This window comes from Bos javanicus, chromosome 8 (genome assembly GCF_032452875.1).
Source record: "Bos javanicus breed banteng chromosome 8, ARS-OSU_banteng_1.0, whole genome shotgun sequence".
NCBI lineage: Eukaryota > Metazoa > Chordata > Mammalia > Artiodactyla > Bovidae > Bos > Bos javanicus.
In genome coordinates, this window is record NC_083875.1 from 104,157,402 (window position 1) to 104,443,405 (window position 286,004).

General features: G+C 48.7%; 5 protein-coding genes and 1 non-coding gene across 12 annotated transcripts; 3 read left to right on the top strand and 3 right to left on the bottom strand.

The window, feature by feature from the left end:
- The first annotated feature begins 11,102 nt into the window (after positions 1 to 11,102).
- Positions 11,103 to 14,706, top strand: LOC133253198 (alpha-1-acid glycoprotein). Its single transcript, XM_061426618.1, has 6 exons — positions 11,103 to 11,384; positions 11,769 to 11,911; positions 12,189 to 12,259; positions 13,034 to 13,141; positions 13,284 to 13,387; positions 14,536 to 14,706. Exons 1-6 carry the CDS (start codon positions 11,268 to 11,270, stop codon positions 14,599 to 14,601), a joined length of 609 nt encoding a protein of 202 aa, XP_061282602.1. The 5' UTR covers positions 11,103 to 11,267; the 3' UTR covers positions 14,602 to 14,706.
- A 2,129-nt stretch (positions 14,707 to 16,835) lies between these two features.
- On the bottom strand, positions 16,836 to 75,685 carry AKNA (AT-hook transcription factor). Of its 2 annotated transcripts, none has more exons than XM_061426621.1 (22): positions 75,605 to 75,685; positions 58,231 to 58,617; positions 53,681 to 54,747; positions 51,712 to 51,786; positions 44,613 to 44,769; positions 43,724 to 43,881; positions 41,125 to 41,184; positions 38,458 to 38,585; positions 37,792 to 37,999; positions 35,925 to 36,079; positions 35,646 to 35,825; positions 34,563 to 34,809; positions 33,055 to 33,161; positions 32,253 to 32,464; positions 30,630 to 30,792; positions 27,167 to 27,343; positions 26,412 to 26,527; positions 25,605 to 25,751; positions 23,233 to 23,328; positions 22,140 to 22,256; positions 21,667 to 21,859; positions 16,836 to 17,997 (listed from the first exon to the last, which is right to left on the bottom strand). In XM_061426621.1, exons 2-22 carry the CDS (start codon positions 58,502 to 58,504, stop codon positions 17,736 to 17,738), a joined length of 4,299 nt encoding a protein of 1,432 aa, XP_061282605.1. In that variant the 5' UTR covers positions 58,505 to 58,617; positions 75,605 to 75,685; the 3' UTR covers positions 16,836 to 17,735. The 2 variants fall into 2 exon arrangements, with proteins under 2 accessions (XP_061282605.1, XP_061282603.1); XM_061426619.1 differs by lacking the exon at positions 75,605 to 75,685 and adding an exon at positions 64,621 to 64,793.
- Positions 75,686 to 81,229: 5,544 nt separating this feature from the next.
- On the bottom strand, positions 81,230 to 171,543 carry WHRN (whirlin). Of its 2 annotated transcripts, XM_061426622.1 has the most exons (13): positions 170,041 to 171,543; positions 143,905 to 144,123; positions 136,003 to 136,128; positions 105,499 to 105,701; positions 104,354 to 104,390; positions 103,024 to 103,236; positions 101,808 to 102,017; positions 98,718 to 98,750; positions 86,988 to 87,059; positions 85,007 to 85,544; positions 82,990 to 83,171; positions 82,364 to 82,486; positions 81,230 to 82,107 (listed from the first exon to the last, which is right to left on the bottom strand). In XM_061426622.1, exons 1-13 carry the CDS (start codon positions 170,656 to 170,658, stop codon positions 81,925 to 81,927), a joined length of 2,757 nt encoding a protein of 918 aa, XP_061282606.1. In that variant the 5' UTR covers positions 170,659 to 171,543; the 3' UTR covers positions 81,230 to 81,924. The 2 variants fall into 2 exon arrangements, with proteins under 2 accessions (XP_061282606.1, XP_061282607.1); XM_061426623.1 differs by lacking the exon at positions 98,718 to 98,750 and having other exon boundaries at positions 170,041 to 171,542.
- Positions 129,027 to 129,159, bottom strand: LOC133253543 (small nucleolar RNA SNORA43). The gene has a single exon (XR_009738332.1). It is a non-coding gene; the product is annotated as a small nucleolar RNA SNORA43 (small nucleolar RNA).
- Positions 171,544 to 241,631: 70,088 nt separating the features above from the next.
- ATP6V1G1 (ATPase H+ transporting V1 subunit G1) lies at positions 241,632 to 250,700 on the top strand. Its single transcript, XM_061426630.1, has 3 exons — positions 241,632 to 241,846; positions 246,540 to 246,640; positions 249,891 to 250,700. Exons 1-3 carry the CDS (start codon positions 241,765 to 241,767, stop codon positions 250,062 to 250,064), a joined length of 357 nt encoding a protein of 118 aa, XP_061282614.1. The 5' UTR covers positions 241,632 to 241,764; the 3' UTR covers positions 250,065 to 250,700.
- An 8,164-nt stretch (positions 250,701 to 258,864) lies between these two features.
- TMEM268 (transmembrane protein 268) lies at positions 258,865 to 285,793 on the top strand. 5 transcript variants are annotated; one of them, XM_061426628.1, is made up of 10 exons: positions 258,865 to 258,954; positions 262,151 to 262,337; positions 267,667 to 267,776; positions 270,277 to 270,384; positions 271,108 to 271,257; positions 274,735 to 274,845; positions 276,766 to 276,846; positions 277,725 to 277,910; positions 282,222 to 282,440; positions 282,549 to 285,793. In XM_061426628.1, the coding sequence occupies exons 2-9, from the start codon at positions 262,229 to 262,231 to the stop codon at positions 282,399 to 282,401; spliced, it is 1,035 nt and encodes a 344-aa protein (XP_061282612.1). In that variant the 5' UTR covers positions 258,865 to 258,954; positions 262,151 to 262,228; the 3' UTR covers positions 282,402 to 282,440; positions 282,549 to 285,793. The 5 variants fall into 5 exon arrangements, with proteins under 5 accessions (XP_061282612.1, XP_061282608.1, XP_061282610.1 ...); XM_061426624.1 differs by lacking the exon at positions 258,865 to 258,954 and adding an exon at positions 259,124 to 259,209; XM_061426626.1 differs by lacking the exon at positions 258,865 to 258,954 and adding exons at positions 259,138 to 259,209; positions 260,144 to 260,325 and having other exon boundaries at positions 282,222 to 285,793.
- Positions 285,794 to 286,004: the final 211 nt, after the last annotated feature.

The window sequence follows — 286,004 nt, forward strand, 5'->3', positions numbered from 1 at the left end:
TTTCCTGGGATGTTGGAGAAACCAGAATATTTCTGCCCTTCTCATTTACAAGAAAGAACAAATCATGAGAAGATGAACTCATATCTAGGATTTTATGTTTTAAAGACTAGCTGTAAGGTTCTAGGTCATCAATCCACAGCTGGGTCTTTTCTACCCTCCCCATCCTGGCATCTATCCCAGACTGTGAGCCCCTGGAGTCACTGTCCTGCGGTGACTCTGAGACTTCCATCCATGGAGCCCAGGATTTGTGGTCTGGAAGGGCTTGGAGATTTTCACATCCTAGATACACTTTCATGTTTGACAAAGAGGCACCCCATGATTCAGTTAAATTGACATAAAATGAATCATCACAAGCTAAGGCTAAGAGAGAATGAATAGAGGTTAGTCAGACAGGGAAAGGCATCGGGAGGAGAGGGAACAGTTAAGGCCTGGAAGTAAAGAAGCACTGCATATCTGGGGAGTAGCAAGGAGCCCCAGGTGGCCCTAGTGGTAAGGAACGTGCTTGCCCATGCAGGAGACGTGAAACACAGGCTCGATCCCAGGGTCGGGAAGATACCCTGGAGGAGTGCTTGGCAACCCACTCCAGTATTCTTGCCTGGAGAATCCCGTGAACAGAGGAGTCTGGAGGGCTACAGTCCACAGGGTCACAGAGAGTCAGACATGACTGAAGCGACTTAGCACGCTTGCATACAAGTAATTCAAAGTGGTACCGGAGGGTCAGGGGAAGCCTGGGGTATTGGGTTAGGAATAGGACAAGCCACAGGTTTGTACAGGAGAGCAGGGTTTGCGTTGGCCAGATGGAGTCTGTGCTGTGAAGGGGCACTCGAGCGGAGCTGTCCAGGGGCAACTGACCGAACTGAGAGGACAGGTCAGAGGGGTGCAACCCAGTCTGTGTTCCGGAGAGTCATCAGCCGTGAAGACGCAAAGGGTGAGAGAGGCAGGAAGAAGGGCCAGAGGGAAAAGAGAAGAGGAGTTATGCTAAAGCTACGCTGCTCAGCGCCCTCGGCACAGGCTCCCTTCCAGGAGGCCTCTGTGACCTGACTGGGAAAGCCAGTGAAATGGGGCCAGCTTGTTCTCAGCAAGGGCAGGTAGAAAGTGTCAGGGACAGAAGACAGCTCTTCCCAACACAGCTAAGGAGGACATCCCCAGGGGAAAGCCCAGGCTTGCATTCACTCTGTCCCCAGCGAATCAAGCCTTAGCCAAGGACAGCCATATTTCACAATGACCAGCAGCCTGGTGCTGCGTAAGTGAGAGAGGGACGGGAGAGAAGGAGGGGAGGCTGGCAGGTGGATTCCAGTCTCAGCTTCCCGACTGTCACGTGGCCCTGGGCAAATCATTCTCTCTGGGCCTCGATTTTTCCCCAGCAAAAAGGGGGTGACATGTCTTTCCCTGCTTGCCAACCACAGACCAGGTGATTGTCCTATTAATACAATAGTTGGATGAACCAGGTGAAATGGAATGATATTCAACTTTTTTTTTTTTTTGATCTCTAAAGTCCACAGTTTTCATATGGTTCAACCCCTATTAACACCTTTCAAAATAACAGCGGTTACACTTTCTTGTACACTTTCTGCGAACCAGGAGCTTTGTGGAACGTGACCCGTGTTCACCTCACGCACTGTGTCAGAGACACGTGTTATTGCCCTGGCTCTTCCAACGAGGGAACTAAAGTCCAAAGAGGTTACATAAGTTGCCCAAGATCACAAAACAGGATCTGGACTTAGGCAAATATTTGGGGAGTATTTCCTCAGTCCAGACTCAAAGTTCTTAATTCAGACTCTTTGTTCTGCTGGTGTATTTTTGTGGTGGCTCACGCAGGTCACGTAATAGTTGTCAGACACAGAGCTCAGCCTTGGCTTGTATAAAATGGCTTGTATAAAATGTATACATATAAAGTGGCTTTCTTAGGCAGTGAATCATTTCAGAGTGGTGCCTCTCCCTGGTTATTGAAACCTCACCTCTTCACCATGTCACCTTAGCCCTCTGCGTGTATGTTAGTCACTAAGTCGTGTTCAACTCTTTGCAACCCCATGGACTGTAGCCCTGCAGGCTCCTCTGTCCATGGGATTTTTCAGGCAAGAGTACTGGAGTGAGTTGCCAGTTTCTTCTTCAGGGCATCTTCCTGGCCCAGGTCACTGGTTTTCTCATGTATCTAATGTGGGGTGGGGAGATATTTCGTGAATCTAATAGAGACATATTTTTGCATGTTGGTATCTTGAGAAGGGGGATGTAACTTGCTATCTACTGAAGAATTTATATAATGCAGGAGTCTGTCTTTCCTTCCTCACCACCCCACTTCTCATTAAACAGATGGTGATGATTATTATAATAGGAGAACCCTTAGAAGCAAGTTTGTTTCATCTAATATCTAGTTCATCTAAATGTGAACAGATTGATGCACATAACAATCCAATGAGTAGAATTTATTACTATTATCCCCACTTTACAGCTAGGGAAACTGAGACAGGAGAAGTTAGATAACTTGCCCAAGGTCTCACAGTTAGCAAGTGGCGAAACTAGGATATCTGGTCCCATAACTTCATGGCAAATAGAAGGGGAAAAGTTGGAAGCAGTGACGAATTTCCTCTTCCTGGGCTCTGAAATCACTGTGGTTGGTGACTGCAGCTGTGAAATTAGAAGATGGTTGCTTCTTGTCAAGAAAGCTATGACAAACCTAGAAGTGTGTTAAAAGGCAAAGGCATCCCTTTGCCAACAAAGGTCCATATAGCCATGGTCTTTTCAGTAGTCATGTATGAATGTGAGAGCTGGACAATAAAGAAGGCTGAGCGCCAAAAACTTGATGCTTTCAAACTGTGATGCTGGAGAAGACTCTTGAGAACATCTTGGACAGCAAGATCAAACCAGTCAATCTTAAAGGAAATCAACCCCGTGTACTCTTTGGAAGGACTGATGCTGAAGCTGAAGCTCCAGTAGTTTGCCCACCTGATACAAACAACCAACTCACTGGAAAGACCCTGAAGCTGGAAAGGACTGAAGGCAGGAGGAGAAGTGGGCAACAGAGGACAAGATGGTTGGATGACATCACCGATTCAGTGGACATGAACTTGGGCAAACTCCGGGAGATGATGAGGGCTGGGAAAGCCTGGCAGGCTGCAGTCCATGGGGTCACAAAGAGTCGGACATGACTTAGCAACTGAACGGCAAGAAAACCAGGACAGCTCCTTTACCAGCACCCTACTCTGCTCTGATTGCTCTTCTGTCTCTTTCCTGCCACACTTCTCTTGACATTGTGCCAGGGACAGATGGAAGGGCAGGCTGGGGAGGGCTGCTGAAGACCTCAGTTCATGGAGGTTCCAAACCATCCTTGAAATGTATTAATAAAAAGGTGGAGAAAATTGTTCTGTGTGAGGATGAGTGCTGGGTGTGCTTGGAGAAACTACTTGGATGGCCTCTTGAGAGGAGAGTGAGACACACCCCCGCCTGCCACAAGAGGCAGCCTGGGGGTGAGAAGGGTGAGGACCACTCACTCCTTCCCAGGGGAGGCACTCCACTTACTCCCTGGAAGGGAAATTTTCATTTCTCTCTTCTCTGCTCACATACTTCTGGCCACAAAGTGTGTGGATTTTCTCCCACACCAAGCAATTCTCTGACTTTCCAGACACCAACTGCGTGTACTTAGTCACTCAGTCATGTCCGACTCTTTGCAACCCCATGGGCTGTAGCCCACCAGGCTCCTCTGTCCGTGGGGTTCTCCAGGCAAGAATACTGGAGTGGGTGGCCATGTCCTTCTCCAGGGCATCTTCCTGATCCGGGGATTGAACCCATGTCCTCTGTGTCCCCCGCACTGGCAGGTGTGTTCTTTACCACTGTACACTTGGGAAGCCCCAGACACCAACTGGGTATCCTACAATTCAGTTCAGTTCTGATACTCTTATGGAACCAAACTTGGGTCTGCTTGCCACATGCACAGCAAAGCCAGTCTACTGACACTGGGTTGTGGTGAAGCAAAGTCCAGCATTTATTGCAGGCACCAAGCGAGAGGAACAGGCAACTCATGCTCAGAAGACTAGACCTCCCCAACGGCGTTCAGCAAGGGTTTTAAAAGAAAGTGTTAGGGGAGAGGCTCTTAGGATGCGAGATCAGTTCGTGGACCTTCTTCTGATTTGTTGGTGGTGAGGTAACAGGGGGATGTTTCAGAAATCTTGATCATCAACCTTCTGGTTTCAACCAGTCTAGGGTCCACAGGCTTGTGGTCAGCATGTCGTCCCCATCCTCCACCGGGGTGCAGGTCTTAGTTTCTGCAGAACAACTCAAAGATAACCATCAAATTGCTATCTACATCCCTTCTGGAGGGACTAGGAGTCCTGCGTCTATATTGTCCCACTTACTGACTGCTTAAGCCTGCTCTTTGGAACTCAAGGAAAGGCTTAGAAAGGTGCAAAGACCTTGCAGGTCCTGCTCAGTTTCAATCTCCCCTTTTCTTTGATACCCCTCAGTTATGAGGGAAACGGGTTGAACAAGAAAGGAAATAAACGTTTGGATAGATAGATTCATCATAAACTTGGTAAGGACTTGGTAAACTTGGATTTAGGGGGACTCAGTTTCAACACTAATCAGGGTGAGCATCAGATCCTGCAGGTTAAGGGCTCAGACCCACAAGACTGTCCCCAATGCAATGGCAGTCACAAGTCCAGGGGGTCCCCTGTGCGTCCAACTCACCAGCTTTAAATCACAGACTCCCATAACCCCTTCTTTGGGTTTGACCATTTATTAGAACAGCTCAGAGAATTCAGAAGACCATTTACTTACTAGATTACCAGTTTAGTATAAAAGGATACAATTCAGGAATAGTCAGATAGCAGTGATGCCCAGGGCAAGGTATGTGGGAAAGAGCACAGGACTTCCAGGCCTTCTTTGGATCGGCCACCTACCCAGCACCTCTACATGTCCTTGCTCTGACTTCACTGAAAGCACCCTTACCTGGGCATGGCTGATTAAATCATTGTTCGTCATTAGTGACCAAGACGATCTCCAGCACCAGTTCCCTTCCCAGAGATGAAGGAGTGGAGCTGAAAATTTCAACCCTCTAATCACAAAGTCAGTCCCCATTCTGAGGGTATCCAGGAACCCCCAGCCAAGGGACATCTCGTTCGTCTACAAAAAGACAAGTATCACTTCGGAGATCCCAGGAGTTTTTATGACCTGTGTTACCAGAAATGGAGGTAGAGATCGAACATATGTTTCTTATTATAGTCAGTCCCCTACATACAAATGAGGTCTGTCCAGAGAGTGCCTTTGTAAGTCTGGTATATTCGTAAGTCCAACAAAGTGAACCTAGGTACTCAGCTAACACGATTGGCTGTATAGTACTGTACTGTAGTAGGTTTATATTACTTTTCACACAAATAACACATAAAAACAAACACAAAAAATAAAACATTTTTAATCTTACAGCACAGTACCTTGAAAAGTACAGTAATACAGTACAGCAGCTGGCATACAGGGGCTGGCGTCGCATGAACAGCCAAGAGTTACTGACTGGAGGGGTGAGAAGAGGTGGGAGATGGTAGAGCTGAAGGATCTTAGGAGACGGAGGGCAAGCTGCAACTTCACGCCTGATGCTGATGGAACACATGTTCACAATTTGCAGCTTCGTATGCAGGGCACTTATTGTATATCACACTCACTATCTATGGTTTTGCTTCAGGAGGCATGCAGGTTAGGCCGGAGCTGAATTGCTCTGGACAAAAGAAAGACCATGTCCTGCTATTTACTGGCCCTCCCTGTTCACCCTTTGCCCACACAGGGGGCGACCCTAGCATTTTTGCGCATCAACAAATGAAGGCCCACAGACCACTGTTCTAAATAACTAAACATTATACATCAAAAGCTTTTAAATAAAACTGACTCTTTAAAATTAACATTTGGGAAATTTAATCAATGGGTTAAGGTTTGTTCAAAAGTTTGTAAAGCTATAAATCATTCACCATGCTAACATTCAACCTCGAGCAGCTGACGCCAAGAATCAGATCCATGCCTAATGTGTGTTACATCTACCTATACATGAATTTAAGAGGAACGTGAATGATTTCACATTGCAAAATATTTCTTGGCTACCACATGCAACTGTTGCAAATATTGCCCAGTTCTAATTCAGGAGGGCCTCCCCAACCACGGGTTGCAAAAAAAAAAAAACAGTGGTTTCTCGTTACTATTGGGAAGCAAGGGCTAATGTGGTAAGAAAGTATGGCCTTTATGCAGAGAGGGAGGAATGAGAAAGTTAATTAATCTGTCTTTTTCTGTAGTCAGATCCAAGCTCGTACACCCCACACACAGGGAGGTCAAATGGAGACATCAGAGTCTGGAGCAGAGAAAGCTCATCGAGGAGGTGCCAACACGGAAAATGGAGGCTTAGACCTGTGTCAAGTCCATCTGGTTAGCTGGCCGGGGCACAGGGTTTTTAGAGGCAGGAAGGGTGACAAGGAGAGAGGTGTAGGATGCGTGATCAGCTTGTGAATCTTCTTCCGATTGGTTGGTGGGGAGGTAACAGGGGGTTGTTTCAGAAATCTCCATCATCAGCTTTCTGCTTCCAACTAGTCTGGGGTCTGCGTGCTCATGGTCAGGATGTCGTCCCCATCCTCCACCTGGGTACAGGTCTTAGTTTCTGCAAAACAACTCAAAGATAAACATCAAGTTGTTATCTACATCCCTTCCGGAGGGACTAGGAGTCCTGTGTCCATGTTGTCCTAATCATTAACTGCTTGAGCCTGCTCTTTGGAACTCAGAGAAGGCCTAGGAGACATAAGCCTTCTGACCACACCCCCCTTTTTCCTTTCTATCAACAAGAAATGGAGGGGTTTTTATTTTACCTGGGAGGGCCTTGCAGGGTCCTGCTAGGTTTCACTACCTCTGAGTCCACTCAAATCTTCCCTGGACTCGGAAGTGGGTCTGAAGGGATGGAGGCATCAGCCTCCATGACTCTGACCCCATCACATGCTCCAGCCACACGGACCATCCTAATCCTGCTGCTATCTCCCCTGTCAGCAGTAGCATCACCTTCAAAACCTTGGGATGTTTGGGAAGAGCACCTGGTGTTTCAGGGAGAGAGTAGAACATGGGAAGACTTGTTCCCCTGGGCTCTGAACATGGTTGGCTGTGACAAAAGGCATTTAGGGTTATGGGTCACCCTGTGCAGTACCAGGCGGCAGATCCCAAGTGACAGAGGTGCTTGTGTGTTGTTGCATGAACGTGTGTGTGTGTGTGTGTCCATGTGTGTGACATGTGGGGACCTGGAAAGATCTGGGCTCTAGGTAAGAACCTCACTGGACCCCTGTCTGATGGTAGCAGTGTGCCCACATGGCATTCAGCATGTCCTTACATAGTGTCTTGAAACTGTCTACTTCCATCATCTCACACTTGGACCACTGCAACTGCCCAGCTGCTCTGCCAAGTTTGTTCTCCTGTGCTTGTCCTCCCCGTCCCCTGTTCTTCTCACTGCAGACAGTGGGCTCTCTCTAAAGGGCAAATCTGATATTACCCCTCCGCACACACCTCACTTAAAATCTTTCTGTTTCTCCCCAGTGCCCTCAGAGGACACTGCAAACTCCTCGGCCTGGTTTCCACGCTCTGCAGCTTGGGTTCCAACCAAGAGCACCACCCCCAGCATCAGCCTCCATCCCTCTGACCCTATCACAGGCTCCAGTCACATAGACTGTCTTGATCCTTCTTGTATCACCCTCTCCCTTACCTGCACTGTTCCCTCCTGAAGCGCTCCAATCGTGTTTGCAAGACTCCAGTTAAAGCAATGCAAGTTCAAGACACTAGCTGAGCTGATAAAAACAGAAAAAGAAGGGAAATTCTAGTTCTGACAAGGATGTGGAGGGAGAGACTCATTTCTGCATTGCCATATCAGTACAGCATTAAAGGTTGTTAGTGCTTTTTGATTTGTCATGGTTTTGCTTTCTCTCTTTTGGGGGAGAATTTTTTTTTTTAATCAACTTAATTGAGGTATACTAGGCATACAATAAGGGCTTCCCCAGTGGCTCTATGGTAAAAGAAACCCCCTGCAAAGCAGGAGTCACTGCAATGCAGGAGTCACTGGAGACATGGGTTTGATCCGTGGGTGGGGAAGGACCCCTGGAGGAGGGCATGGCAACCCACTCCAGCGTTCTTGCCTGGAGAATCGCATAGACAGAGGAACCTGGTGGGCTAGGTCCGTGGGGTTGCAAAGAATCGAACACGACTGAAGCAACTTAGCATGCACAGCATACAACAAAATTCACACGTTTTCAATTTCCAGCTCAAAGAGTTTCACAAATGTACATATCAATACGTGTGTAACCACCACCAGAATGAAAATAGAGAACATGGTCATCTGCCTCAAAAAGTTTTCTCGGGTCCCTGGGCAAATTGCCAAGGCAACCACTGATCTGATTTCTACCATTACCATTAGTTTTGACTGTTCTAGAACTTCACATAAGTGGAGTCACACTGTCTGTGTGCTGGGTGAGTTTTTTTTTTTTTAATGTTTATTTATTTGACTGCACCGAGTGTTAGCTGCAGCAGCTGGGATCTTAGTTATAGTGTGCGGGATTTTCCGTAGCCGGTGAACTCTTAGCTGAGGCATGTAGGATCTAGTTCCCTGACCAGGGATGGAACCCGGGCCCGCTCATCAGGAGCATGGAGTCTTAGCAACTGGACCACCCGGGAAGTCCAGTCCCTGAGCTGTTGAGTCTAGCTCCTTTCTTTTTTTTGGGGGGGGGGATGGCTGCACTGGGTCTTTGCTGCTATTCATGGGCTTTCTCCAATTGCAGTGAGCAGGGGCTACTCTTCCCTGTGGTGTGCGGGCTCCTCACTGTTGCAGAGCACAAGCTCTAGAGAGTGAGCTCGGTACTTGTGGCACACGGGCTCACTTGTCCCACTGCATGTGGGATCTTCTGGACCAGGGGTTGAACCTATGTTCCCTGAATTGGCAGGTGGACTCCCGACCACTGGACCATCAGGGAAACCTGAGTCTGGTTTCTTTTGTTCAGCATGTTTTTGGAATTCATTTACGTTGTTGTATATATCCGCAGTTCATTCTTTTTTTGTTGCTAAGTGTTATTCCATTGTATAAAAATAACACAGTTTGTTTTTCCATTTTCCTTTTGACAGATACCTGAATTGTTTGTAGCTTGGGGGCTATTTATTTTTATTTATTGGGGGGAGCTTTTAAATATCACTAAAGTCTTGTATTTTTAAAGACATATGCTTTTCTTTCTCTTGAAAGAAATTTGGATGGTCTCTGATATATCTTCAGAGGAAAAATTACAATCTAAAATGCTATAGGCAACTGCATCTTAATAAAGTTGGGAAAAAAGATAAAATAAAATGCTCTAGGTATAAAGAGAGGACATGTTTATGGAAGTTAGAATCCAGGAAGTGAATGGAAGACTATTCATCCATTCAAACTACAACCGCTGACTACACTGACACAGGAAAAATTATGCAAATATATGAAATGAATAAGAATACAAAATTGTAAGCCTATCATAATAATATTTTTGGAATCTATTTATACAAATAAAGATTTGACTCCATCACATAGAAATGCAAATGAGCAGAGGAATTATTTATTCCATGGTTTATACTGAATGTCTGCTGGGCACTGTTCCAGGACTGGGAACATATGGGTAAAAAGAAAGGCAAGCTCCCTGATCAACCAGCAGGGAGTGGAGAAAACACAGGGACCATTTCCTGTTTAGATGTTGCTGCTGCTGCTGCTGCTAAGTCGCTTCAGTCGTGTCCGACTCTGTGTGACTCCATAGACAGCAGCCCACCAGGCTCCCCGATCCCTGGGATTCTCCAGGCAAGAACACTGGAGTGGGTTGCCATTTCCTTCTCCAATGCATGAAAGTGAAAGTGAAGTTGCTCAGTCGTGTCCGACTCTTCGGGACCCCCTGGACTGCAGCCTACCAGGCTCCTCTGTCCATGGGATTTTCCAGGCAAGAGTACTGGAGTGGGGTGCCATCGCCTTCTCTGAGAGGCGGTTTAAGTAGTATTGGATAGGCCAAAATATTCATTCATCCCTTGTAACATCCTAGGGAAAAACTCGAGTGAACTTTTTGGCCAACCCAATACATTTGCTTCCCTGGTGGCTCAGACGGTAAAGAATCTGCCTGCAGTGTGGGAGACCTGGGTTCGATCCGTGGGTTGGGAAGATCCCCAGGAAAAGGGAATGGCTACCCACTCCGGTATTCTGGCCTGGAGAACTCCATGGACTGTATAGTCCACGGAGTCGAAAAAAGTCGGATACAACTGAGCGACTTTCACTCACTCACTCAATACTGGAAATAGACATTCAACTTAGAGGTCCCTTTCTTTTGGAAATGTCCCTGCTCCAGGATTGAGTTGGGGCCTCTCTGGACTTTTGTTGTTTCACAGCTGTCCCCACACTCATTTGGGACTGATCCCATGTTTGCCCATACCTCCTACCCCTAAATCCCTCCCCCACTCATTCCCATATACACCACACTCTCTAAGTTGCCTTCAGCACTTGATTTACAGTGGTTCCTTTAAGAGAGTTGGACTATAAAGGAAGCTGAGCACTGAAGAATTGATGCTTTTGAACTGTGGTGTTGGAGAAGACTCTTAAGAGTCCCTTGGACTGCAAGGAGATCCAACCAGTCCATCCTAAAGGAGATCAGTCCTGGGTGTTCATTAGAAGGACTGATGTTGAAGCTGAAACTCCAATACTTTGGCCACCAAATGCAAAGACTCATTTGAAAAGACCCTGATTCTGGGAAACATTGAAGGTAGAAGAAGGGGATGACAGAGGATGAGATGGTTGGATGGCATCACCGACTCAATGGACATGAGTTTGAGTAAACTCCGGAAGTTGGTGATGGACAGGGAGGCCTGGCATGCTGCAGTCCATGGGGTCGCAGAGTCAGACATGATTGAGTGACTGAACTGACTGACTACCTTTAAGTCTTGGTGCTTAATAGAACAGGAATTCAATGAAAACAGGGGACTTTGTTTACAGGCCCCTCGATCATTATCTAAACACATTAACTAGTACCACTCGGGTCCAAACTTTTGGACCCTGGTAACTCCTCCAGGTTAGGGACTCAAATTAGACCCAGGCTTGCAAGATTTACCTACAGCTGGCTTTGCAGGAAGGACAGAAGGATTTGTGCAAAACATTTCACAAGAGTGCCGGATTGTGTCACAACTGGGTCCTAGGGACCCGCCCACAGCTCCTTTAAAAGTCACTGACATCTTCCAACCACCAGCTTGCTTGGCTGCAGGTGTCTCCTGGTCTTAGCATGGCACTGCTTTGGGCTCTCGCTGTCCTGAGCCTCCTTCCCCTGCTGGATGCCCAGAGCCCCGAGTGTGCCAACCTGATGACAGTGGCGCCCATTACCAATGCCACCATGGACTTGGTAAGTGCCTGACTCCCTGAGCACCATGGGCAGCTGCTTCCCTCCCTGGGCTTTCCTTTGCCCTCCTGATACCTCCCTTTTCTCTCCTGGGGCCTGGGCTGAAATTTTGACCAGGCTCCAGAGACATTTCTCTGCCTCTAAACTCAGATGTCTCCTTGCAAGGTCCCTCAGCAGGGAACAACTCTGTCCTAGGTGGGGAGGGGCTGCCCAGGGGCTGGGGGGCATTTGGGGAGATACCTGGTTCCCTGAGTGAGCTCTTGTATGATCACTCCTCATCCGGAGCCCCAGTCTCCTTGTTTGCAAAAAGGGGACAGAGATCTGCTGTCTCATCCCAGCTAACTATCAAGGATTTGGCTCCATCACCAATTCCTGGCTTCTCCCCAGCTCTCTGGCAAGTGGTTTTATATTGGCTCCGCTTTCCGAAACCCCGAGTACAATAAGTCGGCTAGAGCAATCCAGGCGGCTTTCTTTTACCTTGAGCCCAGGCACGCAGAGGACAAGCTGATCACCAGAGAGTACCAGACCATGTGAGAGCCCACACCCCCAGCCCCAGCCTCTGGGTTTCACTCCCAGCTGCAGAAAATCCTTAAGCGAGTCCAACTTTCCTCCTGGCCTCAGCCTCAGCCTTCCCATGGATGGAACTGCGGTGGGGTGGGGGGTGGGGGGGGGGGTGGGGAGCGTGGCGGGGAGGGGAGGGAGGGGATGCTGACTCTAATTGTCATCTGACTCATTGACTGCGATGGGCGATCGAGCACTTCTCTTTGACCGCTTACTGTTTTTCTCCCCGCTTCTATCCGGCTGTAGTGAGGACAAGTGTGTCTACAACTGCAGCTTCATAAAAATCTATCGTCAGAATGGGACCTTGTCTAAAGTTGGTGAGAGCCAGCCTTCAGGTGGAGGGCTGCTGTGTGGAGAGGGGAGATGATGGGTTGTTCAGCCTCAAGGAGGGGGCCCAGAGGACTTCTTATATCTCTGTGGTCCTTGTACCTGCACACAGCAAATAATCAGTAATAACTGCCAGCATTTTCAAGTTCTTGCTCTGTGCCAGGCACTGTTCGAAGTGCTTTACATTTAATCCCCTTCATACTCACTAACAACCCTAGGAGGACATCATAGTGATCAGATGGGGAAACAGAGAAACTGAGATGTCAAGGAGTTTCCCTGAGGTCACACAGCTTATAATTAGAACTAGGCTCTAAACCCCAGGCTGGCTCCAGTCCTACGTCTCAAGTCAGTTACTCCGTATCTTCTGCGAGCTAAAGGAGGGAGCCTGTATGGGGCAGGCAGTGGCTTCACCCACGTCCCACTAACACTAACACTGCAAAGAGGGTGCCCAGTAGGAGCTGGTGGAATGGAACAGATGTCACTTTGCAGCCCCGGGGCTCCTGTCTGAGTCTGGTTTCCTCATCTGTAAAATGGGGAGATAAAGGCCTTGACAACCACGGTCCACATGAGGCTCCTGAGATTGTGCACATGGAGGGCACTCGATGCAGAGCCTGGCACACGGCAGGAACGAGGGACCAGCGGCCCCAGGGAACCCCTGGCCTTCCCGGACTGGCTGTATGGCCTTGGGCACATCCCTGTTCCTAGCCCATGAGATGGGAAGCGTGTGGTTTCCTGTGGTCTCACCAGAGTCTTCTCTTTTTCAGAGTCGGACAGAGAACACTTTGTTGACCTGCTGCTCAGCAAGCACTTCAGGACCTTCATGCTTGCTGCCTCCTGGAATGGCACAAAGAACGTGGGGGTGTCCTTCTATGGTAGATGTCCCAAACCCCCACTCCACCCAAGCCTCATCCCAGGACCACCACTCCCCGGGCTAGGTCCCCAGAACCCCAGCCCTTCCTGGCCTCCCTCTTAGGCCTCCCACATCCCCACCTGGCCCCTTGCTCCCTCTTGTAGCTGACAAGCCGGAGGTGACCCAGGAGCAGAAGAAAGAGTTCTTAGATGTCATCAAGTGCATAGGCATCCAGGAATCAGAAATCATATACACTGACGAGAAGAAGGTGAGTGCAAGGAGGATGGGGTAGTGCTCACCCTGAGGGTGGCCCCACCTTGGGCAGCCTCAGAGGCCTAGAGAGGGGAGCTGTCTGTCAAGGCTTCACAGCGAGACAGGACCTCCTGATCAAGCACCAGCTTCCCTGAAGGACCTCCGGGGGATGGATGAGTGTCCAGGAGGGAAGAGTCACTGGAAAATCAGAGAGGATGCCTGGAGCCCGTGGGGGGACTGGAAAACCTAACGTGGGGGTGGGGGAAGAGCAGAGCCAAGTTGCGGCAAACGGAGAAGAGAATTCCCTGTATGTACAGGGAATGATCATTTACAGCTGCTGCTTGCCACGCCCCAGGCCTCTAATGCCTGTGTGACGGGCAATAGGTCTTATGGTTTTGGAGTCACCCCAACCGCAAGTCTAGGACCGCTGTCCCGATTTTTGCTATAACTGAGAATTTTCTGTGTCCTCTTAATGCTTTCCTTTAAATCTGTTAAATGAAAGGCTTTACTCGGTCTTGTCCTGTGCACTATCTGAAGTCACAGAGCTGATGAGCTGGCTACCCTTTCTTGATATATGTGGAATACTATCACGATTATTAAAATCAAAACATCTCCATCTGCCTGCCACTGAAGGTCATTTCCCATGACCACCAGTGGCACAAATCACCGCCCCCCATTTTTGGGAACCGCGGACAAGAGATTATGAACACAGGCACTGGAGTTGCTCCTGCGGCCAGCAGCCTACCTCCCCCATCTGCTGGCTGGGGGGACAGGCCCCAGGCTGCCCTGAACCTCCCTCTCACCATCTTCAAAACAGTGCGAGGAATCCAGGAGATAACAGAAGGGCAGACAGGGCATGAGTGCTCAGACACGCCAGTTGTTGAGGGTCTGAGCCTCTGTTTCAGTGGTGAATAAGCTGAGATGTGGAGAGAGAAAATAACCTGTCCAAGGTCACCCAGCCGGAGCCCTGCGTGGGCTGGTGCCACAGTCCAGAGCTCATTCCCCTCCAAAGACCCAGAGTCTCTTTCTGGCCGACCCCTCCCCTCACCCCCGCTCCGTGCCCGCTGCCAGGCCTGGCCTGTCGGTCTCCTGAGCTCACTCGGCCTTGCCTCCTGCCCAGCCCAGCCCACCCTTCCCTGGCCATGTGCTGTCTTCTCCCACTAGGATGCGTGTGGGCCGCTGGAGAAGCAGCATGAGGAGGAAAGGAAGAAGGAGACAGAAGCGTCCTAGTATTGGGCCAGGATCCTGGGGGCTACGAGGGCCCACCCGCAGCCCCCTGCTCACTGTTTGTAACTCAGTTCCCTCGGTTGCATCAATAAAGTTTGTTTCGGTGCAGTCAGGTTGTCCTTCGAGCGTTCATTCATTCATTCATGTGCCCGCCTGAGTCAACTGAGGTCAGCCCTGGCTGATCAGATGCCCTGAGTGGATCCCTGGATGGAAAAGCCCTTGCTGTGGTCCCCAGCACCTGTGCCAGAATGGACAGCCATATGCACTGAGTGCCCTGGGAGCCCAGCACGGGGAAGGTTCCTTCTAGTGGGGAAGTCTGGGAAGGCTACCTGGAAGGGGCGCCTGAACCACTCTAGAAAGATTAGAGCTTGATAGCACCTGCTGTTCCCACTGAAGCCAAAGATCTGTTTAAGGAATATCGAGGCAGAGGACCATGAGCAGGAGGTCAGGTAGATAGAGGGTGGTGAAGACTCAGGAGTGTGGTGCCAAGCACCAGGGTCCTTACTTTATTAATAGATGTCACCCTGGCCATCTGGGGAGGTGAGTTGGGAGGGGCAAAGCAGGAGGCAGGGAGACCGGCTCGGAGTCTTCCTGAGCATCCTGGAAGAGGCAGGTGCCTGGGCCAGGGCAGGGGCTGGATGGAGGCTCAGGGGACTCGGGGCCAGGCCAGAGGGGCTGTGTGTCTCCTCGAGGTGTCCCCAGAGTGCCTGCCTGTCACCCAGAAGGAAGAAAGGACACCTAAGGGTAAGGAGGGTCTCTCAAATCCAGACAACTTACAGTGATCGGAGCTCTCGCCATGGAGCCATGTCCAAGGCAGACCCACTTAGAGGTGCAAAGAGGACTGAGTCTGAAGCCAGGAGTTGAGCAAGGAAGGCTGGTGTCTGGGACTTCCCTGGTGGTCCAGCGGCTAAGACTCCATGCTCCCAATGCAGGGGGCCTGGGCTCAATCCCTGGTCAGGGAACTGATCCCACATGCAACAACAAAGATCCCATGTGTAGCAACTAAGGCCCTGGTGCAGCCAAATAAATAAATAGATAAACATTAAAAAAATATAAAAGAAGGCTGTTCTCCTTCCAGACCCAAGCGTTCTGCGATATGTGGTCACAGGAGAGAAGCAGCATGATGCACGTGGCAGAGAAGTTGGACTGAATAATTCAAGTGTTCTGTGTACACAGGTCCTAAGCCATCTGGAGTGAGAGGACCACAACCCTCGCTCCTGAAACCCAGTCCTGTGGCTCACACACCTGCATCCTCCAAAGAGCCACACCCCCAAGACTCCAGCATCCTTTGTCCAAAGCTGCAGTCCTGCTGTGCCTGGGGCAGTGAGGCTGGAGACACTGCCCTGGGTCCCCACCTTGGGCTCCACCTTCCCATCCACGTCCCATGACGGTGTGGGCCTGGAGGCTCAGAACCTACAAGAAATCCTTCATCTCAGCAAGATGCCATTGTCAACTCTCCTGAGAAGGATCAGCTGAAAAATGAAATCGAAATGGGTTCCAGAGAAGCAAGTGAGATGAGAGGTGGGAAAGACTGAAGAAAAGGCCAAGGGAAGAGGAAGCAGGAGTCAGGGAGAAAATGTCATGGAGGTTTAGGGAGAATAAAACAGTTACAAAGAACACGGACTTTGGAGTCGGACCATCGCAAGTTCCAGTAGATGGAACCTCGGTCTCCTCATCAATAAAATGGGGGCACACTTAGCTCAAGGATTGGCATCTAGGAGACACTCAGTAAATAGCAGCTGTTGTTTGGTGTCAAAAGGAGCACTGGAAAGAGAGTCCAGGTGTGTGCTCACCCAGACACCAATTTGCTCACAATGTCTCACAAGAGAGGCTTGGCCAGATGGCCTCTCCTCGCAGCCCCATCCGGCAGAAAGCTTCACGGTTCTGAGCGGGTAAAGTTGGAGAAACAGATGGCGCCAAGAGGCAGGCAGGTCGAGTCTGGAAATGCGCGCCCAACCTGCCCTCCGGGAGAGGGCTCCGCTCAGCACTGAGTCTTTTGTCCCCTAACGTGACCTTAGAAACCATAAGTGGATGACATATACCACAGACGTGGGTGGGTTTGCGAATGTTTGGGGTGTTCTTTGACCTCCATTTCTTAAGATTACTATGTAGGACTTCCATGGCAAGCCAGTGTTAGGACTCCATGCTGCCACTACAGGGGGCGCGGGTTCAGTCCTGGTCAGGGAACTAAGATCCCGCGTGCCACGTGGCATGGCCAAAAAATACACATAAAACAATTTTAAAGATCAATATTCACTCTTATTTATTTGCTCTCATAACGAAAATAGATTTTTTTAATGCCCCAAATATACAAATATCAGTGATGCACACACATTCCAGAAAAGCTGAGGTCTGAGCTGCTACAGGGTTGGGGAGCAGATGGCCTGGCCTCAGGGGCACACACCGGGAGCTGGCAGGAAGCTGGCCACTGGCCCAGTTCCACAGGAGTCCGAGGGGAGAGCCAGGGGTCTCGGCATGAGGTACTGAGGCAGGACCGTGGTAGACGACTTTCCGGGGCCCCCAGTGGGGTGTCTCCATCGCAGCAAGCCTGTGGGAAAGGCTGCTTGACCATGGGGAAGCTGGGTGCTTCTAAGATATTCCAATGGCCTCAAAGTACCCCACAGACCGACCACCAGTCACCAGAAGGAAAGTCCCCGGCCACGTTCTTCCCAGAGACGCCTACTCTGGAGTGGCTGGTCACAGGTGGGGGACAAGTTTTCACCAGAGACCCTGGCCCCGTCCCCTCTTATCTGGCCTCCTAAGAAGGATTCAAGGCCAGAAAAATGCCTCAGTTAAAGAAAAAAAAAAAACCTGTCCATCATATATAAAATACATATTATTAGCTGGAGATGGACGCGTGCAGGCCAGGGGCCTCCCAGAGATGGCGTCTGGGCAGAGGGTGGCCTCAGTCCCAGCCTCAACCTCCTTCAGGGCTAGGAAGTGGCTTCTCTGAGTCACCCACTGCCACTTGTTCCGTTTTGGAAGCACGGAGGCTGAGAAGGCAGGGCCTGGGGCGGAGGGAGCCTTCCTCGTGAGGGTCTGTGGGGCCTCTGGGAGTGGCTCAGCGCCCTCTGGCCTGGGGCGGGGGGCGACTGCCAGCCCCCTGCCCACCACGTGTCCCTGAGCCTCGAGCGCAGTCAGAAGAGGCAGGAGCCCCGCAGGCTGCGGGCCTGGCGCAGCTCGGCCGACAGCGAGCGGCTCATGTGCTGGGTGGTGGAGCGGACGCTCTCGGCAGCCTCGACCGCCCGGCTCAGGGCCTTGTTGAGCTCCTCCAGGTCCTTCAGGTCCAGCTGGACGGAGTGCCGGGATCCCCGGGCCGGCCGGGAGCAGGCTGCGGGGGGCCACTCGGCGGCTGCTCGGACTGAGGGGGCTGAGGTAGGTGCTGGCGGCGCGTAGTACCTGCGGGGAGAGATGGGTGAGTTCCCTGACCACGGAGACGCCTTGGGGCGCCTCAGGCCCGGCTTGGTCCTTGGCCCCTACATTCTGAGTCTCGGTTTCTTCATCTCCAAAATGGGAAAAATATCCCCCGCCAAGGGATGTGTTGGAGGGATGAAGCCAGAACAGTGCTCGAAAGCAGTCAGTGCCATCTATCCATTCATTGAACAAATACGTACTGACCTTATACTAAGTACCGACTGGTGTGCTGGGGCCTGTGGTTACCATGGTGAATGAACAACCCTGCCTGCTGCCTTCCTGGAGCGTCTAGTCTGGACGCCTGGTCTCAGGGAGACCAGGACCACCCCAGGTTCTGGAGCAAGCCTCCTTCACCAGAGAGGTAATGCAGGTAATGCGTGGAGTCCTATTTGTGAGGTGTGGAGTGACAGAGAGGCGTGACAATAACAATTAGGATTCTGCAGGAGTGCGATGGTCTGGCACCTCTCACCCAGAGCAGGGGGTGGATGTGCGTCCTTCCCAGCCCAGTCCTGCGGGAATGTGGGGGTGTTGTTTAGAAGTCCTGGGGGAAATGGGCAGAGGAGCCACGAAATGAAGCACAGATTTCCCCAAGAAGTGACTCCTGCATTCATCCAAAGATGCCCAAGTTTAGGGTTCAAGGAAACTAGTGCTGAGCAAGAAGCGGTGGCACCTGTGACATGGAATACAGTGTGTAGAGGGGGACAAAGTGAAAGATGGGGACAACGAAGCGTTTTGCCTAAATGGAGCAGGAATGGGTTTAGGAAGGCTTGGCTGGAGACATTCGCTGGTGTGTTGCTTGGCATGCGGTAAACTCCAGTCTTACTGCTGATCCTTCACTTTCTAATTTGCATTATTGCACAGTGTGCTATGCTAGGATCTGAACAGATGTCTCTCCAAACAAGATAAACAGATGGCCAACAAGCACATGAAAAGATGCTCAATATCATTAGCCATCAGGGAAATGCAAATCAAATCTACACGAGATGCCACTTCACACACTCCCCACCCACTGGGGTTGGCTAAAACCAAAGACAGATAGCAGTGAGTTTTGTGAGAGGACGTGAGAGACTGGAACCCTCACACACTGCTGGTGGGAATGTGAAACGGTGTCGCTGGTTTGGAAGGCAGTTGACTGTTGCTCAACAGTTAGACGCAGTGCCTAGCCCAGGACTGGAATCTTCATCCTTGGTACCCACAGGCCAGACTCTGAGATAAGTGCTTTACTAGCACTATCTCATTTATTTCGTAGGCACTTTTATGCTTATTTTACAGATGAGTGAAGTGATGCTCAGAGAAGCTAAGGGATGCAGAAGCCTGCCCCAAATCCTGGTCATTCCTCGTGGCCACCCGCATGACCATGAACAAGCTACTTCACTTTCAAGGGCTCCATTTCCCCCAGAAAACAACCACACTTAGCTACCTCCCAGGGTACAGCCAATAGGAAAACTCAGGTAACAAGCTCTGTATGTCTGCTGCTGCTAAGTCACTTCAGTCGTGTCCGACTCTGTGCGACCCCATAGACAGCAGCCTGGGATTCTCCAGGCAAGAACACTGGAGTGGGTTGCCATTTCCTTCTCCAATGCATGAAAGTGAAAAGTGAAAGGGAAGTCGCTCAGTCGTGTCCAACTCTTCGCAACCCCATGGACTGGAGCCCACCAGGCTCCTCCGTCCATGGGATTTTCCAGGCAAGAGTACTGGAGTGGGGTGCCATCGCCTTGGTGCCCTATAAATAACAGCTACTGAGGATTCTCCCAGAATCAGGGGGCTGGGGCAGTACTCGATTTAAACCCATAGCTAATTAGCTCCCAGGAGATCCTGATACATATCATCTGAACCGAATGAATGAATGGGCTTCTTGAACCCAGTTCTCTCCTTTAGGGACAGACGAGCTGGTGTAACTACTGGATTCCCACACACCCCTGCCTTCTGATGATTTGATGACCAGACTGACCTGAAAGTTACCCCGAATTCCCCATAGGGAAGATGCTACAGAACAGAACAAGCAACAACCAGAAAACCCCACTAAACCGAAAAATTTGCTAGAAACTAGAAAGCCGGACTAGAAAGCCTCTAGTTCAGAGGTTATAAGGCGGCTGGCCAGCAGGTGGCTGCACAGGCCCACTCAGCTTTCTAAGGCTTTCCCAGCCGCAACCACTGAGCATATTCAGTCCTGCTTGACTGGCCGCTGGAGGAATGTAGTGTCATCAGTCCCAATTTAAGTAGTATTAGAAGCACTATGGTTACTGGCCGCCCTGACCCACTTATTTTAAAGTGAAGGAAACCGGTATAGAACAAGCTGACAACAGTCTGCAGAAGACAAATCTCCTAATTCCAGGGTCTGGGCTTTTATTCCCTGCACAATCCTGTCTTGTTGAAAGCACCTTCCCTCATTTCTCTCCTTACTGACAACAATACTGAACAGTGGCAGCATCCACGGCGATGGCACAGCTGCCATTTATTCAGCAAAGAGCATGTGCCAGCATGCACTACAAACCCCACAGACATCTCATGCCACCTGCCTCATCTAATCCTCATACAAACTGTATGCGACCGAGACTCTGACCCCATTTAACAGAGAGGGAGACAGGCTCAGAGAGGAAGTAGCTTTACCAAGGCCACAGCAGTCATAAATGGCAGACAGGATTCCAGTGCAGCTCTGATTCTAAAACCTAAGCCTTTTTCACCTCGACTCCTGTGTCTTTTGTCTTAACTGATGTTACATCCGAATGTAACATGTAAACAGCGATTGCTCATCCTACCATGGACCAGACTGGTGTGCCTCTGAACTGGCAAGACCATTGGGAGCAAGGAAAGTCTGAGAAACTGTCAGCCAGGAGGAGACTGGGAGATGTGACAACTACATGCATGTGGTTCCTTGGGGCGGCGGATCCTGGAACAGAAAAAGGACTTCAGGAGAACACTGAAGACGCCGAAGCAAACTGTGGACTACATTTAATAACCATGTATTAATAACGGTTCACTAACCACACACGGACCATGTCAAGGTGCGTGTGTGTGTGTCAGCTGCCCCGTTGCATCCGACTCTGCGACCCCATGGACTGTAGCCCACCAGGCTCCTCTGTCCATGGAATTTTCCAGGCAAGAATACTGGAGTGGGTTGCCATTTCCTTCTCCAGGGGATCTTCCTAACCCGGGGATTGATCCAAGTCTCTTGCATCTCCTGCACTGGCAGGCAGGTTCTTTACCACTCTGCTACTTGGGAAGGTTACCATATCAAGGTAAGATGGTCGTATTAGAGGAGACTGTGTTTGGGGTGTATATGAGAACTCTCTGTCTTATCTGTTCCTTTTCTCTATAAATCTAAAACTGTTCTAAAAATAAAGTCTATTTTTTTTTTAAGTGAGGGTATTGGTTGCTTGCTAAGAAGACTCACAAGGAAATGGGAGATGATTAGGGTTCTAAGTCCCCATGAGGGCAAGGCCCTCTGCCAGGCTCCTTCACTGTTGGGTCCCCAGAGTCAAGCAGTCTCCCTGGCACCCAGGGAGCATTCAAGGTTTGTTGAGTGACTACACAAGTGTTGGGGAGAAACACACGAGTACTCAGTGCTGAGTTCTCAGCTACCCAGCTCAGGGCTGAATGCTAACTATTAAGCGATTCAAACAGGCAAGGAGGGCTGGGAGGGAAGGTTCTTACACAGTGGCTGATGGATAAGGCAGGACGGGAACCGAGGAGATGTAGGCAAAGGCAGGAGGGGCTGGTGCCGAGGGTGCAACAGCCAGATACCACAGTCCAGGAGGTGGCCGGGGCGGCGACCCTGCCCGCTTGCTGCTCTGCTTGGGGCTGGACGTTGAAGGCGCATTTCTGCTGATGGCGGCCTTTTCTGGCGCTGTCAGGGAGGGACAACAGAGACACAGTCTCACAACCTGGGACGATCTGGCAGAGAACAGAGGGCCCCCAGCCCCGCCAACCCCACTGGAGCGGGGGCTGGCCACGCAGGGAGTGCCTCGCTTTGGGAAGCCAGCTCTCATCCAGTTTGCTCCACCCCAGATTGGGCGAGCTGCTGCTGCTGCTGCTGCTGCTGAGTCATTTCCCGGGTAAACCCCCTCCCAGGGCCCCAAACCCAAATCCAGGGGAGCAGCGGGAAAGGGACAGAGCACCAGTCCTACCAGAGGTGGCTGAGTCTGGGCCATCCCCCTCAGAGGGGGACCCAACTTGACTACACAGGGGACATCGCAAGGTCTCACTGCGAGACGGTCCCAGGGGGTCCCTGGTGACAGCATCACCTGGAAGAGGAGGCAGGGAGGTCAGGAGAGGACGATGTCTGAGTCACCAGGCCCCGCCACAGGCCTCCCGCAGCACTGAGCTCCTCTCAGGGACCCCTGCAGAGGAGACAAGCTGCCTCCGCTGGGCAATAATACTGATGGCTACCATGACAGTAAGAGGCATCTCATGAGCCAGGCCCTCTGCTCAGAGTCTTCATTTATTGATTGATTGAATCCAACAAGCCACTGAACTAGCTGGGTCTACCACTTGTGAGCTGTGTGTGCTTCGGCAAGTCACTTGCCCTCTCTGAGCCTCAGTTTCTTCACTCATGGGAATGGTAATAAAATGGACAAAACCTACTTCCTAGGGTTGTGAGGATCATGCTTGTAAAAGCCTCATCATGTTGCTAAGTAAGGGCTTAATAAACGACAGCACTATCAGCATCATTGCTTGAAAGAGCCTCAGAGACCATCTCCAAACCTTCCATTAGAGGTGTGGAGCCCAAGGCTCAGAGAGGTTAAGGAACTTGTCTGATGTCACACAGCATGTCAGTGGCAGAACCGGGACTAGAACTTGGTGTCCATGTTCTCAGGCCACTGCTCCCCCGACTACTCTTCCCCTAAACCCTTGGGTTTGGGGGAGAAGGTGGGGAGGGCGGAAGGTAGACAGAGGGGAGACAAGATAATCATCGCTGCCAGCCTGCCTGCTGCTCACATCCCTCCCCGCATCAGGAACTTCTGAAATCATGTTCATGGTTTCTCCACGTCAAGGGGAAGGAGAGTGGCTTCAGGCAAAGCACCTGGAGAAATAGGTGTGAGGGCAGGGCACTCTGGGAAAGCTGAGAAGTCCAGAAAAGTCCTGCTCCCGTCTGCACCTTGACCTGCCACTGGGCTCAGGGCAGTCTATGTCCGGCCCAACTGCACCCCTGCCCCCCAGCCAGGGGCAAGAAGCTGCAGCCTTACGGCCCTGGCTGCTTCTCCAGGTACCACCCCCTACCTGGATCCTCCATCCTAGGGGGTCGGCAGTGGGGACAGGAGACTGGGACACTGCTTCTTGGGACAGTCTTGGGGGTCAGAACATAGTACTCCTGGCCTGGGGAAGAAACCAGAACAGTATCAGCTGTGCATGGATACAGAACTGGAGATGATTTAGAATACAAATCTCTCTTCTTCCTCCAGATGGTTTAACAGTCTCCCTCTCAATCTTTTCTTCATGCACACACAACGTGTGCATAAATATGTAGATACATAAGTGTGCATGTACATATACATATATAGATAAAACACATTTATCTGTCTGTTTATTGTAAGCCCTTTCCAGACTCCTGTTTCATCTCAGATCCTATTGGAACCAACTGCCTAGTTCTTGACATACGGGAAAAAAATCAGCAAACCCAGGCTCTGTCAGGACTGGAAAGCAGGCAGAAAGACAGGATAAGCAATGACAAAGCATGATGGTACTCCCCAGACCCCAGCTTGCTCGTTAGGATTAGAATGGCTTGGGCATGGAGTCAGTGGTGTTTTCTCTGTGATTCAAGTGGCTGGGAAATGGGGAGAGTCATACTGTGGGTTTCACAGGCTTGTTGGGAGGACCGAGGGGGGCTGTATCCATGTACTCTGCCCTGCATTCCGCAGATGTCAGGTCCTTAAGGTTATCAAAAAATCGGACAGACTCTTGGGTCTGCACTCAGCTCCACTATTCCCTGCCTTATCCATCCCTGAGTCTCACATAAGACCTTGGGGATGATGCCTGATTATTTTTTTCTCTGTCCTCTGCCATGCAGGGTCTTCACTTTATACTCCGTGTGTGTTGCACTGGGGACCCTGGACACGCTGTTGTTTTGACTTCTAACCCTCAGTGTCTATTTGCTCCGTTGGGAGATGTGTATCTCATTTCCTGCTTTGTCTGCATCACTTAGCCCTCTGGATCTGAGGTTAACCGCCCTCCTTCCCAGCGATACATGGGTGACAGCCAAGTCTGTAATTTACTTACTGCAATTTACATGCTTACTATAATTGCTTATTTGTTACTGCCTTCTCTGCTGTGCAGTCAGATTCATGAAAGTAGGAACCACATCCATATTTAATATTTGACCTGTGGGCATGCTTTGTCATGTCCGACTCTTTGTGACCCTAGGGACTGTAGCCCCTCAGGCTCCTCTGTCCATGGGATTTTTCAGGCAAGAACACTGGAATGGTTTGCCATTTCCTACTCCAGGGGAATAGGTCCCATCATTTCATGGCAAATAGATGGGGAAACAGTGACAGACTTTATTTTGGGGGGCTCCAAAATCACTGCAGATGGGGACTGCAGCCATGAAATTAAAAGATGCTTGCTCCTTGGAAGTAAGTTATGACCAACCTAGACAGCATATTAAAAAGCAGAGATCTTTGCCAACAAAGATCCATTTAGTCAAAGCTGTGGTTTTTCCAGTGGTCAAGTATGGATGTGAAAGTTGGACTATAAAGAAAGCTGAGTGCCGAAGAATTGATGTTTTTGAACTGTGGTGTTGGAAAAGACTCTTGAGAGTCCCTTAGACAGCAAGGAGATCCAACCAGTCCATCCTAAAGGAAATCAGTCCTGAATATTCATTGGAAGGACTGATGCTGAAGCTGAAACTCCAATACTTTGGCCACCTGATGCGAAGAACTGACTCATTTGAAAAGATCCTGATGCTGGGAAAGATTGAAGGCAGGAGAAGGGGACAACAGAGGATGAGATGGTTGGACGGCATCACAGACTCCATGGACATGAGTTTGAGTAAACTCTGGAAGTTGGTGATGGACGGGGAGGCCTGGTGTGCTGCAGTCCATGGGGTCACAAAGAGTCGGACACGACTGAGTGACTGAAGTAACTGAACTGAACTCCAGGGGATCTTCCCAACCCAGGGATCAAACCCACATCTCCCATGTCTCCTGAATTGGCAGGCAGATTCTTGACCACTGAGCCACCTGGGAAGCTAGGTTATATTTAATGTAATGCACTTTGAAATCCTACTATGTGTCACCACACGCTATGTGCTGGGTGCCCCCTGGGGAATCACAACCTTAATGGAAGGCCAGGAGGAAGTGATTCTGTGTTCACTGTCACCCAGGTCCCGCAAGCAGCAAGCTCTTCATAACCCGCTTCATGACTGACCAGCTGAGTGGACTTTCTCCGAACCCAGCATAGGCCCCGACAAAGCGGAGGTCTCAGAAACTGTTTGCTGAGTGAATCCATGGACAAACACACCCAGATTCACAGAGACAATGCTCCCTGATGTTTTTGTATCACAGAACTCAGAAAAAGACAATATTTCAATGGCCCACTGGCTACATGGAAGCGACCACCTGGGGACTGTGCACCTCCAGCGCCCCCTCCTGGCTCACCTGTGTATTGGCCTCGGAAGGTGACCCTGTTGGGCTGTCCGGTGCTACTCACTCCTTTTGTTCCATCCCGAGCGGCCTGCGGACTGTTCTCGGTGGTCCTGCCCCTCTCAGAGAACAATCTGGGGGAGGCTGGCTCAGATTCGGAACCTGGGGTGGAAAGAGGGGCATCAGAGGGGGAGGGGATGGGGGACACGTAGCTAAGGGATTGGGCAGATCACGAGTCCAGAGGCTCTGGGATTTTAAGCCTACAGCCCCCCTTCCCCCGGCCCCTTAGTAATCACAGCCGACACACCCGGACCCCTGACCCTGTGCTAAGCGCTTTGCATGCTCCCTGTCACGCACCCTCGCAGCAGCCCCAGGAGTGGACACTGTGATCACTGCACTGTTAGCTGGCCCCTTAACTGCACAGGGCAGGTACACAAGCTGGCAAGGCCACACAGCTGGGAGGACGTGAGCTGGGGCCACCGACTTCAGAGCCATGCTCCTCCAGGCAAGTCCCCTGTGCTTTTGGGCTTTGGCGTCCTGATCTGCAGAAGGTGGATGATTCGACCCACCCTGCAGTGAAGACGAAGCAAGATGACACATACGCTCTAACCCTTACAGAAACTGCAGCACAGAGCCGGGGCACAGCACGCTGCGGCTGCCACTGGAAGCACGTGGCACTTCAGAGCACTACGACTGCCTGACAAAGATGCCCCAAAACCTTCCCTGGGTTTCCTCGAGGGCGGCTGCTGTGGCCCCTGACTCCTGAGCCAACATGCCCAGACTGTGGCCTCCAAAAGTCAGTCCTGGCAGGTGGTCACTTACTCAGGGACAGTCGAGGCTCCTCCCGAGGGACCGAGGAGGACCTGGCTCGCCGCCTTCCGGCGGGGACAGCTTGCTCGGCACCCCCGGGCTCGCCAGACGACCTCTCCGTGGATTTGCTAGCAAAAGAGAGAGAGCGATGATGTCACTGGATGTGGTTTTATGCAGCCTTTAAAGACGATCAGTGAGAAGGCCAACCCAGAGAAATGCTTATAACATAAGGAAAGAGGAGAACATCAAAGTCAAAAGCAAAGACTCTGGAGTCAGACCCACAGAAGATGGCTCTGAGCCTCTCTGACCCTCAGTTTCCTCATCTGTCAAATGGGGATATAGGCGCGATTACTTCAAAGTGTCGTGGGAAGAAGTGATGAGACAGTGTCCTTTGAAAACCTTAACCTAGTACCCCCCGATAGGGACACTCAGAAGTTAGAGATGATTTTATAAGTCATCATAGGTGAGCAGCTGCAGAGTGAGTGCATGAGAGGGTGAGTGTCCTGCGAATGTTCTAGCTCTTCACTTGGGAGATGAGTTTGAGGACATTCACTGTATCATGCTTTATTAGTAACACATGTGTTCAGTCTATTCTTTTATGCATTAAATATGACATGGTAAAAAAAAAGTCTAAGCGTGAATGAGTAAGTGAGAGAGGGGGATGACTGTACCCAAGTCCACATGTCAGGGGACAGCCAGAGACCAGCTAACTCTGCCTTCTGCAGCTCCCACCAAGGCACGGGGGCAGGAACGTGGGGGTCACCTACCTGCCGTAATGGGAGCTCCAAGCGGCTGAGGAGTCCCCTGACCGCTCCCGGGCCCGGGTGGGGCGGTCGCAGCTGGACACTGAGCGCGTGGGGCGGCCCTGGGGGTGCTGGTGGAGGCTGTCCTCCAGCCTCAGACGGAGCTGGGAGACCTCATCCTGCAGCTCTCGGATGGCCTGGCTGGGGTGGGGGTGGAGACGGGAACGAAGAACAGGCGCACGATGAACACAGGGCAGCCGCTCGCTGGGTGCCAGGTCTCTGTCCCTTCCCAGCAAGCACGGTCTGACTCTGCTGTCAGGGGATCTTGAACTCCCTTGAGTGTCCGCTTTCCTCGCTGCATATCTAAACAGCTCTCTGAGTTCATGTCCCTGCACATTTGGTGAGCAAAGCAGAACTTTCTTTGAGGTTTACCCAACCTAGCATGCAGGGCCTCTGAGTAGCTATTCTGAAATGCCAGTGACAAATTTTCAAGATTGAGATGAGGATGCAGAGGAGAGAGAGTCACTCAGTTGTGTGCAGCACGCCAGGCTTCCCTGTCCTTTACCATCTCGGAGTTTGCTCAAACTCCTGTCCATTGAGTCAGTGATGCCATCCAACCATCTCATCCTCTGATGAGTAAAGAGGGCATTGGCTAAAGCTGCACTTTAAAATTTCAATTCTGGGACTTCCCTGGCAGTCGAGTGGTTAAGATTCCACACTCCCAGTGCAGGGGGCAGAGGTTCAGTCCCTGGGCAGGGACCTAAGATCCCACAGGCCACATAGTGCGGCCTAAGCAAAACAAAAACTTTCAGTTCAGATCTGCCTCAGGCCCTGGACTGCCCTCCCCTTCCTCTACATCTGTCTCTAGAGACCCTGACTGTGTCTCCAGGCCTGCTTCCTCCCCGCCCTTGCTTAGTGCCCCCCCCCTACAGGGATCTCCTAAACCTTTCCTAAATTGCTCAAGCCCAGCACTCCGCTCCAGGCAGAAAATGCTTGTCTGTCTGTCTCTCTCCCGACGCAGATGGAGAGCGCCTGGTGGCCAAGCAGACCTCCCCATCTCACAACGCCTGAGAGCCTCATACCTCATAGATGCTCAGGGACTGTCACTGATCTGGCCTCCAGACTCCAAGAGGGAGCAGAGGAAAGATGTGTGTGTGGAGAGGGGACAAGGAGACATGTGGTGCTACCCATCACCAACTGGATGTGAGCAGACTGCCATCTCAGGGAAGCCCCCAAACACAGCCCAATCTGTGATTGGTAAGGAACCTCATGAGCCCCTAGCATCTCAGGAGTAAATCTTATTTGTGTTTCTCCTTGATTGGTCCCTGAATCTCTAGGGTCTTGTTCTGAGGGCATCACTGGCATTGAGGCAGCCAATCCCACCCAGACACCCTGGCACACAACCCCCTACACCCGGGGCTTTAGAGTCCGGGTTGGGCATGGCGTTCCTCCACACTGATACAGGTTCTCTGTCTACTGTTTGGACCAGCTTCCGGGGTGAGGGCTCCCCTCAGGGTTATTTCTTGCCTGGTGGTCCCTGGACTCGTGGTGGGGTGGCTCCTGGCGCCACCTGCAGCAGACATCAGCTCTCAGATGGGTGTGCCCAGAGGGAGTGGAGACCTCTCTCTGCCTTTGCCCTGGTGCTCTGGGCGTCCAAGGCAGCTGGTTCCCTTGGCAATTCCCAGGGAAACGCTTGTTGGGGTTTCCAAGGCAAACCATGAGGGTGGCGGCTGCAGGAGAGTAAGAACTCTAGCCACCCATTAACCCCTGAAAGGCAGGACCACGGCCCTGCAACGGTGCAAGACCAGGGCGGCTCTGGCTCCCTGTCCAGGTCAGAGGCCGCTGAGCGAGGGCCTGGAATTTGGACCGTGCCCTTGGGTGTCACTTGTCCTCTCCGGCTTGTTTCCATCACAATCTTGGCCTTCCTGACCTAATCTTTCAGTGACTGAGTGCCAGCTGGCACCTAAAAGTCATCTTTCCCTGCAATTTCACTCCCCCTCCTAAGTTCCCCATCTCTGCATCGGTATCCAACTGGTTGACAAGCCAGAAATCTGAGTCGTTCTAAACCTTTCTTTTCCCCCGAGCACCCTGAAGGTTAACTAACTCCCAAATCCTGTTGGCCCAATGCCTAATTACCCCTTTTCAAATGCACTCCCTGCTCTCGCTGACGGCCCCAACTCCTCTCTCTGGGGTGTGGTAGCCTTCTCAGCCGTCCCTGGCCTCCACACCCACAATCATGGTGGCCAGAGAATTCTTGCTACAGTGTAAATCCAACCCTGCAGCTTCCTTACTGAAAGCCTCCCTCATTATCCTTAGATGAGACTTTCCACATTCATAAATATTCAGTGAGCACCTCCTCTGAGCAAAGACATCATCCGAACTTGTCACCAGCTGTGTCAGAGGTTCTCTAAGCTTTTCCTCAGGTCTTCCCGTCTTCCTCTCTGCTTTTATTGTTTAACGGCCCACCTTATACTTGAGAATCTGGCTATAACAAACTTAGGTGCCTCGGCCTTTGCACATGGGATACTCTTTCAGCTCTCTGCCTTCTGGTCTCAGTTGAGACACCACTTCCTCCAGGAAGCCCTCCCTGAAGCCTCTGACTGGGCCAGATGCCCCTTCTCTGTGCTCCCACGGTCCCTCGGGCCTGTGCTATCACTGTGCTTATCACACTGGGGGTGCAACCTTGTTTCTTGGTCCATCTTACAGGACGGTGAGCTTTACGAGGTCAAGGACTGTCTTGTCCACTATTGTATTCCCAGAGGCTGGCATGCTGTAGGTAAATAAGCCTCTCACTGACTTAATGGACATGAGTTTGAGCAAACTCTGGGAGACGGTGGAGGACAGGGAAGCCTGGTGGGCTGCAGTCCTTAGGGTGGCAAAGATTCGGACACGACTTAGTGACTGAACAACAACAAGCCTCTCGTTCCTCTGCTGATGTCACAGAGGGTTGCAGGAGTGCACTTGCTAAAGCTCAGGCCTGGGAACCAACACCCCAACCCGACAAAGGCCTGTGACTGACTCCTGGCCAAACGCCACTCAGGAGAGCAGGAAGAGGACTAACCAACCCCCTTTCCCTTTACTGTTTAGCGAAGCAAGGAAAAATCTTTCTTAGTAGAAAAACTGCACTTGGATTAAAAAGAAAAAATTGAAAAAACATTCTCTTTTTGGTTCATATAATAAACCCGTAAACTGCAGAAAACACACTCCGGGGAAGTGTAGCCCCATTTTGGAAGGGAAATGCTGGGAGGCAGGGAGAGGGGTTCTAGCACCAGCAAGGTGGAATTCTAGATCATTTCCTACTGGCTAGAGAAGTGTCCTCAGTGTCTACACCAAGGAGGACCCACAGGATCAACTGGGAGGCAGGATGCTTGGGTCCCAGCACAGCCACCACTGGATGGAGACCCCAGGGAGCCCCTGCCTCCCTCGGGCATCACCCTCCTGTCTCTCTGATGCACTTGAATCCTCAGCGCCCAAGCATCCAACTTACTCGCGCCCCGTCCTGGTGAGAAAGAAGGTGGAGGTGATCTCTGCGGGTCCACGGGGTGGAGTGGCAGCCACAGGGGCAGGGGTGGGAGGTGGGCTGATTGTCGCGCTGGGGAGGATTGGTTCAGGAATCCGCTTCCGCCCCTTAAACTCTGAGCCAGGGACCGCTAGAGAGGCGGAAGGAGACCAAAGTGAGTTTACACCGAGAGGACCCTTGAAGTGTGAACTTGTGTGGGTGGAAGCATGTTGGGTGTGAAGAGATGGGGCCCGGCTGAGGTAACAGATGAAGCTCCTGTGGAGGCCAGTGACCCTCAAAACAAGAAGCAGATGTGGTTTTTGCTGGGAGCTTGGGGTGCAAAGCTGCGGAGGCCCTTGTGACTAGATTGCCCCTACCATCCACCATTTTTGCATCAGATCCCAGTCTCCAAGGCTGTCCTCCTGCAAAGAGCTCCCTTCTCCTCCACATAGACCCTCAGACTCTGCACATCACCAGGTTGCCCTAGGACCAGCCCCGGAGCCTCCACCTCCCTCTGAAATTAGTCACAGCTTTGCCTGCTTGCATGTTTCTCGGAGCACTCAAAACTTAAGGCTCTCAACGGGGGTGGGTGACCAGAGTTACAAATCACTCGTCCAGCATGTGCATTAAAAACAATGCGCCCTGGGAAGACTACTCAACAATATAAAAAAGAATAGACTGTTGATTTATGGAATAATCTATGTGAATCTCCAGAAAAGTATGCTGAGTGAAAAGTAAGCCAATCCTGAAAGATTATACGATTCCATTTCTATGACATTCTGAAATGACAAAATTACAGAGATGGAGAATAGATTGGTGGTTACCAGGAGTTAAGGCGGGGTTAGATGTGTTTATAAACGGACAACAGGAGGGACCCTGGGATGGTGGAAATGTTCTGTGTCTTGACCGAGTCCATGTTAGAATCTGGTTATGACATTGCTCTATGGTTTTGCAAGATATTGTTGGGAAAAACTAGGGGAAGGGCACGTAGGCTCTCTGGGTATTATTTCTTATAACTGCATGTGACTTAATTAAACTTTAAACTTTTAACTAAAGTTTAATTTTTCAAAATTAAATGGGAACCTCAAAAAGAGGCAAAGCTAATCTGAGAACAGTGGTTACCCTTGAGAAGGGTGGGAGTGTCTAGGAGGGGCTTGGAGGGGGCTGGGGTTCTGATCATGCGGAGTTTTTCTGTCACCTTGGGAAAATTCATCAGTTTCTGTTCCTTCCTGTATACTTGTTTTATTTCAATAAAAAGGTCACATGCATGTTTTTAAAGTAAACAAAGAAATCACAGATTTTATAGACACAGAAAGTGTTTTGTGAAAAAAAATTATAAAACATTCATGTATAATATCCCACTTCCATTTTAAGTATTTGCAAATAAACACACAATGGCATAGAAAACAGCTCAAAGGTTCTAGACTAAAATGTCATCAATGATGGTTTTTAGCTAATTATTGTTTTTTGTTCCCTTTTCAAATTTTCCTATAAAGAACCTGTATGATATTTTGCATCCTAAAGGGTAATGCAGATTTTCTTATTGCTCTTTCTTACCCTGTGTGATCCAGCCACCCCCAGGTTCTGGCCAACCCAGATACATTCACTCACCCATCTCAGACGCCAGTGCCCGCTCCAGGCAGAAGCTGGGCGCCCTCTGCTGGAGAGGACTGTCCTGGCCAGATGGGGGCCTCTGGGCTCGGCTTCTGGGTCCGCTGGGCTCAGAGGTTCTTCTGGGGACTGGAAGACCCTTGGTCTGGCGGTGGGAGGCTGCATCTTGGGGTACAGGCAGAGTGAAGGACCGGACTAACGTCCCCGGGGTGCTGGGGGGGAGAGAGAGACACGTTGAGGTCACACAGAATGAGGCCACAACCTCTGAGCCCCTCCACATGCTAGACCATCCTATCCTTTGGGACTCGGCAGCCCTGGCAGGATGGCATTTCTGAGGATGCATCTCCATTACACACACATTTTCTTTATAAACTGCAGAGCTGTACACTTGCCTACTCATGTACACAAAGTCATAAAGCTCAACTTAGTTTTTAGATAATATAAACAGCAATGAAGTTTGTAATCTTCCCTTCCCACGCAGCCCTGGGTAGTCCCAGGGACCTTCCTCTGGCTTTGGAGGCTGTCACTCAACCTGGCAGCTCTGTCACGACACCCTCCCGGCACATCTTATTCATTCACCGTTTCATCACCCATTTGTTCAACAAATTCCCAGTCTGTCAATACGTGGCAGAGTGACCCTGGGCAAGTCACTTTCCCTCTATCCATAACATGAAGGCAATAACCCATCCTTGGTGGGAATGAAGTGTGGGGCTCTGAGAATGCCCAGACCCTGTTCTGAGCTCACAGGCACTTTGATTCTCAGCCTACCCCAAGTGGGTAACACTGATGGGGTCCCCATTACCTGATCTGGGAGAGCCGGTGCTCTGGGGTCTGAGTGAGGGGCGATACTCTACTGGTTTCTGAGCCCACGAAGCCACTGTCTGTCTCGGGGGATGCCATCCAGGGCTCCTGAAAGAGACAGTGTCCCTTTAAATCTGAGGAATGTGCCCGGGGAACACTGGGAAACCCTTCCCCAGTGCTGGCCTGGGCCTCACATTCCAGAGGCTCACAGACAGGGAGGCTGGCCCAGCTCCCAATAGCCAGGCCCTGGGCGTGCGGGGTCCTGAAGTACTCAGGGCCTGGCATAAGCCCCGGGCCAACAGCAGGGACTCCACGCCCCGAGAGGACCCTGAGCATGCCCCATGTCCCTGAGGGGTGAGAGCCAGGGCCCTTGGGAGGGAGACTGTCACAGAGTTCCTGAGCTGAGAAATAGAAAGGGGAGGAGGAGAAAGCAGTCCCACTGCGAGAATGGGATTCTCGAATCCACACGTCTTCCAGGGTGGGCCTGGAATGACGTGTTCTACCTGATTGCAGAAATGCCCAGGTGCCATAAATTGGGATTGGAGGAGGCAATGGCACCCCACTCCAGTACTCTTGCTTGGAAAATCCCATGGACAGAGGAGCCTGGTAGGCTGCAGTCCATGGGGTTGCTAAGAGTCAGACACAACTGAGCAACTTCACTTTCACTTTTCACTTTCATGCATTGGAGAAGGAAATGGCAACCCACTCCAGTGTTCTTGCCTGGAGAATCCCAGGGACAGGGGAGCCTGGTGGGCTGTCGTCTATGGGGTCGCACAGAGTTGGGACACGACTGAAGCAACTTAGCAGCAGCAGCATGAATTGGGAAAACCAAACTGATCAACCATGCACACCTCCAACATGCCATGTCTAACGCAAGGGGCAAAGATCACCAACAGAGACACGGGTGTCTGCCCTCAATGAGTTCATGGCCGAGAGCACATTCCTTACCATGGGCTCATTAGGACTATAGGGGTGTGTGTGTGTGTACACATGCAAATGTATGTGTTTATTTTTTTGGATGTGGACTATATGGTCTTTATTGAATTTGTTACAATATTGCTTCTCTTTTATTTTTTATTTATTTTTTTTTACTACACGGCATGTAGGATCTTAGCTCCCCTAGCAGGGATTGCACTTGTGCCCCCTGCATTGGAGGGCGAAGTCTTAACCCCTGGGAAATCCCCTTATGTGGTTTTTTAGGGGAGGATCCATCCCATAAATCATATTTCCACAGTGATTTGTGATTCCTGTCATAGTTTAAAAAGTGCCATTCTCATGGCACAAACTACTTGGAGTCAAAGATACCACCCCCACCTTCAGCTGTGCTAAGCAGCCTCAGAAAGATACAGGCACTGAGCTACAGGTCTCAGAGGACAAAGAGTAGGTCCAGGTAGAGGGGTGGAGGTGCGGGGAGCCACGGTAGAGGCGGGAGAAGCAGGCACTCTGAGCAAAGGCCTGGAGGCAGGAGGCTGGGGGAGATGGAGGCAGAGGCCCCGCACCCACACGTACCTCCAGCGGGGGCCCGCCGGCCTGGTGCAGAGACTTTGGTGGGAGGCGCTCAGAGATGCCACTTCCCTCGAGGCTGGCCAGACTGCTCTGGTGGGACGTTGCGGACTTGGGGACCCGAGGATGGGGGGGCCTGCTGTGGCCGGGAGGGACCTCCTCGGCTTTGCCCAGACCCTGCAGGTGCCCGTCTCTGGTCACGGATGCACAGACATCTGCTGGCTTCACAGGCGCCATCTGCTCCATGGTCTCCCTGGCAGGGAAGGAGAGGCATGGTGCCCCTGAGCCCTGGCATGGGCTGGGCAGCTCTGTCCTGGGAGCCATGCAATGCAGGACACGAGCTCTGGAGTCAGGCACCCCTCCATCGTCACCCTATGCTGCCGCCCTCTTGCTGTGTGACCCTGGGCAAGGCACCGCCCTCTCTGAAGCACACTTATCTCAACTGTAAAATGAGGGTGCTGACAAACCCGCCCCATACGCCAGGGCAGAAACCGTGCAGAAATAGAGGTGCCAGAGTACCCTTGCCCAGGCTTCTGGAATTTGCCTTCCCTCTTTCCTATTCCAGCCATTTCCATCAACTTCCATCTACTCAAAAAGACCATGTCACTATCGTAAACAGAAGACCAGTATTTTGTGTTACAGACAGAAGCAAACTTTGCAAATAAGTACAAGGAACATGAAAACAGCATTATCATAGTCTAGATAAATCCTGTTGCCTAGTAAAGGCTCTTGGCCTGAGGCCTGCTGGCTTTCTTTCTCTTTCTCTCTTTTTAAAGGAAGATCAAGAGAGGCCCTGAAGACTTTATAGCCCTGAGACTTTCTCCTTGTTGTACATGGAATCTCTAAGACTGAGAATAAGAGTGATGCCATTTAATGCTGCATCTCTCCTACGAGAGATCTCATCCCACGCCTCCCGAAATCATTTCAAGTGCTATCAATGGTGTATATTTCATGGTTTGTAGAGACACTGAACTACAGGTCGGGAAAGCCGTTTCTAAACTGTAAAGGGCTGTCTAGCTCCTAGGACTGTTACTACCCCTGTGGTTTCTGAGCTGGTGTGGGACCAGCGGGGAAAGCTCAGTGACCTACTCGAGGGGAACCCCATGACTTCTCTCAGCCTGCGCCGGGGGCTGCCTGGTGGGGAGCCTTGGGGCCACCGCTTTTCCTGGAGCTGGATCTGGCCTGTCAAAACCCAGGGTGCGGCCCTGGCCCTCCGCCTCCTCCTCCTCCATCCTCAGGGCTTCTGGAAGGGACTTCACACTGAGGTACCTACAGAAAAACACAGAGAAACGTGACTTCAACCCACAAGGCCAGCAAGATCCCACCACAGGGCCAGACGCCCTGGCCTCGGGCCTGGTGGGCACTCACCGCTCCAGGAGGCCGTGGAAATCCTGCTCCACCCGCAGCTCCTTGTGCCTGAGCGGGGCCGGGAGGCCCAGCGGCCCGTCCTCTGCCTCGTTGCTGGGAGCGCTCAGATCCGAGTTCATGGGCAGTAGGTGGGGGCCAGTGCTGGTGGCGTCGGGCTGGGGCCAGAAAGGAGGAGGGGCAGAGATTCAGCAGATACCTAAGACCACTCTTTAAGGACCTACCTTATGCCAGGCTCACGCTGGGTGCTGAAGAGCAAGAAAGAGGTTAGATTCACTGGCCTATTACTCTTTTCCTGTGTGTAAAAGTAAGAACTGGGTCACTGATCTCCAAAACCAGCTGCCATGAATGTGCTATGTGCCAGGCACTGTACAGATATCACTTGACAACAATCCCACCAGTATACAGGCTATTACAGCCCATTTTACAGACAAGTACTTGAGGCTCAAATGATTTGCCTAAAGCCATACAGCAGCAAGGGGTGGTGCCAGGATTTGAACCCAGATTTTCATTCCAGTGTGAACATGCAGCCACTCAAAACACCTTCACTGTGGGAGCAGGGGAGTCCCTCAAGAAAATGCACCAGAGATGGCCATCTCCCATAGGGCTGTGACGTGGGCTAGAGACAATTCTACACAGCCCCTTCCATGTATGGTTCTTATCTCATGTAGCCTCTCTGTGAATAGTCTCCAGATCCACCTGCGTCTACAAGCTAGAAGCCTGGAGGTCATCATTCGCTCCTTTCCTCTCACCATCACTCCAGCTCCAGTCCAATGCGCCTTCTAAACCTCTCTCAAGTCCATGCATGTCTCTGCATCTGCCCCACCACCTTCCCAGCTCTGAAGGTGAAAGTGTTAGTCTCTCAGTCATGCCCAACTCTTTGTGATCCCATGGACTGTAGCCTGCCAGGCTCCTCTGTGCATGGGGTTCTCCAGGCAAGAATACTGGAGTGGGTAGCCATTCCCTTCTCCAGATGATCTTGCTGACCCAGGGATCAAACTTGTATCTCCCACCGTGCAGACAGTCTGCTGCATTGCAGGCAGATTCTTTACCATTTGAGCCACCAGGGAAGCCCAACCTGCAAATCCTCTTATATCATCCCCTGCTGAAAAAGCAGCAGTTTAAAACCATCCCCCTGATGTGACCACATACCTAATTCCTGGGGCCCCTACCTGCCTCTCCAGCCACATCTCTTAGATGTGGACCCCTTAGACAAGGGACGCCTCACTGTCTATTCTCTAACCACAGGGCCTTTGCATAGGCTGTTTTTTCTGCCAGATTTTTTTTCCCTCTTCTGCACCTAGTAATTCCTACTCCTTTTCAGATTTCATTTAAACATGACTTCCTCAAGGAAAGTTTTTCTGACTCCTTAATGAACTCATATATGTTAGCTTGTTATCTACTTGGTGTAGAACTCCATAATTCTCCTTCAGAGCACCGATCAAAATTCAAGTAACAAGTTTAACTCTACAGAATATTCCATGAGGGTGAAAGTGTTAGTTGCTCAGTCCGACTCTTTGTGTCTGACTCTTTGCTATCCCATGGACTGTAGCCTGCCAGGCCCCTCTGTCCGTGGAATTCTCCAGGCAAGAGTACTGGGGTGGGTAGCTGTTCCTTCCTCCAGGGGATCCTCCCAACCCAGGGATTGAACCCGGGTCTCCTGAATTGCAGGCAGACTCGTTTCCATCTGCGCCACCAGAGGAGCCCATGAGGGCACAGGCCACCGGTTATTTTGCTTGTTTTCTACTGAATTCCCACCATGTGTCTTGAGTGTCGGCATATGGTACAAACTTCTCAAACGTCATGAAGCTAACTAATGGAGAAACCAGTGAATGAAGGAACAGTCTAATACGGTTGAGTAAAGAGGTACCTCAGGGCCGAGGGTCTGGATGGCCGATGTGCGGGTTTGTTCCAAGGGAGAAGGCAGGTCTGTTGGCTGGTGGGGGGAGGGCGTGGCTGGGGGGCTGTCCAGAGCCAAGTCTGACCCAACTTGCCCAGGCTCCTGCTCGTTGTGGTCCATGAGGTCCTTCAGCTCATCCAGGCGAATTCCCAGCTGGAATATCTCTGCCTCCACCTCCCTGGAACAAGGAAACATCAGCGGGTCTCGAAGGCTGTGCTTTAGAGTAGAGACCCCAGAAATGCCCATGGAGGGCCCATCTGACATCATCATTTAGATTATAAATAAACAAGATAAAAGCAGACTCTACTGGGAATAAGGAGGCTCAGCCCAAGTTCCTTTCTGCCACCAACTGGGTATAGAACCTTGAGTACATCCCTTTCCCCTCTGGCCTCAGTTTCCCCATTCTCTAGTGAGGGGATTCCACTCTTATCTCCAAGGGCACTTCTCATGGCAGGGAGTCTAAAAGTACACAGAACTCAGCCTTTGAGTATCCCCCATCTGGACGTGCTGCTAATTGGGATGGGATTTCTCGCCGCTCCCCAAGTGTGTGAATTATAAGGATGAAGCGTGCCCCTCTGGGCGGGGACCTGGGGCCTGGCCCATCTGTCCTCGCAGGCCTCCCTCCCCAGCAGGTACCTGTCAGGATCAAATCTCCTGGGTGTCCCCTTGGAGCCGGCAAGCTGCTGGGACAGGTGCCACTCCCTGCAGGCCTTCAGGTAGTCCTCCTCCAGGGCCGCGTGGGCAGCCTTTAGCTGCTGGAAGACCTGAAACCCGACAGGCCAGTAAGACTCGAGTGCATAGGCCCTGTGGGCTCCGTCCTTGCGGACACAGTGCATGAGCTGCTCGCGGGTGCGTGGGATGGCTACGGGACTCACCCTGGACTGCAGAGACCTCTGGGCTCCTGAGTGTCTGGAAGGCTGGGGTTGGTAGCCTCTGGAACCTGTTTGCCCTGGTTGATCTCCCTGCCCTTAGACTGGTAGGACAGAGGCACGGCTTAGAGCCTTGGCATGAGCCCCAGAGGGTGCCAGTCTTCCCTGGGTAGACCCACAAGAACCCTGATGTTTCATGATGGTCACAGTGTCAAATATACTATTGCTGTATCCATAAAGACCTACTTCTTGAGAGGCCTTAGTTCCTCATACTTGATTCTCAAAACTGTGGGTTTTGGAATATTAGTCACTCTTCTCCTGAATCCAATACATCCTGTTGGATAATACACCCAACAGATGTATTATCATCACCGTCATACAATTGATAACAATAATTGACATTTACGAAGCACTGAGGCTTTGTCTAAAGGACGCTGCGTTATTCATCTAATCTTCAGCATAACCCTAACGAGAGGGGTAATTTATCATCTTCATCTAAATAGGAGGAAACTGAGGTACAGAGAGGTTACTAAAGTTGGTGACGGTTACACAGTGAGTGAGCAAGTTGTAGAATTAGGATTTGAACCCAGGCCCTCGAGCTCCAGAGCTCATAGTCCCAACCATTGCACGAGGCCCCCATAGTAAACGTGATGCTAGTTAATTCTTGGCTAGAACCATGGGAGGTGGGACCATTATCCCTGACTTCTTATCCTCATCTCACTCATTCTATGCTGACGACAGAGGTCGGCCAAGGACAACCTAGAGACTCATCCCCAGTCTAGCTTGATCTTCCAACAGCTCCCAACTTCCCTGGATATGGAGGAATTAGAAGAGGGGGGAAGAAAAAGAATAATTTTGATTTTCAAGGTCCTTGACTGCCTACTCAATGGGATAATGCTATCCATGTGACATATCTTGTAACTGGAGCATGTGTGCAGCATGCATGCCTGTTGAGTCACTCCAGCCGTGTCCAGCTCTTTGCAACCCTGTCCACTGTAACAGGCCAGTCCCCTCTGTCCGTGGGACTGCCCAGGCAGGAATACTGGAGTGGGCTGCTACGCCCTCCTCCGGGGGATCGCCTCCACCCAGGGATGGGCCCGCGTCTCTTGCGTCTCCTGCAAGGGCAGGTGGGTTCTTTACCACCAGTGTCACCTGGGAAGCCGTATAACAGCACAGCAACTGCTACATAATAACAGTGAAAACGGTCAAACCAAGGATGTTGCGTTTGCCCCTCCCAGTCCTCCCCCTCGGCTCCTCTCCTCACCCTGCTCTATGCCTTGAGCCTCAGCTGAGCTCCCAGCTGTACCTTCCCCTGGGGTCTTTCTAGGGGAGGCATCTATTAGAGGTCAGAGGGTGGGAGGGGAGAGACCTGGGAGAGAGCAGCTTCAGGCAGGTGTGAGTCCCTGGGCTTCTCTGTCCCTTGCCAGCCCCCCTGAGGCTGCCGCCCACACCCCTGCTAACAGCTCCTTCACTGATCCCTACACCTGCAGCTCTGAGAGCTCCAACTGCTCCTTCCTGGGACCCTGTCTGATGCAGCAGAAATCTAAATTTTATGAGTGACCATTCTGCTGCTGCTGCTGCTAAGTCTCTTCAGTTGTGTCCGACTCTGTGCGACCCCATAGACGGCAGCCCACGAGGTTCCCCCGTCCCTGGGATTCTCCAGGCAAGAACACTGGAGTGGGTTGCCATCTCCTTCTCCAATGCAGGAAAGTGAAAAGTGAAAGTGAAGTCGCTCAGTCGTGTCCGACTCAGCGACCCATGGACTCCAGCCCACCAGGCTCCTCTGTCCATGGGATTTTCCAGGCAAGAGTACTGGAGTGGGGTGCCATCGCCTTCTCCATGAGTGACCATAGTTACCTAGAAATACTGGAGTCCAGAAGGAAATAAGCCAATAATGGTTAGATTAGGGGATCTCTTTGCCTCCCCATCCTCAGTTTTCAAGCTTTAGCAATCGCTTTTATAATAAAGAAAATTTAAAAAGGAAATGCCTTTTCCTGGTTGTTGACAGGTAGGATAATCAGTGGGGAGCTGGGCAGGGCAGTGGTTACGACCCTGGACTTGGGAATCAGACAGAACTCCATTTGGGCTGCGCCCTACTGGCTGTGTGGTCTTCAAGTCACCTCTCTGGGTTTCAGTTCATTCCATTTATGGGGGGCGATGACTGTAACTGCCTCGCCAGGTTTTTATGATGATAAAATGAATTAATGTACATCAAGGGCTTGCCACAGAGCCTGGTACACCACCACCACTGCATAATAAGTGCTCTAGCGATCATTATCATGGAAAGCTAAGCGGGGCTGTCTGTTCAAAAGGGAGACACGGTGTCTGGGATTCCCCAGTCCGTCTTGCAGCAAACAAGGCTTTGGAGACTGTGCTATGGGACACAGAGCAGTCGTCTAGCAGCTCAGCGGGCAGCTTCTGAAGAGGACAGTACCTTGAGTTGGTCCTGGGGTGTCAGCCGTCCTGCGTGTATCAGCTCTATAAAGGACTCCACCTGGGCATTGGAGGGGAAAGAAACACACTCCATTAATCCAGGCTCAGGTGAGCTCTGCCAACTCCCACACTTAGCCACAGTCACACTTTGGCATAGGGAGCTGGGTCCCGCCTTGGGATGTGGGTTTTCTGACAAGCACAGAGAGGCAGGTGCCAGAAACAGGCTCCAGCACTGGCTCTGGCCATGGCAGCCTTGGGGAAAATCTAAGCGGAGATTCCAGGATTTGATTTTATTTCATTCATGTGCATGAAACCTATGAGGCAGGATATTAGCTGCATCCTGGTGGGGGTGAGGCGACAGGAAGCAATCTGGACGCCTATCCGTGAAATAGTATGCAGCCATCCCGAGGAGGGAGGCACGTGTGTGTGTGTTCCTGTGTATAAATGCCTCCACGAACTACTTTTCAGCATCAAATCAAGGTACAGGCCAGTGTGTATGTATGCTGCCATCTGCTATAAAATGTAGAGAGAATAAAAAAGGGAAAATGCAAATACTATTGCTTATATATTATAAACTATCTCTAGAAGGATGAAAGAAACTAAAATATTAACTGCTTCTGGGGAGGAGAACCGGATGGTGTGGGAGGACAGGGAGAGGAGGAAGGTTTTCTACTATATGTATTCTCTGAACTTTGAACAAAGTGAATTTATTGCCTACTCAGAAATATACAAATTTGGGACATTAAAAAAAATCCAGGTACAACATAGTGTATATACTTATGTGACCATTTCTATAAACACATGTGTGTTCATTAAAGATTTGGTACAAAGCAGAAGGGCAAGAGTGGGAAAGAAAATTTCACTGAGTATATTCTTTGCCCTGTGTGATGATCTTTACCATGAGTATCTATTACAGTTACCAAAAAAAAATTTAATTAGAGGAAAAAAGGCAAAGACTATTTGTAGATTTCTAGGAAAGCTCTAGATCAGTGCCAAAATATACAACTTTTCCTAATATAATTACATTATAGAACTTATATAACATATAAAACTGAAACATAATGCAAGCTACATATGTAATTTAAAATGTTCCAGTAACCATACTAAAAATGTGAAAAGACATAGGTGAATTAATTTTAATAAGATATTTTATAAACCTAAAATACTATTTTGACGTGTAATCAAATGTAAAAAAAGTATTGAGATGCTTTACAGTCCACAGGACAAGGAGAAATGTCTCTCCAGTTACAGGGCCCAGAACGGCGGGGATGAAGAGGAATTAAGTTCATGTTGCTACAACATGGGTGAGTGTGGAAAAGACTGTGCTAAGTGAAAGAAGCCAGACACAAAAGGACAAACGGTACGCAAATCCATTTATACGAAATGTCCACAACAGGTAAACTCAAAGAGACAGAAGGGAAGCCCAGGTGGTGCTCCTGGTAAAGAACCTGTCTGCCAATGCAGGAGATGCTGGAGACAAGGGTTCGACCCCTGAGAGGAGGCGATCCCCTGGAGGAGGGCATGGCAACCCACTCCAGTGTTCTTGCCTGGAGAATCCCTTGGAGAGAAGAGCCTGGCAAGCTAGAAAAGAGTCAGACACAACTGAAGCGACTTAGCATGCATTCAAAGAGACAGAAAGTAGATGAGCAGCTGACTGGGGCTGGGGAGAAGGGGAATGGGAAGTGACTGCCTAATGGATATGGAGTTCCTTAGTGCATGATGAAGATGTTCTAAAATCGATCGTGTTGATGGCAACACAACTATGAAGGACTGAAAGCCATGAAGCATGAACTTTCAATGACTGAACTGCATGTTATGTGAATTATATTTCAGTAAAGTTTTTACCAAGAAAGAAAGAAAGAAAGGAAAATGGTAGCGTTTCTTTGAAAGAATTTGTTTTTTGGACATGGTGACGAAACTATTGCGTTTCCCTTTTTGCATTGACTACTAAGAAGTTCAAAGCCAAACGTGAATCTGATGAAGTGTTCAGGGTCTTTGTTTGTTCACTTCTCCCTAAGTTCATTTTATTTTTTTTCTTACGCATACTTCCCCTTTACCCCAGTTTCCTCGCTTCTGTTTTCAGAATGTGGTTATAATGCGGGTATTTTCTAAGCCGCTTTAAAGTACTTTTGGAAAAAGGCCAAGCGTATAGTTACAAACAATAACAAACTCATAGTTATTGCAATGAAAATGAAAAGGCCTCTTGAGAAGTAACTGAGAATGGATTCCATAATGAAAAGAACTAGAGAAGTGGGGTGATCCAAAGAGGAAAACGGAAAGTAAAGGTTCCATAACCCTTCCAGAATCCTGAAAAAGCTGAAAGTCTCCCCCAGGAGTGAACCAGGAGATACTTGCAAGCACAGTTAGACAGAGTTTGATGAGACACAGTGCCAAAAAGGGAGTTAAACCTAGCGCTGGGGGACAAGGAGGAGGCTGGAGCTCTGTGGCCTCTAAAACCAGCAGGAAAGTCCCAAGTTAACTGCTGCAGGGGAGTGATGAGTGAGCCGGGCACACAGACAGCCCCTCCCCCAAGTGGGTAGAAGGTCTGCTTTCTCCAAAGGAAGTCTGTCTCCCGTGGGCAAAGCTGGGGTTCCACTCACCTTGGTCAGGAACCGGCTGGCCTGAGAAGCCAGCTCCTGGGCCTGCTCCACTGAGGGCTGGTCCTGGGCAATGCCCCCTGCGTCCTCCTGAAGCCACCCTGGGGTGGGCATGCTGGAAGGTGAGGAGGGGCTCGGGTCTCCTCCAGCTGATGGCGACCCTGGAATACGCAGTCACTACATGTTGGGGCCAAGAACAGTCCTTCCTGGGCTGAGAGACTAGTGCTCAACTTCAAAACCACCACCTCCATCCTCCAGTAACAGCTCAGCCTTCTCACCATCTCCCCACCTTTCTGCCAGCCCCAGGAAGTGACCTGGGCAGTGTTGTCCCCATTTATAGGCAAGGACAAGGTGCAAATTTGCCCAGGACCACACAGCTAGAGGCCAAGCCAGACCTCTGGGTTCCCAGTCAATAGTGTGAGCTTCAGCTCAGAACGATGGAGGTTCAAATCCCGACCCTCCTCTGTAGCGGTGTGACCTTCTTCATGCCATCACCTCGCCAAGCCTTGGCTGCCTTGACTGTCAGTGTGGTAACACCAGTGGGGACCTCACCGGGTTGATGTGATTAACTGAGGCTGTGCATGGCAAGGCTTGGTGCAGGGTCAAGCCTGATATGGGCTCTACTGTGATGATGCACTTTGTCATACAAATTGTCCAAGACCATCCAGCTGCTAAGTAGAGAGAGCTAGGGCTTCACCCACGCAGCTCTGGCTCAAAGCAGACATTTCCACATCTCCATCTGACCTCTTCAAGTCACAGGGCCCAGAGAGGGGCCTCACCTCCCTCCTTCTCTTCCCCAGCCTGAAGCTAGGGCCACCCTGGGGTGGACCAAGTGTCCCCAGAGCAGTCACCACAGAGAAGCCTCCAGACACATCTTGTCTCCCAGACTCACCTGAAGCCTCAGAGACCTGCGGGCCCTCGGCGGGGCCCACATACCACTTCACAGAGTGGGGCTGCGGGATGGTGAAGGACAAGACCTTGGTCCCCTGGGGCATCGTCCCCGTGTGGATGCTGTGGCTGGGCTGGGGCGGGTCTGAGTACAGGTTCACCTGTCAGGGAGGGGAGGCATGGCAGAGCCCAGTCAGAGGTGGCCCAAACCACGCAGAAGGCATCCCCTTCATTCATGCCATCACTCAGGTGCTCAATAAAGATGGATAATAGATGTAAATAAATAAATATAAATAAATTAAAAATGGATAATAACTACTGCCTTTGGGTGGGGGCCAAATACTGGGCCAAGGGCTTATGCATCCTTTCCTTCTCTCTTTATGGCAGTCCTAAGAGGGAGGGACCACAGGCCTATTTTACAGAAGGGGGAACTGAGACTCAGAGAGGCTGAGTTACTTACTCAAAATCTCCAACTGAAAAATCCTTGGGCTGAGATTATAACCCTGCTTTGACTCCAGAGTCTATGGTTTTCCATATTAATAATCTTATTAATTTTTGTTATGATTTATGCTTATTTAAGTTATATGCAGAGTACATCATGAGAAACGCTGGGCTGGAAGAAGCACAACCTGGAATCAAGATTACTGGGAGAAATATCAATAACCTCAGATATGCAGATGACACCACCCTTATGGCAGAAAGTGAAGAGGAACTAAAAAGCCTCTTGATGAAGGTGAAAGAGGAGAGTGAAAAAGTTGGCTTGAAGCTCAACGTTCAGAAAACGAAGATCATGGCATCTGGTCCCATCCCATCACTTCATGGAAAATAGATGGGGAAACAGTGGAAACAGTGTCAGACTTTATTTTGGGGGGCTCCAAAATCACTGCAGATGGTGACTGCAGCCATGAAATTAAAAGACGCTTACTCCTTGGAAGGAAAGTTATGACCAACCTAGATAGCATATTCAAAAGCAGAGACATTACTTTGTCAACAAAGGTCCGTCTAGTCAAGGCTATTGTTTTTCCTGTGGTCATGTATGGATGTGAGAGTTGAACTGTGAAGGAAGCTGAGCGCCGAAGAATTGATGCTTTTGAACTGTGGTGTTGGAGAAGACTCTTGAGAGTCCCTTGGACTGCAAGGAGATCCAACCAGTCCATTCTGAAGAAGATCAGCCCTGTGATTTCTTTGGAGGGAATGATGCTAAAGCTGAAACTCCAGTACTTTGGCCACCTCATGCGAAGAGCTGACTCATTGGAAAAGACTCTGATGCTGGGAGGGATTGAGGGCAGGAGGAGAAGGGGATGCCAGAGGATGAGATGGCTGGATGGCTTCACTGACTCGTGGACTTGAGTCTGAGTGAACTCGGGGAGTTTGTGATGGACAGGGAGGCCTGGTGTGCTGCGATTCATGGGGTCGCAAAGAGTTGGACACGACTGAGCGTCTGAACTGAACTGAACAGATGTAAAGTATAATCATTTTACAATAATATGATCATTATTATTTTTCTTAATAAAAACATTTCAAAGAATTACCATTACATTGATAATAAAGGCAATTAATAGCTGTTTCAATGAATGCATAAACCAACAAGTGAAGGGATTGTTTCTCAGTTGTGGCAGCTCTCCATCATTTGAGGATGGATTTCATATGGTAACAGTCCAGCATGTGGGAGAGAGGTAGAGAGTCAGGGAAGACCATCTGAGGCTGAAGACCCGAGTGCCATACAGTGGTTTAAAGCAGAGCCTGGCAAACTATGGTTTGTTTTAACGAACATGGTTTTAGTGAACACAGCCACGCTTGCTTGCTTTATGTATTGTCTGTGGTTGCTTTCATGCGATAATGGCAGAAATGAATCGTTACCACAGAAAATGTACGGCCCACAGAGCTGAAAATAATCACTATCTGGCCCTCTAAACAGGAAGTCCGCTGATCCCCCGCTGAGTGTATGAGCTCTGTATGCCTGGGTTCACGTCGAAGCTCTACTTCTGGCTTCGAGTCCTCCAACAGCTGGTTGGACTAACCTGTCTGTGCCCAGAGTGCTCGATGAACAGCAGCCATCACCTCGTGTTTGTCGTCATCGGCGGTGTAACTGTTTCCACCACCATCGCTCCCACCATCATCATTGCCATTGTTATTTATCTGGCCCTCATGGAGGCAGGTCCCTAAAAAAGCTACTCTCCCATGGTGCCTCAGTGCCCCCAGTCCTCGGCATCAGGCAGCTTATCTTACTACCCTCTGCTCCCCCAAGGTCAGGAGTGGACAGTTCAGGGTGGGCTCCCAGGCCTATAGACAGGCAGCCTCTGCCTGCTTAAGCTGCTCTTCACGTCCTGGCCATGGCAGAGCAATCTCCTCCAAAGTGAGGGACAATGGCCCAGCCATGGCTTGGCCCCTGCTGCCTCCCCCCTCTTTCAGGCCCAGCCTCTGATGAGAACAAAGCTGGATTTTAATAATCCCCTTGGCCATCTGCTCAGGCCTGCCTGGGGGGATGTGCCCCCCAGCACCCCTCTCCTCCCAAGGTGACCCAAATCTGGGGAAGGCCTGGCCCTCCTGCATGTTCCCCCTTGCCCTACCCTGCCCATCCCCTATCCTCAGGCCTGGCTCCCCCCCAAAGACCCCAACCTGGGGGAGCAACAGGAACAAGCAGTTCTCAGCACCTCTGTTTCCGCAGAGGGACCAACAGCCTGTGTGGAGGCCCAGGAAAGCAGGGAGCTGGGGGTGAGTGTGGGCAATCGCTGAGAGGCTTCAGGCCTGCCCCTCCCAACCTGTCTCATGACACGGGCAGGACCTAACCCAGGGCCACCCCGCATTTAAACCAGGGCATCCCATGGTGCTCCCTGAGGCTGGACTGGCTCCCTCAAGGGTGTTAAGCAGAGAAGGGTGGACCAGCAAGGGTGGGAAGCAGCGGGTTAAATAACCAACTATTCTCAGCACAGCTGGGTTTCACACAGCCTTTAAAATGCTAATGGACTTTATGAAAGGGGCGGGGAGTGGAGAGAATAGGAAATGTTTCCTCAACCCCTCAGAACACACAAACCTCCCTAGCCCTTCTCCCTACTTCCCCCCGTCCCCCTCCCCCAGCCCCTCCCCCATCCTTGCATCCCCACCCCCACCCCCACCAGGTGGCTTGCAGAACACACACTTCAGGAAAGACGGTTTTGTGTCATGCCCCCTGATTCTCTCTGGGGTAACTTCCGGTCTCAACCCCTCCAGACCCTCCTACAGCTGAGATGGAGGACAGCAGCTGGAGGGAGATGGCCCCAGGGTAGTGAATGCAGGAAGTGAAGTGAAGTGAAACTTGCTCAGTCTTGTCTGACTCTTTGCGACCCCATGGACTATACAGTCCATGGAATCCTCCAGGCCAGAATACTGGAGTGGGTAGCCTTTTCCTTCTCCAGGGGATCTTCCCAACCCAGGGATAGAACCCAGGTCTCCCGCGTTGCAGGTGGATTCTTCACTGGCTGAGCCAGGGCACCCCTATAAATTCTGACCCTAAGCTGGTCCCCGGGCACTGACTCTTGATCAGCCCTATCTCCCTCCCTGCTTCCACCCCAGACCAGATCCAGTGGTGCCCCCAGGCCAGGCCCTGGGACTCCCTGGTCAGCCACCTCAGCGGCAGAAACCAGGATCATCAAGTTTGGCTCTGTTAAACCTAAAAAAATAAATACATAAATAAACTCGTAAGCCTAAAAAGACAGTCGACTCGGAGTGGGCTTTGCAGCCAGAACACTGGGCTCAAACCCCAGGTTTGGCACCTGCTTGGCGAGTGATCTTGGGTGAATCCCTTAACCTCTGTGCCTCAGTTTCCCCAGTGGTAGATGACTTAGGACAGTAGTCCGTAGCATCACTTATTGCTATTGTTATTACACTGTAATATCCTCATTCTACCTTGTCCCTATGCCTCTGCCACATACCTTGCCAGGGCCTGAGCGGAGCTCACCCAGGCACAGCGAGAAACAGTGCCCACTCTGGAATCAGGCAGAGTTTAATCCCCCACTTTTAATCTCTTACCAGCTGTGGAAAGTTTGCACAAATCGCTCCAACTGGCCGAGCCTCAGTTTCCTCTTGTGAAGAGGATCAAATGAGTTGACCCTGGCAGTATGCTTAGCCTGGGGCCTGGCAGCTTTTACTGCTCAGCAAATGCCAGTCTCCTTCCCCTGGTCCCCACCTGTCGCTGCTCCTCTACTGCTGTGCCTGGCTTGGGTCTCCAGGGTCACATCCCTGGCCTGGGGTCCAGGCCTTCCCCTGGGGGCTCTGAGCAGAGTGAGTGGCTCAGCTGGCTGCTGGGAAGGTCACTCCAGCCAGCTCAACCTCAGTTCAGTTCAGTTCAGTTCAGTCGCTCAGTCGTGTTTGATTCTTTGTGACCCCATGGACTGCAGCACACCAGGCCTCTCTGTCCATCGCCAGCTTCTGGAGTTTACTCAAACTCAAGTCCGTTGAGTTGGTGATGCCATTCAACCATCTTTTCCTCTGTCGTCCCCTTCTCCTCCTGCCTTCAGTCTTTCCCAGCATGAGGGTCCTTTCAAATGAGTCAGTTCTTTGCATCAGGTGGTCAAAGTATTGGAGTTTCAGCTTCAGCATCAGTTCTTCCAATGAGTATTCAGGACTGATTTTCTTTAGGATGGACTGGTTGGATCTCCTTGCAGTCCAAGGGACTCTCAGCAGCTCAGCCTGCAGGAGCAGTAACACTTTTGCCTCTGTGAGCTGGCCTCCCTGGCGAGGGCTCTGAGCAGGAAGCCATCCTGGGGTTTCCCGAGCCTGGACAGAGCTCTGGACACAGTGAGAGGCCCGGCTGGAAACTCAGCTCCCCAAGCTCTGCAGACCCAGTGAGGCCCCTCCCCACTCAGGCTCCACGTCCTTCTCAGCACGCTGGGACGTGAGTCCTGCCTGTACTGTTTCCCAGGTCGGGGAGAGGATTGTTTTGCTTCCAGGAGAGTCGAGCTGACGTGTACCCACCTTTCTCTTGAGGAGAATTCTCAGGCCAAAGAATCACTTTTTCTAGAAAGCAAAAGCAGGTGAGCTAACGCTGCACCGTTCCTGGCCTCTTCTACCTTACCTCTTCACACACTGGGGTCTGGGATACCAGCCAGGCTGGCTCCCCACATGGTGAGTCCCTACTGGGTCGGGGGAAATGTCCAGGAGATGCACATGGCTGTGATCCCACTGAGTCCCCCTGCTCATGCCTACTCTGTGCCTGGCACACAAGGGCACCCAATGAACACCTTCATTTTAATACTGTTAATATTCTCTGATTCTTAGATAAGTACTTCCAAAACCCAGACTCATTCCCTTTCAAGAGTAAAGGAGGAAGGTAGGAAAGGAGGGAGGGAGAAGATATTCTCAGCCTCTGTTCTTGACCTTGACCTTTGGCAACCTCTGCCCCTTTTGGGGTCCTGATTCTCCAATCTGTGAGACAGGGGACCTGATGACCAGACCGTTTCTCCTTGGACCTTCTAGGAGCCTATGACAATGTGGTTTCCCCAGAAGGGATGTCTTATCAAGCCCCCTCAACAGTCCTCCAGCTCTCTTTCTGCCCCTGAATCTGACTCAGAGAGCTGAAAGAAGCCTGAAGACATGGGGGTTGGGAGGGGGCAGCCCAATGGCTCCCAGGAGGCCTGCTGTTGTTCAGTCCCTAAGTTGTGTCCAACTCTTTGCAACCCCATGGGCTGCAGCACTCCAGGCTCCCCTGCCCTCTATCTTCCAGAGTTTGCTCTAATTCATGTCCATTGAGTCTGTGATGCTATCTAACCATTTCATCCTCTGTTGCCCCCTTTTCCTTTTGCCTTCAATCTTTCTCAGCATCAGGGTCTTTTCTAATGAATTGGCTCTTTGCCTCAGGTAGCCAAAATATTGGGAACTTCAGCTTCAGCATTAGTCCTTCCAATGAATATTCAAGGTTGATTTCCTTTAGGATTGACCGGTTTGATCTCCGAGCAGTCCAAGGGACTCTCAAGTGTCTTCTCCAACACCACAGTTCAAAAGCATCAATTCTTCAGCACTCCGCTTTCTTTATAGTCCAACTCTCAGATCCACACATGACTACTGGAAAAACCATAGCTTTGATTATACGGACTTTTGTGGGCAGAATGATGCCTCTGCTATTGAATGTGCTGTCTAGGTTGGTCACAGGTTTCCTTCCGAGGAGCAAGTGTGTTTAACCCCCTTTTACAGCTGTGCCAAGGAGGCCAGGACAGAAAGGATCTGCCTGTGTCAGGAGCATGTGGGGACGTGGGGAAGTCTTGCTCCTAGAACAGGGCCCCTCCACTTTCTCAACGTGGCGGCCTTGGCAACACATCGTGGAAAAGGAGCTGCTAGATGGTGGAAAGCAGCTCCCTGGCAGGGAGAGGGTCTCGGAGCAGGATGGGGGCAGCCTGGGTGGGGGCCCTGAGAGAGGAGGCAAGTGAGAGGGAGGGTCTGCATCTCTGCACCCCAGCTCCCACCCCTCCTCCACTGCTGCTTGATGAGGCAAGAGGCCCGTAGGCGGAAGCAGGAAGCCAGGAGGGACTGCGACAAGTCCCACTTCCTGCCTCACCCCAGAAAAGGGGAAGGTCCCAAGTGCAGTGTTCACAGCCTCCCATAGACTGGGTGAGGACTGGGCAGGATGTGGGGGGACCGACTTCCCCCTCCACACTCCCCTCTCCTGCACTAGACATTCAGAACGGGTGGAGAGGCTGTAGGTGAGGAGACAGGGGAGGAGAAAGGCAAAGGGGAGTGTTAGCCCCAGGTTTGAGCAGAAATTCTGCACTACTCCCTTGGGGCTCAGAGAGTCCAGGTAACTTCCTTAGGGTCACAGACCTAGTCAGTAATGGAGACAAGAGTTGCGCCCAGGTGGTCTTACTCCAGAGTTTATCTAGAAGGAGAGCTTCTGGTGAAATTCCTGGGCACCCCAGATTCTAGGATTCGAGGACTCAGAGCTCATCAGCAGCCTGGAGAGGGCAGGTTGCCGCCCCAGGGTCACAGAGTGACCCTACGGTAGAACAAGGAAGGACTGCGTCCCCTAGCCCCAGGGTCTCTGGAGGCAGGAGGCAGTGGCTAGGGAAAAGCGTCACCCCTCCGCCCCTCCACCCCTCCACCCCTCCACCCCTCCACCCTACCCGGCCTAGTACCTTGGCCCCGAGGCGCAGCTGGTCGATGGTGTTCTCGGCCTCGGCATATTTGGTGAGGAGCTTGTGATAGTCCTCCTGCGGAAAGGGGGGCAACGAGGTCACACACCAGGCCTCTGACTGTGAGATTTCCCCCCACCCCGGGAACCCACTCCCCAAAGGGGGCCTCTGAGTGCCTCGGAGGGAAAGGGCTCGGTAGTGGCAGTGCAGCAGACCCCTGCAGTGCAGACCCCATGGCCAAATTCTGGAGGGTCTGAGGCCGCAGGACCACTCATGCACCGACCTGTCTATAGCCCTGACAGCGGCGATGGCCTCAGGGCCAGCTCACTGCTATGCATAACCGGTCACAGAGAATCTCAGCTACTTGCCTATCTATCTGAACTCTGCCTGCGTGTGTCTTCCCCATGGCTCTACTCCCAGGAGTTAAGTAATATGTGCTTAGTCAATATCTCTGAATGGCTGATTGAATGAACCATCTAAGGGTCCACTGGTAGGAAAATAGAAGACTTGAAAATCACAGTTGCATTTACTCAGAGTTACAACCTGCCAGAAACAAAACTGAAGTGCTTCTTAAAACAAGTCCTTACAGAGGAAAAGCAAAAACAAATGTCACTGGTCACCTTTGAAGAAGGCCAGGGAACCCATGCATTGTTCTGAAAACTGGTCGTTAGAAGGACAGAATCCAGCATTTCTCCTGTCTTTCCCACGTGAATGAGCCCTTGGTAACCAAATAGTTGATGAAGGAAAGTTTTATTTTATAGAAGATTTCCAGCAAAAAAAAAAAAAAGCAGGGTACTACCGCTCTGTCGCCCTCAGTGAAAGCCTGGATCAAGGTAATGGCCATCAAGAGTCAATATCACAAATGAGACCAACAGGCAGTTTACGCTTCCTGAAGGCACCACCTATGATGGACTCTTGCCAAAAATCCCTACCCACATGGAACTACGATCGGGGGGAAATAAGCAAACGACTACAACCTGGAAACACCTCTAGTTCTAACTGGGCAAAACACAGGACAAAGAGAGGACAAGGAGACATATGAAAAGATATCAGAGGGTGTATCATAAAACCCCAGAATGTGGGAGACTCTGCAGGACAGAACTGGTTCCTTTAACAGATAAATTACACTGAAGAAAGAGATTTGGCAGAAAATGCAAAGAAGGGACTTCCCTGGCATCCCAGTGGTTAAGACTTTTTGTCTTCAAATGCAGGGGATTTGGATTTGATCGCTGGCTAGGAAGTTAAGATCCCACATACCTCTCGGCCAAAAAAAAAACCCAATAAAGACTTTAAAAATGGTCCACATCAAAAAAAAAAAAAAAAAGCAAAAAGGCAGAAGGTGATGGTGAGAGACTTGAAGGCACAACAACCAATACCTATCTGAGCCGTGTTTGGGATCCTGATTCACACAAACTGAAATAAGCCATTTATGAGACAAAGGGGGAGATCTGAATACTGACTGGACATTGGTTAATATTAAGGAATTGGCATTAAGTTTTAGGTAGGCCAACGATTATCTTCAAGAGTGATTCCTTATTGTTAGACATACACACTGAAATATTTGAGGGTTAAATGATTTGATGCCTGAAATTTGCTTCAAAATACCCCAGGAGTAGCAGGTGAGAGGTCGAGGAGGTGAGGCCGTTGATGAAAAAGGTAGATATGGCTGTGTGATCGGCTTCGGGGGTTCATCACTGCTATTTTCTCTCTTGTATGTTTCGAATTTTTCTTAGCAGGACTTGAAAACAAACACAGCCTATCCTTACAGCATGAGTGCAATCACTGCTTTTTTTTTTTGAACAACAGGCTTGGGAATATCTTCATCGCTGGGGGTATAACACTCCCATCATGAGCAGGGGGCTCCTGGTTGGCCCCCCAGATCCCCCAGACCCCCCCCCAACCCCGTGCCAATCCTATCCAGCCTCCAACCCACACCAGCAGGCGCCTTGGTGTGGAAGTGAGTCAGGCTTACCTGGAGCTGATGGACAAGCTTGGTGGCTTGCTCGGGTGTCCGAAATTCTTGGGGCACCCTGGTGATGGGGTGGGTAGGAGATGGGTTCTTTCCAGGGCAGACGTCTCCACTGCTCAGCAGCACCTCTCGCACAATCTCGGCAGGAGACTTGAAGATCAGTGGCTTGGCAGGGCCCTCGGGCAGCCTACTGTGGCTCCTGGCCTTGGGGGGGCGGTAGCTCTCATCTTTGGGGAACTTCACCCGGGGTCCCACCTTGGAGAAATCAGGGAGCGGGTAGTTCAGCCGCCCCCGGCCGTACTTGGGGGCATCAGAAGATGAGTGGCCAGCCAGAGTGGCTCCCGGCCTGGGGGGTGGCCTGTCCTGCCGAGCTGGCCTAGGGGAGGGGTTGGGAGGGCTGATGGAGCCGGTGAATCGGGAAGGGAGTGGCTTAGGTGATATCCGTATCTGCTTCCAGGACTGGTCCCCCGGCTGAGGGCAGGAGAGGCTGCTGTTTTCTGTCCTCCATCTATCTGCAGGACACTGGAGGCTCTGGGCGAGTGGTGCTGAGGATCCCTGGAATTCCGTGGGCGTTGCCAGAGCAACACTTCCTTCAGTTCTGTCATTTGGGTTGAGGAGGTGGTGGCTGGGGCTCTGGGGTGAAGTTTCTGCCAGGGCAGTGGGCTGGGGGACATCAGTCTCTCCTTCCCAGGTAGAATCCAGGTTGTCACTGGGGTGATTTAGGCTCACAGTCCCACTGCTCCAGGACCTGGGTGAACTGAAGTCAACAGTTGGGTTGACCTCAGAATGTTCTGGAAGTTTGTCTCCACTGGCTTGTTTGCTAGAAGCTACCCAGCCTGCAGGCTGACCCCAGTCCAGAGTGGTGGGGCTGGTGCTCCCATGGCCCCCTGAGCTGAGATAGGTCTCATACCCCAACCTCGGGGAGCTCTCTCCAGCTTCCTGGACCTCAGGACCTTGCAGAGCCTCACTTGGATCCTCTTTGGTCATGTCCGATTGAGGATCCTGTTGGGGGAGCCAGCTGAGAGGCAAGTTGGAACTTTCTGGGCTGTCCTCATCCTCTTCTTCAGACTCTGGAAAGACACGTCATGGCTTCATATACACGAGACCTGGACTCACCGAGTCCCATTACCTAGGTCATCTCAACCCCTGGGCTTTCATTTTCCTAATATGGGGTGATGGCAAGAAGCCCAGTAAATCCCCCCATACGGCCAAATACTTACCTAATACCTCCTCTGGTGGTCTCAAAGGTCCTCCAGCCTCAATCCTTAAACCTGGTTGTCCCCCTAGGGTTTCCTGTCTCAGCAAATGGAAACATCACCCCATCCAACTGCACAAGGCAGAAACCTGCAGGGTGTCTTTGCTATTTCCCTTCCCCTAAACCCCACAATCCAACCTGTCACCTGCTCCGGTCCTGGTTACCCCCTAGGGTGCTCTCAAACTCACCTACTGCCCTAAAAAGTCTCTTGCCTGGACCCCTGTAGCAGCCACTTAATCATCTCATCCTCCACCTGAAAATTCACCAGTATTTTCCTCTTGTTCCCAGGACAGAGCTGAGCCTTTAACATGGGCTGAAGGTCCCTGTCTGCACCCCCGTGAGCTCTCCTGTTCCAGCTCTTTCCACGGTCCCTCTCAGTCTTTCCCTGGTCTAGCGTGCCACACCCTCTCCTGCCACAGGGCCTCTCTACACGCTGACCTCTCTGCTAGGGTCCTCTTGCCCTCTCTTTGCCTAGTTAACTCCTATTTGTCCTTCACACATTAGCTCAACCTTGACCTCATCAAGGCAGTCTTCTCTAACCTTCCTAACTTAGGTCAAAATCTCCCTTTTATAGGCTTTCACATGACTGAATACCTCTACGTTGAAATACTTATTACAGTGGCAGCTTTCTATTTATTTATGTGATTGCTTCATTAATATTTTCTTCCCCCACTGTACTGTAAGCTCCATGAGGATGAAGATACCCTCTGCTTTTATTTACTATTGTATTTGCAGAGGAACTGCTCAATATTGGTTGACAGAATAGAAAGAAGAAGGAAGGGAGGGATAAAAGACAATAATGCATGCAAAACTCCCCCAAAATGGATAGTTGTTGGAATTATTATACTGTAGGTGCTCAATATTCATTCATCCATCCTACTCACCCACCCTCCCACTCATCCATTTGTCACCCACTCATCCATTGATCCGGAGAAGGCAATGGCACCCCACTCCAATGTTCTTGCCTGGAGTATCCCATGGACAGAGGAGCCTGGTAGGCTGCAGTCCATGGGGTCGCTAAGAGTCGGACACGACTGAGCGACTTCACTTTCACTTTTCACTTTCATGCACTGGAGAAGGAAATAGCAACCCAGTCCAGTGTTCTTGCCTGAAGAATCCCAGGGATGGGGGAGCCTGGTGGGCTGCCGTCTATGGGGTCGCACAGAGTCAGACACGACTGAAGCGACTTAGCAGTAGCAGCATCCATTAATCCAACCATCTATCCTTCCAATAATCCATCCATCCACCTATCCACCCACTCACCCATCCCTCATCCACTCACCTACCTATCCATTCATTACCCATCCATTTACCCACTCATCTACCTATCCATCCATCCATTCACATATCCACTACCCACTCACCTATCAACCACTCACCCAATCATCCACTCATCCATCTATTTATCCACCTATCTGCCTATCCACCCACCCATCCATCCATACATCCATCTATCCATCTATGCATCATCCATGAAGTCAATGCTTATTGAGCACTTACTCTATCCTAGACCCCATGTCCGCCTCTGGCACAGATCCCGAGTTTCAGGAGATACAGTCTGGGTACCACCAAGCACAGACTCTCTGCTCTGGCAGATGCACCTTTGCCATAATCCTTATGTCACTCTTTGCTCCCCCATGCTCTTTCCTCTAGCCTTGGCATTTCTATATCTTTCCACTCCTTAAAATTTCCTTTAGCAAGCCTCTCTTGTTTACAGCAGATTAAGTAACTTGCTCATGCAGTGGCTCAGAGCAGTTCTGGACTTGGAAGCAAGGTCCCAGCTATGAAGGCAAGTTAATCTCTGCTGATGGGGAACATGTGGTGGAATGAAGAGGTCGGACTTTGGAACCAGGCAGCCGTGGGTTCATTCCTGGCTTTTCTGATCCCTCACAGGGCGCCATGAATAAGAAGTTGACCACTGTGGCGGTCTTTATCTGGAGGCTAGTCTCTCCTACTGGCAGAAGGCGGTGAGTAAAGAAGGAGGCACGGTTTGTGCCCTGCCCAGCCCTGTGCCTGGGACAGAGTAAGGACACAGGATGTGGCAGCGGCTGTTACATCACAGCAGGGGGCACCCACGTGACCTCAAGGAGAGATCCCATTTGCCATTCCCTGAGGAGAGCTCAGAAACGGCTCCTGAGTGGGTAGCTGTGGGCAAACCCCACTTTACACAGACCCAGCCTGAGGAACCTGGGGTCACTGCACAATCTGCCGTCGGCCTGATGGCTTCTCTGACATCCATGAGGGCCTACCTGATTGTAGAATCCTAAGACGGGGGTGTCTCACTCAAACTCAAACACAGTAGGCACAACGTAATCAAGCTCGATGGTGTTATTACTCCCATTTCACAGATGGGGAAAATCAAGCTTCAGAGAGGAGAAAGGACTTGCTGAGCCAAGCTAGGAATTTAGTCTCAGTTGTTTTTGATGCAAAGAGAACGGTTATTTTAGAAAACAAGGGAAGCCAACATTCTCGTTGCTAACTGGGATTTTAAAAAATTGTAAAAATGGGCATAACCCCTGAACCAGGCAATTAAAATTATCAAGGTTATCATCAAAGCAGGTGCGCAAAGATAGACTAATGCCGTATCTCTGCATTATTTGTAATAGCAAAAAACTAGACATTACCCAGTGCGCAGCAGTAAGAGGATTGGCTCAACAAATTACAGAATACCCACACCATGGAATTCCTAAGCAGACATTAGAAATGATTTGTGGAAGAATATTTGATAAGCTGGGAAAGTGCTCATATCTGTTAAGTTACAAAAAAGCAAGCTACAATATAGCTTGTAGAATGTTCTATATTCGTATTACATATATATATATTTTCACACATATGAAAAAGGGCAGCTATCTGGATAATGAGTAATTTTCAGTCTTTTTCTATTTTGGTTTGTATTTTCTGATTTTTCTGCAATGGACAATATTGTTTATATAATTCAAATCTTTAAAAAAATTTAAATTATAGGCTTCATTAAGTGGATAACAAACAATGTCTTACTATATAGCACAGGGAACTCTGCTCAATGTTATGTGGCAGATGGATGGGAGGGAAGTCTGGGGGACAAAGTATACATGTATATGAATGACTGAGTCCCTTTGCTGTCCACTTGAAGACATCACAACATTTTTAATCAGCTATACTTCAACATAAAATTAAAAGTTAAAAAAAATTTAAGCATAGACTTCATAGATTTTAATTTAAAAAATTCTGAAACTCCACATTCACTTCCCACCTCCCTCCTGCTAGAAGGTGAGATGTTCAGGGTACCACTGTGGCATTGTAGGGGAGTCAGCCTCACCCGCTTCTGAAGACTCTCCAGATTCGGGATCCTGGCACCCAGCAGGCTGTGAGTCTGGGCCCCACTTCAGTGGCTGCAGGCACTGCTGGGCCTGGCGGAAGTCCTCCAGGAGCTCGGGGCTGCTCGCGGTGGGAAAGGGTCCCTCCTCTTCTGAGCTGCGTGTGCCACTCTCATCAGCATCCTTTCCCTTTTCAGCCCAGGCCCAGCGCCGCCGCTGGGGCCCCTTCCCCAGGCCCGGCTCAACCCAGTGGACCTCTGTTCCAGAGCTGGCCATTGGGCCTGGCCTGCGTTTCACCTGGGCCCCTTCATCTTCAGGAGGTGGAGCTGCCCCTATGGGCACCAGAGTCCCCACTGGCCCTTCTCAGCACCAGCCATCCTGCTTGTGGCCTGTTGGGACACAAACAAAGGGAGACCATGAGTCCTCGAGCTCCCTCCTGTCTTCAGGAGCAGGAATCAGCAGCAGGAACTTTGCAATCAGAAGCCCTGGTTCAGTCCTGGCTCCAGCCCTTTGAAGCTGCATGACCTTGGCCCGATCATTCCACCTTGGATTTCTTCATGAGTAAAACTGGGGTAATAATTCTTCTTTCTCTAAAGAGTTTGGTAAAATGCCCTGAGATACAGGATAAGGAGCCCAGAGGTCAGCAAACGGCAGGTTTCCCTGTGTGCCGTGACCGTGGGCCAGGGTCCCCATGTGGGCGCTGGGGCATAGGCCCTGTTCACGTGAGAACTGAGAGCCCAGAGGTAGCAGACAAACAACCGCAATTACAAATCCAAGTGAGAGTGATGGGGAAGCCCAGGGAGGGATCCCGGGGGTCCAGAGCTGGCCCAGGAGGTCAAGATATAGGTCCCATGTAGAGAACGTGTCCTCTGGGAAACTTCCTGAGCCCCCTCGGGAGTGAGGGAATGGTGAAAACAGCATTCCGGTACCCCAGATAATTGAAAACAGGTACTCAAATGAATACATGTGCACACACTTTCCTAACAGCACTGCTTGTAACCGCCAAAAGGTAGAAACAACCCAGACGTCCATCCATGAATGAATGGACCACCGAGTTGTGGTCCATCCACACGGAGGAATATTGTCCGGCCACAAAAAGGAATGAAGCGCTCACACTTGCTACAGGGATGAACCTCCAAAACAGGATGCTAAGTCAAAGAAGCCCAACACAAAAGGCCACACACTGTATGATTCTGTCCTTATGGAAGATCCGCAATAGGTGAATCCACAGAGAAAGAGACTAGTGCTCTTAGCTGGGGCAGAGGGGAGTGACTGCTGAGCGGACATAGGTGTCCTTTTGGGGTGATGAAAATGTTTTGAAACTAGATAGCAGTCGTTGCACAACTTTATAAATATACTAAATGCTGCTGAATTGTTCACTGGAGAGTGGTTAGATTCGTGTTGTGAATTTCACCTCAATTGGAAAAAAACAAAAAGAGCATTCCAGGCAGAGAACCATCAAGTACAAGGGCCCGGAGGCAGGAGGGGCACGTGGACATGGCTTCCTGATGGCGGTGCTGTTTGCGGGCAGGGGCTGGGGCTCTGAGAACAGACAGTGTGGGCCTGAGACGTGATGACCAGACCCAGGGGCCTCCTGGGGCCTGTTCAGGAATTTGCAGCATATTCCCGACTTGGGAGAGCACCCAGAGGTGTGGTTACAAGTTTCACTCCGGCTGCTTGGGGAGAATGAACCAGAAAGGAGAGCCTGGCTACTGAGCGAGCCATGGCAAGGGAAGGATGGCTGGAGAAGGGCTCCTCACCACCTGCCTTCTCTCCTCTCTTCTTTTCCCTCTTTTCTTCCCTCCCATCTCCTCTCCCCTCCTGCTATGGCCAACACCCCCCAAACACTCCCTCTGAGTCCTGGAAACACAAAGCTGGCAGAGCAGTGGCATGGTCCCACCCAAGGGGCTCCTGCAAAGGACCCACTCTGCAGATGGGGAAACTGCAGAGGACCAGAGCGTGAAGGGGCCTTGCCTGAAGCCGTGCACAGGTCAGGATAAGGCTGTCATGAGACGTCACCTTGCAGTTAGGGTAGTTAGGGTCCTGGCTCTTCCCTCCATACCCTGGGGACAATGAGAATAACTCCAGGCCTCTCAGGACAGATTTATCTGTGTTTGTCCCTGCAGCCTCATGAGTGGTCGGGTCCTGGTCAGAGCCTTGGTTTTTACCGTTGAGAAAAGCCAGCAGGCAACAATTTCTCGACAGAGTTCCCCAGGGATCAGCTCAGCCCAAGAAAGGCTGCCGCCTACTCAAGGGCTGGCGTAGGAACGGGGAATAACACTGTTCCCTCTCTGGTCTCAGGGTCCTCACCCTCTTCCCCTGACCCAATTGTCTTCCCTCCTCCTCGAGTTACCCAGATCACCCTGTAAGCCTCTGCGTGATCCCTACCACACAGGCTGGACCCTCTCTGTGCCGGCCCAGACAAGACGCTTTACTGCCCGTTCTCAATCTGTTCTCACCCCAAACAGGTAAGGAGGTCAAAAGAAAACTAGTTTTCAAATGAGAAAACTAGACCTCAGCATGGATTGGTGACGTGGCCGAGACCACCCAGCTGGTTAGTGACAGCAAGATTGCAACTGTTGCTTGCGGGCACAGTCGGGGAAGGAGAGGGCGGCTGGATTGAGAGCGTGGCACTGACACATGTATATGACTATACAAACGAGACCACCAGTGGGAAGCTGCTGTGTGACACAGGGAGCTCAACCTGGCGCTCCGGGACAACCCGAGGGGCGGGACAGAGCTGGGCGGTGGAAGGAGGTTCAGGAAGGACAGGACCTGTGTCTACTTACAGCTGATTCACGTTGTTGTGTGGCAGAAACCAAGACAACATTGTAAAGCAGTTATCCTCAAATCAAAGTAAAAAAAAAAAAAAAGAATTTGTAACAATTGACTTCGGCCCAGTGAGGGGCCAATTTCTTTTTTTTTTAAATCACACACCATTAAAAATATATTTGCTCATATACCTAGTACATATGTATTTCTTATAACATTATCCACATGACTTCTCACATGAACACGTTAAAATATATATATATATATAATTGAATTTTTTAAAGATCCAATAGAAAACAAATATTTGAAAAGGAAGTTCTAATCCTTGCTCCTTATACTCTCTTGGGGGGCCTGTACCCCTCTTGGAAATTCCTGATAACTTGAGCGCTCATACAAGAGGCAGATTCACTTTGCTGTATAGCAGAAACTAACATAACAATGTAGAGCAATTATACTCCAATTAAAAATAAAAGACAAAAAGAAAAAAACAATTTACTTGTTTTGCCTAATAGTAATAAAAACTCAAGGGAAAAAAAAAAAATCCTCTAAGAATGCAGAGCCTTAGGTTGACCCAAAGAGAGCTGGATTCCAGAGCCTGGGACAGGGCCCAGGAATCTGCATTTTAAACAGCTCTTCAGGCAAGGCCCATCTTTGCCCTTGACTAGTATTCTTGCCTGGAGAATCCCAGGGACAGAGGAGCCTGGTGGGCTGCCATGTATGTGGTCACACACACAACTGAAATGACTTAGCAGCAGCAGCAGGCCTTCCGGACCCTGCTGCTATGGCAGGTGTAGGAGGTACTAAAAGCTGCTGCTTTTCTCTTTTTGAAACTTCTGCCAAGGAAGGGGATGGGGGAGGCATGTGGGGCTTTCTGATGCTTTAAAGGGCTTTTTTCTAGCTGTGCCACAGAGCAGCCCGCCCAATCAGAGGGGCCTTGGTCGCACAAAGAGGAACATCCTGTCTCTTGGGATGACTCAGTCATGGCAGAAATCTCACTGTGACCAGGGGTAACCGCCTGTCAGAGGCAGCTGCGGTCACTGGCTGGAATTTTGCATATGTTCCCCAGGCCCCCAAACCTGTGAGCCTTTCGTGAGCAACACCCCTGCCTTTTGCGCAAGCCACAGGCTCCAGGACCAGTCGGTCAGCCAGTCAGTCAACAAACACACATGAGTGCCAATCACATGCGGACTTCATGCTGGGCCAGGACAGTTTTTCACTAGGCAATCGAGAAAGAGAAGCAGGCAGGGGTCCAGAGACAAGCTTCTGGGCTTGGTGCAGCTGCTCCACCTTGAACAGCTGGGCTTCGCTTTTCTCACCAAAATGGAGAAAACGCCACTTGCCTTTCAACCGTGGGAAGGGGCACTCTATGAGGGTGGGCTGGGAGGTAAGAACTTAGTTTCCTGGTTGACTTGTTGGCTTCTGAAGACCACAGACTCACAACTCTCAACCCCCTCCTCCTCCTTAAGGTCCTACTTCATAGTAACAAAGATATTAATACATATTGAGTGCCCAGTGGGTGCAAATTAACTTGAAAAAAAAAAAAAAAAACAAACCCTGGGACTTCCCTAGCTGTCCAGTGGTTGGGATTTATTTCACCTATCTAGGGTGTGGGTTGGGACCCTGATTGGGGAGCTAAGATCCCGTGTGGCTCGAGGCCAAAACACCAAAACATAAAACAGAAGCAATATTGTAACAAATTCAATAAAGACTTAAAAAATGGTCCACATCAAAAGTTTTTTTAAAAAAAACCCAGCCCTGTGATCTACTGTGTGCCAAGCGCTACACCATACACGAGGAATAGACATGAGTAAAAGCACTCCAAAACTTCAGATGAGGGGTACAGAAGGGCTATTGTTGCAGGGAGCCTGAAACTGGGCCTGAGAGACAAAGGATTTGGAGGAAGAAGAATGAGGAAGGGCGTTACAGGCAGAGGGAATGGTACAGGCAGAGGTACAGAGGTCTGAACGGGTGAACAGAAGTTGACTGAGGCTACGGCAGGGGCCCCTGACTCCTCAGGCTGGTTCTAGTTGGCCTTCTGAGGGCACATGGCAGCTTCCGAGGGGCGGTGGGGTTGGGGGGCTGAGCTCGGGAGAGCCCCAGGAGCACTGAGTCTCCTCGGGAGCTGGGCTATCCTTGAGGGGCCCTGCCAGCCCTGGGGGAGCTAGCCCCAGAAGGCAGCGCCGGCCACTCCCCGCGTCTTTGGTGCGCCGCCTCCCTGCTGCTCAGAGGGTAAAGCGTCTGTCTACAACGCGGGAGTCCCGGGTTCGATCCCTGGGTTGGGAAGATCCCCTGGAGAAGGCAGTGGCAACCCACTCCAGTACTCTTGCCTGGAAAATCCCATGGATGGAGGAGCCTGGTGGGCTACAGTCCATGGGGTCGCAAAGAGTTGGGCATGACTGAGCGACTTCACTTTCCTTTCCCTGCCACCACGCCACCTCACGCCTGGTTCTCCTGAGGGTCTGTGAGTCCCTTGTGGTGTCTATCCACTTCCTGAGGGGCTCAGCCACCCCCACGGGGCTTCTCTGTCCCCTCAGTCCAAAAGTGAAGACCCTTCCCTTCACGGCTCCATCCCCAGGTTCTCCTCTGCCAACTTCAGCTGCACAGCCCACCTCTGCCCACCTACCCTGCCCTCCAAAGCCCTGTACTGTCCAGCCAGGGCTCTCCGAGGCAGCCCCCCCACCACACCCACCCAGTCCCTGACATCTCCCAGATGTAGAAACCGAGCCGGAGGGAGGTGGCCAGCTTTCACAAGACCTCACAGCCCGGAAGTGTGGCCAGTGATTGAAACCCAGGGCTTGTGACTCTGAAACCAAGTCCATCAGACTCGGTGGGCAGTAAGAGAAAGGGAAGGAACCCCCCTCCGCCCTTTACCAAGTGGCTGGGCCTCTCCAAAAAGACAGGGCTTTTGAGCTCACAGCCCTATACTCAGCTGCCCTCCGTGGCTAGTCGGCAGGGCACAGACCTGCTGTTATCAAGGTGGGGGTGGGGGGGATGTCCTGCCAGCTGTGTAGAAACTAGTTCCCTGAGGTCCCCAGCCACTTTCCACACTGGATGTGCCCCCTGCCCACCAGCGGCAGTAGAGGCCCGGGAGAAAGAGGAGAGATGCCCCTTGCTGCTGTGGACTCTTGCTGCACCAGTCTGAAGGGCTGGGCTGGGTCTGGGGGCCCCTCCCTGGCTTCTCTCCTTGTCCTTGTGCAGCAGAAGGGCCACTCTTTAGTGGGGACCCCACCTCCCACTGCATCCTGGCTGCTCCCCACCCACGCCTCATGTCTGAAGCCCCTTAGCAGCCCATGGGACGAACTCGCCATGTGCAGAGAAGAAAGAACTCCCCAGGCACAGAGAGGGACCAGCGCTTGCCCAAGTTCACCGAGATCAGAACCAGAGCTCAGGCTGGGATCCAGGATTCCGAGGCTTGAGGAAATGTCCCCCAAATCCACCCCTGCCCCTGGGGGCTGGGCTCCCGAAAGCCGTAGAGAAGTAATACGGCTGCCACAGCTGCCACTTCCTGGCTGGGCTGGTCCAGATGCCTGGACTGTCCCAGAGAGCCTGTGACTGGCCCATCCAGGGGGAAGGCGGCTCCTCTGACCACCCCCCTCCCCCGTCCTCCTCCGCTCCCTCACCTCTCTCAGGCTCCACCACCATCCTGCTGGCCCAGGCTCAGGGGACCTGCATATGAGGTCTTTGTTCCAAACCTGGGGAGCCCCCTGTCTCCACGGCACCCTGGCCCGCCTCCAGGCCGCTCTGCCAGCCCCAGCGGCTGCTCACAGACAAGCATCGCTCCCCACCTCTCCCCGCCCCTGCTGTGGCTGAGGCCGCCTTGCCTCGGCAGGAAGCGCCCAGCCTGATTTCCTACAAGTGTTTCTCAGAAGGAGGGGGTTTGTCTGTGTGCAGAGTAAGAGGGAACAGAGGGAGCTTAACCCCTTGCAGGCCCTCTGTGGGTTGGCACCGTTCAGGAAAGGACTTGAAGAAACTTCCAGTGTCAGAGCTTGGGACCATCTCCACCAGAGTATACAATGGGGACAAAAAAGCCCAGGGAAGGTCAGAGAGTTGGCCAAGGTCACACAGCATGCTGAGCCTGGAAGGAGGCCTCCAGCAGCCTCAACCCTCTAAGAGCTTTCTCCACAGCCCCTACTCTCCAGATCATGACCTTGTTCGAAGCCCCCTCACTAGGGCACAATGCCCATCTGTACAATGGGAGCCTAGGCTGGGATTGGATGGGAATGGGAGCCAGATGCTTGCTTGGCACCCTTTCAGCCCTTTGCAGCCTGTGGGATGAACTCATCATGTGCTGATAAGGACACTCCAGGCACCAGCGTTTGCCCAAGTTCACTGAGATCAGAATCAGAGATCAGGTTGGGATCCAGCTAGGATACTCTGGCCTGTCTGCCAATACCTCAGGGAGGCTGCAATGATTCCTGCCATCCCACCCACCATCCTCATCCCAAGCTGGGCCTGTAATTAAGAGGGATATTTTCCAGGCATCATGGAGGTAGAGAACTGGCTGATTGCTGATCAAACTGAACTTCACTGGCAGGGCACAAGACAGGCTAAACCCTGGCTCCACTAGACATAGACAGTAAACAATCACGGAGAGAGACAGACAGGGTGACATGAGATGAAGATCCATATCCCAGGCTGCTTTCAGTAACACGGATGCCTAGGTTCACCCAGAGTAACAGCATCAGTCTTTGGGCATCAGTGATTTTAAAGTGTCCCAGGTGACTGGAATGTGTGGCCCTGGTAGCCAATCTGTGGGTCAGAGGGTCATGTGTTGGGGCAAAGAGTTTGGGGATGGCCAGGAGGGTCTTTGTGAGAAGGTGACATTCAAACAGGGGACCAGAAGGAAAAGATGGGCAGGAGTAAGCCACAAGAAGGGCTGAAGGTAAAGTATTCTGGAAGGATGAGTGCAGAGGGCAAGGTGGGAACCAGTGGGGCTTTCCCTGGGAACAGCAAGTGTGTGTGCAGAGCAGAGTGAGCCAAAGTGGAGAGGGGTGGCCTGTGTCCGTCCCCTGCAGTCTGTGGCTCCTAGCCCTGGCCCTGCCCAGGATCCAGGGATTCTGATTCAGGAAACTGAAAAAGACACTGTGGCCTCTGTATTGTCCAAAAAGCCCTCTGATTAGTGCTGCTGAGCAGCCAGGTTTGGAAACTACCCAGGTAGGACAGAAAAATGTATTTTACAGACGGTTCGGACCTGGCTTCAAATCCCAGTCCCACCTCTTTCTTGAGAACTCTGTGACCTTTGAGCCTTCACCTCAGCCTTCCAAGCCTCAGTTTCTTCATTTATAAAACAGGGATAAGAAGAATAGCCACTCTGCAGGACTGCTGCCAAGATCCAGTGAGGTAACATTTGCAAAGTGCAGAGCCCCGGTGCTTGGAACATGCACGCGAGAAGGAATGAATGAATTCTCCCAAGGTCAGTTTGTATCCGGCAAAGCTAGAACCTGGTGCCCTCATCCCAGTAATCACCCCATCCCCTCCCCTGCCTTTTTCTCACATCTGGGGGGCGGGGTCTACCCGCAGCATCAGCCAAAGGTGGAACGGAGCCAATCCCTAATAAGGCTCCTCCCTGCCAGTTCTGGTGACCATGTGGGCCATTGTGTGAGGGGCGGGCTCCCCTGACACCCCGTCACTCACTCACTCTCTCCCTCCCTGGCCATTAATTCAGGCAGCACTGCCATCAAAACGCCAGGTGGCTGCTGCTTCCAGGCACGCTGTGCAGCCCCTAAATAACCCGCCACCCCTAACTTAGAAGCAGGCGCCGAACCCCAAGGGAGACAGCCCCTGTGTGCCCTGTTCCATCTCCTTGACACCCCGGGCTTACCAACCCTTCTCCCTGCCTTAGCTTGTGTGACGCCCTCTGCCAGCACACCATCTCCAACTACAGGCCGAATCCTACTTAACCAACCAAGCCCATTCATTATATGGTCACCCTGGCACCTGCCCTGGGCTTCCTTGGTGACTCAGATGGTAGAGAATCTGCCTGCAACGTGGGAGACCTGGGTTTGATCCTGGGTCGAGAAAATCCCCAGGAGAAGGGAATGGCAATGAACACTCACTTTTCGAACCCACCCTTCTGTACGAAGCTTGGCCCCCATCTTTGACTCAATTGCGCAGGCCAGAACCGACCACAACGCTGGGTACTTCCCTCTTACACCCCATAACCAACCATCATCAACTGCTAGTGATTCTATTTCCTAAATCTCACTGGAATCCATTCCGTCACTGCATCCCTACGTGGCCTCTTGCAACAGCATCTCCTGGAAAGCCCAAGGATCTCTCCAGGCCCTTCCAAACACTGTTCCAAGTGCTCTTCGCAAAACGGACGTGTCCAAACACAGCCCTTCTCTGCTTAAAACGTTGTGCTAAGCTGCCCACTATTCTGAGAAAGAAGATGAAACTCCACAGCTAGGCTGCACTCCAGCCTCTCTGTCCTCAGCATGCTTAGGGAACACGGGGGGCTCCTTGGTGTCCCTGGGACAAACGTACAGTGCCCCCCCTCTTCACTCAACCCCACTTCTTCTCCCTGGTGACTTGCAGTCACCCTGCAGATCCCAGAACCATGTGCCCTTTTTGCGGACTTGCCAATTGGAATTAGACGTTGGGTCTGCTTCCCAGGTGCCTATGGTGGTAAAGAATCTGCCTGCCAATGCAGGAGACATAAGAGACGCCGGGTCAGGAGGATCCTCTGGAGGACGAAGTGGCAACCCACTCCAGGATTCTTGCCTGGAAAATCCCATGGACAGAGGAGCCTGGCAGGCTACAGTCCATAGAATTGCAAAGAGTCGGACGTGACTGAGCACGGTCTGCCTGACACCTGGGAGCTCTGTGAAGCACACCACTACCCAGTGCCCAGCACAGACCCTGACACTCAGGAGAAGCGCAGCGGATGCCTGCTGGCTGATCTTCTGAATCTAGCCTGTCGTCCCAGCCTTGTTTGTGGCCCTCACAGCCACCCAGTGAGGCTGACGTGACATCCCCAGTTTACAGGTAGGTAAACAGAGGCCTCAGATACTCAGATGACACCACCCTTATGGCAGAAAGTGAAGAGGAACTAAAAAGCCTCTTGATGAAGGTGAAAGAGGAGAGTGAAAAAGTTGGCTTAAAACTCAACATTCAGAAAACAAAGATCATGGCATCCGGGCCCACCACTTCATGGGAAATAGATGGGGAAACAGTGTCAGACTTTATTTTTTGGGGGCTCCAAAATGCAGATGGTGATTGCAGCCGTGAAATTAAAAGACGCTTACTCCTTGGAAGGAAAGTTATGACCAACCTAGATAGCATATTCAAAAGCAGAGACGTTACTTTGCCAACAAAGGTCCGTCTAGTCAAGGCTATGGTTTTTCCTGTGGTCATGTATGGATGTGAGAGTTGTATTGTGAAGAAAGCTGAGCGCTGAAGAATTGCTGCTTTTGAACTGTGGTGTTGGAGAAGACTCTTGAGAGTCCCTTGGACTGCAAGGAGATCCAACCAGTCCATTCTGAAGGAGATCAGCCCTAGGATTTCTTTGGAAGGAATGATGCTAAAGCTGAAACTCCAGTACTTTGGCCACCTCATGTGAAGAGTTGACTTATTGGAAAAGACTCTGATGCTGGGAGGGATTGGGGGCAAGAGGAGAAGGGGACGACAGAGGATGAGATGGCTGGATGGCATCACTGACTCGATGGATGTGAGTCTAGGTGAACTCCGGGAGTTTGTGATGGACAGGGAGGCCTAGCGTGCTGCGATTCATGGGGTCGCAAAGAGTCGGAGACAACTGAGTGACTGAACTGAACTGAACTGAAACAGAGGCCCCAAGAGTCACAACTTGCCCACAGTCACAAAGCTGGTGAGTGCGGCTGGCGATTCAGACACACAAAGACCCAAGTCTTAACAGCCATGCTTGGTGCTCACACTGTATATACTGTGGAGATCATTAATATTCCAGGCACCAGAAAATCAGGAGGGGAGCTTGTAACCAGCGAACTGCCACTCACTAAGTCAACGTTCTGACTTTATAAGGAGGCTCTGGTTCGTCACAAAGCCTTTCGGTTTTCTAAAGTGCTTTCTCATCCTTCATAGCATTAGATGCTTGAGAAACACCTTGGGAAATGGGCAGGACAAGGATATGATTTCATCATATGCATCAGGGAAACAGAGGCCCAGAGATGGGTCAGAAGCAAAGGAGCAAACACAAACCTTTGGCCCCTACCGCCAGCGACTTAGCAGCAGCAGCATCCGGGCCTTGAGCACCTTCATCAGAAGCACGCCTGGAGGGCTGTGTCTGCACGACCCAGTTCTCAACACAGGAGCTCAGCGAGCCCTGGCCATTTGTTCCCTCAGCCCCTGGGTCACAATGCTCTAATGTCCTGATGGCTATTTCTCACCCACACTCCCTACTCCCCGCCTCCACAATCATTCTTAAGCCCCACCTAAATGCCTGGCACGTTAATCAGGCTGGAAAGTGAATCTTTTTTTCAAGCCTTCCGGTGCCTCCCAGGACACAGCACAGGACATGGCCCAGGATCCAGACGGGCGTTGCTGGCTGATGTGATGAGCCCTGGACAGTCGCTCCTTTACATGATGTCCCGAGGCCCATGGGGTACCGGGGACCCGCAGGCTTCTCAGCCATCCTGAAGGAAACCATGGCTGTTATTTCATCCTCAGTGCCTCCTTGATCTCTCTCCTTCCCTGGGGAAGAAATGAAAACCCACCCTGAGGTCACCCACTCTTTCTTGCCCAGATTGCTGAATTTGCACCTATCGTTAAAATCCACAGGGGTGAGGAGGCAGGAGACACTTTCAGGAATGGACCCAGAAATGATGGAAGCATGGCTTGGGAAGAGGAGACCTAGTTTCAGCCTGAGTGATGCTGGACAAAAGCTTTTCCCTCTCTTGGCTCTGATCTTTGAGGCTTAATGGGATTCTCTCTGAGGTTATCAGAGTGGCCTTCTGTCATGAAATCTCCTGGGCTTTTTGATCCCACTTGCCCACACAGGCAGAGACACTAAGCTGATGGGAGGCTGTGAGGAGCAGGGGTTCAGGGCACAAGGATTTTGTGAATAACCAGAGGCTTCCAGGGTCTCTCTTGGAAGTTGTGTGACCTTAGACAAGTCACTTAACTTCTCTGAACTCCAGATTCCTTATCTATAAAATGGGACTTTACAGGATCTTTGGTCAATAAGACTACATACCCTAAACCCATGGCCAATGCCTAGTTGGCACAGAACTCGTGAATAAATGACTTTGGACATATCTATGAAATGGCTTTATGGCCTGCTCCCTGCAGGACCGAGTTTAACTTTCCTGGCTCTCCTAATATTAGCCACAGATCAAGCTCTGAGTCCTTTACACAAAAGGCAGCAGCCAGCCCTTCTGATCAAGTGGAGAGAAATGCTGCTATCTCCCAAGGATTCTTCTCCCTGTGGCCCCCAAACCTGGTCTGGGGATCACTGACCCAGCTAGAAACTGTGTCCTCACCCTGAATCATTAAGGAGGAGAATAAAGGTCTTCCTCAGCCAACTAAAACACCGGTTATGTAGGAGAGTGTGCTCATATTGAGGAAAACACACTCATGCTCACACACTCACACATACACACTCAAATTTATCTTCCATGGAAAGAGTTCAACAACAAAAAAATGTGCATGTGTGGGAACACATTGCTAACAGCAAAATTTTATTGTGCACCTATTACATAAAGACCCTTCCATGGATTAGAAACTCATTATTTAATCCTCATACCAATCCAAGGAGGCAGGAATTATTATGCCCATGTCCCAGGAGAGGAAGCTGGGTTTGAATCAAGTAGTCTGAAACCAGACACTACCATCTTAATCACTTTGCAGGTGGTGGAAGGGTGGGAAACAACCTCGGTGTCCAATAATGGGATCATTAAAAAGATAAATGATGGTATTTCCACTCAAAGGAATATTATGCAGTGAGGAACAGTCATATTGTAGAAGAATATAATGTAATGCAAAAAACCGTCACATGTTAAGTGAAGAAGCCAATTAGAAAATAATAAATATCTCATTTGAGTCCATTAAAGAAAAACACTAAAATATGGAGGGAAGGAGGGAAACAGGAAAAGAAAAAGAGAATTCCTCCAAAATGTTTACAATAATTATTACTAGGTAGAAAACTAAGGCAAATTTACTCTTTTTCCTTATGTGTATTTTCTAAAATAACAGCTATTTTAAGAGTAAAATGAACTTTCACTATTTGGTAAAAAAACAAAGCAAAACAAACACAAGCCAGTGGCGCACAGCTGCGCAGGTCTTCATTCTGATGTGACCTTGGTCCCGACCCTGCTCCGTTTCCCTGCCCGTGAAAGCGGGGAAGGCTGGGCTCTTCCAGGGCCTTCGCAGCTCTGACATTCTTCGGTATCCCCATCCCACACCTCCTCTCTTCCTCTTTTTAGACTCTGACCCTGTGCTTTTTCACATGGCTTATCATGAATAAATAATACATAGCCATTATGCAACATGTAGGATTATGTGAAGATCACAAAAAGGAAAGGAAGCAATCCCAGCCTCAGCCTTAGTCTAAACCTCTCAGGACACGGCATGTGTCGTCTCATTGGAACTTCATAATCACGCATTTAACAGACAAGAAAAGACCCAGAGAGGTTATACCCTTTGCCCAAAGTCCCACAGCACAACAGGGGCAGAGTGGATCTGCACCCACAAGTAAAGTGTTACCCTGCAGATGAATCCCTGATTTGACGGCAGAGGGCGGAAAGTAACCTCCTGACCCCTGAGGCCCCTCCTTGGTCCTTGGCTGTGGTCCCAGGACTCTAAGAAGACTCACAGCTAGGCACCCAAGTCTGGCTTTGATCACTGGTCCCTCCCCCACAAGAGGCTCAGCTTGGAGTGGAGGATGTGAGAAATGCTGGTGAGGATCTAGGGACGTGGTCCAGGACCACCTCTGGGGGCAGGCAGTCTCTCCCTACGGTCTAGCTGGAGTTTGGCCGACACTTGGCAAGGAAGATCAGACTAAGATGGGACTGCAGGCTGGAACAGAGGAGGGACCAAGAGGTTAAAAATGTGACGACCCAGAGGGATGGTATGGGGAGGGAGGAGGGAGGAGGGAGGAGGGTTCAGGATGGGGAACACATGTATACCTGTGGCGGATTCATTTCGATATTTGGCAAAACCAATACAATATTGTAAAGTTTAAAAATAAAATAAAATTAAAAAAGAAAAATGTGAGAGTGCGGGGGCTGAGAGGCCTGGGTCCAAATCTGGTGGTTCTGATATGTTTCCAAACATATATTCTATAGCCTCATCTACAGATGGAGGGCAACACTGTCCTCAGGGCCTTGCTTATGAGGAAGCATGGCTTGGGAAGTGGAGACCCAGTTTCACTTCAAAAGTTATAGGATAGTGTTTGCCAGCCTTAGCACATGCGCTCAGAAAACCAGGGGCCCTGTTAAAAGGGTGAGATGAATGGAGAGAGTAGCATGGAAGCATATACATATGTAAAATAAATAGCTAATGGAAATCCGCTGTATGACTCAGGAAACGCAAACTGTAACCACCTAGAGGGGTGGGAAAGCGTGGGAGGTGGGAGCAAGGTTCAGGAAGGAGGGGACATATGTATCCCTATGGCTAATTCATGTTGATGTACAGCAGAAATCAAACCAATCATCCTCAATCAAGTAAAAATAAACAAATATAATTTTAAAAAAAGAAAAGAAAACCAGGGACCCTGTTAGCTTTCTCCTGGCTCCTCTGATCAACCAGAGCTTCTTCCCAGCTGCCCTGCCCCCAGCTCACCCTCCAATACCTTCAGCACATGCTGCTGGGTAAATCTTCTTAGAGCATCAATCTGACCAAGCCTTTCCCGGTTTAAAGGTCATTGGTGGCTGCTGTCACTTTCAGGTTAAAGGCTAGACATTTTGGCTTGGAATTCAGGCTTGTAACAACCCGTTCCCAAGTCAGAGGGCTGTTGCATTGCACCACTCGCATCACAGACTAGCAGCCTCATCTCATAAAAGTTACTTTCCAAAATTCTGCACTTCAGGGGAACAGTAGTGGGGAGCAGGCCTTGGCCAACTTTGGCTGTCATGCAAAGGCCAGTCTTTCATGACCCAATACACTTCACATGCAGCTCTCTTATTTAAAAACAGCATGGCAGGAGGGGTGGGGGGCGATGGGAATTCCCTGGCAGTCCAGTGACCGGGACTCCATGCTTCTACCGCAGGGGGCCTGGGTTTGATTCCTGGTCAGGGAATTGAGATCCTGCATGCCCCATGGCTCAGTCAAGAAAGAAAGAAGGAAGGAAAGAAAGACAGAAAGGAAAAGAAAAAGCCCTTAACCGTGGCCTTTACTAATTTCTATAATATAAATGCCCTTACTATGGTCAATTTCACGCTATCAACACAGTATCACTGAACACAGCACTGGGAAGAGATACATTCAATCAGCTCTCACCAGATGACACACCCCTGCAACATCCAAAAATAACAGCAGACTAACCCCAAAGAAGAGCTGTGTGACCTCAGGTGAGTGACTTAACCTGTCTGAATCACGAACTTCTCATTTGTAAAATGTAAAACAACAGCACTCATCTTATGGCAACATTGTGAACACTAGTTGATCAACAACAATATACAGGGTACCTACCACGTGGTAGAGCTCTGTACTAGGCACGGAGAGGGTGACTGGGGACAAGATGCACAAAAACTCCTGCCTTCCCAGACTTTACTTGATGCAGTAAAACCGTTTGCACAGTAGCTGGAAGACAGCATTCTGTTTTATTAACGGTCTTATTGTTGTTATGCCTTCCTTTCTGTGGACCTCAGTGTCCCCATCGCCAAACTTAGAATGTAGCCTGAACCAAACTTTCTGTGATGCCACCTCACTTGAGCCTTAAAATGTCATTACCATTCCCATTTTGCAAAGGGGGAAGCTAAGGCACTCAGAACTGAAGCCAGGCTGAGGATTCGATCCAAGGTCTTCTAACTCCCAGTCTTCAGATCTGTCCCACCTCCCTCCGGGACTGAGGAAACACAAAAAGGCCTGGAATTCAGCTGGTGACTCAGCCGGATGCTGAAAAAAACAAAAAAATACTCTTTCTTTCCTACTTCATGGGGGTACACTGAAATGTCTTTGGTGTGTACCACTTTCCAAAATACCCTCTCAGCATGCCAGCCACAGTGCCAGGACCATTCCCAGTCTCTCTGGAAACCCTGGCACTTCTGGTGGACTCTGTGGACTGATGGGAGCTGATGAAACCCCCTTGCAAGAAACAACCCAAATCACATGTTTCAAATGCAAACCTCTGGACTTTGGGCCTTTGCCTAAAGGCCTCACATGGGCATCTTCTCCCTCTTTCTGAAGAACAGAGACCACCCCTGAGAATAAATAATCCTCCAAAGACCACAGGGTCCATCCCCCATTGGTAAGTAAGCCAGACTAGGGCCCCTCAAATGGATAGGTAGCAATTCTGTTTTTTGAAAAAACAAAACAAAACAACAGCCAAAAAAATAAAACCCACCAACTCCAAAGGAGGTGCCTGGAAATGTCTCTTTGGAAGTCCCTCTAAGTATCTAACCCCAGTCCTTCATGCTTCACTTTCAGTCATTTCTTCTCCTTGTGTTCTAGAGGACAGGAACAATGCCCCTTATCACTGCAACCTATCTCGGCTTCTTTTCTCAGCTCCAAAATAGCCCAGTTATCAGCAATGTTCCTTTTCAACTTTCTTAACTTTGAAGCAGACACTTTCCAAATGTAGGTAATGATCCGTGCCAACATGTCATTTCTTTCAACGAAAGCCAGGGAAAGGAGCAGGGAAGAGCCTTGTCCAAGGTGGCGCAGTAAGAAGGCTCCGGCTCTACTAGTGCCAGACCCATCACACAGGGGAGAAGCTAGCTCTGCGTCCGCCCCGCTGCGCGCCCTTGGGCAAGCCTCAGCTCCTCTTTGGGCCTCAGTGTCCCCACCTTCGTAACAAGAGAGGCTGGCCTTATGCCTGCAGTCCGCTCCAGATCCCACCACTGTCACAGTGGCCCACCCTCATGCTGGGCCTTGCTCTACCTCCCTACCCCTGCCAAAAATAGGAAAAGAAACTTGCGTTAGTTGTCCGGGGAGGGCGCGCGGCTCGGGATTGTCACGCTGCGCAGGTTGTTGCCGGGTGAGCGAATACCACACAAATCCCAGGACAGACAGAGAAGTCCCACCTCCCGGGTAACCACAGCTACACGGGCCACACCTCCAACCCAAACACAGCTATAAGCCAAGCCAAGATCCACCCCCAGATTCCCTTGGGACCCCTCCCCTCCCTGTGACCAGCCCCAGTTGAAGAGAGAGGGAGAGAAAAAGCCAACGCCCCCATTGCGCGGAGGTGGAAACTGAGGTCAGAGGGTGGAACCGAGGCCGGCGGGGTTTGGACTCGAACCCCATAGCCCATCCAGAGCGCCCTCCCATTCCCGGAGCGGCGATCGGTCTCCTTCCCGAGCGCAGGGGTTTCCACGTGGGAGAGGCCGAAAGCTGCGCGGTCCCTGTAGATCGGAGCCCACCGACGCTGTCCACTGTTCCTCCCCATTTCCCGGATGGAGAAACTGAGACCCGGCTAGAGGCCAGGACCCGCCCTAGACCCACCGCGAACCCCTCCCAGGGTCTCACCTGCCGGCTGCTGCGGCGCGCGGGTGGTTTCCTGGAGTTGAGCGGCAAACAAAGGCCTCCAATCCGGGCGCGGGGCGGAGCGGCGATGTTTTGCATAATCCCGAGACCGGCCTATGACGGCCCGGGCACGGCCCCGGGAGGCGGGGTTTCTGGATGTTCCACCAATCGCTGAGAGGTGGCAGCCTATGTCCCGCCGCAAGAGGTTTGGACGTAGGCTCCAGGCTCCAGGACTGAAAATCTCAAATCTGGGAGATTGCGTGTTCTTCTGAAACCCGCCCAGCCGCAGATGGGAGACTGAGGCGCCTGGAGTTAAGACGTTTGTGAAGGATTTCACAGAACCGCAGTGAAGAAGAATCCATAAACTCTGATGGCGGAAGCGAATAATAAACAAGACAGTAACGATAATAAACTTTTCTAGAGCCCTTATGTGTCAGGCACGGTTGTAAACTCTTCCAGTGTCCGATCCTTGCCTATAAGGTAAGTAGGTATTATCACTACCCCTCGAGTGTGTTCTACTCGAAACCATCTTTTAGACAAGCAGGCAAACGCAGGCCTGGGCAGAGATGGAAACTTGCCTAAAGTCCTGCAGTGAGAACGAGACAGAAATAATCCATTGTTCAGTTAGAGTGCTCCGGGAAGGATGACAGTGTAAGGTGTCAAACTGGCCTAGGTTCTCGCCCCAGTTCTGCCGCTCGCTGCCACTGAACTTCAGGTAAACGGGATTCTTAACTTTCACCTCACAGGGTTTCTGAAGGGAGTAAATGAATAAACATCGCACCAGGCCTATAAGAAATAAATCAGCGACAGTAATTTAAAGGGCTCCTCGACCAATCGTATTGCACAGGGGCAAAGGCTTGTAACAGGCCCCGAGACAGGAAGTGATCTGCCCAAGGTCTGGTATCCAGCTGTGTTACAGCACAGTTCTCTTTCCTTTTGGTGGAAAGTTCCTCCCAGTCCCCCAGGTTCGGTGACCCCCCACACACATATCTAATGGTAATCATAGTAACAGCTTCTATGCACTGAAGCTTTACTCTGTCCCAGGAACAAACATTTTAGCTACTCCTTACAATAGCTCACAAATTATTCCCTGGTGGCTCAGACGGTAAAGCATCTGCTCGCAATGCGGGAGACCCGGGTTCGATCCCTAGGTTGGGAAGCTTCCCTGGAGAAGGAAATGGCAACCCACTCCAGTACTCTTGCCTAGAAAATTCCATGGATGGAGGAGCCTGGTGGGTTACAGTCCATGGGGTCGCAAAGAGTAGGACACGACTGAGCGACTTGACTTACTGACTTACAATAGCTCACAAGTTAGGTTAGTATTATACTCCCAATTTAAAGATGAGAAAATTATAATACCAATTGTATGTGTAAATATAAACGGACTTATTTACAAAATAGAAATAGACTCATGGACACTGAAAACAAAGGTTACCAAAGGGGAAAGCAGGAGAGGGATAAATTAGGAGTTTGGGGTTAACAGATACACATTGTGTGAGTGCTGAATTGCTTCAGTTGTGTCCAACTCTTTGAGACCACATGGACTATATAGCCTGCCAGGTTCCTCTGTCCATGGGATTTTCCAGGCAAGAATACTGGAGTGGGTTGCTGTACCCTTCTCCAGGGGATCTTCCCAACCCAGGGATCCAACCTGTGTTTCTTATGTCTCCTGCATTGGCAGGTGGATTCTTTACCATTAGTGCCACCTGGGAAGCACAACAGATACGCACTACCGTAAATAGATAAACAACAAGGACCTGCTAAACTATATTCAAAATCTTGTAATAACTTATAGTGCAAAGAATCTGAAAAAGGATATATATATATGTATGGGGTGTGTGTGTGTGTGTTTGTATTTACATAACTGAAACATTTTGCTATATACCTGAAACTAACACAACATTCAATTTAAAAATTAACAAATATGGCGATGGAAAAAAAAAGAAGAAATACGAGGCTCAGAGAAGTTAAGTGATTTGCCCAAGCTCACAAAGCCAGGAAGTGGTGGAAATAGAATTTGAGTCCAAATGTCAGACTCTGAGCTCTGGACTGTCTGAGGTGCCTTGTTCTCTGTCCTTATGATCCTCACAGAGGGCTACTCCAGCCCTCACCCTGCTTTCTCCCAAGCAGAGAGGGCTCCAAGTGATATAAAGGCCAGCTTGGCACTTGCTTGGGCAGGCCCAGTCTCAAACCAAAAACTTGCCCTCTTCCTGCCTTCTCCTTCATCTAGCAGCAGATCCTGAACTTTTCTAGCTGTACCTACCCCCTTCCCCCAGCTCTGACACAATGAGTAAAGACATTAGGGCCACAGACATGTATGTGGCCAGATGGACCTCTGGCCCCTCACTCTCCCAATATCCAAGCTGCCTTAGCCCACTATTTTGGGTCCCTTCAAAGGGCTTCCTTGGTGGCTCAGACGGTAAAGTGTCTGCCCGCAATGCGGGAGACCCGGGTTCGATCCCTAGGTTGGGAAGTTTCCCTGGAGAAGGAAATGGCAATCCACTCCAGCACTCTTGCCTGGAAAATCCCATGGATGGAGAAGCCTGATAGGCTACAGTCCATGGGGTTGCAAAGAGTCGGACACGACTGAGAGACTTCACTTTCAAAGGCAATAGGACATCTGCTTATTATCTTGGAGCTTCACATGGTGAACCTCAGGTAGCCGTGGGTCCAAATTTTTCCTCTACCACTCACTAGCTATGCAAATTTGAGCAAGTAACTTGGTCTTTCTAAGCCCATTTACAAAGGTATGTTTTTAAGCTTAAAATTCCACTGGGAGGGGAACCCTCACAGCCAATGGCCTACAGTCCTGGAGTCAGACCCAGGAATTTCAGAACCAACAGTTCCAGAAACTCTTTCTTGTTCTTTTTCAGAGAACAAATTTGGGACGGCAGGCAGCAGTTGCCAGGAATTCCCAGACCCCTGGGGTTGGACTGAGTGGGGAGATGGCTAGTTCAAGACACAAGAAGTCATGACCTGTCCTGGAGTTCGTAGAGCAGGCCAATCAGTTCAGTTCAGTTCAGTCACTCAGTCGTGTCCGACTCTTTGTGACCCCATGAGTCACAGCACACCAGGCCTCCCTGTCCATCACCAACTCCCAGAGTTTACTCAAACTCACGTCCATCGAGTCAGTGATGCCATCCAGCCATCTCATCCTCTGTCGTCCCCTTCTCCTCCTGCCCCCAGTCCCTCCCAGCATCAGAGTCTTTTCCAATGAGTCAACTCTTCGCATGAGGTGGCCAAGGTACTGGAGTTTCAGCTTTAGCATCAGTCCTTCCAATGAACACCCAGGACTGACTGGCCTGAAATTCATACTGCAAGTAGGTAACAGAAAAAAACCTCTGGATTCAGAACAGATCCACAAGGACTTGGGCCTAGAAAAGATGTGGTTTATAAGGTCAGAGGGCTCCTTCTTCACCATCATTCTGACTGCAATCATCTCCCTGGGGCAGACTCTGAGCCCACACACAGCATCCCAGCCTCCATCAGAAGCGAGTGGCAGTATCCCCATTGTATTTATTTCCTGTGGCTGTTGTAACAAATTACCACCAGTTCATGGTTTAAGACAACAGTAGGTCTTCCCTGGAGATCCAGTGGTTGAGATTCCATGCTTCCACTGCAAGGAGTGTGGGTTTGACCAGTGAAGTGAGATCCTGAATGCAATGCTGCTTGGCCAAAAAAAAAAAAAAAGACACTAACTTGTTCTTCCAAAGAGAGGTCGTAAGTGCAAAATCAGCCTCACCTCGCTAAAGTCAGGGGGTCGGCAGGCAGGTTTCTTGGGCAGGCTCTCAGGGAGAATCTGTTTCTTTGCCTTTTTTTCAGTTTCTAAATGGCCACCTGTGTTCCTCGGCTCATGGTCCCTCCTCCATCTTAGAACTGCATCACTGCAACCTCTGCTTCCATTATCACAACACCTTTTCCTCTCCTATGTCAAATCTCCCTCTGCCTCCCTCTTACAAGGACCCTTGTGATTACATGGGGCCCACCCAGATGATCGAGGATAACCTCTCCATTTAAATGCCCTAAATAAGCACACCTCTCTTTGCCACAGAAAGTAACATTCACGCATAACAGGAATCCGGGTATCTCTGGGGCCGTTACTCAGCCTGCCACACCCATAGACTAGGAACTTGGGTTCGGAAAGGTGAAATCACCTGCCTGTGACCACACAGGATGTGGAATTTGATGCCAGGAGATCTGGGGCCTGACAAAGCCCTCTTGCAGCCAGGCGAGGGTTATTTCTTGCAGGGGTACCAGCATTGGGAGGGGCATACAGAGTCCCATGGGAAGGGCTGGGGTTTTGGGGGTTACTGGCTGCTTCAGAGGTCAAGCAGAAGCCAGGACTCTGGCCTCGGACTCCTTAAGCTGGGGAGGGGACACAAGCAGCTAAGAGCAAGATCCAGTAAAAGTCTGTAGAATCAACAGCCCCAACTCATTTCTAGTAGATTCCTGGACACGGCTGGACAAAGCAGGACTTTTCAAACTCTTCTTTCCCCAGAGAAAGCCTGGGGATGGAGGAAGTGGGCACTGGAGCTGGTAGTGGGGCCCCTCTCCTCTCTGCCCCCTTCATGTGTTTTTGCTTCTCATACCCACTGCCCTTGGCTTCTGCACCAGCCTCGTGTGCACAGGTAGGAAGCGACTGGGAAGTCACTGCCTCTTCCCTCTCCCCAGACCTTGTCTAAAGACCGACAACTTGAAGGCCCTGCCTGCTTGCCCTGAGAGGAGACAACTCTAAGTGGAACTTACACTCCAGTGTCCCCCGTGGGACCAGGCTGCAGCTGTCCTCCCAGGACTCCACCTGAAATCACATCCTGCTTGCGTTCCTCACCTTCACTTCTGATTCACCCACTGCTTTACCAGCCTCCCTGCACGCTGCTTCAGTGAATCACCTGCACACACATCCTCGTCTCAGAGCCAGTTTCTGGGATCCGCCCTAAGATAGGCCACCTCTGTGTGTGCCCGTGTGTTTATAATTTTATTTATTTATTTAGTTTTGGTCACACTGGGTCTTCATTGCTGTACAGGCTTTTCTCTAGTTTCGGCCAGCAGTGGCTACTCTTCAGGCCGTGCACAGGCTCTCACTGTGGTGGTTTCTCTTATTGTGGAGCATGGGCTATATAGGCTGCAAGGGCTCTGTAGTTGTGGTTCCTGGGCTCTAGAGCTCAGGCTCGATAGTTGCTCACAGGCTCAGTTGCTCTGAGGCATGTGGCAACTTCCTATACCGGGGATTGAACCCTTGCTTCCTGCATTGGTGGGCAGATTCTTTACCACTGAGCCACCAGGGGAGCCCCCTCTCTGTGTTTTATAATATTCATGCCCATTGTGCATTCCGTCTCATAACATACCTGTGTATTTTAAATATTCTTATATACGTTTCAGGGGTACAGCATTATTAAAACCTATATATACCTGTGCATTTTGATCTAAAGATGTTATCTATAACCTTCAGGGAAGGTGTTCCAAGACGTGAGTGTGGCTCCAGTGCCCCTGCAACACGCTTGGTGTGACCCAGGTTGAGCCACGGGAGGCCAGGGAAGATGTGATGTCTGGGTGCTCCATCTGTCCTACCCACCCCTCTCTCCACAGCAAGCCCAGCCACACACGCAGGCCACAGAGCACGCTGGATCCTAACCTTGTTCAGATCTCTTTATTGAAAAATTAAAAGTCATAAGCTCTGTATATAAATACACTGACGTCGCTGGTCACCTGCAAGGCCTCTGGGATAGGCTGGGGGAGCAGTGGGAAGCTGGGGTCTTGCGATCCCCAGGGGTGTGCGATGGAAATAAATAATAAATAACATGGGGGATGAGGAGCTAGGAGAAACAGGGGTGTGAATGGGGGTGCTCGATGCTTATTTGTGGCACTGAAGGTCCCGCAAGAGGCCCCCCGGGTTGGGGGACACGTCCACGAATTCTTCCGCGACTTCATTCCAGACAAAGACTCCTGCATCGGGGGATAGGCCAGGTCCTAGCTGGCCAGGGAGCACTCAACCCAGAGTTACAGGCCCTGGGAGGCTTCAGGTGAAGACACAGGTGCTCCGCCCTTCCCCTTTCTTTCTCCCCTTCCTGAGGGTTCACGCTTGTATTGAGCACCTACTGTATACCAGGCATTGCATCAGACCCTGACTTGACCTTCTGTTTGCCTCGCCCAGCTCTCTTCTCCCGGTTCTGGTCCAAAGGGCCAGTACGGAATGGGGGTAGGGATGTCTTCCTGCTACCCTGGCCATGCAGCTCCAGCCCCCGACGGAGCTCAGTAGTGCCAGGAGGGAGGAGGGACCAGGGCCGGGGGCTGGGCAGAGGCGGGAGGCCCTCGGGCCTCGGCCCCTAGAGCAGCACATTGAACTCCGTGACCAGAAAGTCGATGTAGTCACGCTCCTTGGTCTTGAAGGCCTCCGCGATGATGCGCGCGGCTTCCCGGTGCTCCTTGCCCCGAAGTGTCACCCCGTTCACTTCCAGGATCACATGCCCCACCTTGAGCTGCCCACAGTTGTGGGCTGAGCCGCCTCGCTGCAGGAGTGAGACACAGGGCATGTAACCTCGGACACCCCAGGGCTGGCCTGGACTGCCCCCCATTGCCAACAGGGGAACCACAGTCTGTGTCCACGGCCCTGATGAGGAAAACTGAGGCTATGAGCCAAGGTGCTATGAGCCGGAGGCTGCCTGTGGTGCCGGGTTCCTCTGGGCATAGCAAACCCCTGGGGATGCTGAGAGAGGGACCCTCAGAGGTAGGGAGAGACGGTCAAGCAGGTCCCTGGGGATGTACCTGAATCGTGACGATCCTAGGCAGGGGCTGGCGGGTGTTGGCACCACCCTCGATGGCAATGCCCAGGGTGGCCGCACTTTTCTTCACGCGGATGAGGGTGGACGTGGGCTCCAAGAGCCCGGGCTGCAGGTATGAGGAAGGAAAGTAGTGGAAGCCTTCTTGATGGGTGGGCCTGGCCTGGGGGCTGGCCTGGCCATGACAGGCTCTTGGGTCAGCAGGGCGCAGACTCCAGCCCTTTGCTGGGAGCCTGCCATGTGCTAGCACTGAGCACAGCGCTTGGTGCACCCAGCTGTCTAATTCTGAGGCTCTGGAGGGTAAGCAGCTTCCCCAAGGCTGCTAGAGGTGGCCACAGGCCTTGAATCTGGCCTGACTGCCTCACCTCCAGCCTACGCTGGAAGGGAGTTTAATGATCCATGAGAACAACCTTCAGCGCCTGGCCTGTCTGCATCAGTGGCAGAGCAGCAGCCTTCAGACTCTGAACACAGAGGTCTCTCCGGACACCCACATCCGGACAGCACCTCCCTTGTAGTCACTTGTCAAGCTGTACCCTGGTCGGGACTTCCTGTTGCTCACCCCCAACCAGACTTCCCCCCGCCTGCCTTCTGCACACCTCCCGTCTCACTTACAGGTTTGGTGGCCCCCTCGGCGGGCCTCTCATTCCGAGGCGTCTCCTTGCCACTCCTGCTCCTGGTGGGCGCCGTCTGTCTGCCTCGGCCGGGGGCGCTGGCCTCGGCCTCGCCGGCGTCCACGCCACTGTCCTCGCTCAGGGTCTGCCCGCTATCTGAGAGCTGGGAGAGTGTGGAGGCGGCTGGGGTGGGAACAGGAGGAGAGGGGTTTGTAGAGCTGGGGTCAGTAAGGGCTTCCCGGAGGCCAGAAGGCTGGGCGGGGGATTCCCTGGGCAGAGACTCCCTGCCACCCTCCCCCTGTTGAGACCTGCCCTTCCAATAGGGTCTGGCCCCAAGGCTGCCACTTCCAGGATGTCTGCCTTGACAGCCTCTGGCAAAATGGTAAAAAAAAAAAAAGAAAAAGTCAAGAGGCAAATCCAGCCCACAGATATGGGATTTTTTGTTTGTTTTAACTCTTAGTGTTATCAATATTTAATGATGGACCAACACATCCAAATTAGGAGATTTCACGTTAAAATGGAATTCTAAGCTTCTTGGGGAAAACAGGAAGGTCTGGGGGGAAAAAAAAAAAAAAGGAAGGTCTGCCATGCCTGGTCTGTGCCCTTGCTGACCCCACCTGGCCTAAGCTAAGGGGAGGAAACATGCCCTCTGGTGCAATAGTCAAACCCAATCCACTCCACTAGGTATGTAATGGCTTGGCCCCTGAGTTTGAGACACTCTGGGGTCTGGCAGTGGGGTCTGAATCCCCTCTGACCAGCTATGCAATCCTGGGTGAGTTACACAGCCTCTCTGAACCCCAGTGTTCTGATTCCAACCCAGGGGCAATGATGCCTATCCCATAAACACTAATAGACAGGACATATGGGGTGAACAGGCTTACGCTAGCCTGCCTGGCTCCACGATTACTGCGTCTCAGTCTCTTTCGCGTGGAAAATGGGGGTGATAACAGTACCAGCCTCACAGAGCTGCTGAGAGAACTGGGTGAGTTACTAACACAGGCACGTTCCAAAGAACAGTGTCCTTGGCTTACGGAGAGTGCTGTCACCTGTCAGCTTGATCATCACGTGTGTCCGGCTCCGTGCCAGGTCCAGAGCCATCTATCGGACAGCTCGGGTTTCCCTCACCACATCCTGCCTTAGCAGCCTTCCCTCAACGAGCTACTGAATGCAGGGACCCCGCCTTCCGCATCCTAGTCCGACCCTTACATGCATACCACAGGCGCTCAGCAAATGTCCCCTGACCTGGTTGGCCACCCACCCTCCTTGGCCACGGCAGGCCTTATGTGTCACCTTAGCCACGAGATGGCAGCAGAATCCAACAAAACGGACCCTGGCCTCATGGTGGGCTCAGGCTTACGGGGTGGAAACCAGCGCTCCCTTCCCGCCACCTCCCCAGTTGGACAGCCTCTGAAAGCCCCGGGCTGCAGCCCCGGGCCGGCCTCCCAGGTGTCTGGAAGGTGGACCCTGCACTGTGACCCTGCAGCCCCGAGCCAGGAGACCTCCAGGGATCCAGAGGTGACAATTTCAATGTCCACCTGTCCCTCGGCACCAGCTCTGTGGGACAGAGATCACAAAAGCCACCCCTGCCCTGAACAGGCTCAGTCTTCCTGGGGAGACTGGTAGGTGGGTGCAGGGTGACCAGGTCTGGGGGTCCTAGAGGAGAAATCCCACCCTCACAGCCAGCTGGCAGAACTGTTGCTGTTACAGCAACAGTTACAGAACTGCTCCAGCCCGCATGGGATGGCCCAGCAGCCGTCCAGAGTCAGACAGCCAGTGACGGCAGATCTGGGACTCACATTCCAGCCTCTGCCTCCAAAGCCCCTCAGGGCAGGCTCGGGGCCCTGTTCCCCGGCTCCCCTGACCCTTAATGGGGGAGGACTGGGTTCAAAGGCTTCCCCCTGGGTGAGCACCTGGCCCCACCTGAGCTGTGTCAATGAGCAGATCAATCCCCCAGTGGGGAACCCCTAAGGCGGCGCAGCGGCCTCCCGAGCCCGCCCACCGGGGCCTGCGGTACTCACTGCGTGTCTGGGGCAGTGCCCTCACTTCATTTACATCCGGCTCGCTGTCCGGGCGGTGCACCTCCACCATGACAAAATGCTGGTTCGTGCCCGCCTGGTCTGGGTGGCCGGAGGGGGAGGGTGGGGGAAGGCCACCACCGGCCAACGCAGCCTCTGCAGGGGGGCTTTTCAGGTGTGGCGGTGACTGGACCCGCGGGAAGGGGCCGATAGGGTGCTGGTTGACCAGGGCCAGGTGGGTGTCCAGCGGCCTCTTGGAGCTGAGGTTGGCCGGGGAGATGGAGGCATAGATGGGGGAGGAGGGTGAGTTCTGTGCTGTGGGGGCCTCCGGCACAGGAGAGGTACCCGCGGGTGGGCTGCGGTTCTGCGGAGCCGAGAAGATGATGCCCGAGTGGGAAGACGCGGAGGAAGGCAGCTGGAGGTCCTCTCTGCCCGGCTTCCTCGGCTGGATGAGGAGGTGGTCGTGGCCTTGGATCAGAGGGGGCGGGGGAGGCGGCGGCTTGTAGCTAGGCAGCCCCTTGGAGGTGGACTTGACATCATCCTGCCAAAAGACCCAACAGGAGTAGAAGGAGTCAGAGCCCATTGCGGCCGTTAGAGGGGAGACCCGAGCGCCCCAGTGCGCCGGACCCTGGCTGGAATTCCGTCCTCGCTCTATCAGCTCCTGGCCACGCTGCTCTGAATTATGCAACACCCGAGTGGAAAACTTCTCCTAGCATCTGAGCAGCTGATAAGCATCGGGATCTTGTCTCTGGGGATGGCATCGTTACCTTCGGGAACTGAAGATCTTGGCATCGGCCAGGGCTTGTCACAGGGAACGGGACTTAATTAGAGGTGGGATGCAAAGATGAAAACAGAAAAGGCCTCTCTTTGGCTTTTCTCTTTAGGGGATTATCACGGCTCCTGGAGCCTAGAGATATGACAGGACTGATGGGAGAGGATGGGTAGAAGGTGGACAGAGGTGGGCCAGGCTGCTGTGTGGCCCTGGGCAGGGCACAGCACTTCTCTGAGTTCACCTCGGGGCCATGGAGGAAACGACCTACTCAGCAGAGTCGTGGGGAGGTGAGAAGTAGCACGTGTGCTGCACTAGCAAGGGGCCTGAGATCCAGCAGGTGCTTGGTGAGTGGCAGATTCTGTCGTCACTATGCCCCCTCCCTATGCCAGCATCCAACACTGGCAAGGCTCTAATGGCCATGCAAGCACTGTTTCCAATGCTTTACTTAGAATACCTGATTTGCCCTTTGTTACAGGCTTATGGGGTGGTACACTATTATTGGACTTCCCTGGTGGCTCAGATGGTAAAGCGTCTGTCTACAATGTGGGAGACTTGGGTTCGATCCCTGGGTCGGGAAGATCCCCTGGAGAAGGAAATGGCAACCCACTCCAGTACTCTTGCCTAGAAAATCCCATGGACAGAGGAGCCTGGTGTCCATGGGGTCGCAAAGAGTCAGACACGACTGAGCAACTTCACTTTCACACTATTATTACACCCCATTTTACAGATGGGAAAACTAAGGCACAGAGAAGTTGAGAAACTTGCCCAAAGTCACACAGTCAGCGGCACAGGCTGGGATTTGGACCTGGCAGTCTGGCTTCAGAGCCCAGGTCATTCGAAAGCCACGTGAGTCAGATCACAAAGCGAGGCTGCCCGGACTGCTGCTGAGTGCGCATGGGCGTGAGGTCACGTTTCACCCCCTTTCCCAGCGCAGTCACAGGGCCTCCTTGAGGAGAGCTCTCATCACACACTTCATGCTTCAGTCCTTGCTATGATAATGTTCAGATAACGTATCAAAAGTAACACCAACTCAGCAAACAGTCAAACAGCCTGACAGCCCTGCCTCAAATCCCTGGAACTCGCTAAGAGCTCTTCGCTGAGGGCCTCAGTCCTCTCCCTGTGGTCTTACCAGGGAGCCAGCCCCCAGGAGCCTCAGGCAGACCCAGGAGGGGGAAAACACAGTGAAAGGGTCTTCCCAGAGCAGGGTCTCACCAGGGAAACGTCTGAGAGGGTGTTCGCATTGCCCTGGACGGCCTCCCCGGTCTCCTCCAGGTCCAGAGTGTTCTAGAACACAGAAGAAAGCCTGGTGAGCAAATACACATTGAGAGGGGAAAACCACTTTGCTCTCTAGGACACAGAACTCTGCAGGCCCTAAGACACCTTCGTGGGGCTTCCGTGTTTCCTGACAAGCCCCACTCCGGGGGAACTTACATGGTAAAATGAATGTTGATTTCCTGCCTTTCACTTTGAAATCAATTTCAAGGAGTTCAATTTCTTGGAGACTTTCCAGGCCTCCCCAGAATTACGTGGAAACGTTGCGGGGTGGCTCTGGCCTTAACTAGCAATCCCCGAAGCTCGGCCCACGCTCAACAGGCTCAACTCCTCAACCCGAGGGTTCTCTCTTCAGAACCCCAGGGAGGTGTGAAAATGGCAAGTGAGGGGCGGAGAGGGAAGGTCTCTAGCTCTTTTTTTAGTTCATCAGTTACTCGTTCATTTTGGCTGCATTGGGTCTTAGCTGCGCATGCGGGATCTTTCACTGTTGTGCCCAGGCTTCCTTCCAGCTGTGGCTGGCGGGCTTAGTTGCTCCCTGGCAGGCATGTGACATTCTAATTCCCCGAACAGGGACTGAACCCTTGTCCCCTACACTGGAAGGCGGATTCTTAACCACTGGACCACCAGAGAAGTCCTTCTCTCTCTTTTTTAATTTTAAGGGTTTTAATGGTGTATCCTGGGGGAGGGGGGAAGGGTTATGGTTTCAGTGGTGCTTATTTTGCAAAGATGCTCATTTCTTCCTTCTTTCCCTAACTTCAGTTCAGTTCAGTCGCTCAGTTGTGTCCGACTCTTTGCGACCCCATGAATCGCAGCATGCCAGGCCTCCCTGTCCATCACCAACTCCTGGACTTCACTCAAACTCACGTCCATCGAGCCAGTGATGCCATCCAGCCATCTCATCCTCTGTCGTCCCCTTCTCCTCCTGCCCTCAATCCCTCCCAGCATCAGAGTCTTTTCCAATGAGTCAACTCTTTGCATGAGGTGGCCAAAGTACTTTCCTACTTAACTTACCAGACGCCTAATGCTTCCTCAAGTGACACTGAGCTGCCGTGAGGCCATGGCTAGACACCCCACACCAGGAGGTTGAGCAGAGCTCTTCTTTAAACTCCTGAGGGGGCTCCTGAGGGCTCTGCAATCACTTCTCTCCACCCCACAGGACCCAGGCTTGCAAACAAACTTCCCTGACCATCACCCAGCTCAAGTCTCAAGTTCAGGGATTAATACTGGGCAGTCTCAGTGCTCCTGACTGAGGGCCTGGGGACTTAGAGGAAGTGAGACACCTCCCCTGCCTTCAGTAGCTTAGAGACAGTGTGCGCACTCAGCTGCTCAGTCGTGTATGACTCTGTGACCCCAGGGACTGTAACTCGCCAGGCTCCTCTGTCCATGGGATTTTCCAGGCAAGAATACTGCAGTGGGTTGCTGTCTCCTACTCCAGGGGATCTTCCCAATTCAGGGATCAAACTCGAGTCTCTTGTATCTCCTGCATTGGCAGGCAGATTCTTTACCATTGCCCCACCTGGGAAGCCCTAGAGAGAGCAGGGTCGACACAAATAAGCCAGGAGGAGGCTGCACAGGGTGAGGAAACACAGTTATATAATGCCGCTAAGGAAGAGTCATCCAGGAAATCCAGGAGGAAGGAGCATGGGTTAAAGCTGGGAAAAGTAAAGAATGATGGGTGTTTCAGAGGGTGGGGGGTGTGCATAAAGCTGGGAGGATAGAGGATGCTTGAGAATCTTCAGCGGTTCTACAGCAGTCAAGAGCTGCTTAGACCTAAGCCTGAGGACAGTGGGTTGCCATGGAGATGTAGTCAGGTCTCCCTTCTAAGAAGATCCCCTTTGCTCACTTCCCTTCGAGTCACACTAGAGCTGTGCAGGCATGTCAGGGCTTTTATACTGGCCCTTCCGTCTGGAACATTCTTCCCCAGAACTATCCACAAAGCGAGCTCTGTTTGTTCACCTCCTTCAAGACCTTACTCAAATATCACCTCCACAAAAAGATCTACTCTGACAACCCCACCTAAAATCACAACCTTCACCCCTGCCCTGCTTTATTTTTTTCCTTTGCACTGATCACTGTTCCTTACCCAGCAGCCAGGATGTAATCTTGAAACACAAGTCAGATGATGTCTCACACCAGCTCATAACCCTCCAGGCTCCTTCCATCTTAAGTGGAGGGAATTCCAAACTGCATTCACTGGGCACAACGAATTCTGGGCCCTTTCTTGCTACTCTTGCAGCAGGACGGGGTGGTTCCTGCCTCAGGGCCTTTGCACTCACTGCTCTGCCTGCAGAGCACTCCTGGTTCATTCCTTCATTTTAGACCTGGGTGAGGCTTTCTTTGACCAGCCCTGTTTCAAACAGCACCCCCTCCACCCCCACACCTCTGTCTATCCCTTGACCCTGCTTCATTTTTCTGTGTAAGATTTATCACCACCTGATGGGATACTATTGATTTGCTCATTGTATGTCTTCCTACTAGGATAACTCCTCAAAGGCAGGACTTGTGACCACCTGGTCCCTACTGTATCCTCAGTATTCAGGATAGTAACTGCTTGATAAATATTTACTGAGCAAATTAATTAACCCATGAATGAATCGATGGGTGAATGAATTAATCAATAACTCTGTCTGTCATGGGGAGGAGGCCTGAGTAGACAGAGAATTGAGCCAGGCTGCTACAGTAGGTCATGGAGAGCAGCGATGATGGTTTGAATGAAAGTGAAGGTATAATGAGAGTGAAGGTGTGGGGGGATGGGAGGAGCCCCCTGACTCCATACCCCCAGAGCAGAGGCTGCCAGGTCACTCCATACTGATCCCCATCTCAAATAAGCCTCCTGAAGCCTTGAGTATTCTGGGCAGGCACCATGGGAACCCACTGGCCAATAAGATGCTCTGTCCTCCCAACCATGAGCCTTTCTCACCCAAGACGCCTCATCTGGTCTTGTGACGCCTCTGCGGCAGTGTCACACCAGGTCAACTGCCTTTCACCCGCAAAGCTGAGGCTTGTGCAAACATCCTGACATCTCCTGCCCTCCCCACCCTGATCTCTCACATACCGCTTCGCAGGAAGATGTTCCTGACAGCCCCGGTGATACAAGGACAGGGGCACCCTTGAGGAGGGGAGGGCTGCTCCTCCCCACCTTGCTGAGAGGCACCAGTTGTGGCTTCTCTGAGATCACTCCCAGCTCTGCCACTCACAGCTGAGTGACAGTGGACAACCCACTGGACTGCTCTGTGCCTCACTTTCCTCATCTGTAAAACGGGGAAATAGCAGTCCCTCCCTCATGGAGTGGATGCATTAACACTTGAAAAGTGCCCAAACAGAGCCTGGCACAGTATCTGAAGGGAGGTGACTGTCACACTAGAATCCTGGGATCTTGTAAATCTGCCCCAGGAACTGAATGGCTGCAGGTGCCCTGGCCTAGGTGAGCACATCGATGGAAAGAAACAGTGGTCCTCCAATAAGCCCCTCCCCCAAAACCGCAACGTGTCCAGTGCTCCCAGGAATCAGTTCGCCTGGGCAACACAAGCCATCTAGGGTGAAGGTGAATGGCAAGGCAGGCTACATGCAAAGACTTCCCAAGACTGGGCAGTCACTGCCTTGGCCTCAGCAGGAGGCCCCCAGGAGGTCAGAGACCTGGGAGCTGTCAATAGCGAGGACGAGAGGGGCCTCCATCACCTGCAATGCAGCTAGCTACTGCCACCTGCCCCCAAACTCAGCCTGCAGACACCCTGGGGGCTTAGGTGACAGTCCATGGTTGGGCCAAAGATATGGGATTCTGTCCTGTTCTGGTATCAGGAGCTTTGAACATTCATTTAGTTGATCAACAAGCATTTAACAGGCAGCCTTGACTTATGAGGAAAGCTCATGGGGATAAAAGATGAGCAGGTCCCCGTGTTCCCAAGACCCACCAGAGGGCCATGCACACAGGAGCTGCCCACAAACTCTTGTTCGGAATCACTGATGGAAGCTGGCGTTGTGATAGGGCCAAAGGGAGGGAGCAAGGAAAGAACCCAGAGTCTGATAACACCAGCACGTCTTTGCCCAGCACTACAGGGCGGCTGTGACTTAGAAAGGGCGTGGGAGAACTCCAAACTGCGGCAGGCCTTGCTGCATGCTAGGCCCCTGCTGGGCATTTTATTTACATGGTCTCACTGATTCTCCTTATGACCCTGTAAGGTAGGCACTCTGATTGTCCCAGCTCACAATTTTTACACTTAAGTTCAGAGAAAGCAGTGACTTGTCCAAGGCAACAGGACTATTCTACAGCAGATTAGGTTTCTAACCCACATCAGGGTGACCCCAAAGCCCATGCAACCTTAGCAGGACCCCAGAATTAGATGCTGTAGGAACCAAGGGACTCCAGGAGGAGGACCCTCTCTGAAACAAGAGAGAACACGGCCATCGCTGGCCCCTGACCTCAGTCACTCCCTGTTATTAATGGCATCCTGGAGCCAAGATGGAAGGCAGGGATGGATGGGTGGGAGGGTGAGGGTGGAGTGCGGACAGGCATCCAGCCCTGGGAGGAAGGCCTGAAGTGGAGCAAACGGCAGACGGGTTGGAGCCCAGCCCTGCCAGACTCCATCTGCCGAATCCAGACGCTCAGGAGCCCCGAGTCCCCGAGCCATGTTCCTTGTGCGTCTGAAATAGCTGCAGACAGCAGGCTAAGAACCCGGGGGATGCGTCAGCAGAAACGCTTCCGGGACAGGCTTCGAGAAGAGGATCAAGGTCAGAGCTCACGCAGGAGCCGGCCGGAGCATCTTGGCCTCCTTCCCATCCCCCTCTCAGCCCCAGCTGCTCAGTGGATGGGGGTGGGGGGCTCCTCCTGCACCCACGGAGGCCAGAGACTAGCTGAGGGTTTAGATCTGGCAGCTCAATCAATCCTGCCAGGTGGGACCCTTTTTCATCAGTTCTACAGCTGAGGTGACTGAGGCTCAGAGACAGAAGGCCACTTGCCCAAGGTCACACAGCAAGGACAGAGCAGAAAGCTGAGCCCTATTCAAGGTCTGCGTCTGCCATCCAGAGAGAGGACTTCCCACAAGAGCCGGGATGCTCTCAGGACCTGCGGCGGTGGCTCCCTCATCCCCTTCCTCCTCAAATCTGTGGCGGTTCAGGAAATCTCCCTTTCAGACAGAACTTGTTATTTTTATTTTTTTGTCTGAGTTGGCCCAATCAGGGTTCTAGATATTCCAGGGTCTGGTTTGGGGGCACTGTGGGGCGAATATGAAGTCACGAGGTGCCATCACCGAGCTGGCCTCTGCCAGATGGACTCACGGTTCTGGAAACGGACACCCAAAAGGCCTTGGGTGGCCCAGGTACCACCCCCAGCAGAAGAAGGATCTCTGCTCCCCGCCCCCTCCTCCCTTCTCTCTCCCCTCCCCCCCAGCCCATTCCTGGGCTCCGCAACCCCGCCCTCTCATTACAAGGGGAGGGCTGTTACATAAAGGTGCTATTTCCAGCTCTTTGTTCTTCTGGCTTCTTTACTCTGAAGTCTGGACAACAGGCTCCCCATCACCTCTGCCCCCACCCCTGCCAAATGCACCAGAAGCCTGAGACTGGGAGTGCCCTCCTCTCTCTGTCTCTGGAAAACTGAGGCAGGGAGTCACAGGGGCTTCTGGAAGGTCGCATCAGGAGGCTGCTGAGCGGAAGAGGGCCACAGGAGAGAGACAAACTAGAGAAGGGGGAGTGAGCATCAGAGGGGACAAGAGAAGGGAGGAGGCCAGGGAGAAAAGACCAAGAAGAGGAGGACAAAGGGAGGTCGAGGAGGAAAAGCCAGAGGCGGTGGCCCTGCCAGAGCTGGAGAAGAGGAGCTTGTTGGCCCAGCCACAGTGTGGGCGGTGGCAGGGGGCGGGCAGGAGTGACCGCAGCCGGGGGGAGCCGGAGAGTCCTGGCGTTCTTGGCAGGTGGTGGGGCTGCCCAGAGTGAAGGGGACAGGTCTGGGGATCCAAAAGGATCAAGGGGTGGACCCCGGGGCGCTGGCTGTGCTGGTGGAGACCCATCGATCGAGCAGCCCTCAGCCTCTCTGAGCACCAGCTGGGGTGGAAGTCTGGATGCTGGAGGGAAGGGTGGAAGACAGGACCGGGGAGAGGAACAATCCCCGCACTCACAGAGCGCTGGGAGCCCGCGCTCGCAGACCAGGCTGAGGCTGTGGGAACCAGCACGGGGTCCTGGAGCAGCTGGCCCACTGCTGCTACCATGTTCGGCCACCGAAGCACAGAAGCAGAAAGGGCCCAGGGAAACCAGCGCACAAAGTCCTCCCGAGATGAGGGTGTCCCTCGTCCCAGCACAGCCCGGGCTTCCTTCTACCCCTTTGCATCTCCCTCCCAACGCTCTTAAGAAAAGGATGTCATTCAGCGGGCAGAGGGCATGAGGCAGAATCTCCAGGTCAGGCCCAGAAAAGTCCTCAGGATAGGCATTGGAAAGCAGGGCTTCAGGAAGGAGTCAGAGGCCCGTGAAAAACCCTGCATCCTTTATTTTCATTAACCTCTAACTGAAATGTAGCATCTCCTTCCATTGTGAGTGGAGGCAACACAGCTTTGTGCGATCAGCAGCGCCTGGGACACTGTCACAGCTCTTTCATATCACACTGCAGATGCCGCAAAGTGCCATTTATGCTCATCACGGCCTCATAATTGCAGCTGTTACCGACCTGCCATCAGACCTTGTTATGGGGCATGCTAAGAAAAAAGCACACCTTTCAATGTTTCTTCCCATCTTTGAAAACAACATTTTATGACGTTTCCTTTGTCGTTCTACATGTTTTCTTTTTAAATATTTAAAACTGTTACTCTGAGAAAGGTCCCCAGGGCTTTGCCAGCCTGCCAGAGGGGTCCATGGCACAGAAAAGGTGAAGCCCCCTCCACCAGTCCTAAATCAGTGTTTAGTCTAGCTCTCCTAGGGGGTAGCTGGAAAAACGCAAGCTCCGAGGGGCGCGGGGGCTGGCCATGTTCCAGCAGGCTCTGACCTCCATGGACTTGGTTTTGTTTTCTGGAAGCAGTTCCCACACCCCCAGTCCCCACACAGAGGGGAGGATTCTCCTCAATGCACCGGCTTGGAGGAAGGGTCCTTATTTCAGACACCGGCCCAGGGAAAGCTGCACCCGCCCAGAAGGTTATTAACATCCTCTGGTGAATCTATGGTTCTGGGGAGGTAAAGGGCATTGCTGAGGCCTCTCAGAAGGGAATGGGATGTTCTACTCAAGGGAAAAGACTAATTCCAGCTTCACCGTGTCCGTCTGTGCACGGGGGAGCTTGCTTGGAGAGGGGCTATAGACAGCATCTCTGTGTGAATGAAGACATTGCTATCGTAGCAGTAAACAAAGGGAGGCAGTGGCCATCAAGCCACCACGTTAGAGCTGTGGGCCCCGAGGGAACTCAGGATGAGAAAATATGGGATACTGGCCCCAGAGAGCCGAGGCGCACAGCCAAGGAATGGTTTCAGTGAGCCCAGACTCTTGCATCTTCCCATATACAGAAAAGCATCAAATTCCTTGAGATACCTGGTTTTCTTTAGTGAACAGTAATCTCTTGTGGGTCTGACTACCTGATTTTTGTTACAAAAACTCCTATATATCCTGGCTCCTCTGGCCCTTGCCTCTTCGGAGCAGTCTCTTGAGTTTTCTGAGATGTTATATCCTCAGTTCTGTCCACCAAATAAAACACAACTCTCAACTTCTAGGCTGTGAGTATTTTTAAAGTTGCTATCATGTAAATAAGGAGCCACAGAGTGACTGGGCTCCATAGATGGGCTCCTTCCTGCTCCCCTACTAGGAGGGGCCTGCCCAGCAGAGGAGCTAACCCAACCAGGCTGGACCAGAGGCCGATGCAGTAGGTGGGATGTCAACCTCTCATCACTTGCTCCCTCTTTCTGGGAAGGGGTGCTTTGACAGTCAGGGGTCTCTGCAGCAGGAGGCATCTGAAACAGGCTGGAGCTTCTCCATCCTTCTCTGGCCCCGGATGAGCAGGAAGGCATGGAGGCCAAGGGGAAGAGGCTGGCGCTACCAAGGGCTGCCAGCCACGCCCACACCCCCTTCTAGCCTTATTGCAGGGGAGATGGCAATGGCCTTTAGAGGCAATGACCGCATCCCAAGCATCCTTTGACAAGACTGGAGAGCCCCATTCTAGACACATGAGGGGCCTGGAGGGCAAATCCAGGAGGAGAAGGGCTCTAGTTAAGGCCCTCAGCAGGGCAAGTTCCACTGCACCCCGACCTGAGTGACATCTACCCGGTGGGCACAAGCTTGGCCTTGGCCTCTCAACCCCTTTTCCTCTGCAGTCCTCTTCAGTGCCCTTTGCCAGCCTTAATTTCCTTCCTTCCTTCCTTCTTTTCTTTCGCTGAGCTGGGTCTTAGTTGAGGCATGTGGAATCTGACTTGCAGCATGCAAACTCTTAGTTGCAGCAATGTGGGATTTAGTTCCCCGACCAGGAGGCAAACCCAGGTCTGCTGCATTGGGAGCTTGGAGTCTTGGCCCCTGGGCCACCAGGGAAGTCCCTGCTGGCCTTTAGAGTATCAGCAGAACCAATGCTGAGTATTCCACACCTGTAAGCCCACCCTGGATCTCACTTGATCTCCACAGCAACACACAGATGGCTGATCTTATCAGCTAATTGTGCAGATGCAGAAGCTGAGGCTTCAAAAGCTTAAGTCACCTGCCCAAGGTGACACGGCTACCAGTTGGGAGAGCCAACCCTAGTGTGTGAGATTCCAGAGCCTATACATTTAAGCCCCTCTGCCTCAGGCCTGTTTGCACCAGATGAGGAATTCAAGAAATGTCAGGCAGCCCTTTCTTCTTTTGCAAAGCTCTCCTGGCCGACATCTTTATGGGAGGGTGATGATACTGTCTGGAGGCAGCAGAAAACTGCCAGGGCTGACTCTTATTAGACAAATGGAAACTAAACACAATTTGTTGAAGCGGGAGGCTGCATCTGATTTCCTCTGATCGATTGTGTCTGGTTTGAGAGAAAACGGCTGCAGAATGAGCCGTGTTGAACCTGGGATGGATAACCTGTGCAGCACGACCCAGGGATTCTGGGCTAAATGGGAACCGGCTCCAACTGGCGCATCCGTCTGGGGCATCTGGGTCACGAGAGCCAGCTGCCTGCCACCCTGCCCATCTGAGCGCCAGAGCAGAGGACAGTTTCCTATGACAGAGGAGGTAACTGTTCAGGAGGCTGGAAAGGGAGACGATGATCCTGAGTGACCAGGGAATGAGGTTTCACTCCAGTTTCTGCTTCGCATTTCCTTGGCCTCCACCCTGTCCCAGGCCCTGGGCTGGTACTGGGGACGCAGACAGGAGAAAGCTGAGGTCCCTGCCGGTGGACCCCACCAGCTCTCCCTGTGTGCCGAAGAAAACTCAGCAAGAGGTTAAAGCAACGGGGTGGGCATTTTAACGGAGACATGAAAAACACGTGTGTTCCCCGGGTGAAAGAATTTTTGCACATGAGCAAGAAACGTTTTGAGTTGATGTCCATCTAGATTGTGGGGCTTGTTTGTTACTCAGCATCTCTGCGGCAAAAGCTCACTCATACATGGTGGTTTTGTGGGCTAGTGCTGGGCACTTAGCAGGGAATAAGTGAATGTCATTTCGACCCCTTAGGAAGAGGTTCCTCAGGAGGAATGATGCAACCCTTGTTCAAAAACAGGAAAGTAGCGGGAACACAGGGCAGCCATTCCTTGTGGTGCCTCCCCTGGAATATTTTCTAGAATCTCTCGACAGAGAGGACTCTCAGGGTTGGAGGAGCTTTGGGAGCCTACCTGGGTTGTACAGATGGGAAGACAGGCCGGTGATGGGTGAGGGGCTTTCCCGAGGGCGCCACTGCGTGGTGGGGACAGGGCAGAGGAAGGGTGTGGGCTCCTACTTCCAGGATGGGTCTGGTGCCCTGCATTCCCACACAGAGGGGCTTCCAGGAAGAGGTGTCTGTCCTGTGGCTCCACGTGCAGGCAGCGTGGGGTGTCTAGCCCGAGACCTGCTGTGTGTGTTTGGAGGGAGGGGGTTCCTAAGAGACACTGAGGCCAGGGTTGACCAGGCAGCAGGAAGAGCTGGCCCCTGCAAAGCCTGTTATCACATCTCTTAGCAGCTTGGGCTGCACAACCTCCCCAGCACCTGCCTGGGAATGAACCTGTTTTGGGTTCAAACCCACGCTCATCCACTCTCAACAACTAAGGCAGACCAGTCAGACCAGTTGGCCCCTGTTCCAACCTCCCAACAGCTCCCATCTCGCTCAGACACAAACTCCAAGGCGGCAGCACTAACCCGCCACTGCCCTTCCCCTCACTTACTGCTCCAGTCTCCGGCTTCCTGGACTTTGCTCAGACACTCCGGGTTCCACCTCAAAGCCTCTGCACTTGCTCTTCCCTCTGCTGGAAATGCTCTTCCCCCAGCTGTGGGCAGGACCGTCTTCCTTACCTCTTCCTCGTCCTACTGAGCTGTCACTTCCTGACCACGCCCCTCTGCTGTTTCCTATTTTCTCCTTAGCACTTTTCACCACCTAACATGCTGCGTGTTTCAGTTCTTTATCCGGTTTAGTCTGTCACTCCTGCCCCACTCTAAACCACATAATGGAAAGGATTTCTTTGTTGTTCACCACTGTATTCCCAGCACTGCAACTGTGCACGGCAGGTAGCAATCACTCAATCGAAATTTGCTAACGGAACAAAAGGAAGATAAGGAGGAAGAGAGTAGAAATAGATAGATGGATCGATAGATTGATAGGTAGATGATGCTTAACAAGGATCCGGTTGAGCTTCAGGGAAGAATCACAACGAGAGTGCAGTGGTAACAGCACCAGCTCGGAGGTAAGCAGGCCTGGCTTGGAATCCACACTCTACCGTTCGCTAGCTGAGCAATCTTGAGCAAGTCACTTCTCCCTGAGCCTCAGTTCTCTTCTCTGTAAAATGGAAATCATGGTAGTACTTGCCACAGCTAGTTACCGAGAGGATCAAAGAAGATATACTTGGAAAGCATTATCACCGTGCCATGGAGACTCTTGACATATGCCAGCTACCATTATTATTAAGAAAGGCCCAAATTATCAATGTGGACCAGGCTCTATGCAGAGCACTAGGGAATCAACGCTGACTCCAGACACAATTGCGCCCTCAAGCAGCCCATGGTTGAGGGGGGTAACTGACCAGGCTGGTAAATATTATTAAAATATAATGACACAGGAGCCATAACAGCAGGAAGCCCAGGGGGCTGAAGGGTCCAGAGACTCAAAGTCACCCCTCTTGAGAGGATCAGGGAAGTCTGCTTGGAAGAAGAGGCATGTGAGCTAAGGGCTGAAGCACACACAAGAGATAGCCATGCCATATGAAGTGGGAAGAACATTCCAGACAGACAGGCTGTGTGGCACAGGCAACGGCGAAGAGGTCTCTTGACGGCTCCATAGCACAGAACTGTCATCATCATTTTATAAAACTGAGCTCAGGGAAGTGAAATCATTTCCTGAGGGCACACAGCAAGGAACTGGCAGAGCTGGGATTTGAACCACCGCAGAGCCTGAAAACCCTGATGGACTGGTAAACAGGAGAGAGACAGAGAACACCAAGAAGAACCTGGTCTCCCCGCTGGGCTGGGTGTAGGCACAAAGGAGTGAGGGGAAGGGCCACAGCCCCCTGCCTCCGCCCCAGCTGAAGGATCCCCAGAGCCCCACTCGGCAAGAAGGACGGTACCTCCATCAGGTCTATAAGCCACAGCAGCCGCTCCTGGGGAGGAAGGGTGGGCAAAAGGCAAAAAGAAAAATACGTCAAATAAACATAAGGGATGGAGCGGGCACAGCAAACCCCCTTCCCAAACACACATACACACACAAGGCAAAACAAACAAAAATTCCCCAAACTCCTTTTCTCTTCACGTGGACTGCTTTGGGCAGGAATAAAGGAGGGATGAGGAAGACCCCACAGGGACAGTCAGCATGGCTTCATTCTAACTGCTTCCTGGAAGGAAAACAAGAAAGGACAGTGTCCTTGAGAAGGGCCGTCAGGAGATGGCCATGCCCCCTGAGGGCAACCCTGGGAGTCTCCAGCAGGTGAAGCTAGGATCATTATTCCCACTTGGCAGATGGGAAAACTGAGGCTAAGCAAAGGGAAGTGGCTTGTCCAAGGTCACATCTGTGGCTGAAAGGCAGAGCCTGAAGGAGTGTCTTGTTTGGAAGCCTCCATCAGAGAAGACCCAGATTCCAGGGAAGCCCAGGCCCCATGTTGGCAGAGAACTTCAGTGCCATGAACAGGAGCCCAGGGCTGTGCCTGTGGAAGATGCCTAGTGTGGGATGACATTTGGAGAGGGAATGGCAGAACCTCAGCCCCATGCTTTCCAGAAGGCCTCAAGTGCCTGCAAGTCCCCAGATACAGGGTGGTTACCTCAGCCAGGCTGGGAAACGGGCTAAGAACAGATGCTTCCTCTGCCCTCCAGGTGTGGGCAGCATGTCTGGGAGGTTACTTGTCCTTTACTCTCCCAACAAGCTGGGTAAAGGAGCATTGCTACCCCAGTGCCAGGAGGGAGAGCCAGGCGCTGCGGAGTAGGGTGCCTTTCCACACCGCCTCTCCTGCCTGCACATCGCTCTCTTAGCACCCACCTCCCAGAGCTCGTCCTGACCTTGGTCAGTCCTGATCTGACGCACCTGTGCTCTCCAGGGGTCTCAGACTCATCAGTTCAGTTCAGTCGCTCAGTTGTGTCCAACTCTTTGCGACACCATGGACTGCAGCACGCCAGGCCTCCCTGTCCATCACCAACTCCCGGAGTTTACTCAGACTCATAGTTATTCACATTTCAGAAGCTGGGAGACCCTTTCCATCTGTCCTACAAACTTCCTGCTCAAAATCATCCTGTAGCTTTTAGAGCTGTGCCTTTCCCAGGGTGTTCCAATCTGGAGGGAAGGTGTCTTTGACAAGGCAGGGTCAGCTGCCACAGCGGGGCCTCAGATGGTCAGGGACAGTGCCTTCCAAGTACAGGAGAGACCCAGGCGCTGAGCTGGGGCTGGAACCCCTGCCATGAGCCCTTCCTGGGGATACACCTCCAAATCCTGCAGCCTGGCCTGCCCTCGGGGCCTTGGGCTGCTGTGGCCAGAGTCACCAAGGACCTCAGGTCATTCTACCCACAGGGAAACCAAGGCCCAGAGAAGCTGGGCTTAAACCTAAGCCCCTTACCTTCCAGGCTAGAACACACCCCATCCCACCCACTGGATCTCTCATCCTCACTTCTAAAGGGATCATCCCAGAAGTACAGTATGCAACCCCCCAAGTTTTAGAGCAGTGATTTGTGGCTCCTGAATCCCCACATGGACATACTTAAGCCAATCTCAGTGGAGCTGGACGCAGAGAGAAATGAACCCTCAGGCCAGGGCTCCGCAGCCTGAAGCCAGCTTGTCACCCATGTGTGCCACATCAGAGCCAAACATGCAGCCCCAGGTAGGGGAGAGCCTCCTCCCTGCCCCAGAAGTGGTCTGCAGCCGTGTCCAGAGCCTGGAGGAATGGGCGGCAGCTTCCTAGCCACCCCAGGAAGGATGAGGACTCGGGGGATGAAGGTGACTCTGGATGGTAGGGACAGGAGGTAGAGGAATAGAAGTTTCCCCAGAAGCTCAGATCCCCAGAGCTTTAAGAAAAAAAAAAAAGCCACACTGGGAGCTGAAGCCCACAAAGCGGGCATGCTGCGGGGCTGTCTCCTGGTGGCTGTGAGTGCACCTGTGCCTGCTGACCACCTGTATCTGCAGGTGGACATCATCGCATCCTCTGACCTCCTCCTCCTCCAACAGGACAACCAACACTGTCTAATAGAGATTCCACCTGTAAGAGCTCCCAGTTCAGTGTCTGGGAGTAACAGTGGTTAAAGAACTAGACTTCCTCCTCCCCTTCCACAGGAGAGAGGGGCTGAATGACTGACAGGCAGGGAAGCAGAGGACGGAGCCGAGCCGGCTCTCCTGACCTCCAGCTCTGACTTTTCCCACGGCATCGGTCTTGGTAACTGGCTGTGTCCTGAGATGGATAATAAGGCACTTCCCCTGCCCTTTCCTCCCCAAGGCCTCCCAGGGTTCATCTGCCTCTGAGCATCCTGGGGGCATAGCCACACCCTGAGGCGGCCCAGATGCCTTTCTGGGGGCTGGCGAGTCTGGGAGAAAGTCAGGCTGGGTTCAGGGGCTCCAGAGAATCAGGAGTGGGTCTCTCAGGGAAGATCCCGGTCACCACGACCATTACCATCAATGAGACCACCAGCGTGATGTCTCATGGGATCCTCCCACTACTGGTTCTGTTCGTCTCGTTAAGAAAAATGTTAGTCGCTCCGTCGTGTCCGACTCTTTTTGACCCCATGGACTACAGCCCAGCAGGCTACTCTGTCCATGGAACTCTCCAGGCAAGAATACTGCAGTGGGATGCCATTCCCTTCTCCAGGGGATTGAACCTAGGTTTCCCACTTTGAAGGGAGATTCTTTACCGTCTGAGCTACCGAGGAAGCCATTTGTCTCGTTACCTGCATTTTCCGCCTTTCTTCCCCAGCCCACCCGCCTGCATCCCACTCAGCCTGTGAGCCCCTGAGGCAGGGTCAATCCGTCTTGTTCCGTTGTGTCTGAGAGCCCATGCCTGGCACACAGGAGGCACCCAGCAATCAGGAGGTTTTCACAGGCGAAGAAACTGAGGCTCTGAAAGGGAAGGCCCAGAGCTGGCCAGGAGTCACATCCCAGCAGAGACTCCCAGGGCTGGATTCGAACCCAGATGGGTCTTAACTCCCTTGCTGGCTGTGAGGTCAGGCAAGGGGCAGGGGCTGCTCACCCTGGCCGAGCTGACGGTGGTGGAGGTGCCGTGGCTGCCTGTGGATGAGCCAGTGTCGCTGTAGGAGACCGTGGAGTAGGTGTCCCCGGCTGCAGGACCCGGAGGCTGCCGCGCCTTCATGGACTCAATCTCCCGTCTCAGCACCAGGTGGTCAAAGCGGTCCAGGTCTTGGGGGGAGATGGTGCCTCTCACCTCGGAGAGGAGCGAGAACTGGAGGCCGGGACAAGCCAAGCACTCAGCAGGGAGCTCCACCGGCAGGCATGACGGCCCTCTGCCACCCCAAATGCAGGCGTGCGTGCTAAGTCGCTTTAGTCACGTCCGACTCAATGGACTGTGGCCTACTAGGCTCCTCTGTCCATGGGATTCTCCAGGCATGAACACTGGAGTGGGTTGCCATGCCCTCCTCCAGGGGATCTTCTCAACCCAGGGATCGAACCCACATCTCTTGGGTCTCCTGCATTGGCAGGTGGGTTCTTTACCACTGGCACCGCCTGGGAAACCCCTGTTACCCCAAACAACCTTCGTGCAAACTTGGTCACTGCCCTCCCCTCCTTAACTCTCCATGGCTCACCACCGTCCTAGGACCAATTCCAAACCCCTAGATGCTGGGCCCAGCGTCATCGACCCCTCTCCCTGCTCACTTCTTCTTCCCTAACATCTCACCTTTCATGTCCGGCTCCAAGACCCTGAACAGGAAGCCCTTGCCTGTCCCTTCCCCTTCCTTCTTTTAAAACTGACTCCCCTCTGTTAAGTCTTCCCAAAGGTAACCACGCCCAGTGGATTTAATCACTTCTTTCTTGGTGCAGCTTCTGAACCTCAAACAGGCTTCTCCACTAGAGAAGCGTTCTCAAAGAGGGCAGCGCGGTTTGGTCACGTGGGGGCTTGTGAAACATGCAGAGTTAGCCAGCCTGGGGTGTGGCCTGGGCATTGCTTTTTAAGAGCAATCCAGACGACTCTAAAAAGCTGCTACATTGGGACCCCAAACACAAGGCACGTGGACTGTTCCCTTGACAGTCTGAGGGGTTCAGGGGTGGGGGCTGGGGGTGGGGTCTGTCTTGGTCACCAGTCTCTGCCCAGGCTTCAGGCTGGGTCTGACTCTTTGTGGGTTCTCAGTAAAGGAGTGGGCTTCAGAGGGAGGCAGGGAAGGATGTAGAACCCCAGGGGAGCTGAAGCCAGGCCCCTCCAGCCCTGCCTTGCCCGAGGAGGCGCGGGTCACCTTGGCATGGGTGTTGAGCAGCTCGAACAGGGCCATGACTAGGGCCTCCACCGACACGCTGCCGCCGCGGTACTCCTCCAGGTAGTAGGCCATGGTGGCACGCTCCTGCTCAGTCAGCAGGTGCCGCGCCTGCTCCTCCAGCAGCACCCGCGTCTGGATCCCCAGGCTGCTCAGGGTCACCTGGGAGCCGGCTGGCCCCTTGTAAAACCCCAGCTGAAAGACAGCGAGACAGAGGCCCCGGGGGTGCCAGTCTGCTCTGGAAGCCCAGCCAGGTGCCACCCTGCAGACAGGTGGGGTGGGTCCCTCTGAGGTCTCCGCCCACGGGTAAAGCCGCAGGTGTTCCCGGACGTCCTCAGGGCACCGGGTCTCGGTTGCGTGTAGCTGCAAAGTGCTTTTCTGGCTCATGGGGCACTTTTACACGTGTTGTCTCATCAGAGCCCCGTGACCATTCAGGGTCAAGCAGTATTATTACGGTTCCCATTTTACTGTTTAGGTTGCTGTCTCTCTCTGGGTACATTGGGGATAACAGTAATGTTATTTCTGAAACGTGGCTCAGACCCGCACACACGGCATGCCTCCCAGCATGGCCTCCACCACCATCAGCCGTGTCTAAGAGGCCACCCGGTCTCCCTGCTTGTCCCCTCTACCTCTCCCTGTTGCCTACACAGAGCTGCTGAGGTGACCTCGTGAAAACATAGATCTCATGTTGCCCCCCTGGTGAAGCCTTTCAATGGCACCCCATTTGGCTTAGCAGCTAAACCTCTTCCCCGGCTCACTAAGTCCTATGGGATCTGACGATCCCACCAACAAGCCATGTGTGGCACCTGCCCCAGGGCCCTGGCACATGCTGTGCCCTCTGACTGCATCCTCCCCTCCAGCTCCTGCCCAGACTCTGATTTCACTACCACCATTTCATGTTCAGCTTACAGCCCAGACACTGTGTTGCCACCTTAGAGAGCCTTCGCCCTCTCCCTCTGCCCTCCCCGCACCTAAACATCTGCCGTTCTCTCTCCTAAGACCTGGTGCCTTTCTTGGAAGGCACTGAACGTCTTTGCTGATGAGATACGCACGCAGGTTTGCTTCACTTTGATGTGTGTCTTCTTCACTGGGTGTGACCCCCACCAGGGTGGGGACCTGATTTGTGCTGTTCGTGCCGCTAACTCCGGGGTCCAGGGTGGTGCCTGGAACCTGGTGGCCTGGAACATTCCCATGAGTGTGGGAAGGAGGCTACGCAGGCAGTCGGTGGGCTGCTCACCCTGCTGGACCCAGAGCTCCCCACTCGGGCACCAGTGAAGAAGCCAAAGATGCCCGCAGACAGAGGGCAGCGTACCTTGTTGGCCCCTTCTGCTGCGAGATCCCCGGGAAACCTACGAAGAAAGACAAGCACGTTCAGCCTGATGTCTGAGCAGTTCAAACAGGCACGGGCCAGGGGATGGCTGCTTTACAGCGAGAGGAATGAAACTTTGGGAGAACCACGGGCCGCGCTCACCAGGCCCTCTCAAGGGAATATCAGGCCCTGGACAGACGGGCAGTTTCTGAACTCCTGACCAACCATGTGGATGGCACTTCTAAAACCAGGCAAGGTGGTCTGCTGAGTTGTTTCATGCCCTGTAGGGCCAAGTCAGGTAACACGCAGAGGAGAGACTAAATAATAAGTGCCACGTGGTCTCGGGGTCAGGCCAACCCAGGAAGGGTGAGGACGGAGGCACCTGGAGATGCTGAGAAACAGCCTGCAGGTGCCGCTCTCTTCCAGTCTGTCTCCATGAAAAAAAATGTGGTCCAAGCTTCCAGAATCCCCGATTTTCAAGAAGCAGCCAGAAATCCAGGTGTTCCCCCCCTCCCCGCCCATGGGAAACCTGATGTCTTTTTAAATGTTGGTAACTAATTTTTTAAAATTACTGTACTGGGAAGGAAAGGAAGACAGGAAGGAGGGGATGAAGAAAGGGAGAGAGAGATGCCCTGGGTGTGTTCGGCTTGGGGGACGCCAGTCAGTTCGGGATTTCAAATGGAAAGCCAAAGATGACACCTTACATTATTAGCAGCTCTGCAGCCACCTGGCAACTATCTCTCACGTTATGACTCCCAAGACCCTTTCACGCAACTCACTCGTGGGATCCTTATCCACACACCTGGAATGCGGGCCGCAGTTAGGATTCCCACTTTTCAGACAAAGCAACTAAGGGCCAAAAAGGAAGTTACGAGATTTGCTAAACAGCAAGTAAAGAGCGAGCGAACTGGAGGCTGCAGTTCAGCTTTCCAAGGAAAATTGAGGCCAGAAGAGCAAAGGGGATGTGCCCATGGTCAGGCCCCGCAAACGGGCGGGAGCCTGGGGTGGGACCTCAGGCTCAGGGAACCGGGGAAGTCCCCACAGCTCGGGGCCCAGAGCGTGGTGCAGGGGTGGAAGGGGCCGTTACTGGCTTTCAGGAACGGCCCTGGGATCCTGGGGCTCAGAGTGAGAGCACGGCATGGCCGCACCTTGCGCAGCTGGCGGCAGCGTCCCCGATCCGGGAACTGGCGATCCACTCGGTCTGGTCCACGGTGGTGCGGGCGTGGGGCAGCCTCCCGACGTCCTTCACGGTCAGGATGAGATGCTGGGATGACTTGAGCAGCCTGACTGCCTCGTCATGCAGGATGTTGAGAAAGCTCCGCCCATTCACCTCCAGAATCTGGTCCCCAACCTGCCAAGCCCACAACATAACACAGTCACCTGGGCTGTCTGCAGGATAGTGACTCATGCCAGGGGCTCAGAGTCCAGATCGCAATTTTCCTCCTGGGTAGCCTAGGAAGGATGTCACCAAGGCTCAGACGGGCTATGTGGATGCTTGAGGGTCACACAGCAAGAGACTCAAAGAGGTTATGTGAATGCCTGAGGGTCACACAGCAAATCAATGGCAGAACCAACCATCCAATCCAGATCCTCAGCCCATGACCCTGTCACTAGAAAGGGCCACCTCCCTCAACCGAACAAGGGCTTTGAGGACTGGGTCTTTGAAGTTCCCGAGAGTCTCCTTATCTAGAAAACAAAACCCATTTCAGAGGCCTGGATGCAAGTGGAATTGGGGGGAAGATGAGATGTGAAGGTACTGTTCCAGTAATTTTCCTTTTACACTTCTACATCATTAAGTTTGTTACCTTAAGCATGCATTCTTACACTGCCTTAGTGTAAACACCATTTAAATTTACTTAAGAGAAATCAGTAAATGAGAAAACTAGCCTACTGATAAAGGAATAATATATTGCTTGGATTTTTAGGACAAGACGGTGGTTTTATTTGGTAATGGAAGAACATATTTTTTAATGAAAGGATGAAAAAATAGAAGAAGAAAAAACTAGCCTTCCAATAAACATAAATATGTGACAAGACCAGAAAGGTTGTCCAGGAAGCTGTTTCAGGGTCAGCTGGGGCACTTTCAAACTCGGAGGGTTTGGTGCTTTTTTTACTTTCATTGATGGGTGACCGGAGGGGGCTACCAAGGGTCACAGCCCACCGTGGTCTTGAAGGGCAGCCCTATAACACCAGTTATTTCTGGCCCCTCTTCCTTCTTCCCTCCATCCCTGTCTGCTGATGGCACATGGTCACCCCTAGGGGCATTTTCCAGCGTTTTTAAAAGCAGAACTTGGAAAGGGTGAGCCAAACACGAATTTGGAAGAAAAAGAGAAAAGAAGATGTGGTGATGAGCCTGAGAACCAAAACCCTGGTCCCCAGTTTCCTGTCTTTTCTTTAACCCCTCACCTGCAAGCGGGGAGTTTTCAGAATAGAAAGTGGTTATAAATTCAGTCTTTCTGTCTCCCCTCTGCTCCAGTGTTGATGTGTTCAGAGAAGGCCCTTCGCCTCCACAACCCCATCCAATACGTCCCGCATACCTCCTGTGTGCCAGGCTCTGCGCTGGGACACAGAGCCGAGAAAGACAGACCTCCTCCTGCTCTCAGGCTGCTCAGCGGGCTCCACCTTGTGCTATGAGTGGGTTTTCCCGCCAGCCTCTCCACACCTTGTCTCCAAGGCCCAGAACACAGTGGGAATTCAATAAAAATTAATCCAATGAGTGCAGAGTCAGATACCAGTCCCCCCCAATCCTAGCTCCAGGACCATTTCTGCTGCAGCTCAGGGGGGCCAACACATGACACCAGCCTGGAGCCCCAAATTTCGAGCCACTTCTGACCAGATGCTGACTGTATGCCAAGAACCTTGTTTGTCCCTTTACATATCTATTTTTTCCCTATCTAATATCCTCCGCATTCTGCCAAGTAGGGATCATTTGCTCTGCATCTGACCAGAGAAAAGACAGAGACTCAAACAGGTTAAGTAAACAGTTTGTGGTTACAGAGGCTAGTGAAGAGGACAGCGGGGTGGAAACCCAAGTCAGGCTCCAAGGTCCTAACGCTGTCTGCTATTGGGCTGCTGTCAGGCTTCTGCTGTTCCTCCCTAGTCCTGCCTGTAGCATCCAGCTCTGAAAACCCACCCTCATCATCAACTCTGCCTTTGTGCCCCCAGTGCCGGAGACCCGGGTTTGATCCCTGGGATGGGAAGATCCCCAATGGCAACCCACTCCAGTATTCTTGCCTAGAGAATTCCATGGACTGAGAATCTTGGCAAGCTACAGTTCATGGGATTGCAAAGAGACAGACATGACTGAGCAACTCACACACACACACACACACACACTCTCTCTCTCTCCCCAGGAAGTCTCACTTTCCTCCCCCTACATCCGTTCCCTAACCTGTGGCCCCACCTGCTCAATCCTGGGGTCCTGGGCTGGCATTCTCCTCCGTGCATTAACTTCTAAACTGGCCCCAGACCTGGCACTGGGTTTTACTGTTTCCTGTTTCCTTAGCTTAAAAACCTGAATGGCCCCTATAACCCAGCTGGTGGCATAACCCTACGGTCAAAGGCTTCAAAGACCATCAGACTTGGGTAGACACTCTGGCTTTGCTACCTTCATGCCACATGAACTCAAGCAAATCCCCCAATAAACTTTTTTTTTTAATCGATTAAAAGAACACATTCATTTTATTAAGGTACTTTTCTGTTACTTTAGGAGAGAAAAAAAAAAGCTTTCAAATAGTGGCTTGGTTTCAAAATTCATTGTTTTGGGTTTTATTTCATGCTATGTCAGTCCTGCTTCTTGGGAATAAATCTATAGCAAAACCTCAGAAGATCTATTACCTTGCATGAAGGCAGAAAAAAAAAGGAAAACTATAGGTCAGGTTCGAGAGGAGTTTGGGTTACACCAGCATATTACTGCTGCTGCTGCTGCTGCTGCGTCACTTCAGTCGTGTCCGACTCTGTGTGACCCCATAGACGGCAGCCCACCAGGCTCCCCGTCCCTGGGATTCTCCAGGCAAGAACACTGGAGTGGGTTGCCATTTCCTTCTCCAATGCATGAAGGTGAAAAGTGAAAGTGAAGTCGCTCAGTCATGCTGGACTCTTCCCGACCCCATGGACTGCAGCCCACCAGGCTCTTTTAGAGGCCTATTTAAATTTTTCTCAGGAAATTACTTTCCAAATTACACGTAGGAGCACATTTTCCACTGTTACTAAGAACAGGGGACAAAAATCCATTAAACTTTTGTTGCTTAGTTTTCTTGCACATAGGGAGGGAATCCTAGCCCAGGATTGCCCTCCAAATTTCTACAGTCATCAGCGTCATCGGTCATCAGCATTGGTTTTCAATGCCACCAGCAATATCCACAATTTTCTCTCTTTCCATATCTTTGAGCTCCCCAGTCGAAAAATCCCTGAGAACTTGTGTGTCCTAAGTCACTTCACTCATGTGCGACTCTTTACAACCCCATGGAGTGTAGCATGCCGGGCTCCTCTGTCTATGGAACTCTCCAGGCAAGAATACTGTGGTGGGCTGCCATTTCCTACTCCAGGGGATCTTCCCAACCCAGGGACTGAACCAGTGCCTCTTACACCTCCTGCTGGCGGGTTCTTTACCACTAGCGCCGCCTGGGAAGCTTAGGTAGCCTGAGTTGGTCTCCTTGTAAAGAGCTTAAGGGAAGACCCAATGTCTGATTTGAGGCTCGGCACACAGTAAGTGCTAAATAAGTGCTTATGCACAGGAGGTGTGGGTTTTGCCTCTTCCCTCTGTGCTTCTCTCCCAGTTGGTGTTTCCTGATGCTGAGAAGCAAAGCTGTGTTAAAGAAGACCTTTGCAGGCAGGTACTAGGGCCTTACTGAGAGCGGACTGCGATGCCAGCTCCCTCCAGCCCACTGTTCTGGGTCCTCACATTTCCCTGCATAGCGGCTGCACCTCTCCCCTCTGCTCCCAGCTTCCCCCTTCCCCACAGCTCTGAGCTGGAGCCAGACTGTACTTTTCATCTGCTGAAGTGCTCTGTTTGCTTAAGTATCCCTCTCAATAGCTCTGGCTTTTGTTAAGCTAAGGGAATCAATTTTAATCTTTCCCACATACTTTATTTCATCTCAGCAGTTTAATTAAAGGAAGTAACATCTGAGAGACCAGATAAGTGGGAGCATCCTTTGTGAGCAAGCCCCTCCCTACGGGTCTAGGCCCTGGGGGCAAACAACTCAATTCCACAAACAGATACCAGGCCCTTTACAGTGAGGACTGTCCCAGATATTGCACGGGACTTAAGTACACTAAATCAAGTATTCGCTGTTTAACCGAAACTCAGATTTACACGGTGGCATCTGTTTTTATTAGCTAAAACTGGCAGCGCTGGATTGGGGGTATCAGTCTCTTCTGGAGGCAATGCTTGTGGGTGTGGGCAGGGGTGAGCCTATTTAGCGCTATGGTTTCCAAACTTCAGTTACATTCCCTTGCCCTGGGCCGGGCACGTGTCATTTGTTCAGTCCTGTGAATCACCAGTGGACAGGTACTGCAGCTTCCTTGTAAGAATTAATATCTGGCAAATCGAAGGTCTGCTGTGCTAATCACATGCCTATTGAATAAATCCCTACCCAGTCTGTGCATCAGCATAGGGATCATGTGCGATCCACCAGGGAACAGACTTGAAGCAGGAGTCACTTTCTGCTGCTGCTGCTGCTAAGTCACTTCAGTTGTGTCCGACTCTGTGTGACCCCATAGACGGCAGCCCACCAGGCTCTGCCGTCCCTGGGATTCTCCAGGCAAGAACACTGGAGTGGGTTGCCATCTCCTTCTCCAATGCATGAAAGTGAAAAGTGAAAGTGAAGTTGCTCAATTGTGTCCGACTCTTCGAGAACCCATGGACTGCAGCCTACCAGGCTCCTCCGTCCATGGGATCTTCCAGACAAGAGTACTGGAGTGGGTTGCCATTGCCTTCTCCAGTTCCTCTCTGAAAACCCCGATTTAATGGGGGTACATGAGCCTGTCCTTCCCATCTCTTTCCTCTCTTCTCCTATCTTTCTTCTTCAGTGAGTGAAAGTCGCTCAGTCGTGTCTGACTCTTTGCAACCCCATAGAATAGTCCATGGAATTCTCTAGGCCAGAATACTGGAGTGGGGTGCCTTGCCCTCTTCCAGGGGATCTTCCCAACCCAGGGATCGATCCTAGGTCTCCAACATTGCAGGCGGATTCTTTACCATCTGAGTCACCAAACCAAAACTCTAGATAGGGCTGTCTCCAGACAGCCCTTCGCAGCATCTGAGTTGGTCAGAGTGACTCCCATTTCTGTGTCCAGCTCTCTTTCATTCCTTCTACTTGTTGGAAAGCTTCCCGAGGCCTGCAAGCCCTGTCAGAAGAGTCATCTGCATGTTCAATGCCATTTAAAGTTCACCAGCAAGTTTCAAATAAATCCAGCGTCTCCCTGTTGACCCCAGCAGCCCCAGGCCAGCAGGCTCTGCAGTCTTGTCCTCGCGGTGCAGCCGAAAGATAACTGTTGTCCTAAAGCCAGGCAGCCAGGACACAGTGGCTGTGTGGCCCTGCCCAGTTCAAGGACACCCCGAGTCTGTCTCCTGCTCTGTACAAGGTACACAAGACTGCTTGCAATCCCCAGGTCACTGAGAAGCAAGTGGGACCACTTGGCACAGGGCCTGACATGAGAGAGGCTTTCCAGAGCTTTTCATTCGCTTTCTTTCCAAACCGCAGGGACAGGTCGACATGTCAGCTGGCTCAAGGTCACCGTCACATGTGAACAGTGAGCCAGCATTTGGGCCCAGCCTCTCTTGAATTCTCCCTCAACCCCGAGGCACTTGTATCCCCACGCAGTATCTGGCACCCGGGAGACGTTTATGGGGAAGGGATGGCAGAGACCCCTCCTCCCTATTCTCTGAGGCTTACTTCCACTCGCTTCCCCTTTTCCTTTGGTTTGTGCGATGTGAAGTACAGGTGGAGTGTTTAAAGGTCTTCACCCAGCACTTCCCCTAAAGCCCACCATTCCAGCCAACCCTTCGCCCAACCCCTCACTGCCGCCCCAGGCAACAAAAAACCCAGCTAAGAGTTCTATATGTTCAGTCATTGGAATGTTCCTCTCCTTCCCATGAAAGCCAGCTCTGAGTTAGACAGCTGGGGGCTGGGGGGCTGGAGGGGTGGGGTGGTAATCAAGGCAAAAAGTAAAGACAGGCAACGACTGTCAGGCCTTCCAGGGTCCCCTACAGATGGGGAGACTGCCCGGACAGGCAGCACAGGGACCTGTCCAGGGGACGCAGAGCAAGGCAACAGCCAAGCCCACACACCCTGAGGCTGATTAACCAAGGAAACAGCACCCACCCAGAGCTGTCAGGACACGACCCGCTAGAGAAGGGAGAGTGTGATCGAGTGTCTAATATTGCTCAGCTTGCAGACAGGCGCCGATGGGGAGGACGTGGAAGGATAAACGAATAAAGGAGGCTTATTTTATTTGTCACCACGGGCGTCCTATTCATCACCAGTGACGGAGGAGCGGAGGGCGGACCACGGGAGTGCCCTTCATTTTAAGGCAGAGCAAAGACTCCTCCATCATCCACAGCCCAGCGAGTGACAGGCTCGGGTTCAGGACGCTCCGTGGAGAGCGCAAAGGGACTTTAACAAGGACAGGACACTGATTTTCCCTGAACTTGGCCAGCCAACCACCAGGAAGCAGGAATTCATGTCCCCTGGGTCTGAAGCTCTTGGAGCAGCGGAAAGTGCTCAGGCTTGGGAGTGAGCCAGCCTTGGTAAACGGTTCCCTGTTACTCCCTGAGAGACCTGGGGAAAATACTGTTACATCTCCAAGTCTTTCTTCCCTCAAAACAAGAATAAGACCACCACTCACTAGAGTGTTACATCGTCTAAATGAGATGCCATCTGCTGTGTGGTTATTGAACACAGATTCAGGAGTCTTGTCCTCCGAGTCTAATTCCAGCTGCCACTTCCTAGCTGTGTGACCTTGGGTGATTTCCCTACCCTCTCGGTGACTCAGTTACCTTCTCTGGAAAACGGGTTAAGCATCAGTGCCTACCTCATTGTCTGAGGATTAAAAATGAAGTCCTGCACTCTCCACTGTAGCCCCAGCACCTAAGATAGCACTTGGCACATGCAAGGTGCTCAGTGAATATTCATGAATGAACAACTACAAAGCAGGTAACACAGTATCCAGGATACAAAGTGCTCAATAAATGTTAGCTGCATTCTTGAAAACCATGCTTACCCTTAAGGTACCCCTTGGTCACTCACCAACCAAATGTTGCGATTCTGCCTCCTCGGACTCTCTTAAAGCCACACCACCTGCCTTTCCACCTGCCCCCTCTCTGGCCCTGCCCTCCATTTCAGCACTCACACGGACTGACCACACCTATGAGGCACATACTCATATCCCCATCTTACAGATGAGGAGACTGAGGTCAGGAAGTGAAGTGAGAAGAGCTGGCATTTGGCCGACGTTCTGCCAGCCTGCCAAGCCTCTGCTCTGACCAGTACTGGCTCCTCCTTGAAGAAAAGCCAGCCTACCCTTCCACCTCTGATATGACCCTCAGCCCCGGGGCATCCTGCCATGCACACAGTCTGTGCTCTGTTCATGCTTGGTGAAGGGAACAAATGAGCCCAAAGAACCCAGGGCAGGATGGCAGTGGGGCTATGCTCCTGCATCAGAAGGAGTTGGGGGAGAGACCTGCCAACAACTCGACCCCTGTGCTGAGCTGGGTGGGCGGGAATCTTCCCTCTCCGGACACGCACAGCAGTGGAACCCTCGCTGTGCCAGGGCCCCAAAGGAAGCTGACTTCAGCCCCTTTTTCCCCACCTTCCCAAGATTTTATTGAAATTTATTGGATTTTGTGGCTTCCAATGAGGACTCTGCTGATTGTACCATCACTGCAGTGAAAATTCAAATTCCACTGGAGAGTTTTATTGCAATTATGAATCTTTAATGGTCTACCATATCAGGTATGAAACTTTAATGGGCTTGTTTTCTTTTTTTTCGGTACAAGTGAGCAATGCAGTTTTAATGAGACACCAGTAGTTTTTCCCAACAGTTCAGAAGTCAGTAAACCTTGTCTGTATTTAATAAAAAAGATCAAGGTAAATGCTCAGAAGGTGCCTGCAGGAACCAAGCTGGGGGTAAGAGCTGGGTTTGGGTGAGCTCAGCACACACCCTCTCTGGTTCAGGGTTAGGGTTAGGGCTCTCACAAGGCAGAACTCACTCGAGACGCCACGGATGGAATTGGCAGTGGTGCATCCTCACCTCCCTGTGGTTCCTCCTTCTCACCGGGTGCATCCATTGTCAGTCCTTGCTCATTATTTTCAGGACACGAAATGAAATGTAAGATGCGCTGTGCTCAGTCGTGTCCAGCTCTCTGCGACCCCATGGTCTGCAGCCTGCCATGGGATCTTCCAACCCTTGCATACCCTGCACTGGCAGCGGGTCCCTTACCACTGCGTCACCTGGGCTTCCCCTTCAGAACACGAGCGGTCCTCACGGAAGGCCTGCTCTAACCCCAGGTCATCAATGGAAAAACAGGCCCAGAGAGGGGAAAGGACATGCCCAAGGTCACACTCTGAGTCTATGTCGGAGCAAGGGCAGAGAAGTCACTCCTGAGTCCTTCTCACAGAAGAGTCTGGCTTCCAAATAAACACATCAGAGCAATGACAAAGGTCAAACTCAGGAGAAAGAACAGCTACCAAAACCCCCTGAGCACCTCGCTTAGGCCAGCTACCTCGTACAATTTGACTCAACACTTAGAAAGCACCACTTGAGGCATGCATGGGTACAGCCTGTTCTAAACCAGGGCCATGAAACTCAGAGTAATGAAGTCACTTGCCCAGGGACACCCATCAGGATTTGAATCCAGAGCAGGATTTGAACCCAGTCCAACTGGTAGGCTGAGCCCCAGACTTGTATTTGCCTATGCAACATTTCAACTCAGATGACGCAAAGGCACTGGAAACCAGCACCGCCCAAAAGCACTTTGTGCAATAGCAGCTCCACAGTCCTCATCGCGGTTTGAGACCACGCTGGACTGTGAACATTGAGCTGTGGACCAGAGGACTGCATTCCCCTTGCATGGCACGCAGGAGGCACCGTTCCAAGGCCTGACAACATCAGTGAACTTGTGAATAAACAATCAAATAAATGGACAAGCAAATAAACAAACAGGAAAGCTAGTCCCCTTGCCCCTTCCGGCTTTTGCAGACGGGCAGGAGACACTTTCCATTTATGTAAAGGTCTAGTCTGACAAGGCCAGACTATGTAGGGAGGCTGGGTACCTGCAGCCCAGCTCTGTGCACGGCAGCGGGGAACGGATGTCCGATTTTTTCAATCACAAGGAAGGCAAAGAAGTAAAAACACAAGCCGCAATTTCCTTTTGGCTGGAGTTTCACTATGGGAAATAGTGCACGTCTATCCAGCCCTTCATTTTGGAAGAGTGAAAACTGGGATGACGGGAAGAGGAAAGATGTTAGGAGTCGGAGGCTTCCTGGTAAATCAGGGTAAAGCTGGCCTGGGCTAGCTCCCCCATCTGCTTTGGGCTTCTCCACAGACCTGTAAGAATCAGTGAGTTCTCAAGTTCAAGAGCACAGCCTTCACACACAGAGTGGCCAATCAGGAGATGAAATCCCATTTAAAACCGTGACAGAAGAGAGAAGATATTTAGGAAGAAACTTAACAGGAAATGTGCAACACATATGTGAAGAAAACACTACACTCAAAATGACTCAACAAACAGGAAAAAAAAAAGATGCCCTGTTGTTGGAAAGGATTCAGCATCATTAAGATGTCAATTCTCTCTTATTTGAAAATTTAACATTATCCCCTTAAAAACACCAACCGGCTTTTGTGAGGTAAGCTGACACAAAGGTTCATGTGGAAAAATAAAACCGCACATAGAGGAACCCTCAGTGTATATTGCTAAGTGGAGGAAGCCAATCTGCAAAGACTACATATTATGATTCCAGCTGCGTGACGTTCGGGAGAAGGTGAAACTATGGAGACAGTGGAGAGATCAGTGGTTGCCATGGGTTTGGCGAAGGAGGGAGGGCTGAGCGGGCAGAATGCAGAGCATGAAAGTATCCCGTGTGATACTGTAACGGTGGGTACATTTCATTAACATTTGTCCAAACTCATAGAATGTACAAAACCCATGGTGAGACCTAATATAAACTATGGATTTTAGTTAATAATCATGTGGCTCATCAATGCAGTAAATGCAATTTATGAACACTAACGAAAGATATTAATAACAGGAAATTGTGTGTGGAAAGGGTGAAGGGAGAAGGGATATATGAGAACTCTATATTTTCTGCTTGATTTTTTTATGAACCTAAAATCACTCTAAAATGAATCTATTAACTTTTTAATAATAGTTTTTAATTAAAATCAAATGGCAAGAATAGTTATGAAAACCCTGAGATCGAACTGCTGCAGGGAGAAGTATTAGATACTAAATCCTGTTCTAAAGCCTTTATGTGAACGATGGGGGACCGACCCATCAGAAAACAGATGGACATACAGGGGAACAGGCTAGAAATAAGTCCCAGGACACACAGAAATGCAGTATATGAGAGAGAAGCCACCACAAATCACTGTGGTAAAGATGTGCTTTGTAATACATAGCGTTGGGATAACTACGTAGCCATTTGGAAAGACAGAAGATTGAATCCATACCATATACAGCACACAAGAATAAATCAGATCCACACTCGGTTCGGGGCCAACATGTTGATCAGAGATTTAAAAAGAAAAAAATGTATTCACAAGTATTCAAAGAAAAAAATGGATAAACTAACTGCTCTATATCTAAAAAAGTTTTTCTAAGGAGAACTCAGATTCAATAGAAGGAAGAATTGGTAACCAAACTAAATGATAATCAAAAACTTGAAAAATAGCCTGGTGGGCTGCCGTCTATGGGGTCGCACAGAGTCGGACACAACTGAAGCGACTCAGCAGCAGCAGCAAGCAGTGTTGAAAGAAAATGACAATCAAGGAGAAAACATTTGCAATATTTATCACTGATAAAGGGCTAGCAAGTCCTGATATATAAAGAATTGTCAAGTTTAGGGGAAAAATCCAAAATCTTGACAACAGAAGGATAATAAAAGACACAACCACAAAACCATTTTTATGTTACAAAAAGACAAAATGGCCCACAAACCTACTAAAAGATGTTCCGTTTCTCTCATAATAAGAAAACCCCAGATTAAGCTACATCAAGATACACTCTCACCTGTCAGATTGGAAACAATAATTGGACGGCGCCTGTCGGTCGTGCTTGGACGCGTCTGCCGGGAACTCAGGAGGGAGCAGCACTTGCATCCACTTCTGCAGTGAATGCGACTTCGCAATATTGAGCAAACTATGCATGTATTCACCTGCTGACACAGAAATCTCACTTCTAGAAATCTACCCTGAAGATACACTTCCAAAATTGATAAAATACACACGCAGAGGCACTCATTGCATCGTTGTTTGCAACTGTAAGATGCTGAAAGCGGCCTGAGTGCTCAGAGGACAGCGGGTGAATTAAAGTACAGCAGAGCCACAGAAACGGAGTCCTACGCAGCTGTCTAAGAAAATGACAAAGATTTCTGTGCACTGACATGTAGTGATTTCCAGGATACTAAAAATTTATAAATTAAGTGAAAAAGAATATCTACCTTCTCTATAAGAAAGGCAAAAGAATGTATCCATGTCCTTGCTTATTCTTTACAAAAAGAAACAGAAACAGGTCAGAAACTAGCTCATTTAGTTGTCTTGCAAGGAATGGCGGGGCGGGGGTGGGCAGAAGGGATATGAGGGAGAAGTAATACTCTGAGTATGCTTTTTTGGTAAAGTTTTGATGTTTTTGTTACTCAAAAAATAAAATTAAATCAGTCAAGATGCCAGTATCTTTGGTCCAAATCCTTCTCATAGAGCCATCTTTCTGGTTCTCTCATATGATTCTCTCCCCCACTTTTAGGGCCTCTTGTGATTACACTGGGCCCCCCCACCCCGGATAATCTAGAAATCTCCCCATGTAAAAGTCAGCTGATTAGCAATCCTAATTCCATCTGTAATTTTAACTCCCCTTTGTTATGGAACCTAACATACTCACAGGTCCTGGGGATCAGGATGTAGACCTCTTTGGAACTCACCATCCTGCCTACCAGATGTTGTTCAGTTGCTCAGTTGTGTCTGACTCTTTGTGACCCCATGGACTGTAGCCCACCAGGCTTCCCTGTCCTTCACCACCTCCCGGAGCTTGCTCAAACTCATGTCCGTTGAGTTGGTCATACCATCCAACCATCTCCTCCTCTGTCACCCGCTTCTCCTCCTGCCTTCAATCTTTCTCAGCATCAGGGTCTTTTCTAATGAGAAGGCTCTTTGCACCAGGTACCCAGAGTATTGGAGCTTCAGCTTTAGCATCAGTCCTTCCAATGAATATTCAGAACTGATTTCCTTTAGGATTGGTTGATTTGATCTCCTTGCAGTCCAAGGGACTCTCAAGAGTCTTCTCCAACACCACAGTTCAAAAGCATCAATTCTTCGGTACTCAGCCTTCTTTATAGTCCAACTCTCATATCCATACATGACCACTGGAGAAACCATCGCCTTGACTATAGGGACCTTTGCCTACCACACGGGTGGCCCCAAACCTGGCGGCAGTCACGGCTGTCCAGAAAGAACCAGGGCATGCTACCTGTAAGCCTAACACTCGGGGAGGACAGACACCACAGCTGTCACTTGAATTTTCCCCTTAGTGTGGATCTCCCTGGCATTTTCTATGGTGGACATGCTTTACTTTCAAATTCAAGTTTTTAAATGGTATCTTAAAATTGCCCATCTCACATGTCTTCCAGTGTGTTAAAGAGACTGGGAAGGAATATGCCAAAATGTTCACAGGAGCTGCCTCTGCGTGGTGAATTCCAAGCAATTTTAATTTCAAGCTCTTTAGGAATTTCCTGTGCCTTCTGGATTGCATGTGAAGACTATATTGTTGAGGCTAAAGAAAAAATATTCTAAAAAGAAATGTAAAAATTTGCTGGGAGACATGATATAACGCTAACATCTTGCTCAACATTCGGCGGCTTGGGGAGGAACAGGCCTGGGCCCTTGGCAGATCTGCTGTGCCCCTGGAGAAGAATCTTTTTTATACCAGCCAGTCCAATCCTTGTCTCTTAGTAATTCGGGATAAGTCATTCCTGTCCCCCGCTGGGCTCAGCAGCTTGCTGGCACTGATGGGCTGAGAGATGATTTAAGCTCTTTCTGGAGGGATCCTCGGAGGTTTTTCTCCATTGATGCTCCTTTTAAAACATTATTTCAACTGGAAACAACTAAATGTGTTGACTTCAAGGGAATGGTTAGGTAGATTATAATTCAGCCAGAAGATGGAGTATTATCATGCAGCTATTACAAACTGCACTTATGAGAAGTTTTTAATTATGTGGAAAAACACAAGTGAAAATGGGGGATGCAAAAGAGTGTATATTGTATAATATCAATCGTGTAAAAGCGTACAGAGGAAGGGATGAAAGAAGCTACATCAAGGTGCTAACAGATGGAGACGACCCACACGTCTATCAACTCACAAGTGGACAGACAAAATGTGGTATAGCCACACAGCAGAATATTTCACTATAAAAAGGAATTTACTGCTACACGCCACAGCATTGTGCCAAGTGAAGTGAGCCAGACACCACGGCCTCATATTCTATGATTCTATGAGGTGCCCCAAACAGGCAAACCTATAGAGGCAGAAATGGGGGGTGGCTGTTTAAAGGGTATAGGAATGTCCATTGAGTTAGTGATGCCACCCAACCATCTCATCCTCTGTTGTGCCTTTTTCCTCCTGAGACTGGGTCATAAAAAGAATACAGCTCTACCTGCCTCTCTCTGGGACCCATGACTTCAGAATCCCCTTCTAAGCTGCCATGCTTAGAAGAAGCCTGAGCTAGCCCTGTGAGAAGATGGCCCCAGCCAGCAGCCAATGTCAGTCTCCAGACATGAGACAAAACGAGCCTCCCAGCAGCTCCAGCTGCAGCCTGAAGGGTCATGGAGCCGAGACAAGCCGCCCTGCTTTGCCCCGTCCACTTCTTGACTTAGTGGACCCACAGCAAGGCAGAGGAGAATCCGGGGATATTGCATATGTCTCGGTTTGGGAGTTGTTATGCAGCCATAATCGGAGAAGGTGATGGCACCCCACTCCAGTACTCTTGCCTGGAAAATCCCATGGACCCAAGAAGCCTGGTAGGCTGCAGTCCATGGAGTCTTGAAGAGTTGGACACGACTGAGCGACTTCACTTTCACTTTTCACTTTGATACATTGGAGAAGGAAATGGCAACCCACTCCAGTGTTCTTGCCTGGAGAATCCCAGGGACGGGGGAGCCTAGTTGGCTGCCGTCTATGGCATCGCACAGAGTCAGACACGACTGAAGTGACTTAGCAGCATGCAGCCATAATAATGGTATTAATAGCACTTGCGGAATCATTATCTGCATTTGACAAGGTCCCTGACCATTCATATGCATGGTCAAGGGCCGGAAGCACTGCCCAGCCATGTTTACTGACCTCTCTCAAAGTGTGTGTGCCCTATCCTACAGCTGGGAAATGCTGCTGAAATGCTCATTGATCACTGTTTCCCCTGCAAAAAGGGAGAATAGGCTGACCTTCGATCCAGCAACCCATGCACATCCTGGATTGTTGTTTAGCTGCTAAGACGTGACGTCTGACTCTTTGTGACCCCATGGACTGTAGCCCGCCAGGCTCCTCTGTCCATGGGATTCCCCAGGCAAGAATACTGGAGTGGGTTGCCATTTCCTTCTCCAGGTGATCTGCCCGACCCAGGGAGCGAACCTGCATCTCCTGCATTGGCAGCAGATTCTCTATCACTGAGTCACCAGGGAAGCCCACACATCTTCAATATGCAGGCGCTGAACTTGGCATGGCCACAAGTGGAGCCAGAGGCAACTGCTGACCCCCTGTGCTGGTTAGTGGCCACCCAGCGTCTCAGGCTCTTCCCTTGGCCACTTGGGATGAAGGATGAGAAGGAAAGCCAGCCCTTGCTGACCCACTCCCTCCTGTGGACAGCATGGTTCACAGGGCCGTGGGAGCCTGAATGAATGCTATCACCTTTTCCTGTGACCGGGGTAAATGACAGCTGGGCTCCTGCTCCAAGTGGCCTCCCTGTAGAAACTGTTACTCTTTTTGGCAGTAGCCTGCCTGGCAGCAATTACTACCCTGGCAGGGGCCCCTTTAAAAGTCAGGCAGACCTGAGTAGCAATAAGTACTGGCCAACCCTCAGCAGAGAAGGAAATGGCAACCCACTCCAGTGTTCTTGCCTGGAGAATCCCAGGGACGGGGGAGTCTGGTGGGCTGCCATCTCTGGGGTCACACAGAGTCGAACAAGACTGAAGTGATGCAGCAGCAGCAGCAGGACTAAGCAACTTGAACACTGCAATTTACTGAACCTCCACTCAGAGGCCAGTTCACAAACTCGGCTAAGAGAACAACTACGGAAGGACTGAGAATGTGGTCCAGCCGGCAGGGGTGGGGGCAAGTATGGGTGGGGTGGGGAGACGCTTAAACCGGGCCCAGCCTGTGCTGGGATTCCCAGGAAAGAAACCATCTTCTGGCTCCTCGGAAAGGTGTTCATCATCAGGGCAGGTTCATCAGCTACCGGAGAGTTTCAGATGGCATCAGGGGCCAGTCTCGCCCACCAGCATACACACTCGTGTGGATACTGACGATCACTCACACAACCAGAGCCATCGTTTGGGGAGGGCTTCTCCTGTGCCGGGTCCTGGACTTTCTTGCACTAGCTCATTGTGTCCTGACGATATAGGACCCAGGGCTCAGGTGGTGGCGGTACAGGTATCATTATTTAAAAAAAATTATTTTTAGAGAACCTGGAATCTATCGAAAGCACAACTCCTCTCCCACAGTCCTTGGAAGGGAAGCAAGATGCCAATTCGGAAGTTCATGGCTCATGGACTCCTGGGCAGGGAGAGAGGTGGCCACTCCACCCCAGGGAGGGGCAGCCCCCAGGGACACGGAAGGCCCTGCTCCAGCGAGGGGCTCTGGAAAGGAGGCACAGCCAGTCTTCTAAGGCGGAGCTCGGAGTGATGTGAGAGTGTGATCCCACCTTTTGCTGAAAGAGCGGGGGACTGTCAAGACCTCCAGCAACCAGGGGCTGCTCTGCCATAATTCCTCGTGAGCAGGCCGTGCGGGGCCAGGGCTGGCAGGTCAACGAGGAACCGAAGGAACTGCCTGAGCTTATTCCATCCTGGAGGGGCAACACCAGATTGACTCTTCACCCAGGAGACAGGGCCCACAGTGGAAACCCCACGGATAGGCATTAGATCTGAGAGCCAGGCCTATGACCTTGGCCAGCCCCTTCTGGACATACGACCTTGGGCAAATCACTCCCACTTTCTGATTCTCATTTTCTCATCCATATACAGAATCAATGCTATTTACATTCAACAGTCTTATACTGAAACCAGACAGACTTTTTTAAAAAGCCAGCACATTTTGAATACCTTTATCTGTATTAAGTGTTTCTATAGAGATTCTCTGGCTACATCCTCACAAGTTCCTAAAGGTACTACTTTCCCAGTTTTACAGGTGGGGAAACTGAGTCCAGGCAGATACAGCTGGTAATTTTGACTCCAAAATGTGTGCATTTAACCACCATGTGACACTGCCTGCCAACAACTCACAGTGCCTGGCACAGTGGGTATGAGGAGCGGTAGCCATCATTATTAGCTTTCTCCAAATAATGCTTTCTTGCCGGAGTACAGCTTTAGTCATAAATTCTTATTTAAATCATCTTAAAAGTTGAGCTGGGCCAGTGCTCTCACATGGAGGTGGCGCATGTCCAATCATCCGGGCCCCAGGGCCCCCTTCCGCCCACAGCAGATGCTACTGCGAGAGCCTTAGCTAAGTCCCGTCTCTGGCACAGCCCAGTTGCTAACACACAGCACAAGCGCTTTTGCAACCACACTAAGTTAGTGGTGCTGGCATACACAATGGAGATTATCTGCTGCCCTTGGGAGTGGAAAAAGCACTGAATGTAGAGGCGCAGAAACACGGACAAAGCCTTTCTCAACACACAATTTTAAAAACCTCGTGACCAATCGGAGACATTCATCCAGCTGGCAGCCGAGGTGAACATGTGACCTTGGAGAGCCCTGCATTTGAGTTGCCAACTCTCTGCCAGCTAAGAACACACTTTGGGGCAAGCTGTTTAAACTCACTGCGCTTTAGTCTCTTCATCCACAAAATACGGATGATGACAATCAATACCTCTGCGTGGGGCTGAGATGAGGATAGAACGAGATGATTCTCGCCACCCCCTCCCCCACCTCCCTCCGCCCGGCTCCCAGACAGGACTGGGCTGGGAGAGGTCAGTTACTACTAGGGCTTTTGTGCTGTAGCTATTATGTAGATTTCAGGAATATCACTGGGAGTGTGTGGACATGAGCACACACACCACATATACAGAGAAATAACCCAAAGTTGTGGGGCTTCCCTGGAGGCTCAGTCGGTAAAGAATCCGCCTGCAAGGCAGGAGGCCTAGGTTCAATCCCTGAGTTGGGAAGATCCCCTGGAGGAGGGCATGGCAACCCACTCAAGTATTCTTGCCTGGAAAACCCAATGGACAGAGGAGCCTGGCAGACAGCAGTCCATGGGGTAGCAAGAGTCAGATACAACCGAGCAACTAGACACACTAATGACTCACCTCCAGGGGACAGTAAGCTCAAGATGCCCCATTGTGAGAACCGTTTTGCAAGGGGATGAACTTCTAAGTCTTGAAAGAGCCACTGGAGCTGGCCAGAGGAGGAGTTGTGAGGGGAGGAAGCGATGAGAACTGGATTTCTGTGACTAAGCTCCAGAGCCACCTGAGTTTTCAACCCCAGCTCCTCCACCTACCCAGCTGTGTGACCTTGGGCATATTGCTTAATCTCTCTGGGTCTTGGGTGCCCATCTCTAAAATAAGGATGATTCTGCTCCCTCCTCACAGGGTTGCTGGGAGAATCAAACGACTCAGAGCAGGAGCAGCCTTCACTGAGCACCCTGGTTGACACAGAGGGGCTCTCCCCGGATGCTCATGATTCCTATGAGTATTACTGTCAATCAGAAATAGTAGACGACTCCTCTGCCCTAACTTATTTCCATTATTATTTTCCCCTATCATTATCATCACTACCCTCACACTGCCATACCTTCTGCTACTTCCACCACACTTTTACTTAAGCATATTCTGAACAGCCAGGAGAATCCTCCAGGCCCCAAATTCAAAAGCAGAGTGTGCAGAAACCCCCAGCAGGTGTCACAACTGTGCTGACGGTAGAGAACCCGAGCAGAAGCAGGGAAGACTGAGGGCCCGGCTGCCAAGAATCGTCAGGCTGCTTGTTTTTTTCCATCACATAAGCTCAGGGGTTTAACATCTTGTGGCTAACAGGGGAGGCCTTAGGGCCAATCTCCACCCAGTTTCACCACTTCCTTGCTGTGTGATCGTGAGCAAGTGATGACCTCTCTGAGCCTCGGTTTGTTCATCTTCAATTAATGGTACAGCGTCTATGTCAAGAATTGTTCAGGGATTCATTAAGGCGGAACATAAAAAAAGCACTTAGCAGGGTCAGGCCTGGAATGATCACTCAGTGGACACTCGCTGTCACCATTTCTGTCACCGATGCTCAGCAGCTCATCACCTGGGGCACCAGGAGTCTTCACTGCCCTCTGTAGCCCACTCCCACCGCCCCCGCCCCCCCGCCCCTCAATTCAACACGAGTTCCATGCAGACCACACAGGGGGCATAGATCCAGGCTCTGCATCGCACACACCTCGTTCTGGCCCCCAGATCACCAGTGCCTGATGCCCACCGCGCTCTCACCACAAGAAAGACTCCGAGGGCCCTGGGGTGCCCGGGGAGGGACACGGCTGCCCACCCTCCCTGCCACTCAGCCAGCAAGCCTCTCTCCAAACCCCGCTCAAGGTGAGAAAACAGACACGCTCAGGAGACATCCTGCCCTTTCTCCTTTGTTTTGGCTCTCTCTAGCCGGCAGCAGGAGAACACTGTAGATACTAAATAGCAGCAGTAAAAAATGATCAGGAGATGGCTAAGACACATTTTTTTTTTTTTTTGCTACATTTTGTGCTTCGACTTTTGAGGAGGGCCTTCTATGACACTCTGAGGGGGCAACAACTTAGTCCAAATCTTATTAATCAGAGACGAAAGGTTTTGAACTGAGAAAGGAAGCACTTTTCTAAAAAGCCGGTGGTTGGATCATCAAAGGAACAGAATGAACAAGGGCCCCCAAGTCACTGTGTGCACAGCAGGTCAGGGAGAAAGGGGTCTGGAAGGACGTGCCAGCTGCTGACAGCTGTCACATCCTGGGCTGGCAGGTGCAGGGGGGAAGGATGGTCACTGCGCACCCGAGTCTGCCTGCGCATGATCGGACTCCTTCACAACCAGCAAGCGTTACATTTACAATTAGAAACAAGTTAAGATTTTTTATTAATACTTATTACACTTGGCTAACTTGATACCTGCCAGGATTCTCCACTGTGAACTTAACAGTTTTCCCCTTTATTATTACAAAATATATGGATAGAGGTACTTTGAAATTACGCAAAACATCCTGTTTCTGCTATTTAGCATCCTTTGGTGCTCCTTGCCTATAGCAATGTAATATAATGCTCTAACTGTGATTTTCTCTTCCTGTATTCCTTCTATGCTTTTTCATGGCAATGTTTCTTTAAGCAGGAGTTGTTGCTTCTCCCCCATTGATTTATTTATCCTGTTCTTTATGTAATTACGTTAGTATGGATCCCTGGATATTTACTTCTCCTTTGGCCATGGCTGACTGTACACATATGATAGGCTGATTGATTGATTGGGTAGTACATCTTTATTTTCTGGTCCTAAAAGATAGCCCAGGGTCCTCTGCCCTAGACCTGGAATCAATGATTCCTACAAAGAGCCGTGGTTCCTTTTATTTGGAGAATAGTATTTAGAAACTAAGATCTCAGTACTAGCTGTTCCCATTTTTATTGGGTACAACCCCCATCAACGGATGGAGTAAGGAATTATATGTATATGTACTAACTCATGCATACATACACAGCTGAATTGATTTCTGCATCTATTTGTGTATATACGTACAGATTTTTTTCTTTTTTGTGAATGAGTCCATATTGACATCTCCGATGAGTCCAGCACCACAGGGTTTATTCTATTCCCAACCCTTTCCTTCCTTGTGACTTTCTTTGAAAGTAACAACCTGGCTCTCACTATCTAAAATGTATTTATTTTTTCAACCTGTACAAATGAAGTCGTTTCAGAATTCCTAATCCATTCCCCTTCGAGGCAAAGAAATTTGCCAACTGGAATACAGTGTTTGAGGGCAGTTCTTCTTGTCTTTCTTTGCCTTATAGTATCAGTTGAAACGATGTTTCTCAAAATCACTTAGGTCAGCTTCCTCCTTCTCCACTCCCTTTCAGTGTGGCTACATGAATCATTTGTAATACAGTTAGATTGCTTTGTCTTCATTTGTCTCAGTCTGCACTCCATCTATCCTCCAACAACCAGGCTGAGTTTTTAAAAATTTTATATATAGCAACATCCCTCTGTGTACAGTTCTGTGGGTGTTGACAAGTGCCCAGATTCATGCGTCCATCACTACATACAACCACCTTTCCATACAGAACCATTTCCCAGGTCTTCTGCCCATTTTGAGAGTTCTTTATGCATTCTCAGTACAAGTCCTTTGTCAGAAATGTAATTAGAAAACGCTGACTTCTCCAACTCTGTGGTGTGTCTTTTCATTCTCTTAAGAGTGTGTCTTTTGCAGGGCAACGTTTTTAACTTTCATAAAGCCTATTTTGTCAGTTTTTTTCCCTTATGGGCCATGCTTTTGGTGTCTCATCTGCAAACTCTTAGCCCAATGCGAGGCCCCACAGATTTCCTCCTAGGCATTCCTGTAGCAGCAGTGTGGTGTTATTTTACCTTTAGGGCTATGGTGTATTTTGAGTTCATTTTCATAGAAGGTGTGAGGTTGAGGTTGAGGCTCATTTGTTGGCATGTAAATGTCCACATGTTCCAGCACCATGTTGAAAGGACCATCATCCTTCCTTTCTCCATTGACTTACCTCTTCACTTTTGCCAAGCGTCGGTTCAGTATGCAAAGGGGGCTTTGTTTCTGAACGCTCTGCTCCGTCCCACTGGCCTACACGTCCGTCCTTTCACGAGCACTGCACTGTCTTGTTCATTGCAGTTTTATAGCAAGTCTTGACATGGGGTACTGAGTCCTCTAACTGCTCTTCGGCTTCAGGATTATTTGAGCTCCTCTAGTTTCTTTGCCTTTCCAGTACAAAATTTACAGTCAGTGTGTAAATATCTATAAACATTCCTGCTGGGATTGGAATTGGGATTGAATCAAGATTCAATTGATTCGTTGAATCAAGATCAAACTAGGGAGACCTGGCTTTGTAATAATACTGAGTCTTTGTATTCCATGAACACAGTATATACCCATTTATTTAGGTCTTTTTCAGAGTTTTCAGCATACAAATAACTGTACATATTTTATTATTTATTTCTACCCTAAACTGTGTTTTTTAAAATTGATGCTGAATTTCACTTGTTCATTGCTAGCATATTGAAATGGAGGTGACTTGTGGCAACAGTGTCAGACTTTTATTTTTGGGGGCTCCAAAATCACTGTACATGGTGATTGCAGCCATGAAATTAAAAGACACTTACTCCTTGGAAGGAAAGTTATGCCCAACCTAGACAGCATATTCAAAAGCAGAGACATTACTTTGTCAACAAAGGTCCGTCTAGTCAAGGCTATGGTTTTTCCAGTAGTCATGTATGAATATGAGAGTTGTACTGTGAAGAAAGCTGAGCTCTGAAGAATTGATGCTTTTGAACTGTGGTGTTGGAGAAGACTCTTGAGAATCCCTTGGACTGCAAGGAGGTCCAACCAGTCCATCCTAGAGGAGATCAGTCCTGGGTGTTCATTGGAAGGACTGATGTTGAAGCTGAAACTTCAATACTTTGGCCACCTCATGCTAAGAGTTGACTCATTGGAAAAGACTCTGATGCTGGGAGGGATTGGGGGCAGGAGGAGAAGGGGACAACAGAGGATGAGATGGCTGGATGGCATCACCAACTCAATGGACATGAGTTTGAGTGAACTCCGGGAATTGGTGATGGACAGGGAAGCCTGGCGTGCTGCAATTCATGGGGTCTCAAAGAGTTGGACACGACTGAGCGACTGAACTGAACTGAACTGAACTGTGTATGCTAACTTTGTGTCCCTCCATCTTGCTACACTCATTATTTCTTGGAGTTTTTTTTGTAGATTCTTTGGAATTTTCTATGCAGACGAGCAGTCTCTGTAAATAGAGTTTTATTTCTTCTTTTCAGATATGTATGCCTTTTCTTTCTTTCTATTGACTGCTTGCACTGACTACAGCTTCTAGTATGATACTGAATAGGAGTGGTGAGGGAAGATATTTTTGCCTTATTTCAATCTTAGAAGAAACTGTATAGTTTTCACCATTAAATATATTATCTATTGCTTTGTGAAGATGCTCTTCATCAGGTTAAGGAAGTCCCTTTTGACTCCTAATTTAATTAGAGTTTTTAAAAATCATAAATGGATATTGTGCTGTGCTTAGTCACTCAGTTGTGTCCGACTCTTTGTGACCTCATGGACAGTAGCCCGCCAGGCTCCTCTGTCCATGGGGATTCCCCAGGCAGGAATACTGGAGTGGGTTGCCATGCCCTCCTCCAGGGGCATGGTGGATACTGAATACTGTTAAATGCCTTTTCTGATTATATGGTTTTTCTCAGTAACACTAATTTTCAAATGTCGAACTAGCCTTGCGTTCCTTGGATAAAGCTCATTTGGTCATGGTATATATATTTTTAATAGATTGTTGGGGTTGTTAAATTTCGTTGGGGGTTTTCACATCTAAGTTCGTGAAGAATAGTGATCTGTAATTTTCTTTTCCTGAAATGTGTTTGTTCTTGCTGTTCTATTATACTGGTTTCATAAAATGAGTTGGGAAGTATTCCCTCACTTTTTATTTTCAGAGAGAGATTGTGTAATAGTTCTTCCTTAACTATTTGCAAGAGATCATTAGTGAAAGCAACTGGGCTTGCGTTTTCTTTTTTTGGATGGTTTTTAACTACAAATTCAGTTTCTTTGACACACATATAGAATTTTCAGGTTATCTATTTTTCTTTCTTGAGTGTTAGTGGTTTATATCTTTCAAGAAATTGGTTCATTCATTTAAGTTGTAAAATTTACAGGCAGAGAGTTGCTTGTAACACACCCTTATTTTTTTTTTTTCTGAATATAATCAGCGAATCCTCCCAAACCCTGTTTTCCTGCAGCAGCGCTGTCAACCGGATCCTCTAGCCTTCCCTCAAGGGACTCCTTACGTCAGGCGTTCGTAGGCCTGGTGGCGCAGGACGCCAGCTCAGCAGCCCCCAGCCAGGGAGGTGCGTCACAGGTGCTCAAGGACGCCTAAATGTCCTCCCACACAGAACCATCGTTTCCAGCAGACCCTCTCCTGGTCAATCCCACCGGACCCAAGCTTGCCGTGTGCCTGTCCGCTCCCTCGGTCCTCCCCGGCCTTCTGTGCGCGTGGGAACAAGGGGCTCCCTCGTGCGGTGCCCACTGATGTTCGGCTACAAACCATTCTTAGTGCCCACGGTTCTGAGCACTGAGCGTAGAAACAGCCGCTTCCTCTCTGCCCCAACGGCGCGGCGCAGCGGGGCGGCCGCACCCGTGGTGCCGGCAAACCCGGCATCTGCAGGGCAGTTAACACACCCTTATTACCTAAGGTTTTTCTTATTGTTAGAAATATGAAGAGGTAATTTTTATCATCTTCATTAGGGCTGCTATAAAATCAGTCGTCAGATCAGATCAGATCAGATCAGTCGCTCAGTCGTGTCCGACTCTTTGCGACCCCATGAATTGCAGCACACCAGGCCTCCCTGTCCATCACCAAATCACAAATAAAAATACTTTAAAAATATCTTTACTAAACAAGTATTATGTAGCAGCCACACCCTTTTTCCCCACTGAGAATATGCAGACTGCATCCTTGGAGAGTATGCCAGGCTCATTCTCTCCCAGCAGGACTATTTCAGGGACTCACGGAGACAGAGTCAGCAGGCAAAGGAGCTGCCTGATGATGAAGAGGCTCTGTCCAGGGCTCTGTGCTGGGGATTCAGACACCTGGACCTACTTCTCCATGATCCTCAGTCAGTCCTTCCCCTCCCTCTGGTCTTCAGTCTCCCCAGGTGGGAAATGGGAAGCTTGGAGGCTGAGATCTATGCATATAGATGGGTTCCTGCCACCACCTACCCTCCATCAGGGAAGAGCTGAAGGTGGTCCTGAATGTCCACCGGTACCTTTGATGAGCAAACCTCACTGTGGGCCATGGTGCTATTCAGCTTTTTCATCATGAAGGCACGTGTCTCTAAAGGAGAGGGTCTGATTGCTCAGGTCCATCCCAGGTGGTTATAAAAACCACTAAGGCCTCTTAGCAGGATTCATTCCTCAACAGAAGTCCAGCTCTGTGCTGTGTTCAGACCAGGATGAACATGAAGCAGTGGTCAAGATTGGAGCTTTGGAGTCAAAAAGACCTGGCCTGGGGCCTGCCTCAGCTGTAGCCGCCCTCCTTCATTCAGGACATCCACCGTGGGCCAGGCGCTGTCTGCATAGCGTGTAGAGAGCATGCAGTCTCTGCTCCACGCTGCTGGGGCCTCAGGGGAGAGACAGTCATTAACGTCACGTCTGACTGTGTGACCCCATGGGCTGTAGCCCGCCAGCCTCTTCTATGGAATTTTCCAAGCAAGAACACTGGAATGGGTTGCCATTTCCTCCACCAGGGGATCTGCCAGACCCAGGGATCGAATCCGAGTCTTCTGCATCTCCTGCATTGGCAGGCGAATTCTTTACCCATGAGCCACCTGGGAAGCCATTATCAGTTTAGTTCAGTCGCTCAGTCGTGTCCGACTCTTTGCGACCCCATGAATCGCAGCATGCCAGGCCTCCCTGTCTATCACCAACTCCCGGAGTTCACTCAGATTCACGTCCATCAAGTCGGTGATGCCATCCAGCCATCTCATCCTCTGTCGTCCCCTTTTTCTCCTGCCCCCAATCCCTCCTAGCATCAGAGTCTTTTCCAATGAGTCAACTCTTCGCATGAGGTGGCCAAAGTACTGGAGTTTCAGCTTTAGCATCATTCCTTCCAAACAAATCCCAGGGCTGATCTCCTTCAGAATGGACTGGTTGGATCTCCTTGCAGTCCCAGGGACTCTCAAGAGTCTTCTCCAACACCACAGTTCAAAAGCACCAATTCTTCGGCACTCAGCTTTCTTCACAGTCCAACTCTCACATCCATACATGACCACTGGAAAAACCATAGCCTTGACTAGACGGAAGCCATTATAAATAAGCCCAAATTATGATGAGATTGTAAGTTTCTATCTCACAGAGCTGCAGTGAGGGTCAGAGCTGACAAGTGGAGATCACCAGCTCCTGGGTGAGTGCTCCATGAAGGACGCCATCCCAGGCTCAGGCCAGAGAGGACCAGTCAGCAGAACAGACCCTGGTAAAAGCCAGTCCACAGAGAGGTCAGCCCAACCCAGTTGACACACAGCACACACGACAGATCTGGAAATAGTGGTTCATCCCCATAGTCACCGAGACACCAAATCAGCAACAGATGCTCCATGGCCAGCCCCAAGGCCACAAGCAGCACAGTGGTGACCCCAAGAGTGGGGCATTCATGGGAACAGAGCTCCTGCCCCCCAAAAACCCCATCCAGGATGGAAGCCTGGCTCCCACTGGCAGAAACCAAATAGGTCTTCCACCCTGGGATGACCTCAAGGGTGAAGGCCATGGAGCCTGGCAGGATAAGATACAAGCACCCTGGGCTTCAGAAACTCAGTGATTCATAAGAAGACTAAATGGCCTTTGTTTCCTCCTTCTGCATTCTTTTGATATTTGACCAATACAGGGTCCTAGGGAGGTGGTGGAACAAAGTCCATAGCTTTTAGAGGGCCTGAAGAGCTAGGGCTGGATCCCTGTGTGAGCCCAAGCAAGGTACTACGCCTCTCTGAGCCTCAGTGACGCATCTATGAAGTGTCCACTTACTAAATGCCATCTATTAATGCCCACCAAAGGGCTACTGGGAGGATTAAATAAGCGTGTATCTAAAGTGTTTAGCACAATGCCTGGTTCATAATAACTGGTTAATAAATAGCATTATTATTATTAAATGCCAGTCAACTCTGGCTGTCCTTAAAGGAACAAACAAGGTTTTATGGCCCCTTCTCTGGTGGGGTTTGCTGGGGGCAGGTGTAAAGGCATAAGAGAGGCCTAAAGGTAAATGCAGAGGCAGGAGTCACTCCTGCCGGGAGGGCGGGACAGTTCCAAGTTCCAGGCGGCCGCCCCTGGGTGAAGGCTGGCAAGTGCAGGGCCTCCTCCTCTGAGCTCTTTTCCCAGCAGTGTTCCAGGACTCACAGGGCCCCTCAGGAGCGAAGGGAGCGGCTGGAAGCCAGGCACAAGGTGCGCTATCGCCCCAGGAAAGCTCTGCACGGTGGCAAGGAGCCCTATTTACAAATAAAGTTTGTTCTTGGCTCCACCACCCACACAGCCAAGCCCCTTTATTCCATTTCAATATGCTTAATTACGTGGAAAGTGCACTGGCAATAAAACAGAATGAATCAGTCCCGGACGCCTGAGTGAGTGTAGGCAGGTGTTAGCATATGCGAGGGCCCTGGGAGGGGAAAGTCCAAGAGTGGCAGGGAATATACTGATAAAATGTTTTACTACGGTGGGGATGGAAGATGCAAGGGCCTTTACTGAAGGGGGGCATTTTAGGAGCAAATAAAGCTTCTGATCGCCTGCAACTGAGAAGCAGACTAAAGTAAATGAAAAACTTCTTCTACGGAATATTTTTCTTCTGCCTTGTTTCAAAATGGAAATCACTTTCTTGTTGCTGCTTCCATGATTATAAAAGTAGCATTTGCTCCATTGAGACACTGTATAAGGATATAAAGAATTAAATGAAAATCATCCATAATCTTACCACCTCAGGATACCCACTATTGACATCTTGGTGTGTGCTGCTGTAGAGGGTTCTCTGGATATGTTTTTGCATACGTATACAATATGCATGAGATCCTGTAGACACGTGGTTTGGCAGCCTGGTTTCCATCGAATAACACACTGCGGACGTCCTTCCGTAGTAATAACAGAAGATCTCGAGCATCATCTTTTTACGGCTGCAGAGTCCTGTGCGCATTATATGATCTGTGTGATCCAGCTATTTGCCTCCTCAGCATGGTCTGGCACCTTCTCCCCGCCTGGCTTTCTGCTTTCAGCCAACACCAGTCTTCCTTTGCATCCTAGAACACTTCTTTCTGCTTCAGGGACTCAGCGTTAGGTGTCCTTTCTGCCCCAAATTCTCCTTCCTCCTTCACATAATTCATCTTTTTCCTTTCAAATTTCCACTGAAATGTTTCTTTCTCCAGGAAGTCTTCCTGGATATCTACCCCCAGACACTGAGAGTTCCATTTATCACATCTTGGTATTTATTGCATTTAAATACACAGTCGTGAAACTTACTCCCCCTCCCCCTTGTCTTCCCACTAGAAAATAAGCTCTCGGAGGGCAGGGACTGTGTCTGTCTTTCTCAGCTGAGAAGCCACAGGGCAAGTACAGTGTCTGGCATGCAGAAGTGCTCAGTATACATGCGCTGATCACGTGGAAGGAATCGAAGGAGAGGCAGCCAGGGAGCCCCGCTTCCCGCATTAATGCCTACTTCCTGCCTGCCTGCCAAACGATCTGCCAGCAGGTCACCTACTTTGGCACCTCTCTGTGGGTACAGGAGCCTCCAGGTGAAGGAGAATAGATCACGGTCCTGTGCCTGGGCGCCCGCTGGTGCTCCCCGGCCAGAGATAGTCCCAGAGATCTGCCTGCCCAACTGTTAAACTGCTCACGGCCCAAGCTGGGAAACCAAGGCCCAGAGATGGTGACTGCAACCACTAAACTAAAGTACGCTTGCTCCATGGAAGAAAAGCTATGACAAACCTAGACGGCTTATTCAAAAGCAGAGACATCACTTTGCTGACAAAGGTCTGTTTAGTCAAAGCTATGGTAGTCATGTAAAGGATGTGAGAGTTGGACCGTAAAGAAGGCTGAGTGCTGAAGAATTGGTGCTTTCAAACTGTGGTGCTAGAGAAGACTCTTGAGAGTCCCCTGGACTGCAAGGAGATCAAACCAGTCAATCCTAAAGGAAATCAGTCCTGAATACTCATTGGAAGGACTGATGCTGAAGCTGAAGCTCCAATACTTTGGCCACCTGATGTGAAGAGCTGACTCATTGGAAAAGACACTGATGCTGGGAAAGACTGAGGGCAGGAGAAGAAGGGGGTGACAGAGGGTGAGATGGTTGGCAGGCATTACTGACTCAATGGACATGAGTTTGAGCAAACTCTGGGAGATAGTGAAGGACAGGGAAGCCTGGCGTGCTGCAGACCACGGGGTCACGAAGAGTCAGACACGACTTAGCAACTGAACAACAACAACAACAAATAATTGCTTTGTTAATATTGTGTTAGTTTCTGTTGTACAACAGCATGAATCAACTATATGTATACATATATCCCTCCCTCTTGAACCTCCCTCCCACCCACCTGCTTCCCACCCCTCTAGGTCATCACAAAGCACCAAGCTGTTTCCTGTGCTATACAGCAGCTTCCCACTAGCTATCTGTTTTACACATCAGTTCAGTTTAGTCTTCTCCAACACCACAGTTCAAAGGCATCAATTCTTCGGTGCTCAGCTTTCTTTATGGTCCAACTCTCACATCCATACATGACTACTCGAAAAACCATAGCTTTGACAAGATGGACCTTTGTCGACAAAGTAATGTCTCTGCTTTTTAGGTATGAGAAGGAAATGGCAACCCACTCCAGTGTTCTTGCCTGGAGAATCCCAGGGACAGGGGAGCCTGGTGGGCTGCCGTCTATGGGGTTGCACAGAGTCGGACACGACTGAAGTGACTTAGCAGCAGCAGCATATGTATGTCAATGCTACTCTAAATCCATTCATGGGGCTACACCTTTATAACCTAATCACCTTCCAAAGACCTCACCTCCTAGTATCATCACTTTGGGAGTTAAGAGTTTCAAGGTATGAATTTGGGAGGAACACATTCAGTCTGTAACACAGACACACAATAATTTTAACCTTTATCATTAATGCCATCGAGTGTATTCTTCATTTTCTTCTGAGAAAGAGATGCTGTATATTATCATTATCTAGGAAGGGGAAGGGGAACAGTGAGGTGGAGGGATTCTCCAAGGTCACAAGGCTTCGATAACAAAAGCAGCAACGCTGGGATCCGGCCTCCAGACCCAGAGCTTGCCTCATCGTGTTGTGTTTCCTAGGGGGATCCCCCTGAGCCACGTCACGGAGGAGGAGGTGCGGGCAGCCTCCTGACCCCCACTCTGACCCGCCGTGACCCTTCTTCTCATCCACATGGAGAACCAGCTTCCCCGGGTCAGTAGAGCACTCAGGCCCTTTGTTATGAAGACGCAAGCTCATCTCCTGCCTTCTTCCCCAGCCTCACACGTGGCTAGTGGCCCATCAGGTCACACCTGGTCAAACCACATGGCTCCTTCAGCCAGAAAGCCCTGCAGCCCAGCCCCTTCACCCTTATCCTCTCATCCACCGGACTTGGCTCAAATGCCACCTGTACCCAGGGTCACTGCCGCCACAGCACCTTTGGCCATAGGATTTAGCCACAAAGCATGCTGCTACTTATCTAAGGAATCTGTGTCTGGGGTCCAGTGTAACACAGTCTCCGCCTCACCCACTGTACCTCCCCAAAGCCCTGGGGCAGTTCCTGGCCCTCCTCACTGGGGGATACAGTGTAGCGGTTAAGCCCATGGGCTTTGGAGCTAAGGCTGCTGGGCTCAAACCCTGCTCTGCTCGCCATCGGCTGCATGACCTTGGACAAGTCTGTTTAACCTCTACAGCCTCAGTTTCCCCAACTGGACAATGGGGGTAAGAACATCTCACACCACAAGGCAGGATAATGTTCAGAGAGATGATATGTGTGACATTAAGGACAAATCCCGGGCACGCAGCTGGCCCTCTTCAAGATGAGCGCTAACTGCTGGTTGCCCTGGATCGAATGCCAGCCCTGAAGCTGCCCAATGCGACCCCATCCCAGCCCACAGCTGCCTCTCCTCTTCCCTCTCCAGGTGTCACAATAAACCCCAAAATCAGGGCCATCGCCGGTGTTTATAAAACAGCAGCCTCAAAGAGCTCAGGCTGGCCCGCTGCCCTCAGCGTGTGGGAGGGTGCCCTGTGGGAGGATCACTAGGAGAACTCCAGGCCTGGGAGTGGGGGGGTGAGGTGTTCTGAGCTGTGAGCTGTGAAGGAGAGTCGTGGAGCCAGGGGAGGGCTCCCGGCTGGGACAGGTCCTTGAGGCGGGGTGCTGACTGCTCTGCTGGACATCCCATTGCAATCAGCGGCCCAGAGTTCCACACATAGGAACCTTCCCTCCCTCTCTCCCAGGCCTGCAGCCCAGCGCCCCATCCCTCTCCCTGGAGTCAGGGGTCTCTCACCTTGAGCCCGCTGCTCTCTGCTTCGGAGCCTGGGTCCACGCCGGTGACGTAAATGCCCAGGCCGTACTCCGCTCCCCCGCGGATGGTGAGGCCCAGGGACCGGCCGTCCCCCAGCACCAGGTTCACCTGCAGGGGGAGAGGAGACAGTATTGGAGGGCCTGGAGGGCACCGGGAACTTCGGGGTGCAGGGGGCGGCCGCTTGAAGGGCCCCCTCCCGTACTCTGAAGGGCACACCTACTCGGGCTTGCAAGGTGTCCTGGAACATTCTGGTTTCTGCCCCAGCTCTGCCCCCGACGCACTGAGTGACGCGGGGAAGTCCCTCTCCCTTCCTGGGTCACAGGCACAAGTGAAGTAAAGGGAAGGCCCCGAGGAAGCGACCTCTAGGGACCCCCCGGTATTGACACCCCAGGTTTTCATGTTTCCCTCACACCACGGGGGCCCGGACTCTCTCGGCCCCCACTGGCCGCCCTTGACTTCACACCCTTCAGTCAAGGAGTACCTGTCAGGCCCAAGGCCTCCACCCAGCTCCCCCACCTCCCGTCCTCTGATCTGAGGATCCAGGCTGAGTCCAGGATCAGGGCCCACCACCAGGCAGGCCACCTGCAGCGTCCCCCGCCTCCCAGGGGCCTGGTCTCCTGCCTCCCTGGGGGTATCCTGCTCTGCCACCCGTCCTCCCAGGCCACGGCAGTGTCATTTCAGCAGCCCTTCATCTCACAAACACGGGGAGTGCCCACCGAGTGCAGACCCAGTGCCAGGCCAGGGATGTGGAGATGACCCAGACACAGGTCTGCCCCCAAGGGCGCCGAGTCCTGAGGGGCAGAGAGACCAGCAAACAAACCTTCAGGGTGCCACGTGATCAGAGCCAGATGGGGTGACCTGGGGGCCATGTGGGTGCAGAGAAGGAGCAATGGCCCTGCCTGGAGATGGGGGTTGGATGGGGGGAACTTTCTGGAGAAGTGACATACTTCATGAAGAACTGGAGAAGGGAGGCATGGTGGCTGGAGCAGGAAGCGCTGCAGGTGGTGGGGGAGGCTGAGGGGGGTTTATCAAGAGGCTAGCGCAGAAGCCTCAGTATCCATGAGGGAGACTGGTGTGCTTGGCCAATTACAAAAAGAAGTCGCCAAACAGTTGAAAGTGCTAGTTGCTCAGTCATGTCTGACTCTTTGCAACCCCATGGACTGTAGCCTGCCAGGCTCCGCTGTCCATGGGATGCTCCAGGCAGGAATACTGGAGTGGGTTGCTATTCCCTTCTCCAGGGGATCTTCCTGACCCAGGGATAGAACCCAGGTCTCCCTCATGGCAGGCAGATTCTTTACTGTCTGAGCCACCGGAGAAGCAGAACAGCTGAAAACTTACCCCAAAAAAGGGCAGAAAACACCCCGAAACAAGTTAAGACCCAGTGGCATGTAAGGGACCCAAACAGAGCACAGTGTGACCGCTCACAGGAGATGGGGAGGCAGAGGTTGCGGCAGGCATTGGGGAGGGCAAATGTCGTGGAGTCAGTTAGGAAGCCATTCAACTAGCTATCTCTTTCTGAAAAGTCATTCACCCGACAGTTATCAGGGGCTCTGCACCCATCAGGCGCCCCTTACATCTATTATCTCACTTCATTCTTCAGTCCTCCCCTCTGGAGATCAGGGGGGAAGTAACTTGCCCAGGGTCACGTAGCCAGTCCCCTACTGGTCAGGGGGAGGTCCTGGAGAAGACAGACTCAAGTCCAAACTGACCATGAAGATTGTCGGGGGAGAGAGCAGAAAGGAACCTGGGAGCACACAGATGGCTGTGTCCCCTTCAAATACTAAAGATGAAACAAGCCCCACGGCTTGCCGGTCACTTCCCCGTAAATCCTTTACATGGGAATAAAATGGAGTCTTCATCACAGGACTATAATAACAGACCTACCCACAGCAGGGTATCTGCTTCAATCACCTGCTGGCAACTCCACCAGCACTTGGCAGGAAACAAAACTCATCTAAGGGAAAGGGCACTCACTATGTGAGAGGCATCCTGGCACAGTGAAAAGAAGACCATTCAGGCTAATAATAAGAATATAAAAATAATAACTCATTAAAGCAATTGGTTACTGAATGTACTGCGTCTTTCCTAAATCCCTACTCAACACTTCACATGCCTTACCCCCTTTAGTTCTCTTTCCTCTTCTGTGGTTTCTCTTATTATCCCCAGTTTCCAGATAAGGAAACTGAGGCTGGAGACGTGAAATGGCCTGGCCAAGATCACAGAGCTGGCAGCTGGCAGAGCCCAGCCGTTTAACCAGCTTGCCGCATTGCCTCCCAGAGGACTGAGTTCACATCCTGCTTCTGCCCTTTACTCCTGGGCAACTCTGGGGCAAGGCCCAATGCTTTTCTGATCTTCAGTTTCCCCATCAGTGAAATGAGAGCCACACAGCCTAGCTGGGGCAGGCACTGCCATCCTTCTTCCAGCCCCCGCTTAGAACCCCAAGGAAGCAATGTGAACAGCCCCGGGAGATGACATCCATAAATATTTGGGGGCAAAAAAACGATATGAAAGGTACCTAGCATGTAGGCAGTGATGGATAAATGATGGTTGTTGCTGCCATGAATTACTGTGTCCCAGGCACCATCCTCTGTGCACACGATTTATTGATTCTTGAAACAGCCCCGTGTGGCTCCTGTGATCACCCCCAAATCACGGCTAGGGAAGCTTAAGTGACACACCCAAGGTCAGGTGACTCACCCAAGGTCACACAGTCCAGGAATTCTGAAACCAGGGGTGATACTGTGATTTATACTAAGAAATACATATTTTTGTCTTTGTCCTCCTTCCTGGCAATAAGCTCCGGAAACTTTGTAGATTCCTAAGTGATAAGACCACTAGGGGCATCTTTCGTTCTCATAAGGCGACTCTGGGTGCCTGGAAGGCATCTGGTCACCAGAAAGACCCAGCCATGATCAGAAGCTTGGAATTTTCAACACCACCCCCATCTGCTTCAATGACCTGCTGGAAACTCCACCTTCCCCACTCTCCAGAGACGGAAGAAGCGCTAGAAATGGAGTTAATAACTGGTCATGCCTATATGATGAAGGCTCCATAAAAATCCCAATTGTATGGGGTTCAGAGAGCTTCCGGCTCAGTGGACAGGTGGAGGTATGGGGAGTGTGGTACATCCGGAAGGGGCGTGGAAGCTCTGAAACCCTCCCACACACCCTGCCCTACGCACCCCTTCCGTCTGGATGTTCATCTATCCTTTATCATGTCCTTTATGATAAACTGGTAAACAGTAAGTAAACTATCTACCTGAGTCCCATGAGTCATTTTAGCAAATTAATCAAGCCGAGACAGGGTCATGGGAACCTCTGAGTTATGCCAATTGGTCAGAAGCACAGGTGATAAGCTAAACTTGAAACTGGCATCTGGAGTGTGGCAGTGTGGGAGGTGTCCATTGGACTGAGTCTTTAACCTGTGCGACTGGACACTGTCTCCAGGAAGAGCGTGTCAGAATTGAGTTAAATTATAAGACACCCAGCTGGTGTTCCAGAGAATTACTTGGTGGAGAAAACCTGCACACATCTGGTGTCAGAGCACCCTGAATGTGATGATAAAGGAGAAACACAGGAGGAGCACTGTAGGATTTCCTTATACGGACTTCAGACCCAGTTCCAAACCCTCCTCACCTTCCATACCCAGCTGGTTCCCAGCCTAAACCAAAGGGGCAGGTCCCACCTTGTCTCTGCAGTTACTGAAGGGATGAGCTTGGGGGAGGGAACAGCTGCTGCTTCAGAGGATCTGCCTGCTTAGCCCAGATTGGGGCCGTGGCTCTGAGAAGCCACTGAGACTTGCCCACTTGCTCAGTGACCCTGGTCAGGGATGGGCAGTAGGGGACATTTGAGTCCTGCATTTTAAAACAGTCACTCATGCAATTAATACTTCTGACTAGTCAAGGCTATGGTTTTTCCAGTGGTCATGTATGGATGTGAGAGTTGGACTGTGAAGAAAGCTGAGCACTGAAGAATTGATGCTTTTGAACTATAGTGTTGGAGAAGACTCTTGAGAGTCCCTTGGACTGCAAGGAGATCCAACCAGTCCATCCTAGAGGAGATCAGTCCTGGGTGTTCATTGGAAGGACTGATGTTGAAGCTGAAACTCCAATACTTTGGCCACCTCATGCGAAGAGCTGACTCATTTGAAAAGACCCTGATGCTGGGGAAGATTGAGGGCAGGAGGAGAAGGGGGCAACAGAGGATGAGGTGGTTGGATGGCATCACCAACTTGATGGTCATGGGTTTGAGTGGACTCCGGGAGTTGGTGATGGACAGGGAGGCCTGGTGTGCTCTGGTTCATGGGGTTGCAAAGAGTCAAATACGATTGAGTGACTGAACTGAACTGAACTGAAGCATGTGCACTGTGCCAGGCCCTGATTCAGGCCCTGTGAGTGCACCAAAGCACAGCACCAGTGGTGGGGAGGAGGCCCTACCCTTGTCTCCATTTTATAGAAGAGGAGGTTGAGGCTCAGAGGGGTTATGTAACTTCTCCAAGGTCACACAGCTGGCAAGTGGTGGGGTCAGGATTTGAAGCCAGGCAGTCTGGATCCAGTGTCTTACTCTTCCTGTCATGCTGACGAGATCCCGTCTAACCCCCACAGCAGATCTGTCCTAGGTTTTTTATACAGAGACCACATCTGTACCATAGAGACTACGGGCCAGTGCAGAATGGGAAGCTGGAATGAGGAACAACTCTGCACCCTATTCACCTCTGAGCATGTGACCGTGACTTGGGAGCAGACAGGCCTGATTCTTGCAGGAGTTACCTGTGTTCCTCCCTTCTGTTCCGTCCTGCAGCCTCTGGGATGGTTCTCACACTCCAGTGTAGAGAAGAGCCTTACTAGCAAGGGCTGCAAAATCAGAACTAGCTTGGGACAGTGGAGCAGCTTTCAAGGACAATATCATACCGGGGATTTTTACATCACTTTTGCCTTGAGAACTCATTTGCCTAGAAGGTGTGTCCCTACGAGGGTTGAGGTTAGGCTTTTTGGAGTTTGGCATGGGAAGTCCAGAGTCTGGGGTGGCTATTTGGAATACCGGATGAGACCAGGCGGCTGGAGAGAAGAGAATCGGGCCAAGGAGCCACAAGTGAGGGCTCCGGAGACATTTCCCCTATGCCCGTGCTCAGTGGCAAAACAGGGGCTACAGACTGTATCAGCAGGAGGAGGAAGGGGACAATGGAGAAGCTTCTCTCGTGTGGGTCAGGGCACTTCCTGCCTCCCGGACTATCTGTGTTCCCTCTGGAGCCTGACTGTCTCAGCTTCTGCCTTCTGCACACTCGCGTTCGTGCATGCTCAGTCACTTCAGTTGTGTTCGACTCTTTGCAACCCTATGGACTATAGTCTGCCAGGCTCCTCTTCTCTCGACAAGAATGCTGGAGTAGATTGCCATTTCCTCCTCCAGGGGATCTTCCTGACACAGGGATCAAACCCGTGACACTTACATCTACTGCACTGGCCACTAGCGCCACCTGGGAAGCCCTTCTGCCTTCTACATTCCTATATAAGTTACTCCAAGACACCCACAGGGCACCTTCCATCCTCCCAACCTTCCCACCCACTCAATTCCAGTGCCAGGGTCCTTTTCTCTAAGCCTTGAAGATGCCACATTTATTCCCACTTCAGGGCCTTTGCACATGGTGTCCTAGCTGCCTGGTATTTTCAACGCTCAGAATGATACACAGCAGCTCCATTTTCCTCTCGGTCTCAGCTCAGAAGTCACCTCCTCAGGGAGACCCTCCCAGCCCACCTCATCTGAAGCAGGGGCTCCCTCCCCATCACTCTCCATCACCCTTCCTGATTTTATTTCCTTCCATCAAGCCTCACCATCTTAATTATCTTGTTCAAATATGCTCATTTCTGGACCATCGTCTCATTCCTCCTGTGACGTCCAAACTCACCAGTAGCTTCCCCAGAGCAGGGCTTCATGTCTTCTGGCCATTTCTCCATTCCCACCTCCCATGACAGCACCAGGAATACCACAGGTGCTCACTAAGCATGGGCTGACTCACTCAGTGGATCCTAGTTGCTGCGGCACCTGAGTCTTGGATTTTGCATCTCCAAAATGTTGCTAAGGGCACCTACCCCACAGAGCAGCCACAAGGATATGGGAAGATGCTGTAAGCAAAAGCCAGCACATGGCGAGCTCTTCCCTGATCATAATTACTACCCTAAGATCATGCCCTCCAGAGGGAAGGCTTGAGAAAAAGATACAAGTTCTCTGCCCAGCCCTGGAAGGCTGGCCTTGAAAATGACTCAATGCCATAGGCTGTGCCGCTTTCTCGAGATGGCCAGAGAACAGCAGCGCCTGGCGGGAGGCGGGCATGAGCCCCTTTCTGCGGCCAACCAGCCCTGGCCCCCTTGAAGAAGCCCAGGCAGGTGCCGGTGGTGCATAGGAACTGGCTACCCCGCTGCCTCTCTGCCGGCAGAAAACCCCGCCACCTCTGCTGGATCCAGCATACTGATATTTGAGCAAAGAACACAAAACACATTAAATAAATGTTATGGTCTTATCGACAGGAAAGGAGAGCTAAGAAAGAGTCTCCGGAGGGAAGGCGCTTGGCTCAGAGCCCCAAGCTGTGTCAAGGTCTTAAAACGTCAGAGAGCTGCTTACAGGAAGGACTTTCTTGGTCCCAGGAGCAACGAAAGGGTGCAAGGCAAACAGCACCCCGGGACCATCTCTCAGTCCTTTCTCAATTTTATTAAAGAAACAATCATGGTCTTGGGGAAGGAAGGCTCTAGGGGGGACATTGAGGCCCCTGCCCTCTTCTTCGGGTTACAGCATCCCATGGTGCTTTGGGCTACAACCCATTCCCCACCAACCACAGTACTGGTTTGATTCTGTCAATCAAAGGCACCTCCCTGCCAGCCAATCAGGTGCTCCCTTCCCGATACACGAATCTTGAGCGAAAGGATGCAGAGAACAGAAACCGTGGGGACCCCTTTCTTCCTGGGGGCTGTATCTTGAGTTCCTCAGCTTCAGTTCTGGGCTTGCCCACACACTGCCAGTCAATTCTGACTTTGTGGAAGGTGACCAGGACCAGTTTCCGTTCCTTACAACCCGAGACCCACACTGCAAAAGGTGCCCCGTGAGGCTTGGAGTCCTGGCAGCTGCATGTGGCCATGCGCCTGGATCTGGGGCACTGAGGAGTTAAATCATCGCGAGTGTAAATCATCTGAGCATCTTCTCTTCCTCTGTCCACTCTTGGGGCTACATGAAGACTAGGCTTCAACCATAAGGGGCAAAATATCACAGAAGACAGCAGAGGGAGAACAGAGCTGCCCCCCAAGCCTAGAGGGTCCCCTATACTCTGCCATGGAGAACTGATGCTTTCTAATTGTGGTTCGGGACTCTTGAGAGTCCCTTGGACTGCAAGGAGATCAAACCAGTCAACCCTAAAGGAAATCAACCCTGAATATACATTGGAAGGACTGATGCTGAAGCTGAAACTCCAATACTTTGGCCACTTGATGCGAACAGCTGACTCATTAGAAAAGACCCTGATGCTGGGAAAGACTGAAGGCAGGAGGAGAAGGGGACAACAGAGGATGAGATAGTGGGATGGCATCACTGACTCAAAGGACATGAATTTGAGCAAACTCTGGGAGATGGTGAAGGACAGGGGAAACCTGGCATGATGCAGTCCATGGAGTCACAAAGAGCTGGACATGACTGAGCAACTGAACAAATAACAACACGGGAATTGAGGTAGATGAAGCCCAGAGCCCCTACAAAACCAAGGCCTTTCTTCCAGGCTCTAAGAAGTTTCCCTGTTCTGGGTTTGGCAAGGAGAATGGCATCTCAGTGGCCAGCTCCCCCACCCCGACTCCCACCAGCCCTCCATCTCCAGGAGGCCCTGCGAGGCCAAGGCCAGGAGGCTCACCTTTTTCTCATCCCCGCCTTGCAGGAGGTGTAGGGTGCTCCTCCGGTCACCCTCATGCTGCCGCAGGGCGCTGCCGTGGGGCTGGGGCAGGCCTGAAGGTGGGGAGATGCTGCGGCCCTGGGGGTCCACCCAGGTGTAGATGTGGTTGGTGACGTAGCCACCGGGGATGCGCCCCGCTGAGTACACCGACAGCACCAGCTTCTTGGAGCCCTTGAGAGCCTAGAGAGAGAGAGAGACACCTGTTAGCAGGAAAGGGGATGGTGAGAGATTGTCCAGAACCTGCTTCCTCTTAGGACACTGCACACAGAGGAGGCAGCCAGCCCCTATGTCTCTTCCCTTTCCCAGCCCTCAGTTTTGTCTTAGGGAAATGAGGACATCTGTCCCACCCCACCCCATCCCTCACCTTGAAGTGGTCCAAACACAAGAAATAGGACCTCTCAGCAAATCTTTGCTCAAGAGTCGATGGAACAGGCCTACAACTGCATCCTTAGAAAGGCCTGCTGGGCTGCCCTCTGGGAACATGGACTCTGAATGTTCCCACCATTCCTTACTTGATATGGGAGGCTCACCGTGCCGGGACTATTTGTGCAAACAACGTAGTGGTCTGGAAGGTGGGTATAGGCAGAGGCGCCTACAGGACCAGCCCCCAGATCAAAGCCCCCTGGTGTGAGTCTGTAGAGCGTGCCTGGAAGGCATTTCACACATCAACACGACTCAGTGCCGGCGGAATCAAGCGCACCCCGTGTGACTGCACAGGGACAGGACTCAGGAGCCACGCCTGGTCTCCTGCCGTCCAGCCCCGTGTGCTGTTCTCCACACTCACTGTGCTGTGTACCCTTTCTCTGTAACAAATCTTAGCCACTAGCACAAGCATATGCTGAACCCACGAGCCCTCACGGAAACTAGGGAAGATCTCGACGACCCCAGTAGAGAGTTAAGAGAGAAAAATACTGATAATAATGGCCATCACTTTATGGCAAATAGAAGGGGAAAAAATGGAAACAGTGGCAGATTTTATTTTCTTGGGCTCCAAAATCACTGTGGATGGTAATTGCAGCCATGAAATTAAAAGACACTTGCTCCTTGGAAGAAAAGCTATGACAAACCTAGACAGAGTGTTCAAAAGCAGAGACATCACTTTGCTAACAAAGGTGCATATAGTCAAGAGTTACGGTTTTCCCAGTAGTCATGTTTGGATGTAAGAGTTGGACCATAAAGAAGGCTGAGTGCCGAAGAATTGATGCTTTCAAACTGTCGTGTGGAAGAAGACGCTTGAGAGTCCCTTGGACACCAAAGAGATCAAACCAGTCAACCCTAAAGGAAATCAACCCTGAATGTTCATTAGGACTGATGCTGAAGCTGAAGCTCCAATACTTTGGCCACCTGATGTGAAGAGTTAATTCACTGGAAAAGACCCTGATGCTGGGAAAGATTGAGGGCAAGAGGAGAAGGGGGCAATAGAGGATGAGATGGTTGGATGGCATCATCGACACAATGGACATGAGTTTGAGCAAGCTCAGGGAGATAGTGAAGGACAGGGAAGCCTGGTGTGCTACAGTCCATGGAGCTGCAGAGTCACACATGACTTAGTAATGGAACAACAGCAACAATGGTAGCTTAACAATGATAAAAGGCCTGTATGTGTGAGACATTCTGCCGTGTACCTGACGTGCTTTATCTCCTGAAATCCTTATGGAATCCAATCTTGGTGAGGAGGGATTCCATGACTCAGTTGAAGTAAAGGAGGAGAAATGACCTGCCCACACAGCTAGTACCGGATTTCTTTCCCACAGCAACTAATGTTGAGTGTAGGTACCACCTTGACTTGACACTTTCTAGTCCGGGGATGGAAGGACCACAGGGAGAGGTGAACCCAAACTCTGCCCCTGGGAGCAGCCATACTGCTTTCCCATGATGCACCTGTACTGACATGAAGCCCTTTATTCTGGGAGGTGGTCACTCAGCACTGGGATTAACAAGCATACACACCCCAGAACTTGGGATTTTGTATCAGTGATAGTACCTACACATGGGTAAGCTCATGTGTATTAAAATCACATTTACAATCATTACAAAGCATTTTAATGTGATAGATCTTACAATCATTACAAAGCATTTTAATGTGATAGATTTTAATGTTAAGTGGGGTCAGAGGATATAAATCCTGTCTCACAGTGTGATCTCAGTTAAGAGAAAAATTACACAGGGAAAAAAAATTGAAACCGAGGAGTAATGTGCCAAGATGCCAGCAGTCCTTCTCTCTGGGGGGCAGGATTATGGGTGGTTATTATTTTGTTCTTCCTGTTTCTCTATATTTTCCAAATGTTCCAGAAGGAAGGTGTAGTGCTTTCAATATCAGAAAATAGCAATATGCATAAAAGGGGAGGGTGGCACTTAACTCTCTGAACCTGCAGAGCACTGTGTAATACTGACCCCCAGTTCTCTCCATGGACAAAAGAGGTCAAGGGCGTGGCTTTCAGAGACAGTAGAGAGCCCTGCTTGGGTAGAGTTTCCAGACAAGGACACTGGACCACAGGCCTGGACACTCTGACACCTGAACCTCTTCCAGAGGAGGAAGGTCGGGCTGGGAGGGCCCCTCGATCCCACAGTTAAATGCCAGTCCCAGGGCGGTGGGATAACGAGCAGATGGCAGCTCTCCAAAATTCTGCTTGTAAAAAACATTTCTGAGAAGATGAGCAAAGAAAGATTTACAGTGTTCTTTTCCCATTCCCCGGGACTCCCCTGACAGCACAATTGGGAAAATAAAATTTCTGTGAAGTTTAAGATGCAGGGTGGAGGAAGCCTGAAACCAAGTAAGCTTTTGCTGGAATTTAGTGCACAGCATCCGCAGAAGCCACTGTGGCCTTTGAGGGGTCTTCCTAACCCCTCTGCCCCGCCTCTGGCTCCCTCCTCCATGAAGGCGTTGCTGAAGCTCTGATGCTGCTTCGATGGGCTTGCCTCTTCTCTGCTTCCTCCCTGGGACAGACGGTGAGTCTGAGCCCTCACTCATTCCACAAGGGCTGGCCAAGAGCCTACTGTGTGCCGGGCCTGGAGAGAGAAATGTGAGCATATCTTCAGGGCACCTGCGGCCTGAAGAGAGACAAGGCTTCGCTGGGCCCAGAGTGCGTGCCTGCCCGCGAAGCCGCTTCAGCCGTGTCTGACTCTTTGTGACTCTGAACTGTAGCCCCCCAGGCTCCCCTGTCCATGGGATTCTCCAGGCAAGAATACTGGAGTGGGCTGCATGTCCTCCTCCAAGGGATCCTCCTGACCCAGGGATCGAACTCGAATCTCCTGTGACTCCCGCGTTGCAGGTGGATTCTTTACCTGCGGAGCCACTGGGGAAGCCCAGGCCCAGAGTAGGTCCTCAGAAAAACCTGCTTGCCCTGACTGGGTGAAAAAGCAGATTTTTGGCCTCCAAATGAACCATAACACGCACAGGCATCACCCCACAGCCACCTTCCTCGTCGGATCTGGAAGGCTGTGCTGGAATTGGGGACAGGGGAAGGCAAGTGGAAAGAACGGGACCTTGTGGATCTGGGCAGAACTGGATTTAAGTCGCCTGTGTCACTTGTGAGTTCGGGGTCACTGAGGCCGGCTGCTTCTGCTCTCAAAGCAGCACAAGTTGGTGGGGGAGAGGCGCGGACAATGCCCACCTCTCAGAATCCTGTGGGTAGAACGGAATACATAGAGGGTGGGCGTCTGCACACAGTGGGGGGTCAGCACGTGGCGGAGCCCACTCCCCTCTCCTAGCAGTGACTCCGCATTGAGAAGGCAAACCAGGTGTAGAAAAGCGTTATCCAAGAAGTGGAAAGAAAAAGAAGGTGTCTGAGAGAATGAAAATCAACGCACAGTGCACGATTTGTATTCTGTATTACTGGCAATAGTGGCATTTTCTTGGTCAGTTCTATAAATAGGCGAGCAGCAACCTTGAGAATGGAGAGGAGGTTAATGCCTTTGATGAGAACAAGAGGGAAGGCTGGCACCGGAGAGGGCCTGGCAGGTCACTGAGTCTCCCATGCACCGCCAGCCCCCAGCGTGCTGCAGAAAGGGACCCTGGCAACCCGAGAAGGGAAGGGACACAGAAGTACAGCCCGGACACAGGAAGCCAGCCCTGGGCAAGCGGCTTCCCCTGTGCACCTCGGTCTCCCTGTCACCAGCCTGTGGGGCCAGAAAATCTGAAGGCCACTCCAGCCTGGACCCTTCCAGAACCTCTGATGTTGGCTCTTTAGGGGCAGGGGGTACATGTGGGCTTTCACTGGGTCTTGGAGAGCTTGAATATCATCATCCACTGCTGCTTTATTTTTCTGGGAAAACTGCAGAAAAAAAGGATTCCTGAGACAGCACTTTCCACACCTAAACAGGCTCTGCGAACACGGTCCTGGTGCCGGGGCCATTAGAATGCAGTGAGGAGGGCTCCATCCATGGCGCTTTGACCAAACTGTGTGTGTCATGCAGGGAAGGCGGGAGGAGGGGAAGGTCTAGGAGTGCAGTTTCTGCTTTTTCCTGGCTGTCTTATCTCTCTCTCTCTCTCTTTTTTTTTAAACAACCATTTGCTTATTTTTAAAAGGTGTCCCTGGCAGGAGGCGAAGGGGACAACAGAGGATGAGATGGTTGGATGGCATCACTGATTTGATGGACATGAGTCTGAGCAAACTCCGGGAGCTGGTGAAGGACAGGGAAGCCTGGCATGCTGCAGTCCATGGGGTCGCAAAGAGTTGGACACAACTGAGCAAATGAACTGACTGAATGGAAGGATTAATTCATAAAGAGAGCTGGCTGGCGCTTTCTTGCCCCGAAAGCCCTTCCACCTGCCTACCTCACTCACTCACCATTGCCACCTTGATCCCTGAGGCTCAGGCCATCTGGAGGATAATGTGGTTACCGTTCCCGGTTAGGTGCCCAGAACTGGTGGCTTCTCTCACTGGCATGCCTCAGTAGCAAGCAGCCTTATACAGCAAGGCAAACTAGAAAGGACTCTGGTTGTGAAACAGACACTCAGGCATATCTCCATTGTGTTCTGCTGCGTGGTCGAGGGCTATGCCCTCCTCTTGCTGGCCTCAGTTTTGCCAACTGGCAATGAGCAGGTTCCTAGGTGGCGCTATTGGTAAAGAAACCACCTGCTAATGCAGGAAACAGAAGAGACGCGGGTTCCATCCTGGGTAAGGAAGATCCCCTGGAGGAGGGCATGGCAACCCACTCCAGTATTCTTACCTGGAGAATCCCATGGACAGAGGAGCCGGGCGGGCTACAGTCCATGCGGTCACAAAGAGTCAGGCACGACCAAAGTGACTTAGCAGCAGCAATGAGCAGAAGGGAATCTCTGATTGCTAAGGTCCTGCCCCAAGTTAAATTTGAATGTCCTCTGGTTCATTGCTATATTTAGGAGAAATGATGCTGCTACCAGGTCCTTGAACCAGATCTTGAATCTCGGGGCTCTGAGGTTCCACATCAGTTGGGAGGGACCAAAAGGGTTTAAGAAAACACCAGAAGGGCAGATGGAGCATCTCAGGTGTGGCAGGATATGCACCCCAGCTCGGCATTATCACAGCAGCAGGGACCTTCAAAGGGACCCGATGGCTGGGGAGACAGCCTCCAATGGGACCGCAACCACGCGTCTTTGTTCTTCACAGACAGCAGCCTGTGTGTGGTAGACAACCTCCAAAAGCTACCTAAAAGCAGTGTACCAGTGCCTGCTGGCGACTGGCGACCACACCCCTCTCCTGCTGCAGCAGCCGGCAGAACGAGCCAGTCTCTTGAATCAAATGCTTTTAAGTTGTGCCACCTCACGCAAGTGACCAAACCTCTGTTCATCTGCTTCCCTCCTGGAAAATTAAGATCTGTTTTCCCCAGTCTCTAGGTAGAAGAAGCCTATTAGCATAGTGCCTCGCACTTTAGAATTCAATGAGCTAAGGCTAAACAAATCCCATGAGATCTGGGGAGAGTCCACTGCAAGCAAGAGCCGTCATCAGAGCCCCCTGCTCCCTTGCTTGCTATCACATGTTTACTGGTGAAACTCCACCGGGGGGTTTGCCAGCATGCCACCAGGTCATATCACAGAGGAATCTCGATCTGCCCAGGCAGATGGCACGGCTGAGACATTATCCATCACCAGATGATGACGCAGGCAGCATGCTATGATTGCGGGAATGTAAATTATATGTGGATGTCTTCAAACTTAATAACTGGCTAGTTGGATTAATGCTCTCAGGAGGCACATCTGCCTCACTCAGCTCTTCAGAGCTGACTCTAACACCCCAAAATCACAGACCAGGTGACAGAATTCTCTGCTCAGCAGAAGACTGAGAAATAGACTGGAGATAGTTACAGTACGAAGAGACTGGGGAGTGGGGAGGAACTGTGTTAACAAGCAGGTGCACACATGTTCCCGTGTTTAAAAACATGCACCAAAGTGCAAGCACAAGGTCACAAGACCATGAGACTACTGCCTCGAGAGGCAGGTGCGAAAGAAGCGTTCCGGAAAAGTCTTGAGTGAGGACACATCATGGTGAGTCATCCAGCTTATTTCAGGGCAAGGTCTTCTCTTCTGGGGAACAGATCACTCAGAACAGAAACTCAGGAGGAAGGGCTGGTCTAAGACCCAGGTTAGTGACGGGGAAGAGAGAGAAGGATCGTGCTGGCCTGCTCTTCCTGATTCTACCTTGCCTAGCTGGGTTTTGGGTTCCGAGTCTCTGGGCTCCCATCCTGGCTCTGCTGTTGACTTACTGTGTGACACAGAGCAAATGATTTAAGCTCTCTGTACCTGTGTCTGCATTCAAAATGCCACTGTTTTAAGGATGATCAAGATAATATAAACTACCTATAGAGTATATATAGCCGCACAGCAGTAAAGAATCCGCCTGGCAATTCAGGAGACAAGGGTTCGATTCCTGGGTCAGGAAGATCCCCTGGAGGAGGAAGTGGCAACCCACTCCATTATTTTTGTCTGAGAAATCCCCTGGACAGAGGAGCCTGGCAGGCTATAGTCCACTGGGTTGCAAGGAGTGGGACAGTACAGAGCGACTGAGGAACAGCATAGTACGCGGCACAGAGTAGGTACTAAAGGCACGTGAACTCCTTTCCTGGGCCCGCCAGCTCCTTCTCTAAACAGAAGCCCTAGAAAACCTCTAAAACTCTCATCTGCATGGACACCAATACCCGAGCAACTCTAGCCTCTCCCTCCCAACTTGCCTCCTCTTCAGAAACGTCCTCTCTTTTGATTGATATGTCCTCATATCGGCCCTGACTGACACTCAGCCCCTTTCTCACCACCTCCAGGAAGCCTTCTTAGACAGTGACTGACTTTCCTTTTCCGAGAGCAGCCGGCACACTTGTATGTTTTTGTTGCCATCTATACTACAGCTTCTGTATCACCTTCATGCATTCTGTCTCTAAGACTGCAAGAGCAGCTCCTTGAGGCACACTGCCTATTCTGTTTTCTTTATCCCCTCTCCCTGCTCCTTCTCCTCCACTCACTACCCCTTCATTCATTTCATTCATGTGCTCATTCATTCAAGATATCCGTTGGGCTTTGAAGATGCTAGGCAGCCCCTGGAATCTGTTAAAAGAGGCCACAGAAAGAGCAGTGCACTGGCCTGGGGCCCAAATGCCCTGGATCACCATCCCATGCTTGTTCACACTCATGTGAGCATGTCTCAGACACACGTGGAATTCAGAGAAGCAGAAGGGGTAGTGCTTTAGAGCCACAGCTCTGAAGCAAGACTTCAAGGATTCCGTTCCTGGCTCTGCCATTCACCAGCGGCAACCCCAGGCAAGTTACCTAGCCAGCCTGTGTTCCAGTTTCCCAGGCATGAGATGGGATAATAGTAGTATTATCTCACAGGGCCGTGGGGACGATTAAATTAGTTAATATGCATAAAGTGTTTAGTGTCTGGAAGATAGGTAAGAGGTACAGAAGGGTGAGGTGTTGTTATTACTATGGAGAGCCCAGAGCAGAAGTCACAACCCACCATCCACAGCAACCACGGCTACATTCTGGTGTCTGTCCATCTCGGTTTGTTCTGTATATTTTACAAACACACGGATGTTCACACACAAAACTATTGTTGTCTGAGGTTTGCATAGGATGACTCATGCTTAACATTTCATTGACATCTTTTTTCAGCTAAAAAAACGTATTTTGAGGATCTTTCCTTAAAAAGATCATCTCTTCCCATAATACACGGCATTCCCTGGCTGAGATGCACCACCACTGAATTCCAGCTCCCCTATTGCTGGAAATTTATGTTGCTTCTAAGTTTTTGCCAGCACAAACAATGCTGCGATAACATATTTATACTTGCATCCAATTTTCTACACCAAAGAAAAGTGGAATCCCAGAGACTGTGTTTTTTCATATGCAAACCTGTCCCTCTCTGTGTAGTTCCTCTAACTACCTGCAGGGGGCAGCACTATGACACCTTAGTCTGTAAAAGGCATGAATTCCCCCTATCTAACAATGGCACCCCACTCCAGTACTCTTGCCTGAAAAATCCTATGGACGGAGGAGCCTGGTAGGCTGCAGTCCAAGGGGTCGCTAAGAGTCGGACACAACTGAGCAACTTCACTTTCACTTTTCACTTTCATGCATTGGAGAAGGAAATGGCAACCCACTCCAGTGTTCTTGCCTGGAGAATCCCAGGGACGGGGGAGCCTGGTGGGCTGCCGTTTATGGGGTCGCACAGAGTCGGACACGACTGAAGCGACTTAGCAGCAGCAGCAGCATGGGCACTTCGGATGGGACTGAGTCAGGGCTTTCCAGTGATTTTTTCCTGAAGCAGAGTTCACTCTGATGCAGGGATCCAGCCTACTATGTGCCTTCTTCCATAGGATCCAGAAATCTCCTAGTGTATGCAAATCTTTGCTCTATCTTCCAATTTCTCCTAGAGACGAAGTACTGTATTGCAAAACACCAAAATAAAAAGGTGGCTTAGGGGGAAGACCCCTCAAGAGTTTTAAAGTCATAGATGTGCTCACTAGAAAACTATTCCCAGACAGAGGACCATGTCGTCCTAGCTGCGAGACTTCGGGCCAGTTCCTTAAGCCCTCCGGGCTGCACCCTTCTCACCTGTTTTGTGGTTGCTGTTTAGTCACTAAGTCGTGTGCAACTCTTCTGTGACCCCACGTACTGTAGCTGGGCTCCTCTGTCCATGGGATTTCCCAGGCAAGAATACTAGAGTGGGTTGCCATTTCCTTCTCCAGGGCACCTTCCTGACCCAGGGTTCGAACACACATCTCCTGCACGCATCTCTGGCATCACAGGCAAATTCTTTCACTGCTGAGCCACGAGGGAAGGCCTCTCACTTGTTAAATAGGGTTATTCATGCCTACCATCACGGAGTTGAGTGGACAAAAGGAGGACAGACAAGATACTGGACACAAGACATCTTGCACTGGGCATGGTGCATAGCAAGTGCCCAGTAAATGATGGTTAACATTATTGATCACAGCAAATTACAGTGATGACTATGGGTTATATTCTTCCCACTGCACCTATGAAGAAAGACTGTCTGGGTGGTCAAGTGTCTTATGTAAGGTCAGAAAGAGGAAGAGAGGCAAGGCTTGAACTTGAATCTTGGATTCTTCAAACTCATGTATCTTTTACCAGTAGTTCAAGAGGGTTCAAATAGGGACTTCCCTGGTGGTCCAGTGGTTAAGACTGCAGGCTCCCAGTGCAGAGGGCCCAGGTTCGATCCCTGGTCAGGGAAGTAGATCCCACATTCCACAACTAAAAGATTCTGCTTGCTGCAATTAAGACCCAGCACAGCCAGATAAAATTTTTTCTTTAAGTAAGTTCAGATAACACAAGGCCAACCATATGTCAAAGCCACATAAGATGGACAAGGAGAGGGCCTGAAAAGGGGGCTTGGACTTACAGGTTGCAAGTAAATGAGACACCTTGGCCTCTGGAACCCTGAGCTGGTCCCAGGCGCAGCACAGACACTGGAAAGACCCTCTCCGCTCAGCCCCACTGGGAGGGAGGGCGGAAACTGGTGCGTGGACTCCCTCTCTCTGTGGCATATTTTAATGTCATGAGAAAGTAAAGCCCTAATTAACACTCTGTCTTCAGAGCTCCTTCCTCTGCACCACGTTTTATCTGTGTTAATTATCACCTCTTACAGGGACCACTAACTGCAACAGCTTTCCAGCCTCCTCTCCCAGCCTCCAAAATTAGTCTCTGCAGGGCAATCTGGACATCCTTTTAAAATGAAGTGGGCCCTGTCCCTGCCCTGCCCCAAACCCTCCCAGTGCCTCTCCAGCCTGCACAGCCAACTCTGCTGCCCAGCCGGCCTCCTCTCCTGCCCTGCCGCCTGGCCTTTTTATAGTATCAAGAGCTCCAAGCTACTTACATGTTCTGCTCCCTGTCCCTGAACATTCATATCTCAACGTGCATGCATGCTCCATCGATTCAGTCATGTCTGACTCTTTGCGACCCTATGGACTATAGCCCACTAGACTCTTCTGTCCATGGGATTCTCCAGGCAAGAATACTGGAGTGGGTTGCCAGGCACTACCCAGGGGATCTTCCTGACCCAGGGATTGAACCCGAGTCTCCTGCATCTCCTGCACTGCAGATTCTTTACTGCTGAGCCACTGGTGAAGCCCTACCTCAACATACTCACCTTACATATAAGTGATTATTTTATCAACATCTTTCACAACAGAGAAGACAGGAGATTCTGGTTTGGTCATAGATGTGACCAAATGTATCAGTGACCAGATGTATCAGTAAATATGTAAACCAGTAAATATGAAAGATAGGAGACTGTGGGTGATCCCACGTAAAATGAGAGACACTGAAAAAAAACAACTAAAATTGCCTTCCTCCTGAAATTGACCTCCTTCCTCTTGAAATTGAGTGCCAATGAGGAGTTTTTACCTCTGCTGAGGTACCAGTGAGTTTTCTATAGAATCTGAAAGAATGTATTAATTTCTCTTTTTGCCTTGGTTTTAGTAGGAATTTCAGAATTCCATTTGAATATGTAATATCAATCCTATAAAGGCAACACCTTGCACATGCCTATGTGTGTTAACACACACACACACAATACACTTTCCAATATTGTTTCTGATCTCTCTGCCTCTTTCACGATAAGCTTTTTAGGTTAATTCACTCAGTTATTTTTGAAACAGGACGTAATATTAATTACAAATATATTAACAAATAAGTAAATGGGATACATGGCTTCCCACGTGGCTCAGCAGTCAAGAACCCTCCTGCCAATGTAGGAGACGCGGTTTCGATCCCTGGGTCAGGGAATGGAACCCACTCCAGTATTCTTGCCTGGAAAATCCCCTGGACAGAGGAGCGTGGCGGACTACAGTCCATGGAGTCTCAAGGAGTCAGACATGACTGAGTGCACACACGCACACAAATGGGATTCAAAGAGTTAAAAGAAAGTGTTAACCATTTCTTTGCTCACTTCTACTTCTTGCATCCCCAACCTCACTCCTGGGAATTCATCTTCTATTATTCTTTCATGAAGATAATAGATTCTCTCGATTTTTAAAAATAAACAAACAGGGAGTTTGGAGGAGAATGGATACGTGCATCTGTCTGGCTGAGTCCCTTCACTGGTCACTTGAAACTATCACAATGTTGTTAACTGGCTGTACCCCGATACAAAATAAAAAGTTTAAAATAAATAAAGAGGATGTTCAATCACACCAATCACATAGGAGGTGCTCAATAAAACAACTGCGAAGCGGATGAATGAAGGCTAAAGGCCATCTCGACGATTAGATCTCCTCCACATGCAGTTGGAAGCAGAGATACTTTTCACAGACACTTGGGCAGTAACTGGGCTTTCTCATCCAACCTCTATATCTCCCTCCACCTCTCAGAAATCCTTTGCTGCTGCTGACTTTGGTCTAAGAATGCACGTCATTTACAAACAGAAGTCCAAACATCGTCAGTCTAAATTCTTGTGGAATGTTGACATCAGTTGGGTGGCAGCGTGGTGAGAATTCACTTGGTCTCCAAGAAGGTCAGCTTCGTTGTCATGTACCTGAGGTCTGCATGCCCACTGGGGGCTAGATCGAGACCAAGACGAGCCCTGACATGGCCCATCCGTTCTGGCTCTTTGAGGCCACTTCACCACCTTGAGCTGCTGCATCCAGGGAAAAGCAATTGAACTGCAGAGCAGCTGCGTGAGCCCAACCAAATGACCTCCCAGAAACGCAGCTCCACATAAAGGTCAGGAGGCGCCATGACAACATACGTAGGAAGCAAACATGAAAGGAGGAAGGTAATTAAACCATTGGGAAAATGTGAATGCATAGAGATACAGGCCAGGGGAGGTGTAGAGAAATGATGACTAGCTGACATCTTCTTTCCCCCTTTGCAGTTTTCTTAATGATGTTTAGATTTGCCTTGGAACCTAAGTAGATTTTCCAAAATCAACTGTGCATCCCCCCCTCCTTCTCTTTTCTTTATAAGTTTGACCTTCTCCAAAGGCTCCAGTGTGAAGATACAGAAGCAAATCTTTGCTCCAGTGCTGAGAATGCCAGGATCCCAAAGGCTGGAACGGGCACCTGACATTTCAAAGCCCCTGCTCTCCAGCGTCTTTGCTCCTAAATGTCTGGGTGAGCTAAGGCTGGGCAAAAAGGAAAAACACGGAGGATCAAAGAGAGGGAAAAAAGTGCTGTCTTTGGGGATAATGCCATGAGAAATTTACAAGAAGATAGTGACAGAGTGACCCTACCTTTGCAAAACATCTCACAAGATGAGGACAGAGCCAATTCCAGAAAGATATTGATTCCTTTTTAATGCAATTCTTCAATTATCCACTAAGCCTGGCTTTTAGTCTCTTATAATTTAAGTGAATTGCTTTACAAATGTTCTCTTAAATTTTGTCTCTTTATTCTTTTCTTTTTTTCCTTTAAGGAGGAACTAACAAGATTCTAGGAGTCATAGATAAAATCATGAGATGCACCTCGATGGGTTTGCAATGGACTGTTTGCTGTCCAGAATCAATGTGCATAGCACATCCATCCATCAGGAAAATCAGTTTCTATCAATATCGTTTTCTTGGTGTACAAGTGGATACACAGATGGGGAGTGGTAAAGAATCCTCCTGACAATGCAGGAGATGCAGGTTCAATCCCTGGGTCTGGAATATTCCCCTGGAGGAAGAAATGGCCAACTACTCCAATATTCTTGCCTGGGAAATCCCACGGACAGAGGAGCCTGGCGGACTACAGTCCATGGGGTCACAAAGAGTCCAACAAGACTTAGCGACTAAACAAATAGCAATTATGTATGTATATATGCATTTAATACATGATATATTCTATATACCATTTATATGTACGTGTGTGTGCTCAGTGGCTCAGTAGCATTTGACTCTTTGCGACTCCACAGACTGTAGCCCACCAGGCTCCTCTGTCCACAAAATTTTTCAGGAAAGAATACTGGAGTGGGTTGCCATTTCCTTCTCAAGGGGATCTTCCCGACCCAAGGATGGAACCCACATCTCCTGCATTGGCAGGCAGATTCTTTACCACTGAACCACTTTGGAAACCCCTATATATGTATATACAGCTATACAAACACTAAATATGCAAAGGGGTTCAACTTCATTATATAAATTAGAGTAGGATATTATATAAATTAGAGTAGGATTCATTTTGTCTATCAGATTGGCAAAAATGAAAAAGGAATATGATATCCAGTGTTGGCAAGGCTGGAGAAAAATGAGGCATCTCATACACTGCTAATGTTGGAGGAGGGACTGTAAAAAAACAAACTCTTCCCCAAGAGCACTTTGGCAACAGTTACCAAGCCTGAAAAATCTGCCTATTCCCGGAGCCAATGCCACCTCTAGAAAGACAGTCCAAAGAATTATTAGAGATGCGCTTCAATATTAATGTACAAGGATGTTTAAAGCAGAAATAAAGATAATGCTTTAAAAAAAAAAACAGTCCAACAAGAAGAAATTGGTTAAATAAATCATGTCTCTCTTTGTTGTGATATATTATGCAAGCATTAAAAATCATTTTTAAGAAATATTTATCAAGGTGGGAAAAAAAACAGTTGTGATACATTGTCTGGTGAAAGAGGCAGGTTACGTGACTATGTTCAGAATGGCAGTTTTCTAGGAGGTTCCCAGGGCAAATTTACAGGCACAGACACACAGGGGACTGGAGAGACAGGAATCAATTGTCCACAGCGATGGTTTAAGGGAGGATTATCAAGATTTGGGGTTTCTTCCTTTGTGTTTTTCTGGGTTTCTAAGTTTTCTAAATGGAACCTATCTCTCTTAGGTCATTAAAACCCACACACTTGTGCACACACACACACACATTGGTATTTTAAAAGCTCAGACTCCTCTGCTCCTCATGTTTCCTATGAGCTAAAGAAAACAGCCTTTGATGCGCCCAGTCCGCGATGGGGCTGACAGCCACCAGTCTTCTACGCAAGGCCCGGCAGACTCTGTCCTCATCCTGCCCAGAGGGCAGACAGCAAGACAGATTCAAGCCTCCACCAGTCAGCGAGATGATTTCATAAGTTACGGGTTTATCCTAATGGGGGTGCAGTTGAGGTCACAGTTATCTATTTAAGGAATTTCCACAGACAATGCACAAAATAAAATCCTGTCAAAGACCAGGGCATAGTGAGAGGGATGCGAGGAGGGACAAGGAGGGGCAGGTGGCCGTGCCAGCTCCGTGCCTGCCACCCAGCAAAGGACACGCGGAAAGACTTCCTGGGACGGGCAGGGCGGCCACGGCCTGGGTTGTCTGGCTCCTTGTGGCTTTTCTTGCTAAGTGGAAAAAACTGGGGGAAAGACGTACATGTACTGACCCAGCTCTGACCAGCACCACGGCTCATGCACCCCGCTTCTCAGTTATTAATAGAAGCTGTCGAGGGCAGTGGCTGTGAGCAATGCTTTGGAGGCAGAAAGACCTGGGTTCAAATCTTAGGCCTGCCACCTCCCATCTGTATGCAGGCGGCCGATCACTTCCTATTCCAGATGCTGTTTCCTCTCCCTGGGGACTGTGAAAAGTCAGTATGCGAAGCCCCGGCAGAGTTCCTGGAGCCACACAGAAGACCCTCCATGTGGCCATACGTATTAGTGTGCTCGGTACTGCAAGCTTGTAAGCATCTTGTGTTACATATTTTATACCAAGTAGAACATCATTTGGCAGGAAAACAGACCCCAACACAGTGGGTAATCATTCAGTGTTCGAATGAATAGATATGCGCGGTGCTTCAATACGTTACCTGTAAGGCCGTCAATACGGAGGAAATTGAACAGAGAAGGAACACAGAAGCTTAGTAACTTGTCTGCCATCTGACTACTCTTTCCATCACAATTTTATGGAAGAGGAATTTGAAAATCAGAAAGGTTAAGAAGTTTGCTCAAGACCCTACAGGTCCAAAGTGGCAGAGTTGAGCTTGGAACCCAGAATGTCTGACTCCAGAGCCCAGATTCAAGCACAGTAGGCTGCTCCCTCTCTCTGGTGTTGGGGTGATGGTCACAGTCCCTCAAATGGACAAAACCTGGGCTTAAATCCTGGCTTTGCCACTTTCCATCTTGGTGACAACAGGCAAGTGACAAATTCTTGGCAGTTTTGCAAAATTAAGTGAAAAACGTGGTGCCTATTAATAAGGCTGTCGTGATGATCAATGAATTTTATATGTACAAAGATTATTATTGTTCACAGAGCAACACTAGGAAATACATACTCTGTAATGATGAGAGAAAAGGAGGCCACCACCCAGAGGAAGCAGAGGGGAGAAGAGAAGGTTTCCCATAGATGGAGTAGCTGCCTGTGGGCAGCAGGTCTGCTAGGGGGAGGCACAGGGGCCATAAGACCATGGGTGGAGAGAAACGGACCCTTGCTGCTTGTCTGACCAAGTGTGAACTACACTCTGGCACAGCTGGGGAAAAGGACTGTCTGTGGGTAAGAAAGGATCGGCTCATGAGCAGCACGAACGTCAGGGTCAGGAGCTCGGCCTCTGCCCCACAGGTTCCCAGCTCCACTGTGAAGCGCTAGGCAGACCCAAGTTTCTAAAGTTCACTTTGCCTCCAGGACACGGAATGGACTGGCGAGTAGATGAGCAAGATGGGAGACAGACAGGCGGACGGCAGGGAGGCCTCTGCCGTTTGGCAGTGGTGATAGGGGTCGGGGGGAGTGGTCTGAGACCTGCTGGAGAGAGGTCAGGCCGTAGAGTCGAACTCACCACGAGCAGGCGCAATCCCCAACAGGGATCGTGGAGAAGTTTTCGAACTGCGGTGTTGGAGAAGATGCTTGAGACTGCAAGGAGATCAGATTAGTCCATCCTAAAGGAAATCAACCCTGAATATTCATTGGAAGGACTGATGCTGAAGCTGAAGCTCCAATACTTTGGCCACCTGATGCAAAGAGCCGACTCATTGGAAAAGACCCTGAGGCTGGGAAAGACTGGGGGCAGGAGGAGAAGGAGATGACAGGATGAGATGGTTCGATGGCATCACCGACTTGGTGGACATGAGTTTGAGCAAGCTCCTGGAGATGGTGAAGGACAGGGAAGCCTGGCGTGCTGCAGTCCACGGGGTCGCAAAGAGTCGGACACGACTGAGCCACTGAACAACAGCAGAGAGGTGCCATCAGAGGGTCAGAGATAAGCCAGGGCTTCCAGGCCAATAATACAGAAGAGCTGAAAACATAAGTAAAAATAAATACACTAAAGGGAGGAACAGATCCTGTTCAGAGACGACACAGGTAGAAGATGGGTGAAGAGACAGACATTTGGGGAGAAAGAGGAAGGAATCTGTGGGTGACCTGGACATTCTGACATGCCCCGTTGACTTAAAAAATCTCAGGATTTGGAGGAACTCTTGGAAGGGGGAGATGCTTCAGGAGAGTTGGGGAAAAAATCTGGGAGAGGGCTGGGGAACCCAAGGAGAAACAGGAAGGAGGAAGAAGAAGAAGAAAAGGATAAAGATGATGCTGGGTCCAGACACACCAAAGGACCCCACACCCTCTATCTGGGTCTGGGAGGACAGAAATGGAAGAAGGAAAACCCATCCCCAGGGACTTACGAGCAAAGTTTCTGATAGCTGGATCACTTTTCTATTCTCTTATTAATCAGAAACCTCTTAGTGAAGCCTAGAACACCATTTCAGAAGTGGTTCAAATCAACTGCAGAGTGTTTTTTTTTTATTGTTTAAGAGTGGATGCCCTTGTTGTCAAATTACCACTTTCACCTGTATTAACTGCTTAAATGGGTTCTGCAAACAGCTTTATCTCCTCCACCTCCTCATCAGGGCCCCTGGGGAGCCCATCAGGGAAGGATGCTGGGGAACAAGGCTGGGGACGCAGCTGACCGGGGGGGTGTCACACACTGGCCTCTGGGCCACGCATCTATCTTGCCTCCCCACATTTTTAAGAGAGGTCGAGACATACAATTCCACTCAACACCTGGGCCTGATGACTGCTGCAAAATGAAAACACAGATGCTGACATCCAGATAGGAGCAAATACATTTTTAAAGAAACTCTGTCTACGTGGGAACATTGATTACATTTAGTAAACGACCCTGCAATTCAAACAGTTACGATGGAACACGAGAGCCTCAAGTTCCAATATTTTCTGCCAAGTATATTTTTGCTTTAAAAAAAAAAACAACAGGCACAACAAAAAACTGTCAAAGCCAAGCAAATTCAGTCGATAACATTTTTCATTTCACTTCTTGCAGTGGGACCTCCACGGCCTTATTTCTCAAACTTTTGATGTGCAACAGTGTCAGTAAGCCGTTCGTGAGGGCAGTGAGCCGGGCTCACTGGTGGGGGAGTCTGAGTCACAGAGAGGCAAAGGGAGTTAGCTGCCCAAGGTCACAGCCAAGTACACTCTCAGATGGACCCAGGTCCGTCTCCAAAAGCTGCCTCTTGGGTACAGACCTCCCTTCCCTTGATTTTCCAATTTATCAGCTGACCTTGAGCATCTGGGATTGTGCTCTGAAATAGTTAAAGATGGGGACAGGGTGGATCCATGTCTCTGATCAAATCTTTGTGTGGATAAATGGGGGTAGGGAGGGGAGGAGGGATGGAATCCAAAAGAAAGACAGGCTTTCCAAACTTCAGAGTGGTCAAGAATTGCCTAGGCTGGCTTCCCCCTGGTGGCTCAGTGGTAAAGAATCTGTCCGCCAATGCAGAAGATATGGGTTCGATCCCTGGCCAGGGAAGCTCCCGTGGAGAAGGAAATGGCAACTCACTCCAGTATACTTGCTTGGAGAATTCCAAGGACAGAGGAGCTTGGTGGGGCTACAGTCTATGGGGTCGCAAAAAAGTCAGACACGAATTAGCAACTAAACAATGGGGGCTTGTTAATCTGTGAATCACCTCTTCTAAGGCCCCAACTCCTGGGTGTTTGAAACACCCTTTGATGTCACTGTACTCTCTTCTTCCCTGTAGCCTGCATCTTTAAAGTCCTGTAAAGAGGACATCTTGGGACCTGTTTATGGGAGGCTGATGTATTTGCTTTGCACTCAAAGTTGAGAGGATGCTGATATTATGAAAACTCAGGTAGAGAGGAAAAATAACTATGAAACTGGCTGCCAGCTGAAGCAAAGCCACAGCCAATTTAGCAGCAGGAACACAAATTCTCAAAGGGGAAGGAGGCAAAGGGGCAGGGACTGGAAAAGAAGAAGGGAAAAAAAAAGAAATTATGCATTCTCAGATAAAGCAGCTTTGAAACACACATGTGATTAACAGAAACTTGCCCTTCACCTAAAATGCTGAGGTTTCTTGAAACCCGCCAGAACAGTGTTTCTTTTTATCTTTTTAATAACAAAAAACCAGAAGATACAGAAGATATATCTCATCACCCGAAATTGGTTCATTGATTGCTTCAGAATGCATAAATGGTTCTATTTTGGAAGCTCACACAGTCAGGCTGTGAAAATAACCTACTTTGGGGAATGTGATTTTAAAATTAAGAGCAAAATGACAAGTTAAATAACCGAAGGGGTCTCATAGGGTAGACTTGGGAGGGTAGAGGATGGGAAAGACTATTGCCCACCAAGTCAGACTACACTATTTTAAAGACTTTTCATTGAAACAGTTTCCTACTTACCAATGTTTTCACACTTGTTCAGTCATTTGATCCCTACAGCCCTGGGAAGGAGGCAGGTGGGAGATTGCTGTTGTTGTTTAGTGGCTAAGGTATGTCCAACTCTTTTGCGGTAGCTATGCCCATTTCACAGTTGCAAAGCTGAGGTTCAGAGAGTCACATGACCTGCCTGCAGCCACACAGCTGATTTCCTGGCACACGACACTAGAGTTGATGGCTTTCCTTGAGTTTTCTATTCAGCACCCACTACATTGCAACCCCCAGACTTTCTTAAGCTATTACACTCAAGAACCAAGGTGTCCTGAACTCTCCAGCATGGCATTACTAGTAAGAGCATTCCATTCATTCAGCAAATATTTATTTATGTATTAAAACACCTACTCTGCACCGGTCACCGTGGAGGTATTGGGGTATGTGAGTGAGCAATGCAGATCAAATTTCGGTTCTCACAGAGCTTACGCACAGGGGGAAAAGCAGACGATAAACAGTTAAAATGTCCTTCTAGTAGTGACAAGTGTGCTGAAGGAAACTGAAGCAGGTTATGAGGATGGATGCGGGGGAGTGTGGGAGCGGGCGATGCCTTTGGAGAGGGTGGCAGGGAGGCAGAGGCAGGCCGGCATCACAGCTCTTAAAACACTTGGTGTCCTGTGCCTATGAGTAGTTCCAAGTCTCCCTCATGACTCCCTGAGGGCACAGGCTGTATACATTCATCTCTGATTTCCAAGTACCAGCCTGGGTGCAGTAAGTGCTGTTCAGAGCGCCTGTGGACAAAAGACTGTGCCTGAAGACAGGAGGACTAAAACATGCTGCTTTCTCTGGACATGTGAGCATCAGACTCCCCACTTGGTCGAATGAAGCCTTTGAAAGACACCCTGAATGTCAGGCACAAAATGTGCCTTTTGCCTGCCTTCCAGCAGGGGGCTGGCACTGCCTTCTATGCGGATGGCTGTTTAACCCTAGGGCTGAGTTCCAGGGTAGGGAGGTAAGGAAAAAGGGCCATTGAAGTCCTGATCCCATTGGTGACTCCAGCCTAGTCAGTTTTACCTCCTTGAGCACCAGGCTCCCGACTTCCCTGCCTCCCCTGGGAGGCAGAAAGCATGAAGCAGTGTAGGCACACACTAAGCCTCTTCTCTTCCCGACAGAGTTCCGGTGATGCAAAGTTAAAATACAAGCCCCAGGGGGCTGCCTCCTGCAGTGACGCCAGGAGTGCACGGGAGTGGAATGCAGAGTCTGTTTCCTGCTCTTTGCGCCCTTTCCATCCGCCCTGCTGGAAAAGTAAAATGGCAATGTCTGCAGCCCAGGAATCTTGAAAAGGTGGCCCCCACCCTGGGGGGCGCAATTAGAAGTCCTTGTGAGCTCTACGTTAACATCAGTTTCTTGCTTGGGGTTTTTTTTTTTTTTTTGAAGATCTTCTTTTTTTTTTTTTTTTTAAATTTCAGGTATACACGTGCTCCCCATCCTGAACCCTCCCCCCTCCCCATACCATCCCCCTGGGCCATCCCAGCGCACCAGCCCCAATGCTTGGGGGTTTTTAAAGAAACAGAAAGAAAAAGAATTGGCTTTGAAAGATCTGTATTGCAGCCTCCAGCTACCTCTAGCCATGAAATGCCATTCTTTCCATCAGAGCCTCTGGTCTGGAGTCCCTAAACGGTGGAGACCAGACGCTGTCCTTCCAGGTCATCAAAGAACCTTGCGGGAAAGCCAGTTGGAGCCTAATCCCCATGGATGACTGCTTCAGTGCAAAGCCCTCTGAAGGACGGCGGGGGGATTACGGCTCGGAGAAGCATGTGTGCGGTGAGCACGAGCAGACAGGCAGGCGAGGGGCTGCGAGCGTTTGACAGGTGCATACAGGCTGTGTGCCGTGTGGCTGGAGGCAGGCAGAGGTGGGAGGCAAGAACACGGACAGAATCCAATTGGTCGAGGGTTAAAGGATCATACTTATCTTTGCAGCTCCATCCACACGATGAATCTGTGGCAGGTAATAAACATTGCCATTGGTCGGGAGGGGGTGGGGTGACAGAGAAACAAGAAGCTGGCGCTGGAGTGATTACTATATCTCTTTCCTGTCCAGCTTAAGTCAGGAGGCAGGAATCGTCTACTATAAAAATAACAATTCTGAAAAAAAAAGTGTTCTCTTCTACCTTGCAAAATGTTTCTTTGATTTGAACAGTAAATAACCAGTTGAAAGGCACCATCATTTTCTAAAGCCTTCAGGATCTACTTAAGCCAAATAAATACATAAGGTTAAATTAAAGAAATGGACTCTCTCAAGGTACTGCATCACACTCTTGATCCAGCAAGCAAACATCTATTCAATAAAGGTTTTATTAATAGTGAGCTTTCAACATGTCATGGCTGGCAGGACTCAGAGGACCCAAGAATGAATGCAGGGCCAAAGGAAAGTCTGTGTGTCCCCATGAACACATTAGCCAGGGTTTTCCAAACTGGAAGACAGGAATGAGATAGGGAAGGAGGAGCTGCGTTTCAGACACCAAGTTGGAAGCAGCAATAATTTGTCATGGCTTCAGCTAACCGTGTACAATGTGAAAATGACAAATGTGTCGTTTAGAATGTGCCGGACCAAATACAATAACATATTATTATGGGCAGATTCTCCCTGGGTTATTATGTAAAGGAAGGGAGGGTGGGATAACTCTATTAAATGAAAGGGCCAGCCCCTGCTTTAAACTTCTGGAACATTTCAAATTCTAATATGCTCCTTGGATGTACCCAGCGGTGGTGGGGGGTGGAAATTCAGAGACTGTAATAAAGCTGTTTAATTTTTATCGAGATGAAACACAGGCATTCATACACACATCCCAGTAACACATAGATACCCCTCCCTTTCTACTACCCGATGAATCAGGGACTCAGAAAGCAAGCCAAGCGGGCGAGTGAATTTGATTTTGAATACTCGCAGGGTGGTGCTGTGTGTGCCACAATCTAACTGTCGCTTTCTCATGTACCCTGGAATGTCACAAGGGCTAGTGTTCCTGGGCTGAGGAGAGTGGTCAAGTTCCTATCAGCACAATGTGTAACCCACCATTTTTTTAATTTCGTAGCAGGCTACCCAAGAGTGCCAAGATTCTTGTCTCCCAATCCTTAGCCAACTTCCTTTACTCTGCCTTAAACGAAAGCAATTCCAAAAGAACAAAGAAACCCCCGCCGAATTAGACTCCTAAATGCCTTCTGGGTGGTACATATGAAGCAAACCACAGATTGTCTGAGCTGGAAGGGACCTTGGGCAGTCCCTGGCTCATCCACCCTGGACCCAGAGAGGGTCCGTGGCTGGCCCAAGGTCACACAGCAAATGTGCAGCAGAGTCCAATACAGCATCCTTGGCCTGGGGACTTCATGGCCAATTTATCAATCATTTTTGGCTGAAAATCTTTGAAAGGTCTTCTTTTTTGTTAGTATTGGCTTGGCTCCTGTTCGTTCAAGATAGACTTCTCAAAAATCCAACGTTTCAACATAATTGCAAATAGTAAATGGCTTGCCTTATCTGCGCCTGTCACTGCTGATTTAGCAAATAGGCTTCAAGAGAGGGCTGGGAGCTTCAGCAGACAGAGGATAAAGTCCTCCTTAAATTCGCTGTAATGGTGGATACTTGATTTGTCTGACAGAGAAGTGGAAGAACCTTTGTATATTCAATCTCCTCTGTTCACTGAGAGGAGGTGACCCTCTCTGATTCATAAACTATTAAGTAACCTGATTTCTAAAATTTAATTTTCTTTTGACACACACACACACACACAGGTGTGCACGCGCACAATCTCTCCTTTGAGAAGCTCAGAGGATCTTTTCCCCCTTTCTACCTGCAGAAGAAAAATAAAGATTTAAGACTGAAGCCATATTGCCTCAATAGGCAAGTGTCTACTGACAGTGAACAGAGAAGGTAAAGGTGGCATATATTTACACACAATGGAATATTATTCAGCCACTAAAAAAGGAAGTCTTGCCATTTGTGACAACACAGATGAACATGGAGGACATACTAAGTAAAACAAGCCAGACACAGAAAAATATTGTATGATTTCAATTATAAATGGAATATAAAAACGTTGAGCTCACGAAAGCAGAGAGGAGGATGGTGGTTACCAGGGTTTAGGGTTGGTGGAAAACGGGAGATATTGGTAGAAACTTCCAGTTATGAGTAGCTTCTGGGGATCTCATGCACAGCAAGGTGACCACATTTATTAATAATAATTCTAAATTGTATTCTTAAAATTTTCTAAGTGTTTACATCTTAAGTGTTCTTACCACAGAAATAAAATAACATGTAAAGTGATGGATATGTGAATTAGCTTAATTGTGGTCATCATTTTGCAATATAAAGGTGATCAAATATCCCATATTCCATTGTATACCTTAAATAACCTACTCCAGTATTCTTGCCTGGAGAATCCCATTGACAGAGGAGCGGGGCAGGCTACAGTCCATAGGGTCGCAAAGAGTCAGGACATGACTGAAGCAACTTAGCATGCAACAACACACCTTAAATATATACAGTTTTTACTTGCCAGTTAGTTACACTTCAATAAAACTGTGGGAGGAAGCAAAAAATAAATGAATACAGTTGAAGAGGACAAAGGAAAACATATCTCCTACTAAAGGCAATGTGGTATCCTGGAACAGGAAAAGGACAGAAGCAGAAACACTGATGCCATTTGAATAAAACCCGAAGTTAAAAAATCCCTACACCATAGCTTTTAAAGAGGGGCTGGCAGTGCAGAAATCCTGATTAAGGACAGCAAACTGGGGCCAGTTTAGAGAAGCTGGGGGACTTTCAGTTAAGGGGACTCTGCACCCTGAATTTTGTGGAAATGTGTCAATAGCTGCACGTGTTCTAAACTGTCCTTGAAATCCCCGCCCATCCCGCATGCCTAGGGCTCCTGAGGCCTCCAAGATGAGGTTCCGCCTCCTCCGTTTTAAATTCCACCCATGGAAAGTCCGTCCCCCTCTCGTCCCTGGAGTTAAGGTGACACAGAGCTGCTCATTTGCCTGTTGCTTCTGAAGGGTCCAAAGGGGTGTGTTCCAGGCAGGTTACACGTCTGGCGTTGGCCGGGAGGAAGCGGGTCACCTAAGAGGATGGTGTTCCCCAGCCTGTGCAGGGAAAGTTTCAGGGACAAGGAACTGCCTGGCTCCCACTGGCTCCCACCTGTCCAAGGGCTGTTCCGCTCTGATCAACCCCTCCCTTCCTCAAGGAGAGTTCTGGAGCTTCAAAAGCTATGCCCAGTGAGTTTAGGTCTGACTCCGGAGGCAACAAGAATAAACACACTAGCGAAGGCCTGGTGCCCGGGGGCAGCAGCACTTTGGTGTAGTGGAGGGAGGTTGGGGAGAAGATGCAGGGCGCCATCGACAGATGGGGAGGGCAGAACGGAAACTCTGGAGCGTCTCCAGCCTCAGAGGCGTGGCTGAGTCTGGGGTGGGAACTGAAGGGGCACTTGGTGTTCTTAACGCCCAGGTTTCCTGAGGCCTTTCCCAAGTCTATCACCTCCTGACGATTAAGCTACCCAAGTCCTTTTAAACTGCCACTAAAATTGAATCCACGTTTATAAATGACCATTGGATCAAATATCTTTCAAGTAAAAATTTGTCATCTGGGAACTTCAGACCTTTCAGGATCAAAGGCTAATGGACTATTTCTTTTTTTAAAATACGTGGAATGTCAGATAATGGGAAGAGATGAACTGTTGGGGGGTGGGGAGGAGACAGAGAGGAGGATGTTTGCTGGAAACCCAGAGGGAGCTTTATCCTCAGTACCCCCAAGCAGTGTGAACTCGTCAGCCTTTTTTCTGGGAGCAGCAGGGAAGTTTCTAAAATCCTCAGGGGCCTCCCTGAGGGGCAGATAGGTCAGGAAGCAGAGGGAAGCTAAGGTCAGAGGATGGTTGTGCCCGGGGTGAACAGTCAGGAAATGAGCTCTAGAGGCACCTGGTCACAGGTCATTAACAGACACGGGAAACAGCCCAGGGACCTCTGCTGCCTGAGTGTTTCCCAGCAGCCTGCGGTCCCTCCGCTGGAGTCCAAACACCTGCATGGAGGGGACCAGAGACTTGGATGAGGGATGGGTGGTGAGAAGCTGGGTCAGAAGCCTGCCCAATCCCCTGGGAAGCATTTTCCTTGCAGAAGCAAACTGTGCCACTGTTCCTTTTCCCCAAAACTCTTCACTTCTTGACACAAAGGCGGGGGTGTGTGTGTGTGTGTGTGTGTGTGTGTGTGTGTGTGTGTGTGTGTGTGTGTGTGTGTGTGTTCGCGAGCATGCGCAGGGCATGCACCTGCAAAGCATCGCTGAATCCACACATAAACCAAACACTGTCCCATACTTCAACTGATTTTCAACAGCCCTGGGCGTGAGATTAGCAAACACACACAGTCCTTTAAAGAGCATGTTAAATTCCTAAGAGTTAGTTGCCATGAGGTTATTTTTCTCAATTAACAGACACAAAAAGCACAACCACTCTCCAGGGGGTGGGAGATTCATTCTTGGCATTCAGGCAAACACCCCATCAAGGCTAGGGACACTTACGGTCCAAATGGAGAACCAGAGGTTCTGAGGGACCTGTCCCAGGATACACAGCCTGGTCCGTAAACAGAAGGTCAGGCCAGACCTCAGTGGCTCACCAGCACAGCCTCCTTGGACCACTCTGGAGTTCACAAAACTTTCAGGAGCAAAAGCCTCCAGAATAATGAGAATAACAACAGCAGAAGGGGAGCTCGCCCACTGATTACTAACCATATGCCGAGCAGACACAGTACCTCTTTTAAAGCTCATAAGAATCCTTTTCCCACTTTGTGGGAATCATACCTTTGCAGGAGCGTTTGATAACGCCTGTCTCCCGCACACTAACCTTTATGCCCCATGAAGGCAGGGTCCCTGTCTTTTCGCCCATCACTATGTCCCAAGTGCCTGGTATCTATTTGCTCAAAAAACCCTAGATGTTCGTGTTTTAAGGAAATACTTTTAAGAAAAACGGGGCCCAGAAAGGTCAAGCGATTTGGCTAAGGACACACAGCATGGAGTTACTACTAATATGAGGTGCTTCGCCACTCTGCCCCGAAGTCAATCCCAAATCAGAGCCCTACCTTGACGGCTTCAGCGTGGGTCACTCGGGCCAGGGATTTGTCGTTGACACGCAGAATCTGGTCCCCGACTCTCAGCCCCTCCTTCTCGGCCAGAGAGCCCGGCTCCACCAGCGACACATAGATGCCCACGCCATGCTCCGAGCCCCCGCGGATGCTGAAGCCTAAGCCCTCGTGGGCCTTGGCGCGCCGCAGGCTCACCAGGCGCACCTCCCCGGGCCCCGCGCCGTCGGGGCCGCCCCAGACGGGTTGCCTGTAGGGGGTGGTGGCGGGCAGGTAGAGGCCCTCCGCCGTATACTGGTCGAAGAGCAGCTGGTCAGAGCGCGGGATGACCAGCCGCAGCATCGGCAGCAGGCGCCGCTTGACCGGGCTGTCCAGCAGCACGCGCAGGGTGCGCACCAGGTCGAAGACGTTGCGGCGCGCGTGGTAGGCGTTCAAGCAGTGCGTGAACTGCTCCCGCTCCGCCTCGCTCAGCAGCGCGGTCAGCGCCTGGTGCAGCTGGCGCACGTTGGCAGACAGCAGTCGCAGCCCCGCGCCCCCGCTGCCGCCCGCCCCAGCCGCCGAGCCCAGCGAGCCGGTGGAGGACGAGCCCACCGACAGGCCGTCCAGCTGCGCGTTCATCTCCCCGCCGAGGCCCGGGCGGAATCGGGGCGCGCGGTGGGACACCCGCGGCACTCGCCGGCACTGGCGCGACAGCTGGATCCCGGGAGCGCGGAGATCGCGGCTGGAGTCTGGGTCTGGGAGCTGAGGATGGCGGGGTGGGGGGGCGCCGGGGGATTGCCGAGACAGGGGCTGGATCCGGGAAGACCTGGAGAAGGCTGGAGTCTAGGTTTGGAGGGCACGGAAACGGTGCCTTAATCCCGGGGCGGGATCGCGGAGACCAATGCTAGATTCCCAGGCGCGCGAAGACCGAGGGGGTCGCGAAACTGGAGTCCAGAGGACGCGGAGACAGCGGCTGGAGTCCCGGCAAGGCGGAGACGGCGGCGGGGTCCCCAGGGACAAGGAGTTGGCGGCTGGAGCCCGGAGGTCGCGGAGACTGCGGCTGGAGTCCGAGGGGACGAGGAGAGAGCAGCTACATTCTGAGGGGCACAGAGACCACGAGTGGCCAGAGCCGGGAGGAGGGGTGCAGCAAAGCCGACCGCCCCGTCACACCATACCCGGGGCTCCCCCAGCCGGGACGCCTGTTCCTCTCGGGCTGGGGGACCCCGAAGTCATAAATTGGGGTGGGGGCGCTCTAGACCCGGAGTCTCCAGGATCGCAGCCGGTGGAGCCGCGCGGACGTCCGGCAGGGGGTGCGAGGCATGTCCAAGGCAGCCCCGGGATGCAAACAGCCCGGGGACCCCTGCGCCCCTGCACCGCCCGCGCGCAGACGGAGCCGCGCGGCCGCGAGCCGGGACTTTGAGAACTGTTGAGCCGCCCGGGGCCGATCTTCCAGTGAGTTCCGACGCCGTCGCTGTCGCCGTCGCCAGCCCAGTCTAGGCCCCGCCCCTTGCCCCTCCCCCTCTCTACCCTCCCCCCCCGCCCCGCGCGGGCTCTTCAGGAAATGACGTCCCGCCTCGCGCCTGGCGGTTGCCTGGAGACGGGGTGAAACAGTCTAGCCCCAGGGAAGAAAGGGGTGAAAGTGGGGGTTAGGGGTGGGAGGAGCTCCAGGGTTGATGAGAGTTACCCCCACTTCTCCAGCAGGTGGCCGGGGGGGGGAAGGGTGTACCTCAAAAACTGTTCTCTTCCACGATCGAGGCATGGTCATCTGGATCGCTTTGGAGCAACTGGCCAGTAAGCTAATTCACAACTCTGGGGGAAAATAACCAACATCTTGCCCCTAAAATGTTAAATGCCTCAGGCTCAGTTTTCTACCTTAAAACCTTGAGGTCCCTTCTTGCACGCACTAACATTCAAGTTCATGTGTTTATACGGACGATTGTTGAGCACCTACTGTGTGCAAGAGATCTGTCTATTCAAGCATATTCGGTATCTGTGGGGTCTAGCAAGGCTAGATCAGACTGGACCCCTGCCCTATATTCAGTAGGTAGGAAAAGCGTTTTCACAAATATAAAGTGGACAACACACACACACATGGGCATATGAAATATAAAAGTATAAAACATAAAATATTAAAGTTTTACACAAAATATTTCAAGTTCCAAATAAGGTGGGTGGATTTTATCAATGTCAAGATCAGAGCTGTGATCTTGTCAGCATTAGGGGAAACTAGGGGAAGGGCGCGTGGGACATCTGTGTATTATTCCTTACAACTGTGTGTGAATCTACAATTATCTCAAACACTTAAAAATGTGTTTTAAGAGTGTTGGGGAAAAACTATTCAGTTCCTTTCCATCCCAAGACAAATGGGAAGATTCTCCAAGGTACCCCCTCCCTCAAATATAATCTAAAGGCACTCATTCTGTCCTGACTCTTGTGCTGAGTGCTGGAGACTCTAGTTAAAAAGATGAAATCTTTTACCTCAAGGAGGTTATCGTCTAGCAGGGGAGAAAGCCCACATAAATAAATAAAGTTAAAAATCAGAATGATAAGTTGTTGCAACGGCTGAGAGAGCCCAGGTTTAGGGGAAGAGAAAATGGCCAGGACTTTATCAGTCAAAGAGCTGACACCTGAATGAAGGGAATGGATTTTCTTTTCTGGACCACGGGGAACCATGGAGGGATTTTTCAGCTCTGTAGGTTTAGAGCATTTCTGAAACCAAGGCTGGGAACTGAAGCTATATTCAGTTCAGTTCAGTTCAGTCGCTCAGTCATGTCCAACTCTTCGCAGACCCATGGATTGCAGCATGCCAGGCTTCCCTGTCCATCCCCAACTTCCACAGCTTACTCACATCGAGTTGGTGATGTCATCCAACAACCTCATCCTCTGTTGTCCCCTTCTCCTCTCGCCTTCAATCTTTCCCAGCATCGGGGTCTTTTCCAATGAGTCAGTTCGCATCAGGTGTCCATAATATTGGAGTTTCAGCATCAGTCCTTCCAATGAACATCCAGGACTGATCTCCTTTAGGATGGACTGGTTGGATCTCCTTGCAGTCCAAGGGACTCTTAAGAGTCTTCTCCAACACCACAGTTCAAAAGTGTCAATTCTTTGGCATTCAGCTTTCTTTATACATTATCGCCCTCAAATTGCCAATTGTCTTCATTTCCCTAAAACAGGCCTCGATTAAATTAATGCCCAAAGAACATATGTGAAAGGGTGTCTGTTTAAAGATTTATGTGTTTCTTTTGTGTCTGGCTGTGCTGGGTCTTTGTTGCTGCGCGAGTCCTTCTTCGGGGCAGGGGCTACTCTCCAGTCGTGGTGTGCAGTCTTCTCAGGGCAGCGGTTTCTCTTGTTGCGGATCACAGGCTCTAGGTGTGCAGTCTTCAGCAGTTTCCACTCATGGGCTCTAGAGTTCTGACTCAGTAGTTGTGGCACACAGGTTTAATTGCTCTGCCGCACGTGGGATCTTCCTACATCAGGGATCGAACCCATGTCCCCTGCATTGGCAGGCAGATTCTTTACCACCAAGCCACCAGGGAAGCCAGACAGGGTGTCTAAACAGCCAGTTAAGCTACCGTGGACATCCATCTGGCAGCTCTGTTAGAGCAGTTCATAATGTGCATTCTTCTTTCTCATTGAAGGCTTTGATATAACTAGCCAAAGATAGTTTTTAAAAAATTAATCTCGCTCACCCCTAAAATATATTAATGGCAAACCTCAAAATGCCACCAAACAGGGCTTAATTGTATGCAGTTCAGGTTTTCTGCAAATGTATTTCATGCTAGGCTTTCACTTAGTTTGTGTTCTAATTATAATTACTGTGATTGGCTTGATAAATGCATCCCAGGAGCTAAGATCCCCATTCCCAACATTTTATTTCTGTGCAAAGGATATTTGCAAGAAGGTACTTTGCTTTAGGCAGCAGAAACTACTGTTGCACACACGTTTGAGTAGGAAAAGCAACACCTTCTTCTGCAAACATCAGAAACCCATCTGGGATGCTGGGCTATTGCTTAGTCATAGAGGCTGATGGGGGGGGGCAGACAAGTTCAAGGACATGGAAAAAGAACTCACTGGGTCTTCTTCCATCCATCTTGCAAAACCTCCTTCGTATCAGTTTGCCCTGTGTACTCTTGGATACAAGGCAGTGTGTAACTGTGCTCAAACCTCAAGAATCCTACTTCATGTCTGAAGATGTGTTTGTCGTTCAGAAATAAGCTCTTGGAAACCCAAGATGCCTGGGCTCCTGAGGGCTGCCCAGCCTCCGGCCTTGAAGACCTGGAAGGAAATCCTGAGTACTTGAGCAGACCTGGCCGTGGTTGCATACTGCCCTCTTCAGAAGGAAAATAAAATTTTCCGGTATCCGCTGCAGGCTTCCTTTGGCTGTCTTCACCAAAGCGCCTTTTTGTATAGTCCACTGTCATTCCCTAACTCTGGCAAATCACTGCCCTTCTCCTGTGGATGTTCCGGGAAACTCGGACACACTGGTGTGGTTGAAAAGGCAGAGGGAAGAAGACTGACTTGTCTTCAACTGAGAAGTTGTTTGTGTGGAACTGAATTTTTGGTTGTTTATTTCTCATGCGTTTGTTTTAACCAAGAGACAACATATTAAATTGCACCCTAAATATTGGGCAGAAAACGTGGTTTCAACTTCATAATGTCCCTTTACTAGTTGAGTGACCCATGGCAAATGGCTTCCCTGCTCAATTGCAAAATGAAGTTTCTAAGCCTTCCCTGTCTCTCCTGAGGAGAGCTGTAAATACCACATCCTGTGCGGTAAGTGAAAACGTGACGCAGTGCACAGGGAGGGCTGCCGTTGTCAGTTTCTCCTCTTTTCAATAACAGTTTTTAAATTCTTCTTCTATTTTATAGTCATTTGGCGCGTCCCCCCGCCCTTCCCTCTTATCTACTGAAACATATCCTTAGAAGTCAATAGAGATTCATTTCATTTGAGATGCATTTCCCATGGGACATATAAAAAAATAGAGCAAATGTTTATTGAGTGCCAGACACTGTTTTAAATACTTGTAAACATTTTAACTCACTGAATCTCCCAATTATTCTGTAAAAAAAAAAATAAAAAAAAGATACCACCATCATCCTTGTAAAAAAGACAGAAAACTGAGACATAGGGACATGGCTATCTATCCCCAAGGTTACAGAGGTAGCTAATGAAAGAGTTGGGATTTGAACCCAGGCTATTTGACTCTAGGGTTCTTACTCAATCACTGTGCCACGCAGCCTGTCACCTGTCTGGTTCAAAGATGCTAAAAGGCCCCCAATGGGAATGGCATAAAGACCGCATCTTCTTGAAAGTAGGGCTGGGAATGTCAGAAGTTTAAAAATAAGGCACATCCTAATGATTCTTGGTTGGTAAGCTGACAGTTTGTGGTGGAGAGAATAAGTGGGGGGATGATAAAAAGATATCCTTGAGAGGACTTCCCTGGTGGCGCAGCAGATAAGAATCCACCTGCCAACGCAGGGGACATGGGTTCAATCTCTGGTTCGGGAGGATTCCACATGCCTCGGAGCAACTGAACCTCTGTGCCACAACTACTGAGCCTGCACTCTAGGGCCAGTGCTCTGCAACAGGAGAAGCTATGCAATGAGAATTCTGGGCACTGCGATGCAAAGTAACCCCTGCTTGCCTGCCGCATCTAGAGAAAGCCCATGCAAAGCAACGAAGACCCAATACAGCCAGAAATAAATAAATAAATAGTTTTTAAAAGTATCATTCAGAGAGATGGAGATGGAGAGGTTTGGGGGACCCCCGGGGCTCTCAGCCTGGACACAGGAGGAAGATACTCAAAGCCATTCAGTTCAGGGCATCCTAGGGAGCCTCTCCCAGCTCTGGGATCCGTAAAAAAAAGGAGAGTAGCAAGCCAAGTCATGACTTCTGCTCCAAGACCTCAGCCTGTCTCTTCCCTGCAGTGAGTATGAAATCAGCAGAGAAAAGGGACACGTTCACCTCTGTGACTGGTAGATAATACAGACAATGTTGGTGGAAGTGCCAGGAGATAAGAGAGAGGTGAGAAAAAGAGAAAGAACAAAGCATCAGGAAAAGAAAAGAGATATAAGTCTTTATCTTAGCCTGGATATAATCTCCAGAGTCTGTCTCATGGTAACAGAGAATCATGTGATGTTTGTGCTGGAAAGGCATTAGAGCACAGCGCTGATCTCTAGGTTCAAAGCCCGTCTCTGATAGTTGTTACCTGTGTGACCTTGGGCAAGTCACTGGAGGGCTTTTGTGCCTGGGTGCCCTTTCCTGTAAAATGGGATCAGTGACACTGGCATCAGTGTTATAATGAATATCGATGGAACTCAGGGATGCAAAGTACTTACCAGCCTGCCTGGCATGTAATAGGCACTCCCACAAGGCTTGGCATGCATCTTGGGTAAAGCTCTTACCGCACAGGAGGTGCTCAAGAATAGGACCAGAGCTGGTTTACCTCTGTGTGCAGTGCTCAGCTAAAGGACAAGCACACAGCAGGTGCTCAGTGATCACTGTTGACTGCATCCTTAGTTCTCTCCCTCTGCCGCCGTTGGTTATGGATAGGACAACCAAGGTCAGAGGAGGTCATTGTCTTGTCCACAGTCCCAGTGGCAGCTAGAGCCGTCTGTCCCAGGCTTTCTCATCTGTAACTAAAAGGAAAATTTACTGAGTGCTTCCAGAGAGCTCAGCCCTTTACAGGCATTTCTTTCAATCCTCATGACGGATTCTGTGAAACGGATATTATTGTCCCCACTTAACAGATGAGGAAAACTGAGTGTCTGAGCTATGAAGTGGTTTCTCCAAGGTCTGGGCAGTTAGCCACCCACCATGTCAGCTCACTACCTACTCTCACTGTACCTCGTATTAAGATAGATGAAATTAAGACTCACTTTTCTCACACAGCTTTGGGGAAACAGAGAACTGTGATGGCAATAATAAACGGCAGGGAGCTGATCTGTCGGCTGGAAAGAGGCAAAACAGTGGAAGTGACCTTATCAGGAGTGCTGTGTGTAATCCGATTGCTATGAGGTCTGGAAGAGCTTCTTTAATCAGAGGATTATATATTGGTTAACACAGGGACACTCACTCCAAACATCAGCTTGGTTCAGATTGGAGGAGCCCCCAGCGAAAACATCTTCTCTATGCACATGTCTCGTGTTAACTGGAACATCCAATTCATGCCTTCACTCTGTCCATCATTCATCATTCAAACAACTGTTCTTAGCTCGTCCTCTGTTCTGCCAGGGAACTGTTCTGGGAGACCCAGTAGGAACAAGATCACCATGGTTCCTGCCCTCCTGGAACAGTCGAGAGCTGTTGTGTTTCATGCATTAAGTGTACTATTAGGTGGCTGGAGGGGGAGCGTGATGAGCCCTGGCATGAGGGTCCCAGACCAGACTCCCCAGCTGGCAGCCCCTTCTCTGTACCTTCCTTTGGCATTACAGCAAATGATCAGTACTACAGACAGACTGAGTTCAGTTATTCCTGCTGTGTAACCCTGGAGGAATCAGGTCACCTCTAGGAGCCTCAGTTTCTTCATTTATTAAAAAATAAAGAAACAGCTATAAAAACAGCTTAAAAAAAAAAAAAGGAATAGTTGGAAGGCTGATGATGCCTTTCCAACTTTCCAACTTTCCATGCCTTTTCATGCATGTAAAGCAGGTAGCTTGGTGCCTGGGACTAGGGCAGTTTGGGGCTGCTATAAGAATTGCTTTGAGAAAGTAACTCCTTAGCGTGCCTTACCTGTATCGATCTCCTAAAGCTTTTTGTTTTTTAAAAGCTAGGTGCTTTGAATTTCCTGTTAACTGACTCAGTTCCTCACTGTTCCTCAAGGAAACTTTTTGCTTCCTGTGTTTCTATTTTTAACTCCACAGTCTTCTGCGAATTCTGAAACAGAACACTGTTCTTAGGACCCTCTGTACGTTGTTGATCAAATCCTTTCTCTCCGTGCCTCAGTCTTTCCATCTGTACAATGAGGAGCCTGGAGGCAGGGATCAGCCGGCTTTTCTAGTTCTAAGAATTGAGTTTTTCTTTCTAGGGCAGAAGAAGAGAAAGGGAGGGGGAGACAAGGACAAGGGGGAGACCTGAAGAGTTTTCTGGAGGATCTGAGCAGATTTAGATTTAGAATTCTGTCTCCATGACTGACTGATGACTCTTCTTCTGACTGGTTTGAGGCTCATAACGTCACCTTGCCTCCAGGTTTCAAATAGCAGCTAATGGTCTTAGCTGCCTTTCAGCAAGTTCTGTGATTTTTTGCCCTTGACTTTGACCATCTTCAAAGACACTTGACAGACATTGTTATTACATTTACAGGGCCCGGTGCGCCCAACTGCTTGGCAAATTGTGTCAGAGAATCTGTAACGGTTACAGAAGAATGCTTGCTGTCTGCATTCTTCTTTGTTCTTTGGAAATTTGATATTCTTATTGACCTTCTATGAAGGTAACAGTACATGGAATTCCAACATCCCAGAATTATAGTGATGTTTTAAAAATAAAGTGGATCCTTAAAGATCACACTTATTCATTCATTCAACAAACATATATCAGGTACCTACTATGTGCCAAGCACCGAGTGGGGCTGAAAGACCTGAGCTCTAATTCTTGCTTGCATGGCTCCCATCTACTTGGGAATAATACATAAAGAATAATACTGGCCATGTGTTTTAACAGTGTACTAGTTATTATCTATTGCTCAACTGAAGCAACTTAGCATGCATGCATACACTGCAGAGGGAAATGGCAACCCACTCCAATGAATCTCAGGGACGGAGGAGCCTGGTGGGCTGCCGTCTACGGGGTTGCACAGAGTCGGACAGGACTGAAGTGACTTAGCAACATGTAGCAAATTATAACAAACTTGGGAGTTTAAACAATACACATTTATTATCTCATAGTTTCCAGGGATCAGGAGTCTGGTTTAGCTGGTTCCTCTGCTCAGTATCTCGAAAGACTGCAACCAAGGTGTCGTCAGGGCTGTGTTCTCATTCGAAGGCTTGATTAGGGAAGGACCCACTTCCAAACTCAATCAGCTGATGACAGAGTTTATCTTTTGTGACCGTGCCTTTTTGCTAGGGTCAAAAGGCCCCACCTTTTTGCTAACTGTTGGCTGGGGATTTCTCTCTGATTCTAGACGTCAGTCACAGCTCCTTTGCACGTGGCTCACTAGGGCAGCTGACATCTGCAAAGCTAGCAGAGAAATCTCTGTCTCTAGTCCACTAAGACTAGGCTAGAGCCTAGACTAAAATCAAGGCTTTTACAGTGTCAGGTAATCTCAGGACTACCAAACCATTATCTTTGTCATAAAAGGTAACCTAATCAAGGGAATGGTTCACTGTCAGTTTCACCATATATTGTTGGTTAGAAAAGCCAGTCAGTGTTTCTGAGCACAGTGATGGGGTGAGGAACGTAAAAGGGCGTGACTCACTGTGGGGGTCACCTTAGGAGGTGTCCGTCACAAAGAAAATGGGCAAAGTGTAGCAAGTGCCCAGAGGAGGAAGCCCTGATTCTTCCAGGTGAAGTCACGAAGGCTTCCTGAAAGAGGGGAGATGTGACGGGCGACACTGGGAGAATGAGTCAGGGGTCACCAGGTAGGCATGCTGCGAAGGAGCCTCTAAGAAGGAACAGCATGAAAAAAGACATGGAGGCAGGAAAGAGTGCAGACTGTTCAGGAAACAACAAGGAAGTTCTGTATAGTTGGGTTCAGCAAGCATGTGGCCAGAGATTTGGCTGGAGACAGGGTGGGCAAGGGCGAATCATGACAAACAGGGAAGGCTAAGTTTGGCGAGTTTGACAATATCCTAAAAGCAATAGAGAGCCATCAATTTGCAGGTGCGGATTCTGAATCTTCCTAGAGGAGCATCCCGTATCTTCTCCAGCAGCTCTGGAAGATTTATAGCAACACTTGTACTTCATAAAGAATTCTCAGTGAAGGTGGCACTCTTTCAAGAGCATGATAGACAGTGGAGCTGGCTAAAAATATGTCTGCGCACAAAACCATAGACTGTTTACCTTGGAAGGGACTTTTAAAATTCATGCAGGCTAGTGACTGCCTTGTCTCCTCATCTCAAAATTTGATGCAGCAGTGGGTGGCAGGCAGCGAAGTCAGACTGGGCTGGATTCAAATCCTGGTTCTGCCTCTCACCTGCTGAGAAGACCTTGAGCAAGTGACTAACCGCTCTGGTCTGTTTCCTTGTCCATTCAATGCTGATAGTAAAGAATGCAATGAGGATTCAATGTAATCATATTTGCCAGGCACTCATCTGCCATATGACACATATATTAGTTTGCTGGGGCTGCCATAACAGAATGCCACAGGCTGAGCAGCTTAAACAGCAGAACTTTCTTTTCTTACAATTCTAGAGGTTAGACGTCTGAAATCAAGGTGTCAGCAGCATTGCTTCTTCTGTGGTCTCTCTCCGTGGCTTGTAGATAGCTATTTTCTCCCTATATCTTCACAGTGTCTTCCCTCTGTGTCTATCGGCATGTCTCTATTCAAATTTCCTCTTCCTGTTGTTCGGTTGCGAAGCCATGTCAGATTCTTTGCAACTCCATGAACTGCAGCACGCCAGGCTTCCCTGTCCTTCACCATCTCCCGGAGTTTGCTCAAATTTGTGTCCATTGAGTTGGTGTGCTATCTAACTGTAACCGTTTCATCCTCTGCCGCCCCCTTCTCCTTTTGCCTTCAGTCTTTATCAGCATCAGTGTCTTCTCCAGTGAGTTGGCTCTTCACATCAGGTGGCCAAAGTATTGGAGCTTCAGCTTTAGCATCTAGTCCTTCCAATGAATATTCAAGGTTGATTTCCTCTTCTTGTAAGGGCACAAAGCATATTAGATTCGGGATTACCCTAAAGATCTCCTCTTATTCACTTTTTCAATGACCTTGTCGCCAAATATAGTCATATTCTGAAGTTATGTTACCTCCTGGGGTTAAGACATCAGTGTATGAATTTGGGGGTACACATTTCAGCGCACAAGAGTATACTCTCAATTCATGTTAGCTACTTCTTCCTCTACCTCTGATTGGTGAAAACCCTTATCTTCCAATTTCAGACATGATTTCTCAGCCTCTCCTAACTATTCCATGAGAATTAGTTTGTCTCATCAATAATCTTTCAGAAGGACGTGTGTTCATGCCTCACTCTGTAAATGACAGTAATAGCCAGACAGTCGGTGATGCTATCCCACCACCACTGGGATATGCCTAACGAATCAGTTGAATAACCTTTCTTTAATTTAACTCGATGGCAGTCATTTTCTGGAACACACCATTACAAGGGAGCAGTATGATCTCCAGGGCTTTTTGATGCTTAATTAAAAGGCAGTGTAGCAAGGAGACTGCAGTTACATCTCAGAATCATGTCCTGATTTGGGAGTTGGAGGGAAGGAGTTTTTTACTGAATTGTAAGGAGGTTGGGCAGGGTGGCCAAGGGAGACTATGGTGGGCGGTGGCTCTACTGGTCTCATGGAGAAGGCCTTGTGCTATTATTTTTGCTTGTTAGAGTAAGCCAAGGTCATTCCTCATTCCTTACAGGTGATGGGCCTGGAAGACCTTCTCATGGGCTGAGATGGTCGTTGACTAAAAAATTTCAGGAGAGTTGATCCATTTTTAATACTAACTCATTCAGCAGCACCTCCTTATGGAGCATTTATTAGGTACTCCTTGGAAGGAAAGTTATGACCAACCTAGATAGCATATTCAAAAGCAGAGACATTACTTTGCCAACAAAGGTCCATTTAGTCAAGGCTATGATTTTTCCTGTGGTCATGTATGGATGTGAGAGTTGGACTGTGAGGAAGGCTGAGCTCCGAAGAATTGATGCTTTTGAACTGTGGTGTTGGAGAAGACTCTTGAGAGTCCCTTGGACTGCAAGGAGATCCAACAAGTCCATCCTAAAGGAGATGAGTCCTGGGTGTTCATTGGAAGGACTGATGCTAAAGCTGAAACTCCAGTACTTTGGCCACCTCATGCGAAGAGTTGACTCATTGGAAAAGACTCTGATGCTGGGAGGGATTGGGGGCGGGAGGAGAAGGGGACGACAGAGGATGAGATGGCTGGATGGCATCACTGACTCGATGGACGTGAGTCTGAGTGAACTCCGGGAGTTGGTGAGGGACAGGGAGGCCTGGAGTGCTGCAATTTATGGGGTCGCAAAGAGTTGGACACGACTGAGTGACTGAACTGAACTGATAGTGGACATAATAAAAAAGACAACCGATAATTTCTGAAAGTCACTCAGTCGTGTCTGACTCTTTGTGACCCCATGGACTATACAGTCCATGGAATTCTCCAGGCCAGAATACTGGAGTGGTAGCCTTTCGCTTCTCCAGGGGATCTTCCCAACCCAGGGATCGAACTCAAGTCTTCCGCATTGCAGGCAGATTCTTTACCAGCTGAGACACCAGGGAAGCCAAATAATTTATAAATACCTCTAAACTACGGTCTGTTAACCTCGGGCTGGTGCTTCAGTGCATCTGTTAAATCCTTGGAACTGTGCACATATTTTTCCATGTGTGTGTATTAATGTTTTGTTTCTCTAAATTCTGCTGTCCATGACCCCCAAAGATTAAGACCTCCCTATTCCAAACAATGGGCTTCCTGGGTGGCTCAGTGGTAAAGAAATTGCCTGCCAATGCAGGAGACAAAGGAGACTCAAGTTGTATCCTTGGGTCAGAAACATCCCCTGGAGTAGGAAATGGCAACTCACTCCAGTATTCTTGCCTGGAGAATTCCATGGACAGAGAAGGCTGGTGGGACACAGTCCATGGAGTCACAGGAGTCAGACACAACTGAGCAACTGAGCACGCATGCATGCATGCATGCATTCCAAATAACACTTCCTTCTCTTTAGAGCTTACTCTGTATCAGGTACGTTAGGTTGCTTTCTTCATTTAAAACTCAAGTCAGCTCTCCCATCTTTCTGCATTATCCCTGTTTAATAGACAAGAAAACTGAGGCCAGAAATCTAAACCTTCAAGAGGCAGAGCCTGGATTTTGTCCATCCATGCAACGAATACTAAGTACCATGCATTATTCCAAGAAGAGGAGATGTAGTGGAAAATAAAATAGAAAAAGTCTTAGTTCTCCTGAAATTTGCATAGTAGGGAGATTTGAATAATCTATTGAGATTACAACTACTGGCCTGAAACTTGCTGTTATACTATTTTACTTGTAAAATTTATATGATGTCATATAACAGTTATCAATTGCCACGATAATATTGCATAACAAACAACCACAAAGTTTCAGTGGCATACAATAATAAATACTCATGGGGCGTGGGCTGAGTGTTCTGCTGATCTGAGCCTGCTTGGCCGCTTTTGGCTAGGCTCGCATATGCATCTCTGGCCAGCTGGCAAATCAGCTAGAGTCTGGCTGGCTGTACTGACCTCAGCCAAGAGGCCTCTTCTCTGCACCATGTGGACTGCTCATCCTCCAGTCAGCTAACTTGACCCGACTCGTATGTTGGAAACAGCAATCCAAGAGAGAGAGAACGGAACCACATTTCCACCACATTCTGTCGGCAAAGCAAGTCACAAGGCCTGTCTATGGATGGGAACAATTGGGACTCTTTTGGCAATTCATCTACACATAACAAGTTGCAGTGGGTTGAATGGTGTCCCCCATCCACAAATTCATGTGTACCCAGAACTTCAGAATACGACCTTATTTGGAATAAGGGTCTTTGAAGGAAATGGCAGCCCACTCCAGCATTTCCGCCTAGAGAGTCCCACGGTCGGAGGAGCCTGATAGGTTACAATCCATGGGGTCACAAAGAGTTGGACACGACTAAGCGACTTCACTTTCACTTTCCAGTGTGAGAATCCACCTGCCAAAGCAGGAGACACAAAAGACGCAAGTTTAAGCCCTGGGTCAGGAAGATCCCCTGGAGAAGGAGATGGCCACCCACTCCAATACTCTTGCCTGGAAAATCCCATGGACAGAGGTGCCTGGTGGGCTATACAGTCCACAGGGCTGCAGAGAGTCAGACAGGACTGAGCAACTAACACACAATTAAGTTAAAGATCCTGAGATGAGATCAACCTGAAGGGGAGCCCTAAACCCAATGACTGGCGTCCTAATAAGAGAGAAAAGAGGGAGACTTGACTCACAGGGACATGAAAGGAGACCCGATGAGGGCTAAAGCAGAGGCTGAATGTAAGCTGCCAGCGGCCAAGGATACCGTGGGTCGCCAGCAGCCACCAGAGCTGGAAGACGGGATGGAATGGATCCTCTCTCAGAGCATCTAGCAGGAGCCCACCCAGTCAGTGGCTTGATTTGGGGCTTCTGGCCTCCAGACTGGGAAAGAATACATTTATGTCCTCTTAAGCCACTCGTCTGTCGTTGTCATTGCCGTCTTCTGTTACAGCAGGCCTGGGAAACGGATACCCGTGGTTAGTAACAATTGTTTAAAGTTGCTGTGTTTCAAGCGTTACAGTATTTGACTCTCCCCATTTTAGGGATGGGCCTCCGAAGTTGAAAGAGTATGATGACTTGCTCAGGGTCCTTCCCTCAGACGGGTGGCGGAGGGACTCAAATTCAAGCAGCCTGGTTGGGCAGGGCTTCTCACACACAGGCACAGGAATCTCCCAGGTACCTGTTACAATGTAGACCCCAGATGGAGATCTGAGATGGGACCCGGCGCTCTGAGCTTCTCACGGGCTCCGGGCGATTCCAGTGCTGTGGTGCCTGGACCCTCACCCGGGTCTGCACCTGGACCATTTGCAAAGAGGTAGTGGCCGACAGGTCCCAAGCACTGAAGATCCAGATTCAGGATTCCGGTCTCGAGTCCTAGCTGCCGCATCACTTCAGCGTGCAACCAGGGGCGAGTGGCTGAATCACTCCGCTTTTCACAGTGGGAGTGAACTAAGGGTGATCAATCCCACCTCCCTCAGCTTAAACGAGACGAGGGGACGATGAAGGCTGAGCAGTGGAAACTCATGGAAGGTTTGCAGGGCTAACTTCCCTTTTCTGTGCGTCTTGATCTCAGGTTCATAGATGCAATACGGCTGCATGACTAAGAGCAAAACACAGGCTGTAGAGTCAGACAGACCTTGGATTAAACCCAGATTCAGCGACCTCTGAGAGCCTCATTTTCTGGGCCTATAAAATGGACATAAACATTGTACCTGTCTTCCTTGTGTGGTCTCTGAGAATTCAGTCATAAAATGAGTGTAATATGCTAAGCGCAGTGCCCCTCACATGGCTAGTCTTCATTAAATGCCATAAACATAATAACAATTAATTTATTCAGCAGTATTATTATTGCTAAGTCAAAGTGAGATGAACTTGCAACCCCTCTATAAACCATCAAGACAACAAACAAAGGTTAAGATATGGTCTCAGGGTTTGTGAGGTTCATTCAAATTTGCCCTTTTGAGCCCTCCCCACGGAGAGCTGTTTGGGACAGAGCCCGCCCAGGGCTCTGTGCTGAGCTGAGAGGGCAGGCCCTGGAAAGAACACTGATTCCCTGGTTCTCTGACCTCTTCTGAAGGAGGGGAGTTAGTCACACAGCAGTGAGGTGGGTGCTTAGAGGCAAGGAGCCGAGCCTGGCACAGAAGGGCCTGATCAAACGGAGGGGCTGGAAGTCAGGAAAGGCTTCCTAGAGAGACAGTGCCTGAGCTGAATCTTAAGGGAGAAGGGAGTGGAAGAGAGTTGGTTGGAGAGGGTACTCCGGAATTGAAGCCTTACTTCTTCGTGCGTCTTAAGGAATGAGTGGGGATCTTTTCCATAGCAGGTGGAAAAATGCAGAAACCCCATCCAACCAATAAATGTCAGGGAAGACATTCCAGCTCATTTGTGAGCAGGAAATTGCAGATTAAAACAACAATAAGACATTATTTCACACCTATCAGATTGGCAAAAATCAAAATATCTGACATTATTGAGTATTAGCAAGAGGATGGTACAAGAGGTGCCACCTACAGGGCTGGTGGGAGTGTAAATTGGCACAACGACTGTGGAAAACTACTTGGCAATCTCTAATAGGCTTGAAGACATGCCCAAGCTGTAACCCAGCAGCTCCACAGCTTGATACATTCTCCGAAGGAACTCTTGGATTTCTGTATGAAAAGTGTGTCGGTTAGTTTCTGCTGCATAACAAACTACCCTTAGACAGCAATCATTTATTTAGCTCATACTTCTGTGGGTCAGCTGGGCAGTTCTTCTGGTATGGTTCAGCTTAACTGATCTCTGCTGGGCTCTGTCATTAGCAGGACTGGCAGCTGGAGGAACTAGGGTGGCTTCGCTCACATACCTGCTGCCTGTTGGCTGGGGTAAAAGGAGTGACTGGGCAACATGTCTCTTGTCCTCCAGCTCCATGCGTGATTAACACCTTTGCCTGGTACAGGGGTGTCCTTAAGAAATGGGAGCTGTCATCACACTTGCCTAAAGGATAAACTGATAAACTAGTTTGGGGAAGACTCTTGAGAGTCCCTTGGACTGCAAGGAGATCCAATCAGTCCATCCTAAAGGAGATCAGTCCTGGGTATTCACTGGAAGGTCTGATGTTGAAGCTGAAACTCCAGTACTTTGGCCACCTGATGCGAAGAGCTGACTCATTTGAAAAGACCCTGATGCTGGGAAAGATTGAGGGCAGGGGGAGAAGGGGATGGCTGCGGATGAGATGGTTGGATGTCATCACCGACTCAATGGACATGAGTTTGGGTGGGCTCCGGGAGTTGGTATTGGACAGGGAGGTCTGGCGTGCTGCAGCTCATGGGGTTGCAAAGAGTCGGACACGACTGAGCGACTGAACTGAACTGAACTAATTTGGGGAAAGGCAGCCTTAGAGGTTTTATTCTTTTTCTTTCTTACTTTAGCAACAGCTTTATTAAAGTATTATTCATGTACCATACAATATACCCATTTAAACAATTCAATAGTTTAGAATATATTCCTAGAATTGTGAAAGCATCACCATAATCAATTTTAGAACATATTCAATCACCCTAAAACGAAGCTCCATACCCTTTGGCTCCCAGACCTTCCAGTACACTATCCCCCTGATCCCTAGGCAACCACCAATCTGCTTTCTCTAGAGATTTGCTTATTCTCGACAGTTCACATAAATACCACCAAACCACATGTGGCACTTTGTGACTGGCTTCTTTCACTTAGCACAAAGTTTTCAGGGCTCCTCCATGTGATAGCATGTAGTAGTACTGCATTCCTTTTTAAAATTTTATTTAAAACTTTTTATCTTATAGTGGGGTATAGTCAATTAACAATTTTGTGATAATTTCAGGAGGGCAGCAAAGTGACTCAGCCATGTATATATTTGTATCCATTCTCCCCAAAACACCCCTCCTATCCAGGCTGCCAAATAACATTGAGCAGAGTTCCCTGTGCTCTATTATACAGTAGGTCCTTGTTGGCTATTCATTTTATATATTTATTTTTTAATTAGAGGATAATTGCTTTACGATGTTGTGTTGGTTTCTGCCATTCGACAGCGTGAGTCAGCCCCAAGTATACATCTATCCCCCTCTCTGGACACTCCCTCCCACCCCAAGCCCATCCCACTGCTCTAGGTCATCACATCGTAAGGACAGACTATGTTCTGTTTATCCACACAGCCGTTGACGTACATTTGGATTGTTTCTACCTTTTGGCTATTACAAATGGTGCTGTTTGGCACATTCATGTACAGGTTTTTGTGTGAATATACATTTTCATTTCTCTTAGGAGTAGAGCTCCTGGGTGTTATAGAAGCTCCACGTTTAATCATTTGAAGAGCTACTAGGGGGTTTTTTTTGTTTTTCCAGAGTGGCTGCAGTAAAGCCTTACAGAGATCTATAGCTCTCGAGAGTCAGTCCTTTGGGTTCTCCTAAGCCAACCTCTGTTGGTATAACTTTTAGTTCCTATTCTTGTTTGTTTGGCTTCTCTGCTGGCTTTTTACAAACCAGGATTCAGGTGTGATGTGGCTTCAGGCCCAGTTAAGCTGACAGTGTTTGGGCAGCTCTGACGTGCCTCGTGTTGGTCTCTGAGGCCCCAGCAGGGTTTACAGTCAGAGGTTCCCTCACCAACGTGCTTTCACTGAGCTCCTGAGGGATCTTTCTGTTCCCAGTTCTGTTTCATTCCTGTTCCCTCTTCTACAGAGCCTTCCACACCCGACTCCTCCACCAGACCACCAAAAGGGTGTGGAGGTCATCGAACCAACCCTCACTTCTTGCTGGGAACAGAGGCAGGGTGAAGGGAAGAGGGAAGTTATGATTTTAAAAAATAAGTTGATAGCAGAATGGAAATAGACACCCAAGGGTTTTTTTTTTTTTTTTCTTTCTTTTCCTCTTAGTATAGATGTAACACATGCTTATTATGTAGAAATGAGAAAATAGATATAATTTAAAAACAGTAAAAGCGCATTTAAAAAAAGATCACCCGTAGTTTCACCACCTACAGAAAACTAGTTTTAGTTTATAATTCATTTTTTTAGTCTTTTTTTTTTTAGTTTATAACTCTTATTCATGATTCATTAATTTATTCAGTAAATGTTTATTGGGTATCTACTAATTGCCAAGGGCTTCCCAGGCGGCGCTAGTGATAAAGAACCTGCCTGCCAATGCAGGGCATGTAAGAGATGTGGGTTCAATCCCTGGGTTGGGAAGATCCCCTGGAGAAGGAAGGGGCAACCCAGTCCAGTATTCTCGCCTGGAGAATCCTGTGGACAGAGGAACCTGGCAGGCTACAGTCCATAGCGTGGCACAGAGTCAGACATGACTGAAGTGACTTGGCATGCACACACACTAACTGCCAAGTACTTTACTAAACCCTGGAATCATTTTTCTTTGCACATGTATGTGTGTAAATATATATGTCTTTCCCTACAAAAAACACTATCATCCTGTATATGTACTTCATCATTTAAATTTCTCTAGCATTCCTACAATATGTTATAAAGCCTTTTCTGGGGCAATATATTATATTATTTTAATGAATGCAAAGAATAGGCAATGATTTATTTAAGCAATCCCTTATTTTGTACATATAGATTATTTTATAACTTCCCCTATTATCAGTGTAGCTGTAATCATCTTTTTATTTTCTTAGTTGTCAAGATAAATTTGTAGAAATATACCTGCTGGATCAAAAGGTATATGTGTATTTTAAGGCTGTTAAATTGATACCCTTTACCAATTCATTCATCAAAAAACACTGCCCAAGCACAGTCTCTCATCAGCAGTGCAGAAGAGTGCATATTCCTCACCCCTCGGGAACAGTCTAGTAAACCCTGGGGAACTTACTCTTCTCCAGTGTGAGAAGTGAAAAGTGGTTTTCTTAGTTTCCTAGGGTTGCTCTTACCACAAACCACGTGACTGAAAATACCAGAAGCTTATTGTCTTACGGTTCTGGAGGCTAATGTCCAAAATCAAGGTGTTGGCAGGACCACACCCCTTCTGAAAACTGCAGGGGAACCCTTCCTGCTTTTCCTGGCTTCTGGTGGTTTGCTGGTAATCTCTGGTGTTCCTTGACTGTACTGCCTAACTCCAGTCTCTGCCCTCATCATCAAGCGGCTTTCTCCCTCTGCCTCTGTCTTCGAAAGGCCATCTTACTGTAAGGACACCCATCATATTGGATTAGGAACCTCCCTGCTCCATTGTGACCTCAACTTAACTGCCCGCAACTGCAAAGACCTTATTTCCAAATAAGATCACATTCTGAATACTAGGGGTTAAGACTTTCCGGTTTTTCATTTTACATGATTTCTTTTTTTAAATTGAAGTGTAGTTAATTTAGAATGCTGCGTTAGTTTCAAGTGTACAGCAAAGGGATTCGATGAAACAGATACACACATACGTGTACACACATATAAATGAATCTTTCAGATTCTTTCTAAGATATTCAGTATATTTCCCTGTGCTATGCAATAAGTCCTTGTTGGTTACCTATTTTATATACAGTAGTGTGTGTATATTAATCCTAATTTATCTAATTTATCTCTCCTTCATCACATACAAAATTATGTGTTGGGTTGCTGTTTTTTAATTACTGGTAAAATTGAGCATTTTTTCATGTATACCTTAGGTCATTTTTCTACAAAGATGTTTGTCTTTTTCTTATCTATAAAACTGTTTTTATAGAACTATGCAACCATTTTATTTATACAATTAAAATATTAATCACATGCATAAATACATACATAAATCACAGGTTTTTCTTTTTTACCCAATTTGAAACACTGGAAGATCTATCCAGACTCTGGAGTATTTGTAAAGCAGCTAGAGGATGTGTCTGGCTCTGGGTGCAGCTCTCTGCCCACAGCACGGTGCAACAATCCTCTGAACATAGTTCCAGCTGGAAGACAGTGAGCCTTTATGGCTTCTGTATTAATCAAGATAAGTTAGATTGTGCCCCATCCAAAAAACTAACCTCAGGAAACTTGCTGGGTCACAGCACAAACGTGTGTGTGTGTTTCTTGCTCAGACTATGTGTCCACTACTGAAGCCTGCGTGCGTGCCTAGAGCCCCTGCTCTACAAGAGAAGCCACCACAACGAACAGCCTGCACACTGCAGGGAAGAGCAGCCACTGCTCACGGCGATTCAAGAAAGCCCGCACAAAACAACGAAGACCCAGTGCAGCCATAAATAAATAATTTTTTAAAGGAACTATTTCCATGTAAAGTCACATTCTGAGGTTCCAGGTAGACATGGATTTAGGGGGAATCTATTTAACACACATGTGTGCTGCAGGAGCAGTTCTCTGGGACATAGTCCAAGTGTAAAATCCCTCTGTGGGCTGCATGATTTCTTTTCGGAATGCTTCAGGGCACCCTGGCCTCATACCTCACCTACAGCGAGGCCCTGTGGTGACAAGGGACAAATGTCTTTCCTGCAGGTGAGATTGTACTAAACCTCAGATGCAAATACTGTAAGATAATTAAGAACAAATCTCTTTGTCTTTACAGCATGCAAATCCATGTCTTCTGCAATTGACTGTTCCGTTCTGTTGCTCAGTCGAGTCCATCTCTGCGTGACCCTATGACTGCAACACCCTAGGCCTCCCTGTCCATCACTAACTGCCGGAACTTGCTTAAACTCATGTCCATTAAGTTGGTGATGCCATCAAACCATCTCATCCTCTGTCACCCCCTTCTCCTGTCTTCAAACTTTCCCAGCATCAGGGTTTTTTCCAATGAGTCAGTTCTTCACATCTGGTGGCCAAAGTATTGGGGTTTCAGCTTCAGCATCAGTCCTCCCAATGAATATTCAGGACTGATTTCCTTTAGGATGGACTGGTTGGATCTCCTTGCAGTTCAAGGGACTCTCAAGAGTCTCCTCCAAACCACAGTTCAAAAGTGTCAATGCTTCGGTGCTCAGCTTTTTTTATAGTCCAACTCTCGCATGCATACATGACTACTGGGAAAATCATAGCTTTGACTAGACAGACCTTTGTCAGCAAAGTAATGTCTGCAAAGCCAATTATTTTTAAAACTCCTCTTAATTTTCCATGTGTTGTGGATTCTCCTCAAAGTGGCAGTCTTGGGCAGCTTTGAGGAACAAGGCAGTTCAGGCGGGTCAGTTGAGCACTTGGGTAGCTGCTCTGTTGCCCAAGCTACGAGGGAGCATGGTTATTTGCAGAGAGAGGGCCCAGAACTATGTAGTCCCACCAGACTGTAAGCTCTCAAAAGGTAGAGGATATGTCTTAATCCTTTCTGTGTTCACAAGACAGTTTCCGACACGAGGCACTTACTCAGTTGATGTCGATCAGATCTCCCATAAACAGACCTTGAGATGAAGATTTGTGGGCACGTGGGTAGTTCTGGAAGAACTGCCAGAAGAACCCTGTAAAAGAGTAGGGGAAGGAGATAGGAAAGAGGAGGAAAGCCAGCAAGCAGGCTGCAGGGCTGGGGGAGCCGAGTGAGGCCCCAGGGTACAAGACACATGGAGGTTTGTGCACGAACCTGGGAATAAATGTCCCCGTAAATTTTGCAGCCCATTGCCTCACCTGCCTCACCCTAGTCCCAGCCCTCTGGGCCCAAATGCAATTTCAGACAAAATCCCTCAGAGGGCAGCTTCAGCCTGATCCTTTGGGGGACCCTAGAGTGTAAATTGCACCTCAGTTTTCCTGATTAGAGGTTTCCCTTGTGGTTCAGCTGGTAAAGAATCCACCTGCACTGTGGGAGATCTGGATTCGATCCCTGGGTTGGGAAGATCCCCTGGAGAAGGGGAAGGCTACCCCTCCAGTATTCTGACCTGGAGAATTCCATGGACTGTATAGTAGACACGACTATATGGACATTACTGAGCCGCTTTCACTTTTCCTGATTAGAGGCCAGCAGTCTGGGACTTTCTGAATCCTGCACTCCACAGTCATTGGTAAAGTCACCCTGGGGGTTTCCAGGATGTAAATTCCCCAAAAGAGCCACAGATGTTTGCTGTTGGAAGAGAACGCACAGCTAAGGAGAGGGAATGGGCACAGAACAGTAAGAAGGGATCTGGGCAGGTAATTAACCATATGGCTTGCCTATGTTTGTAGAATGAATGAATGAAAGAAGGAGATCATTTATGAGTGAATTAACACTTGAGCAAATGAATGAATGCACTGTAAGTTGAGAATGCTCATAAAAATCCTGTCCTTCAACCACCTCTGAGCTCCTACCTGACTCAGCCTGTGGACTGCATGGAGCTAGTGTCTATTTAAAGCTGAGTGGCAAGCATGGGGGTAGGGGGTGGACATTTTTCCAGCGAAGACCAGAACATTTCCCGTCACTGGTGGAAGCACAGAGGGCCCAGTGACATGATCCAAATGCTGTGGACGAGCGGGTTAGGGTGTCCTTCCTTTCCCTGGGAGATTCCCCTGAGGGAGAGGAAGGGAACAAGGAATGTAGTCACTGGCTGATTAGTGTCCTGGATGCTGGCCTCTTGTTCTCCCAGTTTCTCCATCCTGCTCATTACTAGGCCTCCCCAAAGCAGCCCAGTATATGTGTCACTGTTTAAATGCCATCACATCTCCCTGATGACTCTCATTCCTAAATATTTATTCATCTGATGGCTCAGAATAGTTGCCTGAGTCCCCAGCCTCTGAGACTGGCAGTGCAAAGTGGCAGATAATTCCCATCTTTACCTGGCTATCTTGCTGCCAGGGGATCAATTGTGGCACCAACAGCTCTGGGGCAACATGAGACACTCAAGACATCTGCCCAGCACAGGCCCTTCACTCTAGAACCCCATTTCCTATCCACACTCTCACTTTTTGTCAGGGACATCCTCATTGTTCTATTGACCCAGACTTAAGACTGAGGGTCATCGATTAATTCACTCAAACACATATTCAGTACCTAGTTTGGACCAAGCCCTGATCCTGCCTTTTAGCTATATGCTAGGTGATCTATACGTGAGTGCCTGCAGAGTGCCAAGCACAGAAAAAGCTTTAACTAAATGCTTGTTAGATAGAAAAGTAGATGGATGATGGATAGCTGGATGGAAGCGTAGATGGATGGGTGGATGCATGGAAGGGTTAAATGGTAGGATCTGTTTACTATGTCTCTTCAATATACTGTACACATTCCTTGTGATTAGATGGGGCTGAACTTGACCCCTCATACTCTCCAACATGGCCCTGTGTCCCAGGCCAAACTAATCAGACTATTCCAAACCTCCAGCTACAAAAATTGGTTTTAGGCAAGCACATGTAACAGGAGCCACATCGGAGTTTTCCTTGGGATTTTTCAGCTGGGGTGAGCAATAGACAGTCTCTTCCCTGGATTGCTAAGCTGCTAAGATGTTTACTTAGGGCTCCTGGAGCCTCTTTTACTTGCTGTAAGGAGAGGACCCGACTAAAGGAGGGGAAGGTGAGAGGTGGGAGAAGGTGAAAAGGAAAGGAGAGAAAGAGGAGGAAGAAGACAGACACTTGGGGACATAATTTAAGTCCCCAGTGTGGGAAGCCAGTTGAACTCTTGGACTTTCCAGGTACGTGAGCCAATGAATTCCTTTTCTCTGGCTTAAGACAGCTTGAGTTGTGTTTCTTTTACTTGTAACCAAGAGAATCTTGCCAGTGCAGAGCAAGGAAGTGAATAAATGAATGAACACTTGGTTGAATGACTGAATGAACTCCGTAAATATCCAACTAGACAATGTTATTTTTGTCCCTTGAGAACTAGACCTGAAAATGTAGAGATTTAATTACATGTTCCTGGTTTCCATGGGGCCTGTTTGATTGTTTCTATTATGCATGGTGTTGATGCTAACTCTTGAAATGTAAATGAAAAGTGAAAAGGGAAAACAGCCCACTAAAATTAATGAAGTTCTGGGGTGGACTTTCAACTCTGGCCTCAGATCCCAGACTCTAGAAATTATTATAAAAGGAGGAAAGTAAAAGGGTTAGTTGCTCAATCATGTCTGACTCTTTGCGACTCTATGGACTATAGCCTGCCAGGCTCCTCTGTCCATGGAATTCTCCAGGCAAGAGTACTGGAGTGGGTAGCCATTCCCTCCTCCAGGAGATCTTCCCAACCCGGGAGTGAACCTGGGTCTCCTGCATTGCAGGCAGATTCTTTCCCATCTGAGCCACCAGGGAAACCCATAAAAAGAGAACTGAAACTAAAACCAAAAAAATTAAAAATTCCTCCCAAATATTCTTCCCTATCATCCCACCTCTGTTCAAACCAAAGAAGTGGGAACAGGTGGGCGGGCAGATCTGCCCATACATACATTTTGTTCCTCCTTCCCTGCCCCCATCTTCTAGAAATTTATCTCCATTCAGAACTTTTCAAGGGCTCCTCAATGACTGACAATAAGCACAGTCTGAGGGTTCATGGAAGCTTTCCAGGTTGAGAGGATGACTGAGCTGCATCTTGGGGGCTGGGAAGGATCCAGGTCCAGAAAGGTGGGAAGAGCTTCATAGAAATGGAAACAGCACAAGTCAAGTCACCAAATGGTAAGTAACGGTAGTGAGAGTGGCCAGAGATGACACTGGAGAAGCGGCAGAGGCCAACTCACAAAATCCCTCATAAATTCAGAGTTTGCATGCTTCCTTAACCAATTGTAATTTTTAGAATTTGGTGTTTCTCTAATTCTCTTACACGGAATATCTATAATAGGAGCTCCTGGGAGCTTCTAGGATTCTTTTATATAATACTGGTCCCTGGGCCCCACTGCAGATCTACTTAGGAGAGAGTCCATAGGGGCGAAGTCCCCACTGTGAATTTGTGTCAAGCACCCCACTGGTTTGGACACTTACTGAAGTTTACAAACTGCTTCTGTAGTTGATGGGAGAGTCTATCAGTTAAGACTGAATCTGACTTCAGTAACAGAAACCAAGATTCAATTACTTAACCTAATAGAGATTTATCTTCCTTGTGTAGGAATGGAAGTCTGGAGCTTGACGGTCCTAGGTTACCACTCCTGCTCCAAGAAGTCATCAAGAAAACAGGCTTTCGTAGCTTCCTGCTTCACCAAATTGATTCATAACATTCATTCCCCCTGGGGTCAAGATGATTCCTTCTTCTCCAGTCATCAATCTGTGTGTCAGACAAAAACAGGGAAGAGAGAAAGGTGATGTGTACCACTTGAAGCCATCTTTTTTTGATCAAGAAAATCACAGATTCCCTAGAAACGCCACTCCATAGACTTCTGCTTACATCTTTTGGACCAGAACATGCCAGAACCTGGTTGTAGCTGGATGTCAATCATCCTCTCTGCAGAGCAGAGATTGAGTTGACAACGGACAAGGCAGAAGCAGGGGGCTCAGGGTGGAGGTGGAGCAGGGGCAGGTGGAGGGTGTGAAGTGGCATTGCTGCAGCCCATCAGGCGAAAGCTGACAGTGATCTACATGGGGTCATGGCTGTGGTTGAATTCAGGAAACAGCAGATAAGACTTGGTTGTACAAGATTGGAATGAGGGGATGGGCAGAATGGTAGATGATACAAGGTAAAGGAAAGGAGGAAAAGGAAATACCAAGGAGGTCAATAAGGTTTTTGGCTTCAATCCCTGAGAGGATGATGTCATTTATAAACAAGTTCGCGACCACAGAGAGCGGAATATTTCATCTGAGACAAACTACATTGTCCAGAAATGCAAAATCTTAGCATCTTGGGTGGGAGTTCAAACTCCTGGGGTTTATGTGATTGTCAAGGAACACAAGCTAAGAAAAGCAGTGGAGGAAGACTTCCCTGGTGGCTCAGTGGATGAGAATCTGCCTGCCAATGCAGGGGACACAGGTTCGATCCCTGGCCTGGGAAGATTCCACATGCTGCCGGACAACTAGGCCCGAGTGCCTAGAGCCTGCGCTCCACAGCCAAGAGAAGCCACCACCGGTGAGAAGTCTGAAAACTGGAGCAAAGAGTAGCCCCCACTCACTGCAAGGAAAGCCCATGTGTAGCGACAAAGACCCAGTGCAGCCAAAAATAGAGGAAATAAAATTATTTTTAAAGTATTTTAAAATAATTTGAGGTTTTTTTGAACCCTTGGGCCAATGACGAGCAGAAATATTTGAGGTTTTTTGAAACCTTGGGCCAACAGGGAGCAGAAATATTTGAGTTTTTTTGAAAGCTTGGGCCATCAGGGAGCAGAAGTAGAATGCTACAGCTTCCAGCATCTCCCAGGTCCAGGGAGCCACCAAGTAGCTGCTGCTGCTTATGGGGAACCATCTAAGATCCTTTCCTCTGGACTGGAAAAAAAAAAAAAAACCCAATGAATAGTAATAGCTGACTTGGAGTGATGTACTAAGTACATTACTTATCTTGTTTAAGTCACACAACTGCTCTCTCTCCATTTTAAAAAACAGAAAACAAACGAGGAATAAAATGACTCAGGTAATCAAATGACTTGCCCAAAGACACACAGTCAGTCAAGGTCAAAACAAGTCTGACTCTAAAGTTCAAAATCGTAACCACTATGCCATCCAACTTTTTTTTTTTTTTTTTTTTGCCATCCAACTTTTTAACATGAAGTATTTTCTACAGTGAGTTTCAGTAATTTTCGTCCTTGTTTTATATTCCTATTGAACTACAGCCATCTGAGACTATGAGGTTATCTTAGACCTTTTCTTTCTAACTGTTGAGTAAAGGAATCAAAGCAGGTTCCCAGTGAAGGCCCAAGTTTAAGTGCAGACATGCTCCCTGAACATCATGGATTCTTTTGTACCCCATCAACCCTAAAACAGCCCTCGGGACCAAACTTAACCCGTTTTTACAGATAATTGTGAAAATTCTGTTTGTGATTATCTTGCTTTCAGAGATGAAAATAGGGAAAATGACTTTTTATTAATGAACTGCAGGTACCATTATGCAAAACCATTGTACTAGAGGTCACTGCTGATTTGAGCATAAGAATTTTAGTTCTTAATGACAAAATGACTTTTCTTAAACAATATAAAGCAGGACAAGGGCTCCTGCTCCTTAAGAAATTGTGTGGGGCATTATAAGCCCCTGAAGCATAAGTCTCTGTACCACTAGGGCAGGATGAGACATGGGGAACAGACCCTATTTCTGATGACTGAACCAGGTGGGAAGAGTCTTACAGGAAGACTGAAATGAGGGCTGTCTGAGGCTGTCATAGAATACATCCTACTTGTTCAGGTGACACATTTGTGTCTTGCCTCAGAACTGGCTTTCCTCAGGCCTCCTGAAGGATGCAGGCAGATGTCTGGTCCATAAAGAGTTATAAATATTGCATTTGACAGCACCCGCATCAACACTGATGGAAGATGTCTGAAGGTTAGGAGCTGGAAATAAGGAGATTGAGGAGCTGAGCCACTATTTCCTTCATTTCCGCTGCATATCCCAAATAGGTTTCTCTCTTTTTTTCCTTTGTTTTAAATATTTATTTAGCTGCCCTGGGTCTTAGTCGTGGCATGTGGGATCTTCCATCTTCATTGCAGAATGTGGGATATAATTCCCTGATCAGGGATTGAACCCAGGCCCCCTGCATTAGGAGCACAGAGTCTCAGCCAGTGGACCACCAGGGAAGTCTTTCTCTCTTTTTTAAAGAGCCGAGTTCTCTATCTTATTTGCCCATACGACTAGCCTGGGAAGGATTGGAATAAGCTTTTTCTTTCCTGCCCTGAATTCCTCTTGCTAACTCAGAGACTGACCTCCAGACTCATATGAATTAAACTCTGGTTTGCTCTTCTGAATACCCTTGTTACATTAACTTAGGGGGCATAATAAATCTGGAGTGAAATATGTTTGCTGCAAATGCTAATTTGCTCCATGAGAATATCAATTAGATCTCTGAGGCATAGAAATGATGGCTGTTAAAGATCTCAAAGGTCATTCTTAGCCTGCTCCAAAGTAGGAGGCTCAGTAGCTATCTACTGCAGAGGTCTGGGATAGAGCAGTAAAGGTACAAATATTTAATACCTTGGAAGTGTCAGGGACTGTGTTTGGAATTGAAAATTCAGGAGGTTTACAGATCCTAGAAACCCATCCATAGATAATAATAACAGTACAACAGCAATAACAATTAAAACAAAAATGATAACTTCCACTTATTGAGCAATTAACAGGTGTTAGATTCAAGTATTAAAGCATTTAATTGTTGCAACAATTAAATGTTGCAAAGCTCTGTGACATTGCCACTATTTTTATTTGCATTTTATAGGTAAGGAAATGGAGTCTTAGAGAGTTTAAAAATTTTTCCTGGCTTCTGCTTCCGGCCAAGCTGGAGAAACAGGTATCAGATGTACTTTCCTCCTTGAATAACTGAGAAACCAAACAACATTCTCAGTAAAGGGGCTTCCCTGGTGGCTCAGATGGTAAAGAATCCACATGCAGTGCAGGAGACTCTGGATTGATTCGTGGGTCAGGAAGATCCCCTGGAGAAGGGAATGGCTTTCCACTCCAGTGTTCTTGCCTGGAGAATTCCATGCACAGAGGAGTCTGGCAGGCTATAGTCCATGGGCTCGCAGAGTTAGACACAACTGAGCAACTAATGGCACCCCAGTCCAGTACTCTTGCCTGGAAAATCCCATGGACGGAGGAGCCTGGTGGGCTGCAGTCCATGGGGTTGCTAGGAGTCGGACACGACTGAGAGACTTCACTTTCACTTTTCACTTTCATGTATTGGAGAAGGAAATGGCAACCCGCTCCAGTACTCTTGCCTGGAGAATCCCAGGGACAGGGGAGCCTGGTGGGCTGCCATCTATGGGGTCGCACAGGGTCGGACACGAGTGAAGCGACTCAGCAGCAGCAGCAGCAGAGCAACTAATACTTTCACTTTCAACAAAGGACAGTAATCCCTGAGAGATGGGAAATGAATGAAGTGTCTCACCCACGCTCCAGCTTTCCACCCGGAGAAAGTTTCCAGTCTATAGTGCTGATGGGAGAATCAGGTCAAGCCAAGTAGGCTCCTTGAGTTGAGGATACAGACCTGGGAGTTTGAGAAAGTCAAGGTGGCTTGCATTTGTAGGGCAGAGTACCAGAGGGAAGAGAGCTGAACAGACAGAGCTCTGGCTGTCAGCAGGGGGTCACTCACAAGTATCCCATTTACTGACACCTGCCTGTGTGTGTGGAAATCGCCAAGACTGAGGAAAGAAAATCTGAGAGAACTACGGGGAATATCGCTGAGCGTTCACACAGCATTGGGAGCAGCCAGAGCGGAAAACTCTCATAATACATGAAGCATCAGCAAGAAGACTGAAAGGGGATTGCCTCATTAGTAAAGAAAATTAACACTAGACTAAATATTTCTCTGGTCATGCTTAATAAAATATAGAGTAAAGCCATGAAAGGATGAAACTGCTGCCAAGTAACTGAAACACATCTCAGAAAAACAGCTCAAAGTATTTTATAGAAATAAGTGACTGTGACCTGGCCAGATAAAATGCTAAGTGGATGGGCTAAATGTGTACAAAGTTTAAAAGTAATACATTTTTTCATTTCTGATTTCAAGTGTAGTAAATTAAAATGGTCATGATTCAAATTTGCTTGTTTAATAAAACAATGTCCAGTACCCAACATGGCAAAATTTACAATGTCTGGCATTCAATAAAAAGTGACGAGGTGGGCTACCCAGGGGGAGGTAGTGGTAAATAACCTATCTGCAAATGCAGGAGATGTAAGAAATGGGAGTTTGATCCCTGGGTCAGGAAGATCCTCTGGAGGAGGGCATGGCAACCCACTCCAGTATTCTTGCCTGGAGAATCCCATGGACAGTGGAGCCTGGTGGGCTACAATCTCAAGAGTCGGGTCTCTTGATAGGGTCTCAAAGAGTCAGACATGACTAAAGCGACTTAGCACGCACACAGGCAAAAGCAGTAAAATAGGGAGAAAAATCAATTAAACCTGACCCAAAATTAGTGAACTTAAAGTTTAGCAGTAGAAACTATCCAAAAGTAAACAGAGAAAATGCAAATCAATCTTTTATGACAGAAATCAGGTGAGTGGTTTTCTGGGAATGAGGGTGACTGGGAGGGTGGGTAGGGCAGGAGGGAACGTCCAGAGGTGGAGGATATGTTCACTGTCTTGGTGGTGGTGATGGTTTCACACGTGTTCACATGTGTTGAAATTTGTAAAATTGCATGCTTTGAACATATGCAGTTTATTTTATGTCAATCATGCCTTCATAAATCTATTTTACAAAACAGGTTTACAAAGGCCATACAGCTAATAAATTGCAGTCTGGCTCCAGATGCTAAACACTTAAACACTACTTTATACCTCAAGGTAGATAATATTATTCCCATTTTATAGACGAAAGAGTAAGACTCAGAAATGATATGACTTCTCCAGGGTCACACAGCTGGTAACTGAGCTGAAAGTCAGCCCTCTGTCTGTTTAGCCCAAATCAGTGCTCTCTGTGTCCCATCCTCTGTTTCTGCTGTTTGACGTCTGTAGACACCATACACACAGCCTCTGCGCTCCCCTGAGACTCTGGGTCACCTCCTCCTCACTCTATGCCTCTTCCTGCATATACAAAGCCCCCCCATGGACTCCTAGTCCTCACCCGTGGATCATTACTCAGCTGCTTACCTTCACCTGGAAACATGGGAACAAATCAATTTGTAAATGCCTAGAAGAGAACAGACTCTGAGTAATTGCCAATGCATCTTTGTGAAAGCAAGAGCTTGCTGGGCACTTGGAAAGCAGCCCCTGCCTGTTTTAAAGAAATAGGCACTCTGAATCGAGACAAATAGACCAGCATGTATGCAGCACTTAGCATCAAGAGAATCTTTTCTCCTCTCTCGTGTCTTTACAACAGCTCAGTAAACTCTGTTTTCTCACTCCCCTTTTCTTTTTTTCAAAATGAGGCAATGGATGGTAAAATTGGTTATAAGGCATAGAAAAACATAAGTAGCTAAGTTTGCCCTGAAATTCATCCTTGTTATGGGAGGGAGTTTGCTTTAAATCCTAAATCTTATTTAGGTCAGACCAAAGTGGACATCTGACCACTTTTTTCAGTGTAGGCATGCAACTTATATAGTCAGCATTAAAAACGAAAAGAAATAAAACAAAACAGAAAAAAGGAAACCTCTAACCACCTGGTTCCTGGAGCGCGTGTGTGTGCCCTCAGTTGTGTCCGACTCTGTGACCCCATGGACTGCCCGCCAGGCTCCTCTGTCCATGGGAATTTTCCAGGCAAGACTACGGGAGTGGGTTGCCATTTCCTTCTCAAGGGGATCTTCTCGATCCAAGGACCAAATCCGTGTCTCTTGTGTCTCCTGCATTGGAAGGCGGATTCTTTACCTGCCATGTCACCAGAGAAGCTCTTGGAGTGGGAGAGAGCTTTCTATTCCAAGTGGGGATTTCCAATGTATGGCTCCTATCAAGAAGTATACTAAGGAGACCCCTGCACAGAGTGGGTCCAGTCCTGAAAACTTCTGAGGTTCCTTCCTTAGCTGGTGGTCTCTGATAACAAGGGTGCTAAGCTCACACTTTCTTTGTGACCCCATGGACTGTAGCCCACCAGGCTTCTCTGTCCATGGGATTCTCCAGGTAAGAATACTGGAGTGGGTTACCATTTCCTTCTCCAGGGGATCTTCCCGACCCAGGGATCGAACCCGGGTCTCCCCGTCTGCATTGGAGGCAGACGCTTTAACCTCTGAGCCACCAGGGAAGCCCACTTAAAACACTAGTACTGTTTATATACGAGATTAGGGGTTAAAGAAAAATGTCTGCCTGTCTTCTATCCTCTTCCCGGTTCCTGACTCATAGCATTTCTCAACACCAGACTGTCTCTGCATGTGTAATGCAAAGCTTTAATCATTACATTAAAACTATTTGTAATAACTAAGAAAAGATACCATTGCGTACTGTCTGTTGGATGTAATGTTGAGTGGTTACGAGAGGCAGGGCAGAGCAGGGCAAGCATCACCCCTCCAAGGACACATCTCGTGTACATCCGAATTTTATGAACTACAAATGTCGTAATGTAAAATGTGTAATTAAGCTTTCATTCTGTGGGCAAAATTGGAAATATGCAAATCCTCTAAATCGGAAAAAAAAAAAAAGTTCGTCATGTAAAGAGTGATTTTCAAACTGGAAAGAGGTTGGGATGATATATCCTGGGTCTATGCTATTGATTCATGGCTGTACATTTTTGGCAGGTAAAGATTCTGAGCACTTCCCTTGACCAGGATCTGTCTTCAATCAGGTGTCGCTTTCAGGAACTATGTTCCTTGCCCTGTCCTGTTAAAAAGTGAGAAGCAACACCAAGTCGGCTCTGACGTGGTGGTGTACATTTTCAGGAACATGAGGGAACTTGGTCTCCAGAGCAGCTTGGTCCAATGGAAAGACAATGCTAACTGCATACATAATTTTAACTTTTCTAGTGGCCACATTAAAAGACCTTAAGACAAACAGATGAAATTAATTTTAATGATTTTTATTTAACCCAATATTCCCAGATTGTTATCTTAACATGGAGTCAATAGAAAAAATTAATTTTGACATATTTTACATTCTCTCTTTCATACTAAATTTTCAAATCATGTGTATATTTTACAATGACAGTGCATCTCAGTTCAGAACGACCACATTTCAGATGCTCAGTAGTCACGCATGAACGATGACTGCTGTATTGGGCTAGAATATGTGAGGGGTGGGGTCGGAGCTCTAAAGAAGTTTACTTGGTGAGGGGACTAGTTGTGGGTATGGTTCCTTTCAGAATACAGCATGGTACCTGCCTCCCTTGCTGCTGCTGCTGCTAAGTCACTTCAGCCGTGTCCGACTCTGTGCGACCCCATAAACGGCAGCCCACCAGGCTCCCCCGTCCCTGGGATTCTCTAGGCAAGAATACTGGAGTGGGTTGCCATTTCCTTCTCCAATGCATGAAAGTGAAAAGTCAAAGTGAAGTCACTCAGTCGTGTCCGACTCTTAGCAACCTCATGGACTGCAGCCTACCAGGCTCCTCTGTCCATGTGATTTTCCAGGCAAGAGTACTGGAGTGGGGTGCCATTGCCTTCTCCGACCTGCCTCCCTTGATGATGCTCTAAAACGTTCTCTGACTGGCTGCCATTGTACCATGATTACTGCTCCCTTTATCTTTCGTGTGTGCGTGCGTGCGTGCGTGCGTGCTAAGTCACTTCAGTCGTGTCCTACTCCGTGTGGTGACGAGTGCTATGGACTGTAGCACACCAGGCTTCTCTCTCCATGGGGATTCGCCAGGCAAGAACACTGGAGTGGGTTGCCATGCCCTCCTCTAGGGGATCTTCCCAATGCAGGGATCAAACCCGTGACTCTCGTCTCCTACGTTGACAGGGGGGTTCTTTAAAACTAGTACCACCTGGGAAGCCCCCCTTCCCCCCGCCGCCACAGCTTTATCTTAGTATGTCTTATAATCCTGCTGAGTGACCTGCTCCAAACTCTGGTATTCAAAGGAATCTTCTCACTCAAGAAGACTCAGAACCACTGGATATGATATTGGACAAACCATAAGTCAATTAACTACTTTTTACAATAAACTCATCTGTAGAATGATGATAGACAAGAATACAAGAGGATAAAATGAGGCAGCTGATATGAGTGTATAATTTAATTTTTATTATGGATGGTTAAAGTTATACTCCTTGGCCATATTGCTGTGTTCATGTCCCTGTATAATTTCATATTTCACCCTACCTTCAAAGCAGGTATTTGAACTTAAAGCAAGCAAAAACAAATCCAAACAAATAAAAACCAAATGAATTGCACGTGTTTGTTGAATCTCTAACAAACCAAATCCAATTTCTAAAAAAAATTTGAGGACTTCCCTGGTGGTACAGTGGATATGAATCTGCCTGCCAATGCAGGGGACATGGGTTCAGTCTCTGATTTGGGAAGATCCCACGTGCTACCGAGCAGCCAAGCCGCGTGCCACAAGTACTGAGCTGGTGCTCTAGAGCCGGCGAGCTGCAACTACCGAGCCCATGAGCCACAAGTACTGAAGCCTTCACCCTAGAGCCTGTGCCCCACAGCAGGGGAAGCCACTGCAACGAGAAGCCACAACCAGGAAAAAGTCCATGTGCAGCAGCAAAGACTCAGTGCAATCAAAGATAAAACAAATAGAAGTTTTAAAAATACATATTTTTTTTAAAAAGTTTAGAACCGAACCAATCTCCCCCAAACAATAACAACAATAAAACTAACAAGACCTAGTGAGTCACCTCTAAGTGGTCTGATGTACTTTTGGTCTTTCCTGTTGCCGCCCAACCTGTGTCATAGAGCCCGGTCCAGGCCCAAGACACCAATACATGCAGCTCTGGGAAGGCACAGAGGCATTATCAGGATAATCATTCTTTTCTTACGATGCGATGCAAATGCAACGAGGCTTATCTGCCGATTTTATGGAATGTGTTAAAAAAAAAAAAAAAAGGATCATTTCCTTTTAGAGGAACTTCCATGCTGCCAGGACAGGGCACTCTGTTCCAAGTCAATTATTCCAACATGTCTGGGTACCCTGATTGAGTACTCACTGAAAGGAAATTGCCCTGAGTGAGAATCCATTCAGGAGCCCATTCCACTCTGCCCTGCTTAGAATCAGATTATTTTCCTTCCATTTGAATGATAGGTTGTTATTATGTACCCAAGAAAAGATTTGGAGCTACTGAATGTGGGTGTTGTACAATATTTCACTCAATGCAGTTTAATGAAGAACAACCAGAAGAAATGTGTTTGGTCTTCTTTGCTTAAAAAACCAGTGGCACGTCCGAGTGCTAAGTCGTAAAGAACTCATCTACCATGCTCCAGTGGGAAATCAATGGGTTTTAGAGTGGGGCATACCTGGTACGGATTATTATTTTCCTCCTTACACTGTATTTTAGTTTTTTCCATGAGTAAACTAGAGATAATGCTGGCTACCCATCAAGAGATAAAATGAGGTCATAGAAGCAACTTTTTGGCACACAGAAGGTGCTCAGTAAATACTTTCCTTTCCAGTTACCAACCCCAGAATTCCCCTCCCAAACTGATCTTTCAAGTAATCGTTGGACGTCTTTCAACAAGAACAGCAGGTGATGAATTTGTGGACCCTGTATAAATCCTGATCGGTTTTATTACAGCAACTTACTAAAGGCTTCCCACCGGCTAGTAACTAATAATCAAACCACTACCCAACTAGAGGATTTTTCTGCTCTTGTCCCTAAATTAGTGGTTAGACACTATCAGCTCCATGCTTGTAGTATTGGTCTGTTCTTAGAGGTAGAGTGATCAATCAAAAAGTCGTGAGAAACTAATGGGAGCTCTATGTGAAGATGTGTGTGTATTACTGTTTAATTCCTTGGAATAAAAATTCTAGAAGTGGAATAGTTGGTTAACAGAGCCTGCACATTTAGAAGATTTTAGAACATATTGTCAAAATACGAGCTCAGGAGGGACTTCGCTGCTTGTCCAGTGGTCAAGACTTCTCTCCTCCCAATGCAGGGGATATGGGTTTGATCCCTGGGCAAGAAGCTAAGACCCCACATGCCCCCAAGGCCAAAAAACTACAACATAAAACAGAAGCAATATTGTAACAAATTTAATAAAGACTTTATCAACCCACTCTAATATTCTTGCCTGGAAAATTCCATGGACAGAGGAACCTGGCAGGCTACAGTCCATGGGGTTGCAAAGAGTCAGACATGCCTGAACACACGGCACATTAAAAAAAAAAAAATGAGCTTGGGAATATTCTGCCAGCAGTGGAAGAGAGTCTTCATTTTCTTTCAACCTCATTAAAACCAAGTCTTGCCATTTTTCACATTTACCAATATGAAACATGAAATGGTATAATGCTTAATGTATAAGGCTTTATTGGACTTTTTTCCCCCAAATGTTTATTGGCCATTTGTGTTTATTTTATGGTCATGTTTTTAGCCTCATGCTCTTTGGAGGTTAAGTTTTCCTTATTCGTTCATAAAAGATCTTTGTAATATAGATATATTAACTATTTATCATATGTAAAACAACTGTTTTTCCCCAGTGTGTTATTTGACTTTTAAGATTTATTATTCTACTTTTCAAAATTGTCTACAAAGTAATGAGCAAGCCATTTATCCATCCAATAAACATTTTCTGTGCCAGGCATTGGTGTTATAAGAGAAAAAAAGCTCAAATCTCTGCCCTCTAAAAGATCATAGTCTAGAGGGGGACAGACATTTTTGTTTAAGTGCCATCAGCCCAGTGTAATGGTTGCTGTGGCCAAGAGAAGCACTAGATTCCACAGGAGCAGAGTAAGGGCATTCTAACCCAGTTGGGAGAGGAGGAAGGGAATGAGGGAAGGCTTCATGGAGGTGGTGACATTAGAGCCTAGACTCAATTAGACACAGCAAAGAGGACATTCCAGGAAGAGGAAAGAGCACAGACAAAGGGCCCAGGACATTGAAGAGGTTTGATCTTTTCAGAGATTTCAAGTGCTTCAGAGTGACATGATACAATGGGATAAGGGAATGCTCATTTATGGAGACAGATTTGACAGCAGTGAAGCTGGGCAAGTATGCAAGAGCCAGATTATGAAGTTCCCTGGGCATCAGGGCGAGAAGCTTAAATGTGATTCCAAGGAACATGGGTTGCCACTGAAGCGTTCTGGGCTGGGAAGGGACCAGGTCAGAGTTATGTATAAATGTTAAGACACAGACCAGAAGCAAAAATCCAGTTAGCTGGGGAAGCAAACCAAGTCAAGAAGGAAACTTGATTTCTAATGGGGCAGACAATTCTTCAGTTTCCTCTGGGATAAGCTGAAGTTGGACCCTGTTTACATGCATAAGACTTTCCTGGAAAGATTAGCTGCTTTTGCTAATAGCCTAACATCAGAATCAAGAGACACAAGAGGAAGACTCCTAAGCCAGGGAAGTTGCAGTCCTAGCTCCTGGGATTGCTCATACTGTGGAAGCAAGACAGAGGGGTGAGAAGGAGGTGGAAGTTCATATTTCTGTTGGTTTCCATTCACCAGGCTCTTTCCAAGCACTCTCTTGGAAGCCAAGAGATCAAGCCATGGAGGGACCATAAGTTATGGTCCCTGAAGGCAGGAATAGAGACGAGAAGGGACATGTGGACACAGGGTGGGAAAGGCAGGTGGGATGAACTGGGAGAGCGGCACTGCCATATACACTATCATGTGTGAAATCAGGAGTTATGGGAAGCTGCTGTATAGCACAGGGAGCTCAGTTTCATGCTCTGTGATGACCTGGGGGGGTGGGATGTGGGGCAGGAAAGGAGATCAAGAGGGAAGGGGTATATGTATACACACAGCTGATTCACTTTGTTTACAGCAGAAACTAACACAACATCATAAAGCAATGATACTCCAATAATAAAATAAAAAATAAAATTATGATCCCTGTATATAGTCCAGGGATAAGAAAAGCACATAGGAGAAGATCTAAGTTGGCCTAAGCTTCCCACCAGGTAATAAAAGCCATACAATTAGAGTCTAAGCCACCTGATGCTAAGAACTGAGTCATTTGAAAAGACCCTGATGCTGGGAAAGATTGAAGCGGGAAGAGAAGGAGACGACAGAGGATGAGCTGGTTGGATGGCATCATCGACTCAATGGACATGAGTTTGAGTAAACTCTGGGAGTTGCTGATGGACAGGGACGCCTGGCGTGCTGCAGTCCATGGGGTCACAAAGAGTCGGACACGACTGAGCGACTGAACGGAACTGAACTGAGAGTCTAAGAATTAGGAAAAGCATCAAGGGGCTTTTGGAGGCTGGCCCTAAATGCCTTGGTTACATTTCATTGTAAGAGAGATCAGATCAGATCAGATCAGATCAGTTGCTCAGTCGTGTCCGACTCTTTGCAACCCCATGAATCGCAGCATGCCAGGCCTCCCTGTCTGTCACCAACTCCTGGAGTTCACTCAGACTCATGTCCATCGAGTCAGTGATGGCCATCCAGCCATCTCATCCTCTGTCATCCCCTTCTCCTCTTGCCCCCAATCCCTCCCAGCATCAGAGTCTTTTCCAATGAGTCAACTCTTCGCATGAGGTGGCCAAAGTACTGGAGTTTCAGCTTTAGCATCATTCCTTCCAAAGAAATCCCAGGGCTGATCTCCTTCAGAATGGACTGGTTGGATCTTCTTGCAGTCCAAGAGTCTTCTCCAACACCACAGTTCAAAAGCATCAATTCTTTGGCGCTCAGCCTTCTTCACAGTCCAACTCTCACATCCATACATGACCACAGGAAAAACCATAGCCTTGACTAGACAGACCTTGTTGGCAAAGTAATGTCTCTGCTTTTGAATATGCTATCTAGGTTGGTCATAACTTTCCTTCCAAGGAGTAAGCGTCTTTTAATTTCATGGCTGCAGTCACCATCTGTAGTGATTCTGGAGCCCAGAAAAATAAAGTCTGACACTGTTTCCACTGTTTCCCCATCTATTTCCCATGAAGTGGTGGGACCGGATGCCATGATCTTCGTTTTCTGAATGTTGAGCTTTAAGCCAACTTTTTCACTCTCCACTTTCACTTTTATCAAGAGGCTTTTGAGTTCCTCTTAAGAGAGATAGGAGAGATAATTAAACATTTCAGACAGACGATGTTCCTTTTCAGCCTGAAAGAAGTATTCCAAAGTCAGAAAGAAAAAGAAAAAAAAACAAAGTCAGAAAGAAAGTGGAGCCAATCTGGCAGCTGGAAGTCACTGACGATTTTGCCTAGGGAGCATAAGAGAGGTGTTTAGGAGGATGACTTTGGAAGCATATGTGGATAGAATGGGAGCCAAGAGACTGGGTAAGAGGTCACTGTGACATTCAGGCCGCTCTACACGGTGGTGGTGGGCACGGAGAATGGGAGAAATTGTAGGACACTATAAAGGTCGAGGGACCTGAGGGATTCAGGTACAGGTTACCTGAGGTTCTCTTACAGGGTCAGTTTAAGGAATTAGACAATTTCTCCTGGAATCCAAGGCCAGACTGTTGAGTTTTTGAACCAAGAGACATCTGAACTAGCAGAGCCCTTGGAGGTCATTGTGATAGACTGTATGTGGCTGCAAACTCTTGGACATTCCTTCTATTGCGAGGTGGAAACTTTGTCTCCTCTGCTTGGATCTGAGTGGGCTCTGTGACTGCTTGACCAGTAATAGGCGAGGGTGGAAGTTGCCTTGTCCCAATTTTTAGACTCAGACCTTGAGACACTGGCCATTTCCACTTTTCATCTGTTGGAATACTCTTAGAACACAGCTACCATACTGTGAGGAAGCACAAGCAGCCCTGTGCAAAAGTCCACGTGAAGACGCATCCTTTTTTTTTTTTTTTCTCTTTTCTTTTTTTAAAAGATATCTGTATGAGATGACAGATGTTATAATAATTAATCTTATTGCAGTAATCATTTCATGATATCTATGTTGTTTTTTTGTTAAGTCTCTAAGTCATGTCTGACCCTTTGAGACCCCATGGACTATAGCCCCCCAGGCTCCTCTGTCCATGGTATTTCCCAGGCAAGAATACTGGAGTGGGTTGCCACTTCCTTCTCTACAGGACATCTATAACTCAACCATTATGCTCTACACCTTAAATTTATGTAAGGCTATAAATCACTGCAGATGGTGACTGCAGCCATGAAATTAAAAGACACTTACTCCTTGGAAGAGAAGTTATGACCAACCTAGATAGCATATTCAAAAGCAGAGACATTACTTTGTCAACAAAGGTCCATCTAGTCAAGGCTATGGTTTTTCCTGTGGTCATGTATGGATGTGAGAATTGGACTGTGAAGAAAGCTGAGCACCGAAGAACTGATGCTTTTGAACTGTGGTGTTGGAGAAGACTCTTGAGAGTCCCTTGGACTGCAAGGAGATCCAACCAGTCCATTCTGAAGGAGATCAGCCCTGGGATTTCTTTGGAAGGAATGATGCTAAAGCTGAAACTCCAGTACTTTGGCTACCTCATGCGAAGAGTTGACTCATTGGAAAAGACTCTGATGCTGGGAGGGATTGGGGGCGGGAGGAGAAGGGGACGACAGAGGATGAGATGGCTGGATGGCATCACTGACTCGATGGACGTGAGTCTGAGTGAACTCCGGGAGTTGGTGATGGACAGGGAGGCCTGGCGTGCTGCGATTCATGGGGTCGCAAAGAGTCGGACACGACTGAGCGACTCAACTGAACTGAACTGAATATGTCAATTATATGTCAATAAACCTGGGGGGAAAAAGATCAAGCCTCTTGCTGGCAGCCCCAGAGGAGTTCCCAGCTGATCATGAGCACAAGCTTGCCCACCAGGTGAGTGAAATATCTTGAAAGTAGATCATCCCATCTCAGTTATGCTTCCCCCGCTGACATTGCCTGCAGCAGAGATAAGCCATATTTGACAAGTCTCTTAAATTGCAGATTCACAGGCAAAACAACTGCTTCCTGTGGTTTTAGGCTGCTACAGTTCTGAGAGTGACCTGTCACACAGCAATAGATAAAGGAATGATCATCTACTAGAGTAGTGGCAAACACTGGCTACACTGACAAATTTGGGCCATCATGCATTTTTTAAGTCACATAATATAAGACAGACTGTTTTAACTGTAGTTAACTGTACAGTTCAGTGGTACAAAGTACATTCACATGGTCCTGCAACTCTCACCATCATTCATCTCCTGAATTTGTCACCTTCCTAAACTGAAACTCAGTCCCCATTAAATACTAACCCCTCATCCCCCACACTCCCCCTCCCCCACCCAGCCCCTGGCATCTATCAGTGTAATTTCTGACTCTATGAATTTGACTATTCTAGCTACCTTGTAGCACCACTTGTTTTTGTAAATAAAATGTTATTGAAACACAGCAATGCCCACTTGGTTCACAGATTATCTGTCTGCTTTCATGCTGCCGCTGCAGAGCTGAGTAATTGTGACAGAGACCCACGGCTCTAGAAGCCTAAAGTGTTTACTGTCTGGCCCTAAATGGACAAAGTTTGCAGACCCCTCATCTGGTATATTAGAAAGAGGCCCAAAGGGAAGAAGGCATTGCTCAAAGTTAACATACAAGTTAGGGACAGAAATCAAGACCAAAACTCAGGATTCTCTAATCCCACTTCTTTGCTAGTTACATCATTCCACTCAGATTTAATAAGCACCTACTATATAGAAGGGTGGCGGTGAGGAGATACCCCTCGTCCAAGGTAAGGAGCAATGGCTGCGCTTTGCTGGAGCAGCCGTGAAGAGATACCTCACGCCCAAGGTAAGAGAAACCTAAGTAAGATGGTAGGTGTTGCAAGAGGGCATCAGAGGGCAAACACATTGAAACCATACTCACAGAAAACTAGTCAATCTAATCACACTAGGACCACAGCCTTGTCTAACTCAATGAAACTAAGCCATGCCCATGGGGCAACCCAAGATGGGCGGGTCATGGTGGAGAGATCTGACAGAATGTGGTCCACTGGAGAAGAGAATGGCAAACCACTTCAGTATTCTTGCCTTGAGAACCCCATGAACAGTATGAAAAGGCAAAATGATAGGATACTGAAAGAGGAACTCCCCAGGTCAGTAGGTGCCGAATATGCTACTGGAGATCAGTGGAGAAATAACTCCAGAAAGAAGGAAGGGATGGAGCCAAAGCAAAAAGAATACCCAGCTGTGGATGTGACTGGTGATAGAAGCAAGGTCCGATGCTGTAAAGAGCAATATTGCATAGGAACCTGGAATGTCAGGTCCATGAATCAAGGCAAATTGGAAGTGGTCAAACAAGAGATGGCAAGAGTGAATGTTGACATTCTAGGAATCAGCGAACTGAAAAGGACTGTAATGGGTGAATTTAACTCAGATGACCATTATATCTACTACTGCGGGCAGGAATCCCTGAGAAGAAATGGAATAGCCATCATGGTCAACAAAAGAGTCCGAAATGCAGTACTTGGATGCAATCTCAAAAACGACAGAATGATCTCTGTTCGTTTCCAAGGCAAACCATTCAATATCACAGTAATCCAAGTCTATGCCCCAACCAATAACGCTGAAGAAGCTGAAGTTGAACGGTTCTATGAAGACCTACAAGACCTTTTAGAACTAACACCCAAAAAGATGTCCTTTTCATTATAGGGGACTGGAATGCAAAAGTAGGAAGTCAAGAAACACCTGGAGTAACAGGCAAATTTGGCCTTGGAATACAGAATGAAGCAGGGCAAAGACTAATAGAGTTTTGCCAAGAAAATGCACTGGTCATAGCAAACACCCTCTTCCAACAACACAAGAGAAGACTCTACACATGGACATCACCAGATGGTCAACACCGAAATCAGATTGATTATATTCCTTGCAGCCAAAGATGGAAAAGCTCTATACAGTCAGCAAAAACAAGACCAGGAGCTGACTGTGGCTCAGATCATGAGTTACTTATTGCCAAATTCAGACTTAAATTGAAGAAAGTAGGGAAAACCGCTAGACCATTCAGGTATGACCTAAATCAAATCCCTTATGATTATACAGTGGAAGTGAGAAATAGATTTAAGGACCTAGATCTGATAGAGTGCCTGATGAACTATGGAATGAGGCTCGTGACATTGTACAGGAGACAGGGATCAAGACCATCCCCATGGAAAAGAAATGCAAAAAAGCAAGATGGCTGTCTGGGGAGGCCTTATAATTAGCTGTGAAAAGAAGAGAAGCGAAAAGCAAAGGAGAAAAGGAAAGATATAAACATCTGAATGCAGAGTTCCAAAGAATAGCAAGAAGAGATAAGAAAGCCTTCTTCAGCGATCAATGCAAAGAAATGGAGGAAAACAGAATGGGAAAGACTAGAGATCTCTTCAAGAAAATCAGAGATACCAAGGAAACATTTCATGCAAAGATGGGCTTGATAAAGGACAGAAATGGTATGGACCTAACAGAAGCAGAAGATATTAAGAAGAGATGGCAAGAATACACAGAAGAACTGTACAAAAAAGATCTTCACGACCAAGATAATTACGATGGTGTGATCACTCACCTAGAGCCAGACATCCTGGAATGTGAAGTCAAGCGGGCCTTAGAAAGCACCACTACAAACAAAGCTAATGGAGGTGATAGAATTCCAGTTGAGCTATTCCAAATCCTGAAAGATGATGCTGTGAAAGTGCTGCACTCAATATGCCAGCAAATTTGGAAAACTCAGCAGTGGCCACAGGACTGGAAGAGGTCAGTTTTCATTCCAACCCCAAAGAAAGGCAATGCCAAAGAATGCTCAAACTACCACACAATTGCACTCATCTCACACACTAGTAAAGTAATGCTCAAAATTCTCCAAGCCAGGCTTCAGCAATATGTGAACTATGAACTTCCTGATGTTCAGGCTGGTTTTAGAAAAGGCAGAGGAACCAGAGATCAAATTGCCAGCATCCGCTGGATCATGGAAAAAGCAAGAGAGTTCCAGAAAAACACCTATTTCTGCTTTATTGACTATGCCAAAGCCTTTGACTGTGTGGATCACAATAAACTGCGGAAAATTCTGAAAAAGATGGGAATACCAGACCACCTGACCTTCCTCTTGAGAAACCTAAATCAGGTCAGGAAGCAACAGTTAGAACTGGACATGGAACAACAGACTGGTTCCAAATAGGAAAACGAGTATGTCAAGGCTGTATATTGTCACCCTGCTTATTTAACTTCTATGCAGAGTACATCATGAGAAACGCTGGACTGGAAGAAACACAAGCTGGAATCAAGATTGCCGCGAGAAATATCAATAACCTCAGATATGCAGATGACACCACCCTTATGGCAGAAAGTGAAGAGGAACTCAAAAGCCTCTTGATGAAAGTGAAAGTGGAGAGTGAAAAAGTTGGCTTAAAGCTCAACACTCAGAAAATGAAGATCATGGCATCCGGTCCCACCACTTCATGGGAAATAGATGGGGCAACAGTGGAAACAGTGTCAGACTTTATTTTTCTGGGCTCCAAAATCACTACAGATGGTGACTGCAGCCATGAAATTAAAAGACACTTACTCCTTGGAAGGAAAATTATGACCAACCTAGATAGCATATTCAAAAGCAGAGACATTACTTTGCCAATAGAGGTCCGTGTAGTCAAGGCTATGGTTTTTCCTGTGGTCATGTTGGATGTGAGAGTTGGACTGTGAAGAAGGCTGAGCACCAAAGAATTGATGCTTTTGAACTGTGGTGTTGGAGAAGACTCTTGGACTGCAAGGAGATCCAACCAGTCCATTCTGAAGGAGATCAGCCCTGGGATTTTTTTGGAAGGAATGATGCTAAAGCTGAAACTCCAGTACTTTGGCCACCTCATGCGAAGAGTTGACTCATTGGAAAAGACTCTGATGCTGGGAGGGATTGGGGGCGGGAGGAGAAGGGGACGACAGAGGATGAGATGGCTGGATGGCATCACTGACTCGATGGACGTGAGTTTGAGTGAACTCCGGGAGTTGGTGATGGACAGGGAGGCCTGGCGTGCTGAGATTCATGGGGTCGCAGAGTCGGACACGACTGAGCGACTGATCTGATCTGATCTGATCTGATATAGTAGGCTTTAAAATGCTAGTGTCCAGATGATAAGGATCATGGCTGTACCCTTAAAGCATACGAGCAGGTAAGGAAATAACCACCTAGAAAAACCTATGGTAGGTGAGAACAACATAGGCAGAGCGAGCACTTTTCCTTCCTGCTGTGGGGACAGGACTGAGTGGATTCAGCGTGCACGTGGTGACTAGAAAGAGCTCCTGGGTTCCTCCCCAGCATCTGGTCCCCCTTCTTCCAACAGCAGCACCCTAATTTCCCCTTAAAATGCCATTGTCATCCTGTCAGTTCGCATGGTTTGGGGTGGCGGGGGCGGTTGCTGACCTTGCCTTTTGCCTCCAGGCTTGGCTACTGTGCTTTGCTCTGCTCTGGGAATCCAGATGACACCCCTGCCAATGAAATTCTACCCTCAGACTTTGGCTGTAGCTTTCAGACAAAGAGGAATTCTTTCCCTGCTGTGGATAAGCTGGTGGCCTGGAGCCACTGGGGCCATCTCTGCCACCACAATGGGAAGATCTGGCCAGGACTTAAGCCCCCATAAGACGAAAGCAGAACCAGAAGCTAAAGAAAGGTTCCTTATGACACTGAATCAGATATAACTCTGGGCTCTTCCGTACATGATAATAAGTTTCCTTTTTTCTTAAACCACATAGAATCTGTCATTGTAACTAAGTAATTCCAGCCACTATCGGTTTTTTCCCTAGGCAGCCACCACCCGGCACACGTCTGAATGCTTCCCTTCCCCACCCCATCTCAGCCACCGGCTATCTACATCCCCATCTTCCATCTAGGAATGCAAATTTCAGAAACGAATGGTGCCAAGGGCACATTGGAGAGGAGCGGGGCCAAGTCTGATAATGAATTCCCATGCACTCTGTGAGCCATTTGGTGGTTATTCAAAAACCCATTCAATGTTTTTCTCCAGTGATGATAAGTACACTGTTCTTGGTATTGTGTCTGTCACCAGCTGAATGATAGTGATATTTCCACTTAGGATCTTAGTAGACTCGTGGCTCTGAAAATAATGTTTCTCAGAGGAGATTGGCAGTGCAACAGATGTGTGTGAGCAGAATGCCCCCAGCCCCACCCAGCCGAGCAGCTGGCTGCCCGAGATTCGCTGCCCTCAGATTCGCTGAGGTCTGGACCCTAATATTTTCAGAGATTCTGGCTTCAGAAGGCTTTTTCTTTCCCTTTGAAATGGGGGCTGCCTCCTGAAATTGGTGTCTCCCATGTGGGCAGTATGCAGCTGGGAAGGAAGTGGTTAGCAGTGCAATGGGGGACTTCCCTGGTAGCCCAGTGGCTAAGACTCCACCATACCAATGCAGAGGGCCCAGGTACAATCCCTGATCAGGGAACTAAGGTCCCATGTGCCACAACTAAGAATTTACATGCCTGAACAAAGATGGGAGATCCCACATGCTGCAACTAAGACCTGGTGTAGCCAATAAATAAAGAAATCCAGTATTCTTGCCCGAAAAACACCATGGACTGAAGAGCCTGATGGGCTACAGTCCAAATGGTCACACAGAGTCCAACACAACTAAGCGACTAAGCGTGTGCGTGTGCGCACACACACACACACACAAATATTAAGCAAGATGATGGGTTGGCTCAGATCTTGGATCTCTACACCTGCTGCTTCAGAATTTCCCGGGGAGCTTTCTGAAAGTGCCTCTTCCAGTCCCCATTCCCTGCAAGATTCTTAATCAGTAGGTCTGGGAGCTAACCTGATATTTATCAAGGTGTCTGATTCTAAAGGGCAGCCTTGATGCAGAATCATAGGTATGAGATGTCCAGAGGCCAGCGTTCCTCTGTTTCCTCTTTGGGGGGGGCCCTCTTCTTCCAGCCTTTAAGGTCCCTCGTGGGAACCCTCCCAGAGTAACTTTTGTGAGATCAGATGGTGTAGGGAGCAATAGTAGAGACCATTGATGTAGTGAAACCCTGTAACTTCCAAATAAGAACCAGAAAGGCCAAATGAATTTCCAAAGATCACACAGCAAGTCTACAGATTAACCAGGGTACAAACCAGGGAGGCTAAACATAGAAAGCTCTCCTGGGCCTGGTTTCCCATGCTGAATTATGGATGGGGGTGATATCCCCTGATTGGGCTTCCCAGGTGTTTCAGAGGTTAAAGAATCCACCTGCCAATGCAGGAGATGCAGGAGATGTGGGTTTGATCCCTGGATCTGGAAGATCCCCTGGAGGAAGAAATGGCAACTCACTTCAGTATTCTTGCCAGGATAATCCCATGGACAGAGGAACCTGGCGGGTTACAGTCCATGGAGTCACAAAGAGTTGGACAGCACTGAGCAACTGAGCACACAGATATGCTATCCTCTGATTACCACACTCAGCCTCCAGTGCAGACTCAGCAGCCTTTTTCTCCATCCTCATAAGAGAGGGGAAGCTGCCCACTGAGGCAGGGGTGGAGAGGGGCTTCTCTCAGTTCCTCACTCCCAAGCACAAGCTTTGGGCTCTGCAGAAGTTGCTTGGAATTTAACATGCATCTCACCAGCATCTATAAGTAAACTTTCCTTTCCTCTTCCAGCCTGGGGTGGCTCTGTATGGTGGATATGCCCCTCTACCTCCATCCCTCCTCCTTTCTTAAGCTGCTACTCCTGCTACTGCTGCTGCTGCTGCTGCTGCTAAGTCACTTCAGTCATGTCCGACTCTGTGTGACCCCAAAGACGGCAGCCCACCAGGCTCCCCCGTCCCTGGGATTCTCCAGGCAAGAACACTGGAGTGGGTTGCCATTTCCTTCTCCAATGCATGAAACTGAAAAGTGAAAGTGAAGTCGCTCAGTGGTGTCTGACCCTCAGTGACCCCATGGAGTGCAGCCCACCAGGCTCCTCCATCCGTGGGATTTTCCAGGCAAGAGTACTGGAGTGGGGTGCCATTGCCTTCTCCGAAGCTGCTACTCCTAGTACTCCATAAAGCCACACCACCACTTAGAATCGGCTCTTTCCAGGCCAGTGTGTCAGCAAGCATGAGTGATGGAGCCCACAGACCATTGTTCAGAGGAGGATGGTAGTGAGTCAGCAGGAGAGACTTTCCAGGCTGGCTGGGAGGTAGAATAATGACACCTTTGCTCTGGCTTCCTAAAAATAGAACAGATGGAGAAGGCAATCATCTAGGGATAAGTCCTAGGAATCCAGTGCCCTAGGCACTTGATCAGTTAGGTTATAATTCACCATAGGACGCTAGCTTCTGGTTTGCCCTGTGGGAATTGAAGAGTTGTTTCAGGCCATTCGAGGTGGAGCTTCTGAGCCTTTGGGGGGTTTCAGGAACTTTCAGGATGCGATATAAACCACAGAACACTCCATACCCAAGATTCATATACACATTTATTCAAACATTCCCTAGAGTTTCAGGGACTCATGGAATCCCGGACACTCAGTCATGGGCTCTAGCAAAGAATTCCTTTTCTACAGACTTTAATGTTCATTAAGTCTATGAAACATATTTCTTCCAAATTCTCCCTTCCTTCTGCTTCATAAAACCAAACCTTTTCTTCTTTTTTGTTGTCATTTATTCATAAAACACTTACCAAGTGCTCTCCAGCTCCTTGGGGGGACTTTGAGCATTCCTGGGACTAGGGGAGAGGAGGCCTGTCCCTTGCAGTGTTTGCAAGAAGGGCCAAGGTCTTGGAGATGCAGAGGCACTGAAGAAGTGATGGCCAAGGGGAAACAGATGGTCAGAGTTGGCTGGCTTCAAAGCCCAGAAGCCATTCTCCATTCTCCACCCTCCATCCCTTCCCCTGGGATGTTGTAAGGGCAGAGATCCCTCTTCCAACCCTAGGAAGAGTCATGTTTGTCTTAGGCAGCCCTGGAAATCCCATCCCTCTATGTGAGTATTCTTGGCCCCAGTACTGGTCAAAGAGACCTGTGTGTGTGTGTGTGTGTGTATAAAACTGATCCACATTTCTGTACATTATAAATAAACTATATTTTCATTAAAAAATACACATTGAATTTTTTAAAATTGCTTTGGGAGGTTGGTATGAGGATTTCTGCCTAATTGCTATGACCATCTTGTGACTTCAAGACAACAAGAGTGAAAATGAAAAAAACTTACAGTTTAGGAAGGAGGAACAAAAAGGCAAGAAGAGACTGGGCTCCTGAAGGATCTCACTGGGCCTCCGACTGGCCCTGGATCCTCAGATTCTGAGTCTTCTTATGAAGCGAGATAATAAGTGTGTATTTAATTTAAGGTACTACTGGATGAGTTTTAACAGAAAACACTCCTGATGCCAGTGAACAGTCAGGGTCTTCAGTAGGAGTATGAACCTTGTCAACCACCAGGGCTCAGAGAAGGAAGTGATCTACTCTAGTTGGAGGTGAAGGAGGGGATTAAGGAAGACTCGAAGCAGGTGGCAGCTTTGGGTCAAGTCAAAAAGGATTGCTTCTTCTTTTTCTTTTTTTGGATGAGGTTGAAATGACTAGTGACAGATGAAAAGGTGGATAAGAGAGAAGAAGCGTCCAGAGTGCAGTTGCCTTTGTCCCCATGGAGATGGGATGAGCCACGCTCTTAGCACATAGATATGTTCACCAACTGAGAAGATCCCCCAAACCCCCTGTTTCGGGTTTTAATGGATGTTTCATTGTGTAGGCATGATTGATAAATCATTGTCCATTGGTGATTGAACTCAACTGGCAGCCCCTCTCCCTTCCGCTGAAATGAAGTGAGGCTGAAAATTCCAGTCCTGTAGTCACAGGGTTGGTTCCTCTGAGAACCAGTCTCCATCCTAAGTTATCCAAGGCCCCACCAAGAGTAACCTCATTAGCGTAAACTCATAAGCTCATTACGAATAATAAAAGACATTCCTATATCTTAGGAAATTCCGAGGGTTTTAGAACCTAGGAACATGGTGTCGGGAACCAGGGACAGAGACCAAATACATATTTTTTATTATACCACAGGTTGTTTAACCAACTATTTATTAAGGAGTCTCAACTTTTAGAATATAAATAGGATGAGCAGGTCCCTTTTGAAAATAAAGGGGGCACAGGGCACATTAACCAAGACTGTCCTGGGTACATTGGGATGTGTGGTTACCTTAGTACAGAAATAGCTTTCATTCCCTGGTAGATGCTTCTGCTGGCACCTACCTCTTCTTCCCCTGGCCTTTTTCTATTGAGCTTTGTTTTTGATCTTCAGTTGCTCAGTCATCTCCGACTCTTTGCTGCCCTTTGGACTGTAGTCTGCCAGGTTTCTCTGTCCATGGAATGCTCCAGGCAAGAACACTGGAGTGAGTAGCCTTTTCCTCCTCCAGGGGATCTTCCCAACTCAGGAATCAAACCCACATCTCCTGTGTCTCCTGCTTTGCAGGAGGATTCTTTACCCACTGAGCTATCAGGGGGAAGCTTCTACTGAATAGTGGTCCCATTAAACCGTTTTGGTGAGAACCTTTCATTTTATTCAGTTCAGTTGCTCAGTCGTGTCTGACTCTTTGTGACGCCATGAACTGCAACACGTCAGGCCTCCCTGTCCATCACCAACTCCTGGAGTTCACTCACACTCACGTCCATCCAGTCGGTGATGCCATCCAGCCATCTCATCATTTGTTGTCCCCTTCTCCTCCGGCCCCCAATCCCTCCCAGCATCAGAGTCATTGGAAAACCAATGAGTCAACTCTTCGCATGAGGTGGCTAAAGTATTGGAGTTTCAGCTTTAGCATCATTTCTTCCAAACAATACCCAGTACTGATCTCTTTTAGAATGGACTGGTTGGATCTCCTTGCAGTCCAAGGGACTCTCAAGAGTCTTCTCCAACACCACAGTTCAAAAGCATCAATTCTTCAGTGCTCAGCTTTCTTCACAGTCCAATTCTCACATCCATACATGACTACTGGAAAAACCATAGCCTTGACTAGATGGACCTTTGTTGGCAAAGTAATGTCTCTGCTTTTGAATATGCTATCTAGGTTGGTCATAACTTTCCTTCCAAGGAGTAAGCGTCTTTTAATTTCATGGCTGCAATCACCATTTGCAGTGATCTTGGAGCCCAAAAAAATAAGGTCTGACACTGTTTCCACTGTTTCCCCATCTATTTCCCATGAAGTGATGGGACCAGATGCCATGATCTTCGTTTTCTGAATGTTGAACTTTAAGCCAACTTTTTCACTCTCCTCTTTCACTTTTATCAAGAAGCTTTTTAGTTCCTCTTCATTTTCTGCCATAAGGGTGGTGTCATCTGCATATGGAGAGGCAATGGCACCCCACTCCAGTACTCTTGCCTGGAAAATCCCATGGATGGAGGAGCCTGGTAGGCTGCAGTCAATGGGGTCGCTAAGAGTCAGGCACAACTCAGCGACTTCACTTTCACTTTTCACTTTCATGCATTGGAGAAGGAAATGGCAACCCACTCTAGTATTCTTGCCTGGAGAATCCCAGGGACAGAGGAGCCTAGTGGGCTGCCGTCTATGGGGTCACACAGAGTCGGACACGACTGAAGCGACTTAGCAGCAGCAGCACCAACATCTGCATATCTGAGGTTATATTGATATATCTCCCGGCAATCCTGATTCCAGCTTGTGCTTCTTCAAGCCCAGCATTTCTCATGATGTACTTACTCTGCATAGAAGTTAAATAAGCAGGGTGACAATATATAGCCTTGACATACTCCTTTTCCTATTTGGAACTAGTCTGTTGTTCCATGTCCAGTTCTAACTATTGCTTCGTGACCTGCATATAGGTTTCTCAAAAGGCAGGTCAGGTGGTCTGGTATTCCCATCTCTTTCAGAATTTTCCACAGTTTATTGTGATCCACACAGTCAAAGGCTTTGGCATAATCAATAAAGCAGAAATAGATGTTTTTCTGGAACTCTCTTGCTTTTTCCATGATCCAGCAGATGTTGGCAATTTGATCTCTGGTTCCTCTGCCTTTTCTAAAACCAGCTTGAACATCTGGAAGTTCATGGTTCATGTATTGCTGAAGCCTGGCTTGAAGAATTTTGAGCATTACTTTACTAGCATGTGAGATGAGTGCAATTGTGCGGTAGTTTGAGCATTCTTTGGCATTGCCTTTCTTTGGGATTGGAATGAAAACTGACCTGTTCCAGTCCTGTGGCCACTGCTGAGTTTTCCAAATTTGCTGGCATATTGAGTGCAGCACTTTCACAGCATCATCTTTCAGGATTTGGAATAGCTCAACTGGAATTCCATCACCTCCACTGGCTTTGTTCGTAGTGATGCTTTCTAAGGCCCACTTGACTTCACATTCCAGGATGTCTGGCTCTAGGTGAGTGATCACACCATCGTGATTATCTTGGTCGTGAAGATCTTTTTTCTACAGTTCTTCTGTGTATTCTTGCCACCTCTTCTTAATATCTTCTGCTTCTGTTAGGTCCATACCATTTCTGTCCTTTATCAAGCCCATCTTTGCATGAAATGTTTCCTTGGTATCTCTAATTTTCTTGAAGAGGTCTCTAGCCTTTCCCATTCTGTTGTTTTCCTCTATTTCTTTGCTTTGATCATTGAGGAAGGCTTTCTTATCTCTTCTTGCTATTCTTTGGAACTCTTCATTTTATTGGATTGGCCAAAAAGCTCATTCGGGCTTTTCTGTAACAGCCTATGGAAAAAAAACTAAATGAACATTTTAGCCAACCCAGGAACCCACTTTGAGTCAAAGCTCTGCACGGCACACCAGACTCTGAAAGTGCAGGCATGTTGGATCCTTTGAGCCCTCAGAGCAGCCTGGAGGGGGCTCGGGGCAATCAGAGCTCCTGGCCAGGGCCTTGGGCCATGAGTATTCAATACACAGTGTCTGTTTCTAGAGACTTTGGAAGGACTTTTTAGGTTATTAGTAGAATCTCATTTTGGGGTGTAAGACACAATATTGTTCATTTAATTAACTCACTCCAATTCCAAATGCAATTAAAACTCCTGTCCTCCTCTTTCCTGTGCAAGTACAGGAGCTCCCTTTGAGCAGACAGAGCCACGAGTGTTTGGCAAGCAGAGCAAGCTCTGGATCCAAGCCCTGCTTCCTACCTCTGCTGGGTAGCCCTGTGCTGGATACACCGCCCTGTGCTAGACATGGAGCACAGACATGCAGAATACACACCGCAGAGACCAGTGATCCTGGGCTGGTGCAAGGCCATTGCTCACGTACTTTCTCTCCAAAGAGGCTCCTCATTGCCAGTACAGTCAGCTCTGCTATCACATGATTATATTATGAGCTCCCGAGAATCACCGTGCTATGTCAACCATGCAATTACAAACCACAGGGGTTGTAATGGGGAAAATGGCTAAGGGCACAACCCTGGAAAATATTTTCAGGGACTCGTTTTTTTTTTTTTAAAGGTAGGAACCTAATAAAGATAGTGCCATATTCTTGCACATATTAAATGGTTAAGAAACACAGACATGTATGTTCACTAGGTCGTGTCTGACTCTTTTCAACCCATGGATTATAGCCCACCAGGCTCCTCCATCCATGGGATTTCCCAGGCAAGAATACTGGAGTGGGTTGCCATTTCCTCCTTCAGGGGATCTCCCCAACCCAGAGACTGAACGTGCATTTCCTGCATTGGCAGGCGGATTCTTTACCACTGAGCCACCTGGGAAGCTAAGAAACATATAAGTACCACGATAAATATGGCATCTTTCCTTGAGAGAGAACTGAAGTTTGCTTGTGGAAGTCAGGGAGGGCTGTGTGGTGTGGTGGGAGAGGGTTATCTGAAATCTGAGATAGCTACGACACCAGATGGGGGTAGGTGTGCCTCTTAACACACGTAGAGAAGCGAGGAAGCCATGGCTGTCTGAAACACTTGCGTGTGTGTGTGCGTGTTTGCATATATCCAGTGACAATGGTGAATTTAACTGGAGTCTTACCATCCTGGAAAACAGCGATGGCTAAAGAAACCCCCTCACCTTTCTGTGTTCAGGAAACACGCCTAAAGCCATTCTTCTTGCGTAACTGAGGTTACGCAAGGTCCTGGATGACCGTCCTTATTAACCCAAGACAAGGCTGTACACAGACCCTCCAAATTCCCATTCCTGGCCTTGTAAAGGAGTAGCTGAATTGTTTTGTCCCAATCAGAACAAACGGCTTCCCAGGTGGTGGAAGAACCCGCCTGCCAATGCAGGAGACATAAGAGAAGTAAGTTAGATTTCTGGGTCAGGAAGATCCCCTGGAGGAGGAAATGGCAACCGACTCCAGTATTCTTGCCTGGAGAATTCCATGGACAGAGGAGCCTGGTGGGCTACATTCCATAGGGTTGCAAAAAGCTAAACATGATTCAAGCAACTTAACACAATCAGAACAAAATTCTTGTCAGCCAAACTTTGGTTTAAGGCTCTCTCCTTCCCTGAGGCCCCTGAACCTGGCCCACCGTGGACCTGAACCAGCATCCAGCCCTCCTTAGGAACCTCCTGAGTCTGCTGACATTCTCCAAGTTACTCTGTCTGTTTCATCCTTCTCTCCACAGCCAGTTCCTTCTGGCCTTGATTACTTTGATCCATAGAGGAGCTTCCCTGATGGCTCAGATGGTAAAGAATCTGCCTGCAATGCAGGAGACCAGGGTTCGATCCCTGGAAAAGGAAATGGCAACCCATTCCAGTATTCTTGCCTGGAGAATCCCATGGACAGAGGAGCCTGGCGGGAGTCCAGGGGTCACAGTGAATTGGACACAACTGAGTGACTAATACACACTGAAGAAAGCTTCTTGCTAAACCGCAGACCTCATGGTGGGTGTTTCTCCATGCTACAACTGTAGCTGCCCCCATCCTCTCCTTGCAGTAAACCATTCAAATGGAGTCTCCCCTTGCTTCAGTCTAGACTTGTTTTTTATTCCTCACTACGAATTTGGGTCAGAAGGTGGCAGTTTTCTGCTTTCACCTAAAGTTTCTTGTGGATGAAATAAAAATTTGCATTATGCTCAACACATATCAATTGTGTTGGAACAAATTCCATCTTCAAAACAAGTGTTAAAGCAGAAGTGACTGTAGATGTCTTGGTCCAGACAGCCTGAATCTCAACCGTGGACACAGCTTATCCACATGGCAGGTCCCCAGTTACATCATAGTCCTTTTAGATCCATGGAACGAAAGATGCTGGATTCATGTTTTGATAACACTGTGAAGTGTTTGCAAAAATCCATGACATTTCAATCATCTCCCATCCTTATCTTTATCTCCAAGCAAAGCCTTTCTTCTCAGGGTTTGCTCACAGAGTTGACTTCACGTTCTGAAAAATCTTACCATTTCAACATAAGAAGGGATTTTAAAAATCACTGCCTCCAATGCCTTCATTTCACAAAGAAGCAAAAGGAGGTTGCTGACAGTTAAGTTCCTCAGGGCAGATCCTGGGCCAGATTATTATCTGAGACTCTCATGCTTAGCTTAGGACCTGGTAAGATCAAGTCCTCAGGAGGAATCAAAATGAATTACAAACCTGAAGCGAAGGTGGAGTGAGAGTCAGTGAAGCAGGAGGTCTTACTTGGTGGTCTCTCAAACTACACCAACTGACTGGAGGCTACTCTTGACCTCCCAAAGTCAACCAACAGCTGTTCTCAGTATTCCCCTCTCAGTTCCCTAAGCTGGTCCCTAAGCTGCCCAATATATATATAGAGGCACCTTAGGGCTCAGGGAAGATTGAATTGAACCTTTTTGATTTTTCCTGTTTGATTATTTTTGCTCATATTAGAGTAGGTGATGTGGATTACAAATGGTCAGACCACATACTCTAAAATGTGACTCCTCTGGGAGTTTTTAATCTATGCAAGACACAGACAAGCACAGCAGGGAAAAATGAAAATATCTCAGCTTCATTAGAGGAAATTTATGAGCTTGTCTAGGGTCGCCATGGTGACCAAAAGACAGGATCTATTTGTAGATGCCGGTACCTGTAGATAATCTCAGGTATGGGACAGAGCTACGTTTACTGATCACAAACTATGCCCCAGGTTGCCTAACATATATTCCTTTATTTCATCCTTAAAATTCCTATGAGGTGGCTTGTCTTTTACCATTTAGAATGGAGGAAGCGGAGACTCAGAGGTGCCAAGCTGTATTTGCTAAAGACCACACAGACCTCAGATGGTTGGATGGCATCACTGATTCCCTGGACATGAACTTGGGCAAACTCTGGGAGATGGTGAGGGACAGAGAAGCCTGGCATGCTGCCGTTCACGGGGTCACAAAGAGTTGGACACGACTTGGCAACTAAACAACACCACACAGACCTGATCTGAACTCAAGCCTGTCTGGCCCTGAAGCCTCTGCGAGTTGAACTTTTTAAAACTGTGCTTAGGTTCACTCACTGGTGGAAGCTGTTATAAAACTGCACAGAAGGAGTTTCCTGGTGGCCTTGTGGTTAGGATTCTGGGCTTTTACTGCCGTGGACTACAGTTGAAAATCTGGTCAGGGAACTGGAGATCCTACAAGCCACATGGTGCAAAAAACCCAAAAATAAACAAACAAAACCACACAGACACACACACACGCCCAAGGAAGCACACCAGGGCGGGTGCCAGGATCCAGCCCATCTTTTGTTGGTCTCCTTTTTCCTACTTTAGTTTCTTTCTTCTCTGCTCCATGAGAAAAAGAATCAGCTTGCTTCGCTTAATCATAATTACGCACAGAGTGGAGTTCTGGCCCTCCAAGGGTGGCTGTCCTAGATCAAGGTTCAGTCCTTGTCTAACCAGTTGAGCCTGGTGGTGAGTGCAGGTTCTCTGGGACACAGACCCTGAAGCATGCACTTAAGCACAAGAGTTTATGTGGAAGGTGCAGGGCAGAGTGGTAGGAGAGTACAGAAGTGCTGGGGTCCAGCCCCGGCTGATCCAGGGAGTTCGAAGCGGGGACGGCGTCGGCGAGGATCAGGATACAATAGCTTCAGTTAGATATTAATTAGAGATATAAAGAGTAATAGAATGAGGATAGCTCAGTAGGAAAATTCAGTGGAGAAAAGAGGCTGAGTAGCTTGGTTTACGCGGGAGACCAATAAAACTTCAAGACAAGAAGCTTGCACCACTTACGTAGGCCGCAGGTGTCCTTCCATTCTCCCAAAGGAGAGGAGACACTGAGGCCCCCCTGGTCAGATCTTAGAAGCCCAGGCATAATTAGTAAGCACGGCGGGTTCCGCGCTCCAGATGGAGACTCAGCCAGAGTGAGAGAGAGAGCGACATGGGGAGACCAGTATTTTGAGAAACTGATTCCAATTCTTTATTTTCCATGGTCTACTTTTATACACTGAGATGTTATGCAAAAGTCACGTGGGGTCAGCAGTCCTGACTTTTATCAAAGTCAGGTGCTTCATACAAATGTATACAGCGGTCTTAGGGGTGTTACATCATCTTCTGGCCAGGGGGCCTGCTGACAATTTATGACCCTCTCCTTGTGACAGTGGTCAGTCAACCAGGACACTTATTTCTCCAGGGGTGATTATTCTCAAAACAGACGCCACCCAAATAAAGTTACATTCCTATAGGGTGAGGGTGTAGTGGGTTTTAGTTAAGGAAAGAATTTACTTAGCCTAAGGTCTAACGTGATTAATATCAAAGGTTAATACTTATTTCTTCTATATATTCATTAATGTGTGTAAGGGCAGGGGATGTGGAGACTTAGCAACAAACATTGGCTCAACAAATGAAAAACCCTTCACCAATACAATTTCTAATTAGCCCACTATACTTATACTAATAGTTTTCTAACTTTTCTAAGGAACCTGTTTTTAGAAGGTTTAAAGCATCTCATGCCTCTCACAGTTGGGAGGCTGTAAGTGATCACATGTGGCCGGACAAGCCTGTCAGGCAGGCTAGAGAACCTTCAGAGGAGTTTGTAGGTTAAAACACTCTTGTCACGCCCAGGAGTTTTTATTAACTGGAGCTCTAAGTTAACTCTTTCTCCGAAAGAGGTGGTGGGGGACAGCCCCACGTAAAGTCAGAGGTGTAGGTGGGAGCACAAAGTAGTAAAGCAGGCAGGCTCTGGTTATGGGGGTAGATGCTTGAGGATTTCCAGGGGGACTCCTGAGGCTCGATCCCGCCTTTGCGTATGTCGAGCCTCCTTCCTCATGACCTTTGCCACAGGTGGAGTGCCTCACTCTGGCCCCCAACACAGAAGAGACCCAAGAAAGGGGTGGCGTGTTATTAAACCAGGAAAGAGTAGAGTTAATTCCCTGAGAAAAACCTAGCACAAAATATATGCCTCAGATTTTCTTCACCTGAAGTCAGGGGAACTGAGGTATTTATACACCAGCTCTCTGTGTCACCTGTTGAGGGCTGCTCCTTGGGGAGTGCCACTGGTCATTTTCAGCTAGATCTGTACCTGGAAAGAACAACCTTCCTCAATTCTGGGGGGTGGGGGAAGCCTTTAGGCTGAGAAAAGCAGATACTGGCAGCTGGAAATGTGCTGGAGTCCATTAAAAGGCTACAGGGGCACTTCCCTGGTAGTCCAGTGGTTAAGTTTTCACCTTCCAATGCAGGGGCATGACTTTGATACTTGGTAGAGGAACTAAGGTCCTGCAAGCCATAGGGTATGGCCAAAAATTTAAGAAAGAAAAAAAAAAAAAGACTCCGGGGAATTGGGAAGGCCAACAAGAGCTTCTGCTACACCACAGTGGCAGGGACACAGAAGCAGAAGCATGGCGAACTTTTTGCAAGGCTCTGCCTCTGGACACTTGGTTCAGAAGAGAACAAAGAGAGTGGCAGACACTGAGCATGATTTAGATGCTTCTCATAGACAGTCGGAGAAGGCAATGGCACCCCACTCCAGTACTCTTGCCTGGAAAATCCCATGGACGGAGGAGCCTGTGGGCTGCAGTCCATGGAGTCGCTAAGAGTCGGACACAACTGAGCAACTTCCCTTTCACTTTTTACTTTAATGCATTGGAGAAGGAAATGGCAACCCAGTCCAGTATTCTTGCCTGGAGAATCCTGGGGATGGAGGAGCCTAGTGGGCTGCCGTCTATGGGGTCGAACAGAGTTGGACACGACTGAAGCGACTTAGCAGCAGCAGCAGCAGCAAACAGTGGCCTCCCACTCCTTTGAGAAGACCAAACTGTTTTTCCAACATAATCTGTAATAATAGCAGGCTAACATTTCATGCATGAACCCATTCCTCTCAAATTCCTGCAGGGTAGCACTGTTATTTTCATTTTACAGATGAGAAAACTGAGGCTAAGATAACAGAGACAATAATATATTTTTTATTGTAATTGACACTATTGTGCCAATCTCTGCTGTTACAGCAAGTGACTCAGTTATATACTATATGCATTCTATTTTTGTATTCTTTCCCTTATGGTTTAATCACAGGATATTGAGTCTAGTTCTCTGTGCTCCACAGTGTGTTAGTTGCTCATTCGTGTCTGGCTCTTTGTGACCCCATGGTCTGTAGCCCGCCAGGCTCCTCTGTCCATGGAATTCTCCAGGCAAGAATACTGGAGTGGGGTGCCATTTCCTTCTCCCGGGGATCTTCCTGACCCAGAGACTGAACCCAAGTCTCCTGCATTGCAGTTGAATTCTTTACTGTCTGAGCCACTACAGAAGCCCATGCTATACAGCAGGCCTTTGTTGTTCATTCATTCTGTATATTGTAGTTTGCATCCACCTGGCAATACAGGAGACACAGGTTCGATCTCTGGGTCAGGAAAATCATCTTGGCAGAGGGGCTTTACCTTAGACTTTTATAGGCAGAAGTAGGTAAGTCACAGGGGGCGTGATGTAGAGTTGGAATTGTTCCTCAATCAGAAGTCTCAACCAGCTGGTTAGGAAGCGTTTATCCAAATCACTGCAGATGGTGTCTGCAGCCATGAAATAAAAAGACACTTGCTCCTTGGAACAAAAGCTTTTAAGATGAAGGTCAAGTCCTTAGCAAGGCCTCCAGGCCCCACGGATCTGGCCTCACTATATACCCCCTACCTGCCACCCTGAGCCCGTACACTCCAGCCTCGCTGCTCTTTCTGGAATATTCCATGCTCTCTCTTGCTGTAGAGTTCTTCTCGCTCAAGGTGTGCTCTTTTCCTCCAAAGCTCTTCACACCCCTGCCTTCAACCACAAGCTAGCACTGACACCTCAAGCTTGGCTATTTACCTCCTCCTTGACAGTCAGATCGGGTTTCTTTGTTAAAAATCCTCAACTACAAGAAGTTTAACAATCAATTTGAAACTACTTACCTTCATTTGAATGTCTTCTAAATATGTTGCTGTTGTTCAGTCACTAAGTCGTGTCTGACTCTTTGTGAATCCATGGACTGCAACATGCCAGGCTTCCCTGCTCTTTACCATCTCCCTGAGTTTGCTCAAACTCATGTCCATTGAGTCAATGATGCCATCCAACCATCTCATCCTCTGTCATCCCCTTCTCCTCCTGCCTTCAGTCTTTCCTAGCATCAGGGTCTTTTCCAATGAGTCAGTTCTTTGCATCAGGTGGCCAAAGTATTGGAGCTTCAGCTTCAGCATCAGTCCTTCCAATGAATCTTTAGGACTGATTTCCTTTAGGATGGACTGGTTGGATCTCCTTGCAGTCCAAGGGACTCTCAAGAGTCTTCTCCAACACCACAGTTCAAAAGCATCAATTCTTTGGCACTCAGCCTTCTTTATGGTCCAACTCTCACATCTGTACATGATTACTGGAAAAACCGTAGCTTTGACTACATGGACCTTTGTTGGCAAAGTGATGTCACTGCTTTTTAATATGCTGTCTAGGTTTGTCATAACTTCTCTTCCAAGGAGCAAGCTTATTTTAATTTTGTAACTGCAGTTATCATTTACAGTGATTTTGGAACCCAAGAAAAAAAATGTCACTGTTTTTACTTTTCCCCTTCTATTTGCCATGAAGTGATGGGACTGGATGCCATGATCTTAGTTTTTGGAATGTTGAATTTTAAGCCAGCTTTTTCTAGAATATGTAAAAAGTATTAAACAACTGTATCTTCCATGCTTTCATGTATAATCAGAACAGAAAGCTACATTCTTATGAGCAGTGAGTACATTCTAAATTAATTACAAGTATTAACTAATTGAATCCTCATTATAACCCTATTATACTATTATTAATGTCATAGGACCAAACTGAGGCTCACAGAAGTTCAATAATTTTACTGAAGGTCACCCAGCAAGTAAATGACAGGGCTGGAATTTGAACCTTGGTCAGTTTCCTTAGCTCAACCACTGAGAGACCCTATTTCCCTTAGTCACTGTTGAACCAGGGCCTGGAAAGTTCAGTGTTATTCCTTTAACTAGCTTCAGGCTTGTGTCTGAACAGCCCCACCTCAGAATAGGCACATTCTTTTTTCTTTTTAAACTTTCATTTTTATTTTTTAAGTTGTGAAAATATGACAGCACATTTACAGGAGACTTGGAAAATATAGAACAAAGGTACATATAGTTCCATTATATTTTACAATTATTTGTTTTATGTAGATAAATTAAGATTTTTAGTTGGAGTTTCAATATCAGACTCTCAGAAATTAATAGGATGAATGTACAGAGAAGTAGAAGAATATCAGTTCAATTCAGTCACTCAGTCACGTCCGACTGTTCGCTACCCCATGAATCGCAGCACGCCAGGCTTCCCTGTCCATCACCAACTCCCAGAGTTTACCCAGACTCACGTCCATTGAATCAGTGATGCCATCCAGCCATCTCATCCTCTGTCATCCCCTTCTCCTCCTGCCCCCAATTCCTCCCAGCATCAGAGTCTTTTCCAATGAGTCAACTCTTCGCATGAGGTGGCCAAAGTACTGGAGTTTCAGCTTCAGCATCATTCCCTCCAAAGAAATTCCAGGGCTGATCTTCTTCAGAATGGACTGGTTGGATCCCCTTGCAGTCCAAGGGACTCTCAAGAGTCTTCTCCAACACCACAGTTCAAAAGCATCAATTCTTTGGTGATCAGCCTTCTTCACAGTCCAACTCTCACATCCATACATGACCACAGGAAAAACCATAGCCTTGACTAGACGGACCTTTGTTGGCAAAGTAATGTCTCTGCTTTTGAATATGCTATCTAGGTTGGTCATAACTTTCCTTCCAAGGAGTAAGCGTCTTTTAATTTCATGGCTGCAATCACAATTTGCAGTGATCTTGGAGCCCCCAAAAATAAAGTCTGACACTGTTTCCACTGTTTCCCCATCTATTTCCCATGAAGTGATGGGACCAGATGCCATGATCTTCATTTTCTGAATGTTGAGCTTTAAGCCAACTTTTTCACTCTCCACTTTCACTTTCATCAAGGGGCTTTTGAGTTCCTCTTCACATTCTGCCATAAGGGTGGTGTCATCTGCATATCTGAGGTTATTGATATTTCTCCCGGCAATCTTGGTTCCAGCTTGTGTTTCTTCCAGTCCAGCATTTCTCATGATGTACTTTGCATATAAGTTAAATAAGCAGGGTGACAATATACAGCCTTGACGTACTCCTTTTCCTATTTGGAACCAGTCTGTTGTTCCATGTTCAGTTCTAACTGTTGCTTCCTGACCTGCATTTAGGTTTCTCAAGAGGCAGATCAGGTGGTCTGGTATTCCCATCTCTTTCAGAATTTTCCACAGTTTCTTGTGATCCACACAGTCAAAGACTTTGGTATAGTCAATAAAGCAGAAGTAGATGTTTTTCTGGAACTCTCTTGCTTTTTCCATGATCCAGCAGATGTTGGCAATTTGATCTCTGGTTCCTCTGCCTTTTCTAAAACCAGCTTGAACATCTGGAAGTTCATGGTTCATGTATTGCTGAAGCCTGGCTTGAAGAATTTTGAGCATTACTTTACTAGCATGTGAGATGAGTGCAATTGTGCGGTAGTTTGAGCATTCTTTGGCATTGCCTTTCTTTGGGGTTGGAATGAAAACTGACCTGTTCCAGTCCTGTGGCCACTGCTGAGTTTTCCAAATTTGCTGGCATATTGAGTGCAGCACTTTCACAGCATCATCTTTCAGGATTTGGAATAGCTCAACTGGAATTCTATCACCTCCACTAGCTTTGTTTGTAGTGGTGCTTTCTAAGGCCCACTTGACTTCACATTCCAGGATGTCTGGCTCTATGTCAGTGATCACACCATCGTGATTATCCTGGTCGTGAAGATCTTTTTGTATAGTTCTTCTGTGTATTCTTGCCACCTCTTCTTAATATCTTCTGCTTCTGTTAGGTCCATACCATTTCTGTCCTTTATCAAGCCCATCTTTGCATGAAATGTTTCCTTGGTATCTCTAATTTTCTTGAAGAGATCCCTAGTCTTTCCCATTCTGTTGTTTTCCTCTATTTCTTTGCATTGATCATTGAGGAAGGCTTTCTTATCTCTTCTTGCTGTTCTTTGGAAATCTGCATTCAGATGTTTATGTCTTTCCTTTTCTCCTTTGCTTTTTGCTTCCCTTCTTTTCACAGCTATTTGTAAGACCTCCCCAGACAGCCATTTTGCTTTTTTGCATTTCTTTTCCATGGGGATGGTCTTGATCCCTGTCTCCTGTACAATGTCACGAGCCTCATTCCATAGTTCATCAGGCACTCTATCTATCAGATCTAGGCCCTTAAATCTATTTCTCACTTCCACTGTATAATCATAAGGGATTTGATTTAGGTCATACTGAATGGTCTAGTGGTTTTCCCTACTTTCTTCAATTTAAGTCTGAATTTGGTAATAAGGAGTTCATGATCTGAGCCACAGTCAGTTCCTGGTCTTGTTTTTGTTGACTGTATAGAGCTTCTCCATCTTTGGCTGCAAAGAATATAATCAGTCTGATTTCAGTGTTGACCATCTGGTGATGTCCATGTGTAGAGTCTTCTCTTGTGTTGTTGGAAGAGGGTGTTTGCTATGACCAGCATTATGAACACATTCGACATAATTAAGATTTACACAATTTTCACATTAGTGGGATATAAATTCTCAAGTTTAGAATGGGCACATTCTTTTCCTCGACTGGCTATCACATTCCCTCATCAGGGAAACAAGGCCTGGAACCCACACTGTACCCTTCAGACGACTTTGCTAATCTTTGCTCCGGCCTGCTGGCTCAAGACTTGGAGGCTCCCTTTGGAGGGCAATTGCTTCACCCTCATTTCCTAGTTACTGAGGGACGTCTCCTCAGGGTACCCGAGTTCTGACAACAAACACCCACTCAGATAACCAGAAAAACCAAACCCCGCTGAGCACTTCAGAAGACAGATTGTCTGCTGTTTCTCTTTTTACACAATAAACTTTTGAAATGCTGTGAGGGAAAAAAAAATTCTGGAATTTGTAGATATTTAGATGCTTTGAGGAAGCTGGCTGTTTGAGAAACCCCCCGATGTGAAGGCTTTTGTTAAGTGGAGAACCGGATTTGTAATTCAAACAATTACCCCTAGCCAGCTAAAAACAACAGCTTCTGTTTTTTCTGGCACTTTCTATAGACTAGAAACTGTACAAATTTTCACATCTACCATCTCTTTTCATAACTTTATTGTGACATAATTCACATACTGTACCATTCGCCCTTTTAAAACACACACTTTGGTGTTTTAAGTATAGTCACAAGAGTGTGCAACCATCACCCCACCTAATTTCAGAACATTTCCATCATCCCCAAAAGAAAACCCACACCAGTCAGCACTCTTAATTCAATCTTCTCCCAGCCGCGTCAGTCATTGTAGGGGAGCAAAACTTGCCACCGCAAAATGTCTCTTTAGCACTCAGATTATTTTGAACTGAAAATAATGAAGACCCAAAAGACTCAGAAATTGTGACCTTCCTCCTAACTGCCTGAAGAATCTAAAGAGAGGGCCTACAAATAATATGGCATAGGTATCAGGAGAAATTCTTAAAAGACCAGGATCCACTCTGTGTCCCACTGACCCTTCATGGCCCAGCAAACATTTTCTTACCAAACGTTTGCTTTTCCATCTCTATGTCAATTGCCTTCCTCCCCCTTTGAAGTCCTAAACCTCTACCCACAACATTGTCTTTTGCTTCAGCTGAAGATGGTATTTAAGGTGAAAGTTTCAGCTATTTTGGTGAGTTGGTGTTCCTGGGTCTCTCCATGCGCACATGTTATTAAGTTTTGCTTGATTTTCTCTTGCTAATTTATCTCATGTTAATTGCATCCTTAGACCAGCCATAAGAATCTAGAAGGGGAGAGGAAATTTTCTTCCTCCTTAACAGTTGGCAGTGAGGATGGATGCAGTTATAGCGACTGGACACGATTCGCCCCAAAGCTGCTGCAGTGAAGAGATCCTGGGAAAGCTAACAAAACCTGGCAGAAGGTGAGAATCCTTCCCGAGCCTGTCAGTCTCCTGGGTCTCTGCCATCAGGATCTGCTGGAAACAAGAATGGCAAGAGTTTTTCTCTTTTCTAAAATTAGGTCATCAGGAGGAAATATTTGTAGGGTTCCTTGGACTCAACAACTCTTGAAATTCGATGGAGTACTCTCGGTTTGTTTCTTCTTTTCTTCCCAGAGATGATCCCTGTTTCTCTTTGTGTCTGTCTTTTGTGTTCTTTGTTATAAAAGGAGGAAACCCAGTGGTCTGATTAGGTTTTCCTTTTGCCTTGCTCTGTGTTTTGAGAGCTTGGCTTGCAAGCCCGTTGGAAGACTCTCTCTGGTCTCTGCCATCTGGAAGGCATACACACTGGTGTGCGTTTGGCAGCCAGTCAAATAGACTGGGCTTCCTCGCAGTCCCTTCGTCAAGCCGTGCCAGCTCTCGGGGAAGTTTGTCAAAGGGGTCCCAGTCCCTAAGGGGCCTTTGTCGTCTGAAACTTTGTTGCTTTATCACTGATCAATACAGGTCTTCACTTTTAAAGACTGTTTTTGGACCTTTCTGGACCTTGTGAGGACAGCATCCTTTGCCTTCTCTTGTGCAGATGCCTCTTGCAACTTAACTGTGTTGCTCTTAAGATACTATTTGTCAGTGGCCAGAAGATGGATCCTTTAAATTGAAAAACTGGCAAGGTTTTTAGACAGTTCTCACCATAAAAAGCTGTCTCATTGGAACCTGTAAAAAACTCAAATTTAAAGGTTGATACAATATAACAGCTAACCTTAAGCATAACAACAATAACAGTTTGGGAAGCCTTATGGAGTCCGATGGGTCTTACAGATGCTAGTAAAAAAAATTAAATTTATTAACCAGATAATTAAAAGCTGAGAGGAACATTAAGGGATTCTTTCCATTAAGCTGTCTGGTCATATATGAGTCTATGCATGTCTTTCTCAAATATGACATTCCAGGAAAAGCCCTGGTAATATAACCAATGTTTGTAATTGTATTCTAAGAACAGATTCTTAGTGAATTTATGCAAATAACAATATCGCCTGAAAATAAGAATATTCCCTCAGTTCAGTTCAGTCACTCAGTTGTGTCTGACTCTTTGCGATCCCATGGACTGCAGCATGCCAGGCTTTCCTGTCCATCAGCAATTCCCAGAGTTTACTCAAACTCATGTCCATCGAGTCGATGATGCCATCCAAGCATCTCATCCTCTGTCGTCCCCTTCTCCTCCTGCCTTCAACCTTTCCCAGCATCAGGGTCTTTTCCAATGAGTCAGTTCTTCACATCAGGCGGCCAAAGTATTGGAGTTTCAGCTTCAGCACCAATCCTTCCAATGAATATTCAGGACTGATCTCCTTTAAGGATGAGCTGGTTGGATCTCCTTGCAGTCCAAGGGACTCTCAAGAGTCTTCTCCAGCACCACAGTTCAAAAGCATCAATTCTTCAGTGCTCAGTTTTCTTTATAGTCCAACTCTCCATACCTGACTACTGGAAAAAACATAGCTTTGACTAGACAGACCTTTGTTGGCAAAGTAATGTCTCTGCTTTTTAATATGCTGTCTAGGTTGGTCATAGCTTTTCTTCCAAGGAGCAAGCAAGAGTTCCCCCAAATTCTAGGAGATTAGGTAGGGAGAAAAATATTTCAAACAAAAAGTGATAAAATTATAATCATATCCAGCAGCTCATATTTAGATGATCTTCGTGCCTGTTGCTGTGTGAGACACTCAGTTTACTGGAACAGCTGATGACATCATAAGTGAGATTTCAAACTGCAAAAGATGCTTAGACCCTGTCATCTAGAAGTCTTCTTGACTGGCATTTCTCAGGACAAAGACAATAGGTTTATAATTTGCTCCTATCATTTATCTTTATTTTTCTTTTGTCTCCATAGAAATGCATTGCTTACACTTTATCAACCTAACTTTGATAACCCACCTGCATCATTACCTCATGAAACGAACTTAACTGCACTGACCTAGTGTCAAGACTAAAGGAACTGGCTTGATGAGATGGAACAATTTCTACCAACTCAGCTTCTGGACTGCGAAACTTTTCTTTTTTTGCCACAGCACACGGCATGTGGGGTCTTAGTTCCCAGACCTGGGATTGAACCTGTGCTCCCTGCAGTGGAAGCGCAGATCCTTAACCACTGGACTGCTAGGGAAGTCCTGGACTGTGAAACTTCTTAAAAGAGGCTTCAAGGGTGGTAATGTAGGGAGGCAAAACTTGCCACCACAAAATGTCTCTTTAGCATGCAGACTATTTTGAACTGAAAATAGTCAAGGCCAAAAAAAGACACAGGAGGAAACTCTGACCTTTCCCTTAACTGCCTGAAGAATTTAGACAAAGGCCTGTTATAGTAGTAGAGCTATCCCCAGAGATGTCTGCGAAGAATATGGGCTAAGTGTGATGGGGAGATTCTTAGAGACTGGAGTCCACTCTAAGTCCCATTGACCCTGCATGGCCCAGCAAACATTTATTCACCAAACATTTGCTCTTCCATCTTATGTTAATTGCCTTCCTCCTTGAAAGCCCCAAACCCCTCCTAGTAATATTCTCTATTGTTTTCAGCTGAAGATTGTGTTTAAGGGAAGATTTCAAACACTTTGGTGAATTACTGTTTCTTTGTATCTCTCTATTTTATGTGTATTAAGCTTTGTTTGATTTTCTCCTGTTAATTTATCTCATGTCAATTTAATTCTCAGAAGAACCTGAAAGGGTAGAGGAAATTTTCTGCATCTGCAACACCACAAACTACTATCTCTATAGATTTGTCTAATCTGAACATTTCATATAAATGGAACTGTACAATATGTGCCTAGTTTCTATCACTTAGCATGATGTTACCAAGGTCCACTCATCCTATACCATGTACAATTACCACATTCCTTTTAATGACCAAATAATACTCATTGTAAAGAAATGACATATTCTGTTATCCAGTCATCAGATGACGGGCATTGGAGTTGTTTCCACTTTGGGGCTACTATTATCTCTTATTTATATTAATTTTTAATTGAGATACAGTTCATATACAATATTATATAAGTTTCAGTTATACAACAGAGTGATTCAACAATGTTTAAAGGTTATACTAGATTTACAGTTATTATAAAGTATTAGCTATATTCCCTATGTGGTATAATATATCCTTATAATTATTTATTTTATACATTGTAGTTTGTGCCTCTTCATTCCCTACCCCTCCCTTGCCCCTCCTTCTTCCCTTCCCCCTAATGGTAACTACTAGTCTGTTCTCTATATCTGAGAGTTTTTTTTCTTTCTTTTTTGTTACTTTTACTAGTTTGTTGTATATTCTAGATTCCACATACAATCATACAGGATTTGTTTTTTCCCCTTTGATTTATTTCACTAAAGCACAATGCTTTCCATGTCCACCCAAGTTACTGCCAACAGCAAGATTTCATTCTTTTTTATGGCTGAGTAGTATTCCATTGTGTACATAAAAGACATCTTCTTTATCCATTCATCTGCTGGTGGGCATTTAGGTTGTTTCCACATGTGCTGCTATAAACATTAGAGTGCATGAACCTTTCTGCATTATTGTTTGGGATATATATACATACGACTGAGCGACTGAACTGATATATATCTCCAGGTCTCTTAATTCTACCCTTCTAAACTTATCACTGCTCCAAAATCACTGAAGATGGTGATTGCAGTCATGAAATTAAAAGACGCTTGCTCCTTGGAAGAAAAGCTATGACCAACCTAGACAGCATATTAAAAAGCAGAGACATTACTTTGCCAACAAAGGTCCGTCTAGTCAAAGCTATATTTTTTCCAGTAGTCATGTATGGATGTGAGAGTTGGACCATAAAGAAAGCTGAGCACTGAAGAATTGATGCTTTTGAACTGTGGTGCTGGAGAAGACTCTTGAGAGTCCCTTGGACTGCAAGGAGATCCAACCAGCTCATCCTAAAGGAGATCAGTCCTGAATATTCATTGGAAGGACTGATGCTGAAGCTGAAGCTCCAATACTTTGGCCACCTGATGTGAAGAACTGACTCATTGGAAAAGACCCTGATGCTGGGAAAGATTGAAGGCGGAAGGAGAAGGGGATGACAGAGGATGAGATGGTTTGATGGCATCATTGACTTGATGGACATGAGTTTGTGTAGGCTCTGGGAGTTGGTGATGGACAGGGAAGCCTGGTGTTCTGCAGTCCATGGGGTCTCAAAGAGTCAGACACAACTGAGTGACTGAACTGAAACTTATCACATGAAACTGTTATGAGGTAGGAATTCAGCTCCTTCTGAAGTAGAGAGATACTTTTATCTAAAAGTTCTGACATAAGTCTTATGTTCTTGGTGCATCACCTGGTCTTTCCTACAGCCCATAAGATTCTCATAGAAGGGCACAATGGGTCAGATGTTCCACTTGGTAGACCTGGTAGATTCAAACACCCTTGTCCTCAGTCGTGTCTGATTCTTTGAGACCCCATAGACTGTAGCCCACCAGGCTCCTTTTTACATGGGATTTTATTGGCAAGAATACTGGAATGGGTTACCATTTCCTTCTCCAAGGGATCTTCTCCACCCAAGAATCGAACCCACATCTCTTACATCTCCTGCATTGGCAAGTGGATTCTTTACCATTAGTGGCAACTGGGATAACCCTCAAACACCCTACCTGACAGTTAACAGGGGTTGCCTTTGGGCAAGTTCTTAACCTCTCTGAACTGCTGGTTGGTCAATAGCAAAATGGGGTTAATAACACTACTTCTTCACAGTTCAACTTTCACATTCATACATGACCACTGGAAAAACCATAGCCTTGACTAGATGAACCTTTGTTGGCAAAGTAATGTCTTTGCTTTTCAATATGCTATCTAGGTAGGTCATAACTTTTCTTCCAAGGAGTAAGCGTCTTTTAATTTCATGGCTGCAGTCACCATCTGCAGTGATTTTGGAGTCCAAAAAAATAAAGTCTGACACTGTTTCCCCATCTATTTCCCATAAAGTGATGGAACCAGATGCCATGATCTTCATTTTCTGAATGTTGAGTTTTAAGCCAACTTTTTCACTCTCCTCTTTCACCTTCATCAAGAGGCTTTTTAGTTCCTCTTCACATTCTGCCATAAGGGTGGTGTCATCTGCATATCTGAGGTTATTGATATTTCTCCCGGCAATCTTGATTCCAGCTCGTGCTTCTTCCAGCCCAGCATTTCTCATGATGTACTCTGCACATAAGTTAAATAAGCAGGGTGACAATATACAGCCTTGACGTACTCCTTTTCCTATTTGGAACCAGTCTGTCGTTCCATGTCCAGTTCTAACTGTTGCTTCCTGACCTGCATACAGGTTTCTCAAGAGGCAGAAGAAAGCTGAGCACCAAAGAATTGATGATTTTGAACTGTGGTGTTGGAGAAGACTCTTGAGAGTCCCTTGGACTGCAAGGGGATCCAACCAGTCCATTCTGAAGGAGATCAGCCCTGGGATTTCTTTGGATGGAATGATGCTAAAGCCGAAACTCCAGTACTTTGGCCACCTCATGCGAAGAGTTGACTCACTGGAAAAGATTCTGATGCTGGGAGGGATTGGGGGCAGGAGGAGAAGGGGACGACAGAGGATGAGATGGCTGGATGGCATCACTGACTCAATGGACGTGAGTCTGAGTGAACTCCGGGAGTTGGTGATGGACAGGGAGGCCTGGCCTGCTGTGATTCATGGGGTCGCAAAGAGTCGGACACGACTGAGCAACTGAACTGAACTGAACTGAACGCTACTTCTAATTTACCATAAGGAGTTGTCAAGCGTTCAGGACACTGTCATATCATAAACTCAACCCCTGGCTTCCTATCTCCCTCTTTGTGGTGGGAGATGTCTTTGTTGCTCCCTGAAAATCCACATATGTGGGTCTTTTCCTTTAATCACCCTCCACCCGCACCATCCCCACTATTCTTTCCTGGCTAGCTTCTCATTCTTCTGATCTCATTTTAAATATCACTTCTTTGGAAGCATCTTCAGACACCTCATCAACTCCCTCTCCTTACTTCTTCTCAGAACAACCTGTGTTTTTCCTTCATTACTTTACCACAGTTTGTAATTTTCTATTTAGTTGACCTACTCTGTTTTTGTCCATCATCTGGACACTCCACCAGGGACCTTGTGTCTCGCTCTCCTCAGTAGCCTCAGTATAAACGTGGTCTAGGTTTGCAGCATGCCTTCATCAAATATTTACAGAAAACACTCCAATCCTTTCCTGAACTCAGCTTCAGAGAGGGAACGCATCTCTCTTCAAACCACACGGATTAGTGGCACACTTGACCCCCAAGTCTCCCTATCCCAATTCAGATCCAACCCAAGAGCCCGGGTAAGACGTTTAGCCTGCCTCCTAATATATTCTGAGTGCCAAGGAAAGTTTCAGAAACAGGAAGGAGTAAAGCAGTGTGCAGAACAGGAGAAAGTGATTTGACCTGGCCCAACTTCTCTGGATCTCAATGTAAGTTTATTGTAAAGGGAAAGGGGGGATTACTGCAATAACGACGTGACAAAACAACCACAAAGATAGAACCAGACAAACGCTAGGCCGAAGCTTGCTCTTGAGACAGAAGACGGTGAAGACAGATGCTGCGCAGGCGCGGTCAAGCCGCTCCACTCTCCCGCCTCCTCCCCGCCCCAAGTCGCAGGGCCCGCGCGCAGTCAGCTGACGCGGCGTCTCGGAGGTCACGTGACAGTGGGCGGGGCTACGGGCGCAAGCGCAGATTGTGCGCGTCTGGATCAGCTGACCCGAGGGGGCGATTTGGCTGAGGTAGGCCGCAGTCTGCCGCCTCGGAGTCGCCGCTGCCGGCGCCATAGCCATAGCCATGGCCAGTCAGTCGCAGGGCATCCAGCAGCTGCTCCAGGCGGAGAAACGGGCCGCCGAGAAGGTGTCCGAGGCCCGCAAGCGTGAGTTTGGGGTTGAGGCAGCCCGGCGTGGTGCGAGTCCAGGGATTGCGGCTAGGCCGCGAGGGGTGGTAGGTGCATTAGGACCGAAAAACTGCGGACTGGGCGGGGGAGGGGGATGGTTACAGTCGGGGAAGCTTGTGTGACTCGCAGCTCTCCGGATCCGAACCTCTGGAAGTCTTCTAGGTCGCCTGAGAGCTGCGATGTGGGCTAGTAGATAGGGTGTGGAATCAATAATAGGTGGACGACCTTCTTAGGGTCTGGGAGGCGAATAAAATGGATTATTCCAAACGGAAGTCGTTGTCTCCACCGTTTACCGTGTTACCCAGCCTGGAAACAGTCCTCTTTGCCACGTCTCAGACCCTCCCTCATTCGCCATGTTTAGTCACTCGGCAAGGCGTTATTTGTTCACTTTTCTCCATCTCTGCAGCCAGCATCTTAGTCCAGGACGCCGTTTTCTGAGAAGCTCATAGCAGCCTAGTTCATTAATTCCTTAATACGTGCCAAACGCAGTACGCCGTTCATTTGTGGTCTTTTATTGCAGTTTTCAAAGCCCCAGTGAAGGAAGCAGCTATTGGGTAGATTAATTGCGGCTGAGAGGAGGGCTAGAGTTGAGAAATGAGAGGTTACTAAAGAACTTAATAGGAGGATCGAATCTAATTGTTGAATGGGAGACTTCCTCCCTCCAATTCATTCTTCTCACTGTAGTCAGAGTCATACATCTCAGTTGCCACTCTGATTTCCTCCTATAGTCACCAGACCTTTAGTGTCTGCAGAATAAAACCTAAATTCCGTAGGAGGGTGTAGGAGGTGTTTTTGAATCAGGCTCGCTCGCTCTTCTCTAATCTCTTAGGTATTGCTTAAAGACACGTAGGTTGATATCACCTTCAAGCCTTTGCACAGTTGGTTCCTGATTGGAAAAGCCTTTTCCTAGTTTACTCTCCTTATTCTCAAACACATAGTCTTCCTTCAGATCTTAAAATTTAGGCAATAGTTCTTCCAGGAAACTTGCCCTAACTTGGTGTTTACCCCTCAGACTAGGTTAGACCTCCTCCCCAAATGCCTGTTTCTGTTGTCACAGTGCAGTAACCTGTTTCTTTATATGGCTCACTTACTAGAATAAGCTCCTGGATAACAGGAACTGTGTCTAATTAAACTTTATTTATTCAGTTTCCCATCTGGTGAGATGTTTCTATTCCTATTTTACCCATGGGAAAGTTGGGACCCAGAGAAAAATGATATGACCATACCCTGGGACACAATATAGCTGGGGTAAAAATACCAAAAACTGGTAATCTCAGTATTCTCTTGATTTTTTTTTTTTTTTTAAATCATAAGATTTACACTCTTCACCCATACTCAAGCCTGGCTCTGGTACTTTTTCAATTAGGGGTCATATGATACTTTGTATTTCATTGAAAGAGCTTTTTTTGAGGGGGCTGGACATAGGAAGAAATCTTGTTGCTCTGGTGACTGGAAAGTTCTGTGTTGCTCATGGAGTATTCTCATCATGCCCTTGATGAGTATTTCCAGAATGACTTCTCAGAGTATGTCTTGTGATGGATCATCAGCAACAGAAGTTGTATCTGTTGGGAAATGTGTGAGAATATTTGGGGAAAGTGCAGAAACAGTTACTTGGCATATGGTTAAAAATGATTGAGTGCCTTGGAGGTAGGGGTCGTGATTTACACCTTCCTTTTTCCTGTCAGACCTGGTGCAGGGACTTGTATATCTCCGGTAGCTATAACATAGTGATGGAAAGAAGTTGTTTTAAAGGAGTAAATTTATGTCTAATATATATCTCAGGATTTGCAGTAGTTAGGAATAGAATTATTAACACCTACAATTTGAAAAAGTTATTGCCTTTCTTGATCTGTAACCATGGTTGACATGCCCAGTTAGGAATTGGAAAGAGACAATACATGAGGCGGTAAAACGGTCCAGCCCAATTTTTCATGAAATCATTGTGCCATCGGAGTGAAACGGCAATGCTGGCCTGTACATGTAAGGCCCTCAAAAAACAGAAAACACCAGAGTTAAAAGAAATTACTTCCTGCTCAAATACTTTTTGGTTTTCTGAGAAGCCAGTCAGAATTGAACTTTGAAGATGTTTGCTGACAGGGAGAGAATGGTTTTCTGTGATTGTGGTTTTCATTCTGTCTGCCCTCTGATGGATGAGGATAGGAGGCTTGTGCAAGCTTCCTGACGGGAGGGACTGGCTGTGGGGAAAACTGGATCTTCAACAGTTAGAACTGGACATGGGACAACAGACTGGTTCAAAATTGGGAAAGGGATCCATTGAGGCTGTATATTGTCACCCTGCTTATTTAAATTACATGTGAGTACATTATGTGAAATGCTGGGCTGGATGAATCACAAGCTGGAATCAAGATTGCTGGGAGAAATATCAATAACCTCAGATAGGCAGATGACACCACCCTTATGGCAGAAAGTGAACAGGAATTAAAGAGCCTCTTGATGAAGGTGAAAGAGGAGAATGAAAGCTCATTTAAAACTCAGCAAAAAAAACTAAGATCACGGCTTCCAGACCCATCACTTCATGGCAAATAGATGGGAAAATGATGGAAACAGTGACAGACTTTTATTTTCTTGGGCTCCAAAATCACTGTGGACAGTGACTGCTTTCATGAAATTAAAAGACACTTGTTCCTTGGAAGAAAAGCAATGACAAACCTAGATAGCGTATTAAAAAGCAGAGATTACTTTGTCTAGTCAAAGCTGTGGTTTTTCCAGTAGTCATATATGGATGTGAGAGTTGGACCATAAAGAAGGCTGAACGCCAAAAAATTGATGCCTTTGAACTGTGGTGCTGGAGAAGATTCTTGAGAGTCGCTTGGACAGCACAAAGAGCGAACCAGTCAATCCTAGAGCCGATTAACACTGTTACTCATTGGAAAGACTGATGCTGAAGCTCCAATACTTGGGCCACCTGATGTGAAGAACTGACTCATTGGAAAAGATCCTGATGCCAGGAAAGATTGAAGGCAGGAGGAGACAGAGAGGACAGAGGATGAGATGGTGGATGGCATCATTGATCCAATGAACACAAGTTTGAGCAAACTCCAGGAGATGGCGAAGGACAGGGAAGCCTGGTGTGCTGCAGTCCATGGAGTTTCAGAGTCAGACATGACTGAGTGCCTGAACAACAGTAACAAGAAAATGGTTTACCTTAAGTAATTAATTCGGGAAGCCATGGGAGTTGGGAGTGATTGCAAGTGGTATTGTGAAAATGTGGGGCTACTGTGTAATATTCAGGCCAAGTTAAAATTTGTTGGTTTGGGGAATAATCTTGGCTTTCTTGGCCTCGAATGTATAGCTGATGAGGAGGATGGCATGTGGAGTATTGGAGTAGAGGTCAGTCGGAGCAGATCCTAAGTGGTGGGCCCTAAATAGTACTGGAGAAACCTGGAGAAATACTCCTTGAGGGGCTTAGTCACCTTTTGGTTGTTTTAGACTAGCCTCATTTAGTATTAATATCCTGGGGTTATCACCAGTCCAAAATTCTGTTGTTAATCAGGAGTTGTTGCTGCTGCTGTTGCTTAGTCTGTAAATGGTGTTTGACTGTTTGCAACCCCACAGACTGTAGCCTGCTAGGCCCCTCTGTCCAAGGGATTTCCTAGGCAAGATCAGGAGGTGGAAGGTTAAATTCAGTTTCATTCATCTACATGGACTGTGTGGGATTTGGGCAGTTGATATGCAATGAATTATAAGTTTTTTTTTATTTTTTAATTCTTTTTAAAATTTTAATTGGAGGATAATTGTTTTACAATGTTGTGTTGGTTTCTGCTGTACAACAGCATGAGTCAGCTAGAAGTATACATATATTCCCTCCCTCTTAGCTGCCCTCCCAACAGCTTGCTTTTAAGATGCAGAATGTCTTTCACTCTGAATTAAATAAGTGTTCAGACTGATTGCCTAGGACCTCCCACCCCACCCCACCCCCCAATTTGTGTATCTGAGAAGTTGGACAGAGAAACTTACTGATCTTGTGGTCCATTTTCATAGAGACTCTGACAGAAGCTAGAGAGTTTTCCCAGCTGTCTGTTAAACTATGCTCTTCTAGAAACCAGAGCCTCTGTGTTTCCTCACTTAGATGTTTGTACAGTCTTATGCCCAGGGCTCCATATCTCAGAAGAATTCCTTCTCAGAACATTTCTTGCTTATTTCCTTGCGCACAGGCATGGATGTTAGTTTCCAATATTACATCATCTGTTTCATTAGTTACAGTTTAGGTTGACGTCCTTTGGGAGCATATTAGCCGCCTCGGTAAGCTAGCTGAGCTCTGATTGTAATGAGCAGCATATTAAGTGTTTACTTCTCAGGGAGAGAATTCCCCAGATGGCTTAATGTCGCCCATTTTATGTTGATTCTTAGTAGTTGAGGTTGAGAAAATATTCTGGCACATTCCAAAGTGTTTTGCATAATTTTTACAGTCTGTTAGTATAGAAGGTGGTCCTTTTTATCAAGTCACTTCCCAGTGAAGTACAGTCTAGTTAAGTACAGGAGGCAGGAACCTCTACCATTGGTTAGCTCTCAATTCCCTTTCTCCCTCTTCCCTCCACGTGTCTCTTGAGACTGTATCTTCAAACTTTTGTCACTGTTTATGGTTAGAATTTACCATCTCAGTCTCTGCTTCCTCTTCTTCTTGTCTGTTAACCACTTCCTTTGAAAACAGGAAAGAACCGGAGGCTGAAGCAGGCTAAAGAAGAAGCCCAGGCTGAAGTTGAACAGTACCGCCTGCAGAGGGAGAAGGAGTTCAAGGCCAAGGAAGCTGCGGTGGGTCCAGTGAATTTTCATTATTGCCTTAGTTTCCTGAGGCTTCCTTCCTCTCCTTTTCCCCTTAGGCTCCCAAAATAGCATAGCTCAGCAATTCTGATTCTGGTAAAAATTGAAAACTGGGTTATTGGATACTTAGGCAGAATCCCTCAGGATGATTAGTTTTTAACATTTGAATTCTAGTCTTCACTTAGATAAATAATGAAATTATTAATAGATATTAAATATAGATAACTTTATGGAGATATGTTATTTAATATATATTAAATGTAGATAATATTAAATATCTTTAGATGGTGAACGTGTGCCAGATGCAGAGGATCAGCTGTGAACAGAAATAGACATGGTCCTTAGCTTACAGTCTGGTGGTCAGGGACACTCAGTAATAAAACACAAGTCACGCAAATGGACAGCTGAAGAGGACTGCGATGGTCATAAACATGAATTCCATGGAGCCCCGCTTTAGTATAGATAGTAACTTACCAGTAGAGGCTAGACCACGATGCACGTGATGCATATAATAGTAGTACAGAAACAGATCACAGAAGGTACAGAGGAAGCAGGGGGATTAGGGAAAAGGTAAAGGATGGAAGAGGCTTTATAGAGGAAAAAGCCTCCATCTGGACTTTTGGATACAGGTAATAGAAAACAGCTCAAGCTGGTTTAAGCGAAGTGGAATTTGTCAACCTACATGATTGGAAACCCAGGTAAAGACTGAGTTCATTTTGATCTATGAGCTTAAATAATGCTTTCAGGGCTACTTCCATCTCTCCTCTCTGCCTTTACGGGCTTCATTCTCAAGTTCTTCATTGTGGCCTACTAGATCCAGGTACACACCCTCCCAGGTCCAAGTCCAGATTAAAGGGTCATGCCTCTCTCTCAGTAAGTAGCCGAAGTTTCGTTCATCTTTGCACTGGGCAGTGACTGCTATTTAAACTTAAAATGAGTCTGGGTCTCTTACTCATGAATTGGTGCTGTAAGTTGTCAGACTGCCCACAAGACAGTGTAGAAATAGGGGTGGCCATCTTGTCTTATTATTGCATTGAAGCTGCCATTGCTTATAGTGATGGCCTCGTGCATGAGATGAGTTTTTCTAGCCGTATTCCATTGTAACTGCTTCACTTTTGTGACTTCTGAGGTTTGCTGTATAGTTGACATGTTCATAGAATAGAGGTAGTGGATTTTTCCGGCCCCCCCCACCCCATTGAGTAAGGATTATGGACTTTTAAAATATGGGTAGGCAGCTGAGCCAACCATTATGAAATGCTCCAAGGTATTCCTACAGTATGAACAGTGATAGTATGAAGAGCCCTACGTTTGAATCTCTGCCTGTTCACGTGAACCTTTTTGAGTGAAGGAATGTAATTATTAACATGTGGAATGAGGTGGCAGAAGCTTAGGTGTTGGAAAGGGTCAGGCACAAAAAAGTGACGCCTTAAGAACCTGATGGGCCACATTCTGATAAAGTAGGTGCAACAGTTAACAATGAGAAGACAGTAAATGAAAGTTTATCACTGTGTGAAGTTCTAAATAGAAACTGAAGAGGTAAGACATCAGTGCACCAAAATTTCAAGCAATAAAACAGCAACAGTGAGAGGATAGTTCCCCTTTCACCCAGACCTGCAGTCCTCAGAGATAACCACTGTTAACAGTTTCTTGTGTATTCTTCTAGAATGTCATGTGTTCATAATACTGGTGAATCCACTGCTGAAGTGCTAAAACATTAACTAGTCATAGTAAAACTGTATATTCCTCCTAAATTGCATCTCCCTAGTGTTAAAATACAGAGACATTACTTTGTCAACAGAAGTTCCTCTAATCAAGGCTATGGTTTATCCAGTGGTCATGTATGGATGTGAGAGTTGGACTATAAAGAAAGCTGAGCACCGAAGAATTGATGCTTTTGAACTGTGGTGCTGGAGAAGACTCTTGAGAGTCCCTTGGACTGCAAGGAGAGCCAACCAGTCCATCCTAAAGGAGATCATCAGTCCTGGGTATTCATTGGAGGGACTGATGTTGAAGCTGAAACTCCCAATACTTTGGCCACCTCATGCGAAGAGCTGACACATTGGAAAAGACAATGATGCTGGGAAAGATTGAGAGCAGGAGGAGAAGGGGACGACAGAGGATGAGATGGTTGGATGGCATCACCGACTCAATGGACATGGGTTTCGGTAGACTCTGGGAGTTGGTGATGGACAGGGAAGCCTGGTGTGCTTCGGTTCATGGGGTCACAAAGAGTTGGACACGACTTAGTGACTGAACTGAACTGAGTGTTACTTTTTAAGAGGTTTTGTTTTTTTTTAAATACCACATATATCTCTCCCTTTTAAAAGTGCACTAGGAGATACTACTAACCACGAGGCCTCAGTGGTTGGGTCTTCAGGTTCATTTCAGTCTCTGGTTAAGGCTGCACATTAGACTCGAGAGAGAAGTGACTGTGTCCCTCTCCGGGATAATTTCCCAGGAGTGGAAATGCTGTGCAGTTTGTTTACCTTTTGTTCAATGTTGAAAAGTCAGCCACCCAAGTTGACTGTATCAGCTTCTGCTCCCACAAACCATGGGAATGCTGACTTCTCACATGCTCTTTGGTCACAATGTTACATTTCCTGCTGCTGATCATTATATTTATGACGAAACTGGGTTTCTTCAAAAGTCTGAAGTCCGTCAGTTCAGTCACTTAGTCGTGTCCGACTCTGCAACCCCATGAACTGCAGCAGGCCAGGCTTCCCTGTCCATCAAGAACTCCCGGAACTTGCTCAAACTCGTCCATCGAGTAGGTGATGCCATCCGACCATCTCATCCTCTGTCATCCCCGTCTCCTCCCGCCTTCAATCTTTCCCAGCCTCAAGGTCTTTTCCAGTGAGTCAGTTCACATCAGGTGGCCAAAGTATTGGAGTTTCAGCTTCAGCATCAGTCCTTCCAATGAATATTCAGGACCGTTTTCCATTAGAATTGACTGGTTGGAACTCCTTGCAGTCCAAGGGACTCTCAAGAGTCTTCTCCAATACCACAGTTCAAAAGCATCAATTCTTTGGTGTTCAGCTTTCTTTATAGTCCAACTCTGACCTCTATACATGATTATTGGAAAAACCATAGGTTTGACTAGATGGACCTTTGTCGGCAAAGTAATATCTCTGTTTTTTAGTATGCTGTCTGGGTTGGTCAGGAAGCTGCTTATTAAAAGTCTGAAAGCTGCTTATTAAATGTTCATCCTGATGTTCCCTCTGTTGTCATTCCCCGAATCTAGGCTCTGGGATCCCATGGTAGTTGCAGCACTGAAGTAGAGAAGGACACCCAGGAGAAGATGACCATCCTTCAAACCTACTTCCAGCAGAACAGGGATGAAGTCTTGGATAACCTCTTGGCCTTTGTCTGCGACATCCGGCCGGAAATCCATGAGAACTACCGCATAAATGGATAGAGGCAGAAGAAAAGTGCCTATTGCGTGGATTGGCGTTTTGAACGCCTTCGTGGAACATGAGGCTTCATTTAGCAAGGCTTGAGTTACATCTTACGAAAAGGCATTAAATTATTTCTGTATATTATATAGTAGGTCCCTTCACTTTTTGCAGAATCACCAACGTGGATTCTTTGTACAGGCTTGGAGCTTATCCAAAGATGTATCTTTTTACCTCATATTTCTTAGAAATTTAATGGATATATGTTGTCTGTTTTCTATGCCTTTTCTCTCAAGCAGCATATTATCAACACTGACTTTTTCTTTCTTAGATAGTTCTTTAAAACCCAATTTTCCTAAGAAAGAAAGGGATTAAAGCATTTTTTTCCCTAAATCTTTCTTGAAGGTCAGGGGCTTTATCTATGAAAAAGTAGTAAATAGTCATTTGTAACCCATGTTAAACAACAGCCAGCCTTAAAATAGTCCTTTCCAACTAAGGGTTAGAACAATGGGTCCTAGTGTTGGGCTGCTGTTAGTTTCTCTTATTCACACTTACTAGGTGGTAGAATTCACTAACTTGTTACACTTTACTACTTGTGTACTGATACTGTACTGATAATCATTTAAAAGTAAAGACTGTTGTGCGTTTTCCTCCTCTCAGCTGCATGCTCTTTGATAATGCAAAATGTGCTTTGACCCAGATGTTCTTTGACCCAGAATTTCACTAAGGAAATTAGTACATGCATCACACACACATTTGCGTGCATACTGAGAAAATATTCATGGTATGCACCTTAGCAGGAAGGAAATCACTTGTGACTTCATCCAGCAGCTGTTTTGAAAAACAGCAGTCAACTAGTAAGTCTGAAGTTTGCCTTTTCTCGAGAGCCCCCTGTTCTGGGGCAGCCTTGTATTTCCTTATTGGTGGGCTAAATGCTTAGTGTGGAACCTAAGGTAACTTCACACTAGCACTTAAGAATTAAATGCCCCCAACCCACTGTAGTGGAGATGGTAATGGCAACCCACTCCAGTATATTCTTACCTGGAGAATCCCATGGACAGAGGAACCTGTGGGCTATAGTCATGGGGTCGCAAGAGTCAGACATGACTTAGTGACTAAACCACTACCGCCAACCCACTGTAAACTGATAGTCTTTGGTGGGCAAGATAATTTCTGGTAGGTGGAAACAATGGAAAGAACATCATCCTGAAACTAAAGGAGAATTAGATGACCTTTTAAAAATGTATTATTTTTGTTTACCCCGGATGGTTTGTTCTCTGGGCGCTTCCGTCTCCAGTTGTTGGTCCCTTTTTATAGAGTTCCTCATAAGAACTTTCCATATGAGCGTTCCTGTTTTTTGGTGTTCAAGCATTCCAGTAACTGCTTGTCAGGTGAGCGGTGCTGACCAGATTGGAGTCCCATCCTCTGCCTGCTTGACCTTGATTATCATGGGACACGGTCCTCTCAAGCCATGTTCTCAGCCTCCGTTTTGCAGCAGTGTGCTGCCTTGCTTTCCAGTCTCTTGCTGGTTACTCCTCTTTTCCTGAAGTCTTGTTCTTGGATGTCTCTACATCCATTTCCTTGTTGAGACCATCTACATTTCGTGGCTTTAATATCTATATTGAAGACCCAAATTTATATCTCCAACTGAAGACCCAAATTTATCTCTAACTTGCCTCCCCTGAACTCAGAATTCTCAGATTGCTTATTTGATGCTTTGCTTTGACATCTGATAAGCATCTCCACCCTAACTAATGTGTCCCAAACAGTACCTGGATTTGTTAGGCCTTTACTCCTGGTATGGTTAAAGAGAGAACTCCAAGCCTCTACCTAACTGCAGATACAGATTTCCCAAACTGGAGGACTACCAAGGAGAAACGTCGTGTGTTCACTAGTTAAGACCCAGTATCTTCAACTTGGTGTCCACCAGTATTTTTACCCTGAATCTGTAGGGTTGTACTTACCTGACTGCTTGACTCTTAACCTTCCAGTTATAAGCAAAAGGGGTGTAATCTAGGCTCACAAGATGAGACACGAACAGAGCTTGGTGCGTGAACTAAGGGACAGGAGCCTAAAGAGACTGAAGAAGGAACTGAATGTAAAGTGAGCAGAAAAATACTTGGCTGTAAGAGGAGAGCACAAACGGGTGCCCAGTGGCTGTTGGGGGAGGTGGTTTGAGGAAGGCGATGGCAGGTTTAAATGCTTGTGGGTGAGGGGACAGAAGGAGGGAGACTGGAGATATTCCCGGGTGGGGAGAGAGCCCTGAGGGAGGCCAAGAGACTGGCAATCTTGGTTGTCAACCTTGACTGTACCCAGCAAAAATGGTGCCTGCCCCGGCCCCTCCCAGGCAGTGGAACTGGTCTCTGGGAGTGGGGTCTGGAGTAACATTTTAAAAAATTTCCCTTTGGGGACTTCCTTGGTGGTCCAGTGGTTAAGACCCCACACTTCTAATGCAGGTGGTGTGGTGGTCAGGGACTAAGGTCCTGCGTGCCAGCTGGGAAGTGTGACCAAAAATAAATTTCCCTTTGGAGGTGTGACTTGAGAAAGTAGCATCTGGTAGGTTCTTCAACCTCAAAGACATGCAGATATGTTGGTTCTGATGTAGAATGAACCTCAAGACATGCCGAACAGTGTGTGGTTGGTTCTCATTGAGAATGAAAAGCTAAACACACCTGTATTTCCATATGCAGAGCATATGACTGGTGGTTATACGCTGCTGGTTAATAGTGACTATCTCAGAAGGTCTCAGCTGTGGGAGAGTTACTTTCAGTACACTTACCCATTGGGGTGTTCAGCAGTGTCCTTGACCTGTACCCACTGGCTGCCAGTAGTAACCCCTTCAATGTAGTGACCAAAAATACCTCCAGACATTGTCAGATATCCCTTGGGGTCCAAAACCACCCAGCGGACAACCACTTAACGACAGGAGAATTACTGAATGTTCCACACGATTCCTGGGACATTGTACGCACCAACGAGCATTTCCTAATTTTCTAAAAAATGCTGCTTTTCTCATCCTTGATTATGTCAAGTCTAATAATAGCTCTAAATGGTACGGATTGGATGTTCTCTGAAGTCTCAATGGCTTAATACAACAAAGATTTATTTTTTATAATGTCTGATACAGGTTGGGGGACCAGGCAGCTGTCCTCCATACGGTGACACAGTGATTCCGATTACTTCCACTTCGTGGCTCTATCATTTTAGCACATGGTTTCCATGATCCCTGAGACAAGGGAAGGAAAAGTTAGCAAACAGGCAGCTCTATGCTTTGGTCCTGAAATAATACGTAACAATTGTTTTCAGCTCATTTATGCATGTCAGGCCCAGGAGCAAACCTGACTGCTAGGGAGGCTAAGAAATAACCAACCTGTGGTTATTTGGTGAGTAAAAACTCTCTGCTGCAAATACTAACTAGCTTCCTCCATGCCAGCTAGTGACCATGTGAATTATCAATGAGCAGTAGTATTTTGAAAGACATCTTTTTTCTTTTGAGTAGCAGGCCTGAACAGTGGGTTTAAAATATTAAGTAAACCATGTTGTAAACAAATGTGCTGTTGCCCAGACTTTGCTGTTCCATTAGAGCACAGGCTGAGTAGATGTAGCACAACTCTTAAGGGTCCTAAGATTTCTAGAATGGTCAATGAACACTGGCTTCAACTTCAAGTCACCAGCTGCATTAGCCCCTAGTGAGAGAGAACCCGTCCTTTGGAAGATTTGAAGCCAGGCACTGGCCTCTCTCTGGCTATGAAAGTCTGAGGTGGCATCTTCCAACAAAAGGCTGTTCTGTCTACACTGAGTGTTGTTAGTGTAGCCACTTCCACCCATTATCTTAGCCGTATCTTCTACATAATCTGCTACAGCTTCTACATCAATTCATATATCATGGAGATGGCTTCCTTCCTTAAACCCCATGAACCAATCTCCACTAGCTTCAAAGTTTTCTTCTGCAGCTTCCTCACCTCTGTCATCCTTCACAGAATTATAGAGTTAAGGCCTTGCTCTGGATTAGGTTTTGGTTTAAGGGGATGTGGCTGATCTTCTATCCAGACCACTCCAACTTTGTCCAGGGAGTTCCCTGGTGGTTTAGTGGTTTGGACTCTGCACTTCCACTGCAGGAGGGACCTGGGTTCGATCCCTGGTCGGGGAACTAAGATCCTGAAAGCCACATAGTCAATAAAAAAAAAAAAAAGCAACATTCTCCAGTTAGCAGTAAGGCTGCTTTGTTTCTTATCAGTTCGTGTGTTCATTGGAATAGCACTTTTCTTTAAGAACTTTTTCTTTGCATTCACAAGTTGAAAACTGGCACAAGAGGCCTACCTTTCGGCCTGTCTTGGCTTTCAACATGTCTTCCTCACTGAGCTTAATCATTCCTGGGTTTTGACTTCAAATGATAGACGTGCAACTCCCCCTTTCATGTGAATACTTAAGAGGCCACTGTAGGGTTATTTATCTGCCTAATTTCAATATTGTGTCTTGGGGAATAGAAAGTCCAAGGAAAGGGACAGAAATAGGGAACACCTGTTCAGTGGAACCATCAAGACACACATTTATTAATTTTTCCATCTTATATGGGCCTGGTTCTTAACACCCCAAAACAACAGTAACATCAGAGATAATCACCGTAACAAATATCATAACAAAAAAGCTTGAAATACTACGAGAATTAGCAAAGTGTGACACAGGAGACATGAAACGAGCAAATGCTGTTGGAACAATGGTGCCAGCGGACTTGCCTGACACGGAGTTGCCACAAACCTTCAACTGGGGAATAAAAGGCACTACCTCTGAAGCTCAAAAAGATGAAGCCCAATAAAAAGAGGCACCTTGTGGGCAGATCTTTAGGAGCAGGAGAAGCACACTGTTTACTGAAAGATTTGGTCAGTAATTCAGGGAGAGAATGCTGCCGAATCATGTCAACATGTATCTTCTTTGGCTTTTAAGAAATTTCAAATTACACTGACTGGCTCCTGGGTCAAGTGTGAATTCAAGGCCATGTCTGTGGAGATGGGGATGAATGGGCTTGGAGAGTTGGGGCAGACAATTCCTTTTTTTTTTTTTTCTTTTTGAAAATAAAAGGGTAGAGTGGCAGCATTTTAGACCAGATGACAGTTGTTGAAGATAAGAATAGAAGAGAAACTACGCTGGTGGTTCTGAGATCATGATTGGGTTGTCTACTATGTCTTAACAGGGTTTTTAAAATTATGAAGACGGGACAGTTGAAATTTCTCGTTAAAAGCCAGGTCACCTTCAGTTGCCTTTCCCTCCCCTCCCCTTGCCAACCAGATGCCAGTCCTCCCTTTTGAGGCCCTGCCCCACCTCGTTCCCTTTGTACCTGTCCGTGCACTTGCCTCTACCCACAGTGTCAAGACAGATCCCTGACTCCGCAGGTGACTGGCAGCCTTATGATGAAAATTCAAAGTATCTCTGCTGGTTTTGACCCAGTTTCCTGACAGATAGCATATGACTTGTCTATCTGCACGCTGCTGACAGGGATGGTGGTGTGTTTAGCCCCAAGCTCTCACATGCATATCTTGTAGCGGAGAACTCACTGAGAGATGTGACTCCAGGATCTAGAATCAATGTAGTGGAGCCAGGAGCAATAGAACTTTCTGTGGGACTTGCTTGTGGAAATACTTTTTTCAGAGCGCTCTAATGAGTGGCTAAGCCTAAGACTTGAACCCAAGTCTGTCTGACGTCCAGCCTGAACTGCTGTATGGCTTAGTATGTTCAGGCCATGGCTGTGTTTCAAGCAATGCGTTTCTAAAAGAGAAAGTCAGTGACTCTACAACTGGCAGACCAGTCCCAAAAACAAGATCTAATTTTTGATCTTTGCCTTTTTACTTACTTATCCCACGGCTCTGAGGTGCTCTCCTGTGCCGTCTGCTGCCACACGTGAAAATTCTGCCAGGCTGAGAAGTTCCTTCTTGCTTCACCAAAGTTGCCAGATAGTTGGCAGCTGGCCTTCAGACACGGGCCTGTAACTCTCACCCACATGACGGAACAGAATGGGGCAAGTGCTGAGTAAGGGTGGCTTTGGCTGGGGTTTGTGGTTATTTGGATTTATCTGTAGTTGAAGCCCTGATGAGTTCATTCATAGCCATTCATTCACCAGTTCAGATGCATGTAACCCTACTGGGGGCCCGCTCTTGAGCACGGGCAGAAACAGCCCTGTGCCCCCAAGGCTGATTCCTTTTTGGGAAAGGGGATCTTGAACAATGACCGTAGTGTGTGCTAGGTGTGGCCACAGATTAATCAAGAGTGACTGTGAGAACGCGGGACTGGCCTGGGCTCAGGACAGGAGAGGGCTCCTAGAAGAAGGGCCCTTTCAGCTGAGGTCTGAGAATGTGTCAGTTAGCCAGGCCAGGAGGTGGGGATGAGGTTTGAGGCATCTCTCCCAGAAGGAGAAGGATGGCAACCATTGAGAACCGAAACTGAGAGAGCACGGGTGTAGGAGGAACTGAGAGATGGGGTCACTGTTCTTGGAGCTTAGGGTTTTCAGAGGTTATCAGTCACCTTTCACTGGATTTCACTGGATTTTGGACTTCCCAGGTGGCTCAGTGGTAAAGGATCCGCCTGCCAATGCGGGAGACACAAGAGTCATGGGTTCGATCCCTGGGTTAGGAAGATCCCCTGGAGGAGGAAATGGCAACCCGCTCCAGTATTCTTGCATGGAAAATCCTGTGGACAAAGGAGTGCGGGCTACAGTCCACGGGGTTGCAAAGAGTTGGACATGACTAAGCATGCATGCACTGGATTTCATTCATTTTTCTCCATTCTCCACAGAGCCCCGTTCCCTCACACTGGAGTGCCAGGCCGTGCCATGTGCTGTGGTTTTGGAGATGCAAAAGAATTGCCCAGAAATTCAGTTCACTTTTACTGAGCACTTCCTGCTAAGCACCTCACCATTTCACTTAATTCTTAAAACCTCTCTATTTAGCAGACATTCTTCTTTTATAAATGAGGGAATTGGAGCTCAGAGAGGGGAACTGGCCCGTGCAAGTTCACAGGCCAGTGAGTGGTGGAGCCAAGCCAGGCAGTTCCAAAGGGCCACGTCCTTTGTGCCTCCCTAGCAAAGGAGATGATGTGTCAACATAGAAGTTCAAGCTGGAACAACAAGCAGTGAGAAGGCAGAGTGACAGTAGCCCGGCAGAAAGCGCAGGAGGACGGTATCTGGCTTCATGGAGAAGGCAGGCCTTGCTGGAGTGGCAGGAGTGAGTTAGGCGATGACCAGGCCACACACCGGTCCAAGATTCCCTTTCAATATCTTATCAGCAGGTAGGAAAGCTCCAGCATTCCATGACTCCTGCTCTCGTGCCCCTACATTGTGCTTACAGAAATTACACAAAATAAACATCTTGGATCTTGTATGTCTTGCTCAGTGGTGCCCAGAACAATGCGTGCCACTCAGCACACACCTGACGTCTATCCGTTGATGAATAAACCAATGAACTTCATTTTTAGTAGCCTACTTCCTAGATCCTCACCTGCCTGGTGAATGAGGGCAGCATGGCTGCTTTATTCCTCAGTCACTGCTCGTGTCCCCAGGCACTCCTTTGCCTCTGGCAGAGCCCAAAGCCAGCTAGGTCCTGTGATCTGAGAAAGTGAAGTCGTTTAGTCCTGTCCCACTCTTGGTACCCCATGGACTGTATGTAGCCTACCAGGCTCCTCTGTCCATGGGATTTTCCAGGCAAGAGTACTGGAGTGGGTTGCCATTTCCTTCTCCAGGGAATCTGAGAGGTGATCTGAGAGGCCCCTAGCAATTTGGCAGTATCTGTTGAAATTAAAATTGCAACTAACTCAGCAAGTCCACTTGTAGATACGCAGGCTGTGGCATGTACACAGCATGGTGGCTATGACCATATGAGGAAGGCTGTTGAGGAAGAGTGGGAACCCTTTACATGCCCACCACTGGTGAGGGGCAAGGAAAAATAGCTCTATTCCTACAAAATAGAGCTTCCCTGGTGGCTCAGCTGGTAGAAAATCTGCCTGCAACGCAGGAGACCACTTGCAGCAGAGGAGACACTGGTTCAATCCCTGGGTCTGGAAGATTCTCTGGAGAAAGAAATAGCAGCCGACTCCAGCATTCTTGTCCGCAGAATTTCAGAGACAGAGGACCTAGTGGGCTACAGTACATGGGGTCACAGGGAGTCTGACTGAGTGACTAACACACACCTACAAAATACGGAAGTGTCTTATGTACCCCCTTAAAAACAAACCAGAGTGGAGTGTTCTGGAATGAGGTGAATGCCAAGGAACTCAGCTGAAAGAAAAAGCAAGAATAGAACAGATTCCCTTCTGTATAAATGCACAGTGTACCCCACCCGTCCACAAGCCGTCTACAGAAACCTCAGGGAAGGAGGTACTTTTCACTGTAGACCCCTTGAAATCCCGAGTGATGCAGGTGCGGGTGGTGGCCACCGTCATTGGTCCTGCAGTTATGTACATTTCACACAGATTATCTCATTAAAGCTTATAATCCCATGAAGCAGAATAATTTGCTTTTGTTTTTAACAGAAAACTAAGGCACAGAGAGGGAAAACTCTATACTCAAGATGATCTAAAAATCGGAGACACTTGGCTGAGAGCTCAGGGAGCCTGATCCCCAAACCGATGCTCTTAATACAATGCACATGTAATTTTTCATTAAAAAACAAGTCCCTGAGGAATTTCTGGTTCCTAATATTGCTTCATCCATCGGGTCCCATGATTGTCAGACGCGGGCTGGACCTCAGACGCAAGCCGCTGCTCTCAGGATCCGGGGACCGAGGCTCAGAGCTGGGCGGAAACTCATCCCGGCCCGGGATCTGGTCCCCCCACCCCACCTCCCCGAGAGCCCCAGAAGCAACGCACGTGGTCGGCGAGGGCGGAGGCGCTTCCCCGCGTCCCGGGAGGGAGCCCGGCTGATGAAAGGTAGCTCCCAGCTCGGTTCCGACGCGAACCTGCTTCCCTCTAGGCCCGGAGGCGAGCCCTGCGGGCGGCTCCTCCCGGTGGGGTGACCGCGCGGGGCCGGCCCGGCCCGGGGGCGGGACTCGGGAGGGCGGCGCGGGCGGCAGGCGGGGCGCGGGCGGCGGTGCCCAGAGGCTGCGGCGCGGTGGGGCGGCGGTGCCCCCGACCTTCCGCGTCCCCGGGGGGCGGTGGTGCGGGCGGCGGCGGCGGCGCGGACGGGTGAGTGTGCGCGGGCCCGGGGCGCGCGCCCCTGTGTCTGCGCGGGCGCGGGCGCGGGCGGCCGCGAGTCCAGATTTCAGCCGCGCTGCCGCCTGGGTGCCCCGGTCCTGGCTTGGTGTGGGCGCCGAGGGCTGAGTTTGGGCCCCTGTTGTGCGTGGGAGCCGCTCTCCGGCGGCCCTTGTGAGGGGGAGGGGGAGGGCGAGAGGGGCGGGGGGCTGATTTCGGGGGTGGAGGGAAGCCCAGGGGCAGCAGACCCTGGATCAAGACTCAGCCGCCCAGGCCAAGGCCAGAGGTGGCCGAACATCCCCTGTCCGATCGAGCTTGGTTCCTTTGTGGCTCCATCCCCCAACCTGGCTCCTTGACCTTGGATGGTTCACTTTCGTTTCTGGGTCTTAATTTTCTCACGTGTAAAATGGAGGGCTTGGAGCTATTGTCTCTGAAGGCTTTTCCACCCCTAAACTTCTGTGACAGACCCTCCATCACGGCCCCTTGTTGGGACTTTCCAGTTTAACAAAACAAAACTTGACTTGTGAAAACTGTAGGATTCCCCCGTCCCCCCAGCAGACACACACACACACACACAACTCAGGGAGGCGCTTGGGGCTCTTCTGGGGATGCTGGGCACTCAGTGTCTGCAGAAACGGAGATTTTTGCAGAGGTTTGCTACCCAAATCAGAAAGATGGATAATTGGAAGGTCTGGTTAAATGGAATCAGCAAGGGGAGTTAGAAAGCTGGGGAGTGGATGGCCAGTTAGTTTGAGGAACTTCAGGGCTGGGCTCACTCCCTGCCTGACTCCATCCTGGTGTCTGACCTCGCCCCCCCTTATCCCGTTAGGGCTAGTGTAGAGCTGGAGAGGGGGTGGCAGCTCAGAATACACTAATGGGTGATGGGTCAGCACCTGCCCTTGGCCAACACCCCTCCTGCCCTCTGCAGCCTCCAGTTTGGATGAGAGGCTACAGGGTGAGAGCAGAGGCCGCCTTGATTGGCCCCATCCTGCCCTCTGGTTTGTACCTCTCCCTACTTGGCAGTTCCTTCTCTCCCTCCACCTTTGCCAAGCCAGGATCCTCCTTCTGTGCTCTGAGAAGCCTCCAGAAGAAGTCTTCGCTCAATCCAAGGTACTGCCCGCTCCCTCTGACTGCCTTCTCTGATCATTGTCTGTTTCTCTGTTTCTTGTTTCTCCTTCTCTGAGTTTGTCTTTTCTACCAGATGGTGGTACCCATCAGAGAGGGCTGAACAGGGACTCAAGATTTTATTGCTGGCTTTATAGTCTAGAAAGCACAGGGCCTGGCACCAGAAGATTCTTAGGGAGTGTCTGTGGAGTAAAAATAATGATTGATATGTTCTGTTTTGCCCTTGCTGCTCTCAAGTGATTTAAGTTTGAATTCTTTAAGCCTCACAACAACCTGGTTGCATTATTCCCATGCACACGTGAAGAAACCGAGGCGGTGCAAGGCACTTGCTCCAGGTCATTCACGTGGGAAGTGGCAGGACTGTGCAGGCTGCTTTTCTCCATTACACTAAATAGCCTACAGGTGCATGACTTCTCCTGCTTGGGACTTTGTGGGAGGCTAATTGGGCCAACTGGGGTGATGGGGATTTCTTCCCAAAACACCGTCTAATTGTGGGATTCTGCAGCTAATGAACCGTCCACGCTGTCTGGAAGGCTGTCTGGGCAGCTCCAGCTTGTGGATGGTCCCTTCTGCCTGGAGGAGGGACAGGGGGCTCCTGGGCCCCACAAATGTTTCTGAGACTGCAGTATAGCCTCTCTGGGAAACAGGTTCCTAGCTAGGATGTCCCTGGGTTCCTGGTCTGGAGCATAGATCCATGGATTCTCTTTGTCCCATAGGCCTAAGACCCAATCAGATGGAGCAGAACCTCGTTTATCGCCAAGTACAGGGTAGACATCCTTGGGCTGTTATTTTCATGCCTCTTGGGGGTACCAGGGGAGAGGAAGGAAGTAAAGGATGATATGATTGACTGATATTCAGCAGTATTTGGGAGTGCCTACTGTGCGCCAGGCTTGGGGGAGATGGTCCCTGCCCTCCCATAGCTTGGCAGCTCAGATGCCAACTCGAATGTGTTGTTGGATCACACCTGGGAAATGCAGTCTCCTTCCACCCACTCTTTTTTAAGGCAGTTTAAGGAAGAGGCTCAGCCATAGCCGGACTTGGGTTCCGAGGTTCAGAGATGTGGGAATGATAGGCTTGGATTCTGGAGCTGGATGGCCTGATTCATCTCCAGTCCCCACAGCTCCCAGCCACCCCACTGTGGGCGGGTCACGTCACATCTTTGACTCGCAGTTCTGTCTCCGGGGAAATGGGAAAAACCTGTGAGGAAGTGGCCTGATGGTGAGCAGGATACTGGATGCCACACTTGTATTGCTTTGTGTAGCCCCATAGCAGCTATGCCGGGCTGGCCTCCTTGCACCCATTTTGCAGGTGAGGTCAGCAAGGCTTGGGGAGCTAAGTACCTTGACAGTGGATATCCCAGAGCACGTGAGGGTCAAGTGAAGGTTCACATCTAGGTCCTTTGGTGCTGAAGTCCTTGCTCTTTTCTTTTTATAACAGTTTGTTGCTTTGTATAAACAAGGCTCCCTGTCATGAATAGACCTATCCTCTACTCAGTCGGGAAGGGAAATCCCAGATGCCTGAGAGTGGGGTCTGGTCAGCTCGTGAGTTCCCTGTGGTTCCTGGATGAGTCTGAGCTGGAGAAGATCCAAGACCAGAGGGAAGTTCTCAGCCCAGGCCTTGGAGGGTTCTGGCTCCTCCTATTCATTCCCTCTGAGAACGTTCCTTAGCCTGATCAACGAGACCACAGTCCGAGGAAAGACTCTGGGTGGCTCTCCTCAGTCTGGTGATGGCTCTGGCCTTGAGAGTCTGAGGAAGCTGGCCAGCCCAGGACCAGGCCTGAAGTTGTTTCTCATGATGTTGTTTTCTGAAGGCAGGCGAAGCTGAGTTGGCTGCTCCAGGATGAACTGCGGCTCCGAGAAGGGGAAGTAGGAGTCCTGCTGGTGCTGCTATGGCGTGTGAACCGCAGATGGACCCCGGTGGGGCGGCTGGCCCCTTGCCCACCTCTTCCCCTGGCTGGAGTCCCTTGCCTGGGGGAAGCCCTCCTGGCTGGGGGCAAGGTAGGGTCATGACCCTTAATTCCTTCCTCCTCTACCCCCCTGCCCCCGCCCCTAGGATGCTGAGCTGGACTCAGATAGTATGCTTGAGGAGAGGTGAGTGGAAGGGCCCAGAAGTGCCTGAGATAAGGGTGGGCATTTGGGGATGTGTTTCCAGGCATTTCTGTCATTGCTACTTACTGTCTCTGTCACCGAATTCCTTAGCTTGCCCTCTGCTAGGATGCTATAGCTTCCTCTTGCTCCTTGCCTCTTCCATTGTCTCTTCGTGGTGTCTCAGAGGGGTTTTTAAAGATGCACGACCTTTCTGTTTCCGTTTCTGTCGTTCGCCAGCTTGCAAGGCCTGCCTTAATGGCTCCTGCTGCCCTGGCCGTGCTGCCCTGCCCCAGGACCTTTGCGCCTGCTGTCCCTTTTGCATGTTATGCCCTTTCCCTGTCTCCTTTCCCCTGCTTAATTTCCCCTCATCCTTCAGAGCTCAGTTCAGATATCCCTTCCATGGGGAATCCTCCCCTGATGGCCCAGCCTAAGCTAGACCCTCTGATATATCCCTGCTTCTCCCTATGGCACTTAGCAGTTTGTAATTAAATTAATTCCCTATGTAATAACATGTTGAATGTCCAGCTTCCTAAGTAAAATGTAAGCTGCATGAGGGCAGGGGCTCTGTATTGCTTTGTTTATCCCTGTGTCTATAGTACCTAGCACATAGCTTGGCACATAGTCAGTTCAGTTCAGTTGCTCAGTCGTGTCCGACTCTTTGTGACCCCATGAACCGCAGCACGTCAGGCCTCTCTGTCCATCACTGACTCCCAGAGTCTACCCAAACCCATGTCCATTGTGTCAGTGATGCCGTCCAACCATCTCATCCTCTGTCGTCCCCTTCTCCTCCTGCCCTCAATCTTTCCCAGCATCAGGGTCTTTTCAAATGAGTCAGCTGTGTGCATCAGGTGGCCAAAATATTGGAGTTTCAGCTTCAACATTAGTCCCTCCAATGAACACCCAGGACTAATCTCCTTTAGGATGGACTGGTTGGATCTTCTTGCAGTCCAAGGGACTCTCAAGAGTCTTCTCCAACACCACAGTTCAAAAGCATCAATTCTTTGGTGCTCAGCTTTCTTTATAGTCCAACTCTCACATCCATACATGACTACTGGAAAAACTGTAGCCTTGACTAGACGGACCTTTGTCAGCAAAGTAATGTCTGTGCTTTTTAATATGCTGTCTAGGTTGGTCATAACTCAATAAGTATTTTGAATGAATGAATTAATGAATGAATGAGTGGCTGGGCATAGGCAAGTGGAGATGGCATTTTATATTGTGGCTGGTTTCTTAGATGATTTCAAACTTAAAAACAAGGCTTCCTTTTATGTCTACTGTTATTAGGAAAGCAATTCACACATATACGCATACCAGTAGAATGAAATAGAATGGAATAATTTACCTTCAGCTCTTTGAAGACATTGCTGCACTGGTTTTTGGCAAGCCAGTTCTTGCCCCTTTATAGGAAATAGCTTTCTGTATGTGAACACACACACATACACACACACTTGTACACATGCATGTTTCTTGGTAGCTTTTCAGATCCTTTTTTTTAGCTTAAGTGTGAAAATAAGGATTTCTAAGTGGAGGACTTTAAGTTCTCACTTTAAGAAACAGATGAGAGAGATTATTGCCAAGAATCCAGGAATTCATGGTTTGAAAGGGAAACAGAGATACCATCACTGTGAGAAGTCTTTGCATTGCTCGGGCAAACACCATCCACAGAGTGCAAAGAGCCAGGCTAGGGGAGCAGTTCGCAGTCTCCACGCCCGAGGTCCGGAGCAGTGTGGGTTCCCACCCTGTGCTGTGCGGTGAAAGGCTAGTCTGAGGCTCCTACAGCATGGCTGCCACCTTTTCTGTGCTCCTCTTTCTTTTCGCTTCTTCTCTTTCTTACTTTCATTTCCCCTGGGACCACCAGTCAAGCTGGTTCTCCTTTCAGAGGCTCTGTTTCCTTTCCCATAGTAATTGTTTTCCACTTTCTAGGGCTTTTGCAGGAGACCCTGGTTTGATTCCTGGATTGGGAAGATCCCCTGGGATAGGCTACCCACTCCAGTATTCTTGGGCTTCCCTGGTGGCTCAGATGGTAAAGAATCCGCCTGCAATATGGGAGACTTCGGTTTGATCCTGGGTTGGGAAGGTCCCCTGGAGGAGGGCATGGCAAATATTCTTGCCCGAAGAACCCCCCTGGACAGGGGACCCTGGTGGTCTATGGAGTTGCAAAGTCAGACATGACTGAGTGACTAAGCACAGGGCTCTTGGAGGATTAAATGGAATCAGGACTGTGACCCTGTGACTGTGGCTACTGCATAGGAAGGGCTCAGTCCCCGGAAACTATTCATATTTTATTTTATTGTTCTATTTTTATTTCAGCCCTTATCTTCTTTTTATCTGTTTTCCCTCATTTACTTATTTTAAAATCTTATTTTATAATTTTGCCTTTTTATATTTTATTTTTATGAAATCCTTTCTGGAACAAGGTGTGAGAAGATAAAAACAATACAACTAAACCAGTGTGGCTTTATGGTAACTTAGGTGCTCTGACAAGCTTTTAAATGATGACAACCATAGCAGCCAGTTAGTCAGCACCCATTTTACACTAAACGCTTTATTTTCATTGTCTTAATTATTTGCAGAATCTTCTGCAGTGGATATCATCATCCTGTAAGGGGATGGCCAGGAATTAAATGGCTTCTTCAAGGTTTCTCTGTTAGTGACAGGCTCACGTACAATTTGAACCCCAAACCATTTAGTGTGTGCTTCCCCCACTTCATTCATACATGAAACATTTATCTAGTACCTGCTGTATACTTGGCACTGAACCCAGTTCAAGGGGATTCAGTGATGTGTGAAACCCATGTGGGAGTAATATTGTTCGGATGGAGACAGTGGCTGATTGAGTAACTGGGTGTACATGAACTCATCTTCAGTGAGCATAAAGGAGAAGGGCAGTGATGGGCAGGGTTATCAGACAGATTTGACCTGGCGAGAGTTTAGAGCATCAAGGAAGACTCCGTGGGAAAGGGCTTAATGAACTGGAATGCAAATGATGACTGGGGTCTAAGGGAGTGATGCCAGGGGGATGTGTTCTAGGGAGAGAGCGGGAAGAGCATATGCAAAGGCCGTGTGGTGGGAGAGAACACTGCAGTCCCAGGAACAAAGGAAGTGACAAGATGCAGGATGAGGCTGAGCCTTCAAGCTGAGTTTGGCAGGAAGCTAGTTCTTCTAAGGACTGGGGGAGTATGGTAACAAGCTTGGTTTTCTTCAGAGCACTGGGAAGCTATTGAAAGTTAGCTTTTTTTTTAAAGATTTATTCGTTTATTTATTTTTGGTTGAGCTTGGGTGTTCGTTGCCGCGGGCGGGCTTTCTCTAGTTGAGGGAATGGGGGCTCCTCTCTAGTTGCAGTGTGCGGGCTTCTCATTGCAATGTCTTCTCTTGCTGCAGAGCATGGGCCCCAGGGCACATGGGCACATGGGCTTCAGTAGTTGCAACACACGGGCTTAGTTGCTCCACGACATGTGGGATCTTCCCAGACCAGGGATCGAACCCGAGACCCCTGCATTGGCAGGCAGATGCTTAACTCACTGGACCACCAGGGGAAGGCCCCTATTGAATACTTGTACTCAGAGGATTCACATCGTTTGATTTGTGCCCTGGCAGCTGTGTGAATCGGAGAAAGCAATGGCATCCCACTCTGGTACTCTTGCCTGGAAAATCCCATGGACGGAGGAGCCTGGTAGGCTCCAGTCCATGGGGTCGCTAAGAGTCGGGCATGACTGAGCGACTTAGCAGCAGCAGCAGCTGTGTGAATGCACTGTGAGAAGAAGAGCAGTTGAAGAAGCCAGTTAGGAGACAGGGGTACAGGGAGAGGTGAAGGGAGCCTGGGTGAGGGTTGTGGGGAAGATGCCGAGGGGTGCATGGAGCTGGGAGAGATTTTGTTGGGCCCAATTGGCAGGGCCCAGGGATGGACTGGGTGAGGGGGTGGGGGAGCGATTGAGGAGGGTGGTGGGCAGGAATCCCCAGGAAGGTGGAGATTTAAGACTCCAGTATTGCCCAGAGCTGGGCTCTGTGCCAGTAGATAACATGTTTGTGGTTTAACCCCTTCAGTCCTGCTCCTCTTCTGAGTGACAGCTACAGAAAATGTGCTGAAATATTCAGCTTCCATCCTCGAGTGGCTAAACTCTAGGATCCTAGTATCTCAGGGCTCAGCCAGCCCCAGCTTTGCCCTGGCTGCTCACGGGTGGCTCCCGGGGCCTCATAGGTGAGAGAAGAGCTCAGTCCTTTCCTTCAGTTTCTCTGCTCAGAAGGGAAGTAGGTGTGGCTTCCTTCTGCTGCCATTCCTCCCTGGGCCTGAGGGGATTAACCTCACTCTGGCTCCTGGTCTGGCTTCCATGCAATGTTGCAGGGCAAGAGTGAGAAGTTGTGATAAGCCTGAGTTGATGTGCTTTTTGAGGTACTACTTTCACGCAATTTATGCTTTTAAAGTGTCAAATGAGTGCTGAGATACTGGGGAGGGCTTGCCAGTAAGTTAGTGGATTGGATTTCTGTGGCTATTATAACAATGACCACTAACAGGAGCTTAGAAAATGCAGTATCCTCTTGCAGTTCTGTAGGTTAGGAGTCTGACACTGGCCTCACTGAGCTCAGATCATGAGGTCAGCAGGGCTGTGTTAGGAAGCTCCGGAAGAGACTGTTCCTTTCCTTCCCAGTGTCTGAAGGCTGCCCGTACGCCTTGGCTCCTGAAGCCTTCTGGCACTTCAAAGCCAGAGGTGTGCCATCGCTGTACCTTTCTTCCGTAGTCACAGCCCTCCTGGCTCTTCTGCCGCCTCCTTCTTCCACTTTTAAGGATCCTTGTGATTGCAGTGGGCCCCTCCCCAGATTATCTGGGCTTCCCTGGTGCCTCAGAAGGTAAAGAATCTGCCTGCAATGCAGGAGCCTGGGGTTTGATCCCTGGGTCAGGACAATTCCCCTGGAGAAGGGAATGGCTACTCACTCCAGTATTCTTGCCTGGAGAATCCCATGGACAGAGGAGCCTGGTGGGCTACAGCCCATGGGGTCGCAAAAAGTTGGACATGAATGAGCAACTAACACTTTCCACTTCACCCAGATAACCTAGGAATCTCCCTCTTTCGGGCCCCATTAGACCCTTACTCTTACCTGCAGCCTTCATCGGAAGGTTTAAGGATGGCGAGTCCTTCTTTGCTATGCGAATGTTCAAGGCCGGAGGAGGTGATGCCATCAAGATCTGGGTTCACCCCAAGTCTTTATCGCTTAGCCACATGAAGCGTCTGTCTGCTTTCAGAGCTCCGCAGTGGCCAGGTCCTTACGGTGCTCCGGATCGACAATACCTGTGCGCCCATCTCATTTGACCTGGGAGCCGCCGAAGAGCAGCTGCAGACCTGGGGTATTCAGGTGAGTGCTGACTGTACTGTGTCCTTATTACCTTTTCTCCCATCCACCCATCAATCCACCCATCTGTCTGTCTTATCTATTCTATCATCTCAGTATTTACAACATTTCTTTTTTTTACTGGCTCATTCATTGTTCTTTTAAAATTCTATTTTTGTATCTTATACTGGGGTGTAGTCAATTAACAATGTTGTGATAGTTTCAGGTGAACAGTGAGGGGACTCAGCCAGACACGAACATGTATCTATCCCCGCCCCCGCAAGACTCCACTCCCATCCAGGCTGTCACATGTTACTGAGCAGAGTTCCATGTGTGATACAATAGGTCCTTGTTGGTCATCCATGTTAAACATTGCAGTGATTCACAACATTTTTTTAAGCACCTACCCTGTGCTTGATATGCCAGTTAATTCACTTAATAGACGTGTGTTTGGGGGTGTCCGCCCTGTGCTGGGCACTTAATCACAGCTGCTCAGTGATTGCTACAGAGGTGACTAGGTCCCCGTGCCTGGGGTCACACACTGGGGTTTTTGTGCAAATGAGAAGACATAATGCTCTAGGAACACTTGCACTGACTCTGGCACATAGTAAATGTTCAATAAATTGTGGCTCTTAAGTTCCCACAGGTGTGATTCTCACTCTTCTCATATCCTTTAGAGTATGAGGTCTGATCATCACTGCCTGGGATGGATTATTTATGGATAAGGAAGCTACAATGCTAATTTTACCCTGAAGACTTGAGAATTTACTCCTTTAACACAGAATTGTATTATGGTTTAAAACATTTTAGCACCATTAAAGGGAAGCGTTCCAAGTTGACAGGACTCACCCCACATCAGCATGACAGCTGGCTTTCCTTCCCACGCTTCCTTTCAGCCTTTGTACAAAAGGACATTTTCCTTAAACAGTTGTCTTCAGATGGGGTTTTCTTCACTGGTGAACAGTTTGCATATTGTTCTATCATGCTCCTAACTATCATCTCTAATGATTAAATTCTGTGTTCTTAAGCAGTTCATTCTCGTAAGACCTTTATGCTCTAGGGCGTTTTGCTCGGGCAGAAAAATGTGAGTTTTCAGTATCTTGGACTGCATTAATAGCTGTTGATGTAGTTTGATACTAATACTTGTATATCAAGTGTTCACTTTGGAAGGGGGCCCTGGGCTTGGATAAGCAGATAGTTAGATACAGATATCCGTCTAAGTAAGAGAGCGGCTCTGTGTAGTCTGTGCTGTGCTTAGTCTCTCAGTCGTGTCTGATTCTTTGCAACCCCATGGACTGTAACCTACCTGGGTACTCTGTCCATGGGGATTTTCCAGGCAAGATACTGGGGTGGGTTGCCATGCCCTCCTCCAGGGGATCTTCCCAACCCAGAGATCGAACCCAGGTCTTCGGCATTGCAGGCAGATTCTTTACCATCTGAGCCACCAGGGAAGCCCCAAGTAAGAGAGCAGAAACTCCCAGGGATGTCCAGATAATATGTATATATATATATATAATACATATATTTACTGTATAATATATGGGCTTCTCTTGTGGCTCAGCTGGTAAAGAATTCGCCTGCAATGTGGGAGACCTGGGGTCGATCCCTGGGTTGGGAAGATCCCCTGGAGAAGGGAAAGGCTACCCACTGCAGTATTCTGGCCTGAAGAATTCCATGAACTAAATCCATGGGGTCGCAGAGTCGGACATGACTGAGCGACTTTCACTCACTGTATAATACATGCTGCTGCTGCTGCTAAGTGGCTTTAGTCGTGTCTGACTCTGTGCGACCCCAGAGACGGCAGCCCACCAGGCTTCCCCGTCCCTGAGATTCTCCAGGCAAGAACACTGGAGTGGGTTGCCATTTCCTTCTCCAGTGCATGAAAGTGAAAAGTGAAAGTGAAGTCACTCAGTCGTTCCCAACTCTTAGCGACCCCATGGACTGCAGCCTACCAGGCTCCTCTGTCCATGGATTTTCCAGGCAAGAGTACTGGAGTGGGGTGCCATTGCCTTCTTCGGTATAATACATATATAAGTGTTATATGTATTATCTTGTTTAATATGCACACCACCTCTATAAAGTGTACAATTATTACCCTCATGTTCCAGAGGAGGAAAGTGAGGCTCAGAGAAGTGGGTTTCCTTGCTCTGGGTCACGCAGCACATGAGGGGCAGGGCCAAGGTTTGGACCCAGGGCTGGTCAACTCCAGGGCCTGCCCCTTAACCATTAGGCTCTCCTGGGTCTGTTGTGAGGTGCTGAGCCTGGGGTTATGGGGATCCCTCTCCTGGACGTCTCCCTGGGTCTTGAGCTGTCCCGCCTCCCCATTAGGGCCCGTCCTTCTCTGACCCTGTGATGCCGTTCAGGGCTCCATGCACCTTGTTCTGCGTTCTAGGGCAGCCCAGGATGCACTCACCCCACTTCCACATGATAGCCTCGTGAACTGGAAACAGCATGCTTGCTGGTGGGAAGAAGGGGCATGGTTCTCTGTGGCCGACGGGTCTCTTTCCCTTGGGTGGCCAAACAGGTCCCAGCTGACCAGTACAGGAGCCTGGCTGAGAGCGCCCTCTTAGAGCCCCAAGTGAGGAGATACATCATCTACAACTCGAGGCCCATGCGGCTGGCCTTCGCTGTGGTAAGGAGGGTGGGGTCCCCTGAGACACTGCTGAATTCAGTGCCACGCCCTGCAGCCTGTGGGTGCTGGTAACGCCTTTAGGGGCTGGTGGCCAGGCTGCCGGGGAGAGAGCAGTACCCACGGCCCTGGGTTTGGTGTAGGAGGAGGTTTATGGGGGAGAGTTGTTACCAGCTCCTCATGTAAGGGGTGGATGGCAGATTTACTAAGGGCAGAGGATGGGGGACTGGGAATCTGCAGACCTACCCCCGAGACCCCAGTCTTAGTATCTGGTCTTGTGAAGACCTTTCTGCTCTCTGGGACTTGGTTATTTTATTGACCTTTATAACAGCCACATGAGGGAGGTATTATTGTCCCCATTTTATGGATAAGGAAACTGAGGCTCAGAGAGGTGCCATAACATGTCAAGTCCACTTAGCATTTAAAGTGGGCTTCTGACTCAGATTCATCTCACTCCCAAGCCCTGCCCTTTTCTGTTTTATTTAAAATCAGAGTAAGAAGGAATTTGGAATACCTGTTCTAACCCCTTGCCTCTCCATCTGCTTATGAACAAGGAACAAGGGCTTGTTCTCACAGGCCCCCACACCCGCATTGGTCTGTCTGGCACTGTGAGCTCTCTAAATCCGAAGAGGGTGTCTGAAGTGGCCAGAGGGTGGCCCTGGGAGTGGAGCTGCTCCACCCAAGGACAGGTGTCCCTGACCATGCCCTCTCTCTGGCTTCTCACAGGTGTTCTACGTGGTGGTGTGGGCCAACATCTACTCCACCAGCCAGATGTTCGCCCTGGGGAACCACTGGGCAGGCGTGCTGCTCGTGACCCTGGCTGCCACGAGCCTCACCCTGACTCTCGTGGTCATCTTTGAGAGACACCAGAGGAAGGTGAGCCCTCCGGGGACCCCAGCCATGCTCCCTCCAGAGAGGCTGTACCAGCAGGAGAACCCCAAGTCAGACTTTTCTTCCACCTGTTTCAAAGAATTTCCCCAGCTGTGAAACTTCGCCCTGGCCCATGTGTCCAGTGACTCAAAGAAGTCCAGTCACACGTGTGATCAGGTCCTTTCTGTTTTTCCCTCTGATCCCTGTGTGTTGTGTTTTGGAAGCGGGCTGGGTTTTGAGAGAGTCTGGGAGTGGCAGGGACGGCCCTTTGAGGCGACTGGGTCTCCCCTGCCATGCGCCTCCCCTGCCTGTGTGCTTGCGATAGCCGTGTGCGTGGGTGGACTCCAGCCTGGCTCTCAGTTGACAGTTGCATCACCTTTAATCTCAGTAGCGACCTCTGAGGCCAAGAGTGGGTGATCAGGGAGTTTAGGTAACTTGTGCCAATCCCAGTCTGACTGGCAGAGTTGGGAGTTCAAAGCTTGAACCCTCTGATTCCTGTGCCTTCATTCACAAAGGAGATTGATACCTCTGGCTTAATGCATGGTTTGCTAACTGTCTTCTGCTTCTTCAGCATCAGTCTTTTGTTACTGTTGAGCGCTTCATATGTGGTAGATCATCTATTAAGTGCTTTACATACCTTAACTCAGAACCCCCCAGTAAATCTCTGGGTAGAGTCTTTTATATTCATTTTACAGGTGAGGTACTTGAGACTCCAAAAGGCCCAAGGAGTAGTCCAAGGTCATGCTGCTAATAAATGGCAGAGCTGGAATTCAAAGCCAGGAGCTCAGATTCCAAACCATGTTCTGGACCAATACCCAAGTGCATTGGTGTTCTGTGGCTGTAACAGATAACCATAAATGTAGTGGCTTAAAACAATGTTTTGTTTTACAGTTCTGTAGTTTAAAAGTTTTGACAGGGTAGGGCTATCTCTTCTCTAGAATCTCTAGTGGGGAATCTGTTTCCTTGTCTTTTCTAGCTCTGGAGGCCTCCTGCGTTTCTTGGCTCATGGCCCCTTCCTGCATCTTCAGAGCCAGCAGTGGTGAATTGAGTCCTCACATTCTTGACTCTGAGTCTTCTCCCTCCCTCTTCCACTTTTAAGGCCCCTTGTGATGACTTTAGGGCTCCCCTGGTGGCTCAGATGGTAAAGAATTTGCCTGCAATGCAGGAGACTCAGGTTTGATCCCTGGGTCTTTGGGCTGTCTAGGTAATCTGGGCCAGTCTTCCTATTTTAAGGCTAACTCATTAGCATCATTAATTCCATCTGCCACCTTAATTCCTCTGTGTTATATAACATAAATTCACAGATTCTGTGCGGTAGGATTTAAGCAGCCTTGGGGGGTCATTATTCTGCCTACCACACCTCCACCGTCATTCTTTCTTCTTTTTTTAAAAAAAATCTATTTGTTTATTTTTGGCTGTGCTGGGTCTTCACTGCTGCACATGGCTTTCTCTAGCTGCAGCGAGCAGGGGCTGCTGTCTAGTTGCAGCGCGTAGGCCCTCATTGTGGCGGCTTCTCTTGTTGCAGAGCATGGGCTCTGGAGTGTGGGCTCAGTAGCTATGGCGCCTAGGTTTAGTTGCCTTGCAGCATGTGGGATCTTCCTGGAGCAGAGATCAAACCCGTGTCCCCTGCGTTGGTAGGTAGGTTCTGGACACCTGGATCACCAGGGAAGCCCCTCCACTGTTCTCCTAGCTACTTTAGGAAGCTCCCCAGCACCTGGCACAGAGATGGACTTTGAGACCTTTAGTAAACACTCTACTCTTGCCTGACTCAGGAGGAGAGGGCGGGATGTGAGGAAATGTGGTCAGAGTTTAGGGTATGAATTCCATTTAGCGCCTGTGCTCACAGGAACGAATAGGAACTTTATGGCTCAATCATTCTGAAAGGATCTTTGTTGAGCTTCGAGATGAGGCTGACAAAATAATGCTGCCCTTGGGCTCCGTTAATGCTTTCATGGTCTTGTGTTTGGCCTATAAAAAAATAAATTGAACTGGCTGCTTTTGCAACAAGAACCTTCTCTTGGGGAGGGGGAAAATGCTAAGTGTTCTGCTTTATCAGGAGCAAGAAAAATATCTGGCGCCTGGCAGGTGCTTCAGGGAGGCAGTTCAGGGAGGCCTGCTGTGGGTTTCTGCCTCCTTCCTCTGTTTCTTTCCTATTCAGCTGGTATTCACGAAGGCTCAGCAGTGCCAGGGGATGTGCTGGGCATAGGGCAGAGAGATGAACAAAACTGTTTTTCCTCGTAGGTGCAGCATGGAGGCCCCAGGTGCATAATGGCTCTTCTTTCATTGCTGTTTTTTGATCCTCCAGGATCCTTTACTTTCTAATATGGCCATCATTTAATGAGCACTTATTATGTGTTCTGTATTTGGGGCCTGATATCTATGCCCAACAACCTGACAAGAAGGCAGGATACCCCTACCATTTGCTAGCCCTACAACCTGGGGTGACTTATGGCTTAACCTCTCGGGGCTTTAGTTTTCTCATCTGTAAAATGGGATGATAATTGTAGCTCCTCATAGGATTGCCGGGAGAACTAAATGATGTGATACACGCAGCGTGCTTGTACTCCTACTTGTGTGTGTGCGTTAGTTGATCAGTTGTGTCCAACTCGTTGTGAGACAGTGGACTGTAGCCCGCCAGGCTCCTCTGCCCGTGGAATTCTCCAGGCAAGGATACTGGAATGAGTTGCCATTCCCTTCTCCAGGGGATCTTCCCAACCCAGGGATTGAACCTGGGTCTCCCGCGTTGCAGGCAGATTCTTTACCATCTGAGCCACAAGGGGAGCGCATAATCCTACCTGGTATTATATAACGTATTAACTCTTCACTAGTGGGGAAACCAAAGCTCAGAGAGGTTAAGTAACTGGTCTGTGGTCACACAGCCTTCCTTACGTCTTCCTTTGAGCCTCAGCTCAAGGACTTCTTCTCAAATCCCTTGTTACTCAGGACCTTGCAGATCCCCCTCCCTGACCGTCGTCACTCTGACTGTTTGTGTTCAACCTGCATCACACAACATCCTTGAGAGCCTCAGCATTTGTACACACCGCTTTGGTTTCCCCTGTTTGGGAGAGGCAGGAGCCCCTCCTCCTGCAGATACCTGTGGCATATGACTGTGTCCTGGGCACTGGGTGAAGTGCTTCACACACACAGTCTCAATTCAATCTCACCACCTTCCTAAGGGCTGGGGACACTTTTTATCCTTATTCAGAACTGGAGAAAGCGAGACTCAGAGAAGGGACACAGCTGACCAGGACCACACTACCCAGAAGTAGCGGAGCTGGGCTTCACCCCAGGCTTGCTGACACTGTTGAATTTATTGTCCCAACAACCCCACAGTCTGTTGTATAGGGGAGACAGTGGCTGTGTCTTAAAGACCAAGATTGTCCCGTGGTGTCTTGGGCTGGGACAGTGCATGGTTATTGCCTGGGCCCAGGAGTGCCCCGACAACATGAAGTTCAGGCCGTGAGGCTGGCGTTTGTCTTCTAGGCCAACACCAACACAGACCTCAGGCTGACAGCTGCCAACGGAGCCCTCCTGAGACACCGGGTGCTGCTGGGGGTTACAGACACGGTGGAAGGTTGCCAGAGTGTGATTCAGGTACTGCGTCATCGAGCGACCCCTTCTGTGGGAGCTTTGAGGCCGGGCTCCCCAGGTCTGTGCAGTGTCTGCCCGGGTCTGCTAACAGAGACGGCATCAGCAGCCCTTCCTTCCTCCCTGCTCCTGTGTCCCCTTCTGGAGACTTCTCTCTTTGTGGTTAGCAGCAGCCTAGAACCTCCACAAGGCAGGGCTGGAAGGACAGTTTGAAGGAAGCCAAGCTTCATTCTGCCTTCAACATTTATTCAGCAGAGAGATGGGGCCTCCCCTGTTTCAAGCCCTCAGTGCCCAGGTGAGGTCCCTGGAGAGGCAGGTCAGACCCTGAAGGCTGTGTGCCCTTGGCTTGGTTGTTTCCTTGGCTCCAGGGAAATGCGAGATCTGAAGCGACCAGAAGGAGGTCACGCAGTGTGTCTGGGACACAGCCGGGCTGGATGAGGCTCAGGGCTCCCGATCCTGGCTGTGCTCTGCCAGTGGGATTGGTGCATCTCCTCAGTCAGTGTCATGCCTGCATCTCACCCAGTGGGAGCCCGGGGTGGGGGTACAGGTGGTCTTTGGTAGGAAGCCCATTGGGCACATGACCTGTACATCCCCAAAATATTTACCGAGAGCCCACAATGTGCCAGGCACTGTTTTAGGTACTGAGGCGATGGCAGAGAACAGACATAGGCAGGTCCTGAGTTTACGAAGCACGCCCGAGATGGTGTAGGATGTAAAGGGATCTTGCTTGACACCAAGGGTGAACTTGATCACTAGACTACTGGTAGGTCAAGCGTGATAGTGTAGATCAGAAGCTTCTTGAATCTGGGGGTCTTTTCAGCCTCATTTACCTCTAAATCCTCTTTTATCGTTTGGTACAGAGGAGCGACTTGGCAAGTGTTAGTTGGATATATGGCTGGCTGGCTGGATTGACTAAGGAGTGGACACATCTTTTAAAAAACCAGGTTCTTTCAGTTACAAAGTAGCATCTTGAGACGGGGTGATATAATGGATTTTTTGGGGGGGGATGTGCGGCATAGAGGGGTCCAGGGTGAGTAATGGGTGAGGGTAGAGGTGAAATAAGTGTAGCATGAAGAGATAATCACTGAACCAAGATGATGGGTAACTGGAAGTTAATGACTTCCTGTGCTCTTCTTCTGTGTATATATGTTCATGATAAAAAGTAAAAAAGGAATCCAAATATTCCCTTGGGGGTGAGGTAGTGGGAGAGATGTGACCTTGGGTCTCACCGGGAAGAGGGAGGCCCGAGATCCAGAGGAGTGGGTCTATGGCCAGGGGCGTGGGCCAGGCGCCAGTGGTTTCTTGCAGAACTCAGGTTGTGATGTGTGAACATGGAGGATTTCCACCTGGCTGAGTTTACCCCGGCCTCCTGGGGACTGTGGAGGTGGAGGTGGAACGGGAGGTGATGGCGAGGGGCCAGCAGACTTCTTAGCCGCTCCTGCCTCCAGAGCCCCCAGGTTGTTCACCTCTGACCTGGCCACGGACAGTGGAGGTGATAGCTCTGAAGGGTTTCACTCGTTTGATTGTTAGGTTCCAGACAGAAGGGCATCCCAACCACTGTGGATAGAGGGGGTACATACATGCATTCATCCCAGGTGGATATGTGATGTCCAGGATGGTCCAGAGTTTATCTGGGATGTTCAGTGACTTGAGAGAGATGGGACTTCAGCCATTTGGGACAGGGTTTGACAGTTTCCGAATTTTGCACACAAAGCCATTTGTCTGCCAGTCATCCAAAGGGGATCGGCTATGTAGGGGAACTCAGAGACAGCAGAATGGCTCCCATCTGAGACCAGGGTGAATCTGGTCATCCCCAGAAGGGCGGGCCTGTGGGGAGGAGGCAGGGGGTGAGGCCCGTCTTGGGGATGGAGAGTTCAAGGTCCGGCGGGCTTTGTCCTCTGTGGTCATGACTGCTTCTCTCCCCAGCTCTGGTTTGTCTATTTTGACCTGGAGACCTGTGCGCAGTTTTTGTCTGATCACATTCGAGAGATGAAGATGAGCCAAGAAGTAAGTAAGATACCTTAAGTGAAAAGCAAAAGAAGAAAATAAACCAGGAGGCTAAATTGTATAGATTGCATTATCTCAGTGTTGGGAAAATGTCTAAGGAAAAAGTTACTTGGAAGGAAGAATACCTCTGTGGAATCATGGCTGTTTTTGCCCAGGATATTATGGCTGTTTTTCTCTTCCTGTATAACTAGTTGCATTTGCCACATTTCTTATAGTGAATGTTTATTTTAATTATAATAATAGTAATAAATAATAATAGATTTCATTTATCACAACAACAATGATAAAGATTCTGGCAGAGGAAAATACCATATATTTAAGTGACTTTCCCTTGTTTAGAATCTTCAGTGTTTTGGGGAAGAACAGGGAGATTTTGCTTCACCTACACAGAAGCAGAAACTGAGGCTCTGAGAAGGCCCAGAGCCAGCTGGAAATGCTGGATTCGGAGCCCAGCCCTCCCATCCTCGAGCCCTGTGCTTCTTTCATGGGACCCATTTCCTCGGTCCCGAAAGTGCTGTAGTTGGTCTTGAATTCAGGATTGTGGCTTAGCCCCGATCCAGCTAAGTTAGTCCCTGTGTGGCTTAGGAGAAGGCCTTTGAGTTCAATTGCTCATCTGCAAATATGGGTAAAGATTTCCATGTCCCAGGCTACGCTGAGGAACAGATGAGAGCATGGACGGAAAAGTGCTTCTGACTGTATTTTTGCAGGAATTATCTGATCTCTCCAATGTGGCTCAGCTCCAGGGTCTCCTGAGGTCAGCATCTGAATCTGTAGACAGTCCACCCATCCTCTGTGGGTCTGATGCTTGGCTAGCCACCTGGCCTCCTACATCCACCCAACTGAGGACACCACTGAGCCCCTCTCTGTTTCCTTTGTAGTCCTTGCTGAGAAGCAGATTGAGCCAGCTGTGTGTTGTCATGGAGACTGGGGTAAGCCCCACAGCCAACGAGGGGCCAGAGAACCTGCTGGAGGAAACTCCTCTCCTGCCCGACCGTCCGGGTTCCACGGAGAAGCCGCTCATGCAGACTGAACTTCGCCAGCTTGTTCCTGAGGCTGAGCCGGAGGTAACAGGCACCCGGGCCGGTAGGGCCGCCCTCCTTCACCGGGTGTTTGCATAGAGTCCGTGCATGGCTCTCAAGTTCTACTGTAGATTCCTGGGACGTGCCTTTACTGAGTTGGTTGGGACAATACACCTCTTCCAGCCTACTAGTTTTTTTTAATATTTTTTTTCCTCACTGCAGCAGTTTAAAAGATAGCTTGCTGCTACTGTTGCTGCTAAGTCGCTTCAGTTGTGTCCGACTCTGTGCGACCCCATAGACAGCAGCACACCAGGCTCCCCCATCCCTGGGATTCTCTAGGCAAGAACACTGGACTGGGTTGCCATTTCCTTCTCCAGTGCATGAAAGGGAAAAGTCAAAGTGAAGTTGCTCAGTCGGGTCTGACTCTTAGTGACCCCATGGACTGCAGCCTACAGGCTCCTCCATCCATGGGATTTTCCAGGCAAGAGTACTGGAGTGGGGTGCCATTGCCTTCTCCAAAGATAGCTTAGAGGAATATAAATATAAATTTTTAAATATAAAATACTTATTGGGTACCCCCCCATTTAAAAAATATCTTGGTATTTTTTTGTATAGTTCCATGGGATGTGTAGTTGCGTGTTGATGGATGGTAAGCCTGTCTCAACATGAGCATGTTGATAAATATTTGGGTCATTTTAAAATCTGTTTATCAACCGATCTATCATCAATGTATCTATCTCCTTAAATTGCAGTTGGATATTGAAATCTTATGTGCATCTCTGTTGAATTCCCATTTCCTCCTGCTCCAAAGTTCTGTTGGGTCCTGCTAGCTAAGCTGTTTGTTTGGGATGGCTAAGAGCTGGTAGACCAGAAGTCTGGTAATATGGTTTGCAGCTTGTGGAACCCCCTTCTCACCGTGAGGACAGACAGTTTGGATGACAAGCCGTGAGGGGTGATCTCCGGCAGGGTGTGATACAGGAGAACACTTGCCTTTGGTTTTTTGCCTCTAGATTTGGAGATGAAAAGTCTAGTCCAGTCCAGACTTTCCCTTTTGCATGGATGGGGAGTGGGGAGCCTGCAAATAGGACCATTATGAGAGAAAATGATAAATATATTAATCTCTTCAAAGAGCTGAAAATATAAGGTCACATTCTTTCTTGCGCATGCATGTCTGGGTTTATGTGAAATAGCCTATTAACTATGATGGGTCTTTTAAATGATTTTTTTCAAATTCACTCAAACCAATAGTAATACAATTTCCTGTCATGAATATCAAGTCTCAGTGCTTGTGCACATGTTTTTAAAGTAGCTGCCCTTACAACGTAGTGAGGGAAAGTACAATCGATGCCCAAGTCTCAGCCTGGGCCAGACTGTCTTATTTCAGGAGGAACCCTGTATGTGTGAAAGGCAGATAAATAGTTATAATGACCTCTTACATTTTTATAGATTTTTGTCATGCATAAAATTCTTTAGCATTTCCTCTAAAATATGGGTTATTTTCCCTTTTTTCTTGTTGGGTGAAATAAACTTCCAGGGGCTCAGCTGACTTACTCAAGGTCACATAACAAGGGAGAATATGGCAGAATCCAGGGCAGAAACCAGCCTATGATTTTCAGGAGGCAAATTTTCTTGTTGAGTTTCTTTGCTTATGTTAATCAATTTTGAAGTAAATGGGTGCAAAGCTCAATCTGAATTAGTAAGTGGTAGGCTATTTGATGTTTTCAGCATTTTTCTAGCACAAAGGACAACTCTAAGGAAACACTGATCCAACAGAGCTAGTTTCTGCTTTTTGAATAATGATAGTGATATTGATGGCATTTATTGAGTACTGCACACTGGGCTTTCTTTCCATAAGTTCCTTTAATAAATCCTTACTCTAGCACAATCAGAAAGATGTTTCGATTTTCTGTCTTTTGCTGCTGAGGAAATGGCTCAGCAAAGTGAAGTGACTTGTTTCTGGTCTGTCCCAGGGTGGCTGAGCTGATATTCCCACTTTTTTTGATGCCTAACTGTACCGACATAAACAGCCTGGGTGTAACCCACACCTTACTGCATTACCTTCAGACTGTGAAAGATCTCTGAAAGAGGAAAATAAATATAACATTTTAAATAAAAAATACTTATTAGGTACCCCCCCATTTAAAAAATGTCTTGGTATTTTTTGTGTGTAGTTCCATGGGATGTGTAGTTGTGGGTCCATAGATGGTAAGCCTACCTAAACATGAACATGTTGATAAGTATTTGGGTCATTTTAAAATCTGTTTATCAGCCAGTCTGTCATCAATCTATCTCCTTAAATTGCAGTTAGATACTGAAATCTTATATGCATCTCTGTTGAATTCCATTTCCTCCTGCTCCAAAGTTCTATTGGGTGCTACCACCTAAGCTGTGCTGCACGTTAAGGAGCTAGAGCATCTTCCCTGGAATCCCAGCTGCCAGACAGGTGGATGGAACTTTGGAGACCAAATGTGTTAATAAGAGCATGCAGTAAACACAATTTTTCCAATTCTTTTTTTTTTTTTTACTTAAATTTTTTTTCCACTGCAATAAAATATACCCAATATTAAATTTCCCACCGTAATTCTTTGTAAGTGTATGATTCAAGGGCATTTAAGTCCATTCACATTGTTGTGCGACCGTCACTACATCCTCCTCCAAACCCGTTTTATCTTCATTGTTCATCATTGAAACCACATACCCATTAAAATACAAACTCTCTTACCTTCCCCAGCCCCTGGGAACCACCATGCTACTTTCTGTCTCTATGAATTTATTGCTGTGTGTGCATGCTCAGTGGTAAAAAATCTGTCTGCAACGCAGGAGACCTGGCTTTAATACCTGGGTCGGGAAGATCCCCTGGAGAAGGACATGGCAACCCACTCCAGTATTCTTGCCTGGAGAATGCCATGGACAGTGGAGCCTGATGGGCTACAGTCCATAGGGTCGGATGTGACTGAGCGACTAACACACACATGCACACACACACACACACACACACACGTGCTTGGTCACTCAGTCTTATCTGACTCTTTGCGACCCTATGGACTGTAGCCCACCAGGCTCCTCTGTCTATGGAATTTTCTAGTCAAGAATACTGGAGTGGATTGTTATTTCTTTCTCCAAGGGATCTTCCGGACTCAGGGACTGAACCTGGGTCTCCTGCATCAGCAGGTGGATTCTCTACCGCTGAGCCACCTGGGCTTCCTGAATTTATTGCTGTGTGTGTCTCTTTTAAGTGGAATCATACTGTGTTGGTCTTGTGTCAGATCCTTTGTACACACACCTCTGATTGAAGAGGTCTTTGGCCTCAGCCAGCCAACAAGCAAACAAAAACAAATGCGTGAACAGGGTGAAATGATGCATTGTAGTTTATTGGAGAGAAACCTGCTCCTCTCACATGCATGAGGACAGGAAGTGAAGGCAGGTTCTCAGTGGGACGGGGACGGTCCCCTCGCGCTTTTAGGCTCAGCTTTTTTTTGCTCCTAAATATCCAACTGAGTCAGGCCCTAAACCCCGCTTTCCCTGGATCAGAGCATCCTTTATTTTCTCTAGGGGGCTCACACAGCATAGAGGAGAGAAGTGTGATCTGGTAGCCTCGATGAGCACTTTTAATATAGGAATACTAGCCTGAAGTAATACAGCAGGTACTACCCTATGTAAACTGAAGAATCTGCCGTCATAGGGGTATTCTCCCAACCCTGCCTCCGTTTACTGGCGCTTCTCTTCAGGTGCGTTACCTTGACCTCTGTACTTTACAAAATCACTTGCAACTGGAAGAAGAGAGAGAAAGAGACAGGGTGTCTCTCTGTGTGTGTGCAATTGGCTGTTATAAGCTAATGGTAATTTCTGTAGTGCTCCCTAGCTTTTTTGTGCCTGAAAGTGAAAGTGAAGCTGCTCAGTCGTGTCCGACTCTTTGCAACCGCATGGACTATATAGCCTGCCAGGCTCCTCCGTCCATGGGATTTTCTAGGCCAGAGTACTGGAGTGGGTTGCCATTTCCTTCTCCAGGGGATCTTTCCGACCCAGGGATCAAACCCAGGTCTCCCACATTGCAGGCAGATACTTTACCGTCTGAGCCGCTAGGGAAGCTTTTTTGTGCATATTATCGCCTACTAGCAGTTAGGTTACCCACCTTGGAGATGAGGAAATTGAGACTGCAGTAGTCCCACAGAGCTTGAGAGCTAGAGTTCCGGACCCGTTCAGGCATCTTGCAAGAACCCCGGCTGAGGGCCTGGCCGGGTTCTTCTTAGTGAGTGTCACTGCGGGACCAGTGTCAAAGCCGAGGACCACTTGGCTTTCTCTTCACTCTTTAGATACTTCTCTGTGGGCCTCACTCTGCTTCCCTGCCTCTTCCAGGAAATGGCCCAGCAGCTGCTGGCAGTGTTTGGTGGCTACTACACCCGCCTCCTCGTGACCTCTCAGCTTCCCCAGGCACTGGGGACACGACACATGGACTCTCCAAGGATTCCGTGCCCCTGCCAGCTCATAGAGGCCTACATCCTGGGCACCGGGTGCTGCCCATTCTTGACCAGGTGACCTTGGAACGAAGGTACTCCTCTTCCTCCAGGACTGAAGGTGAGAGGTCAGGGAGGCCTTGGAGCCCCGGGGTGGCTGATGGCGAGGCTCTGGGGTGCCCTGAGGCTGTCAGTCATGTCAGCACTGGGGATCCGGTGTTCACTCCAGGACCCTGCACCAAAATGGCTTGTCGACAGTCCACGCTGACCCCTGGCCTTTGCAGAAGCCGATGGTCCCACTCTGAGCTACTTTCTGTGCTGCTTAGAACTATTGGCATGAGTGGAAGGGGCCCCTCGCCCATCCCTTTCATTGTCTGGTGAGCCCCGAAAATGTGAAGATGACCAGACGGGGCTGAAAGTGGGCCCAAAGCTGGCTCTCAGGCGATGCTCCGGTCCTCACCTGCTTCGCGTCAGATGGAGACTCCGGAAGGACTCTGCTCTGTGTGGCGTTGCCTCGAGCCCCTTAAATTATAAGATGCCCCCTTCCCAGTCTGAAGCAAAGAAGTAAATTCTCAGAATGTTCTCCACTTTTAAGTTGTTCTTGCCCTACATTTTCTGAAAAACGATGTCACTTGGGCTTGTCTGCTAGCACGCAGGCCTTCAGGAGACAGAAGGAAGGAACGAACAGTATGTAACTAATGAGATTTGGAAGAGACTGATCCTGTCTGATTAGAGGACTTACTTTGTTCCAAGGCACACATGCCTGTGGGTGTGGTCTCACTGCAGAGAGAACAGCAGTCCTGTTCCCTCACACTAACGCTGTCCTGCAGTGAAGCGAGATCTCTCCCTCGTGGAATTCCATGAAGAGCTCAGAGGCTTCCAGGTGCTCTGCTTCTGAAAAAATATGAAGACCCATTGTTCCCTGGGCCCGAATCTAAAGACCCCAGCCTGGCATTTAAAGGCTCCCCAGTGCCGAAGACTTTGCCATTATCTGCAATTTTGGCCTCATCGCCCATAAAAATCCTTCATAGGTTGAAAATGTTTCCTGAACTGACATAGCTATTCTTTTGCATCTGTTGGATTCCTATGCATGCTTTTTTTTTTTAAAAAAGATGTTTTAAAATTGAGGTATAGTTGATGTAAGATATACTATGTATGTTTCAGGTGTACAATGTCGTGATTCCTCATTTTTAAGGGTTATGCTCCATTTATAGTTACTATAAAATATTGGCTGTATTCCCTGTGTTGTATAGTATATCTTTGTAGCTTATTTATTTTATACATGGGAGTCTGTTCCTCTTAGTCTCCTCCTCCATATTGCCCCTCCTCCTTGCATGTTTTAAAGCCTAGCTGTCCTTACCCCTCCTCAGGAAGCCTTCCAACATCGCTGCCACTTCTATTTTTTTGTTTTTTAAAATTACCTCTTTAATCTATTAATCCAAATCATCTCACCTTGTTTTTCTTTGGCCACACCATAGGACTTGCATATCTGAGTTCCCTTACCAGGGCTTGAAACCAGGCCCTTGGCGGTGGAAGCACTGGGTCCTAACCACTGGGCATCCAGGGAATTCCTGACTCTGCCTCCCTTAAATTCTCTCTTTTTAAAAAAATTACTATTATTATTTTGCCTTTGGGCTGTGACACATGGCATGCTGGATGGTTCCCTGCCCAGGGACTAAACCTGGGCCTCTACAGTGAAAGTTTGGGATTCAACCACTGGGCCCCCCGGGAATTTCCTCCTTTGAGTTTTTGATGTAGCTGCTGCCTTTACCGGAGAAGGCAATGGCACCCCACTCCAGTACTCTTGCCTGGAAAATCCTATGGATGGAGGAGCCTGGTGGGCTGCAGTCCATGGGATCGCTAAGAGTTGGATATGACTGAGCAACTTCACTTTCACTTTTCACTTTCATGCATTGGAGAAGGAAATGGCAACCCACTCCAGTGTTATTGCCTGGAGAATCCCAGGGACGGGGGAGCCTGGTGGGCTGCCATCTCTGGGGTTGCACAGAGTCGGACACGACTGAAGCGACTTAGCAGCAGCAGCTGCCTTTACTGCCGTTTTGTTATTAATTCTGATTTCCTGTGCACAGGCCTGTTTTTCTAGCTAGCCCATAAACCCCTCAAGGACAAAGACTTATACTTTTTGTGTATGACCTAGACCTGCTAAGGAAAAGAAATTCCTGTAGATCGAGTGCTGTCACCTCAATAGTAGCTTTTGCAAAACACTCTCTGTACTCAGTTGAATGATGAGTACAGTTGGCACAGACTGGGGTTCTGGTCTTGAACTAACACTTTTAGCTATGTAATTTTTGGCTGGTCCTCAGTTTATGCATCTTTATAATGGGTAGCTTGGATTTTCCTTTTTTTTTTAATTGGCCCTTTCAAAGTCAAATATCTGGAAAGTTCCAGCATTTTCTGTTCCATTCTTGCCCTTGGCCTTTCTGTCTGTTATGCCTTTGTCTACATGTAGAAAGGTTCTATAGCTTCACACAGATAAGGTGCCCAGACTTGATCATCATTTGGATAGGCTTGCAGGAGACCTGGATTCTCATCCTAGATCTGCTTCTTCTTAGCAGTGTGACCTTGGCTAGGTTAACCTCTCTGAATGTCAGTTTACTCTATAAATGACTCTAGTGAACATGAACTGTAATTATGTGGCTGACTTACCATATAAGAGATGAATCTGACCATTTTCTCTGGGCCAGAGAAGAGAAAGCATGAGCATAGACCAGCTCTTAGAAATGGCTGTTTTAAGCATTTCTCTTCGGCCAATGCTGTGGCCTGCTTTGCTTAATGAGATTTATTCATAAAAGTGATCACTGCCTTCTTCTACCTGCCACAGAGGAAGTGTGGGCTGTGAATGTGACCAGTAGAAGCCCACGTTTATCATCCAACCACAAAGCCCTGGTAAGTATAATAATAGAGAATAAAAATGTGTGTGTTTTGAGAAAACAGCAGTTTCTCCTTAAAGGGCCCTTGATGTGTTCTTTCCTGCCTTTCCCTCTCTGTAGAGTTTCTGGTGGTCTCACCGGCAGATGGGCCCATTCAGGTATGCCCACAAGATACGTCTCTTTGCGTTCAAGCCTCATTTCTTCTTTTAGAAAGTTCTGTGATCTGTCTTGCCTAGACCTTACAAGGTTGCTGTGAAGATGAGATTCCATAAAAGAACGTGTGGGCTGTTTCAAGGTTCTGTGTTAATGATAAGTATGGTGCTGGTGAAGATGGTGCTGTGTTGTGAAGTGGGAGCGGAGGGCTTGGATTCCAGAGCTGCATGTATTCAAATCCAGGGTCTGCCACTTTAGGGGAGGTGCCTCCCATCCTTGGGTCTCAGTCCTCAAAGGTGGAGTGGGGATAAGTGTGCCTACCTGGCAACTGATTGTGAAGATTAAATGATAGGAAAAATACTGTAAAGTGCTTACAACTGTGAGTTGCAAACTTGAGTAAAACCTCAATAAATTGTGGCTGTCATTATTATTTTTTCTCTCACTATGTCTTGTGTGCTGTAGGTGCCCCAGGTATGTTTCTGTGGATGACATGGTTCATTAACAGTTCATGTTTATTCATTCTGCATCAGAGCTCAGTTACCCCAGCACCGTGAGGTGTACTTATATGAATAAAGATTCCAGTCTGATCTCTCTGAAATTCAGTACTGGAAGAAGCCTGGCGGGGTTTTAAGAACAAGCTG

Excerpts from the sequence above, each read along its gene's own strand:
- ATP6V1G1 (XM_061426630.1), top strand. The coding sequence starts at position 241,765 with ATGGCCAGTCAGTCGCAGGGCATCCAGCAGCTGCTCCAGGCGGAGAAA. Across the intron at positions 241,847-246,539 it reads GGTGTCCGAGGCCCGCAAGC|GAAAGAACCGGAGGCTGAAG; the intron begins GTGAGTTTGGGG and ends CTTTGAAAACAG. Across the intron at positions 246,641-249,890 it reads TCAAGGCCAAGGAAGCTGCG|GCTCTGGGATCCCATGGTAG; the intron begins GTGGGTCCAGTG and ends CCCCGAATCTAG.
- WHRN (XM_061426622.1), bottom strand. The coding sequence starts at position 170,658 with ATGAACGCGCAGCTGGACGGCCTGTCGGTGGGCTCGTCCTCCACCGGC. Across the intron at positions 144,124-170,040 it reads CCCACGCTGAAGCCGTCAAG|GCTCTCAAGGGCTCCAAGAA; the intron begins GTAGGGCTCTGA and ends CTCTCTCTCTAG. Across the intron at positions 82,487-82,989 it reads CCGAGGGGGCCACCAAACCT|CCCGGGCTCTTGGAGCCCAC; the intron begins GTAAGTGAGACG and ends TCATACCTGCAG.
- TMEM268 (XM_061426628.1), top strand. The coding sequence starts at position 262,229 with ATGGCGTGTGAACCGCAGATGGACCCCGGTGGGGCGGCTGGCCCCTTG. Across the intron at positions 262,338-267,666 it reads CCCTCCTGGCTGGGGGCAAG|AGCTCCGCAGTGGCCAGGTC; the intron begins GTAGGGTCATGA and ends GTCTGCTTTCAG. Across the intron at positions 267,777-270,276 it reads TGCAGACCTGGGGTATTCAG|GTCCCAGCTGACCAGTACAG; the intron begins GTGAGTGCTGAC and ends GTGGCCAAACAG.
- AKNA (XM_061426621.1), bottom strand. The coding sequence starts at position 58,504 with ATGGCCAGCTCTGGAACAGAGGTCCACTGGGTTGAGCCGGGCCTGGGG. Across the intron at positions 38,586-41,124 it reads CACCCCAGGACCAACTCAAG|GTCTTCCAGCAGCTAAAGGC; the intron begins GTACTGTCCTCT and ends GTCGGGTTTCAG. Across the intron at positions 22,257-23,232 it reads CCCTAGGATGGAGGATCCAG|GTGATGCTGTCACCAGGGAC; the intron begins GTAGGGGGTGGT and ends CTCCTCTTCCAG.
- LOC133253198 (XM_061426618.1), top strand. The coding sequence starts at position 11,268 with ATGGCACTGCTTTGGGCTCTCGCTGTCCTGAGCCTCCTTCCCCTGCTG. Across the intron at positions 11,385-11,768 it reads CCAATGCCACCATGGACTTG|CTCTCTGGCAAGTGGTTTTA; the intron begins GTAAGTGCCTGA and ends GCTTCTCCCCAG. Across the intron at positions 13,388-14,535 it reads TATACACTGACGAGAAGAAG|GATGCGTGTGGGCCGCTGGA; the intron begins GTGAGTGCAAGG and ends TTCTCCCACTAG.